This window comes from Bufo bufo, chromosome 5 (assembly GCF_905171765.1).
Source record: "Bufo bufo chromosome 5, aBufBuf1.1, whole genome shotgun sequence".
Classification (NCBI taxonomy): domain Eukaryota; kingdom Metazoa; phylum Chordata; class Amphibia; order Anura; family Bufonidae; genus Bufo; species Bufo bufo.
The window spans coordinates 96,690,295-96,978,652 of NC_053393.1; the positions used below are offsets into that span (position 1 = coordinate 96,690,295).

General features: G+C 45.0%; 1 protein-coding gene across 1 annotated transcript; it reads left to right on the forward strand.

The window, feature by feature from the left end:
* The first annotated feature begins 14,406 nt into the window (after window positions 1–14,406).
* On the forward strand, window positions 14,407–134,573 carry MRPS28 (mitochondrial ribosomal protein S28). Its single transcript, XM_040432187.1, has 3 exons — window positions 14,407–14,577; window positions 44,763–44,938; window positions 134,401–134,573. The coding sequence occupies exons 1-3, from the start codon at window positions 14,431–14,433 to the stop codon at window positions 134,525–134,527; spliced, it is 450 nt and encodes a 149-aa protein (XP_040288121.1). The 5' UTR covers window positions 14,407–14,430; the 3' UTR covers window positions 134,528–134,573.
* The last annotated feature ends 153,785 nt before the right edge of the window (window positions 134,574–288,358 follow it).

The window sequence follows — 288,358 nt, forward strand, 5'->3', positions numbered from 1 at the left end:
GAGATGACATTTCAGAATTTAAATTTTTTTGTAACCTTGCCTCACAAAAATGTAATAGAGCAACCAAAAATCATATGTACCCTAAAAATAGTCCCAACAAAACTGCCAACTTATCCTGTAGTTTCCAAAATGGGCTCGCTTTTTTGGAGTTTTTACTCTGGGGTGCATCAGGGGGGCTTTAAATGGGACATGGTGTAAATAAACCAGTCCATCAAAATCTACCTTGCAAAAGCCATATGGTGTGCCTTTCCTTCTGCGCCCTGCCGTGTGCCCGTACAGTAGTTTACGACCACATATGGAGTGTTTCTATAAACTACAGAATCAGGGCAATAAATATAGCATTTTGTTTGGCTGTTAACCCTTGCTTTGTTACTGGAAATTCTGAAATTTAATCTCCATTTGCCAATAACTCTTGTGGAACACCTAAAGGGTTAACAAAGTTTGTAAAATCTTTTTTGAATACCTTGAGGGGTGTAGTTTCTAAAATGGGGTCATTTTTTGGTGGTTTCTATTATGTAAGCCTCACAAAGTGACTTCAGACCTGAACTGGTCCTTAAAAAGTGGGTTCTGGAAAATTTCTGAACAATTTCAAGATTTGCTTCTAAACTTCTAAGCCTTGTAATGTCCCCAAAAAATTAAATGGCATTCCTAAAATGATCAAAACATGAAGTAGACATATGGAGAATGTAAATTAATAACTATTTTAGGAGGTATTACTATGTATTATAGAAGTAGAGAAATTGAAACTTGGAAATTTGCAAATTTTTCCAAATTTTTGTATATTTTTAGAAATAAAAATTTATTTTTTTTACTTCATTTTACCAGTGTCATGAAGTACAATATGTGATGAAAAAACAGTCTCAGAATGGCCAGGATAAGTAAAAGCGTTTTAAAGTTATTCACACATGAAGTGACAATGGTCAGATTTGCAAAAAATGGTCTGGTCCTTAAAGGAGTTGTCCGAGTTATAAAAAAAAATTATATAGCACTGAAAATCTGATGGACAGCAATATATAACTAAGCTAAGCAAGTTTTATGCAAAAAAAAATATATATTTCCTCATTTCCCTGGTTCTTTTCTGGCCCTTTGTTTACATGCAATAAAAACAATCTCTGCCCCTCCCCCTGCTCTGCTAAGGGAGTGGATACAAGAGCTGCCCTGAGTGACATGTCTGCCTGCTGAGAGAATCAACAGCAACTTGTAATTGTAGAACTACAAGTCCCACTTGTATAATGACACTGCTAATACACACAGGATCTTCCCCCTACCTTCTTGTGCAATGCTCTCTCTAGTCTGTCAGATCCTGTGCCCAGAATTGTCACTGCTGCAGCTAGCCAGTATGTGCAGTTGAAGGGGTTAAGAATCCTAGCAGAGAGCAGACGGCAGTGAAGGGGGGGCGTGGCCAGCACAGTGACGTCTGGTTTACAGGCTTGTAAACGACCTTCATCAGAGCAGGGAGAGAAGCTGACATCACAGGTCATGTGACCCTCAGTGAAATCTGAGAAACTAGCCACTGGAGATAAAGTGAGTTAATTGGAAAGCTGTTACATTTGCTTCGTTAGGAACATAGAACAAAAAAATAACTCGGATAACACCTTTAAGGGGAAAATGAGCCCGGTCCTTAAGGGGTTAAGTAGTTACATCATGACATAGTAATAAGATATCCATTAGCAGGAGCAAGTGATGTAAATAAAATGGTGAGAACTATGGTAGTCTCCGGGGAAACCACCCGTCTATAGTGTAGTAGTATACATATAGTAGAACAAATATAAAAGGATGAAAATTAAACATACATATAAAGAACAATTCTCTCAGTTCAAGCGGCCGTGTCTATGGTCTGGCGTGGAAGGAGCTTATCGCTCAAGGAACATATAGTGGAGTTAGTAGCCAGGGGGCCCATATTGCATCTCTCTTTCTGGAATCAATAATGGAAGGTGGGGGGCGTTTCTTGTATCTGCATGTGTTATTCACTGCAAGGCCCTCAGAGCCATTTTCAAGGATGTGGGTCGAGACAGGGGCGAACATACCGCCTGTGCAGCTGGTTCAGCTGCACAGGGGCCCAGCGTGCGAGGGGGCCCATACAGTTTGGACTTTAGACTGAAAGATAATGTGCTGCTCAGGGACTGACAGGTTTTAGTGTAATCAGCACTCCTGGTCAGTAAGGCTGTGTCCACAGGGTCTGATTTTTACAAAATCGCAGCTAAAAAACACTGCATTTTTACGTGATTTTCTTGAAAATAAGACCTTGTGAACCCAACCTTACTGACCAGGAGAGCTGATTGGTCTGAAAACTGTCACTCAAAAGCACTGACAGGCTCTCCTCCAATGGGCCAGCACTGCTAATCAGTGAGGAAGGAAGGACCCACTGCTGCTGTGTGGAGACCGAGCCCTGCTGCAAGAAGGAGGAGGAGCCTGAGCCTGCTACTGAGAGGGGAGGAGCCTGAGCCTGCTACTGAGAGGGGAGGAGCCTGAGCCTGCTACTGAGAGGGGAGGAGCCTGACTGAGGACACGAGAAACAGCAGTACAGCCAGAAGGTGAGGAAGGGATCTGTATGTAATGTAGTGTAAAATAGTTCCTGCATGTATGACAGTGTGTGTATGTGACAGTGCCTGCATGTGTGAGGATGTATGACCGTGTGTATGTGACAGTGCCTGCATGTGTGAGGATGTATGACTGTGTGTATGTGACAGTGGCAGTGCCTGCTTGTGTACAAGTGTGTATGTGACAGTGCCTGCATGTATGTGTCACCGCTAGCTCTCTGAGAAGCTCTGGCAGACGTTCTTCTGTACCTCTTGCATGATGTTCTTTGTTTTGGTTTCACTTTGTCATCTCTTTTCCTTCTCCCAGCTGTCATCTATTTACACTGATTGCCTCCCTTTATATTCCCTCCCATACTGCCTCACTTTGCAGTTTATACTACTTCCTGGATTGTTTTCACTGCTAGATGCTGCAACTGCTGGTTCCTCAGATAAGTCTTTTCCTTTATTTGTGTTTCCATGCTGGCTTGATTCTAGGTGACCCTGACCCCCTCCGTATTAAGTGCAGGGAGCCGGAGGTCGTGTCCCCTCGCTATTATAGGGTTTTCAGGTGTCACACAGTCTAGGTACGAGGGCATGCAATTATCTATCATAAAGATCTTTGCATGGGCAGAGCAGTCAGGGAGAGCTCTAGGGGTTTTATAGGGCTCACCCATTTGTTCCTTAGTTTGGGATCAAGTCAGTCGGATGTTTATTTATAACTTCCAGTTTTCTGCAACACCATCCGTGATAGTATAACAGTGTGTGTATGTGAGTGCCTGCATGTGTGAGGATGTATGACTGTGTGTATGTGACAGTGCCTGCATGTGTACAAGTGTGTATGTGTGTGCGCCTGCATATTTGACAGTGTGTGTGACAGTGCCTGCATGTGTGAGGATGTGTGAAAAAGAGCGGTTGCATGTATGAAAGTCCAGTATGTGTGTTAGGGCTCATTCAGATGGCCGTATGAAGGAGTCCGCATCTGTTCTGCAATTTTGCAGAATGGGTGTGGATCCAATCATTTCAATGGGTAAGCAGAAAATGCGTGCGTCACATCGTGTGTTGTCCACATCCATGTCCTTTCTGCAGCCCCGCAAAAACGATACATGTCCTATTTTTGTCTGCAATTGCTGACAAGAATAGGCATTTTCTATCATAGGACGCACATGGCCAGTCTCCGTGTTTTGTGGATCCGCAATTTGCGGACTGTAAAGCACAGCCGTCGAAATGGGCCCTTAGGCTGGCACCACAAGGTGGCTGTGGCTGCAACACACATTATGCAGCCAAAGATTGCAGCGATACTACCATACATCACAACTAGTAAAAGTAAATGAGGTCTTGACCCGACGGTCACAAAAAAATCCAACCTGCTGAATTTCTTGCAACTTTTCAATTGTGATTTGAAGAAACTTCAAGTTCTGCTGTCATCCTTGGTTGCACAACACATTGTTGGCCAAAAGCACTGTGCAGCCTTAAAGGGGTCACTGTATCTATTGTATATATTTATGTCTGTATGTGTGGTTTGGGGAGGGGGCCCAGGCACATTCTTTGCACAGGGGCCCTCTGCTGTCTGTGTCCGCCCCTGGGTCGAGACCATCTTGATCGGGAGTCTACCTATCTTTCCGTGAGAATAACGGATTTGCTGCCATAAACTCCCTGCATGGGCCACGGTAAGTAACTGTGTTTGGGGGGGGTTTGGGAGACCATAACGAGTGGACTAGGTAGTCTCTCAATGAGAGGGATTTTATTGATTCAAACTCAATTTGAATCCACTGCTTATCAGATGATTCTTGCCACCACTCTCTTAGAAACAATAGTCCTATGGCGCGGTGGTAGTCTTTCACTGATGGAAGTCCCAAACCTCCCACACCCCTCCTCCGTATCATCAAACTATGTGCAATGCGAGGTCGGCCAGATTTCCAAAGGTACTTATTCAGAATTGTCTGTGCTTTTTTAAAGAAGGACTCTGGGACTGAAATAGATGGGGCCCTAAAAACATAAATAAATTTGGGTAGTGTCATCATCTGGAAAGAAGCTATTCTACCTACCCAAGATGTATCTTTCATGAGAAAACTGTTGAGATCCTTAGTAAATGTGGACAGGAGGGGTTCGTAGTTTTATTTATATAACAGAGAGCTAGGATTTGTGAGCTTAATTCCCAAGTATGTTAACTCTGATGTCTGCCAATCTAGGGGATACAAAGCCTGTAATTGTCTGATTACCGAATTGGGAATATTAATCGGGAGAGCTTGTGATTTTGATTCATTAATCTTGTAGTAGGACAGTGAGCCCAAGTGAGAAATAATCTTTAAAGCGGGCCCTAGGGATTTGGAAGGGTCTGACAGGGTTAAAATGATATCGTCAGCATACACGGCAACACTATTATCAGCAGATGACACGTTATAAAAAGCCCACACTGCGGAGCCATGTTCCGGCGTTCTGGGAGTGCAAGATGTAACCGTGCATGGTGGATGGCTCGCTCCAGATACATTAGCAGTCTGCTTTTTGCCTCCTGTGCACTGCGAGTTCTGCCTGCTTCTCCTCCCTATCTGCTGCTCCATCTCTCCCTCTGAACCTCTTCCTCTCTTGTGGGCACCCACGTGACGTCCATCGACACGTCATCATCGTCACCTTCACCACCACTGACATTAGAGATCTCAGAGTAGGCAGCAAAAGCGGGGACCAACCTCCTTGGGCTGATCTGGGTACTGTCGTCATCCGATGCCAAGAATGGCTGTGCATTGGTAAGGTCTGGGAATGGATGGGAAAATAATTCTCGACTCAAGTGGAGGGGCTATGGTGGTGGTGGTGGTGGTGTCTTTGGGGGTGCACACAGCAGAGAGTGAGGAGGGTGCAGATACAGAGGATGAGGAGGGTGCAGAAGTGGAAGGCTGAGTGAGCCACTCAACCAACTCTGGTGCGCCCTTTAAAGTAATCGCATGCGACTTCTCTAACTTCCCACTTAGGCTGCGGCCTGGTCCACCTGCCCGACCCCTAACATCCCTGCAGAACGGTCAGCCTCTTCCTCTGCCTGTCATTTTCTAAATGACCCTCTGCCTAAGTCCGTAGAGAAGAGCAGTATTTGTAGAAGAAGGTATATCGCAGCCCTCAATCAGTATTTGGCGGAAACAGGTATATGGCACCCCTCAATCAGTATTTGGCGGAAACAGGTATATGGCACCCCTCAATCAGTATTTGGCGGAAACAGGTATATGGCACCCCTCAATCAGTATTTGGCGGAAACAGGTATATAGCACCACTTAATCAGGATTTTGTGGAAGAAGGTATATTGCAGCCCTCAAGCAGTTTTTTGGGGGCAACATGTATATCACACCCATTGCAATTACTTATTCCAATAGCGTTTGACTCTCTGTGTAGCTGCAGTATCTCAGCAGAACCGCTCACCACTGCTGCACAATACAAATACACTATAATATAATTTCTATGTTAGAAAGTATATTATAAGTATATCACACCTATCGATAGCACACCTATACCAGTCCTTAAAAGGACTTTTGTGGCCCTACTAGCTAGCGATTTGTGCCCCTAACAGTCTGTCCCTGCTCCACACAGCAACCTCTCCCTACACTGGCAAAACACATAATGTAAATTGGCTGCCAGATCGGGTTCTGTTATAAGGTAGGGGGAGTCCATGTGCTGAAATGTCTCAATTTGCTGTCCTGTACCACCTGATGGATGTGTCGTGGGTCAAAGTTCGGCGCTATGCAAAAAAAATAGCGCGTGCGAATATCGCCATATGTTCGCATGTTCTATTAATCGCGAACAAGCAAAGTTCGCCGCGAAACGACCACCGGGCGAACCACAAGGCCATCTTTAATTCCTGGTCCTTGCCATTTTGCACTGGTCACTTTAGCTAATATTGGATGCACTTTATTGGCCAAGTGGGGTCTCTATCACAGTACTCATCCAATTGATTTTATATATGTGTTTATTGTCATTATTACATTGTTTCAATAAAGTGGTTTTGTTATATTACATGTGTTGTCTATGTGATTTGGTAGAGTGGCTTTTATATGTCCACACATGAGTGATAGGGTTATGCTCCTGTTGACGATATTTTGGTTTTCTAACATAGAAGTTGGTAAAAAGGGAGCATGATTTTTTTTAATGAAGAAATTCTTCAAAAAAAAAAAGGTACATTATTCAGACGTTTTGGTATGGGGCCCTAGGAGATCTGCGTACACCCCTGGCTGATTCCATTATAACCTAATAATATTTCTTTAATTTTTTTTTTGTGCATCTCATAATTAAGCTTAATTTACATAAAACCAGAAAACTATTTAATAAATAAATCTATTTGATAATTTAAATTACAAATATTACAAATTATCTCTGATTAATTCTACTTTTATGAATTTTAAGAAAGACATCCTTTTAAGTTAACAAATTAGGGCACATTCACACAAACCATTACAGTCTACATGGCTGTTTTTTTAACCGTAAGTGAAGCAAAGACGTCCAGACGGACATAACCTATTTTTGGCCGTTCGGGCCCCATTGAAATTAATTTGCTCGTTTTTGACGGCGTGAAAAACTGTAAACTATGAAAAAGTATATCATGGCACATGCAGGAACACTTGATCTACACTAGAGGCAGCAGGACCTAATGCTCTCAGCATGATCATGTGACATCAAGAAGCTGGGAGCGTCAGGTCCTGCTGTCTCCAGTGTGGAACAAGTGTTATCGCGCGTGCCTGTGGTGAGTTTTTTTTTTTAAAATATGCGGACACTACCAGAGGTGGAATGCACTGTGCGGGGGCATTATATCTACAGAGGGCACGATGTGAGCCATTAGAGATACTGGGGGCACTATGGGGCATTATATATACTGGGGCATTATGAGGGCACTGTGGGTGGCATAATATATACTGTGGGTACCTCGGGGGTTAAGATTTTAAAAAGTTAATGAAATTCATCCATTTTTAACAGCCCTTAAAAAAGAATACAAAATGGATGACAAACGGAAGTAAAAAATCAATAGGCAGCCAAGAAATGGATGCACACATGGATGAAAAACAGTTTTTAATGGTCGATTTAATTTTATTTTTCCCCCCACTATCGTGTGATTACAATGCAGAGCCATTTGTATTTTTTGGCCATTCATTTCTTAACACCCTTGATGAGTAGCTCCAGCAGAACACAAGTGCTAGAGTCCCGACAATCATGAGGTGTGTCTTTCCTCTCCTCCCGCGGATGATTGACAGTTTTCTTCCTTACTTTGTATAGGGAAATCTGACAATCAGTGCCCATTCAAGTCAATGGGTCCGTGAAAGAACACGGATGCACACAAGATTGGCATCCGTGTCCGTGATCCGTGGCCGTAGGTTAGTTTTTATACAGACGGATCCGAAGATCCGTCTGCATAAAGCTTTTTCAAAGCTGAGTTTTCACTTCGTGAAAACTCAGAACCGACAGTATATTCTAACACAGAAGCGTTCCCATGGTGATGGGGACGCTTCTAGTTAGAATACACTACAAACTGTGTACAAGACTGCCCCCTGCTGCCTGGCAGCACCCGATCTCTTACAGGGGGCCGTGATCAGCACAATTAACCCCTTCAGGTGCGGCACCTGAAAGGGTTAATTGTACTATCATATCCCCCTGTAAGAGATCAGGGCTGCCAGGCAGCAGGGGGCAGACCCCCCCCCCCTCCCCAGTTTGAATATCATTGGTGGCCAGTGCGGCACCCCCCCCCTCCCTCTATTGTAATAATTCGTTGGTGGCACAGTGTGCGCCCCCCCCCCTTCCTCCCTCTATTGTAATAAATCGTTGGTGGCACAGTGTGCGCCCCCCATTGCCCCCCCCCCCCCCCCCCCCTCTATAGCATTAACAACGTTGGTGGCCAGTGTGCAGCCTCCCATCTCCCCCCCCCCTCCCCCCCATCATCATTGGTGGCAGCGGAGTTCTGATCGGAGTCCCAGTTTAATCGCTGGGGCTCCGATCGGTAACCATGGCAACCAGGACGCTACTACAGTCCTCGTTGCCATGGTTACTTAGCAATAGTACAATAGTAGAAGATTAATACTTACCTGCTGCTGCGATGTTCGTGTCCGGCCGGGAGCTCCACCTACTGGTAAGTGACAGTGACAGGTCTGTGCGGCGCATTGCTAAATGAACCGTCACTTACCAGTAGGAGGAGCTCCCGGCCGGACACGAACATCACAGCTCCCAGGTAAGTATGAATCTTGTACTATTGCTAGTAACCCGCTGCCACCAATGATCGGGGGGGGGGGGGGGGGGCGCAAGATGGGAGGCCGCACACTGGCCACCAATGTTGTTAATGCTATAGAGGGAGGGGGGCCAATGATTGCCACCAACGATTTATTACAATAGAGGGAGGAAGGGGGCGGGGGGGGGGGGCCACACTGTGCCACCAACGAATTATTACAATAGAGGGAGGAAGGGGGGGGGGCGCACACTGTGCCACCAACGATTTATTACAATGGAGGAAGGGGGGGGGGCCGCACTGGCCACCAATGATATTCAAACTGGGGAGGGGGGGGGGGGGGGGGGTCTGCCCCCTGCTGCCTGGCAGCCCTGATCTCTTACAGGGGGATATGATAGCACAATTAACCCCTTCAGGTGCGGCACCTGAGGGGTTAATTGTGCTGATCACGGCCCCCTGTAAGAGATCGGATGCTGCTAGGCAGCAGGGGGCAGTCATGTACACAGTTTGTAGTATATTCTAACTAGAAGCGTCCCCATCACCATGGGAACGCCTCTGTGTTAGAATATACTGTCGGAATTAGGGTGGGGTTCCGGCATCTGGGAGCTGTTCAATACAAGGACTCCTGAGCGCGTGCTGTACAATGTGACCCACTGAAGCTTCTCACTGGTGATTTTAAAAAAACAACTCCCAAAAAATAGCAAGTGACCCTGTTACTGTAGACCCAGATAAGCCAGCATATCACTGGTGACCCATTTAGAGGAGAGCAAGGCTGCAAACTTTGCACCTTCCTCATTTGCACAAAAATATGCAACTTTTGGTTGTTTTTCAGTGCTCTTCACACTTTCCTGAAAACCATTATCATAGTATAGGATTGGACTGTTACAAAGTGCCACCAAATGCAGCCTGTTACGGGCTAATAGCATTGAGATCCTCTATGGACACTGTAGAGATTTCAGTAAGAACTGGTTAATTCCACTAAGCTGGCCTACTCATTGTACCGCCGCCCGCATCCCTGCACCTCATTACAACACCAAGGGCACCCCACCTTTCATTGAGCAGAAGACCTCTCACCAGGGTGTGCCTTGCGGGAATCGTGCATGGCCCAGGAAGTGCTAGAGCAGGATCACCATTGTAGACCTTAGAACCAATCGCCGGGCTACCACTCCCATCTGCAACGGGCAGCCGCACCCCAGGCCCCTCTATATAATGCGTCCCAGGTGTAGGAAATGCCGAGTGGTGTAATGGTCCGTCCCAAATGTCTCTTTATGTGTGTCACGGTGCTCCTACCTGGATACGGCTGGACCCCAGGCTTTAGCTTCAAAGCAATAAATAGGGGGGAAAATTGAGAGATAAAAGAATAACTTGAGTCCGAGATGAAGTTCAATGGCAGGTTAACTTTGCATAAACGTTTTTTAGAACGGTTTACAGGCTTTGTCTTGGTTCCAGCAGGCTTTAGCATGAAACTGGCAGGCAAACTCCACTCTGCTATATCTGTTTCTCTCTGACTCTGCTGTACTGACAGGTCGGCTGTTTAACTAAGCTTCTTCTGTATGCTGCACTTCACTTTGTGATCTGACTCTAGGTTATGCCAGGGAACTTTCCTCCTGGCTCTTGAGGCTCTAAGCTTTGGCCTCCATGGCCAGCAGAGCTTAAGGTGCTCTGGCTGGCGTGGGCATGTCCAGGGGGTAAACTAGACTGGAACTAACTGGTCCCCACCCTTCCTGCAGGAAATAGGGCTAGCCAACTTCTCCACAGAGGGGGTTAGAATGGAATGGAAAGCTCCATTCTACCTAAGCATATTTCCTGCTGGTGAACCAGGCATATTACATGTTATAAACAGTTGCAAACATTATTATAGATGCACATTATGGAGAGGACCTGGAACATAATGCATAGATGACTTGAGGTTAGACCAATAAGGACAGTAGCAAGGTGCAGAAGTGGTAACACCACTCTGGGGTGTTACACATCCTCTCCCTTAGCGCATTCTCACGCAGGGCCCGCTACAAATGGCAGACCGGCCTCCAATTGAAACATTAGGAGGGGGCTTTATTTTGCTCTGGGCTGCAGACATACAGGGAGTGCAGAATTATTAGGCAAGTTGTATTTTTGAGGATTAATTTTATTATTGAACAACAACCATGTTCTCAACGAACCCAAAAAACTCATTAATATCAAAGCTGAATATTTTTGGAAGTAGTTTTTAGTTTGTTTTTAGTTTTAGCTATTTTAGGGGGATATCTGTGTGTGCAGGTGACTATTACTGTGCATAATTATTAGGCAACTTAACAAAAAACAAATATATACCCATTTCAATTATTTATTTTTACCAGTGAAACCAATATAACATCTCAACATTCACAAATATACATTTCTGACATTCAAAAACAAAACAAAAACAAATCAGTGACCAATATAGCCACCTTTCTTTGCAAGGACACTCAAAAGCCTGCCATCCATGGATTCTGTGAGTGTTTTGATCTGTTCACTATCAACATTGCGTGCAGCAGCAACCACAGCCTCCCAGACACTGTTCAGAGAGGTGTACTGTTTTCCCTCCTTGTAAATCTCACATTTGATGATGGACCACAGGTTCTCAATGGGGTTCAGATCAGGTGAACAAGGAGGCCATGTCATTAGATTTTCTTCTTTTATACCCTTTCTTGCCAGCCACGCTGTGGAGTACTTGGACGCGTGTGATAGAGCATTGTCCTGCATGAAAATCATGTTTTTCTTGAAGGATGCAGACTTCTTCCTGTACCACTGCTTGAAGAAGGTGTCTTCCAGAAACTGGCAGTAGGACTGGGAGTTGAGCTTGACTCCATCCTCAACCCGAAAAGACCCCACAAGCTCATCTTTGATGATACCAGCCCAAACCAGTACTCCACCTCCACCTTGCTGGCGTCTGAGTCGGACTGGAGCTCTCTGCCCTTTACCAATCCAGCCACGGGCCCATCCATCTGGCCCATCAAGACTCACTCTCATTTCATCAGTCCATAAAACCTTAGAAAAATCAGTCTTGAGATATTTCTTGGCCCAGTCTTGACGTTTCAGCTTGTGTGTCTTGTTCAGTGGTGGTCGTCTTTCAGCCTTTCTTACCTTGGCCATGTCTCTGAGTATTGCACACCTTGTGCTTTTGGGCACTCCAGTGATGTTGCAGCTCTGAAATATGGCCAAACTGGTGGCAAGTGGCATCTTGGCAGCTGCACGCTTGACTTTTCTCAGTTCATGGGCAGTTATTTTGTGCCTTGGTTTTTCCACACGCTTCTTGCGACCCTGTTGACTATTTTGAATGAAACGCTTGATTGTTCGATGATCACGCTTCAGAAGCTTTGCCATTTTAAGAGTGCTGCATCCCTCTGCAAGATATCTCACTATTTTTGACTTTTCTGAGCCTGTCAAGTTCTTCTTTTGACCCATTTTGCCAAAGGAAAGGAAATTGCCTAATAATTATGCACACCTAATATAGGGTGTTGATGTCATTAGACCACACCCCTTCTCATTACAGAGATGCACATCACCTAATATGCTTAATTGGTAGTAGGCTTTCGAGCCTATACAGCTTGGGGTAAGACAACATGCATAAAGAGGATGATGTGGTCAAAATACTCATTTGCCTAATAATTCTGCACGCAGTGTAGAGTGCACATCGGGGATTTTGTACTTTTTTACTCCAGGTTTCTGGCGTATGGGGAAGATAAATTGACCCCAATGATTTTAGGTGCTGGACATAAGCATGCTCACTGAATGAACAAGTCACATACCTTTTTTGCTCATATTAAAAAAAATGCAAAGCCCTGCAATAGCCTAAAATAAGAAATCATCTTATATTCCCCCCACTGGCTGGTTCAGTTCTCCTGCCGCCATCGGTAATGGCACGTTACTGCTGTTTCTATACAGACAGTGGCAGGAGAACTGGACCAGCACCACAGAGAAAACCACTGGATATCGGGGAGAGCAAAACATAATTTTAAATTCTAGGCTATGGATTCTAGGGCTTGTTCAGGGTCTTTAAAGGGGTTGTTCAGCCTTTTTTGTGTGATGGAACTACAGTGCACTGTGAGCAGTACTGAAGTGAAGCGCTGTCCACGACAGTACAAGGCTGACGCTGCTCTGTAGCTCCGGCACCAAACAGGACAGTTGATCGGAGGGGGTGCAGGGTGCTGGACCATTGCTGATCAGCTAGTGATGGCCTATCCTGAGGATAAGCCATCACTTAAAAAAGACTGCAAATCCCATTAGCCCTTTCCAGACCTCCTCTGTACATGTACAGCGGAAGTCCAGTCTCTAAAGATGGCGCCCGATCACGAGTGCAACAGGCGCCATAACCGCGGGGTATCTGCTGTTTTACACAGCAGAGACTGGGAGCTAACATCTGTGATCAGCGGTAATGCCAATCACAGCCATTTAATCCCTCAGATGTTGTGGTTAAATGTTGGAATCTGGGAGCGCTAAAAGCGGGAGCCGTGTACTTTCCAGCCATGTGCTTTCCCCGAGGTGGGACCTGCACCTATCAGACATATGCCCCAATGTACAAGATGGGAATACCTCAGTCATGATTTGGGGCTGTATTGCAGCCAATGGCACTGGGAGCATTTCACGGATAGAGGGAAGAATGGACTTAATGAAATTCTAGCAAATTCTGGACGCAAACATAACACCAACTGTAAAAAAGCTGAAGCTGAAAATGGCTTCTACAAGTGGATATTGATCCTAAACACACCTCAAAATCCACAATGGAGCACCCGAAAAGGCCAAGCTGAAGGTTTTACCATGGCCCGCATACAAAAACACCCATACTATTAAAATGTTAAAATATTTATCCCATTAGTGAACAGTGTAACAGGAAAAAAATGGACGATTTGCCACTTTTTCATCACTTCACCTGCCAAATTTTTTTATAAAAAGTGATTAAAAAGTCATTCACAATCCAACATGGCATCAATAAAAGATACAGATGGTCCTGCAAAAAATAAGCCCTCATACATCTCCGTAAACAAAACTCTAAGAAAGTTATGGGCGTCAGAATATGGCGATGAAAAGAAAAACATTTTTTTTTTGGGCAATTTTTTTTTCAGTATTAAAACACAACAAAAACTATATAAAAGTGGAATCACCGTAATCATATTGACCCAGAGAATAAAAGTAAGGCCTCTTTCACACGGGCTTCCCGGATTTGCTCCGGATGCGTCGCGTGTGCCGTGCGGGAAAACCGCGCGAGTAGGCACGCAATTGCAGTCAGTTTTGACTGCGATTGCGTTCCGATGTTCAGTTTTTTCTGCGCGAGTGCAATGCGTTTTGCACGCGCGTGAGAAAAAACTGAGTGTGGTACCCAGACCCGATCCCGGACTTCTTTACTGACGTTCGGGTTTGGGTTAGGTGTTCTATTCATTTTATTATTTTCCCTTATAACATGGTTATAAGGGGAAATAATAGCATTCTGAATACAGAATGCTTACTAAAATGTGGCTTGAGGGGTTAAAAAATAAAAAAAATCTTCTAACTTCATTCAGCAGGACCTGCGCTGATGTCACTGCGCCAACGTGGTTACGTTATCAAAGGTCCTCCCGCGTCTCTCTGCTGCCCTCTGCTGGTGAAGCGACGAGTGCTCCGCGGCTCCGGCCTGCAGACAATATCTCCACACGGCAGAGGTCGCTGTTACACCGTCTCCGTTCTGTGTGCGCTCTATGGTTCCTGGAGGTCACAGGTTGTACAGCGTCCATCATGGCGGCGCCCTGCTGCAGACATGCCGGGAGGTGGCTGAGATCTCTTCGGTCGCCTATTCGGAGCGCAGTGTGTGCATTCAGTACAGCGGAATCCGGGGCCGGTGCTGCCGGGGATGAGAAGAAGCCAGCTGTGGCGGGAAGAAAGGTGAGAGTGTGTCAGTGTGTACGTCCTGCAGCCGGGCTGTCCTATAGAAGGACCAGCGGGGAGATGGATACAGACAAGCCAGGAAAGGGGCTGGGTTGCCCATAGCAACCAATAGGATTCCTGCTCTCATTTTTCGGAAGGTCCTTTGAAAATAAAAGTGACATCCTGATTGGTTTAAAAGGGCAGTTCTTCACTGTGTATTTTTATACGTAAATACTTCAAGATGAAACCGAATCAGCCCCAGAACCTGTCCCTCATTGAACCACAGCGCTGGGCCACATAGTTATTACAGTGGTGCTCGAAAGGCTGTGAACCCCTCAGAATTTTCTATATTTCTGCCTCAGGTTACTTTCACACTAGTGTTTTTACCGGACCGGCAGGGTTTAGCAAAAACGCTTCTGTTTACTGATAATACAACCGTCTGCATCCGTTATGAACAGATCCGGTTGTATTATCTGTAACATTGCCAAGAAGTATCCGTCATGAACTCCATTGAAAGTGAGTGGAGGGATGGATCCGTTTTCTATTGTGGCAGATTGTGGCAGATAAAACGGATCCGTCCCCATTGACTTGCATTGTGGGTCATGACGGATCCGTTTTGTTCTGCATCCCAGGACGGAAAGCAAAATACAACATGCTGCGGATTGCTCTCCGTCCTGGGAACGGAATGCATTTTCGAGCACTCCGTTCTGTTCAGTTCAGTTTTGTCCCCATTGACAATGAATGGGGACAAAAGTCGTTGTTTTTCCGGTATTGAGCCCCTATGACGGATCTCAATACTGGAAAACTTAAACGCCAGTGTGAAAGTAGCCTAAATTGGACGTAAAACTACATCAGATTTTCACACAAGTCCTAACAATAGATAAAGATAAGCAAATGAGTGAAAAATGTTAGACTTAGGCTTCGTTCACATCAGCGTTCAGCCTTTCTGTTCTCCGGCTCCGTTATAGGAGCAGGAGAATGGAAAGGACGGATTCGGCACATAACTGAGCCGAACAGAGCCTACAGACCCCATAGACCAGGCATGCTCAACCTGCGGCCCTCCAGCTGTTGCAAAACTACAACTCCCAGCATGCCCGAACAGCCTACAGCAGGGCATTGTGGGAGTTGTAGTTTTACAACAGCTGGAGGGCCGCAGGTTGAGGATGCCTGCCTTAGACTATAATGGGGTCCGTTATTTTGGAGCGGAGACGAAACTAGTGCGTGCAGGACTTTTGTCTCCGCTTCAAAAATCTTTATCTGCACATGGACACAAGTGTCACCATTTTAAGACCTGACAGTTTGATCCAGGGTCCCCGAACCAGTTTTAAGGAGTATTCCCATCACAGACAGTCATGGCGTATTGCCAGGATATGATATCACTGCTGGCATTCCACGGTCCACAGCAGATATCTGCAACATAAAGTGACGTGCTTTGGAGTTCAAATCTGCACAGCTTGTCAGGTTATGTGCGGATTCAGGAATGGACTCTTGACCGCATGTGGAGGGGATTTGTGAAAACCTCATCCTGCTACTTTAAAAGGGTATTCTGGTTGTTAGAAGTTATTCCCTAACCACAGGATAGGGGATAACTGTTACATTAATAGGGGTCCTGCCCCCTGAAATGAACGGAGTAGCCGGTCGGCATGCGTGCAGCAGTTAAATTAATTTCTACACTTTTGGAGATAGGTGAGCGCTGCACTCGACTGTCTCTTGGAGATAGGTGAGCGCTGCACTCGACTGTCTCCTGGAGATAGGTGAGCGCTGCACTCGACTGTCTCCTGGAGATAGGTGAGCGCTGCACTCGACTGTCTCCTGGAGATAGGTGAGCGCTGCACTCGACTGTCTCCTGGAGATAGGTGAGCGCTGCACTCGACTGTCTCCTGGAGATAGGTGAGCGCTGCACTCGACTGTCTCCTGGAGATAGGTGAGCGCTGCACTCGACTGTCTCCTGGAGATAGGTGAGCGCTGCACTCGACTGTCTCCTGGAGATAGGTGAGCGCTGCACTCGACTGTCTCCTGGAGATAGGTGAGCGCTGCACTCGACTGTCTCCTGGAGATAGGTGAGCGCTGCACTCGACTGTCTCCTGGAGATAGGTGAGCGCTGCACTCGACTGTCTCCTGGAGATAGGTGAGCGCTGCACTCGACTGTCTCCTGGAGATAGGTGAGCGCTGCACTCGACTGTCTCCTGGAGATAGGTGAGCGCTGCACTCGACTGTCTCCTGGAGATAGGTGAGCGCTGCACTCGACTGTCTCCTGGAGATAGGTGAGCGCTGCACTCGACTGTCTCCTGGAGATAGGTGAGCGCTGCACTCGACTGTCTCCTGGAGATAGGTGAGCGCTGCACTCGACTGTCTCCTGGAGATAGGTGAGCGCTGCACTCGACTGTCTCTTGGAGATAGGTGAGCGCTGCACTCGACTGTCTCTTGGAGATAGGTGAGCGCTGCACTCGACTGTCTCTTGGAGATAGGTGAGCGCTGCACTCGACTGTCTCTTGGAGATAGGTGAGCGCTGCACTCGACTGTCTCTTGGAGATAGGTGAGCGCTGCACTCGACTGTCTCTTGGAGATAGGTGAGCGCTGCACTCGACTGTCTCCTGGAGATAGGTGAGCGCTGCACTCGACTGTCTCTTGGAGATAGGTGAGCGCTGCACTCGACTGTCTCTTGGAGATAGGTGAGCGCTGCACTCGACTGTCTCCAGAACTGCCATAGAAATGACCAGAGAGGCCGTGCGCTTGTGGGACCAGACACTCCGTTCGTTCCAAGCTGGCTGCAAGGGACACGAGGTCCCTGTTCTCGTGATCGGTGGGACCCGACTTGGCCCCTTTCACACGGGCGAGTATTCCGCGCGGATGCGATGCGTGAGTTGAACGCATTGCACCCGCACTAAATCCCGACCCATTCACTTCTATGGGGCTGTTCACATGAGCAGTGATTTTCACGCATCACTTGTGCGTTGCGTGAAAATTGCAGCATGCTCTATATTCTGCGTTTTTCACCCAACGCAGGCCCCATAGAAGTGAATGGGGTTGCGTGAAAATCGCAAGCATCTGCAAGCAAGTGCAGATGCGGTGCGATTTTCATGCACGGTTGCTAGGATGGAGACCCGATCAATATTATTGCCCCTTATAACATGGTTATAAGGGAAAATAATAGCATTCTGAATACAGAATGCATAGTAAAATAGCACTGAAGGGGTTAAACAATTATTTTTTTTTTAACTCCCCTTAATCCACTTGCTCGCGCAGCCGGCATCTCCTTCTGTCTCCTTCTTTGCTGATTGTAGGAACAGCACATGATCCATCACATGATCCATCACATGATCCATCACATGATCCATCACATGATCCATCACATGATCCATCACATGATCCATCACATGATCCATCACATGATCCATCACATGATCCATCACATGATCCATCACATGATCCATCACATGATCCATCACATGATCCATCACATGATCCATCACATGATCCATTCCTACAATCAGCAAAGGAGGAGACAGAAGAGATGCCGGCTGCGCGAGCAAGTGGATTAAGGTGAGTTAAATTATTTTTTATTTTTTTTAACCCCTCCAGCGCTATTTTACTTTGCATTCTGTATTCAGAATGCTATTATTTTCCCTTATAACCACGTTATAAGGGAAAATAATACAATCTACACAACACCAATCCCAAGCCTGAACGTCTGTGAAGAAGTTCGGGTTTGGGTACCAAACATGCACGATTTTTCTCACGCGAGTGCAAAACGCATTACAATGTTTTGCACTCGCGCGGAAAAATCGCGCGTGTTCCCGCAACACACCCGCACATTTTCCCGCAACGCCCGTGTGAAAGAGGCCTAACAGTTATCGCCTATAGGGAATAACTTCTAACAACTGGACTACCTCTTTAAAGGAGTCCAGACCTGTGCCCCTAAACATAAAAAAGTAGACTTGCCGGCCCTTGCTCCCTTCCCAGGAAACAGCTGGGTCCTGTGAGCTCTGCGGCCAGTGACAGGTCTCAGCAGTCACATCGTCTTGAATGTTATGTCACTGCTCTGATGTACCATTCAAGCCGACGTGACCACTGAGGCTTGTGATTGGCTGCAGCTGTCATTGTACCCAACCCTTCTTAGTCCCGTGGGGACTGGAAGCAGCGGCGGGACCATGGGCAGGTGAGTCTGATTTTTATGTTCCGGGGCACAGCTCAGGACCACAGGGGTTAAGGGTTCCAATGCCGGACAACCTCTTCAAATGCTGCTGATTTTCCGTGTGCAATTCCTCCATAGAAAGTTCCCATAATGAATGCTTTGCTTTGTGTGGCCGCACCCTTTAGATTTTAACAGCTCTCATTCCTCACCCTGGGGATTTGTTCCGCAAGGAAATCCGTACATGGCATGTGGTGCAGAATTTACATCCGCAGCGCGACACTTGTGGTTGCCGGGTTCTGCACTAACAATGCAGAGGGTGAAAACTATGACAAACCTGTATCATACCCGCTGTTGTATACCCGCAGTATCCGAGTGTAAGATCCATAGATATAGTTATTGATGTACAATGAACAAAAAAAGCAAAGCAGTAAAACTGGAGAAAAAAAAGGTGATGTTAACCCCACGTTGGTACGGCAGTGAGGTCTGGATGTATGTGCAGGACATGGACCAAGACTGGGGTGTGATAGTCCGTGTGCACAGGTAACAAGCAGAGAAGAAATATACTTGTGTGACTAGGTGCATGATATAGCAGACACTCTAGGTTTCAGATGTTATTAACAGTGGCCACAAGGGGGAGCCAACACTCTTAGATTGTGAAAGGACCTTTTTTTATTTTTTGCACTGTTTAGATTTTTATAGTAGTGTCTGTAGCCGGTAACACGTTTCCTTTTCCCTTTTTTTTTGCCCCCATTTAAGCTTTTTATGTAAACTTTGATCATGTAAACGAGCACAGATATAGGTGTTACTGAGGCGAGATGATGCCACTGTGGAGCCCTAACCTGAGCCTACCTATAGCCTCAATCCCTTGTTGACAGACTACCGGGACACACCACATAGGTTATCAATATCAGATCGGCGGGGTTCTGACACCCAGCACCCCCGCCGATCAGCTGTATGAAGGGAAGGTGCACATGTGCCGTCTCCCTTCTGTCTTCCTGCTCGCTGCTGTATGTCTATAGGACAGCAGCAGATGGGAGATGGCACACGTGAACATTGCGTGCGTTCCGTTCATACAACTGATAGGCTGATGTGCTGGGTGTTGGACCCCCGCCGATCTGATATTGATGACCTATCCTGAGGGTAGGTCATCCATCACTAGAAAAAGCCTGGACAACCCCTTTAAAGATTGCAATTATCCGATGAACGAGCGGCGACAGTATTACACAGGCAGATCATTGCTAACGGGCGTTCCTACAAACGCCTGGGTATCGCCTGGTGTAATTCTAGCTTAAAGGGGTTGTCTCACTTCAATAAGTGGCATTCATCATGTAGATACAGTTTATACAAGGCACTTACTAATGTATTGTGATTGTCCATATTGCCTCCTTTGCTGGCTGGATTCATTTTTCCATCACATTATAGACTGCTTATTTCCATGGTTACAGACCACCCTGCAATCCATCAGTGGTGGTCGTGCTTGCACAGTATAGGAAAAAGCACCAGCCTATGTGAGCTCCCATGGTCCCGGCCACCAGGGAGGCTGAGGCTTTTTCCTATACTGTGCAAGCACGACCACCACTGATGGATTACAGGGTGGTCTGTAACCATGGAAACGAGCAGTGTATAATGTGATGGAAAAATGAATCTAGCCAGCAAAGGCGACAATATGGATAATCACATTACATTAGTAAGTGGCTTGTATTAACTGCATCTACATGATGAATGCCACTTACTGAAGTGAGAAACCCCCTTTAAGGCTGGGCTTGCATATATCAGTTGTGTCTGGACAGTGTTTTTTTTTACCAGAGCCGGACACAATTGATGACGTCAGACCCAAATGGTTCAATTTCGTACATGGAGTCAATGGACCAATTCACAATAGGTTATTGTTCAGTCTGGCTACTCTGAGAAAGTACCCAGACATGGACATCTCTTGTCTACATCAGCCCTTAAAGGGGTCGTGCCACAAAAATATTCTACAGTTTTCAAACCAGCCCCTGGATCTGGATACTTTTGTAATTGCATGTTGGTATTCATTTAGTATATCCAGAGAGTTATTCAATAACATGTATTTGTATAGCGCCACCTGCTGTTTCTTTTTTTTGGCTTATTTCTCCATCCACCTCACTGATGGACAAGAATAGGACATGTTGTATCTTTTTTGCAAACAGACATACGGATGTGGAAAGCACACTGTGTGTGGGCTGAACATAGGGTTGTGTGCATGAGGCCTTCAGCTGCCACCTGCCATACCTTCTGTTTATCACGGGTTTGTGCTTTATTTATATTTTTTTTTCTTCTTCATTTTAATATGCAGATTTTCTGTTTTACTTTAAAGGGTTTCACTTTCTGTCACCCCACTAAAGTGATTTTTTTTTTTTGGGCTAGTTAAATTAGTTATATAGCGATATATTAAAATATAATAGTGTTCCTTACTTTGATCCAGCAGTTTAGTCAAAAAACGAAGTTTTATCATATGCAAATCCGGTCTCTACCAGCAAGTAGGGCGTCTACTTGCTGGTAGCTGCTGCAGAAATCCGCCCCCTCCTCTTGTTGATTGACAGGGCCAGCCGGGATCTCCTCCTCCGGCCAGCCCTGTCTGCATTTCAAAAATCGCGTGCCCGTGTTGAATCTGCGCAGGCGCTCTGAGATGAGGAGGCTCGTCTCCTCAGAGCTCCCTCAGTGCGCCTGCGCCGATGACGTCTTCTATTTCGATGATGTCATCGGCGCAGGCGCACTGAGGGAGTTCTGAGGAGACGAGCCTCCTCATCTCAGAGCGCCTGCGCAGATTCAACACGGGCACGCGATTTTTGAAATGCCGACAGGGCTGGCCGGAGGAGGAGATCCCGGCTGGCCCTGTCAATCAACAAGAGGAGGGGGCGGATTTCTGCAGCAGCTACCAGCAAGTAGACGCCCTACTTGCTGGTAGAGACCGGATTTGCATATGATAAAACTTCGTTTTTTGACTAAACTGCTGGATCAAAGTAAGGAACACTATTATATTTTAATATATCGCAATATAACTAATTTAACTAGCCCAAAAAAAAAAATCACTTTAGTGGGGTGACAGAAACCCTTTAACAAAACCATTGAAAACCCCTCTACATAAGGTGTGGAATTCTACAAACAACTGAAACGCTGTGGATTTTTAAATCCACTCGGCAATTTTCCCCTGTAAAATATACGCAAGGTGCACATGGGATTTGGTAAAACTCATTTACTTGCTGGTACCATATTACACTTGGGTTTTTCTGCACTTATTTCCACATGTAAAAACCGCACTTAGGCTAGCGCTACACTGCGACTTTTTGTAGCACGACACTGATTGATGTTAACTATTGAATGACAGCTGCAGTCCATAAGATTGCATTCAACTGAACACATTCTTTTAGATTGCTGCTGTCATTCAATAGTTAAAATCAATCAGTCAGTCGTGCTACAAAAAGTCGCAGTGTAGCCCTAGCCTTAATTCACACGGTGCAGATACCCTTACATATTTTTAGAACTGTAGTTCCCATGATGAGGTCATTAACCCCTTAGGGACCGGGCTCATTTTCACCTTAAGGACCAGTCCATTTTTTGAAAATCTGACCAGTGTCACTTTATGTGGTGATAACTTTAAAACGCTTTGACTTATCCAGGCCATTCTGAGACTGTTTTTTCGTCACATATTGTACTTCATGACACTGGTAAAATGGAGTCCAAAAAATTAATTTTTATTTATAAAAAAAATACCAAATTTAAAAAATTTGCTAATTTTTCAGTTTCAATTTCTGTACTTCTATAATACATAGTAATACCTCAAAAAATAGTTATTACTTTACATTCCCCATATGTCTACTTCATGTTTGGATCATTTTGGGAATGATATTTTATTTTTTGGGGATGTTACAAGGCTTAGAAGTTTAGAAGCAAATCTTGAAATTTTTCTGAAATTCACAAAAACCCACTTTTTAAGGACCAGTTCAGGTCTGAAGTAACTTTGCGAGGCTTACATAATAGAAACCACCCAAAAATGACCCCATTCTAGAAACTACACCCCTCAAGGTATTCAAACTGATTTTACAAACGTTGTTAACCCGTTGAGTGTTCCACGAGAATGAATGAATGGAAAATAGAAATACAATTTTAAAATTTTAGGGTATGATTTTTGCGGGATGAGATGACGGTTTGATTGGCACTATTTTGGGGTGCATATGACTTTTTGATCGCTTGCTATTGCACTTTTTGTGATGTAAGGTGACAAAAAATGGCTTTTTTTACACCATGTTTTTTTTTTTTTACGGTATTCACCTGAGGGGTTAGGTCATGTGATATTTTTATAGAGCAGGTTATTATGGACGCGGCGATACCTAATATGTATACTTTTTTTTTTATTTCTGTAGGTTTACACAATGATCTCATTTTTGAAACAAAAAAAAACATGTTTTAGTTTCTCCATGTTCTGAGAGCCATAGTTTTTTCATTTTTTGGGGGGCGATTATCTTAGTTAGGGTCTCATGTTTTGCGGGATGAGATGACGGATTGATTGGTACTATTTTGGGGTGCATATGACTTTTTGATCGCTTGCTATTACACTTTTTGTGATGTAAGGTGACAAAAAATGCTTTTTTTTACACCGTTTTTATTTTAATTTTTTTACGGTGTTCACCTGAGGGGTTAGGTCATGTTATATTTTTATAGATCAGGTTATTACGGACGCGGCGATGCCTAATATGTATACTTTTTTTTATTTACTTAAGTTTTACACAATAACAGCTTTTTTAAAACAAAAAAAATGATGTTTTAGTGTCTCCATATTCTGAGCCATAGTTTTTTTTTCGTTTTTTATTGCCGATTGTCTTAGCTAGGGGCTCATTTTTTGCGGGATGAGGTGACGTTAGATTGGTGCTATTTTGGTGGGCATACGCCTTTTTGATCACTTACTGTTGTACTTTTTGTGATGTAAGGTGACCAAAAAATTGTTTATTTAGCACAGTTTTTATTTTTTACGGTGTTCATCTGAGGGGTTATGTTATGTAATATGTTTATAGAGCTGGTCGATACGAACGCAGCGATACCTAATATGTCAACCTTATTTTTTTCCCTATCTTTTTACCATTTTTTTTTTTAACTTTATTTGGGGGAAATTAGTTTTTTTTTTTTTTTACTTGAAACTTTTAATTTTTTTTGGGGGGGGGGATAATTTTTTTTTTTTTTTTTTGTCCCACTTTGGGACTTCAACTTTTGGGGTCTGATCCCCTTTACAATGCATTCCAATACTTCTGTATTTGAATGCATTGGCTGTATGAGTAAGGCTACATTCACACGTCAGTATTTTTCTCTAATCCGATTTTCTGTCCGTTTTTTGCGGATCCGTTGTTCCTGAAAATGTTTCCGTATGTCATCCGTTTTTTGCGGATCCGCAAAAGACAGAAACATGTATAAATTTCAATAAGCAAATAAAGTTGTTTGGATTTCTTTAAAAAAAAAAAAAAAAAAAATTAAAATGTAATTTCCAGGAACGGATTCCGTATAAAACGGATGACATACGGAATGACATCCGTATGTCATCCGTTTTTTGCGGATCTATTGACTTTGTATTGTACCAGGATCCGATTTTTCAGGAAAAGAATAGGACATGTTTTATATTTAAACGGACATGCGGAACGGAACAACGGAAACGGACAGCACACATTGTGCTGTCCGATTTTTTTCCAGGACCCATTGAAAATGAATGGGTCCAGATCTGGTCCTGATCTGTTCCGCAAAAAACGGAACAGATCAGGAAAGAAAAAACGGACGTGTGAATGGACCCTAATACTGTGTGTATTACACATACAGCTTCCGGCCTGTGATATCCAGGGGGCTGGATCTCACAGCCTCGTCACTGGAAGGCATCGCGCTGCCTTCCATGCCATTGTGTTCCCCCTACAGCCACACAGGGACCCGATAGCACCGCTGCCGCAACCTACAGTTAAAGCCGCAAACAGCAGGTCTGAATTGACCCCCCCCCCCCCCCGCGCATTGACCCAAGGTGCCTGCTCAATGATTTGAGCAGGCACCTTGTTCCGATCGCCGGCCGGCGGTGATCGGAACTACACAAGACGTACAGGTACGCCCTGTGTCCTTAACCGCCTCACGTCCGCCCATAGGATATAAACGTCCTGTCAGAAATAGCAGCTGCACGCTAATAGTGCAGCTGCTGATCGGGTTGCCCGCTGTCAGTGACAGCAGGGCAACCCTAAGACAAGGCAGGGACAGTGCCCAGGTGTCCCTGCCTTCACGATCGCTGCAGACACAGCGCTCACCGAGCGCTGTGTATGCAGAGCAGGAAGCGCTGTGCGCTTCCTGTTCCAGCCCGGCGGTCATGTGACCGCCGTGACCGGAGAGTGCAGGAGCTGTGTGAGGTCTCTCAGAGACCTCGATCAGCCCTGCTGTGAGGCTGTACAGCGCTGGATTGCTGCTGTACAGCCTCTATAGGGGTGCATTTGTCCTGTAACTGGGGCTACTATGTCAGGAGAAATCAACAGTGTAAAAAAAAAAAAAAAGTGAAGTAAATGTCCCCCAGAGGTCTTGTATGACCTTATGGGGGACGAAAAGTGTAAAATAAAATAAAGGGTTGAAAAAATAAAATAAAAAAAAGTTTCACATGTAAAAAAAAAAAAAATCCCAAGTAAGGAATAAAAAAAAAAATTTAAAATAGAAAAAATAAAATAAAATAGACATATTTAGTATTGCCGCGTCCGTAAAAACCAGCTCTATAAAAATATCACATGACCTAACCCCTCGGGTGAACACCGTAAAAAAAAACTAAAAAAAACTGTGTCAAAACAAGCAATTTTTGTCACCTTGCATCACAAAAGGTGCAACACCAAGTGATCAAAAACGCGTATGTCCCACAAAATGGTACCAATAAAACCGTCACCTCATCCCGCAAAAAATGAGCCCCTACATAAGAAAATCTCTCAAAAAATAAAAAAACTATAGCTCTCAGAACATGGACACATTAAAACATAATTTTTTGGTTTCAAAAATGCTATTATTGTGTAAAACTTTAATAAATGAGAAAAAGTATACATATTAGGTATCGCCACGTCCGTAACAATCTGCTCTATAAAAATGTCACTTGACTGAACCCCTCAGGTGAACGCTGTAAAAATAAATAAATAGAAACTGTGCTAAAACAACCAATTTTTTGGTCACCTTGCCCCATAAAGTGTTATAATGAATGATCAAAAAATCATATGTACCCAAAAATAGTACTAATAAAACTGGCACCTTATCCCCTAGTTTCCAAAATGGGGTCACTTCTTGGGAGTTTCTACTGTAAGGGTGCATCAGGGGGCTTCAAATGGGACATGGCATCTAAAAACCATGTGGAGTTCCTTTCCTTCTGCGCCCTGCCGTGTGCCCATACAGCAGTTTACGACCACATGTGGGGTGTTTCTGTAAACCGCAGAATCTGGGTAATAAATATTGAGTTTTGTTTGGCTGTTAACCATCGATGTGTTAAAGAAAAAAATTGATTAAAATGGAAAATCTGCCCAAAAAGTGAAATTTAAAAATTTGATCTCCATTTTCCTTTAATTCTTGTGGAATGCCTAAAGGGTTAACAAAGTTTGTAAAATCGGTTTTGAATACCTTGAGGGGTGTAGTTTCTACAATGGGGTCATTTATGGGGGTATCCACTATGTAGGCCCCACAAAGTGACTTCAGACCTGAACTGGTCCTTATAAAGTGGGTTTTGGCAATTTTCTTAAAAATTTGAAGAATTGCTTCTAAACTTCTAAGCCTTCTAACGTCCTAAAAAAATAAAATGACATTTCCAAAATGATGCCAACATAAAGTAGACATATGGGGAATGTTAAATAATAAATATTTTATGAGGTATCACTTTCTGTTTTAAAAGCAGAGAAATTGAAATTTAGAAAATTGCGAATTTTTCAAATTTTTGGGTAAATTTGGGATTTTTTCATAAATAAAGGTGAAATATTTTGACTCAAATTGATGACTATCATGAAGTACAATGTGTCACGAGAAAACAATCTCTGAATGACTTGGATAAATAAAGGCGTTCCAAAGTTATTACCACATAAAGTGAGATATGTCATTTTGCAAAATTTGGCCTGGTCAGGAAGGGGGCAAAGGGCCCAGATGGGAAGTGGTTAAGTACCAGGACATCATGACGTACCTGTACGCCCTGTGTCTGCAACAGGTTAAAGGGGTTCTCAGAGTAAGGATTTGGCTAGTTGCGGGGGACACATATACAGTGGATATAAAATGTCAGGTTTCTGTTCTGTAAAAAAAATGAGACAAAGATAAATAATTTCAGAACTTTTTCCACCTTTAATGTGACCTATAAACTGTACCACTCAATTGAAAAACAAACAGAAATCTTTTAGGTGGAGGAAAGAAAAAAAATTAATAAAAAATGTGGTTGCAGAAGTGTGCACACCCTCTTCTAACTGTAGCTGTGTTCAGAATTAAGCAATCACATTCGAATTCATGTTAAATAGGAGTCAGCATACACCTGCCATCATTAAAGTACCTCTGATTAACCCCAAATAAAGTTCAGCTGCTCTAGTTGGTCTTTCCTGAAATTTTCTTAGTCGCATCCCACAGCAAAAGCCATGGTCCACAGAGAGCTTCCAAAGCATCAGAGGGATCTCATTGTTAAAAGGTATCAGTCAGGAGAAGGGTACAAAATAATTTCCAAGGCATTAGATCTACCATGGAACACAGTGAAGACAGTCATCATCAAGTGGAGAAAATATGGCACATCAGTGACATTACCAAGAACTGTCCGTCCCTCCAAAATTGATGAAAAGACGAGAAGAAAACTGGTCTGGGAGGCTACCAAGAGGCCTACAGCAAAAGCCATGGTCCACAGAGAGCTTCCAAAGCATCAGAGGGATCTCATTGTTAAAAGGTATCAGTCAGGAGAAGGGTACAAAAGAATTTCCAAGGCATTAGATATACCATGGAACACAGTGAAGACAGTCATCATCAAGTGGAGAAAATATGGCACATCAGTGACATTACCAAGAACTGGACGTCCCTCCAAAATTGATGAAAAGACGAGAAGAAAACTGGTCTGGGAGGCGACCAAGAGGCCTACAGCAACATTAAAGGAGCTGCAAGAATATCTGGCAAGTACTGGCTGTGTGGTACATGTGCCACAATCTCCCGTATTCTTCATATGTCTGGGCTATGGGGTAGTGGCAAGACGAAAGCCCTTTCTTACGAAGAAAAACATCTAAGCCAGGCTACATTTTGCAAAAACACATCTGAAGTCTCCCAAAATGATGTGGGAAAGGTCTTATGGTCTGATGAAACCAAGGTTGAACTTTTTGGCCATAATTCCAAAAGATATGTTTGGTGCAAAAACAACACTGCACATCACCAAGAGAACACCATACCCGCAGTGAAGCATGGTGGTGGCAGAATCATGGCAAGGGGCTGTTTTTCTTCAGCTGGAACTGGGGCCTTAGTTAAAGGGTTTCTATCACTTGGTATGACATAATTAGCTGTCAGACACTAGCGATCTGCTAGTGTCTGCTCTGGCCAACCATCCTACTATAATCACTTGTGGGGCAGCGGTTTTGCTAAAAAACTAACTTTTATAAATATGCTAATGAGCCTCTAGGTGCTATGTGGGCGTCATTAGCACCTAGAGGCTCCGTCTACCTTCATACACAGCCGCCGCCCAGCGCGTCCCTCCAGCCCGCCCATGTCCTCCTCCGTGTGACGCAGCGGACGAGTTCTCGCGCATGCGCCGTGCGCGGCTGTATTCGGCGCATTTGAGATCTCAGCTCGGAGCGGTCAGACATTCAATGCGCATGCGCCGAATACAGCCGCGCATGCGCATTGAATGTCTGACCGCTCCGAGCTGAGATCTCAAATGCCCGAATACAGCCGCGCACGGCGCATGCGCGAGAACTCGTCCGCTGCGTCACACGGAGGAGGACATGGGCGGGCTGGAGGGACGCGCTGGGCGGCGGCTGTGTATGAAGGTAGACGGAGCCTCTAGGTGCTAATGACGCCCACATAGCACCTAGAGGCTCATTAGCATATTTATAAAAGTTAGTTTTTTAGCAAAACCGCTGCCCCACAAGTGATTATAGTAGGATGGTTGGCCAGAGCAGACACTAGCAGATCGCTAGTGTCTGACAGCTAATTATGTCATACCAAGTGATAGAAACCCTTTAAGCTAGGGGGAATTATGAACAGTTCCAAATACCAGTCAATATTGGCACAAAACCTTCAGGCTTCTGCTAGAAAGCGTAACATGAAGAGGAACTTCATCTTTCAGCATGACAACGACCCAAAGCATACATCCAAATCAGCAAAGGAATGGCTTCACCAGAAGAAGATTAAAGTTTTGGAATGGCCCAGCCAGAGCCCAGACCTGAATCAGATTGAAAATCTGTGGGTGATCTGAAGAGGGCACAGGAGATGCCCTCGCAATCTGACAGAGTTGGAGTGTTTTTGCCAAGAAGAGTGGGCAAATCTTGCCAAGTCAAAATGTGCCATGCTGATGGACTCATACCCAAAAAGACTGAGTGCTGTAATAAAATCAAAAGGTGCTTCAACAAAGTTTTAGTTTTAAGGGTGTGCACACTTATGCAACCATATTATTATTTTTTTTTTTTTCTTCCCTCCACCTAAAAGATTTCAGTTTGTTTTTCAATTGAGTTGTACAATTTAATGTGACACTAAAGGTGAAAAAAGTTCTGAAATGATTTATCTTTGTCTCATTTTTTTACATCACAAAATCTGACATTTTAACAGGGGTGTGTAGACTTTTTATATCCACTGTATGTGTGGCTTGTCTGCAACTTGCTGTTTTGCGACTATTTTAGAACTTTTGGCTGTGAAAACTTCCATTAAAGCCAATTGTAGAAAAGATGCTCATGACCTTCCATGTGCGACACAAAATTGAACGTGTTCGGATTTCTTGCGACTGTTGTGTGTCACTTTGCAACACCATTGACCCTTATAGTAAACTTTTCCCCATGCCAGAAAATTCTTTAAAATAAAAAATACCTGTTTTTGATGTGCTGTTCTTAGCGCCACACCTTTGGTCCACCTCCTCCTGTTCTAAGCATTTATTAAGATTGCAGCTGTGGCATCAAGGTGCCCGGCCTCTCGCTGGCCTCAGCGGTTCTTTGTATACAGGTCTACAGCTGAGGCCAGTGATGGGGTGCAGTGGTCATGATGCTGTATACCTGGGCATCACCACTGCAGTCTTGTATACAGCCAGCGGGAGGAGGACCAGAAGTGCCGCCCTGTGAATGGCGCAGGAGAAATTGGTCAGTATATGTTGATTTTTTTTATTTTATAGACCTCTCGGCTCCTGGGCACCACGGCAGACAGTGTTTGATGCAGAGTATCTGAACATTCGGGGTCTTTAAAGTGGTTGACTCACCTCATACCCAACGGGCCCCCCAAAGTGAATGAGAGCGCACCGCTGAAACTCAGCCACCCTCCATTTACTTGCTCAGCTGTTATTGGAACTCCCTGAAAGGGGCTATACAAACTATAAAACTTGCCCCCCAATGCCCTTCATATAGATTATACTTACCCTGCTCCCCGGCACCCGCGTCGCTTCTGATCCACCGCTATATCTCCCCATCGCATGGATCAAAGCATCCGACGGGGGGAGAGCAGCCAAGAGCAGACCGCGGCAGGGACTGGCCTCCCTAGCATCACCCGTGATAACTCCTTTAAAAGTGAAAGAAAAGCATGTACGCTCTCATTCACTTTTTTGGTGGGGGGAGGGGGGGGGGTTCAGTTTGGGAGATAGGTGCAGGTCCCACCTCTCACATTGATGGCATGTTTGAGTTGAGACAACCCCTTTAAAGTAGTAGTCTTGGGTCTGGTTTGGGGTCTGTAAATAGGGGTGGTAGTGTTGGGGGTACTGCTTTGAGATCTGTACGTTGTATGTCTAATCTGGAGGGGGGCCTGACCTGGGTTCTGTATAAAGTGGGGAAGGTCTTTCCTCTTGTCTGTATTAAAGTGGGGAGGGGGGTTGTCTGGCCTGGGACCAGTATAAAAGGGACTCTGGCCTTAGATACAATCTGTAAAGTTCTTTCCCAAAAGCTGTACAGGTTGTACCTATGGACCATCTAACAGATTTGTCCAGTTCATGCTGCTGTTCTTTTACATAATGATGCACTGTATTGTATGAAGGCCGGGACGCCCCCAATGGTTACTAATAACGAGGACATTTCTTCAGATGTGCATGAGTTGGGTCTAATATTTCTCACATATGTATGGGAAATGCACTGCTGATGTATATTGTAAGAAGGTCTGTGACCATATAAATGAGACCATGGGTCACAGAACCCACACGGTGATTAGAAATATTCTTTATAATTATTCATAGAGCTACTTTATATCTTTATAATACACAGCTCTGCTGCTGCAGAACCTCCTTTTGAATAGCAAGGGGCTGATTGCTATTGAGTATAAAGCTCCTTCATCCTTTTCACAAATGTCTCTCTACCGCCTATGTGTCTTGTATTACATTTTGTCGCAACTTGGACATAGACGCTGCAGCTTCTGAAGAACCCCTTTTCTTTAAAGATGGAGGGAGCATTATGTATCAGTCGTACAGTGGTCGTTGTAGGAGAAGGAACTTCCCGGGAAAGGGATCTGCAATAGAGGACTTCTGCAGAAAGAGATAACTAGTGTCTGTGTGGCGCCGCTTATCTGAGTGTAATCGTCACTTTCATTAAGTGGAGATCAGCGTCTGTAGTGTTAATGAGGTCCTCCATGCAGGTTACCTGGGGGCCTGTAGTGCTAATGAAGCCTTAAAAGCAAGGTGCATGGGAAAGTAAGGGTAGCGTATAATGGCCACCACTTCAGTCTCCATGGCGACAAGATTTTCCATAGCCCTGAAGATGATGTGATGAGGAGACAGGGAACAAGCTTCACCTCGTCTGCAGAGATGTTTTCATCTGACAAGTGTCAGGACGGGTGTGTGATCCTGAAGATCTCCACTGCCGCTTCACTTTCATCACTCATTAGCTGCATTTTTAAGGCTAGAAATTATTATGAATGCTAAAACTTTCTTTTTGGAGGATTTAAAGAAGGACCCCGGGAATTTTTTTTTAACCTTTTGGTCCAATTGTAATGTACAGAAGAGTCACATTGAGACGGTCATAGAAATGCATAGGAAGACTGATTGCTAGGTCACATAAGAGACGCTGTGTATTTAGAGAGTCAGAATATGGGTCGCTTGGTGCAACAGAGGAATTAAAGCTGAGTAGATCTTTAAATGGTCACTAACTTTTCACACAGCTTTGCATAAATCAAGTCGACTATAAGAAACTTTGTAATATATCTTATCAGAGAAAAATGCCTTGTTCCAGAGATATCAGCTGTGTCTTCGCCTCCCACTCCTTTTCTAAAATAACTTTGGTTTTAGATTTATCTTCCCCTATGCCAGCAAAGTGGCATAGAAAAGTCAAAGATCCCGGGTTTGTAACTTTTAAAACAAAAAAATATTTTTGCACAAGTGCCGTTTCTATGCTGACCCTCAGCAGCTGCTGAAAAGATGAAGTGTGGTGTGGTGTGGGTGAGGCCACTGGCCCGGCAGATCTATTATCATCTATGCCAGTTTCCTGCCGTAAATGATGACTGAAATCTGCACCAGCTTTTATTTTATGTGCACAGACTGTTGAGGATGCACTACTTTTCTGACAAGTATTGTGCCTCGTTGTAAATTAAACGCATCCTCCAGTGGTGCAGAGGATATCAAGACCAGCATATAAAATGCCAGTCTTGATAAATCTCAACCTTTGTCTCTGAAATTTATGAGAAATCCATCTTGTGAGACGAAAAGGTGCTGCCTGCTCACTAAAGGATCAGATTTCATAATTCCATACAAGTCTATGAAGAGGGACTGGGGGAGGATTTAGCTGGAGCTGACTGAGACAGGACTCTAGGAAAGACACTGATGAGACTACTGCAGCTAAATAAACAATTTATATTTCAGACCAAGTGCTTTATTGACTGCTACATAGGTCAGTACTTCTCTGTAATGTTCTTCTTGATCCTGGGGCTTCCTCTGAGTGAGAGAAGGTTAGGAAGCAGATTCTCCTCTACTTTGTGTCCGGATGTAGAACGGCAAATTAAACATACAGCATAAAAATGGTAAAAACAATAGCAAATACAAGTCACATAATGGCTCATGTACAAACACTGTACTATGGATTAATGCAAAGTTTGTTGAAAGGTTAGGTACACTAAGTAATTCCAGGCAACCTACATAGATTACAGACCTGTTTTCATGGATTCGTACTGATAGGTTATGGTTAAAGTGTATTTCATGCTTCCCTATGCCTCCCACAATTCAGTGCGCTGCAGGATTTCCATTTATTTTTTTAGTTTTGGTACTTTTAAAACTTTTTGTATTTCATGTACTGGTTTCATCACTGCTCGAGCCTCTGCTGGTTTCTTTTCTCCGACAAAGAGCGGTGCATTGTGGGAGCCTGGTGATGGTTGCTGTAGGTTTCCATAGACCTCCATCAGGATTTCTATCTGTGTGTATGATGAGAAAGAAGACTTGAAATGACTCAAATGTTTTATAATATAAAAGTGCCTACAATGACTACAGTGATAGGAGCTCCGAGCTCATGGAGGTGGACGCACTTGTGCATTACTGTATGTTGAGATGGGAACAGGCTGTAGAATTGGATAAGATCTTCTCCTTTTCCCAAAGTTGATGGCTATGAACAGGCACCATACATTGTAAAGCACTACAACTCCTTTTCCCTTTCATCCTCCATGACGGCATACCATGAGAGATGACCCGCCTCCAACCAGGTAGGGACAGGAAGTATAAAATAGACCCTCCTCCAGCATATCCTCGGTGTCTTCCTGTCCCTCCAGGTGGGAGATGGGTTAACACTCATGGCATTTGCTGTGGGTCCACTTCTGTGTAGGCAGGCAGAGGTGGGGAAAAGTCGAGGATGCCTTACTGCACACGAGGGGGCAGGCAGCACCAACCTCCTATATTGGAGTTGTTTTGGTGCTGAAAAGTCAAAGTAGGTATCCTGCTCCTTACCTCCTTGCTTGCGCCGGCTTGGAGGGGCCATGTGCTGACCGGACACTTACTTAGTCCCTCCGGTCTTAGAAGACGTTTCTTATCACAGCGCTTCCTCTGGTGCATAGTGATTGTCACAGGAAGTACTGATGCGTTCCACAGGGACTTACGGTTTGCGTGACGGCCGTAAGGGGGCGAAGCTTAATTTGGCGTGGCAGATCAAGACGGAGGTCGTCCACTGATCTGAGGTCTGCAGGTAAGGAGAGATTTAAAAGAGGGCATGCAGAGCAGCAATATGTCGGATATAGCGACAGGCCAGATGGGGACTTCTGGGGGTGCAGCTGCAGTAAGTCACATCCAGTGGGGGAAGACTATGGAATTATATTACCTTACTAATGTCTTCCTCCCTTATTGTGTATCTCTCTCTCCCTCTCTCACCTGGGTGCCTGTAGAGTGAAAAAGATGGGGTTAAAAAAACAAAATCCTCTCTTAATACTAAAAAATGTGTGAGTAGTTTGACAAAATTGTCAGAAGGGTCCAAGAAACTCTGTAAAACTTGCACGGCTAACATGGCCAAATATTTAGTTCCATCCATTAGAGAAGAACTAAGGGATGTGATTAGAGAGGAGATGCGGTCAGTTTTTGCGGAACAGTCCACATCTAACCCTGACCCGACAATACATAAAACTAAGTCGCGGGGTAAAAATTACGAATCTTTTTCCTCAAACCCAGATCAGGATTCAGACTCAGACAGTGATGATTCCATTGATTCTTCAGGCTCAGACACAGAATTTAGAAGCTTTCTATTTTTTTCAGAAGATACAAATGAGTTGACGACTATGGATCTGTCTGATTCATAGGTCTGTTCAAGATGAAATGTACGGGGGTCTCGAGCACAGGAAAAAATGGGTCTTCCCAGTACATAAAAATGTTGGAAATGATTAAAAGAGAATGGAAATCTCCGGATAGGAAATCTATTTATTTCCAGAACCATGAGGCGTAGATTTCCCTTTAATGATGAGAATGAAACTCTGTTAACCTCTTGCCCCAAAGTCGATGTTTCCCTTTCAAAATTAGTTAAGGGATCCAATTCTCTTCCTTTTGAAGATATGGGATCATTAAAAGATCCTATGGACAAGAAAGTAGATTCCACGATAAAAAAAAGTCTGGGAAGCTGCTACGGCCATATTTAAACCCAATTTAGCTGCAACCTCAGTTTCACGGTCTCTGAAAAAGTGGTTACAGCAGTTAGAAGTCCTGCTTAAAGAGGACCTTTCACTATAATAAAACCTCTAAACTAACTATACAGACGTGTAGAGCGGCACCCAGGGATCTCCCTGCACTTACTATCATCCCCGGGCGCTGCTCCGTTCTCCGGTTATAGCCTCCGGTATCTTCATAGTTAGGCTCCACCCAGGGGAACCTGCCGGCGTCTCATTCTCCCAGGCTGTAGCGCTGGCCAATCGCAACGCTCAGCTCATGGCCTGAGAGGTTTTTTTTCTCTCTCGGGCTATGAGCTGAGCGCTGTGATTGGCCAGCGCTACAGCCTGGGAGAATGAGACGCCGGCAGGTTCCCCTGGGTGGAGCCTAACTGTGAAGATACCGGAGGCTATAACCGGAGAACGGAGCGGCGCCCGGGGATAACAGTAAGTGCAGGGGGATCCCTGGGCGCCGCTCTACACGTCTGTATAGTTAGTTTAGAGGTTTTATTATGGTGAAAGGTCCTCTTTTAAGGAAGGGAGACCTTACGATACCCTAGAAGATTCTTTTCCCCTTTTATTAAAAGCGGTAGACTTCTTATCTGATGCGACAGCGGAGTCGGTTAGGATAGCCGCCAGAACCTCTAGTCTATCGGTAGTAACAAGGAGGGCCCTATGGTTAAAATCCTGGACGGGGGATGTTGCATCTAAAATAAAATTGTGTAATTTGCCTTTTCATTGCAGCTTGATGTTCGGGCAGGATTTAGAAACTATATTAGAGAAAGCAGCGGATTCAAAAAAAATCCTTTCCAAAAGAAACAAATAAAAGAAAATTTCCGTTTTCTAAAGCAAAGAAAAGGGGTCCATTTCAGTCAAAAAGAACAGATAGAGGAGGACAGGGGTCAAAAGGGAAAAATCTAAATATGGGAACAGAGGTTTCATGTTCACCCCCAAAAATACGGAAGCTTCTAAACAATGACGCCAAGATTCAAGTGGGGGGAAGGCTACAATTTTTTTCAAAAAAACTGGGAAAATATCACCCAAAATGCATGGGTGCTAAACCTCATAGCAGAGGTCTCGATATTTCCTTCCGTCTTCTCCCCCCAGAAATTTTTTTCAGGGTAACACCCATTCAAAAGACATTCCTCCTTAAGGAATCTCTCGAGGAGGGTATCTGGAATCTTCTATCTCAAAGAGCCATTATTCTAGTACCCTATACTCAACAAGAGAAAGGATACTACTCAACAGTGTTTTTGGTTAAAAAAAAAAAAGCCCAGTGGGAAGTTACGGTTGATCCTAAATCTAAAAAAATACGAAAGGTTCAAGATGGAAACCCTAAGGTCAACCATAAACTTATAAAAAAAAAAAAAGGTGATTTCTTAGCATCCATAGATCTAAGAGACGCATATTACCATGTACCAATATGCAAAGAAGCTCAGAGATATCTGCGGTTGGCGGTATTTCTGGGGAAAAGGTTGTATCATTTTCAATTTCAGGTTCTTCCCTTCGGGATCACCTCCGCGCCGAGAGTGTTCACGAAGGTGATGACAGAGGTCATGGCACATTTAAGAAGACAAAATATCTTAATAATACCCTATTTAGACTACCTTCTTGTGGTAGGGAACTCAGAGGAAGATTTAGAGATAAATATATAAAAAACATGTCAGATTCTGTCCCAATTAGGGTGGATCGTAAACTGGGAAAAGTCAAAACTCTCCCCTTCACAGAGACTAATCTTTTTAGGCGTATGTCTGGACTCCATACTTCAAAAGACGTTTCTCCCGGCCGAGAAAGTATCAGAAACAATAAAAAGAGTATCAAGATTCACAGAAATGGCAAGTTGTTCAGTCAGGGAAAGCATGAGACTGTTAGGCTCCCTAACATCGTGCATCCCTGCAGTAAAATGGGCCCAATTCCACACTCGCACTCTGCAACAGTGGTTACTCGGATGTTGGAACAGAAGGCAAGAGGCCTTAGATCAAATAATTCCTATTCCTCCTTGGGTAAAAAACTCCCTCCAGTGGTGGTTAAACCCGGACCACCTAAGAGAAGGAGTAGATTGGTTTCCCGATCAGATTCAAACAATCACCACCGACCCAAGTCTGTGGGGGTGGGGAGCTTATTGCTCCCTCCATACCTGCCAAGGACGATAGTCCATGGATCAGATGAGTCAATCCTCAAATCAGAGGGAACTCTGGGCAGTTTGGGAAGCATTAAAAGCTCTGTCTCAGGATATAATAGGGAAAGATATACAAATAAGGTCCGACAAAAAAACGGTAGTAGTCTACCTAACTCATCAGGGAGGAACAAGGAGCGAGAGTCTGGGCCAATTGGCGGAATTTTTTTTTCTCATGGGCAGAAAATCACGTTAATTCCCTATCAGCAGTACATCTCAAGGGATCTTTAAACGTAAAAGCGGACTTCTTAAGTCAGGTACCTCTAAAATCAACAGAATGGAGTCTGGAGAAGCAGGTCTTTACACAAATAACCTCAATGTGGGGGACTCTGCAAGTAGAACTTTTTGCCACAGCACAAAATACAAAACTCAAAGTTCTTCTCTTTAAATCCGTTCGACGGAAACATAGGGGTGGATACGCTGGCACAAAAGTGGGAATTCCGCCTAGCGTTTTTCCCCTAGCGTTAATTCCCAGAGTATTGAGTAAGATCAGACAAGAAAGGGCTCATGTAATACTGATAGCCCCACTATGGCCCAAAAAAAAATCATGGTTCCCTCTGTTGAAATTTCTGTCATTAGAGAGTCCATGGATTATTCCCTGGACAAAAAACCTACTAGTCCAAGGTCCAATCTGTCACCCCCGGGTAGAGAAACTACATCTGGCTGCCTGGAATCTGAAAGGTTAACTTTAAAAGCCAAGGGACTTTCAGATGATATAATAAATACAATGGCGGCGGCTAGCAGGAAGGTGGTGACCTCAAAGATTTATTCCAGAGTCTGGTCAAAATTTTGTGATTGGTGTTCTCAATCTAAAAATTCATGCCAGATTTTTTTCTTTTAGACGGTATTAGGATTCTTACAATCTGGTTTTGACAAAGGGTTACGTCCTAATACTTTAAGGGTACATGTATCAGCACTGAGTTCAGTTTTTGATATAAAAATCGCAGACCACCCTTGGATCATCAGGTTTTTGAAAGAAGCAGATAGATTGAAACCCTTTACTAGACCTTATGTCTCTCCTTGGGACCTTAATCTGGTCCTTTCAGGGTTAACGGTAGCACCCTTTGAACCATTGTCAGATGTGTCCTTAAAATATATCACACTAAAGGTCTTGTTTTTAGTGGCTATCACATCAGCTCGCAGGATATGTGAGATTCAGGCACTGAAGATAGTGGAGCCCTTTCTCATGATATTTCTAGACAGAATGGTGTTTAGGTTGAATGCTTCCTTCCTACCTAAAGGGGTTACCAATTGTCATAGACAGGAGGAGATTATGGTTCCTTCCTTTTGTCTCAATCCAAAATCCGAAGGTGAAGAAAAATTTCACAAACTTGATGTGTGCAGAGCCATCTCAGTTTATTTAGAGGCCAAAAAGGATTTCAGAAAATCGGACTATTTGTTTGTCCAGTTCCAGGGAAAATTTAAAGGCCATAGAGCAACAAAAGACTCCTTAGCCAGGTGGATTAAGTCGGCAATACTAGAAACTTACAACTCTATGGGGTTTTCTCCGCCAAAAAATTTCAAAGCCCACTCCACAAGATCGATTTCCACTTCATGGGCAGAAAAGGCTAATGTTTCAATAAAACAGATCTGTAGGGCAGCAACATGGTCCAACCCTCATACCTTTATAAAGCATTATAGGGTAGATACGCGGTCAAAGCAGGAGCTTTTCTTCGGTAGGAGAGTTTTAGAAGCCATCGTTCCTCCCTAGGATAATATTGATCTGATATATCTCATGGTATGCTGTCATGGAGGATGAAAGGGAAAAACCATATTACTTACGGTAATTTCCTTTTCATGAATCCTCCATGACTGCAGGGATCCCCCCCCCCCCCCCAAAATAATAATAATAATATACACTCACCTAAAGAATTATTAGGAACACCTGTTCTATTTCTCATTAATGCTCATTAATAATGGTCCTGGTTAAGACAATCTCCTGAACTCCAAACTGAATGTCCGAATGGGAAAGAGAGGTGATTTAAGCAATTTTGAGCGTGGCTTGGTTGTTTTTGCCAGACGGGCCGGTCTGAGTATTTCACAATCTGCTCAGTTACTGGGATTTACACGCACAACCATTTCTAGGGTTTACAAAGAATGGTGTGAAAAGGGAAAAACATCCAGTATGCGGCAGTCCTGTGGGCGAAAAATGCCTTGTGGATGCTAGAGGTCAGAGGAGAATGGGCCGACTGATTCAAGCTGATAGAAGAGCAACGTTGACTGAAATAACCACTCGTTACAACCGAGGTATGCAGCAAAGCATTTGTGAAGCCACAACACGCACAACCTTCAGGCGGATGGGCTACAACAGAAGACGACCCCACCTGGTACCACTCATCTCCACTACAAATAGGAAAAAGAGGCTACAATTTGCACAAGCTCACCAAAATTGGGCTGTTGAAGACTGGAAAAATGTTGCCTGGTCTGATGAGTCTCGATTTCTGTTGAGACATTCAAATGGTAGAGTCCGAATTTGGCGTAAACAGAATGAGAACATGTATCCATCCTCTGATGGCTACTTCCAGCAGGATAATGCACCATGTCACAAAGCTTGAATCATTTCAAATTGGTTTCTTGAACATGACAATGAGTTCACTGTACTAAAATGGCCCCACAGTCACCAGATCTCAATCCAATAGAGCATCTTTGGGATGTGGTGGAACGGGAGCTTTGTGCCCTGGATGTGCATCCCTCAAATCTCTATCAACTGCAAGATGCTATCCTATCAATATGGGCCAACATTTCTAAAGAATGCTATCAGCACCTTGTTGAATCAATGCCACGTAGAATTAAGGCAGTTCTGAAGGCAAAAGGGGGTCCAACACCGTATTAGTATGGTGTTCCTAATAATTCTTTGTGTGTATATATGTGTGTGTGTGTGTGTGTGTGTATATATACATATATATATATATATATATATATATATATATATATATATATATATACATACACTGCTCAAAAAAATAAAAGGAACCCAAAAATAACACATCCTAGATCCGAGTTAATTAAATATTCTTCTGAAATACTTTCTTCTTTACATAGTTGAATGTGCTGACGACAAAATCACACGAAAATTAAAAAATGGAAATCAAATTTTTCAACCCATGGAGGTCTGGATTTGGAGTCACACTCAAAATTAAAGTGGAAAAACACACTACAGGCTGATCCAACTTTGATGTAATGTCCTTAAAACAAGTCAAAATGAGGCTCAGTAGTGTGTGTGTGGCCTCCACGTGCCTGTATGACCTCCCTACAACGCCTGTGCATGCTCCTGATGAGGTGGCGGACGGTCTCCTGAGGGATCTCCTCCCAGACCTGGACTCAAGCATCTGCCATCTCCTGGACAGTCTGTGGTGCAACGTGACGTTGGTGGATAGAGCGAGACATGATGTCCCAGATGTGCTCAATTGGATTCAGGTCTGGGGAACGGACGGGCCAGTATGCCTTCGTCTTGCAGGAACTGCTGAAAAACTCCAGCCACATGAGGTCTAGCATTGTCTTGCATTAGGATTAACCCAGGGCCAACCGCACCAGCATATGGTCTCACAAGGGGTCTGAGGATCTCATCTCGGTACCTAATGGCAGTCAGGCTACCTCTGGCGAGCACATGGAGGGCTGTGCGGCCCTCCAAAGAAATGCCGCCGCACACCATTACTGACCCATAGCCAAACTGGTCATGCTGGAGGATGTTGCAGGCAGCAGAACGTTCTCCACGGCGTCTCCAGACTCTGTCACGTCTGTCACATGTGTTCAGTGTGAACCTGCTTTCATCTGTGAAGAGCACAGGGCGCCAGTGGCGAATTTGCCAAACGTCCTGCACAGTGTTGGGCTGTAAGCACAACCCCCACCTGTGGACGTCGGGCCCTCATATCACCCTCATGGAGTCTGTTTCTGACCATTTGAGCAGACACATGCACATTTGTGGCCTGCTAAGAGTCATTTTGCAGGGCTCTGGCAGTGCTCCTTCTGTACCTCCTTGCACAAAGGCGGAGGTAGCGGTCCTGCTGCTGGGTTATTGCCCTCCTACGGCCTCCTCCACGTCTCCTGATGTACTGGCCTGTCTCCTGGTAGCGCCTCCATGCTCTGGACACTACGCTGACAGACACAGCATACCTTCTTGCCACAGCTCGCATTGATGTGCCATCCTGGATAAGCTGCACTACCTGAGCCACTTGTGTGGGTTGTAGACTCCGTCTCATGCTACCACTAGAGTGAAAGCACCGCCAGCATTCAAAAGTGACCAAAACATCAGCCAGGAAGCATAGGAACTGAGAAGTGGTCTGTGGTCACCACCTGCAGAACCACTCCTTTATTGGGGGTGTCTTGCTAATTGCCTATAATTTCCACCTGTTGTCTATCCCATTTGCACAACAGCATGTGAAATTGATTGTCTCTCAGTGTTGCCTCCTAAGTGGACAGTTTGATTTCACAGAAGTGTGATTGACTTGGAGTTACATTGTGTTGTTTAAGTGCTCCCTTTTATTTTTTTGAGCAGTGTGTATATATATATATATATAACAAAAGACAAAAACTGTTATAAAAAGTAGGTATTAGGTATGTGTGTGTGTGCGCAAAAAAAAGAAATTATTTGTGTGTGTGTGTGTGTGTGTGTGTGTGTATATATGTATGTATGTATGTGTATGTGTATATATATATATATATATATATATATATCACACATTATATACAGTACAGACCAAAAGTTTGGACACACCTTCTCATTCAAAGAGTTTTCTTTATTTTCATGACTATGAAAATTGTAGATTCACACTGAAGGCATCAAAACTATGAATTAACACATGTGGAATTATATACATAACAAACAAGTGTGAAACAACTGAAAATATGTCATATTCTAGGTTCTTCAAAGTAGCCACCTTTTGCTTTGATTACTGCTTTGCACACTCTTGGCATTCTCTTGATGAGCTTCAAGAGGTAGTCCCCTGAAATGGTTTTCACTTCACAGGTGTGCCCTGTCAGGTTTAATAAGTGGGATTTCTTGCCTTATAAATGGGGTTGGGACCATCAGTTGCGTTGAGAAGTCAGGTGGATACACAGCTGTTAGTCCTACTGAATATACTGTTAGAATTTGTATTATGGCAAGAAAAAAGCAGCTAAGTAAAGAAAAATGAGTGGCCATCATTACTTTAAGAAATGAAGGTCAGTCAGTCAGCCGAAAAATTGGGAAAACTTTGAAAGTAAGGCCTATTTGACCATGAATGAGAGTGATGGGGTGCTGCGCCAGATGACCTGGCCTACACAGTCACCGGACCTGAACCCAATCGAGATGGTTTGGGGTGAGCTGGACCGCAGAGTGAAGGCAAAAGGGCCAACAAGTGCTAAGCATCTCTGGGAACTCCTTTAAGACTGTTGGAAGACCATTTCAGGGGACTACCTCTTGAAGCTCATCAAGAGAATGCCAAGAGTGTGCAAAGCAGTAATCAAAGCAAAAGGTGGCTACTTTGAAGAACCTAGAATATGACATATTTTCAGTTGTTTCACACTTGTTTGTTATGTATATAATTCCACATGTGTTAATTCATAGTTTTGATGCCTTCATAGTCATGAAAATAAAGAAAACTCTTTGAATGAGAAGGTGTGTCCAAACTTTTGGTCTGTACTGTATGACTTGGAAGAATAGATTCTCTAGGCTGTCGGTCCAGAAGACACTGAGGATATGCTGGAGGAGGGTCTATTTTATACTTCCTGTACCTACCTGGTTGGAGGCGGGTCATCTCTCATGGTATGCCGTCATGGAGGATTCATGAAAAGGAAATTACCGGTAAGTAATATGGTTTTCTTGCATCTGGACCCCCCCCCCCCTCCACCAAGGAGACTCTTCTTTTTCATAATAGACATTTTCAATCATTATTGGTGTAAAAGCTGCTGTAGTTAACCCCTCGTCTGCAATACTTAGATTTATGTCTCAGCAGCATTTACCTTCTTCAGCAGCGGCATATATCTACTTCAAAGCAGCAGAGCGTTCCCCTGCGCACAATATTGTTGCCAATGTCTTTCTCAGCGTTTGCCTTTTGGTAGCTGACACAACTGGGCATGTGATTACTATGGTAGTCAATCCTAGTGATCGATAGAAAGGTAAGATTTAGAAAATCTCATCCCCCTGCAGAGCAGATATGAATCCGCAGCATGTCCATTTTGGATAAATCTGTGACCCTTCTGTATGTAATACATTACATTTGCCGCAGAGTCGTGGAAACCTGCTACACATCAACTTTGGTCACACTACTTGAAGATGTTCATTCCCCTTGTTGAATTCCCCTTTTGTTTACAGTCACACGGGGCAGGATTTCTACTTGGTAATTTTGTTACGTTTCCGCATGGGACGTTCCGCTGCAGATGTGTTGCAGGTTTCACCCTGTGTATTGCAAAGGGTGAAGCCTGCAATGGAAATCTGCATCAAAATTCCACACCTCAGGTCACACTTGCACTGTGGATTATTTTTTCACTATGCATGGATGAGATTCCTTAAAATTTAATCCGCTCTGCTGTTCCTGTGAAGAGTTGCAGATTTTCTGCTGCGATTTGTGTGCGGACGTACCCTTAAAGGATTCCATGGTTATTGTAAAAAATAAAAATCCTACAAGATCTAGTGCATGACCACCTCTTTCTAACAAAGAACCAGCACAGTACTGCACATGGATCCAGAGATCTCACCATTTACTACCTCAATTGCTCTGCTAGATTTACAGGGTGAGCCAAAAGTCCCAGGACACCCTTTTATTTTAGAAATGAAAGGGAAAATTTAATATCTGAATACACCAGCAAGTAGTGGGTGAGGGGGCCTATCTTTTAGGCTATATCCAGACATGGCAGCCATCTTGAAAGCCACCATATTGGATCAGAGGCAAATTTTTCCTATGGGAAGGTAATGTAGCATCAAAATGGCCAGAATTTTCTCAGAAATCGATTGCCACAATCAGATTTGCAATATCTCTTGTGGTTCAAAAGTCATCAACCAGAAAGTTGCAACAGCAACAACCGAGAACATTCCCTGTGATGGACAGCTATTTGACTTGTTCAGTGTTGATAACTTTTGAACCACAAGAGATATTGCAAATCTGATTGTGGCAATCGATTTCTGAGAAAATTCTGGCCATTTTGATGCTATTGGAAAAATTTGCCCTTAATCCAGTAAGGCGTCCATGCTCTGGACATAGCCTAAAAGATAGGTCCCATTACTTGCTGGATTATTGAGATATTTCATTTTCCCTTTAGTTTCTGAAATAAAAGGGTTTCTTCCGACTTTTGACTCGCCCTGTATTTCAAGCTGGCAGCTTAGGGGCCGTGCCTCGTTTCTCAGAGGGTTTGTCCTGTCTGCTGCAGCTGATGGCAGTTGAAGGATGGAGCTGAGCATGTGCGGCCATCTCAGTGAGCAGGACAGAGAAATTAGAAAAAGAGCAAACAGCAGGTGGTGCTATACAGGTAGATTTAATTGAATAACTTAGTAGCTATAATACATTTTTAATAGCCTGCATTTACAATAGTATTCAGATCCAGGTGCTGGTTTGAAAAATGTAGAATATTTTTTGTGGGACAACCCCTTTAATCTCCATGTGATAATGCTTCTGCTTCTTTTCACAGAACTTTACATTGCTGGCTATCATTTTGCTCATTATACATTACTGCATTTCTTTCCAGGCAGGAGAAGGGGAAAGCTTTGCCAGTTTACTCCGACATTCCCCTCTTACTCAGCTGGGACCTGCCAAGGATAAGGTGGTCGCAGGAACAATCCTCCAAGTTGTGGACAATGACCTGTACATTGATTTTGGGGGCAAATTCCACTGTGTTTGCCCAAGACCTGAGCAAGATGGAGAGTAAGTACTTTTCTAAGGATGAATTTTTTTTCTTGGCATAGCAGTGAGGTGATCCATTCATTTCTCATCTTAAGTACAGTTGACCATGCATTTTTATTATATGTTGGGTGAAAGAACAGCCTCTTCAGACAGGGTGCCCCCTCCTTCCTTTAGGGTGAGTATATGAAGACTCCAAAAACGCACCATGGCAGCAGCTATCAGGAGGATCTGCCAAGAGGGTTAAATCATGTCTCGTTCACCATGATGTATGAAAGGAGTCAGGGCTGCAGCAAAGTCTGTATTTTAAATGGGTTATCTGAAAATGTAATATTGATCAGGATAGACCTTCAGTGACTAGGTCTTCAGTATTTACAAGCTCCGATCTCTTGGCCATGTATAATGGGAAGCTGGAGTTATTCTGGATGCGAGATCCTCAGGGTGCCACATTTGTTACCAGCACCTGACTTTGTTACGGGAACCACGTACACACAGGCGGTCATTTAATCCACCAGGGCGTCATCCTGGTGTTGAGAGAGACCTCTACCTAGTGAACCCTGAGCAGTGCACATAGCAGTGCACATAGTGCCAAAGGATTAGACCTGTCAAGTGCTTGACGGAGACAGTCAGCCAGCCGTGCAATCTGAGACACTGCTATTTGTCTTTCATGTCTCCATGGTTCCTGTTATTATGCTGGAAGTACATACACAAGGTGATACAATCGCATCCTTTGTTACTCTAAAGGGGGTTTTCCAGTAACTTTAAGTTACCCCCTGTCCACTGGTTAGAGAATTACTACCCTGGGTTTCCGATTGCTGGCATTGGCTGGGGTCCTAGCAGTTCCGATTAGTTAGTTATGCCCTGTCCAGCGGATCTGTGACTCTTAACTCTATATTCCTGAGAGCTTATAAACACTCATTGAAGTTAAAATGGTTGTCTGGCCTTGTAGCTGATGACCCCTGGGGTCCTAACCTGTGTCTCCTAACATAAAAAACCTCACTCACCTGTATGTGGTCCTGCCGCTGCTCCATTCCCGCCGGACCAGAAAGCGACTTGGTCCTGTGATTGGCTGCAGCGATAACTGGACCAATTTGCTTCCTGGTCCTGAGGCAACCAGAATTGGCCAGTGACAGTGCAGCAGCGGGACCATGGACAGGTGAGTGGGGCTTGTTACGTTAAGGGCCACAGGTAAGAACCTCAGGGGTTGTCGGCTCCAAGGCTGGTCAACCCTTTTAAAACCTTATCAATGTAGTATTATATTAATAATTGTACGTTTTTTAACTTGAACCTGTGATTGCTTGATTGATTTGAGTTTGATTTGATTCAACTTTGTCATTACACATGTATAAATACAGAGTAACAAAATAGTTTGCATTTAATCGCAAATTAATGTAGAAGGTAGGAATAGTTATGTACAGATTATGTCCAAATAAGTTACGTATACAGGTGTTTATATTGCTATACAGAGAGTAAATATACAGATGTACTATGGACAAATATACAGATGCACTGATGTATACATATATGCAGATGTGCTAATGTATACATATATAACAAAGACTTATGCTATGACAGTCTCCCAAACTATAGCAGTAACCAATGTGAATATTGAGAAAGAATGAATGACAGTCATGGTCATAGGGAGGGATGGAGGGGAGGAGTGGTGTAGAGGGTTAAATGAGTGTGGATGGAAAGGTTCAGCGGGGGGCTGAGTTCAGTAGGGTGACAGCTGTGGGAAAGAAGCTGTTCTTAAACCTGCTGGTTTTATTCTGAAGGGTCCTGTAGCGCCTTCTAGAGGGAAGGAGCTGAAAGTTTATTGGCAGGATGAGTGAAGTCCCTAAGAACGATGAGTGCCCGGCGTAGACATCTCTTCTTGTGAACATCCTCAACGGCAATGCTTGCACATTACACTGCAATACTTCTGTAAAAGGAGTACTAAGATGGCAGGCGAGGTGGCCTTCAGTAGTCCTCCGACTGCCATAACAACTGCTCGGCCCCTCGCAATTGATTCCACGACAACAGCTCTGTACCTGATGGTTATGAGATTGACGGGACAATCATGTGACCCCAACACTCTAATGGTTTAAATGCCGCAGTCGCTATTGATGGCAGCATCTCAGTGGTAATTAGCCAAGATCAGCTTTATGGAGCTGGGTCAGGGGTTTACACTCCTTCCATTATTATGATGTACATGTATGTCAAATACCGAGAAGGGGGTAAATCGGCAAACTCCCTTTAATGTAAAGCACCAGGGATTCTTTGGTGTAAGTGCAGATTCGGAGCATGCATGAATGGGAAGATGCACCAAGAGGTTGCAGCTTTCAGCAGTAACGTGCCATGGTGGTGAACCGTGTGGTGCCTGATTTAGGTTGCTTTGGATTGCAGTAGCAGAGGGTGTAACTTTAAAAGGAGTGTCTACTAGTCTAATACATAATATTCTATACACATGCAGTTTGTGTGACTGTTTTTAGGCAGTTTTTCTGTGTCCATGCCAAATTGGAATTGAAAAAAGGGGAAATATTAAAGAGGACTTGTCCCCTCTCCTGACATGTCTGTCCTAGTAACTACTTGCATTCCTCATGTAATAACATTTCTAGAGCATCTATTCTTATGTCTGTATGTTGTGCCATTCCTTTATTATTTCTACTAGACGTTTATGAATGACTTGCTAGCAGTAAAGGTACAGATGGTTGTTACCAGTTGGGGGTGTGTCCCTGCACAGTCTAAAACCAGCAGCGCTGATTGTCAGACACACCCACCACTGTTAATACCCAGCAGTACCTTTTAGGCTGGTTTCACACAAGCGAGTGTCATGCTCCAGACTCACAGCGTGAGTATCAGACCGCTCCTGTCCTGACCTCCCAGCACTGACCGGGTCACATAGCATTATATTGATTTATGATGCTGTGTTACCCTTACAGTTCTGGAGTGTTTTGTATAAGACTGACATAATGCTGTCAGTGTTATCCAATACATTCCAGAACTGTAACGGTTACATAGCATCATAAATCAATATAATGCTATGTGACCCTGTCAGTGCTGGGAGGTCAGGACGGGAGCTGCCACATAGTCATGCTGCGAGCCCGGAGCGTGAAACCAGCCTTACCGCAGACTGCTGGCAGTTTATTTGTAGGCACCTAGCAGGATTAATACAGGAATGGCACAAAATTGGGTCAGAACAATAGATTCTCCAGAATTGGTATTACATGGGGAATGCAAATAGTTAGTAAAACTGACATTTCAGGAGAGGTTAGAGCTCCTCTTTAAAGACAAATTTATTCCACTTCTTGCTTTGGCTTAGAAAATTGCCTCAAAAACAGCATGTTCGTTTCCAGCTTCACGGCACAGCCTATCGGGCATACGGTCTTGGCAGGTCTATGGGCCTTTTTTAGGCCCACTGGCTGCCTTGGTAATCATCAGTACCTTGTAATTGCATTTGTGGGGGTGATTGGGATAGAGGGAGGACCCGTTTGACCCTGTCAAACCATTTAGATGCAGAGGTCCCTATTGCGGGTGCATGTTACTGCCGGCACCCGCTGTGGGTTCTGCGCCTGTGCCATCCCATGGTCATAGCTTGGTACCTTATGCGCTCAGTTAGAATAATCAGCGCTCTATTTCCCACGTAGAGATATGGCGTCGTGGGTCCACAGATTGCACGCTGTTCTCAGATTTTAATTTCCCGGCTCTTCCTATATTTCAGAAGGTCATGAAGGGAGCACAAACATGTTCTCAGGCCAACATCTGTTGCCAACAACACCCTGGCTAAGGTTGGTGTCGGAGTCTTTCACACTGAGCAGCGTTCCTCTTTACTCAGTGAATGAGCTGTGCACAAGATCTGTCAGCACTGGCCGGGTCAGCGCAGCGCAGAACAGAAGAGATATTGACAGCAGATAAGTAGAGCCTGGCATCAGAAGCTCCGCCATCATCGCTACCTGTGTGAGCGAGCGTACCCTGCAGCTGCTGCACCTTCCCAACAAGTCTGGTGACACTTTGTCATCTCGCCCATTGTGTGGACTGCCAGAGTAAACCCAAAGTAAAGAAGCGTTCGCCCAGCATCAGGCAGCGCTGTAATCCCCAGGAGACCTGCTTGCTGGGAGTCTTTTTACACCGGTTTTAGTTCAGACGCTGCAGACCAGGGGCTGAGTCTTCACTGGTTTTTGTCCCAAATTGGTTTGATGGCAACAGAATGGAACACAACTCTGCAACGGTTTTTGTCCAGCTGAAAGCCAACGTTTCACCGGAAAGCAGCCCGATCCCATTATAGTCGATGGGGTTTGGCGGTAAACGGCCAGGTCCAGTGAACTTCGGTGCAACCTGCCAAATCCGTTTTAACAAAGGTGTAAACCTACCCTCATAGATTAAAGGGCTGTCTCTGGCGCTCCCAAATAATTAAATGGAGCGGAAGCTTCTTTTTTCTGACCAGCCAGGACTTTTCTTGTCCATTTTATGGGGTGGTGCACTGGACGGGGCCCAATTTTTTATTTTTTTTATTTTATTTACGTAGGCTGCTATATGCAATAAAAAGGTTTTGATAGTCGTGTCCCTTTTAATTTATGAACACAGGAGACCTTCTATTCAGTAACCTACATTGGCTTGAAAAGAGGGTGTCAGTCACTACTTAAAGGGTGTTACTTGTCCTGAACTCCCGATGATTGTTTTGCTGGGATTAATTGCTTTGTGTGGGTGTCATGGGGAGCTGCTGATGGGGTCACTCGAGGTACGTACAGGCACCTGCGATTCCATTCTCGATACGTGAAAATGTTTTAATACATACCGGCTGAGCACACCTGTGTGTGGCTTATGGGGGTGAATATATTCCAGGCATGTACGGCATGTTGACAGTGGAATTACTGCACGATGCTCTCGAGGGTTTCCTGGCAAGAAGATGCTGTGTGAATTACCTCCTGCCGAGCAGCGCTCACCACCTCTGCTCACGTCTAGAAGGACTTGACCCTCTGATCAGCAAATGCTAGACGTGCCTCCATCAGAAGATATAGAAAGATGACTGCATGGACGGGCAAAATGAGGAGCTAACTAATCAACACTAAGGGCTCATGCACACGACTGTATGGCCTTTTCAGTGTTTTGCGGGCCGTTTTTAACTGATCCGTTTTTCTGTTTTTTGTTTCAGTAGTGTTTCTTGTTCCATTTTTCCGTAAGGCATATACAGTATACAGTAATTACATGGAAATTTTATGCCCAGCCCAAATTTTTTCTAATAGATGGTTCCGCAAAAACGGAACGGATACGGAAGACATACGGAGTACATTCCGTATGTGTTCCTTTTTTTTTTTTTTTTTTGCGTACCCATTGACTTGAATGGAGCCACGGAACATGATTTGCGGGCAATAAAAGGACATGTTCTATCATTGAATGGAAATACGGAAACGGAGTGCACATGGAGACACTTCAGTTTTTTTTTTGGTTTTTTTTTTTTGCTGACTCATTGAAATGAATGGTTAAGTATAAGTAACGCATACTGAACAAAAAAAACAGCCAGTATACTATACGCAAAAAACGTTCGTGTGCTTGAGCCCTAAAAGTGAGGGCCTATTTTTGCAAGAGCTTACAATCTATGAGGAAATAGGGTTGGCACAAGGTAAAAATGCTTGTGTTGTACAATAATGCAACCATCTTTTATATGGATAGGGGAGGGCAGATTAAAGGGGTTTTCCGAGATTTTTATACTAATGACCTGAGGATAGGTCATCAGTATCTGATCGGTGGCGGTCCGACCAATTAGCTGTTCGAGAAGGCAGCGGCGCTTGCAGTAGCTCCGTGACCAGCTAAGTCGAGGCCAATGTCAACACGTTCATCGGTCACATGGCCTAGATGCAGCTCCGCTCCATAGAAGTGAATGGAGCTGAGCTCGATACCCAGCACGGTCACTATACAATGTACGGCGCTGTGCTTGGTGAGCTGAGAGAAGGCGGCGGCGCTCACAGCTGATTGGCGGGGATCCCGTGTGTCGGACCCCCACCGATCAGATACTAGTAGCCTATCCAGAGGATGCATGAGCTTGTCTGTATATGTACAGCTATAACGTGTGCAAGGAATGGTTTGGGGCACTGATAAATGAAGACGTCCGGTTCTGAGGAGTCAGATTAGGGAATGTGCTTAAAAAGAAGTGTATTTAAGGTTTGCTTGAAATTGTGGACTTTGGGAATTGATCTTTATGTCCGGGTATTGCATTCCAGAGACCTAGTGCAGCATTTGAAGTTTTTGGGATGGGAGTGGGAGGTGCGACTTATGGAGAACACTCAGCTGGCCATACATCTTAGACAGCTGTCGGCAGACAGCTCACTCTCTGGACTGCCCCATACACATGCATGCTCGGCTACCAGACACTTGATGATGGCAGCTCTTCTACAGAGGACAAAAGAGGCATGTTAAACACCTTTTTCCCTGACATCTACTGTCGGGGGAGATCCGGAGGTCCCCCCATACACATTAGATGGTCGGTCGGTGGATCCTGCTGAATTTGGTGGGATCATCTGACAGACATCTAATGTGTAATGTGTATGGCCAGATTTAGTCTTAGAACGTTGGTAGAGCAGTGTACACAATTTGGGCGGAACACAGATATGAGGGCCGAGATATAGGGGCATGCAGCACTGTGGAGGGCTTTGTGGGTGAAAGAAATTTATAGAGACACTACCATCAAAAATGTTATCACTTATTAACAGCCTGTATAGGAGTTTAATCTCTCCTTGCTGACTGCTACAAAGGGACAGTATTTTGTATTTCATTTTCAACGGTATAGTACTGCTGAAATGAAATGGAGAAACAGGCAAAAAATGTAAAAAAAAAATTTTCTATGAATTTTGAATTGAAAAAATAACCATTTCTGACTGAATTGTTCATTTAAATTGTATACTAAAGTGGACAGTAATACTGTAATAAATTGTATACTAAAGTGGACAGTAAGGGCTCATTCAGACGGCCGTATGCTGTCCGCAAAAATACTGAATGCTATCCGTTTTTTTGCGGATCCGCAAAAAAAATGAAACATGTCCTATACTTGTCCGTGAAAATCAGGACATGGCCCCACTGAAGTCTATGGGTCCGCAAAAATACTGAATGCTATCCGTTTTTTTGCAGATCCGTTTTTTTGCGGATCCGCAAAAAAACGGATAGCATTCAGTATTTTTGCGGACAGCATACGGCCGTCTGAATGAGCCCTAATACTGTAATAAATTGTATACTAAAGTGGACAGTTTGGCAGGACCCCTTTAAAGTTATTTCCCCGTTTTGCTCTAGTGTAATTATATAGCAGAGGACGAAACTTGGTGGAAGGTAGTCATGTTGCTGACTGTTTGTTGCCAGAATATATCAGATTTTCTTCCAAGATCTGCACTGTGCATGGATCCTATACGACAGCGCACAGACATTTAGGCACTCGGAGCCCCCTCATGATGGCACTGTATAACCTCTATAATACATTGTGATGCTGCATGCCACTATTCTGTGCAAATTGTGTGGGAAAGTTTGAAAGTCAGGACGAACAGGGGTGCGGTATAGGTGACCAAACCAACTGATCTGAGCCGGACAGATGGCAGATGTCATGTTTTGGCAGTGGTTTATTCCTCTGTCTCTATTGGGAACACATGTACTCGGCTGAGCTGGGAGTGCATATGTGTAGGGAGGAATAGCTGACGGCTGACAGGTGTCTAAGGCGAATGGGCACCTTTTAGGGATCATGCACACAGCTGTTGCCTAGCGTGCCCATATTGCGGCCCACAAACAGTGGGTCCTTAATATGCGGGCACCGGCTGTATGCACCCCCCATCACGGATGCGGACCCATTTAATTGAATGGGTCTGCAATCCAGAAAATGCAGAGCAGAACGGAGGCACGGAACCCCATGGAAGCACTCTGTAGGTTTCTCTCCATGCCTCCGCACAGCAAAAATAATAGAACATGTAATATATATTTTTTGTGGTGTGGACGGATCGCGGACCCATTCAAATTGAAAGGGTCTGGATCCGTCTGCAGAATCCACACGGATGTTGACTATGCATTGGGGACCGCAAATTGCGGTCCTCCATGCACGGAACGGCCAACCAGCGGCTGTGTGCATGAGCCCTTAGTCTGCCAGCCTGTGCTGTAGGATTCCTTTAATGGGGCTTCAAAAGCCGTCAGTGCACAGAGCAACGATAAGGCTAAGGTCAGGAGGGTACAGCCACACGTGGGTATGCTGTGGATATTCCATGGTATGGATGTTGTTGCAGAACTCATCCAGGAAATGCAGTGGGTCTGTCCCTGTGCATTTCAAAAAATCTGTCTCTCCGGATGTTATCTGGAGAAACGGATCCGTTATATATATTTTTCACATCTTTACCGTTCTGCGCATGCGCAGACCGGAAGGATGGATCCGGCATTGCAGTATTTTTAATGCCGGATCCGGCACTAATACATTTCAATTCCGGCAACCGATCTGGAATATTAGACGGAGCAGCATGCCGCGGTATTTCTTCCGTCCAAAACACCAGTGACTGAACTGAAGACATCCTGATGCATCCTGATTTCTCTCCATTCAGAATACATGGGGATATACCTGATCAGTTCTTTTCCGGTATTGAGCCCCTAGGACGGAACTCCATGCCGGTAAAGAAAAACGCTAGTGTGAAAGTATCCTTAAGAATTAACTGGGAGAAATCGGTCTATATGCCTTTGGGTAGGGCAGACTGGACCGGTCCCTCCCATGTAGAACAACTAAAGGTGGTAAACACATTCAAGTGTTTGGGAGTACACATTACTAAAGGATATTCCCAGGCTCTGTCACTTCACATCTACCCTTTGGTTGAACACATACGGAACAAACTCCAAAACTGGAACACACTGCCTATTTCAGTGGCAGGACGAGTCGACCTAATTAAAATGATCATACTCCCCAAGGCTCTTTATGCTCTCCAACACTCGGAGGTGTCAATACCTAAATCGGTGTTAAAGAAATCGATTCCCTAAACAGAACTTTAATTTGGGGCAGATCCAGAGCCAAACTTAGCTTGGACACCCTAAAACGCCCCAAAACGGAGGGAGGTATGGCATCACCAGACTATTGTATCTATTACCTAGCAGGTCAGCTGCGACTTATCAATACTTGGTATACAACTGATGACCTAACCACACCAGAGTACTTTTTAAAACAGTACTTAAACTGTTACACATTATGATCAGTTTTGGAAATGCCTCTTAAACTCCAATAATCACTGCTGCCGCTGCACAGACTGGCTCAAACGGTCTGGAAAGAGGCAAAATCACTGTCTCAATTTACGGAGGTCGTCTCTGACGTTCCTCTGTGGGGCAGTCAATGAATACCGCATATGCAGGTGGTTATGGGAGCGGATAGATGGCAGTTGGCGGGAGTTACAACCCTTGGAGACATCTATGATCGGGGAGTGTTGATGACGTTTGAGGCTCTCGCAGAAATACAATATCCCCTGTACCCAATTCTCCTCCTATTTACAACTTAGATCTGCTATACAGAATACATTCCCGAACACCAACACCACAGTCTCTAAGTACCCACTCATAGGGATTGTCAAAACCCAGGGTCCCAGAAGATTAGTATCAGTCATCTATTCCCATTCAGTACAAGCGAAGGTCAGTACCAACCTCCTGACGGCAATAGACAAATGGAGAAGACTGATTCCCACACTTAGATTTATTAGAATCTCATTCACAAGTATCACCGGCAGTCAATAACAAAATAATTCAACTTTACATCTTTCACCAAACCTATCTCACACCAACTAGATTACATAGAATGCGCAGAGCGTTGTCCACGGTGTGGAGAACTGGAGGCGGACTTCTGGCGCAAGATGTGGATGTGCAGCCCGGTTGCGGATAGAATGTACCCCTGAGGTTTGCCTGCTGGGAATAATGAATGAGGATAGGTGGGATCTCTACACAACAATATTTCTGAGGGAATCACTTTTCATGGCCCTTTAATGTATTGCTCTGAGATGGTCCGACCCCAATACGCCGAATTTCACCATGTGGAAATTACAGATAAATCAGATCCTACCATTCATAGTGCTAGTATTGAAACGTCAAAATAAACCTAAAAAATTTGACAAGGTCTGGGGACGGTGGGGCGAATCACCCCAAACTGTATACTCAACCTGGAGACTGAGACCAGCTCTGTCAGCAGCTCGAGGATCCATGGCTCAGTCGGCTTAAGGGGGTCACCTGAATGTATCGTACGATGCAAATTCTAACTTGGTGGGTGACTGAAGAAATTGATAGTAAGGAATTTTTCTCTCTGTATTCTGACATGTAACAGAACTGTATGATGTTGATGTTATCTCTCATGTTAATAAGAGTTAAAAAAAAAGGCAAATCAGACATCATATAGGACATGGCAACACCTTTCTAACAAAGCTAGAACCAGCCCTGTACCTCACATGGATCCAGAGATCTCCCCATTCACTGCTCCATTTACTCTGCTAGATTATCTTCAGCCTCACAGCTCAGGAGTGTGTCCTTTCTGCTGCTGCTCTCTCCCTGTAACTGCCGCAACTTCTAAGGGTGCTTTCACACTAGTGGTTTTGTTTTCCGGTATTGAGTTCCGTCACAGGAGCTCAATACCGGGGGAAAAAAACGGATCTGTTTTATTCTAATGCATTCTGAATGGAGAGCGTTCCATTCAGGAGGCATCAGTTCAGTCTCTTTTTTAAGTTTTTTGGACAGAGAAAATACCACAGCATGCTGCAGTTTTATCTCCGGCCAAAAATACTGAACACTTGCCAGAATGCCGGATCCAGCATTAATTTACATTGAAGTGTATTAGTGCCGGCATTCAGTGTTCCGGCAAAACGGATACGGCATGCGCAGACCTTTAAAAATGCCCAAAATTATAATACCGGATCAGTTTTTCCAGGTGACACCGGAGAGACGGACCCGGTATTGCACAAATGCCATCAGTTTGCGTCCGGATTGCCAGATCCAGCAGGCAGTTCCGGCGACGGAACTGCCTGCCGGAATCCTCTGCCGCAAGTGTGAAAGTACCCTAACAGAACATATGGCTAGTGGCTGTTGTAGGTTTAGGGCTCATTCACACGACCGTATGAATGGGGCTGCATCCGTTCCACAATTTTGCAGAACGGGTGCAGACCCATTCATTTTAATAGGGCTGCAAAAGATGCAGACAGCACACCATGTACTGTCCACATCCATTGTTCTGTTCCGTGACCCCGCAAAAAAGATAGAGCATGTCCTATTCTTGTGGAGGATTCAATCAGCACAACCCTATATGTAGGTGCACATTGCTATGGCGAAATACATATACAAAGAAAAAGACACAAATGCAATGGCACTCTGCAACCAGCATTCTGCTCTGCCTCTATGCTGGATGAGGCATTGGTGTACATTTTGGCCAAAGCGTAATAAGCCACTGACCACGTCAAGGTCGCCTCTATGGAGTGGTCCCTAACACTAGTTCCTACCTGTTTGTGGGCCATGACAGCCACACAAAGTCCAGGGAATGCAGGTGCAGCATGCACGCCCAGCACACTCTGCTTTTAACCCCGTCCGGTGCCATTACAGCTTTCATCGGATCCAGGGATGCACCTGCATTCCCTGGACTTTGTGTGGCTGTCATGGCCCACAAACAGGTAGGAACTAGTGTTAGGGACCACTCCATAGAGGCGATCTTGACGTGGTGAGTGGCTTATTACGCTTTGGCCAAAATGTACACCAATTCCTCATCCAGCATAGAGGCAGGGCAGAATGCTGGTTGCAGAGTGCCATTGCATTTGTGTCTTTTTCTTTGTACATGTCCTATTCTTGTCTACAATTGCGGAAAAGAATAGGCATTTCTATCATAGTGCCGGCCATGTATGGACCGCAAAACATGGCGGTCGTGTGAATGTAGCCTTAAAATCAGCACGTTTGACCTGTACAAATAGTTCACCAGCTACACTAAATTTCCAATTACATCCAATTACAAAAGTATTCAGATCTAGGTGGTGGTTTGAAAAATGTAGAATGTGCTTTGTGACAACCCCTTTAAGGTAGTGCTTTTGAAGTCCTTTGCATGCCTTGTATTGTCCACACAACCCAAAATATTTAGTATAGCACCAGACACAGCATCAATGATAGTTTCCCTACTGTAACATAATGCCAATAACAGTGCCACTCTAACACGAGCGGTGGGAATACGCAGAAGTGCCCCCAATCTTCTAAAAATGAAAAGTAAAAAAGCCCGGAGGCATTGCTGTGGTTACAGACACTACTATTTATACGCGTGCTTTCGATGGTTTCCCTCCCTGCCATATGCTGTAGTACATCCCGGTCATTTGGGAGTCCCTTACACGCAGGCATCTGTCATTGCGATAATCCAGCGTTGGTTGGGTCCTGTGGGTGTTGAGTAGAAGGGATTTGACGATACTATGACTATGAATTACTTCTGTACGTGTTTGTTCTTCCTTCTTGGCAGTGCACGGCCCGTGTTTATTATAGACTCTGATTTCCTTGTCCAGGGCAGGTTACTGAAACAGTGACTCACGTTAAGCGCCATGGTCATCCGCTTGAGTCACATGTTAAAAACTCCATTTATGTTGGTCTGTAGCCAAAAATGTTGTAAGGAGATCTTCAGCCTCCCATGATCTCGCTGAGCTGGGGTCTTGGATTTCAGGGGATCGTGGGATTTACTTGCCTTAGGGCTCTTTCACACTTGCGTTGTCCGGATCCGTTGTGTACTCCATTTGCCGGAATTACACGCCGGATCCGGAAAAACGCGTAAGAACTAGGGGTGCACCAAAATGAAAATTCTGGTCCGAAACCGAAAATTCAGGATGCCCTTGACCGAAAACCGAAACTGCCTTTTTGCCCAAATACTTTTAAAATACTTTTTTTTAAATGATTTTATTAATTCTTTTTCATGAATTTAATAAATCATATTATATAACATGGTGCTTCCTCATACACAAGTGATTGTACAAAACAACAGTGCAAGAAACAGTTGTAAAACCAACCTCAAACTGTAAACAGACGTAGCCTCAGGTCAAGAACAAATTTTTGCTGGGAGAGGGGGATCTGTATGGAGAGGGGGATCTGTGGCTTGCTCTGTTATGGAGAGGGGGATCTGTGGGTGGCGCTGTTATGGAGAGGGGGATCTGTGGGTGGCGCTGTTATGGAGAGGGGGATCTGTGGGTGGCTCTGTTATGGAGAGGGGGATCTGTGGGTGGCTCTGTTATGGAGAGGGGGATCTGTGGGTGGCGCTGTTATGAAGAGGGGGATCTGTGGGTGGCGCTGTTATGGAGGGGGGGATCTGTGGGTGGCGCTGTTATGGAGGGGGGGATATGTGCACTGTTATGGGCATAACAGTGCACAGATCCCTTTCCCCATAACAGTGCACAGATCCCCCCTCCCCATAGCAGTGCCATAGACCGATCCCCCTACCCATAACAGCCCCGGCCCTGCTGCTCACAGCAGACTAATCACTCACTGCATCTTTATTTTACCTTACAATCGTGACGCTCCAGTAACAACTCTGCAGGCAGAGCGGAGGGCGGCGTAACGTCACTTACTCACGTGACGCACCTGCTCCGCCCACTTTATGAATGAAGGAGGCGGAGCAGGCGCGTCACGTGAGTAAGTGACGTTACGCCGCCCTCCGCTCTGCCTGCAGAGTTGTTACTGGAGCGTCACGATTGTAAGGTAAAATAAAGATGCAGTGACTTAAAGTAAACCGCCCGGCGCCCGCCCGCACAAATCCCAAACCCCATATTTTCTGCCGATATGTACCAATATCGGCCGAAATGGATTAGGCCCATTTTCGGCCGATATTTTCGGCCGCCGGAATTTCGGTGCACCCCTAGTAAGAACGCATAATTTTTTCTTTCCGGATGCGTCTTTACTGCTTTCTTGGTAAGATACTGATCCGGAAATCCTGAAGCCAACATCAAGTGCTGTTTCGATGGATCTGTCGTACGGATCCATCAAAACAGCGGATCCGTCGTGTACTGATGAGCGGATCCAGTACTTATCCGAAAATTTCTAGTTTGTTTTTACAACTAATAAAATATGCAAGGGACAAACACACAATACTCACCTCCAGGAGCTTCTTTCACGCCCTGTCTTCTCACGCGCGGGCTGTCTAGTGGAAGTTTTCGCGCCAGCCAAGCCCTTCCTACTTTTTGGCGCAAGCGCAACTTCCGGATCTGTCGTTGTGTCGTAACAACTGAAGATGTTAGGACGGATCCGGAATAATACATTTCAATGGGCATTAATTCCGGATCCGGCCTTGCAGCAAGTGTTCAGGATTTTTGGCCGGAGGAAAAAGCGCAGCATGCTGCGGTATTTTCTCCGGCCAAAAAACGTTCCGGTCCGGAACTGAAGACATCCTGATGCATCCTGAACGGATTTCACTCCATTCAGAATGCATTAGGATAAAACTGATCAGGATTCTTCCGGCATAGAGCCCCGACGACGGAACTCTATGCCGGAAGAAAAAAACGCAAGTGTGAAAGAGCCCTATCTTAGGTAGGGGCTCATTTTTTGCAGGATGAGAGGATGGTTTTATTGGCACTATTTTGGGGGGCATATGACTTTTTGATCGCTTGCCATTTTTAATTATTATTTTTTTTATTTTATTTTTTACTGTGTACATCTGAGGGGTTAGGTCATGGGGTATTTTTATAGAGCAGATTTTTACGGACGCGGCGATACCTAATATGTCAACTTTTTTTTTATTTATTTTAGTTTTACTAAATAATAATTTTGACATTTTTTTTAGTTTTAGTGTCTCAAGTCTGAAAACCATAGTTTTTTTTTTTTTTTTATCCGATTGTCAGTGGCTAAATTGGGATATAAATTTATTACTCCATGGAAGTGTGATACTCCCTGAAGCCACCGTCAATGCAGAGGCCCGGATGATCGGGGCACGTGTCACACTGAGTAGTGGTGTCCTTCCGTATCCCCCTCCTGTGACACACACTGCACTGTCCGTCCCTTCTTTCCAGTATGGGGGACCACACCTGGTAAGTGTTGGTCAGGGACGATCCGGGCGCCTCCAGTTCCCGAGGTACTCCGGCCTGCTCTTCCCCTGTCAGAAAAGATCAGGGCCTTAAGGACTGCCTCATAGAACTGGAGGAATGTCCCTGTGCTGCCAGCGCTCCGGGACAGCACAAAAGAGTTGTACAAGGCAACCTGTACCAAGTAGACCGCAACTTTTTTGTACCATGCCCAGGTTTTGCGCATGGCGTTATATGGCTTGAGGACTTGATCAGAGAGATCAACTCCTCCCATATACCGATTGTAGTCGACGATACAATCGGGCTTGAGGACCGTTGCCTCGGGACCTCGCACAGGGACAGGGGTGATGCCGTTACCGTGAATTGTGGACAGTATAAGGACATCCCTCTTGTCCTTATATCTGACCAGCAACAGGTTTCCACTGGTAAGGGCACGGGTCTCACCCCTGGGGATAGGTACCTGGATGGGGTGGGTAGGGAGGCCGTGTTGATTTTTCTGCACGGTCCCACAAGCGGATGTGGATCTGGCGGCGAGGGACTGGAACAAAGGGATACTAGTATAAAAGTTATCCACGTACAGGTGGTAACCCTTATCTAGCAGTGGGTGCATAAGGTCCCACACAAGTTTCCCGCTAACACCCAGAGTGGGGGGACATTCTGGGGGTTGAATACGGGAATCTCGCCCCTCGTACACACGAAACTTGTAAGTGTACCCTGAGGTACTCTCACGAAGTTTGTACTGCTTCACACCATACCTCGCCCGCTTTGAGGGAACATACTGGTGGAAAATGAGTCTCCCCTTGAAAGCAATGAGAGACTCGTCAACCGCGACCTCCCTTCCAGGTACATAGGCCTGTACAAATTTGGCCCCAAAGTGATCGATGACAGGCCTGATTTTGTACAGGCGGTCATAGGCAGGATCACCTTGGGGGGGACATGCTGCATTATCTGCATAATGCAGGCATTTCCGGATGGCCTCAAACCGGGAGCGTGTCATGGCCGCACTGTAAAATGGGGCCTGGTAGAGGACGTCCCCACTCCAGTAATGCCTGACACTAGGTTTCTTGACTAGGCCCATGTGCAGCACGAGGCCCCAAAATGCCCTCATCTCGACTGCACTGACCGGAGTCCAGCCACCGGGCCTAGCCAAAAAGGAGCCCGGGTGTTGAGCAACAAACTGTTGGGCGTACAGGTTTGTTTGATCCACCATTATGTGGCCTGGATGTGTTTCTAGAGCGTAATAATATTACAGGCTATAGCTACTAGAGAGGGGTCGTTGATCCAGGGAGATATTCTGATTGCCTGATTGGAGTCGGGAAGGAATTTTATATTCCCCTAAAGTGAGGAAAATTGGCTTCTACCTCACAGGTTTTTTTTGCCTTCCTCTCGATCAACTTGCAGGATAACAGGCCGAACTGGATGGACAAATGTATTTTTTCGGCCTTATGTACTATGTTATGTACTATTAGATTTACAAAGTGGTCACTGAAAAAAAGACTAAAGTAGTCATTCAGTGAAGCCCACTGTGGAAATCTGGATTCCTGGCTGGCCTACAAAATCAGGAATCACTGGCTCAAAATGCTCAGGGGTACACCAGACAAGTTCACCGGCAGGGGGCTCCGGTGGATTTAACTGGTGGGCCGGAAAACTAGTGTGGGCCACAGGCTCCCTAGCATGGCAGGCCACAGGGTCCCTAGCATGGCGGTCCCCTTGCTCCGCCTGGCTGCGTCTCCGCCGCCAGGACGTGGATGACAAAAGTAAAGTGGGGTCATCCTCGTCTTCACTGGGACTCTCGTATTCGGAGGCAAGCTGGGCGTATGCCTCCTCGGCCGAGAACATCTGGCGGGCCATAGGGGAGTGTGTGTGTGCGTGCGTGATAAACTTTATTTGGTGTGCGTGTGTGTGGGGGCACGGGTGTTCGCGAACTTACCCTAAACCTAACAGACAAAAAAAATTATCAAAAAAAGGCCAAAAAATGTGAAAAAAAAATTCAAAATTGCTGATCAACCGTCCGAAGTTGATCAGCGGTGGTGTGTGCGATGCACTAAGAGTGCCGGCCACAGTACTTTTGCCCAAAAAAACTGCTTTCGCCTCAAAAAAAGTTGGGGGGGGGGGGGCAGGGGGGCAAGCTGCAGCACCCCTGGGGGGTCTAGGGTCCCAACCTTTCCCTAAATACCTGGGTGCACAGATGGGGGTTCTGGGGCACAGATTGGGTGCTGGCTGACGATCCCTGGATCCTGAGCTCTTTACTGATGGGGGTGCTGGCTGGAGATCCAATGCAGCGCTCCTCTCTCCTCTGCTCCCGGACGGAAAAGGAGGAGAGGAGCGCTGCAGTAATTTGACTGTACAGGGACACACCCCCAATTGGTAACACAAAGCTGGACTTTTATAAATGAACAAGAATAGAAGAAGAATGTCATAAGAATTAAGCTTCCAGCATTGTAATTTCATGTGGGATACAATAATTTAGCAAAACAGATGCGTCAGGAGAAGTGACAGGCCCCGTATGCCTGCAGAATATAGATTAGTGCCCCTTTTGTCCGCCCGGAATAAAAATGCCCCATAGATAATTGCCACCATTAATAAACAAAATAAAATAAAATAAAAGACCATGCACTCCCCTGACGAGCACAGCTTGTGTCCCCGCACTGTTTTTATTTTCATTTCACTATCTTTATTTTTAAAAATGCAACAATGAGGCCTTATTCACACATCAGTGTTGAGTCAGCGTTTGGTCAGTGATTTCTATTAGTGACTATGAGCCAAAACCAGTTGCGGGTCAGAAACGCAGAACCGGAGCAAATTATACCTTATGTCTTTGTAGCCTCCACTCCTGGTTGTGGCTCACAATCACTGATCGAACACCGACGGTGTCAATAAGGCCTTACTGTAACGCACGGCTATCTTTTCAGTAGCCATCTTGTTGTCACACACATAATTACACTATAATGGGGACCGCTGTAACCCACTTTGTGCAGCGGTTTTGGTCCGGCCAGTTCTCTGCATGTTTGCCAGGTTGTGGCTGGATCTCCGCCGGGCCCCATTATAGTGAATGGTGCTGGCGGGTATCGGGCAGCTTCTGGCAACGCTGGATCCAGACTTCTCCAGCAGGCTGCTCCTTGCCAGAGATGCCACGTTGTTGGATTGTAAGGCAAGCTCCCTATCAAGTTACTAAACCACGTCATGTGAGCCAGGATAAGTGGATTATTTCCGTGCATTTTTTGTCGAGCTTTAAAGGGAAATGTGTCATCCGAGAGTGACCTGCCGTTTAAATCACCTTTTTATGTTTAAAATCTTTTTTAATCATTTCTGTATGTTATTTTTAATTTTCCATGTCACTTTTAACATTTAAACTAAAACCAAAAATCCTGCCGGCCACTACGTCTAATAATTGGCCGCACTTCTTGGTTTATACAGATCACTTTCCTGCGGTTATATACCAAAAACCTGCCTGTAATGATACCACCTCTGTGTATAGATAAGACAGGATCCTCCATTCACAGTAGCTGATTGTCACATCTTATCTATTCTTTCCTTGTACAATGACCTCTGCACAGGTCACAGAGCATGCCTAGGAAACTCTCCCATAGAAGCCAATGAAGTCCCCTCCTGACCATTGTGTCTATGGACCATGGGGCTGCCGTAAAACAATTTTTTTTTAATGCTGTTAAGAAAAGCTCAGGCAAAATGGCCGCCCCCATAGTCATGTTCCAGAAATAGAATAAAAAAATCAGCAGTCTGAAAATAAAAACAGATGACCGTCACATTAGTAGATTTTCCCCACTGTATCAGTTTTGCCCAAAGTACTCTGTGCGGTTTTATTGCAGCTCTAAAGGTGGATTTACATGGCGCGATATTCGCGATTCGTTCCCGATAAGCTTCCCATGTAAAGGTGCAGCCGCTCACCATATGAACGTTCGTGCAGGCTCATCTGATATGACGACTAGTCTACACTGACGAACATCCCTAGTGTGATACAAGTTCCTAGAGTTCAGGAAAAAAACAGAAGCTAGTGCTTTTTCCTATAGTGTGCAAGCACGACCACCACTGATGAATTGCAGGGTGGTCATAACCACCGAGCTATGTATAATGTGATGGAAAAATGAATCCAGCCAGCAAAGGAGGCAATATGGAGAATCACAATACATTAGTAAGCGCCTTGTATTAACCTTCTCTACATGATATATGTTATTTGCTGAAGTGAGACATCCCCTTTAATTTATATTCCATATTACATGTGCACCCAGGCAACGGAGAAAAAGCAAATTAAATCGAGAGGTTCCTTCGCATAGACATCTATTATGTCACGGTGCTGGATGCTCTCAATTTTTTTCTTCTTTAAACCTGGGAAATCCTGTAGGAATTTGGAGCGGATGAAGGGCTTGTATTGAGCCCTTGTGTAAGTGATGCCCTCTATTTTCTTAATCTCCTTTTGCCTGTGATTTATTTGTTTAGACGACCGGCAGTAAACTTTTCACATTGACTTTAGGCTTTGGTCTGAGTCGTTCTTTTGAGCCGGTGGGTATGACACGGAGCACGGGAGTGAAGAGGGGAGTCATTCTTCCGCCCTCACTTCCAGGGCTCTCTTGCCCCCATTGAGCTGGAAACAGTGGCCGAGGACAAAAGCTGTATACACTGTACACACAGGGCAGCGGAGCGCCAGTACACTGCCCCATTCTTCGCCCTGTGTGAGAACTGAGGGGGACTCTATTCACTTCCTTTGTAGTGGTGTCTGTCAACAGCACTGTTTGAGGCGAGGCCTATTGTGCCGGCCAGTGTTTCTTATTGACCCAAGTCCGCGACAGCAATCTTCCCAGGGTCGAGATTGGTAACAAGGGAATGTTTGCAGGGGAGAGGGGACTCCTTTTACTGTAGTCTTATAAATGTAAGCTAGGCTAGAACAGACTGTGATGGTCTCAGCGGTATTTATCAGCGTGTGTAGTAGGAAGACCAATTTACCTTACTGGTGTCTGAGAGGTTCCCGAAATAATACAGGGGTGCAGAGGTGTAGCCGTAGGGCACATTCATACTGTGGCTTGTAAAAATGCTGTGAAATTCATGGCTTTTTTTTTGAATTTTCAAAAAAAATAAATTTAATTGAAATTTCTTTTTAAAGGGGGTCGGTTAGTATTCGTATTCAATACTTGTGTGTTTTTTTTTGTTTCTCCCCCCCCCCCTTCAGATGCCTCTGGAAAAACACTGCATGCCAAGACGCACAAAAATGGCTGAAAGCTGTCTTAAAGGGGGTTGTCCAGCCTTTTGGACTTTAACTGTAAACTCTAGCCTGTTGCACCTGTTGAAAAGATTATACTTGCCAGCTCCCCGCCACTCCGTCCCAGCTCCCTCAGTCCCTTCAGCAATCTTTCCTTTCCCATCCTGTAAGCTTCCGGACAGATCTGGTAATGCTGCTGCAGCCAGTGACTGGCCTCAGTGGTGACTTGTCACCAAGCAGCACCTCGCTGCACGGTCATGTGCCGCTCACTGGGGACACGTCACTGTTGAAGCCAGTGATTGGCTGCAGCGGCGCACATGACCCTGACATGCAGAAGTTTATGGAACTTCTGCTGGAAGACCGCTAAAGAGAGCCAGTGACCTGGGGGCAGGTGAGTATGATGTTTGCACATCATCTGGACAACCCCTTTAAAACCGCACAGTAAAAAAAAGTGTTTTTGGGAAGTTTTATGATTTCCTCTTAGCCAACATGTAACATCTGGTCGCTGTGGTTTTTCTCCAGTGATGTGTGTCCATTGTGCGGTGGACAGAGCTGGTAACAGCAGTGCAGCTCCCATTCACTCCAGTTGGGGCAGCACTGCAGTTACCAGTTTAGTCTGCTGCACAATGGACAGAACTGGGTAATAATTGGTCGTGGTGGGGGGTGTCTGAACCCTGTCAATCTGATGCCAAACTGATATTAATGATCTACCCTGAGGTCATCGATATCGCTCTTTCCTAATTGCACACATTTGGTGACCATGATTTCCTCCAATGTGTGTAACCAATATGTATTACACCGGCGCTGCGCCTATTGGCTTCTTTTGGACTGCGATCCAAGCAGTGAGAATAGGCAGAGCTGGAATCGTATATCGGGGTAACCACCCTCTGAAGCCGGACTCTAGCTCTGGCCTAATATTAGAGAAACCTAGCAAAGACGGAGACCTGTGAACACGCTGACATTGAATTATTTCACTTCTGTTCCCTGGTTTGTTCATTGACCCATTTCAGGTATGTACCGTACTAGTGTAAATGTGTGCTGCCATATATCCTACAGGTAAATATGTAATCAGCGTGCGCCAATGTAAACGTGAGCATATGAGATATCGTAGGTGATATATTGCAGACTGGAAATGTGCACATCCTGCTCCGTATGTACCTACAGTCATTCCACACAAGCAGGTGACTTATACCGTGTAGCACGCATAGGTAACGTCCACCTGACAGCTAGGCTGAACCTGCATCCGAAGTGCGATAATCTGCAGGCTAGATGTCCTATTGTGTTACAGCCCTGAGGGGTGTTCACACTGACCATTGCTTCCTGACTCATCATAGAAATGCTGACTGTTTCCAGTGATGACTTTTGGGATGGATTTGGCTTAATCTTTAAAAACTGTTTTTCTGCGTTCATGCGGCCGGTGCATTGAAAGTCCCTGTTCCTCTGCCCATCATGGGCAATGCAGTGCGCATACGCCGGGAATATGTGGAGCGGCGAGGACGCGGGATTTCAGACAGAGGAGAAGGCAATCAGATTTAACAAGGGCGGGCCAGAGGGGTGAAAGAGGAGGGGTTTGGTAAGCAAAGCACCGAGGGGCCTGGGCACAGGCCGCATGAACGCCACCCCTGGGCACCTTCAGAACCTAATTACCATTTGGTATAAAAGTGTATTTTGGAGCAAATCGGCGATGGACTGCAATATGAAAGGTACCATAGTAATCTGGGGAAAGTAATGGAGAACCTGATCTGAGTGGTCTGTAATGGTCATATTTGGTGAAAGACTCCCTTTAAGCATTGATGACCTTTCTTCAGGATTGGTCGTCAATATCTGATCAGTGGGGGTCTGACATCAATTATTTCCCCCACGTATTAGCTGTTTAGAAGGGGCCGTGGCAGGTATATATGGTGCTGTAGATTTTTCTGTGTAGAACCTGAAGGTCTAGGTTTTCCATTCAGAATATGGAGATTGCATTTCTTCTGTGAGGGCAAATGGAGTTCCCACATGGTTAGTATCCTAGCAAGGGCTCATGCCCACAACAGTTTCCTATTATGCGGTCTGCAAATTGCAGATCAGCAAAACGCGGATGCCAGCTGTATTTATTACGCATTTTACGTAATGTCCGGCCCATAATAGAACAGTCCTATCCTTGTCCGTAATGTGGACTAGAATAGGACATGTTCTATATTTTTGCGGATGCAGACAGTGTACGGACTGCTGTCCGCATCATTTGCAGCCCAATTGAAGTGAATGGGTCCGCATCCGATCCGTTCGTAGAATACACGGAGCGACTTCAAAACATTACATCCAGAAAACCAGCCACCCAGTATTTTTGTTGTACAATAAAAAGTTTGTTCACTTATAGGCTGTTAATATGTGATAAAAATGTTTAAGGTAAATTTCTTTATCTTTGGAATCCCAATCCCCTTTGAATCCAGAGGAAAAAAAACAGGCTGGTTTGAGAGCTGCCTTTATACAGGCAGGCAAATAACGCGAGTTTGTGAGCGTTCGCGTGTTTGATTTCAAGTGTGTGACTATAGATTACGTGACTTCAGATTCAGGGACTTTAGAAGGGGACTACAGTAAGTTACATTCTTATCACTGCACTATATTGTAATTTTCTCTTTTTTTGTGTAATCCCCATTTAGTATGTGTTCTATTACTGACAGCGCAGTCCTGGAACAACCGTTTGAGGGTGCATATCTTTGTTCAAAATGTGAGCAAATTGCCCGTTTGGAATCGCACATCGTGTATCTAAACAAGCGAATTTCAACACTGAGAAGCATTGACAATTTGGAAAAGAGTTTGCTGCTCACTGAGCAAGCACTCTATGGGGCAGATGTGGGGGAGGGTGGTAGCGAGGAGGCTCAGGAAAGTGAGGTAGCTAGCTGTATAACAGTTAGAAAGCGGGGTAGAGGGAAGAGTGCCAGGGAGGCTAGCCCTGATCTGACACACCCCAACAAGTTGCACGGTTGGCAGATGAGGGGGATGTCAGTTCAGGGACAGCACTGCTGCAGCCGGACCCTTCCTCTGCCAGTCAGGGGAATGTCAGCTCCGGTAAGCAGGGGACCGGGAGAGCAGGGCAGGCCAGACAGGTGATGGTAGTGGGAGACTCTATTATTAGGGGTACAGATAGGACGATCTGTCACAAACACCGGGATCGTCGAACAGTGTGTTGTCTTCTTGGTGCTCGAGTTCGACACTTCGCGGATCGGGTTGGCAGATTACTGGGAGGGGCTGGAGAAGTTCCAGCGGTCATGGTCCGTATTGGAACCAATGACAAAGTTAGAGGTAGGTGGGATTTAGGTCAAAAGCTTAGGGAAAGGACCTCAAAGGTAGTATTTTCCAAAACACTACCTGTACCACGAGCCACACAAGAAAAGCAGCGGGAGATTAGGGAGGTTAACAAGTGGCTCAAGAACTGGTGTAGGAAGGAGGGGTTTGGGTTCCTGGAGAACTGGGCCGACTTCTCTATCGGCTACAGGCTCTATCGTAGGGACGGGCTGCACCTCAATGGGGAAGGGGCAGCTGTGCTGGGGAGAAGATGGCTAGAAGGTTGGAGGAGTGTTTAAACTACGGACTGGGGGGGGGGGGGTAATTACGTTATAGGATGGAAAGATAGTGCCGATAGAGACCAGGGCAAGGTAATGGGACTGGGGGAGGAATGGAAGGAGGGACTAGAACAGCTCAGAAGGAAAAGTGTAGGGTACAAAATATTCATAAACCTCTTAAATGTATGTATACTAATGCCAGAAGCCTGACTAATAAAACTGGTGAACTGGAATTAGTGATGTGTGAGGAGAACTATGACAAAGTGGGAATAACTGAGACATGGCTGAATGAGAGCTATGACTGGGCGGTTAATGTACAAGGTTACAGTCTGTTTAGAAAGGATCGCCAAAACAGTGGAGGGGGAGGGGTCTGCCTTTATGTAAAGTCTTGTCTAAAGCCCACACTCCGGGAAGATATAGGTGTGGGACATGAACATGTGGAGTCACTGTGGGTAGAGATACATGGAGGCAAAAACAATAATAAAATACTAATAGGAGTTTATAATAAACCACCTAATATACCAGAGTCCACAGAAAATCTACTACTAAACGAGATAGACGAGGCAGCAAATCATAATGAAGTTGTTATTATGGGGGACTTCAACTACCCAGATATAGACTGGGAAACTGAAACTTGTATATCTCATAAAGGAAACAGGTTCTTGGCAATAACCAAAGACAATTACCTCTCCAACTGGTTCAGGACCCGACTAGAGGGACGGCCATACTGGACTTAGTATTAACCAATAGGACTGACAGAACAACAGACGTGCAGGTTGGGGGACACCTGGGAAACAGTGACCATAAAGTAATAACCTTCCAATTATCATTCAAAAGAGTGTTTCTTCAGGGAGGAACAAAAATACCAAACTTCAAAAAAGCTAAATTTAGCCAACTAAGAGAGACCATAGGCCTAACTGACTGGGACAAAGTCCTCAAAAATAAAAATACAGCCACAAAATGGGATATTTTTTAAAATCATCCTAAAATCTAATTGTGAGAAGTACATACCTTTATGGTAATAAAAGGTTAAGGTACAAGAAAAAAAAACTGTGTGGAATGGATAAATTGAACTGTAAAGAAAGCAATAAATGACAGCATTTAAATCACTAAAACAGGAGGGTAGTGAGGAAGCACTGAAAAACTATAAGGAAAAAAATTGAATATGTAAAAAACAAATAAAAGCAGCCAAACTAGAGACTGAGAGATTAATTGCCAAAGAGCAAAACTACCCCTAAAATGTTTTTCAATTATATAAATGGTAAAAAGTATAAATCTGAAAGTGTCTGCCCTCTACAGAGTAATGAGGGGGGAGTCGCAGAGAGCGTCAAGGAGAAAGCAAAGCTATTAAATATGTTTTTCTCCACTGTATTCACTGAAGAAAATAAACTGTCAGATGAAGTTAATTCCCCATTAAAAGTGCCCTGTCTGACCCAGCAGCGTCTTAAATTAAGTAATGTCATAGCCAGACCCTTATTTCTGATATTTAAGGACTCTATACTGACAGGGAGTGTTCCACAGGATTGGCGCATAGCAAATGTATTGCCAATATTGAAAAAGGGTCCAAAAACAGAGTCCGGAAACTATAGGCCGGTAAGTTTGTCGTAGGTAAACTGTTTGAAGGTTTTCTAAGAGATGCTATCTTGGAGTACCTCAATGAAAATATGCAAATAACGCCATATCAGCATGCCTTTATGAGGGATCGGTCATGTCAAACTAATTTAATCAGTTTCTATGAGGAACCATATTTTTCGCCCTATAAGACGCACCTGCCCATAAGACGCACCTAGGTTTTTGAGGAGGAAAATAAGAAAAAAATAATTTTGAAACCAAAAGGTGTGCTTTTGGTGGGTTTTGAACTAATGGTGGTCTGTGGATGACACTATTATGGGTGGTCTGTGGGTGACACTGTTTTGGGGGATCTATGGATGGCTCTTATTGGGGTCTCTGGATGGCACTGTTATGGGGATCTGTGGATGACACTGTTATGGGGGGATCTGTGGATGACACATATATAGCATCTTATGCTATGTGTCATCCACAGATCCCCTCCATAACAGTGTCCCTGTAGTGTGAATGACCCCCAATACAGGGGGTGGGGGTCGCATCTGGTTTTATGACAGCGAGGCCCGTGCAGTGACTGTATTCTACTACATGGGCCCCACTCACTGTATATAATCGTATCTATAATTGTAGGCATTATTAATGTATAAAAATTCTGGGTAATCGGCGCCTATATACTTACAAGCGCTCAGTAGCAGAGCGGAGAGAGGAGGCAGGCCGTGAGGACGGGCGCTGGCAGCGTGAGTCACTGCGTCACGCGCCTGCACCGCCCACTTTATGAATGAAGCAGGCGGTGTGGGCGCATGACGTAGTGACTCACGCTGCCAGCGCCCGTCCTCCCGGCCTGCCTCCTCCCTCCTCTCTGCTACCGAGCGCTTGTAAGTTATACAGGCGCTGATTACCCTGAACTTTTATACATCAACAATGCCTACAATTACAGATACGATTATATACAGTGAGCGGAGCCGGTGTAGTAGAATACTCTCACTGCACGGGCCCTGCTCTCATTATAAAACCAGATGCCGGCCCCCAGCCCCTCCTCCCTCTCAGCTGATATACCCGCCGCGCGGCATATCATTGAAAATTCTGCAAAATGCAGCTTTCGCTCTTATAGGGCGAAAAATACGGTAAGTTCTAGACTTGACAGCGGCGAATCAATGGATGTTGTATATCTGGACTTCTCCAAAGCATTTGACACTGTACCACATAAAAGGTTAGTATATAAATGAGAATGATTGGACTGGGAGAAAACATCTGTATGTGGGTAAGTAACTGGCTCAATAAAGGAAAACAGAGGGTGGTTATTAACGGTACACCCTCAGATTGGGTCACTGTCACTAGTGGAGTACCTCAGGGGTCAGTACTGGGCCCTATCCTCTTCAATATATTAATGATCTTGTAGAAGGCTTGCATAGTAAAATATACATTTTCGCAGATGACACTAAACTGTGTAAAGTAATTTACACTGAAGAGGACAGTATACTACTACAGAGCGATCTGGATAGATTGGAGGCTTGGGCAGATAAGTGGCAGATGAGGTTTATCACTGACAAATGTAAGGTTATGCACATGGGAAGGAATAATACAAGTTACCCGTACATACTAAATGGTAAAACACTGGGTAACACTGACATGGAAAAGGATCTAGGAATTTTAGTGAACAGCGAACTAAGCTGCAAAAAACAGTGTCAGGCAGCTGCTGCCAAGGCCAAAAAGATAATGGGTTGCATCAAAAGGGGCATACATACCCGTGATGAGAACATAGTCCTACCACTTTACAAATCACTAGTCAGACCACACATGGAGTACTGTGTACAGTTCTGGGCTCCAGTGAACAAGGCAGACATAGCAGAGCTGGAGAGGGTTCAGAGGAGGGCAACTAAAGTAATAACTGGAATGGGACAACTACAGTACCCTGAAAGATTATCAACATTAGGGTTATTCACTTTAGAAAAAAGATGACTGAGGGGAGATCTAATTACTATGTATAAATATATCAGGGGTCAGTACAGAGATCTCTCCCATCATCTATTTAGCCCCAGGACTGTGACTGTGACGAGGGGACATCCTCTGCGTCTGGAGGAAAGAAGGTTTGTACACAAACATAGAAGAGGATTCTTTACGGTAAGAGCAGTGAGACTATGGAACTCTCTGCCTGAGGAGGTGGTGATGGTGAGTACAATAAAGGAATTCAAGAGGGGCCTGGATGTATTTCTGGAGTGTAATAATATTACAGGCTATAGCTACTAGAGAGGGGTCATTGATCCACGGAGTTATCTGATTGCCTGAATGGAGTCGGGAAGGAATTTTTTTCCCCTTAAGTGGGGAAAATTGGCTTCTACCTCAGTTTTTTTTTTTGCCTTCCTCTGGATCAACTTGCAGGATAACAGGCCAAACTGGATGGACAAATGTATTTTTTTCGGCCTTATATACTATGTTACTATGTAATACAGATATTTCTCTTCTGATTTGCAATTTTAAGTTTTTTCATCCCTGTGAACGTATTACGCCAAAAATGTGCTTAGATTAAGCAGAGAAACTTATTTTTGAGCTACCAAACAGCATATCTCCTTTTCTGTGTCTTCCTGAACAGTCAGAGGCCGTCACTGGGGAGCACTGCCTGGTGGAAGCCATGTATGATTTAGGCCTTCACTGGGGAGCACTGCCTGGTGGATTCCATGCATGATTGAGGCCATTACTGGGGAGCACTGCCTGGTGGAAGCCATGTATGATTTAGGCCATCACTGGGGAGCACTGCCTGATGGAAGCCATGCATGATTGAGGCCATCACTGGGGAGCACTGCCTGGTGGAAGCCATGTATGATTTAGGCCATCACTGGGAGCACTGCCTGGTGGAAGCTATGTATTATGGATGTCTTCCATCTGGGTCCACTTGCTGTTGTGGGACAGAGAGGGGGAGTCTTAGACGCTTATGTCAAGGGCTGTATGAAAGAGATCACGTGTTGCTCCAAAGCCACATTGAGGTACCCTGGTAATAAAACTAGAATCAAGGATGGCCAACCTGCAACTCTCCAGCTTTTGTACAACTGCAATTCCCACCATGCCCTGCTGTAGGGTGATAGCTGTAGGCAGTCTTTGCATGCTGGGAGTTGTAGTTTTGCTACAGCTGGAGAGCCGCAGGTTGGCCATCCCTGAACTAGATAATTACTGCAATGAGGGATATTTTATAATAATCCTAGTAAAATAAAGAATACAAATTGTTGTCAACTTCAGATACACAAATACAGCATACGTAGTTGGAGAAAGTGACTATAGAGCCCATATTGTGACCATTGTGCTGACATCATCTGAGGAATACAAGAGCAGAAGATAATTGGCAAAGAGGGAGTTAATTAGCTGTCAATCTCCGTTTCTTAATAAAGCCTTGGTGTATTACTAAGGTCAGTGAACGGGGAGAATTCCGCTTTCTCTATTCAAATCTCCTGCTTGTATCTACCTGTTGTAGGAAACTGTCTAGACCTGACACAAAGCAGCCTCAAGTTCTCCGAGTTAGAGCCCCATTACAATGGACTGGATTGTACGGCTTACTTCATGCCTAGTGTTGGCTGAGGTCTTCTCCCAAATTCATATATTTTTCCACTGTGCCAATCTTAAAAGTTTAACTGTGCTAAAATATACTTACTGTTCAGCATTATTCAGGTTGTGTTAGGACCGTGTCTGGCACCATCGAGGTCTACAAATCCGACCAGATGTCCAGCATGATGGACTTTACAGTATGTGGACCTGCAGAGGAACACCTTTATGAGACTGTAAAGCTTGGAATTGGAAGGGACAGATCACTATTTTAGCATGTCTAATGTTTTTGTGTTCATTAGTCTGGACAGCGAGTCTGAGGACGCTCTGTAAATATGGTGGTCCCCCATTCCAGGAATGTGGCTATTTGCTGCACATATTTCCTCTATATTACCAGATGAAATAAACCACTAAACAAAATGACAGGTTTTGGTGCAGAAACAGATGTTTGGACAGGCAATTGAAAATTAATAGGACATCCCTCTAAATTACCCCTTCAAAGGATACATTTTTGCATGTTGTAATTATGTATAACGAGGGAGGGAAAAGTGTCTGAGCCTCATTGTTAAGAGTGATCCACTAAAAGCTGATTATTATATTTTTTTTTTTTTCAGTTTCTGGCTGGGGCTTGGGTTCCAGTGTGTACTGAATTATAGTAAATCAAGAATAGATAGATAGATATACGATGGATAGATCCCATAGATATATGATTTTTGTTTATTTTTTTAATTCTGTGATTTACTGAATATTTTTAATGGTTTCCACTGTGTGCACAATTACATTTTCCATGGTAGAAGTTGTAGGGCAGCTTTTTTCCTTTGTGGGTGCATTCACATGACCGGATGTATTCACATGACCGGATGTATGGATTTGATTTTAATCAAACTGATTTAAATCACTAGTCAGTAAGGCTTGATTTAAATCATAGTTTTCTACATAAAGACTAATTCTTGCTGGTATAACTTCTAATATGCAAGAGGATGAAGATTTTTAGAATAACATCTTTCCATATTTGATTAGGTTGATTCTGCATTCATAGGTTTGTAGAAGTTAGGATTAAGGTCTTTTTCTCAACTCTGTTCATGTTATAAAATTTTTGCTGTGAAGAAGAGGCATGTGATCTCTGCTGAGTCAAATTCAGTTTTGAGAACGTGGAAAAGTTGCAAACGTTTGTGTCGTCTTCAACACCACTTGCTCAAAGATGTATGCTCAGGTGGTGTTTCTCCGCCGCCTTCGCCACTTTCCCGAAAAGGGGTGGTGGCTGGTGTTCTGACGTTAAAGAACACTAAAATATCTGTATAGGCCCATGGACTGCCAGATGCTGCGCCTCGTCGTAAATTAAGTGCAGCCTCCAGCAGCGCCCTGGGTTATCGTAGCGTTTCGTACACCGCCAGTCTGATAAATCTGCCCGATATGTTTTTAAAATTAATAACACGACGACTCCTACAAGTCAATTGGCCTCTGCGTGTATTTGTTTTTTTTCCTCACTGATCTGTTCAGAGAATCTCACCGCAGGTCCTATTTTTGTCTGATGAGAATATTCCTTTCTGTTGATTGGAGTGGTAAGAAACAGAATGCGCAAAGAAGCGATCCGATTTTGCAGACTGAAAATCCGACTACAGTGCTGTAACTTCAGTGGTGCAAGTTGGAGCTGAAACGATTACTCGATTGAATCGAGTAATTCGACACGAAAAAAATCCTCGATGCAAATTTTTTGCATCGAGGATTTGTTTGTGTCATTTGACCACAGAGCGGGAGTGAAGCGCTTGCTATTACTTACCGTTCGGTGGTCACCTGCCGGCCCGTACCGCGCTGCAGCACTGACACATCGTCAGGACATAGTGCACGTATGCATGCAGCACAGGGCCGGCCAGCACACGTTCGCGTGCATGAGCCCTAACACAGCGAAAAAATCCCACCACATTGGCACTTTCCTTAATATTTTTTGGAGGAGGGGGCAGCATTTCCAGTTTTAGCTCTAACTAAATCTACAATTCATGTGCATATTATTCTGACTAATGGGGTGCGGCCGCACGTAGCACAATCTTTAGTGGCTATCCCAGAATTCCACAGCAGCAAAATCTGTACCAAACTGTGGAAATTGTGTTGAAAATGCTGCCACAGATTTCACCCGTGGGATTGCAAACGGTGAAATCAGCGGCAAATATCCGCAATATAAATTGACATGCTGAGGATTTGATATCGGCACCACATGTCAAATTATGTGCGTTTGAGGTGGGACCGTTATTTGCACCGTGTGGGAAGTGGGGTGTTAACTCTCCGCCACGTCACTGCTACTGTATATGCTGCAGATTTTCTGCATGCAGTTCCACTGCGGAAAATTTGCAGCATTTATGCCACGTGCGGCCGTACATTTAAGGCCTCTTGCACACGACTGTATGTATTTTGCGATCCGCAAAAAATACGGATGACATCCGTGTGCATTCCATATTTTGCAATAATAGGACATGTTCTATTTTTTTGTGGAACGGAAATACGGAAACTGAATGTGCACGGATTACTTTCAATTTTTTTTGCGGACCCATTGAAATGAATAGTTCCGTATACGCAAAAAAAAAACTGAACGGAAACTGAATGAAAATACGTTCATGTGCAAGATGCCTAAGAGTGTGTTCATATGGTGGATTTTTCCACTGGAAAACCTGCTGCAGAATCTGCAGCTGACCCTTGGGTTTCTGATGCAATCTTCATGCGGTGCAAACTTTTTGACGTGGTTTGCAAATCTGTGCAGAAGTCATCTCTGGCCCGCATGGACAATGGGGCGCATTGGGTGGTGGTTTCCGCATGTAATCCGCCATGTGAATGAGCCCTAAGGGCGCTTTCACATGTCTTTTTGATGCAGCTTTTTAATATAGTTTTTGCAGCCTATGATAGGAGTGCGGCGTAAATATATAAGAAGAAATGGCGTCAATTCTGCAGATTCTCCGCAGTGGAATTGCGTGCAGAACATCTACATTACCTACAGTACCACCAAAGTGGATGAAATTTCAGAAATCTCATCAATGCATTGCAAAAAAAAAAGAAAAAACCTGCATCGTAAACTGACTTGTGGTGCAGGGTTATAATCCTCAGTATGTCAAATGCAAAGGTTGAAAGCAGCAGGAGACCGACTCCATTTCCAAAAACAATGCCATGTGGCTGGATACAGCCAGGTCCGCTGATTTTCTGCTGGTGAAAATCAACAGCGGACCCGCCACGTGTGGCCACGGTTTCTCACACATTTCTCTGGGGGAAAAAACACAGGGGGAGATTTATCAAACTGGTGTAAAGTAGAACTGGATTAGTTGCCCATAGCAACCAATCGGATTCCACCTTTCATTTCCAAAGGGGCTGTGAAAAATGAAAGGTGGAATCTGGTTGGTTGCTTTCTGCAACTAAGCCAGTTCTACTTTACTCCAGTTTGATAAATCTCCCCCACCGTTTTTGTGGACGTTTTATGTAGAAATGGGTTAAAAAAGGAATATAATGGAGGGATTTACACTTCCTGTTGGATTCGGCTGAAAAGACAAATCTGCATCAAAAATTGCACTTGTGTCCTTCCTACTGTGAATGAAGCCGACCTAACTCTGGGGTCGTGTTTTTTTTAGTTTTTTTGCTACATATTTCACCCAGAATTTGTTTTAATAAGATGATTTATGTCTTTATGGCTTTTTTTTTGTTCTTGGTGTTTTTATGGTTCAATCTTTGTTTATTGAAGCATTTGTACAATAAAGCAGTACAACATTACAAACTTTTAAATGTTGTCATTAAGGTAGCAATAAACATTGAAAATGATAAGAAGCAGAAGTCTGAGGCAATTAAGAAGATTGTCCTTCGTGTTTACAGAGAGATGAGGTGTAATTTGGGGGGCGGTCGACTAGACCCGCCGGAAAAATTTAAATTTGTGGACGTACACGGGAGACAAGACAGGAACAATGGGAAGATTGGGTAGGGGGGGGGGGGAATGGGAGAGCCCATCATTGAACCGAGGGAGATGACCAAGTGAGTAAATAGTTATGTAACCACGCCATTGGCCAACCAACCCGAGAAACGTGTAGAAATGCGGAACTGGAGCCATGGCTCCTATGACCTAGTATAATCTGATCCTGTGCCTCGTTCCTTGGCTCCAAGTTCCTCCATTTGGGCCAATTTGTCTACGGCGGTCACCCAGGTAATTCTCTGAAGGTTCTCAGTTGTCCTCCATTTGCGTGGTATTATTTGCCTCATTGCCAGTATGAAAAATCTGAGAGTTCCTTTCTTAGTCTGCTGTATCCGTCCTGGGAAAACAGAGAGTAATGCTACTGAGGGTGAAAGAGGTATATTAGACTGGTAAAGGTGGTCATAAAGTGTAACTATATCACACCATAGGGAGGCCACCCCTGGGCATACCCACCATATGTGCAACATCATACCCATTGCTGCTAGATATCGCCAACAGGTATTAGGTACTGAGGGATAGAATTTGTGTAGTTTCACCAGTGTTCTATACCACCTAGTCCATATTTTGTAGTTGAGTTCTTGTATCCTACAAGATATAGATTACTTGTGTGTGAACAATATAGATTTTTTTCCAGTGGTCTGAGAGGGTGGTTTCTAGCTCCTCTTCCTATGCGTGAATGAGTTTTCTTGTCTGAATGGGCATCTCATCTTCCCTATCCTCGGACTCTCCAGCATTCAGCATGTTATAAATAAGAGATATAGCATGTCCTGGGGCCGAGGCGGCCACACACACAGCTTCTCAAAGTCTGTCATAGGTTCACAGAGCTGCAATCCAGGTGCCAAGGACTTGATGAAGTTGCGCAGTTGAAAGTAGAGAAACCAACGTCCCGGTGTGTTTGGTAAAATGTGAGTTAAGTCATTAAGGGCGAGTAGACCCTTACTGTTGTATAGGTCTTTAACTTTAATCGGGGAATAGACTGAGGTTCTGGGACCTGCGAGTGTTTTAAGAGTAGTAGGCAACTCTGGGTGCCCTGTCAGGACTGTAAGTGGTCCGGGAACCGTAACTAGTTTGTTTGGGTGCGAACCTTTTCCAGATGTTTGCTAGGGAGAATAATAGTGGGGACGGCTGAGATTGGGGTATCTGATTCAGTGTTTCTATTGGGAGCCAGAAGATACCTGGCGTTAGAGCGTGAAACAGCCCCTAACCTATCTCTACCCATATTTTTGTGGTAGCATTGTGAGTAAGATCAAGAATACAATTTGCTATTGCTGCTCTATAATATGTGAGGAAATTGGGGAGTCCTGCTCTACCCGACGCCTTTTGAACGCATAAGCAGATCATAACTTAGTCTGGCCCTCGAGCCTTTCCAGACAAATTGTGTGGTTAGTCACCTGAGGCGAGTGAAAAACGTTAAGGGGATCTGACATGGGATCGTCTGAAACAAGTAGAGGAGTCTGGGCAAGACATCCATTTTTAAGGCGTTAATCTTGCCAAACCACGAGATTTAAAGAGATGACCACCCCAGGAGACTCGTCTCAATGGCTTTAGCCATGGGTAGGTAATTAAGTTTAAATAGATGGAAGGGGTCTGCTGGTAAGCAAATCCCCAGATGTTTAATGGATTGCGAGGTCCAGCTAGAGGAAAAGGTTTCTTTGAGAAGGGCGACTTCCCTTTGAGGGAGGGTGACGTTCAGTATTTCTGATTTCTGGACGTTCACCTTGAAATTGCTGAGACGCCCAAAGACCCCGAATTCATGCAGAACGGAAAGCAACCCTATTCTTGATGAAGATAGGTATAGAAGGAGGTCATCTGCAAACAATGACAATTTGTTTGGTTTTACCTATTTGAGATCCCTTGATGGATTGGTTAGCTCTCAGGGCATTTGCTAGGGATTCCATGACTAGGATGTACAAGAATGGTGATGTCCCGTTACTTCTAGGGAAGGGATCTGAAAGTGACCCGTTGACACGCACCCTTGCCGACGGGGAGGCATAAAGCGCCATGATCCTATGAATCATCTTCTCTCCCAGGCCTATGTGTACCAGAGTTTCTTCCAGAAACTGCCAATTAACTCTATCGAAGGCCTTTTCTGCATCAACTGATAGCAGGCAAAAAGGGCTCTTCGACTGTCTTGCTCTAGTCATTAAGCCGATGGATTTTATAGCGTTCTCACGGGCTTCTCTACCTGGGACAAAGCCTACTTGTTCCTTGTGTATACAGCAGGGGATGTAAGGGTGTAGTCGCAGGACCAGGAATTTAGCATAAATCTTCAGGTCAATATTAAGCAGGTATATGGGTCGATAGTTTGAGCACAGGGAAGGGTCTTTGCCCGGTTTGGGAATGACCATGATGTGGGCTTGCAGGGTCTGATAGGGGAATGGAAATTTTTTGGAGATTGAGTTGAATGCCATTAAGAGGGTCGGGGCCAATTCTTCTCCAAAAAACTTATAGAAACAGGACGTCATACCATCTGGTCCAGGACTCTTCCCATTCTTAAGCTCCCTAATAGAAACATAGAATGTGTCGGCAGATAAGAACCATTTGGCCTATCTAGTCTGCCCAATATACTAAATACTATGGATAGCCCCTGGCCCTATCTTATATGAAGGATGGCCTTATGCCTATCCCATGCATGCTTAAACTCCTTCACTGTATTTGCAGCTGACACTTCTGCAGGAAGGCTATTCCATGCATCCACTACTCTCTCAGTAAAGTAATACTTCCTGATATTACTTTTAAACCGTTGCCCCTCTAATTTAAAACTATGTCCTCTTGTAGCAGTTTTTCTTCTTTTAAATATTCTTTCCTCTTTTACCTTGTTGATTCCCTTTATGTATTTAAAAGTTTCTATCATATCCCCTCTGTCTCGTCTTTCTTCCAAGCTATACATGTTAAGGTCCTTTAATCTTTCCTGGTAAGTTTTATCCTGCAATCCATGTACCAGTTTAGTAGCTCTTCTCTGAACTCTCTCCAAAGTATCAATATCCTTCTGGAGATATGGTCTCCAGTACTGCGCACAATACTCCAAATGAGGTCTCACTAGTGCTCTGTAGAGCGGCATGAGCACCTCCCTCTTTTTCTACTGGTAATTCCTCTCCCTATACACCCAAGCATTCTGCTAGCACTTCCTGCTGCTCTATGACATTGTCTGCCTACCTGTAAGTCTTCTGAAATAATGACCCCTAAATCCCTTTCCTCAGATACTGAGGTTAGGACTGTATCACTGATTTTATATTCTGCTCTTGGGTTTTTACGTCCCAGGTGCATTATCTTGCACTTATCGACATTAAATTTTAGTTGCCAGATTTTTGACCATTCCTCTAGTTTTCCTAAGTCCTTTTCCATTTGGTGTATTCCTCCAGAAACATGGACCCTGTTACAAATCTTTGTGTCATCAGCAAAAAGACACACCTTACTATTGAGGCCTTCTGCAATTTCGCTGATAAAGATATTAAACAATATGGGTCCCAGAACAGATCCCTGAGGTACCCCACTGGTAACAAGACCTTGGTCTGAATATACTCCATTGACTACAACCCTCTGTTGTCTGTCCCTCAGCCACTGCCTAATTCATTCAACAATATGGGAGTCCAAGCCCAATGACTGCACTTTATTGATAAGCCTTCTACGTGGGACAGTAATGGATAAGAGTTCCGGGGCAGTGAAGTCAGCTTCCATACTAGTGGAGGCGTTGCTTGGGAGACGTGTGGGGCCATGCTGAGATAAATAGTTTGCATGTCCGTTGGTTTAGGGGTGGTGATTTCTCTTTTACTTAGGTCGTATAGGGCTGCATAATAAGACTGAAACTCGTGTGTGATCTTCGAGGGCGTATGCACTAAGCAGTTTGAAGTAGTGTTTATGGACGGCACATGTGTAAGTGCAATTCGGGGATGAAGTGCTCCGCTTTTGTCACCATATTCGTAGAAGCCATGTTTGATTTTGTCCCTGATGCAAAGATTTTTGATCTAATATTTTAAGAATTTGTTGACGTAAAGAGGATATGTCAGCTTTGAGTTGATCTGAGGGGGATGTTTTGTTTGAAAGTTCTTTTTGGTCCAGGTCTTTGAGAAGCCTGTGTGCGTGCTCTTTTTTAAGTTGGGCTCCGTGTGACAGGAATATGCCTCTAAGCACACATTTGAGGGCTTCCCACTTCACCGGTGGGGTCGTTGATCGGTGAGCGTTAACAAAGTCAGTGATGGCAGTTCTTATGTCGGTAGCACATGTTAAAGGGAACCTGTAACCAGGATTTTGTGTATAGAGCTGAGTACATGAGTTGCTAGATGGCCGCTAGCACATCCGCAATACCCAGTCCCCATAGCTCTCTGTGCTTTTATTGTGTCAAAAAAAACGATTTGATAGATATGCAAATTAACCTTAGATGAGTCCTGTCCCTGAGATGAGCCAGGGACAGGACTCATCTCACGTTATTTTATTTTTTTTAAACAATAAAAGCACACAGAGCTATGGGGACTGGATATTGCAGATGTGCTAGTGGCCATCTAGCAACCCATGTCCTCAGCTCTATACACAAAATTTCGGTGACAGGTTCCCTTTAAGTCGTTTATGAGATTGTCGTTCAGTCTCCAAGTGAATGGGCGGCTGCCTACATGGTTAGGGGAAAGTAGGCCATATGATGAATGGTCTGACCATATTAGGGCATCCATCGAGCAGCGCAGATTTAAGTCCAGGAGTGCATGGGATAAAAGAGGTGATCAAGTCTCCCATAACTATTATGGGCCAGGGAATGAAAACTGTAGTCCTTGACACCCGGATGCAGGATCCGCCACAGATCTACTAGTCTAAGTGCCGCTAGATCTGTTTTGAACATGTGTACAGATGATGGAGAGACCCGAGGAATAGACATTAGCAATTGTGAAAATGGAATGGTCAACTGAGAGCTTAAAGTATAACTGTTGTTTTTTTTGTTTTTGTTTTTGGAGTATTGGATTGTGGTGATTAATATCTCCTTGGTGGCCCTATTTCAACTTTTCACTGTGTATTCAATTACCCCTTAATTCCACATTTTTGTTCCCTGTACTGCCTACTTTTACCTGTGCTTAAAATTGGGTTGCTAGGCATGGTCCGTCTATCTGTTGAAGGATGCAGAAGCAGGCTGCGTGCAAGGTCAGATTACTGACAGCCAGGGACTGTAAGTAAATGATTAAAGCCAGGTCCTCCCCAGCAGCTGATAACAGTGCCTGGGCTGTGTGCACTTCTCCCTGTCCCTGCGCTTGGCAGATGCTCCCTCACTCAGCAGAGCTGGAGAAGTAGAGTTGAAGCAGCGCAGACCAGGGAAGGGAGATCTGTCATCTGCTCAGTGTATAAATGAAAGCAATATGTGGTAACAGGACCCCTTTGTGCTGCAGGAGATTAACCCTTTAGGGGGAGGGCTCTGGTTACTGAAACTTTTGGGGGGCTATTGTTACTGGCTAGTGAGGGCAGGCGGGATTAGCCTCAGGGTGAGGGCAGTGGCGGCTATCTTAACTGAATAGTGAAATTGCAGTTTTAAGCACACTGGTTGCTAAGGGCTGAATCTTATTAAATATGGGGTAAGTCAGTCTAATAGTAACTGATTCTGGAATATCATGTTATTAGTAACTACATATATGAAAATTGAAATTAGGGTCTAAGTGTGACAGTTATCCTTTAAGGAAAACAAATCAGCCTCTGGTATCTACATCTGAAGACAGGACCGTAGGACGAAAGGTCTTATGGAAAGCGATGGAGACTTCTCCAACTTTTTTAGTAGGATTGGGCCAGGTTGGATAGAATCTGTTCTCACATTTGCGCACAGAGGAGGCTTTAAAATGCATCTCTTGTAACATGGTCTACATTACTCTTTTCTTGTGAAAGCGATATAAAATTTGGCTACGCTTCTCAGGTTTGTTAAGGCCTCTGGCGTTATAGGTACAAAATGAGAGGGGCCCCATCATGGTGGATAAGGCCCATACATGAGGGGAGAGTAATAAAGGTGGGATGGGAATATGGTGGCAGAGACGAAGACTAAGTTTGGGGTGGATACACGTAAATGAGGGGGAAGACTAGAACAAGGGGATCCAGGAAACGGGGTTGTGGAGGGGGGAAGAAGAAAAGAGGAGAACCGGATAAACGGCTCTGTAAAAACCTAAGTGGTGACCTTAGTCACGGACAGCAGTAAGTGCTGCGGTCCCTAGTTGGGGGTAGGAAAAAGACAAGGGCTAGGTGGCAGCCCTACTGGTCCCTAGCTTAATAAAATAGACAACATTACATAATACAGGAACCGTATAACCCGTTATGTCACATGTGAGAAACAGATATGGGGAATGGATACCTGTGATGACCTTTCTTAAAACTGTGGAAGAAATGAGAAAACATTTAACGTGAGAAATAACAATGGTACTTATTGAAATATTCAGTCCTTTGGTGGATGCAGATACCTGGAAGAACTTTGCAGTTTGGGCCTCTGTGTTTGCCATCTGTCGTGCTGTGGCATGGTGTGGACTTCACGTGGAGCTCCACCGTCGGTAGATCAAAGGTGTCTAGCAGTCTCTGTAGGTCAGCTATGGATTTGAATGTTGCTGACTTTCCATCTGTTTAGGCGATTAGTTGGAAGGGGTACCCCCATCTGTAGATGTTGTCCCGGAGGAGGTTCAGTAGGGGTTTTAGTGCTTTACGGAGTAACAAGGTACGTCTTGCAAGATCTGGCAAGATAAGTTCCTGATATTCAGGCAGGTTTACGTCCAGATTTCTTGCTGCTTTGAGGATAGACTCCTTGTCTTTGTAGAAATGGATTCTACATATAATGTCGCGAGGGCAAGATGGGTCTCCAGATTTTGGGCCCAGGGCTCTGTGGACGCGGTCAATCTCTAGGGGCTGGCCTGGGTCTCGTTTAAGCAACTTGTTAAAGAGATCATGTGCCCATGTTTCCAAGTCTTGGGGGAGTATTGTTTCTGGTAGCCCCCTGATACGTAAATTATTCCTCCTATTTCTGTTTTCAGTGTCAACCAAGTTATTAAAAATGTCCTGAATTTGTTCTGTGTGATCCTGTATAATCTGGTGGTGGGAATCCAGGGTTAGGAGGACTTGGTCTTTTTCCATCTCTTCTATTCTTTGCCTCACTTGGATAAGATCTTGGTGCAGGGCTGCCATGTCTTGCTTGTATGAATTTTCCAGCCTCACAAACAGGGCATCAAGCTCAGATTTTGTAGGGAGTGCTTTGAGGTGCACTTTCCAATCCCAGTCTTCATCATGGGCTTCTAGGACTAATACCATAGCTGTTGTGGTGTCCCGGGCTGGGGAGCCCACCTCCGGAGTGGGGAGCTTGGCGACGTTACCGTGCTCCTGGCTGAGGCAAGAGATGATGTGGTTGCCGATGAGGGACTGGCTGCCGCCTCTTCATAGGTTCCAGGGGAGCTGGGGGCCCTGGTGTCGCTTTGTGGCTTCAAGCTACTTCTCGTGTGGCCAGCTAGATGTGGTGGCACCGGTCGCGCTTCTCCGCGTGTTGCTTCCACCATCTTAGCAGGGGGCCCAGTTCTTGGCGTTTTTACAAGCGTTTTGAGATCTCCTTCTCTATAGGGGAAAAACACCACGAAGAAAACGCTACTTTGTAAGACAGTGGTAGATTTATTTAAAAAAATGGTGTAAAGAAAAACTTAAGCTTAATTGCCCATAGCAACCAATCAGATTCCACCTTTCATTTCCCAGACGCAGATGTGAAATTCATGAGTACCCTTTTTTAGTCATTTTTTTTGTTCAGTACACCACTGTCAGCACTAGAGGGCAGTCCATCATAAATTAGCTGCTTTTCATACTACTTTTCTAAATTGACCCGAAAAAGGGATTTTTAAAAGTTTCTTCTGGTTTGTGGTGACTTTCTGCAGTTTAGGGTTAGGTAAACTGTGAGTGTATCTATGGATCATATATAATTATACCTCAATATTATAGTTCTCTGTAGAAAATGTAGGAATACAGATAGGACATATGGCGTCTGTATTTTTCCAGGGTCCGTCCATACAGACCAGTATTTTATCGGCGTCAGTAGAATACTGGTAGAAATTGGGGGATATGTATTCGTTATCTATTTGTTCAGTTATTTGTTGCCTCGATTTTCCAAAACTGATAAAAATACAGCGTTTTGGCCACTGCTACAAAAACATTTTGGCACAAAAGTGACATGACCGCGATGTGTGAATGAAAGCCTCTATATGGTAGTTCCGTTATAGTTATATTTAAAGGAGCTGTCCACGAAAAGTTTCTCGCTACGGTGCATTCATATGCGGATACTTGAAAAATAAATGGTTACAGGTGTTGTCATGAAAGAGATTCTACATTTTTCAAACCAGCACCTGGATCTGAATACTTTTTGTAATTGTATGGAATTAAAGATTTACCACAGCCAGCGAGCTATTTAATAAAATGCATCTGTATAGCGCCACCTGCTGTTTGTTCTTTTACTTTTTATTTTTGTCTGTCTCACTGATCTGGTCGAACGTGCTCAGTTTAAATCTTCATCTGCCCCCAGCCATATGTTCTTTTAGGCCTCTTGCCCACGGACGTAAGGGCTCCGTGCCCTGACTACGGACCGCAAGTTGCGGTCTGCAGTGCACGGGCACTGACCGTGGGGCAGCTGCATGCGCATCGCGCACCTATTCACTTGAATGGGGTCCGTGATCCGTCCATTCTGCAAAAAGATAGAACAAGTTCTATTTTTTTGTGGAATGGAAGCACAGAACGGAACCCCACGGATGCACTCTGTAGCGCTTGTGTTGTATTTTATGTATATGACTCAAGATTAGCCACCATTGTGGTGATGATCCGGGCTACCCACAAAGGCTTTATAGGTATCTCCACAAAGTGCTTTCACCGCTGATGTGTGATGTCATCTTTACATGGAATTATGTCAGTCATTTATTGTAAGAGGAGACCAAGGAATTAAAGAGACCCCAGAGGTCAGACCACCGCAGATCAGACACTTAACCACTATCCTGTGGACAACCCCTTTAAAAAGTGATCTGTCAGCAGTTTTGTACCTATGACACCGGCTGACCTGTTACATGTGCACTTGGCAGCTGAAGGCATCTGTGTTGGTCCCATGTTCATATGTGCCCTCAATGCTGAGAAAAATGATATTTGCAAATGAGCCTCCAGGAGCAACCGGGGTGTTGCCTTTACTCCTGGAGGCTCTGCTCAACTACCGTGCGCGCTCCACTTTGGCTTTAGGAGAGGTCAGGGCTAGATGTGAACACGTTTACACTGCAAAGAGCAGATTACAACTTTAACTGAACCTTTCCCTTCAAAACTCTACATCTGTCTGCTCCTCCTGTTAACATGCCGCGTGGTGACAGGAGCACATAGAGAAGAACATAAAGCCTTGTCGTGTGAGTCCAGGTCTTACATGTTGTACAGGACCAGGTGTGATGGAGACGCAGAGAACTTTCCATGAAGGAAATGGCAGCCAGGATGGGTTTCTAACGCCCCATGTCACCTACGTAGGTCCTCACTGATGATGACATCCCTGGGCCTTTTCTCACCATGCACATAATAGGACAGATGTCGCATACATTACACACACGTACATTTAAAATAGAAAAAAAAATTCTAGGAAAAAAAAAAACATTCTGCCTCTATTAAAAGGACATTTGGTTTTACATTTCAAGTATAGGCAAATACAGGTCTTCTGCCGTGTGTAAGTGGGTAAACATGAGCACCGCTGGCGCACAATGGCATACCTGCGCTAATCCTCCTTGATGGCATTATGTTTCCCGCTAGTCCCATAACTTTAAGCAGCCGTCATTCTGTGGTCTGAAGCCGAGGCAGAGGAATGCAGCTGCCTGTTAAAGCTTTTCTGACACTCTCCAGGGTTTTGCGAGTTAACCCTAAATGTGGCATTGGGGAATTGTGTCTTTTACCAGCAGACATGTGCCCTGTAACACGTGGATAGCTTACTGGGGCCCAGATCATGAGGTATGGGGAAACATGGAGTAGTCAGTAGGGGTCCTTGGGTTGTCCTTTTCTGTCATGTCACTATAGAGATATTGGGGGTCATTTATGAAGACTGGCGTTTTACTACTGACTACAGCCCCTGACTTGAGGAGTTTTCACTCTGTTTAATGCCGGGTTCCAGGTGTAAAAAGATAGTAAATGGGGCAGATTTCATCACATCTACTAACTGTTTTACGCACTTTTCTAAGCTTTTTACACCTCTTCTGACAAGGGAAAGTGGCTTTGTGGGAAGGGGACATGCCTAAATGCGGCGCCGTGCACCAAAATGTTGGTAAAACTATAGCAACTTACAGGTGGTGTAAACTCAGACTAGACTTTTCTTTGGCGCACTGACATTTTTGGTACACGAACAGAGTTCTAGCATAAATCTGGTGCATGATTTACAGTAAATTTGCCTAATATTAAGACTGCGATTCGTATTCTTAGACAGTGTAAAGTACGACACTATTAATCTGCACCAATGTTTAAGACCCAATAGGCTGGCCCCCCGTCACTCCCAAGTGGCAAGCATGGCACAAAAATGCCTGGCGTCTTTTTTAAACTCTAAAAACTGGCACAGCCCCCATTGTAAATGACCCCTAGTCTTCTAGCCAATGTTGTGGTCATTTTTAGCACTGGAAGGGATTCGCCTAGTGTTCTGCTCACCATCCACTAGTGGTTCCACCAATATAATGACCGGCTGCTGTCGGGAGAACCAAAAGTAAAGGTAAATTTGCTCTGTAGATGCTAGGAAATGAATATGAGAATTGGAAACAAATGTCTCCTTCATCCTCACTGCTGTACAGTAGATTTTAAAGGGGTTAACCAACACTAACAAATGCTCCCCCATACGCTGGTTCTGATTCTACTTACCTGGCTCCCCGTTCCCTGTGCCGCTCCTGGTCCCCGCACCACCACTGCTGCTTCTCCCCTGCACGGGTGAGACGAGCCTCCCTAGTGTCACCCACAATACTAGGTAGGCTTGTCCCCGAAACCGCCTGCCATTGGCTGCCCCCCCCCCCCCCCCCCAAACACTGGTTGTTTTTGGGGAGAAGCAGCAGTGGTGGGCAGGGAGCCAGGTAAGTAGAATCCGTGTGAGGGGCCCGGCATATGGGGGAGCATTTAGCATTAGTGTCGAATAAACCCTTTACGGAAGTACCCATTTGTTTACATGGTATTTCAGACTGTATAAGGCTATTGTCTCATCCGTCTTGCTCCGCATCCCAGGACGGAAAGCAAACTACAACATGTTGCGGTTTGCTCTCCGGTATGGGAACGCAACTAAACGGAACGGAATGCATTTTGGAGCACTCTGTTAATTGTCAATGGGGACAAAACTGAAGCGTTTTTTTTTCCCGGTATTGAGCCCCTATGACGGATCTCAATACCGGAAAACTAAAACGGTAGTGTGAAAGTAGCCTAAGCCATTCGTAGTCTTCGTCAGGAGCTCTGTCATTTTGGTGGGGAGAATAGAACAATATACATTCATTCTCCTGCCGCCAAAGCAACAGAAAACATGGCGGAGCCCATCATATATAAATGAGTCTGTTGTATGACCAATAAGGCACAGACTTGTGGCTTTTCTCATAATCAAAATGTGTCGCCTACCTACAGGATAGTCGATGCCGCTGGAACCGCTGCTGATCATGATTAGTGATGGAGACTGCCTCTACCAGGAGGAATGTTTTAATGTCTGCTCAGTGTCTTCTCTCTTTACTACACGCTGGATCAGGTTGCTTTACTTTTCATATGTCCCTCATTTCAGTAGAGTGACGGTCAAGAAGTGCTTTGCTATCTCTACAGTCCCATACAGTTTGACTGGAGTGACGGTGTGCATGCTCGACCACCCCTTCATTCAAATGGTGGACATGAGACCCCCTTTCTCTTGATCGGTTAGAGTTCCAGTGGTCAGACCACCACCAATCCGACACTTATCACACATTTGTGGATAGGCTTAAAAAGTTTTGATTATGGGAAAACTCCCTTTTAGAAACGGACACCATGGAGATGTCCATCTTCCTACAGGTGTGGGTAGCCTACCATTTTATTGATCCCTTGCCTCTACTGAGAGCCACACATTACATTCAAGCCCTTGTGTCTCCTATTTGTGGCAAAGCCATGACCATCGTGTGTTCTATCTCCATTAATGTCCAATGTGACGTATGGATGCGGCGGTGAACACACCTTGCTCTTCTGTATCACCCACTGGAGTGAATGCCCCATAGCAGAGAATGCTGTGCATGTGCGGTATGCTCTCCCTTCATGGCAGGGCCCCCATTCTGTGGATAGGAGTAGTTCCCAGAGGCAAATATGGCTTATCCTGCAGATTTGCCATCAATGTCCCATCTGGGAATACCCCTTTATATGTACTTACATGTGATGGCAGCACAGAGTGGTGTGCGCTGCGTGGCGGATGTATATGAAGACAGCGCATACAGCTTTACATGCAGTCTTCTTACATGAGTCTCTTATTAATAGAAAAACATGGAAAGTTTGGGAATTTTGGGAAGATTTCTCTGTTCTTGCAAGCAATTGACCTTACACTTTGACTTGCACATTGTGGTCTTCTCCCCTCATTAACCCCTCGACATAAAAACCACTTGACTATGTCATGTAACAGGTGACTCTCTGACATGTTAGTGCTCTCCTATTTTCCCAGTAAGGGATCTTCCAGCCTACGCTATGGCTGAGACACACACGGTGGACGTGTCTCTTCTGATAACATTGCTCAGAGGCTGTGCGGCCGCAGAGCAGCGCAGCTGTCAGTATGGCTAGTGGGCTGACTGTCCTAATCCTCTGCTGACCTTAGAACTGAGCCTGAGAACTTGTCAGGAAGGTGCTCTCACACTTGTAGACAGCATGCAGCAGCTGTTCGGGCTTAGCACGCCGCAGTCCGTGATGTTTAAAGGCTTCTCATTTATTGTCATTACACTGATGCCAACTGCGTGCTACATGCAGACTGTCAGGCGGTAAAAGGGCAGGCCACAAGGCCCCTTGCCCCTGACCTCCATTACTCTCAGATGACATGCTGCAAGCTCAGTAATGGTCAGGATCGTGTGCGCCCTGCTCTACTTAAGGTCCTCTTGCTTCTAAAATAGATGGTAAGCTCTACTGCCCAGGGGCCGCTTCCTGTCTGTGTATGGTTAGGCTGAAGTCGAGGTCAAAATGCTAAAGAAAATGTTGGATATTTTTTATCATTACGGATTATCTGATTGGAAACTTTGTGGTAAGCCTGAAATAGACGTATATGTGTCTGCAAGTTTGATATTGACGGCCTAACCTCAGGATAAGTCATCAATATCTGATTGCTGGGGGTCCGATTCACTGGAGCACTGCAGCCACTTCAAATAGCGGATCGGCTGTGTGACGGATATTAATGATCTATCCTGAGGATGTAGGCCATTAAAATCATACTCCTGGAAAGCCCCTTTAAAGAGGTCCCATAAAGGACTTTTATCCTCTCTTCACATGATACCTGATAAATGTCTCCTGGGACCCCCACCAATTACTAGAACAGGGGTCTTCCCCGTCCCCAATTTATCCTCACTGCATGACCACAGTGAGGAAGGGTTTGACTGGAGCGGTGGTCGGGCCTGGACTCTGATGCTCCATTCCAAGTTTATATGGCTACCTGAAGCAGCCTGTACTCTGTAGTCCATCTCATAGACTTTGAATGGAGCAGCAGAGTGCAGGCCCGATCGATGCTCCAGTCAATCCCCTCCTCACTATGGTCATACAGTAAGAAGTAGCTTGGGAGGCTCAAGACCCTCAGCGGATGGGAGATGACTGTCGTCGGCCCCCCTCCCAGTTTGACGTACCTGAGCTCATCTGACTGAAGCAAAAGCATTAAGGCTGTATTTCACCAGCCAATTGTCGGGCAGGTCATCGCTGACAAGCGTTTGTAGGCGTAGGATTGAAGTTAGCGATGATCTGCCTGTATAATACTGATGCCGATTACCGATTGCAGGTCATGCCGTCTAGTCACGATCTGCTGCCAGCAAACAATGATTCAGTACAGGGACAAGCAATGGTATAGCGATCGCTCCTCCCTATACTGTGGAGTAGAGGTAGATGTATGTAATAGCAGTGGTCTCCTCCACTGACTAGCAGGCTTGGTCCCACTCTTGATGCGCTTAAAGGGATATTCCCATCAGAGACATTGATGGCATATCCTTAGGATATGCCATCAATGTAAGACAGGTCCATGTCCCGCTTCTGGGACCCGCTCCTATCTCTAAAATGGGACCCCCAAAGCGAAAGAGAGCGCATTGCCCTCGGGCTTAATTCACAGCTATGGGACTTTAAAGAGGACCTGCTGATGACACTCACAATGGCAAGGTACTGTTGATCAATTGTTAGGTGTCGTCTTGGTCTCATGATGTCAAATTTGAACAGCAATGATGAGGAGGACTGTTTAAATACCAATTCTAATTAAACCAGGAAATTTATTGGGCGATTCAATGATCAAACACCTGTTGTGAATTTCGTGGTTAAGCTCCTTGTTAGAGTACGGTAAGTTGTGCAAATAGTACTGAAACTTTGAACAGTTGGACATCTGCATTCAAAAGTTTAGAGAAGGTCACATTAAGTTCACCTGAAAGTTTAGAGTGCATTTTAGGTTCATCCAGAAATTTCACCCAAAAGCCAAATATCCCTAACTTTTTGTGAGAAGTGTAAGTAGTCGTCCCTGCACCCAAGATTACCCAGGGTCATTTCTTGGGTCTGTGCTCTCCCTTAATTTGGCCATTGGATTGAAAATGCCCTTTCTAGCAGCCAACTGTGGTCTGATATCCATTGAGTCCCTTGTAGTTCACAACTTTGTATTTCGGACACGTGCAGAGCTATAATTTAACCTCTTATGATGTAGTGCTTTGCAGTCCAGGTATTTCACACCACATGAACCTACTGAGAGAGTTGATGTGTTGAATAAGACCTCGATTATCAAGTCATCTATGGTTGGGGTCTTTAGACCAGATTGGAAGCTACTTAGAAGTCTTCTGCTTGGTATGTTTTTTTTTCAGCACCTGGACGACCAGTCTCACCGAATACTTTGTATTTATCCAATTTCATATCAAAGACATTTCTAGAAATGGCATTTGACATTTGCTTATGACAATTATGATCAAACATGACAATGTAATTGATAATTGACAGTAAATTTATTATTTTTTTATCATGTAAAGTGGGCCACCAGTCTTAGAAAAAGAGCCTGCTGTTTTTCCAGAAGCAGCGCCAAGCCTATCCATGGGCTGTGATTGGTATTACAGCTAATCCCCACTCAAGTGAATGCAGCTGAACTACAATACCACTCTTCAGAGGTTTGGATACTGTATGATCTGTAGACAGCTCTCCATAATGCAGCAGGAAATTACCTTTTTGAAATATGAGATTTGTAAATTAACCATTAAACAAACTCAGGCTGAGAACATTGCAATGCCACTGCCACAGAGGCCCCCTAGAAATGGAAGATGGGTCACTGTAGGTTCTGGCAGACTGAGAGTTGTGGATAGAAGACATGTCCCACAGTCTGTGGCTCTCCATAATTCATTTGCAGCACTTTCAGAGTGCAAGTGCAACATGGAGGAATGCTCAAGCACAGTGGGTGAGAAACAATCATCTCCCATGCGTAAAGTATGCAAGACTGCAGCCAAAGACAAAAAGGAGAAGGTGAGGATTGATAGTAAGCAGCTGTTGGTGGGCGATTCCATCATAAGAGGTGTGAAGTTTGAGGAGAATGGTGTTGTGAGATGTCTCCCTGGTGCTACCGCTAGCAGGGATAGACGACGGATCCTTAATATTGTTTAGCAAGCAAAGCAGAAAAGGGAAGTGGATGTTATTGTCCATCTTGGGACAAACGATCTGGCTTGCAATGAGGTTTCAAAGGTGAAAGAAGCTTTTCACACACTTGGAAAGGATATACGGGAGGTTGCATCAACTGTTTCATTCTCTGCAGTTTTGCCTGTGCATAACCTTCAGCATGACAGGAAGATGCGCATTAAGGAATTCAATGTATGGCTTGGTGAATGGTGTCTGAACCAAGGGTTTGGCTTTGTGTCTCATGTTAGCTCTTGTTGGAATGGAAAAGAACTGTACAAGAAAGATGGTTTGCATCTTTCGCTCAAGGGAACGAATGTCCTTGGTGAACAGTTCCAAGTATTTGCTAAGGAGCATTTAAACTAGGAAAGGGGGGCAAAAGAGTTATAATACAGCAGTCCAACTGCCCCCCGGAACAATGCCAGAAGATGCCAGTAGCACAAAGGTTAAGAAATGAAAAGCTCAGATTCTTGTCTACAAATGCTCGCAGTTTAGGTAATAAGATCAATGAACTTGAGGCTATAATGGCATCTGAGAATATAGATGTAGTGGCTGTTACTGAAACGTGGTTCAAGAGGAGTAATGACTGGGATATAACAATACCAGGGTTCTCTCTATACAGGAAAGACGGAGAAGGCAAGAAGGGGGAGGGGTGGCCTTGTATGTGAAAGATAGCATAAAATCTAATTTGATACAAGTTAGCGAGAACAATTTAGAGTCAGTTTGGGTTACCTTGCAGCTTGATAATCATAAGGTAACTCATGTAGGTGTGATATATAGACCACCTAGCCAAGTCAAAGAATTAGATGATCTACTAGTTGAGGAAATAGCTAAAATGACATTGAAGGGGGAGGTTATCATTAAGGGAGACTTCAATCTTCTTGATGTAAACTGGAAAACCAAAATAGCTAGTTCTGCCAGGAGTACAGATATTCTAAATTCCCTACTGGGATTATCTCTACAGCAAGTAGTTGAGGAGCCATTTTAGATTTAGTATTCACAAATGGGAATTTTGTATCTGATATTACTGTAGGGGAAAGCTTGGGATCTAGTGATCACCAGTCAATGTGGTTTACTATAAGTACAGTGACCGAGTCACACCACACACAAAAAAAAAGTTTTAAATTTGAGAAAAACTGACTTTTCTAAAATTAGATTAGTGGTATACGAGTCCCTATCAGATTGGAACAGTTTCATTGGAGTCCAGGAGAAATGGGACTACTTAAAAGTGGCACTATTGAAGGAAACAGAAAATTGCATTAGGCTCGTCAGTAAAGGCAAAAAAGGGAAGTGGTACTCAGCAGAAGTGGCCAAAATCATTAAAAACAAAAAGATAGCAAACGAGGATGACAGGCAAATTTATAAGATTAGGCAAAGAGAGGCCAAACAAGTTATAAGAGCTTCTAAAGCACAGGCAGAAGAGAAATTAGCTCAGTCAGGGAAAAAAGGCCATAAGGCATTCTTCAGATACATAAATGAAAAAAGCAAACTAAAACAAGGAATTACCAAATTAAAAACAAAAGAAGGAAGGTATATGGAAGAAGATAAAGAACTAGCTGACTACCTCAGTTTTTGCAAAGGAAAATGAAGGAAAAGGATCTCAGTTAGGAAAGAAGACACATGTGTCTTTACAGAGGAAGAGGTTCTAAGTCAGCTGTCTAAAATTAATACAAATAAGTCACAGGGGTCTGATGGGATACACCCAAAGATATTAAAAGAGCTCAGCGGTGAACTAGCAAAACCATTAACAGATTTATTTAACCAATCACTGGCAACAGGAGTCGTCCTAGAAGATTGGAAATTAGCAAATGTGCCCATTCACAAGAAAGGTAGTAGGGAGGAATTGGGCAACTATAGGCCAGTAAGCCTGACATCAATAGTGGGGAAATTAATGGAAACCATACTTAAGGAGAGGATTGTGGAACATCTAAAATCCCATGGATTGAAAGATGAAAAACAGCATGGGTTTACTTCAGGGAGATCATGTCAAACTAATCTTATTGATTTTTTTGATTGGGTGACTAAAATAATAGATGGCGGAGGTGCAGTAGACATCGCTTATCTAGACTTTATTAAGGCTTTTGATACTGTCCCACATAGAAGGCTTATCAATAAATTGCAGTCTTTGTACTTGGACTCCCATATTGTTGAATGGATTAGGCAGTGGCTGAGGGACAGACAACAGAGGATTGTAGTCAATGGAGTATATTCAGACCATGGTCTTGTTACCAGTGGGGTACCTCAGGGATCTGTTCTGGGACCCATACTGTTTAATATCTTTATCAACGAAATTGCAGAAGGCCTCGATGGTAAGGTGTGTCTTTTTGCTGATGACACAAAGATTTGTAACAGGGTTCATGTTTCTGGAGGAATACACCAAATGGAAAAGGATTTAGGAAAACTAAAGGAATGGTCAAAAATCTGGCAACTAAAATGTAATGTTGATAAGTGCAAGATAATGCACCTGGGGCATAAAAACCCAAGAGCAGAATATAAAATCCGTGATACAGTCCTAACCTCAGTATCTGAGGAAAGGGATTTAGGGGTCATTATTTCAGAAGACTTAAAGGTAGGCAGACAATGTCATAGAGCAGCAGGAAATGCTAGCAGAATGCTTGGGTGTATAGGGAGAGGAATTACCAGTAGAAAAAGAGGGAGGTGCTCATGCCGCTCTACAGAGCACTAGTGAGACCTCATTTGGAGTATTGTGCTCAGTACTGGAGACCATATCTCCAGAAGGATATTGATACTTGGAGAGAGTTCAGAGAAGAGCTACTAAACTAGTACATGGATTGCAGGATAAAACTTACTAGGAAAGGTTAAAGGACCTTAACATGTATAGCTTGGAAGAAAGACGAGACAGAGGGGATATGATAGAAACTTTTAAATACATAAAGTGTATCAACAAGGTAAAAGAGGAGAGAATATTTAAAAGAAGAAAAACTGCTACAAGAGGACATAGTTTTAAATTAGAGGGGCAAAGGTTTAAAAGTAATATCAGGAAGTATTACTTTACGGAGAGAGTAGTGGATGCATGGAATAGCCTTCCTGCAGAAGTGGTAGCTGCAAATACAGTGGAGGAGTTTAAGCATGCATGGGATAGGCATAAGGCCATCCTTCATATAAGATAGGGCAGGGGCTATCCATAGTATTCAGTATATTGGGCAGACTACATGGGCCAAATGGTTTTTATCTGTCGACACATTCTATGTTTCTATACACACAGTCCATGGTCAGACAGGGCACTGTTTCTGGAAAAACAGCAGACTTTATTTTATTTTTTTGGACAAGCCCTTTAAACTTTGGATTCAGTTCACGGTGTAGAGATGACACATCTCCTTTTTATCTAATCTGTTTTATTTTTCTAATTGCAGATTATGGGGCGGCCATCTTGCCTGAGCCGTTCTTAACAGCATTTACACAGCATAAAATTTTTTTTACGGCAGCCCCATGGTCTATAGACGCAATGGTCAGGAGGGGACCTCATTGGCTTCTATGGGAGAGTTTTCTGGGAATGCTCTGTGACCTGTGCAGAGGTCCTTGTACAAGGAAAGAATAGATAAGATGTGACAATCACCTATTGTGAATGGTGAATCCTGTCTTATCTATACACAGAGGTGATATCCTTACAGGCAGGATTAGAATGACAGATAAGAAGGTAACTGCAGAAAAGTGATCTGTACAGACCAAGAAGTGGTGCCTATTATTAGGCTTAGTGACCTGTGCAAAAAATGCAGGATTTTATAGTTTTTGTTTAAATATAGACAGTGACATGGAAAATTAAAAATAACAAAAAATTATTTTAAAATGTTAAACATAAAACGTGTTTTAAACTATAGGTCATATTCTGGTGACACATTCCCTTTAAAGAGACTATTGTTTCTGGCGACCATATTCAGTATCCGTATTTTAGTTTAAAGGGAACCTGTCACCGGGATTTTGTGTATAGAGCTGAGGACATGGGTTGCTAGATGGCCGCTAGCACATCCGCAATACCCAGTCCCCATAGCTCTGTGTGCTTTTATTGTGTAAAAAAAATAAAAAATTTGATCCATATGCAAATTACCCTGAGATGAGTCCAGCGTGAAGGAGCCCAGCACCGTCCCGCATCCTAAGAATCTCCTCGACGTCAGAAAGCCAGAGTGCCTTAATCTCACGATGAGCGAGCTAGCGCATGCACAGTGTCATCATAGTATTCCTTCCCTGTGCTGGCATCAGCCTCACGGAAGGAACTGCGCATGGGTTTGTCTCACTTATGCAAGTGATATGTATCATGTAGAGAAAGGTAATATAAGGCACTAATGTATTGTAATTGTCCATTTTGCTTCCTTTGCTGACTTGATTAATTTTCCCATGGTTACGACCAACCTGCAATCCAGCAGCAGTGGTCGTGCTTGCACACTATAGGAAAAAGCGCCTGCGCCTCTGGTGGCTGGGACAATGGGAGTGTGCATAGACCAGTGGTTTTTCCTACAGTGTGCAAGCACGACCACCGCTGCTAGATTGCAGGATGGTTATACCCATGGAAACGAGCAGCGTGTAATGTGATGGAAAAATTAATCAAGCCAGCAAAGAAAGCAATTTGGACAATCACAATACATTGTATTAACTTTCTCTACATGATAAATGCAACTTACTTTAGTGAGACAACCCCTTTAATGATCATCTTAAAGGAGTTGTCTAGTTTAGAAAGCATATTTCTGTATACCCTGTAAAGGAGTTTGGTTTTAGAGGGTTTGTCCCATGACCGCAACTTATTTCGATAAATGTCTGACCGATGGGGTGCCTAGTACTCACTAGACCGGGGGCCTGTGTTCCCCATGTCCAATGCTCCTTTCAACACTATATGGGGCTGCTGGAGATGGCAGAATACATGCACTCGGCTATTTCCAACAGTCCCATAGAGTTGTATGGAGTGAACAATATGTAGTCCCCATTACTGGCGTACTGAAGCTCGCCTCCCATTCTTTTGAATGGAAGCTGAGCTGCAGTACCCCTGCATGGCCACTAGAAGGTTTACGGAGCTGTCTGCCTCCAGCTCTGTACGCTGTATACTTTCTATCACGGCCCGAAACAGTTGACGTGTTGGGTGTTGGATCTCCACCAATCTGACATTCATGACCTATCCTGAGGATTTAGGTGTAATGTCACCCCTGGGAATGATACAGCCTGACAGTGTGGTTCTTGGTATAAAAAAAGGTTGTGCCCCCCCGATCTACAGGGGGCAGGAATCGGTCAGGAGTAGATTCGGTGGCCGCAGCAGAATACAGAGGTCTAAGAGGATTTGTAGAGGTCACCCTGCGCATTCCTGGATCGTTGCTGTGTAACGTCCCCGGTACGTTCTGCCCAATATGATGTGAAACAGCAGTGGCAGCAGACATCTTGATTACTGGTGAGAATTCACATGTAAGGGTCCATTCACACGGCTGTGTCCTTTTTGTGGGTTTCCATGTGCTCTCAGGTCGTATTCTTTGCTCTATTGTGCAGATCGCTCGCCTATTGAAGTCAATGGGTCTGCACCATGATGCAGCATGCATGGTTTCCATGTTTTGTGGACCTGCGGTTTGCAGTCCGCAACACAGACATGGATGTGTGAATGGACCCTAGACCACGTGCTTTTAACAGATGTTTAATTCCTGCAGATTTCCAGCTTCTCTCTATATAAATAAGGGGCTCAGGGTGCTGTGCTTGGAGGTTTGCTGATTGACCAGCCTTATTATTTTTCATATACATCTCTGCTGCTCAATCTTTTTTGACGTGGCCTTTCCCACCAATTACCCAGGGCCATGTGAACAGCGTATATGGCTGATGGGCTGCCGTTCAGCATTGTTCCTGCAGTACGGGCGAGATGTGAACACAATGTGGTGACTGTTGACTGATTTCCTGCTTACTTTTTAAGATCTTATCACTGCAGCCACCAGCTCCTGAGCGCCAGTCCCCATGAGACGGCCGCACATTGCCAGCAGCATTTTCCCACCGCTAGATTAAAGTGGTCAGAGGTATTGTCATAGTTACCTTCTATCTAAGTCCTGTTACTTAATATGGTAGGAGAGCAGTGCCTGACCTCTGAGCACATGTCATATTGTTTGAGTTTTATATACTGTATATATTCATGTCAGAACAACTATACATGGATAAGTGGCGCTGCATAGGCACTGCTTATCTCTTCCTGAAGAAACAGTCTGAGAGATCTCTTTAAAGAAGTACTCCCACAAAAAAGTTTATTCTCTGAACCATTAGAAAGGCAGATGATGTAGATTGTAGTGACGGTAACCTTCTTACCACTGACTGTAGTTGTGAGATATGCACTTTCTTCTGATCCTCAGCTGTGTCATGTGACCGACTTTCTGACTCTCCAACTTACACTGTGTCTTATGTGTGGACAGGAAGTCAGTTTCACTCTTCATAACCTTGAGAATGAAACACAGACTCTCATAGGAATGAACAGAGAAACTGATGGGGACAGGCCGGAGATGTGGCTGCAGCACGGCAAACATGGATAACACCTTCCTCATGTACAGCTATCAGTGACTGACAGCTATCTCTGTATACACGCTTACACAGGGAATATTATCAATCACTGAGAACACTTCTCCCATGGAAAGCTATCTCTGTATACACACTTACACAGAGAATACTATCAATCACTGATAACATCTCCCCTGTGTACATCTATCTCTGTATACAGACTTACACAGAGAATACTATCACTAATAACACCTCCCCGTGTACAGCTGAAGTAAAAAAAAAAAAGAAGTATAAATCACAAGTATTTCTGAATCTTCTCATTTAAAACTATATATCAATCTGCTCAGCTCTTCCTGCTCTATAACATGCTGCCTGCAGATTGCACTGCATTTTGTGGTGCCAGGTTGAGTTACCGTGCATATTATGCAGTCCTTAGCTGCTGCTGCAGAACATGATAAGGCTGGGCTGACATCTGCTTTGGAGGTTCTGGAAGGGGTCTTTGTTGCAGATTCCGGATAAGGCTACTTTCACACTGGCGTTTAAGTTTTCCAGTATTGAGATCTGTCATAGGGGCTCAATACTGGAAAAAAATGCTTCAGTTTTGTCCCCATTCATTGTCAATGGGGACAAAACTGAACTGAACAGAACGGAGTGCTCGAAAATGCATTCCGTTCCGTTTAGTTGCGTTTCCAGACCGCAGAGCAAACTGCAACATGTTGTAGTTTGCTTTCCGTCCTAGGATGCGGAGCAAGACGGATCCGGCATGCCCCCCAATGCAAGTCAATAGGGATGGATCTGTTTTCTCTGACTTTCAATGGAGTTAATGACTGATCCGTCTTAACTATGTTAAAGATAATACAACCGGATCCGTTCATAACGGATGCAGATGGTTGTATGATCAGTAACGGAAGCGTTTTTTGCTGAACCCTGCCGGATCCAGCAAAAAACGCTAGTGTGAGAGTAGCCTAAAATAAAGGACAAAATACCAGTGCATGCAATATTTTGTTATTCACGCTTGACTCTCCATTTGAGTGCCAACAATTTCTATCATATGCCAGATCTGGTGTTCCGGCATTGTGTTCTATTCCTTTGCTGGAACAGAATACCGGAATAGAGATTCTGCAGCAATATTGTACCTCCTACTATAAATCACGAAGACCTGTATACACTTGCCCAATGTGCTTTACATGGTCAAGAAATGCCTTGGCACTGTGTAGTTCATTCACTCGTTTATGGTCAGATATTATTTCAGTATAAAAGGAAGCTTTAAAGGGTATCTCCTCCTGTAAACTGTGATTTCCAGGACTTAGATATTGTTGACCTATGTTCAGGATAGGTCATCAGTATCAGATTGGTTGGGTCCAGCACCACCACCACCACCAATCAACTTTTGCAGGCAGTTGTCAGTGCCAGAAACTATAGTGTATCGAGCTGGAAGAGGACAGCACCATACACTGTATAGTGGCCATGCCGCGGTACTGCAACTCAGATGCCGTTGAAGTGAATGGATGCTGAGCCACACTGCACTGGGGCCAGAACTACAGTGTATGGACCTTCTGCTCAGTACACTGTGTATTTTCCAGAGCTTTAGCTGCCTGAAACAGCTGACTGGTGGGGGCGCCGGGTGTTGGACCAGCACAAGTGTGATATTGATGACCTATCCTGAGCATAGGTCATCAATATCTGTACCCAGGTCAACCCTTTGAATCTACATTAAAAAAACTAAAACATTTGTTTGTAATTATATTGCATTGCTGTTGTGTATTACTCCACAGCTGCGTGCCTAATTCTGCAGTTATCTGACCTGAAATGTCCCATCAATTGTTGGTTTCTGAATTTCTGGACATCTTAAGAGTGTAAGGCTGGTGTCAGACGGCCGCGTGCGGTACGGGAAAAAACGGCCCGTGTGACGGCACATCTCTAGGACGGACTGTGATGATGTGAGTACAGCACACCAGACTCATGGTCACTATGATGCTGTGAGTTTGGGTCCGATGAGTCACACAACTCATTTTTCTGGCCTGCACACGGCTGTCTGACACCTGTAGCTAGTGCCGTTGGCTTTATGCTGCAGTGGTCAGCAGGCTTCATGTCTCTAGGTGCCATCAAATCAATTTTTCTGGACTGTACTAGAAGGAAATGGTGAATAGCGTTTTTTTTTTATTAAGCCAATGATTACTATATCAAGTGACAAGGCGATGTGCCTGAGGTTTACCTATTCGGCGTGTTGGGAAGGCCAGCATCCGAAAATATGGCTGAACATCAAAAACAGACCCAGTCCATGGATATGCCCTTGAAGGACACAACACTAAAGCATCTATAGTGTAAATGTTTCTGCTTTGACTGTCCCCCACTGGATCCATTGGTGATTTTGTTTCCCGGCATTCCTTGGAGAAACAGCTCGGCCTAAGCCGCACTTATCTGTTGTTGCCACTTGGCTTTTTCCTAAGTGACCGCTGCTTTTGTTTGTCTTTCAAAAGCCTGAATTCCATGCACCCTCCGATCAATAGTGATGATGTGCGGGCAATCCGGACTACTTCTGTGCACACTTCACAACATCTTGCATACAGCTGCTGTCTCCTGTGCAAGTACAAGATAATCTACTGAAATGGGATCTTAGGGGGGTGAAGCTAGCCACGGCACATTCTGCCCTCTCCACGGTACTGGGACAGCTTGCTTGGCATTTTGTGTCTGTGATGGAACATAAAGTTTCCTTCGGCTTTTCTGCTGATGGGCAAAAACAGGAACCTGGTTACATCACACCACCAAGGGAGACGTTACACGCTCGCACTTCTCTAAGGACGATGTAGTACTCTCTGGATGAACTTGTATTATATAGAGGATGCTTATTATCATTATTATTATATAGAAGATGCTTATTATTATTATTATTATAATATAAAAGCTGCTTATTATTATTATTACATAGAAGATGCTTAATATTACATAGAGCTTTTTGGGGGCCTTGTGCCCACCTGCCACTTTTCCTGATAGTGGACCGACCAGGGAATGTGGTGAATAACTGGCTGATCATTCTAAACTGATTCAATCTGTGACCGAAAAACCCAGTCACCTTTTCGGTAGGCATTGGTTCGTAGTCATATCCTTCTTTCTTTTTTTTCTTTTTTTTTTTAATATGAGTGGTTGAAAATAACTATTTTGTCATCTGATGCGTATGCTGCCATGGCTATACTTGAGTGTGCATTTGTGCATCCTTGTATTTCTGTTGCTTTGATGAACAGCACTGGTCCCTTTTAGGTGTAATTGTGGGCAGACAGAGGACAAAAAGAGAGTTAAAATATTGTATAAAGGGGGTTGTATCACAAAGTCGACCCTTTTTTGCTGCCGCTCCAGCTTCCAAACTCCCGCAATAACAACTGATGGTGACATTAGGCTATGTGTTTTCCAGGAGCAGCCTTTGTATAGCATTACATGCAGCACAGGTCCACTTTGCCCAGAGAGGGGGTCCCATGGGGTGGGAAATATGGACAGGGGTTCAAGAAACAAATCTTGTATTTATAACTACTATCTGTAGCATATCTACCATCTGTAAGGGAAGCCTTCGGAAGTTAAAGGGGTTATCCAATGTCTAAAACATGCCCCCCATCCCCATGACTGGGCTCCTCATATACAAGTGGCGATCACAATTAGAGAACAACACACAATTTCCGAAATGTCAAGGTCATAATGTAGTCCTATGTGAATATATCCTAACATGAGTAAAATAGCAGTACTTTAAAGATTATTTCATAAATTGTATTTATTCTAAAGCACAGAATAAAAATGTAAATTAGATAATTGGAAAAAAAAACACTGATCAAAATTAGAGAACACTTTCAGATACCTGCAACTTATTGGTGTTAATCTGGCAACTGGCGCTAATTTCCTTCATGATCGGACAGACCCTATGTAACTGGCAGCCTAACTTTCCAGTTTTCAGTGACTTTGCCAAAATGGTGTGCCGTTCCAAAGTGACTGAAACCCTTCGGCAGCAGGTTGTCCAGATGACTCACCTTTGCTGAGGAGCATGTTGTGTGGACAGAGAAGTGGTCATTTTAGTGATGAAAGCAAGTTTAATTTATTTGGGTCTGATGGGAAACATTTATGTTCGTCGACAAACTGGGGAAAGACTGAACCCAAAGTGTGTAGAGAAGTCAGTGAAAGGAGGAGGAAGTGTCATGGTTTGGGGAATGTTTTCTGCAGCAGGAGTTGGACCTCTCATACAGCTACATGGCAGATTGAATGCAAGGGTGCATCAGAACCTTCTTCAACAACACATGGTTCCTTCCTTGCGTTCATCAATCAGCCAGCAATTTTCATGCAGGACAATACCCCCTGTCAGGGCCGGTGCAACCATATAGGCGAACTAGGCGTTCGCCTAGGGCGCCGGCCTGCTGAGGGCGCCCTGGTGGGCTCCCCCTGACTGGGGCTGCAGCCCTGGGCGAGCGGCTCTTGAGCCGCCCCCAGCGCTATTACAGGGGGGCCAGGAGGTGGAGGTCCTTCTTAAATATGGCAAAGCAGGCATCTCCTTACCCTGATGGCAGGTGCCTGCTCTGCCAGTAAATTACCGGAGGAGAGGAGGCGGGCGGCAAGGTAGGCTGTTCTAGCGGATCCCCACTCCTCCCTCTGTGATGCGAGAATATGGCGTCATTCCGGCCCCGGCATACTAAACGGCGCATGGAAGACTGAGGAGCTGCACCACACTGGACCCCAGGGAGGTGAGTGTTTAAGTGTTTGACTGAGTGAGTGTCTGCCTGTGTATGTATGTCAGTGAGTGAGTGTATGTATGTCTGTCTTAGGGGTGGGCGATATGGCCTAAAATCTATATTGCGATATAATTTTAAGCATGTGCGATATGCGATATATATTGCGATATATTGTTTTCTATATTTGGGGGGGCGTGTTTAAACTTTTTTTTACTTTTTATTTAATAACTATTAGTCTCCTTAAGGGCTAGAACGTAGAACCCTTGTTATATTCACCCTAACAGAGCTCTATTAGGGTGAATAGGACTTTACACTCTCCCTGCTGCCCTGTGCTTTGTGCACACAACAGCAGGGAGCTGATCCCCCTCCCCTAAATGGTGCCATCCCCAGATCCCCCCCCTCCCCTAAACGGTGCCATCCACAGATCCCCCCTCCCCTAAACGGTGCCATCCACAGATCCCCCCTCCCCTAAACGGTGCCATCCCCAGATCCACCCCCCCTCCCCTAAACGGTGCCATCCCCAGATCCACCCCCCCTCCCCTAAACGGTGCCATCCACAGATCCACCCCCCCTCCCCTAAACGGTGCCATCCACAGATCCACCCCCCCCCCCTAAACGGTGCCATCCACAGATCCACCCCCCCTCCCCTAAACGGTGCCATCCACAGATCCCCCCCTCCCCTAAACGGTGCCATCCACAGATCCCCCCCCCTCCCCTAAACGGTGCCATCCACAGATCCCCCCCCCCCCCTCCCCTAAACGGTGCCATCCACAGATCCCACAAATCAAATTGGCTTCTCAGGAGATATATATGTTAAAGGCATCTCATTCAGTAGTACTGCCTATATATGCCTTTAACATATATATCTCCTGAGAAGCCAATTTGATTCTAAAGGGTTAATTTAATTCAACCTGTAATCTAAACTCTGTGTCATCTGTCCCTTCTCTTATCTCTCTGCTCCTTATCACTGCTGCGCCGAGAGCCGACAGCCTCAGTGTAACCTGTTCTACAGTCTGACTCTCGGCTCTTTTAACTCAATGAATCGAATGAGTCACTGACTGAGTCGGATCTTTAGATTCTTGTGACTCATTCGATTCATTTAGACTCCCTGACCCTGTACTACTCCGAGGACTCGAGTCAGAGCTGCTAGTGTGCTGTGCTGGCCTCGCCCCCTCAGCTCTGGTCGGTGATTGGTTGGTGGGCGGGGAGGGGTGGGGCTGGCAGAAGCAGCTCTTCCACTCTAAGATCATATTACTGACTCCTCCCCAGTCCCTCCCTCAGGCTCCTGCTGCCAGCGTGAGGTGAGGTGAGCTGAGCGTCTCTGTCTGCATTGTCTGTGTGCTGTGATGAGCCGATTCAAACGGATCGGATCAATCGACTCCTCCGGTTCACTGAACTGAATCGATTCAAATGAACGATTCGTTCATGAACCGGACATCACTAGTTACCGGAGCTAAGACCTAGTAAGGTATACAGTAAAGAGATCACCAATTAATAAAGTTAAAGTTACTGATTAGTTTTTAAATGTTCTACTGTCAGCGGCGTGGCCCTGTATGTTCTAACCCCCAGGCAAGCGTCCCTGTCACCATGGGAACGCCTGGGGGTTAGAATATACCATCGGATTTGAGTTTTCACGCGCTCACCGAGATCGTGAAAACTCAATTATTTACTGTCAGTCCCTCCCCTTCTCCTCTTGTCATTGGTGGTCAGCGGCAGCCGCGCACAGTGGGGAGGGAGGGACTCTCTCCTTCTCCACTGTGCCGGCTCAGGATCATATCGCGGTCCGGCGATATAGGCGATATGCTCAAAATCCATATCGTGGCACAAATTTATATCGCATATCGCCTATATCGCCCACCCCTAGTCTGTCTTCCTGTCAGTAAATGTATGTGTGGATGTCTGTCGGTCAGTAAGTGTCTGTGTGTTTGTGTATGTATGTCAGTGAGTGTATGTGTGTGTTTGTCTGCCTGTGAGTGAGTGTCTGTCAGTGAGTTTCTGTCAGTGAGTTTCTGTGTGTGTGTGTGTGTGTGTGTGTGTTTCAGTGGGTAGGTGTATGTCTGTCAGTGAGTGAGTGTGTGTCTGTCTGTCAGTGAGTACGTCTGTCAGTGAGTTTCTGTGTACGTCATTTAGTGAGTGTTTGAGTGTGTGTCAGTTAGTGAGTGACATGAGGGGGCGGCAAAATGGATCTTTGCCTAGGGCGGCAAAAATCCTTGCATCGGCCCTGCCCCCTGTCGCACAGCAAAATTGGTAAAGCAGTACCTTGAAACTGAAAACATTGAAACAATGAAATGGCCGGCCCAGAGTCCTGATCTAAACCCAATAAAAAACCTCTGGAAAATCCTTGGTGACAAAGTTATGGTCAAGAAGCCCACAACAGTCACTGAACTGTTGAAGAGACTGGAAGAAGAGTGGAGAAAAATCCCACCAGAGCAGTGTGAGAGACGAGTGATGTCCTGTGGCCGCAGATGTGCTGAAGTCCTTCAAAGCAAGGACCTGTGCACTTCTACTGATTGGTGACTGGTGTAACCTGCAGAAAATTTTGTTAGAATCTTTCTCTGTGCTACAGTCATTGCTGTTCTCTAATTATGATCATCACGTTTTTTGAAAAATATAATTTTTATGTTGATATACTTTGGTTATTTTGGAAAACACTGTTCTAATGGCATGGTGTACCCCTTACAAAAAATCCTTTAAATGATGATCAATGTAGATTACATTATTTCTGAGTGTTCATAAATTGTTCTCTAATTTTGATCGCCACTGTAGATTATACTTGCTCCCCGGCACCCGCGTCACTCCTGACCCCCGCATGGCCGCCGCTGAATCTCCCTGTAGCACACTTCCAAAGATCCGGCAACGGGGGGAGCAGCCAATAGCAGGCCACGATGGGGACCAGCCTTCCTAGCGTCACTCGCGAGGCAGCGGCGGCTGTGCAGGGATCAGGAGCAAGGCGGGTGCGGTGTAAGTATAATCTATAGGAGGGGCCCGGGCATTGGGGGGCCTGTTTTAGGGGTTGGATCACCCCTTTAACCACCTCCGGACCGCTGTACGCACAGACGCGTCCTGGAGGTGGTTGATTCATTCCTCCTGGACGCGCCGGCGCGTCATCTCGCGAGACGCGAGATTTCGGTCACAGCCGGCCCGCGCATGCGCATCGCGGGCCGGCAAAAGTTAGAGGAGTATTTCATCAGCAACCTGCCAGCCAATGATCGTCGCTGGCAGGTTGCTGATTTTTAAAAAATCGAATCACAAGCCAGATAACAGATCATATTAGTAAATATGATCTGTTATATGGCTTCTCTGCTTCTCTGCTGGTCCTTTTCGTCGGTTGGATCCAGCAGAGAAGCAGACATCACTGTGAGTACACACCAAACACTGCCCTTAGCCCCTGATCACCATCCATCACCCCCATCATCCAAATTAACCCCTTGATCGCCCCCTGTCAATCACTTAGTGAAAGACAAAAAGTGATCAGTGTAAACTGACACTTTTTTTTTTCACTAGTATTGGCTGTTAGGTTTTAGGGATAGTTTAGGCCCCTTGGTTAGGTAGTTAGCGTCAGTTAGCGCCCACCCCACCGCACCGCAGTCACTTTTATTCGCTGTTTAGCGTATCGCTAATCAGCATTTGTACTTTTATAGTATCTGTAAGTGATCAAAACTGATCACGGTCAGATCTATAATAGTATTAGTGTCACTTTAGTTCGCCCTCCACCCAAAACGCAGTGTTTGCCCGATCAGGCCTGATCGGTCGCCCACACGTGCGTTCACCCACGCCCGCCCCACCGCAGTGACAAAAAAATTTTTTTTTTTGATCACTGCACATTCACTTTACACGCTCTGCGGCGATAAAAAAATCAGTTTTGATATTTTTTATCAACCGCAGCGGCCTCCGGTACTTCGCTAGCCTCCCCTTTGTAAGACAGGCTTGCTTTTTTTCTTGGGTAGTCTCAGGGAATACCCCTAAATTTAGTAGTCCAAATGTCAAACAGGGGGTATTCTTCTGAAGAGGCCTACAGGATTCTGACCCAGTCGGATGAGGAGTGGGAACCCTCATCTGATGAATCTAGCGGGTCAGAATATGAACCTGTAGAAAGCAGTGGCTCTCTGACCCAAAGTTCGGACGAGGAGGTTGAGGTCCCTGGCAGCACCAGGCGTACCCGGCCCCGTGTCGCTAGACCACAGGTTATGCAGGATCCGCTTCAAGAGCAGCAGAGTGGGGCTGTCGCTGCCGGATCACGTGGTGAGGCATACACCAGCAGCGCAGCCCTTCCTGGACCTAGTACCAGCACTGCCGTACAACATGGTGAAGTAGCGAGCACCAGAAGGGCAGTTGAAGCTGGTACGGTGGCACGTGCACTAGTTACCCCGTCGCAGCCACCGCACAGACAGGCCCGTAGAGCCCCTAGAATCCCTGAGGTGCTGGCAAACCCTGATTGGCAGTCACCAACTTCAGCCGCACCAGTAGTTCCCCCTTTCACCGCCCAGTCTGGAGTTCGGGTTGAGACGGCTCAGATCAGTACGGCCCTGGGATTTTTTGAGCTGTTCTTGACTGCGGAGCTCTTGGACTTAGTCGTGGCAGAGACCAACCAATATGCCACACAATTTATAACCGCAAACCCGGGAAGCTTTTATGCCCAGCCTTTCCGGTGGAAACCAGTCCAAGTTTCCGAACTTAAAATTTTTCTGGGCCTTCTCCTCAACATGGGCCTGACAAAAAAGCATGAATTGCGGTCATATTGGTCAACGCACCCAATTCATCACATGCCCATGTTCTCTGCTGCTATGTCCAGGACACGATTTGAGGCCATCCTGCGTTTCCTGCACTTTAGCGACAACACCACCTCCCGTCCCAGAGGCCACCCAGCTTTTGACCGGCTCCACAAAATTCGGCCCCTCATAGACCATTTCAACCAGAAATTTGCAGATTTGTATACCCCTGAGCAAAACATCTGCGTAGACGAGTCCCTAATACATTTTACCGGGCGCCTTGGCTTCAAACAGTACATCCCAAGCAAGCGTGCCCGGTATGGGGTCAAATTGTATAAGCTCTGTGAAAGGGCCACAGGCTATACCCACAAATTTCGGATCTATGAGGGAAAAGATCAGACCCTGGAGCCGGTCGGTTGCCCTGACTACCTGGGGAGCAGTGGGAAGACAGTCTGGGACTTGGTGTCACCCTTATTCGGCAAGGGGTACCATCTTTATGTGGACAATTTTTACACAAGTGTGGCCCTCTTTAGGCATTTGTTTCTAGAACGGATTTGCGCCTGTGGCACCGCGCGAACTAGTCGCGTGGGCTTCCCCCAACGGCTTGTAACCACCCGTCTTGCAAGGGGGGAGAGGGCTGCCTTGTGTAACGAAGAACTGCTCGCGGTGAAATGGAGAGACAAGCGTGACGTTTACATGCTCTCCTCCATTCACGCAGACACGACAATACAAATTCAAAGGGCAACCCGTGTCATTGAAAAGCCCCTCTCAGTCCACGACTATAATGCGCTCATGGGAGGGGTGGACTTCAATGACCAGATGTTGGCTCCCTATTTAGTTTCCCGCAGAACCAGACGCTGGTATAAGAAGGTGTCTGTATATTTAATTCAATTGGCGCTCTACAATAGTTTTGTTCTCTACAGTAAGGCTGGGAGAACACGATCCTTCCTCAAATTCCAGGAAGAGATCATCGAGAACCTCCTTTACCCAGGAGGTTCCGTGGCCCCATCCACCAGTGTAGTTAGCCGTCTACACGAGCGACATTTCCCCAGTGTCGTTGCTGGTACCTCAACCCAACCGCCACCCCGAAAAAAATGTCGTGTCTGTAGCAGGAGTGGAATAAGGCGTGACACCCGCTATTTCTGTCCTGACTGTCCGGACCACCCTGCCCTATGCTTAGGAGAGTGTTTCCGGAAGTACCACACACAGGTACACCTAGCATAGGGATCACATCTCACCAGGACAGGCACACAGGGCTATTAGGGCCCTTTCTCTCACAGCTGCTGCAAACCTCTCCTTTCACCTGGGATAAAGTGCATAACGTACTTCGCCACATCTTTGGGCGATTTGCGCTTTGCACATTGTCCCATGGGGAAGGAGAGGTTTGTTCTATAAAGGTAAAAAAAACAAAACAAAAAAAAAATTACCGGTAAGTAAAAAAGTTAAAAAAGTTTAAAAAAGTTAATATGTTCTGTTCTAAAGTTAATAAAGTTATTGCTTTGCGGCCTGGTTTTTTCTTTTTTGTTTTGTTTTTTTTACCTTCCAGGTGGACCATCCGATCGACCAGCTGCAGCACTGATGTGCATTCGGACAGAAGCATTGCGCTGCTGTCAGATTACACGCAAGTCGGTGTATGCGGCGCTGCAAGACGAGATTTCTCCTCTGCAGTAAAAGATATGTTTGCCAAGGCATATGAGCTGAGGAGGTGGCGGTGTTCATATACTTTGGCAAACACTTTGTATATATAAAAAAAAAAATCCCGGCAATGATTTATTCATCCACATCGATTGATGTGAATGGAGAAATCTGGTTTGCCAGGGCATACGAGCTGAAGTGGGTATGGATGTTGGGCGGAGCTCCTATGTCCTGGCAGACGCCTTTCCCCTCCTTTTTTCTTTTTTTGGCCGAGATTTTTTCATCCACATTGATCGATGCGAATGAAGAAATCTGTGCCGTTCATTTTTTTCTTTCAGCCCAGAGGCTGAACGGAAAAAAAAAATCTCATTACCCGTATGCTCAATATAAGGAGAATAGCAGAAACTCCTAATGCTGGGCATACATGTAATGATTGCGGAGACCCTCAAATGCCAGGGCAGTACAAACACCCCACAAATAACACCATTTTGGAAAGAAGACACCCCAAGGTATTCGCTGAGGGGCATATTGAGTCCATGAAAGATTGAAATTTTTGTCCCAAGTTAGCGGAAAGGGAGACTTTGTGAGAACAAAATCAAAAAAATCAATTTCCGCTAACTTGTGCCAAAATTTTTTTTTTTCAATGAACTCGCCATGCCCCTCATTGAATACCTTGGGGTGTCTTCTTTCCAAAATGGGGTCACATGTGGGGTATTTATACTGCCCTGGCATTTTAGGGGCCCCAAAGCGTGAGAAGAAGTCTGGTATCCAAATGTCTAAAAATGCCCTGCTAAAAGGAATTTGGGCCCCTTTGCCCACCTAGGCTGCAAAAAAGTGTCACACATCTGGTATCTCCGTACTCAGGAGAAGTTGAGGAATGTGTTTTGGGGTGTCTTTTTACATATACCCATGCTGGGTGAGATAAATATCTTGGTCAAATGCAAACTTTGTATAAAAAAAATGGGAAAAGTTGTCTTTGCCAAGATATTTCTCTCACCCAGCATGGGTATATGTAAAATGACACCCCAAAACACATTCCCCACCTTCTCCTGAGTACGGAGATACCAGATGTGTGACACTTTTTTGCAGCCTAGGTGGGCAAAGGGGCCCACATTCCAAAGAGCACCTTTCGGATTTCACAGGTCATTTACCTACTTACCACACATTAGGGCCCCTGTAAAATGCCAGGGCAGTATAACTACCCCACAAGTGACCCCATTTTGGAAAGAAGACACCCCAAGGTATTCCGTGAGGGGCATGGCAAGTTCCTAGAATTTTTAATTTTTAGTCACAAGTTAGTGGAAAATGATGATTTTTTTTTTTTTTTTTTTTTTTATACAAAGTCTCATATTCCACTAACTTGTGACAAAAAATAAAAACTTCCATGAACTCACTATGCCCATCAGCGAATACCTTGGGGTCTCTTCTTTCCAAAATGGGGTCACTTGTGGGGTAGTTATACTGCCCTGGCATTCTAGGGGCCCAAATGTGTGGTAAGGAGTTTGAAATCAAATTCAGTAAAAAATGACCTGTGAAATCCGAAAGGTGCTCTTTGGAATGTGGGCCCCTTTGCCCACCTAGGCTGCAAAAAAGTGTCACACATCTGGTATCTCCGTACTCAGGAGAAGTTGAGGAATGTGTTTTGGGGTGTCTTTTTACATATACCCATGCTGGGTGAGATAAATATCTTGGTCAAATGCCAACTTTGTATAAAAAAATGGGAAAAGTTGTCTTTTGCCAAGATATTTCTCTCACCCAGCATGGGTATATATAAAATGACACCCCAAAACACATTCCCCACCTTCTCCTGAGTACGGAGATACCAGATGTGTGACACTTTTTTGCAGCCTAGGTGGGCAAAGGGGCCCATATTCCAAAGAGCACCTTTCGGATTTCACAGGTCAATTTTTACAGAATTTGATTTCAAACTCCTTACCACACATTTGGGCCCCTAGAATGCCAGGGCAGTATAACTACCCCACAAGTGACCCCATTTTGGAAAGAAGACACCCCAAGGTATTCCGTGAGGGGCATGGCGAGTTCCTAGAATTTTTTATTTTTTGTCACAAGTTAGTGGAAAATGATGATTTTTTTTTTTTTTTTTTTTTCATACAAAGTCTCATATTCCACTAACTTGTGACAAAAAATAAAAACTTCCATGAACTCACTATGCCCATCAGCGAATACCTTGGGGTCTCTTCTTTCCAAAATGGGGTCACTTGTGGGGTAGTTATACTGCCCTGGCATTCTAGGGGCCCAAATGTGTGGTAAGGAGTTTGAAATCAAATTCTGTAAAAATTGACCTGTGAAATCCGAAAGGTGCTCTTTGGAATATGGGCCCCTTTGCCCACCTAGGCTGCAAAAAAGTGTCACACATCTGGTATCTCCGTACTCAGGAGAAGGTGGGGAATGTGTTTTGGGGTGTCATTTTATATATACCCATGCTGGGTGAGAGAAATATCTTGGCAAAAGACAACTTTTCCCATTTTTTTATACAAAGTTGGCATTTGACCAAGATATTTATCTCACCCAGCATGGGTATATGTAAAAAGACACCCCAAAACACATTCCTCAACTTCTCCTGAGTACGGAGATACCAGATGTGTGACACTTTTTTGCAGCCTAGGTGGGCAAAGGGGCCCACATTCCAAAGAGCACCTTTCGGATTTCACAGGTCATTTTTTACTGAATTTGATTTCAAACTCCTTACCACACATTTGGGCCCCTAGAATGCCAGGGCAGTATAACTACCCCACAAGTGACCCCATTTTGGAAAGAAGACACCCCAAGGTATTCCGTGAGGGGCATGGTTAGTTCCTAGAATTTTTTATTTTTTGTCACAAGTTAGTGGAAAATGATGATTTTTTTTTTTTTTTTTTTTTTCATACAAAGTCTCATATTCCACTAACTTGTGACAAAAAATAAAAACTTCCATGAACTCACTATGCCCATCAGCGAATACCTTGGGGTCTCTTCTTTCCAAAATGGGGTCACTTGTGGGGTAGTTATACTGCCCTGGCATTCTAGGGGCCCAAATGTGTGGTAAGGAGTTTGAAATCAAATTCTGTAAAAATTGACCTGTGAAATCCGAAAGGTGCTCTTTGGAATATGGGCCCCTTTGCCCACCTAGGCTGCAAAAAAGTGTCACACATCTGGTATCTCCGTACTCAGGAGAAGTTGAGGAATGTGTTTTGGGGTGTCTTTTTACATATACCCATGCTGGGTGAGATAAATATCTTGGTCAAATGCCAACTTTGTATAAAAAAATGGGAAAAGTTGTCTTTTGCCAAGATATTTCTCTCACCCAGCATGGGTATATATAAAATGACACCCCAAAACACATTCCCCACCTTCTCCTGAGTACGGAGATACCAGATGTGTGACACTTTTTTGCAGCCTAGGTGGGCAAAGGGGCCCATATTCCAAAGAGCACCTTTCGGATTTCACAGGTCAATTTTTACAGAATTTGATTTCAAACTCCTTACCACACATTTGGGCCCCTAGAATGCCAGGGCAGTATAACTACCCCACAAGTGACCCCATTTTGGAAAGAAGAGACCCCAAGGTATTCGCTGATGGGCATAGTGAGTTCATAGAACTTTTTATTTTTTGTCACAAGTTAGTGGAATATGAGACTTTGTAAGAAAAAAAAAAAAAAAAAAAAAAATCATCATTTTCCGCTAACTTGTGACAAAAAATAAAAAGTTCTATGAACTCACTATGCCCATCAGTGAATACCTTAGGGTGTCTACTTTCAGAAATGGGGTCATTTGTGGGGTGTTTGTACTGTCTGGGCATTGTAGAACCTCAGGAAACATGACAGGTGCTCAGAAAGTCAGAGCTGCTTCAAAAAGCGGAAATTCACATTTTTGTACCATAGTTTGTAAACGCTATAACTTTTACCCAAACCATTTTTTTTTTACCCAAACATTTTTTTTTTATCAAAGACATGTAGAACTATAAATTTAGAGCAAAATTTCTATATGGATGTCGTTTTTTTTGCAAAATTTTACACCTGAAAGTGAAAAATGTCATTTTTTTGCAAAAAAATCGTTAAATTTCGATTAATAACAAAAAAAGTAAAAATGTCAGCAGCAAAGAAATACCACCAAATGAAAGCTCTATTAGTGAGAAGAAAAGGAGGTAAAATTCATTTGGGTGGTAAGTTGCATGACCGAGCAATAAACGGTGAAAGTAGTGTAGGTCAGAAGTGTAAAAAGTGGCCTGGTCTTTCAGGGTGTTTAAGCACTGGGGGCTGAGGTGGTTAAGTGGACCATAAAGTACAGCTCTTGAATTAGGGCTTATTTACATTTGCAAGAAAAAGTAAATTACCTGGATTTCTGCATTGATTCCTAATATTATGTGGTCTTCAGAGCTCACAGTAGACCCTGTACAAGCGTCGTAGACGCCTGTGTAGGCAATTTTACTCTCTGAAAAAAGCCTCATGCCTATATCTACTCATGAGACGTGCTTTGGTCTGCAGTGCAGTCTGTAAGGTCTGTTTATTCCCTGCTGCCCGCACCATTAATCCTGGAGTGGGCAGCAGGTACTTAAGAGGCTTCGCTCCAGACCACCACCATAACAGCCAACATGGGAGTTAACGCTGATGTTGGCGCTGTCAATAGTGAAAAATGAGATGTTAAGTCCCATGGACCCAAAAAAATGGTACCAATGAACACTGTAAGAGAAAAAATGGGTCCCGACTCTTGGAATGCGGCAACATGATGAAATGTGCTATTATTGTGCAAAAGTAGGATAAAAATACTTAAAACTGCACATATTTGGTATCACCATAATTGTACTAACGCATAGGATAACAATGACATCAGTTAAGCCACACAGTGCATGTTGTATATTTAGGGTGCAAAAAGCAATTGCAGAACTGCTTTTTTCCATTATAACCCCAAAAAAGGTAATAAGGGTTAATATATGTGCCCTAAAACGGTGTCACTAAAAATATAATACGCCCTACAAACAACAAGCCATCATATGGCAATGTTGACAGAAAAATGTAAAAAAAAAATTTGACCAGGAAGAAAAACTGCTGCCCAACATCTTATTTCGATGTCCTATCTGACTGAAAATACCCCTCAAAAATACAGGGAGTGCAGAATTATTAGGCAAGTTGTATTTTTGAGGATTAATTTTATTATTGAACAACCATGTTCTCAATAAACCCAAAAAACTCATTAATATCCAAGCTGAATATTTTTGGAAGTAGTTTTTAGTTTGTTTTTAGTTTTAGCTATTTTAGGGGGATATCTGTGTGTGCAGGTGACTATTACTGTGCATAATTATTAGGCAACTTAACAAAAAACAAATATATACCCATTTCAATTATTTATTTTTACCAGTGAAACCAATATAACATCTCAACATTCACAAATATACATTTCTGACATTCAAAAACAAAACAAACAAATCAGTGACCAATATAGCCACCTTTCTTTGCAAGGACACTCAAAAGCCTGCCATCCATGGATTCTGTCAGTGTTTTGATCTGTTCACCATCAACATTGCGTGCAGCAGCAACCACAGCCTCCCAGACACTGTTCAGAGAGGTGTACTGTTTTCCCTCCTTGTAAATCTCACATTTGATGATGGACCACAGGTTCTCAATGGGGTTCAGATCAGGTGAACAAGGAGGCCATGTCATTAGATTTTCTTCTTTTATACCCTTTCTTGCCAGCCACGCTGTGGAGTACTTGGACGCGTGTGATGGAGCATTGTCCTGCATGAAAATCATGTTTTTCTTGAAGGATGCAGACTTCTTCCTGTACCACTGCTTGAAGAAGGTGTCTTCCAGAAACTGGCAGTAGGACTGGGAGTTGAGCTTGACTCCATCCTCAACCTGAAAAGGCCCCACAAGCTCATCTTTGATGATACCAGCCCAAACCAGTACTCCACCTCCACCTTGCTGGCGTCTGAGTCGGACTGGAGCTCTCTGCCCTTTACCAATCCAGCCACGGGCCCATCCATCTGGCCCATCAAGACTCACTCTCATTTCATCAGTCCATAAAACCTTAGAAAAATCAGTCTTGAGATATTTCTTGGCCCAGTCTTGACGTTTCGGCTTGTGTGTTTTGTTCAGTGGTGGTCGTCTTTCAGCCTTTCTTATCTTGGCCATGTCTCTGAGTATTGCACACCTTGTGCTTTTGGGCACTCCAGTGATGTTGCAGCTCTGAAATATGGCCAAACTGGTGGCAAGTGGCATCTTGGCAGCTGGACGCTTGACTTTTCTCAGTTCATGGGCAGTTATTTTGCACCTTGGTTTTTCCACACGCTTCTTGCGACCCTGTTGACTATTTTGAATGAAACGCTTGATTGTTCGATGATCACGCTTCAGAAGCTTTGCAATTTTAAGAGAGTGCTGCATCCCTCTGCAAGATATCTCACTATTTTTGACTTTTCTGAGCCTGTCAAGTCCTTCTTTTGACCCATTTTGCCTAATAATTATGCACACCTGATATAGGGTGTTGATGTCATTAGACCACACCGCTTCTCATTACAGAGATGCACATCACCTAAAATGCTTAATTGGTAGTAGGCTTTCGAGCCTATACAGCTTGGAGTAAGACAACATGCATAAAGAGGATGATGTGGTCAAAATACTAATTTGCCTAATAATTCTGCACTCCCTGTACTAAGAGGAGTATTTTTACTGTTCCGGGAAAAAATGTATTCCAATGTAGGCTAAGGGTCACTGTATAACCAGAGACAAATGGCGTACCATAGGGTGAGTGTCCCAGGAAGAAGAATATTACTCCAAAAATGGAGGCTCACCTTTTGTGGTTGTGCTGGAATAGGCACAACACTATTGTCGGCTTGTTAGGATGTAAAACCTGGTTGCTAGGTATGCTGCCAAGGTGGGCGGCCTTGAGGTTGAGGTGCCCAAACTCCCAGAAGGACGAATACAGCTTCAGAAAAATTCTCTTTTTCCTGGCGCAAGGAACCATAACAACCGGCAAGAATCTTCTTCTTTTATTTTCTCAGTTGTAAATACATAAATAAAATAAAATGGTAATAATAATAAAAAATGTAGGGCGGTCTGTTTGTCAATGTGCTGTAACACAAACATTTGTACTGTAGGTGTCTTTTGTGAGTACATGGAGGACACATTCACAGTGCAAGGAGACAGATGTAAAGGTGCCCATTGTCTGGTTACTGATAAATCTGTTCTTCTAAAGAAAGACCAATTAGTGTGCACCATGTCTCGATGCAAACAACTTTCAGAAGACGTGTTATGGAGATGCGGCAGACACGAATCAACAAATTATCTTTAGATATAGAAAATTCTACACTGTTTCTGTTGTTCCGAGAAGTGTGTGTCCTATTAAGATCACTCCATGTGCGCAATCCTAAGGCTAGTATCACACTAGTGTTCAGGAGACCTGGCAGGGAACAGCCTACTGGATCCCTCTGGATACGGCATTGCCGGAAGCTACATGAATGCTGTCCGGACCCGTTAACTATAATGGAGATCCAGCTGCAGAGAAGCGGCTGGACAAATACAGTTGCACTCAGCAACAGCGTGCCAGGTCTCCCGAACGGCGATGTGACAGTAGCCTAAAGAGCCCACGGATAAAAGCAGAAGACCTACAGACTTTACAAACTGCGAAAACCCTCCAATAGTTTTTTCCTCTTTTTAACTTTTTTGTCAAATTTAGTTGATTCTAGTACTCTCTTTATTCTTTATTTGCTTTCACCCTAACTATAGCTTAATATAAAAAAAATATATATAACATTTATTTTTGTTCAAATCTTCCAGCATAGTGCAGCATGCAGCTATATTTTTGCTAACCATGATGCACCCCATTTTAAGCCAGTTGGGTTCCTCTCGGCATGTGATGCTGCAGCCAATTCCTCACCTTAGTGGTCACATTTCCATGTTAGGAGGGACCAGGAAGTAGAGACCGGTGAGGGACCTGGAAACCATTGGCATGGGAGCAGCGGACAAGTCCTTTAAAGTATAATATATATATATTTTTTCTAAAACATAGGAATGTACCCTAATAGGCTAAAATAGTTGAGGATTAATCTGGTCAGATGTGTTGAAAACCATTCTGATTATAATTGGTCTGTCATGTCACCCCATGCTTTAGAGAAATGTCCACAATTAGGATGATGGCACTTTTCAGGTTTTCACATTTTCATGATTGTCTTGCCTTCTGTGTCCAAGGAGATGTGGTTATACCTTCACAACTAATAAAACATAATAAAGAAAATGTTGTCCTACAATTTTAAAATGGGTTTTGGACCCTCCATCATTCCTCTGGACAATTCTTATTGATAACTAGGCTGATTGGGACTAGATGTCTTCTTCATTTCATCATTATACAATCTGTTCCTGCTCTGATAAGGTAGCTTCAGAACTTTCACCTTCACTGATGTACATGAAAAATGGTCAAGACATGTCCCATTACTGATCTGGCAAGTGCAGGTGGTGCTTCTTGAGTAGCTTGTGGTTATCTAGGACATATGGGACACAATGTTCTGTATAGAATGTATCTTCTCACAGTAGGCCATGTTTTGCTTGTGTTTTTCCTTTTGATTACCCATGAAAGTCCAGCTTTGTCCTCGAACTGTAGCCTGTTGTTGTTGTCAGGTGTCCGTCTGTTTTGATAGTATGTATGTCGCCAAGCTAGGTTTCCCTTTGCACCACTTTCCCTCCGTTTTAGTTTTCTGTGAGAAAACTTCACTAACAATCCCTTCCACCCTCGAGAGCACTGTGGATTGCTTGCACTGTCAATATATCTCAAGAATCCTTTGTGGGATACAATAAACCTCCCTGTTCTTTTCTCAGGAGGGGTGGTAGAGTTTCAGCCACTATTTCTAATGTAGATAATACCTTGTTTGGAGAAGTTTGAAAAAAGAAAAAAAAAGGGGGTAGAGAAAAAAAAAAGTGGTTTAAGTTTGAGTGAATTATCACCTAGGCTGGCTGGCTGCGTGCATGTGTTTGTGCCGGGAACACGATACTGTGGGAAAGTCTGGAGCCACCTTTGGAGATGGTGAGAAAGGGAGTCATGCTCAGACGTACAATGGGTTATGCTCTTTGGATTGCTTTTTAATGGGTTACCTTGGCTATTTTAGCCCAGTAGATCATGAGCATTGTAGGTGCTGTAAGATGCCTGTTCTGGCAGCAGCTTGGTCCCCTAGGAAGCAACGTCTCAAGTGTTACATTCCAATGTGAACAATGACAAATAAGAAAATGGGACAGTGTTTTGGCTTTAAGTAGTTGGGGGGTAGGGACAATGAAAATATCTGGTTGTAAAAAAAAGTCTGGAATACAAACAAATGTATTGTCTCTGGCAAGGGAAAAAAAAGTGGGTTAAAAAAGAAAGGAAAGGAATGTCCCCCCCCCCCCATAGATCCCTGCCCTGCTAGTCTCTACTTCCTGGCCTCTCTCAATACAGAAATGTGGCCCATCACAGCCTCAGGCCGGTAACCACCGCAACTAGTTTTGGGGTGATCGGTCACATTTCCTGTGTTTGGAGGGCCCTAGAAGTAAAGACCAGCATGGGATTCTGGAAGTGTTTTAACGGGGGGGGAGGGGCATTACTTTTTTTTTTTTTTTTGTTCCCCAGCCAATAACTACCTTTTATAGTTATAAGTAGATCTAGTATTTTGTTTAGTCTATCCTATTTTTTATTTAGTTTGAATTCTTAAAGCGAATCTGTTACCAGCAACCTCCTTATCCAACCATTTGCCTAGACACAGACACAGCTGTGGTTCTCTGGTTGATCCGAGGACCTGTTCCTGAGATTTGCTACTTTTGCCTAATATGCATATTAGGCCTTTACTGCAATGAGGGCATCACAATTGCTCCCATTCCGGCCAAGCTCCACTTCTTTCTGTGGCCAGCCCCTCCCTGGCCTCTTTGATTGACATGGCAAAGCAGTGAAGGAAGGGGCCGGCCACAGAAAGGAGTGGAGATTAGGTGCAACAAGAGCAATGGTGATGCCCTCTTTGCACCAAAGGCCTAATTGGCATATTAAGAAAAAGTATCATAACTCTGGAATGGATCCTCGGATGAACAAAAGAAAAACTGCGTTTTAATCAGGTGAACCACAGCTATGTGTCTATACCACGGTTTCTCAACTCCGGTCCTGAGGATCCACCTACCAGTCATGTTTTCAGGATTTCCTTAGTATTGAGCAGGTGATATAATTAGTGTCTATACATCAGGACTTACCACAGGTATTCATTCTGTGGGATATTCTCAAATCCTGACCAGTAGGTGGGTCCCGAGGACCGGAGTTGAGAAACCCTGCTCTATACAAACAATTGGATAGGGAGGTCGCTGGTGACAGGGTCCCTTCAGGTTCTAGTAAAAAAATCTTGATAATTTAAATTTAAGTCTTATGAGACTGGTTCAGTGTCTTCAGCTGGTGTTTGAGTTTCATCAAGAGCTTTGCTTGGTTTTTATGTTTGTGTTATTTTGAAATAATGGGGGAGAATTACAAATCAAAATGCAATATAAACCTAAGCTAGACAATATAAAAGGTGCGCCAGATTTACCATCCATCATCAGCCACTATGATGAACCTGGTACTGCCTAAACTGTAGAGGATAGGTCGTCATTATCAAATCATGGGGACCTGACTCCTAGCGCCCCTCCCGATCAGCTGTTTGAAGGGGTGCAAGCGCTGCATTCTCTTTAATGTTTACCTGCAAGGCGTCGACATTGTAACCAAAGTGCAGTGTAATTGCAACTCTTTTGTCCCCCACCGATAGGATATTGATGACCTGTCTTGAGGATAGGTGATCAATATTGAAAAATATTGGAAAACACTTTAACTGCCTCAGGACCGCCGTACGCAGGATTGCGTCCTGGCGGCGGCCCTGCTATTCTGGGTGGACGCATATACGCGTCCTCTCGCGAGAGGCGAGATTTCCTGTGAACGCGCGCACACAGGCGTGCGCGTTCACAGGATCGGAAGGTAAGCGAGTGGATCTCCAGCCTGCCAGCGGCGATTGTTCGCTGGCAGGCTGGAGATGCGATTTTTTTTTTTACCCTTAACAGGTATATTAGACGCTGTTTTGATAACAGCGTCTAATATACCTGCTACCTGGTCCTCTGGTGGTCCCTTTTGCTTGGATCGACCACCAGAGGACACAGGCAGCTCAGTAATAAGTAGCACCAAACACCACTACACTACCCCCCCCCCCCCCCCGTCACTTATTAACCCCTTATTAACCCCTGATCACCCCATATAGACTCCCTGATTAACCCCTGATCACCCCATATAGACTCCCTGATCACCCCCCTGTCATTGATCACCCCCCCTGTCATTGATCACCCCCCCTGTAAGGCTCCATTCAGACGTCCGTATGTTTTTTACAGATCCACAGGTACATGGATCGGATCCGCAAAACACATACGGACGTCTGAATGGAGCCTTACAGGGGGGTGATCACCCCATATAGACTCCCTGATCACCCCCCTGTCATTGATCACCCCCCTGTCATTGATCACCCCCCTGTAAGGCTCCATTCAGACGTCTGTATGTTTTTTACAGATCCACGGATACATGGATCGGATCCGCAAAACACATACGGATGTCTGAATGGAGCCTTACAGGGGGGTGATCAATGACAGGGAGGTGATAACCCCATATACACTCCCTGATCACCCCCCTGTCATTGATCACCGCCCTGTCATTGATCACCCCCCTGTAAGGCTCCATTCAGACATTTTTTTGGCCCAAGTTAGCGGAAATTTTATTTTATTTTTTTTCTTACAAAGTCTCATATTCCACTAATTTGTGTCAAAAAATAAAATCTCACATGAACTCACCATACCCCTCACGGAATCCAAATGCGTAAAATTTTTTATACATTTATATTCCAGACTTCTTCTCACGCTTTAGGGCCCCTAAAATGCCAGGGCAGTATAAATACCCCACATGTGACCCCATTTCGGAAAGTAGACACCCCAAGGTATTCGCTGAGGGGCATGTTGAGTCCATGAAAGATTGAAATCTTTGTCCCAAGTTAGCGGAAAGGGAGACTTTGTGAGAGAGAAAAAACAATTTCCGCTAACTTGTGGCAAAAAAAAAAAATTCTATGATTTCGCCATGCCCCTCATTGAATACCTTGGGGTGTCTTCTTTCCAAAATGGGGTCACATGTGGGGTATTTATACTGCCCTGGCATTTTAGGGGCCCTAAAGCGTGAGAAGTCGTCTGGAATCCAAATGTCTAAAAAGGCCCTCCTAAAAGGAATGTGGGCCCCTTTGCCCACCTAGGCTGCAAAAAAGTGTCACACATCTGGTGTTGCCGTACTCAGGAGAAGTTGGGGAATGTGTTTTGGGGTGTCATTTTACATATACCCATGCTGGGTGAGAGAAATATCTTGGCAAAAGACAACTTTTCCAATTTTTTTTATACAAAGTTGGCAATTGACCAAGATATTTATCTCACCCAGCATGGGTATATGTAAAATGACACCCCAAAACACATTGCCCAACTTATCCTGAGTACGGCAATACCACATGTGTGACACTTTTTTGCAGCCTAGGTGGGCAAAGGGGCCCACATTCCAAAGAGCACCTTTTCGGATTTCACCGGCCATTTTTTACAGATTTTGATTTCAAACTACTTCGCACGCATTTGGGCCCCTAAAATGCCAGGGCAGTATAACTACCCCACAAGTGACCCCATTTTGGAAAGAAGACACCCCAAGGTATTTCGTGATGGGCATAGTGAGTTCATGGAAGTTTTTCTATTTTTTGTCACGTTAGTGGAATATGAGACTTTGTAAGAAAAAAATAAAATTTAAAAAAAATCATCATTTTCCGCTAACTTGTGACAAAAAATAAAAAGTTCTATGAACTCACTATGCCCATCAGTGAATACCTCAGGGTGTCTACTTTCCAAAATGGGGTCATTTGTGGGGTGTTTGTACTGTCTGGGCATTGTAGAACCTCAGGAAACATGACAGGTGCTCAGAAAGTCAGAGCTGCTTCAAAAAGCGGAAATTCACATTTTTGTACCATAGTTTGTAAACGCTATAACTTTTACCCAAACCATATTTTTTTTACCCAAACATTTTTTTTTATCAAAGACATGTAGAACAATAAATTTAGAGAAAAATTAATATATGGATGTCGTTTTTTTTCCAAAATTTTTCAACTGAAAGTGAAAAATGTCATTTTTTTTGCAAAAAAAGTCATAAAATTTCGATTAATAACAAAAAAAGTAAAAATGTCAGCAGCAATGAAATACCACCAAATGAAAGCTCTATTAGTGAGAAGAAAAGGAGGTAAAATTCATTTGGGTGGTAAGCTGCATGACCGAGCAATAAACGGTGAAAGTAGTGTAGGTCAGAAGTGTAAAAAGTGGTCTGGTCATTAAGGGTGTTTAAGCACTGGGGGCTGAGGTGGTGGTTATTCAGATAGATCTATAGACTATGGATGGTTGGCCATAAATCGAAAACCATGAGAATGTAAATATCAGTGAGTGGCTGGTGTGTTAATCGGAAGCAATCATGTTTAGTTTTTGAAGCTTTTTAGTTTTCACTTACACAAGCCTAATGATGACTGAAGCATCATGTAGGTGGTTATGTACCGCTACTTCATCTGCCTTCTCTTCTACTATTAGTAGGTTAGCAAGAAAAGGGGGCAGAGATGTGACTGTATACAAGGTACGGAGTTGTTAGGATTGAGCATCAATATTAGATAGGTGGGGGTCTGATACTTGTACCCCCACGATCAACCGTTTTCAGCAGCCACTGGCGGAAATAATACATTTGGCAGAGCCAGGAGCAGACAGTGCCTCCAATTTTTAGTGGCCGTCCTGAGTTACTGCAGCTCGGCTCTCATTTCTAGTGAAGCAATAAAAAATAAACACGACTACCTGACGTTATTACATTTCATATTGCAGGAAATTGCCTTATTTTTCGCTCTATAAGACACACTTTTTTCCCCTCTAAAAGTTGGGGGCGAAATGTCAGAGCGTCATATAGGGCAAATATTAATGTGCGCTTCCATTATACACAAGCACCAAGGAGCGGTGAATACACTGCTCTGTACTTAGGCCTCTTTCACACTTGCGTTGTTGGGATCCGGCATGCACTTCCGTTGCCGGAGGTGCCTGCCGGATCCGTAACAACGCAAGTGTACTGAAAGCATTTGAAGACGGAACCGTCTTCCAAATGCGTTCAGTGTTACTATGGCACCCAGGACGCTATTAAAGTCCTGGTTGCCATAGTAGGAGCGGGGAGCGGGGGAGCGGTATACTTACAGTCCGTGCGGCTCCCCGGGCGCTCCAGAATGACGTCAGAGCGCCCCATGCGCATGGATGACGTGATCCATGTGATCACATGATCCATGCGCTTGGGGCGCCCTGACGTCACTCTGGAGCGCCCGGGGAGCCGCACGGACGGTAAGTATGCTGCTCCCCTGCTCCCCGCTACACTTACCATGGCTGTCAGGACTTTAGCGTCCTGGCAGCCATGGTAACTATTCAGAAAAAGCTAAACGTCGGGTCCGGCAATGCGCCGAAACGACGTTTAGCTTAAGGCCGGATCCGGATCAATGCCTTTCAATGGGCATTGATCCCGGATCCGGCCTTGCGGCAAGTCTTCAGGATTTTTGGCCGGAGCAAAAAGCGCAGCATGCTGCGGTATTTTCTCCGGCCAAAAAACGTTCCGTACCGGAACTGAAGACATCCTGATGCATCCTGAACGGATTACTCTCCATTCAGAATGCATTAGGATAATCCTGATCAGTATTCTTCCGGCATAGAGCCCCGACGACGGAACTCTATGCCGGAAGACAATAACGCAAGTGTGAAAGAGCCCTTACTGCTCCCTGGTGGGGGTCTGATCTGCGGTCTAATTAACATTAGGGGTCTGATCTGGGATCTGATGTCTTTTTAGGGGTCTGAACTGTGTTCTAATTCACATGGGGGGGAGGGGTGAAAAAAATATATATTTTCTTATTTTCCTTCTCTAAAACCTAGGTGCATCTTATGGGCAGGTGCGTCTTATAGGGCGAATAATACGATGCAAAACAAGTCCACAGCATTAGCCTGCAACCCCCCTCCATATGGATAGATTTCCAGGTTGGTTGCTTTAATCCATGCTTTGCACTGCCTCTATAAAGGGGGATCAGCCACCTCCGGTACTCTAGCTGTTGTAAAACTACACCTCTCAGCATGCACACTTGCTTGGCTGTTTTTGGCTCTCGCATAGAAGTGACTGGAGCATGCTGGGAGTTGTAGTTTTCTAACGGCTGGCGTGCTGTAGGTTGCCGACCCCCTGCTGTATGGGTTGAGTTCCACTCTAACTGTTAAAATCTTCCGCCCTAGCTGCAGCGCGATAAATCAGTGCAGCTGGACAACGCGTTTATTGGTCGTTAAGCAGCATGGAGCCATTAGCTAAAACCTCTGGTACTTTGAAGCATCTACCGGACAGGCTGAGCGGTGTTACGGATTAGGGCTTTGGTGCCAGGATCTAATGACGGGTTTATGTATGATTACCATGCCTACAGCAACCTATCATTTGTGCTCGCCTCTGAACCCTTGCAGGGGGAGCCGGTGTAAGCAGTATCCACATTTCCGCTTCCCGCTACCTTTCTCCATTGATCTCCCGTCCACAAATGTTTTAGCTGCAGGGAACATCTGTCACACAGGGCCGTGTTTATGCCCCACATTAGCTGACAGACATGTCAGATGCCTTTCAAGCTGACGGGTTCCAGGATATCTCTATACGCAGGTGCGACAGGGGCTGTTTAAGAATTTCTTTAATAAATTGGATTAGACGTGATTAAAGTATCTGGGAGATTGTGTTCAAATTACAAGGAGCAGCAGTTAGAGCTTGTGACACCGGTATCGCAACGTAATTGCCTGTTCTTTTCATTGAAAATAAGCTCCCCTGCAGGCGCAGCGAGACGGCACACAACTTTCTCCAGCATTGTTCACTACTTAGCTGGTATTACAGCAGTAAGGGAAGGGGGGGAGGGCGTGGAAGCTGGATTCAGATCTGATTTTAGGAAATTACTCAGCTATAGATTATGGGGGGCGTTTATTAGGACTGGTGTTTTCCACACCAGTCTCAAGTCCCTCTGCGCTGCTGGAGGAAACAGGCCTCTACATAACTTTGGCGCTTTCTCCAGCAGGACGTGCAACAGACTTAAAACTACACCAGCTCCCTTGCTGGTGTAGATTTAAGCCATTTTTCACGCCAAAAACTGTTGTGGAAAATGATAAATGTGCGGGGCCTGCCGGCTTCCCTGCCCATGCCCCCTTTTTTTTGGGCACTCTGGAAAAGTGGCATGAGCGGGAAAAAGTGCAAAAATGCCGTGTGACAAAATCTGCGACTTTACTAACACCAAAAAGGGGCATATAGCAGTTAACAAATGACCCCCTATGTGTATTTAGTTGGGTTTGTTTTTACGTCTTTTTCGTTCTGTCTCCAATGGCCAGCCACAAATTCTCAAATTTCTCAAATTGTCAATCTTTTCAAAATTCATAGACAAGACGGAGAAAAAAAATGTACATGTACAAGATGGTCAGGTCAGGTTAACATTCGTGCTGGATGGTCCATTAGGAGCCCCCGTAGCAGATTCTGATACATGCTGGGCTGTTTTGTCCGGTAAGATACCCCCCGGTAAAATAGGACAGGTCGTATTTCTTTGACGGACAGGAAACACGGATCACGGATGCAGCTGCAAAACGGTGCATTTTCCGATTTTTCCACGCACCCATTGAAAGTCAATGGGTCCGCGAAAAAAACGGAACAACGGCCGCGGATGCACACAACGGTCGTGTGCATGAGGCCTTATTGTGTTATGCATCTTACACTCCCCCCAACCCCTGGAAAATCCCTTTAATGACGGTGTTCACATTCATTTGCTTCTCACCCACACCAGGATGATATTCAGGGGTTGTAGTGTAGGTGGTTTCATCACATAGAGTTTTATATGGTTCTGATGTGTGAGTACATAGGGTGCAATACTGTGCTGTTATTTAGTTGAAATGGGAAATTAGTTGCTGAACCGAGTGGAAGGACCCACCATTAACGACTATGATTTCTCCAGTCAAACCAGTGTTTATTGCAGTATTTTATGACTGAACTATATAATTTGTGCTCTTTTTTTTTTTTTTCTTTTTTTTACTTTTTTAAGGTTTGGCCTGTGGAACCTGTTTACACAAAGCTCCTAACACCTGCACATCCCTCCTTCAGGGTCTGTTTCACGCCTCTGTACGGTAGAACCTAAAGGTTCATTATTACATTATTTACGCACAGAGATTACAGATGAAAACCCGGGTAACTTGATATTACTATCACTAGTGTGCCCACTAATGCAGATACTCATTTTGTTGATCTTCTGGCACTGTTGTCTAAACACATCATCCACCGTGGATTATAGTTGAGGGCTTTCAAGCTAAGAATACTTTGGGTTGCGTGCCTGTATAATACCTGCATAGAACATGCTGTGCACAGTGTTCTGCGCAGTGCAACTAGGAATAGCATCTAGTAAAGGCATTCTTAAAGGGGTTCTTCAGTTTCATGATATTGATGACCTATCTTCACAATAGATTTTCAATATCAGATTGGTGGGGGTCTGACTCCCAGCACCCAATTGATCTGCTTTAAGGGGCTGCAGTGCTCGTTAAAACGTAATTACAGCTTCTCCTCTCATTCAAGTGAACCGCCGCTACAAATTAGACCGTGTGCAGGCGAGGGGGTGCCGGTAGTCAGACCCCCAATAATCTGATATTAATGACCTATCCCACGCACAGTTCTTGGCTTGGCTCTGGTATAACACATCAGTCCCTATCACTTCAATTTCACAGTTATTTCATGCAACAGATTGGCACGGGTGCCAGAGGTCGGCCCTTGACCGATCAAATATTTGTGATATTTCTCAATATCCTACCGTTTTCCTTCTGCAAAGTGCTTCATCCGTCACCTAGCTGTAGGTTTTATGCTGAATCTGACATAAATCCATCAGAGCCATGTGCTAACGGTTCTCTGCTCTACCCATTCTTTAAGTGTGGCAGCAAGGAGCTGAAGAGGTTGTTCATGTCAGATGTGTGTGGAGAGGAGGGAAAGAAACCAAGGACGGCACTTGACACAGGCAGTGGGTAGGGAGGAAGCACACAGGGAAGGCAGCAGCATCCTGGACACACAGATCCAGTATGTTTTACTGGGAGGGACATGTCTATATGAGAAGTCTGAAACTAGGAGCAGGTTACAAATTCCTCTCATCAAAAATAAAAAAATCAGTCTTCACATGGAGTTAACATGTGCCCCCTACTTTTATATTTTAAAGGCTTTGAGCTAGTGATGAGCAAATTGGGTTCGTCCTGCTTTGGATGAACCCGACTCGTTCTTTTCTGTGACTGAATTTCATTAAAGTCGCTGTACATGTGGTCAAATGTATTGACTCCGATGAGGCTGGATTAAGATGGCCGCTGTTATCACGAGACTCTCCGTCTCATGAATGCACTATTACCGTGAGTAAGCGGCGCTTTTCGTTGTATTTCATAACGATTGTGGCACGCCACAAATCCGGGTCCAGATTGGTTATGAAAATACTTTTGCATGCACCGCAGGTAACTCGCAGTAACGATCATGCACAAGTCTTGCAGCCATCTTAATACAGCCTCATCAGAGCCAATACATTTTACTGCATGTACAGAGATAGGGATTTTAACAAAATTCTGTGATGGAGATGAATAATTCGGGGTGTTTTTTTGCATTTACTATGTATTTTCTATGTTGTAGCTGAAAGTGGCTGCCCTCTCCATATATATCACGGGCCTCCCTTTATATAGAGGTCACTGGAGCCTGACAGACCTAAAGATGAAATAATTGTGTCCTAATGTTAGTATCCTGCAGGCGGGTAGTCCTCATTGTACCATTATTTGATTTAGTATGTTTCTAAGGCCTCATGCACACAACCCTAATTTTGTTTTGCATCCGATCCATATTTTTTGCGGATTAAATGCGGACCCATTCATTTCAATGGGACCACAAAAAATGTGGACAGCACGCCGTATGCTGTCTGTATCCATCCGCAGTACTACAAAAAATAAAATAAAAGTCCTATCCTAAGATAGGACGTTTCTACAGACGGGGAAAAAGAAAATGGCGACATGCACTCAACTGGTATCCGTGTTATGGAACGTCTGTGCAGGTTCTCTGCTTTGAAAACAACCACCTGATGGTTTACGTAGGGCCACATCCCTGGCTGTGCATGTTCCAATACGAACCTGAAAACTAGAGCATGCGCAGTGTCTCACACCTTGAAGGCTGCTGGACGGAGAGGGACAGTGGCCATCTTGGGACTGGAACGCCCCTCAGCCAGGGATGCGGACCTTTTGTAGACCATCAGAAGGCTGTTTTCAAAGCAGGGAAGCGGCACAGATGTTGTACATACATAGGGTGTTGCTTTATGTGCTGTTTCCAACACATTTTGGAAAATAATTAAAGGGTGGCCAACCCCTCTAATTGCAGGGTCACTGAAAAGCAAATTATTCTCGAAATAGTCACTCTGTGATTACAGACATTGCTCTGGCAGTTTACTGGTGTAAATTCAATGAATGGTAAGGAGAGGGTGAAGACTGACGTTTTATACACCAGTCCTTATCTAGTTTTGCGCTGTAGTGAGATACGTGTGCTGCGGTGAATTTCTGGCCCTCTGTTCTCCAGAAAGTCAAATGTACGGCAGCTATGAACTGGCCTAGATTTGAGCTCAAATGTATGCCAATTTTCAACGTAAATTTGCCGAGACTTGGAAGGCCACATCCCTCTCTATGAAGGCCTGACCATTTTCTGAAAAGTGCAGCAAATTTTTTTTTTGCATAAGGCCCCTTTCACACGGGCGAGAATTTTGTGCGGGTGCAATGCGTGAGGTGAACGCATTGCACCTGCACTGTGTCCGGACCCATTCACTACAATGGGGTTGTTCAGATGAGCGGTGATTTTCACGCATCACTTGTGCGTTGCATGAAAATCGCAGCATGTTCTATATTCTGCGCTTTTCACGCAACGCAGGCCCCATAGAAATGAATTGGGATGCGTGAGCATCGCATTGCATCTCCAAGCAAGTGCGGATGCGGTGCGATTTTCACGCATGGTTGCAGGGAGGAGATGATAGTAAATTAATACCACAGTAAAGGTCCATTCACACGTCCGTTGTTTCTTTCCTGATCTGTTCCGTTTTTTGCGGAACAGATCTGGACCCATTCATTTTCAATGGGTCCTGAAAAAAATCGGACAGCTCAATGTCTGATTTTTTTTTTTTCAGGACCCATTGAAAATGAATGGGTCCAGATCTGTTCCGCAAAAAATGGAACAGATCAGGAAAGAAACAACGGACGTGTGAATGGACCCTAAGTATGATTTTCCCTTATAACATGGTTATAAAGGAAAATAATAGCATTCTTAATACAGAATGGTTACTAAAATGTGGCTTGAGGGGTTAAAAAATAAATTAACTCACCTCATCCTCTTGTTCGCGCTGCCGGCATAGTCTTCTTTCTTTCTTCTTTCCGGACCTGCAAAAGGACCGGTGACGTCAGCGCAGGTCCTGCTGAATGAAGATAGAAGGATCTTCTATATTCATTCAGCAGGACCTGCGCTGATGTCGCCGGGTTCGTGTCTGGGTACCACATTCAGTTTTTTATCACGCGCGTGCAGAACGCATTGCGATAAAAACTGAACAACTCAAAACTGACTGCAATTGCGTGCCTACTCGCGCGGGTTTCCCGCAATGCACACGCGACGCATCCGGAGCAAATCCAGGATGCCCGTGTGAAAGAGGCCTAAGGGCTTGTGCAAAAGTTTGGTGCCACTTTTGCTACATGGGGCTTGATAAATTCCCTCCAAGGTTTTTGTACTGTGCCAAATGTATACAAAAAGTAGGCTGTGAGCGTGGCGCATTTGTCAGCATTTTCTGGTACAGAAATTACCGTCACTGTTTTCTATAAGTGCCCTGTTTATGAATTTGGTGGGAGAGACTTGCACACTGTGCGTACGGTATTAGCGTCCCTTCTACCGTAGCCATGCACGTCCATAGACCTCTGTGACAAGAGGGGCAAAGAGATGAAAAGTTCATTTTATTTCTGTTTTCAAAGCAAAATGTGCACTTTCTGTAAGATTAACTTATAAGTGCTATAAGACTCCGGGGTGTTGAATAATCCCTTAATGTACACTCTACTGCATGTTATTCCTTGTTTGTGGATCAAAAGGGAGCGCACTAAGCAGCACTTTGATCAGATCCTGGTAAAATGTACATTCTGATGGGAGATGTGAGCATAATTGATGCTCATGCTCCTGAATTGTGCTATGCAGAAAAACGGCCGTTTTGATCAGTGAATTTTAAGGAAAATATTTTACAGTTGAGTAAGGAGATGAAAGGCTGGAGCCGGCCAGAAGGAGAAATGTCCCCTCTGAAAGTGTCAAGCCCTCCAGTCATTCCAGAGTTCTTCGAGATTGTAGTTCTCTGACTTGTTTTAACTTTCAAAATGTTCACTTGCCCTCGTCAAATCGCCTGAGTATATTTGGTTATTTACCCTGAAAAGGGAAGACATGTACAACGCAAAGAGTGAGAGAATGGAAGTTTAATGAAGGCCTTTCTCTATAAACATGGGTTGATGTCCATACACATTAGACTGTGTTTACACCTGCGTCAGAGCCTCCATCGCAGATTATAGGCAGTGGGATCGGTTCAGTTATGTGCCGTATCCAGCACTTGTGTTATTTTCGCTGTGCTGATGTGAACCCAGTTGTAGATACATCAAACCCAGGAACCAGGACACCAAAGTACCTTCTAATATCCCTGATTGCATAGGTTGGGGGGGGTTCTCTTCAGGATCCTCCTCTTTACCAGGGTGGCGTGTGGTTACAAAGACAGTCTTTCGCTCTGGAGGTCCTCTCCTGCATCACACAGTCAGTCCACTAACATGATTGGCCACTGTGTAATTCCTTTTTCCCCCCGGTGGTGGCACTGTTAAAAAGTCAAACACTTCACCAGGCTTATAGCTTATAGAAGGCACTGCTGACCAGAAAGTTGGGCTAATGGAGGTAAATTAAGCTCATAAACTAATGAATAAAGGGATGGTCAGAATTTTAAAAAAGATTTAAAAGGCATGGGAAGGTAATAAAATAATTAATAAAAACTTAATACTCACTGTTTCAAACCCCCTCCAATCCAGCACCACTGCTCCGATCCTCCCTGTTGCTGCAGCCATGACGTGATATTTTTGGATGCAGCCTGAGTTCCTGTATACCACATCTGGCAGACAATTGCCAGTGATTGGCTGCAGCAGTGAGGTGTGATATATGGACATGTCACTGCTGAAGACAAAGCCTGGTGGGGAGGTTCGGAGTTGCAATGAATGCCCCTCACCTAATGGCCAGTTGACTGCTGGGCAGAGACACACAGCATCATAGATCATTATAATGCTGTGCGGTCCACACAAAGGGAGGAGCATTTACTACTGGAATGGATGCTCCCACATGGTGTCTGAAACTGGCCAATCACAGGCTAGTCATCCCAGCAGCTGCATTCACAGCGAGTTGTGTGCTGTGAGGACCCAGGCATTGTCAAAACATCAGCAGCAGGGGTTTACTGGGGTGAGAATTTTTTTTTTTTATTATTATTATTTTTTTACAGCACTTTCAGTCCATTGCAAACTTTTTTCTGCTGGAATGCCAGACTTTTTTTTTTTTAAATCTGACAATTCATTAAGTTTAAAATGTGCCCCATTTAGAAGGTTTTTTTTTTCCTTCACTTTATTTTGTGGATGGTGATTATTTGCATTATTTTGTATTGTTTTGATGTCTAATTTAATTTTTTTTCATCAATTAGCGGACCCTATTGACCCCTTGATGTCCCTAGTACTAAATTAATGACTAATAAATGGACCTGATAGAGCTAGTGTGTAAAACAAAAGTATAATTGTAAGTCTTTGGTAGGAAATCTCTCCCTCTACAATAAAGATGGTGCAACAGGGTAATCAACAAGTATAATTAGGTTCAAACCACTGAGTTGTGTGGAGATCCGAGAAGCTTGTTGCAACAGAGCCCAAATATAAGAACAAATACACCAAATGAAATACTGCCCGAGGCAAAGTTTAGTGGATGAGAAATAACCATTATTCACCTTCACAGCTAGGACCACTCCATGCACGAGAGCTGAGAACAGTCAACACAACCTTCACAGCAACTTAGGGCTGCACAATGCCATCTTTGTGTTCAGGAGCTTCACATCAGCCTCCTCCGAAAGCGGCGGATATTCAGGTCTTTATACTCCAGCACAGATTCGGGGCAAAACTCTGCTTACATTGGAATTATCGACAAGAGTTTCAAATTTTAGTACAGTATTAATTGTGTTTCTTAATTGCAGATTTACTTTCTAAATGTTATCGTGGTGACTAAACCTTTTTTGATTGTCTGTCTTCCAGAAAATACCAGAAAGGGACCAGAGTACGTCTGAGACTGAACAATCTGGAGATGACCTCAAGGTTCTTAGGAGCGTATTCTGATACAACCTTGCTGGAGGCAGATGCTGCTCTTCTAGGAGTGCTGTAATATAGTTATGTACAATAAATATATATTCTGTATAGTATGGACATCATTTACTGTAGTGTTTTATCGACTTGTTGTGCAATGGGTCAGGATGGTTTTTCATTACACTATGCAAGCTACGAGGTCTGTGATTTATTTTTTTGCAGTACTATATATTTTTTTCACTTTCTAACCATGTTTAAAATAATGTTCCCTAGCTAGTGTCTCCTCCTCCATATACAACTCTTCAGTTTCCAGGATATCGATTTTTAGTCCCTCTTCATTGTTGAAACTGACACAGCACCTCATCCATGAATGGGGCTAAGCTGCAGGACAAGCCAAAGAGCCACCTAATCAGCAAGGGTTGGACCACCATCAGTCAGATTGGATTGACCATCTTTAACATTAAAGGGCTTTTCCAGGAGTCTAAGGCTACTTTCACACTAGCGTTTTTTTTGCGGATCTGTCATGGATCTGCAAAAAACGCTTCCGTTACAATATTACAACCGCCTGCATCCGTCATGAATGGATCTGGTTGTATTATGTCTTCTATAGCCATGACGGGTCCGTCACGAACGGAATTGAAAGTCAATGGGGGACGTATCCATTTTCTATTGTGCCAGATTGTGTCCGATAAAAAGGGATCCGTCCCTATTGACTTACATTGTGTGCCAGGATCCGTTTGGCTCCACTTCGTCAGGCGGACACCCAAACACTGCAGGCAGCGTTTTGGTGTCCGCCTCCAGAGCTGAATGGAGGCAAACTGATGAATTCTGAGCGGATCCTTTTCCATTCAGAATGCATTATGGCAAAACTAATCCATTTTGGACCGCTTGTGAGAGCCATGAACGGATCTCACAAGCGGAAAGTAGGGATATTTGGAGGCTCACCCGGCTGTTGATACGTATGTGGTGCTCTAACCGTCTTTGACCCACCCAGTCAAACTAGATACATATCGGAGAATAGAAAAATGACTGTAGGCACTCTATACCTGAGACCACCCAGAAAATCAGTTTAAAAGATTTATTGAATAGCGTCCCCCACAGGGTACAATACATATGAACGGTAAAATGTAGAGTGTAAAATATATAGGATATAAAACAAGTACAATAAATGTCCCTAAACTATGGTGGTCAGAGGTTGTGTGTGTTGTATGGCAGGCAACAGTAGATCAGAAATCGAAGGGACTAATGTCTGCCACACACTCTACAACATCAAATGGATACACACATGGACACAAACTCCAAACAATCATAGGCTGCTATGACAATGATAGATGAGTGAACAATAAATGTAACCGTATCAGGATAATGGGGAGTCAGCTGTCGTCCCCCCAATAAGACGTGAGTTGTTCAATGCGTCTCAGTGCTGTTCATTAGTATGTTACATGTCCCAAGACTCGTATATTTCAGATTAGTTAATGGTGTCCTTGTAATATGCCAATTAATATTGTAGGTTAGTAGTATGTCCCATGACCATGGACTTGATACACATGTGAAGGTTAGTTATTGTTATTCAACTCATATCCACCCGCTCTTCCATTTCGTCCCACGTGGTGGGCTAAGTAGATTAGTCTATACCTCCGTCCTGAAGAGTAAGATGTAAGCGATCTCCTATCCCCAGCCGCACCGCTCCCGGAGGTCCGATCTCGGCGTCCCACGTGGCCCAAGGGCTGTTGTATCACATACGTCGACTTGACTCTCACGGTCTCGCGGTGCCCAATTAAAGCGCTGGAAGACAGGTAGTAAGTTCCCATGTCGAGCTTCTATGGGCTCATCAATGCCGTTCTTCTTAATCTTTATCCACAAAAATCTCAAGAGATTCCAAATAGCAGGTATAACGAAACCAGACGCGTTTCGGAGTATACGCTTACTCCATCAGTGGCTACCTGCTATGCCATAACACCCTGTTTATATAGTAATTAAGTAGTGGACATCTCAAAAATCTGGAGTACTTGGGGGACTTGAAAATCCGTACTGGATTAGCACATGTTGTATTTCTGTTAAACATGGATAAACACTATCCTACAAAAAAACGAATCCATAATATATGCCTCTCGCAAAAAAAAAAACGCACTTGCGTTTTGATGCGTTATTTGTGAATAATGATATATTTCTCACATAGAGAGCCAACATTCACATCCAAGGTAGTGAGAGGCCGGTCTGTGCGATCCACTTCACATTCCACAAACACATGACCACAAATGTACATCAATCCCTCATTAGATGCCCGTGATAACGGACTATAGCTAAAAATAAAATAAAATAAGATGTCACAAATTGCACCAACACCATGCAAGCCTTTAAGGCATATCTACTCTATTGATGTAACTGAATGTGTTCTTAGATTATGAAGCTCACAGCTGTCTTCCTAAAAGCTATATATGTTAGGGGGCATTTAATTGGAAGATTGCAGAAGAATGAGGTGGGAGGCTAGTGTGAAAGTAGCCTAACAGTCACTAATAGTTTGGCACTATTAGTTCCCTGGCCATGGTCATGTTATTTTACTCTACAGTCTGCATGAAGAACTGGACACAATGACAATATCACAGCCAGTTTCCACTTTTAATGTTAAAATGTACTGCCATTAAATGGGCTGTCTGCTTTGGACAATCTTTTCATTACAAGGGTTCTCTCACTGATGAACCCCCAGTGATCAGTTGCATTTATTCAATCCAGCATCAAATATAGAATTTTGCTGCAGCGCCTCAACAGGAAAAAGTAAGTATTGCACAGTTCCCATTGAAATCAAAGACCTCTCCATACAATGCATGGACATTCTGGGTCCTCCAGAGAGAGGATGCTCTTTGTAGCTACTCTGGCTAATAGATGAGGGTCCTGAACAAGTGACACCCGACTATTGAATGCAGCTTTTTAGCCTATTTTACTAGCCATTTGGGAAATCGGTCTCTAATTGCCACATGTCCTGAAATATTATTGCGTCAAATAATATACAGTATGTAAATGGATGGTTAACCTTTGGTCGCGTGTCAGCAGGGTTCCTGAATGTTGCACATGGTCACTGAAGGATGTCCGTTGCAGTGCAACTCCAGTTGTTTCTTACGCGGAACTTTAGGGATCATTCAGACGACGGTAAAATTGCCGAACAGGTACGCACCCATTCATTTCAACGGGGCCGCAAAAGATGTGGACAGCACACTGTGTGCTGTCCGCATCTGTAGTTCCATTCCGCCGCACCGCACAGCAGATAGAAATGCCTATTCTTGTCTGCAATTGTGGACAAGAACAGGACATGCTCTATCATAGTGCCGGCCATGTGCGGTCCTCAAATTGCGGAACGCACACGGTCCGGCATCCGTGTTTTGCGGATCCACAATTTGCGGACCACAAAGCACTTACAGTCGTCTGAATGAGCCCTTAGACTGTTACAAAGTTTGAAATATGTTAAGTCACTATGTATCCCAAGCCTCAAGTTTCTACTCATAGTGTGACATCCCCTATTTATGTGAAGATGAAGTGGATCAGGGTAAAGGTCCCCTTTAAGCAATTGCTAGATCTAACCCATGCTTGAAATAATTTGTAGTCTATGTTCAGCTTTTTGTTCCATAGTTAATTGGTATTTAAATGGTTTATAATTTCTTGGCTTTTAATTACACTAGTTGTGGTGGACACTCGTATGGGGAACAGCTGGATTTGGAGCACTAAAGTGTTATAGAGGTAGGAATTAGTGGGGAAGTGCCATAAGATGAGGAAATTCCAGGTGGACACTGTCATTAATTGATGCTAAAGTGGAAGACAAGTGTAAACTGCCTCCGGGCCGGTATCTATAGAAGTGGGTGATTGTCATGTTATCGGCAGTATGATTACACACTATCTACCTGCTGCCTTAGGGTACTTTCACACTAGCGTTAAAGTTTTCCGGTATCTTAGAAGGCATGTCCTGTATTGGCAGTTGAAGGATGGAACTGAGCACGTGCTTCCATCTCAGTAAATAAAGCCGGACAGAAAAATTGGAAAGAGGACAAACAGCAGGTGGCGCTATACAGATATATTTAATTGAATAACTCCAGTAGCTATAGTACATTTTTTTATTACATACAACTACAAAAGTAGCCAGGTGCTGGTTTGAACACTGTAGAATATTATTTGTAGGACAATCCCTGTAAGCCAGGAGTGTACATTTGTCAACCATTTATTGGTCATTTCATTTATCCAAGAGTCTGTGGCCAGAGTGTGTGTGATTTACACAGCAACAGCGGCTGTTTGTATTGGCTTAGGGCTAAGCAAAAAGCAGTTTGTAGATTGCCACCATACGTTGCTAAATGTCCCTTCATCATTGTTGAGGGTCATTTCCATCCAGGGGCGGACTGGGAAATTAAAGTGGCTCTGGAAAAAATAAAATAAAAGTGGCCCCATTTTGTAAGGAAGGTCCAAATTACCAAAAGGTGAGGCAACACAAGTAGGCAGGGTCAACAATACCATAGTGCAAAATACCATCCCATCAGAACCAAATAACAGTGTAGCACAATATACTGCCCCAAAATCTGGCCCTCTGTGGTGGCCATCAATAGCTGCCATCTTCTGTCCTCCTCCTCCAGTTGTCTTTGGAGCAGACGCTTAGGAGGTGAGGTTCAGGAGGACATGTGTGGTCGCTGGCGGGGTCCAGGAGTACCTGATTCTCACAGTGTTAATTACTGTTGAGAGCTCATTATGTACCCAGTCAGCGGCAGAGAGGAGGACTTGGGTGGTCCCCTGGGGCATCGGCCCACCGGGAAATTTTCCTGTAAGGTATATGGCCAATCCGCCCTTGTTTCCATCTAGTATTGGGGCTCTCCCAGTATCCACAGGATAGCTGATAAGTGTCCCATCGCAGGGATCCCCACCGATTGCTAAATCTGTGGTCCCTGTTTCTCCTGAGAGGTGGTCAAGCCCTGCTGCTCCATTCATTGCGTATGGGGCTGACATAATACTGTTTTGAGTCCCATAGACATTGCATTGGAGTGGGAGGGCGTTCAGCTACTGCTCCACTCAAACTCCTCCTCTTTGTGGTGGGGGGTGGGGGGCTCAGGAACCACATTTCAGTTATCAAGGTGGGTCCTAACAGTGGGGCCCCCAGTGATCAGACATTTATCAACTTTCTTGTAGACAGGTAATAAACGTCAGTTGTGTGAGCACCCTTCCTCAGTATGTGCATGGCAGTTACCAGATAATCTTTTTTTCCATGTTGGTTTAGTGATTTGTACTTTAATTGCTATAATAGAAATCCGCTCTCCATACATTGACTTCGTGGTGAGCCTATGGCAGAGCTAGGGGGAGGGGACAGCAGCAGCCTCAACCAATGAGGAGACAGGAGGTGTCTCCCAGACTACCTTAGACTCCCTGTAGGCTCTGTAGTTAAACTGTAGTCACAGATCGCAACTCTGCCGTAAGGGTATGGCCACACAACGTAGTTGGGCTGCAGCAGAATATTGCGTGGCCGTGCAGTCCGCAGAGGGATCATGTTAACTGTAAATCTACGTGAACATTAATAATGGACACTAACTGGATAAAGTATTTGGTTTTGATCAGTTAATACGATCCTGCTGAAACTTGCATGATGGCCGTGTCCCAACCTTGGCTGTGCCATGTGGCTGTGCTGATCTGAGGGAAATGATTAACCGGTTATCACCTTTTTAGCTACTAATTTACAGACGTTTGAGCTCCAGACTTTAAACATCTACATTTACTGCTTTATTTTTTTGACACAAAATTTAGGACCATGAGATGAATTCAAACTTAAAATCTAGATGACGTTTTACTCCAAGATGTTTGGAATAGAGTCTTAGGCTGCGTTCACACGGGCGAGATTTCCGCGCGGGTGCAATGCGGTAGGTGAACGCATTGCACCCGCACTGAATCTGGACCCATTCATTTCAATGGGGCTGTTCAGATGAGCGATGATTTTCACGCATCACTTATGCGTTGCGTGAAAATCGCAGCATGCTCTGTATTCTGCGTTTTTCACGCAACGCAGGCCCCATAGAAGTGAATGGGGTTGCGTGAAAATCGCAAGCAAGTGCGGATGCTGTGCGATTTTCACGCATGGTTGCTAGGTGACAGTCTATTCACTGTATTATTTCCCCTTATAACATGGTTATAAGGGAAAATAATAGCATTCTGAAAACAGAATGCATAGTAAGTGTTCAGTTGAGGGTTAAAAAAAATTAAAAAAATTAACTCACCTTCTCCGTTTGTTCGCGTAAGTCCCGGTCTCTTCTTTACTTCTCAAAAGATGAACTATGGGCTAAAGGACCTTTGGTGACGTAAGATCACATGCTCCAATCACATGGTCCATCACCGCGGTGATGGACCATGTGATTGAAGCATGTGATCTGACGTCACCAAAGGTCCTTTAGCCCATAGTTTATCTTTTAAAGAACTAAAGACCGGGAGAACTACGCGAACAACAGGAGAAGGTGAGTTAATTTTTTTTATTTTTTTTAACCCTCAACTGATCACCTACTAAGCATTCTGTTTTCAGAATGCTATTATTTTCCCTTATAACCATGTTATAAGGGAAAATAATAACATCTACACAACACCGAACCCAAACCTGAACTTCTGTGAAGAAGTTCGGGTCTGGGTACCACAGTCGGTTTTTTATCACGCGCGTGCAAAACACATTGCACACGCACGATAAAAACTGAACATCGGAACGCAATCGCAGTCAAAACTGACTGCAATTGCATTCCTACTCGCGCGGGTTTGCCGCAACACACCGGCACGCATCCGGAACTAATCCGGACACGCTCGTGTGAACGCAGCCTTAGACCCCTTTCACACGAGCGTGACGGATTAGGTCCGGGTGCGTTCAGTGAAAATCCCACTATTTTTTGCAAGCAAGTTCAGTCAGTTTTGTCTGCGATTGCGTTCAGTTGTTCAGTTTTTTCCGCGCGGGTGCAATGCGTTTTGATGCGTTTTTCACGCGCGTGATAAAAAACTGAAGGTTTACAAACAACATCTCTTAGCAACCATCAGTGAAAAACGCATCTCACCCGCACTTGCTTCTGGATGCAATGCGTTTTTCACTGAAGCCCTATTCACTTCTATGGGGCCAGGGCTGCATGAAAAACGCTGAATATAGAACATGCTGCGTTTTTCACGCAACGCAGAACTGATGTGTGAAAAAAAAACGCTCATGTACACAGACTCATTGAAATGAATAGGTCCGGATTCAGTGCGGGTGCTATGCGTTCACGTCACGCATTACACCCGCGCGGAAAACTCGCTCGTGTGAAAGGGGCCTTAAGGTGGATTTACTCTTCTCGATATTCGGGCAGATCATTGGGAACAAACGTTCCTGCGAACTCCTGTTCCTGACAATCTGCCCATCTAAGGCTGCATTCACACGTCCGTGGTGTGTTGCGGCCCCGCAAATTGCGGGTCCGCAACACACCAGCCCGGCGCCCCCATAGCAATACCTATTCTTGTCCGCTAGCTGCGGACAAGAATAGGACATGCTCTATCTTTTTGCGGAGCTGCGGACCCAAAGATCGGGGCCGCGCACCGCACACTGTGTGCTGTCCGCATCCATTCCGTCCCCATAGAGAATGAATGGGTCCGCACCCGTTCCGCAAAATTGCGGAAAGGATGCGGACCCATTTTGCGGACGTGTGAATGGAGCCTAAAGGTGCAGCCGATCAACGAACCAAACCCTTGTTTCATTGGGTGATCCTGTCGCTAGTGCTTGTAAGTAAATGATCATTTCTGGGCAGCAGATCATGTGGTGTAAACAGCGATCTGCTGCCCAGAAACAGTGCAGCTGTAAAGCGATCTCTCATCATCATACTGTGGAGGGGATCACGGCATGTACTGTAAATGCAGCGCTTTACCTCCACTTAACAAGCAGCCGACTGTTGGGAAGGGACGCTTCCTTCCTGACAATCTGCTTCTCCTCGCCCCATCTAAATCGACCTTTAGTTTAGGATCTAGGACATTAACTTTATAATCCATTCTAATCCACTGGATTGGTAACGGCAGACCTGGTCATCGAAATCTTACCTCTCCTCACAAGCCTATAACTTGGCCTAAAGCGTTTCCCAACAGGTACTGAAATACTGTGTCCACCTGACATAGAGCTTCTTAAAGCATTCCACCAGTCATACGATTACATCTCCTAGCTGAACCTGCACTGGTTTCAGGAGTAGATTGAAAAACGGCATTAGATTTGTCCTCATCTCTGGACTGCACAATCCAACTAGAACTAAGGACCTATATGCCATAAAGATAATAGGCTACTATGGAACGGCTGGTGTAGAAATACTCTCCATAAAGTGTATAATATTAGAGTGTGGTATCTAGAGGTGACCACAACCCTGTCCACATGTGGAAGCTAATGGCATCATTTCCTGTTAACACTTATTACCTTCAAATTCATGTGGCTTTTGGCTGTGGGTGGGCAGGGTTGAGGCCACCCCATCAAAACCAATCCTTGTAAATTGTGGAATCAACCTAAGGATTAAAGAGAGGAAGCTGGCTGAAATTAAGCTGCAATTCCTACTGTCCAAGGTGGTTAGCTGTGGGATGGTGCCGACCAGCACCATGTGGGGCACCCAATTTATTATTTGCTAGTACAAGGAGTGCCTAATACTAGGTAAAAATGGTAGGTTGTTTATAGATACATTAAAGGGGTTCTCCAGGATTTTAATATTGATGACCCATCCTCAGGATAGGTCATCAATATCAGATCGGTGGGGGTGCTGGTTGAAGGAAAGGCCGTGATCCGTGCAAGCACAGCCTTCGCTTCATTGTTTACCTGCTCAATAGCACAGCGGTGAGCAGGTGTAACTACAAGAACTGTCCCATTCCCTTGATTGGGAACGAGACGTCCCATTGAAGTGAATGGGAAGGCTTGTAATTACACTTGCTCACCACTGCGATGTTGACGACGAGCAGGTGAACAATGAAGCGGTGCGCGGCCTTCAGCTGGTTGAAGAGATCAGCGGGAGTGCAGGGTGTGTCGGACCCCCGCCAATCTGATATTGATGACCTATCTTGAGGATAGCTCATCAATATTAAAAGCCCGGAAAACCCCTTTTAAGGGGTTGTTCATGTTGCGGTGGTTCCCTTTTAGATGAATGGTGATGAGCAGGGGCGGATTGGCTATAGACCTTACAGGGAAATTTCCCGGTGGGTCGATGCCCCAGGGGGCCACCCATGTCGTCCTCTCTGGTGCTGGCTGGGTACATAATGAGCTCTCAGTGGTAATTAACGCTGTGAGAATCAGGTACTCGTGTACCCGGCCAGTGACCGCACATGTTCTCTGAATTCAACTGCTGTGACCTGCATCTCACTTCCTAAGAACCCTGCCCCGTATCTTAATCAGAGACAACTGGAGAAGAAGGACAGAAAATGGCATTTATTGATGGCCACCACAGATTTTGGGTCAGAGGGACAGCTTTTGGGGCAGTGTATTGTGCTGTTCTGCAGTATATGGTTTTGCTGGGATGGTATGTTGCACTATGGTATTGCTGACCCTGCCTACTTTTGTTCCTCCCCCCTACAATATGGGGCCACTTTTATTTTGTTTTTTATTTTTTTCAGGGCCACTTTAAGTCCCCAGTCCACCCCTGGTCATAAGCCGCAAGCAGACTGCCGCAGCTTCTAGTGGCGGCAGCCCCGGCTTTTAACCGCCGGCTGTGAAGTGCAGCACTGTCTACCATTGAAAACTGTGGAAGGCAGACATCACATCTGGGGGCAAAACTCACCGTTTGAACGGCCCCTAAGAAGTGATCTTTATAATGCAGTGTGTAGGACGGAACCCAGTATTTACACAGGCCAAATACCAGTTGGGTTTTTTGTACATAAGATTTATGCAGCCATTCATTCCCCTCAAATGTTTCCATTGCAAATCTGTTTACACAAGGGGATGTGTTGGCGACCAACAATGATTTTTAGGATGGCATAAAAAATGCGATCATCACCGAGCGAGCAGACTACCATCGCTGGACATGTTTACTCTGGGCAGTGGCTGTGAGCCATTATCGCCCAGTGTAAATGGGGCTTTACGCTCAGGTATTACATCAAGTTAAATAAATTCTCATATGGGGGGGGGGTGGTCTGAGTTGCGGGTGTGAGAAGAGTAAATAGTGGCTTCCTTTTAGCCTCTTGCCCCCCTCCAGCACTACAGGGGTTAGAGAGCAGTCTGTGATATCCCCGCTGTTACAGTCGGCCAGGAGACAAGAAGTTTCATTTAGCGACTGGCTGGCTTTGGTAAATAGAGGGAGGGGGGAATCTCCCCTTCCCCAATTAGTGTTGCAACTTGTACAGATCAATGTCGGGTTAAAGTGAGCTGCCTACTGAAGTGGTGGGCGTTGCATGCATTAGAGAGGTGCTGGGAGCAGAGAGGGGGGCTCCTTCTCTTTCAACGGGCCGGATTCTTTTAGCTGAACTGCAGTGTGCAGGAATTCTTGTGTGAAAAACAACTGGCACAATGCTTCAGCCCTAACCTCCTCACCCCTGACGGCATGGGAAAGTGCACTGCTCAGCTGTAACTTGCAGAAAGGCCGCGCCAGTCATGAGAAATGTTGATAAAATGCGAAGGAAAGATTTCCCTCCTAGGCACATGTCATATTGCTTGTCAAGCAGCTTAATTGGGGAAATTAGCCTTGCCTTTAACGATAAAAGTCGCTATGCCGCTGGGGCGTCAAAAGCCAACAGCAGTCTAGTGACTAAGGGAAAAGAGTTTTAAACACAAGTATTAAAAAAAAAAATTGACCTGGGTTGGTCCCCTGCTTCTCTGTTTTTGGAACAAGCTGTTTGGTCAGTTGTCCGTGCCTGCCGCCGCCATCCTGCTGTTCCCTGCGGCCGTGGGCACTGCGCCACTCATCATGCCGTACTGGTTGCTGGTTCCCCTCCATGCTCCTGCCTGATGCTTTCTTAGGGCACTCATGCGGTTACCACCAGCCTCTTTAAGGGCTAGTGTGCACACTCCCAAATTTTACCCCAGCCAATGGCTGGAGGTCCCTGAGTATTTAAGGCACCCTCTCTAGGAGAGGGTGCCTGAACTTTAGGTTCCCTGGTGACCAGAAAAGGTGTTTTGATAGTCTAATACTAATTATGCTATTGTGATTTACCTGCCTTATTTCCTGCCCAGGTTCCTGCAGTGCTCCAAGTTCTATTTGCATCCAAGTTCAGTTTGTGTTTGAGTTAACTAAGGCTACTTTCACACTACCGTTCAGAGCGGATCCGTCTGATGTCTGCTCAGTCGGATCCGCTCCTATAATGCAGACGTTTGGATCCGTTCAGAACGGATCCGTCTGCATTATAGTTAAAAAAAAATTCTAAGTGTGAAAGTAGCCTGAACGGATCCGTCCAGACTTTACATTGAAAGTCAATGGGGGACGGATCCGTTTGAAGATTGAGCCATATTGTGTCATCTTCAAACGGATCCGTCCCCATTGACTTACATTGTACGCTAGTGTGAAAGTAGCCTTAGTCTGTATTCTCTGTCTGTGCCCCAGTCAATTTCCTAGCCTGACTGCCTTGTGTGTGTCTCAAGACTACCCCGCCCACAAGTCTTCCCTGTGTCTACATTAACTTACACTGCCTGGTGCATTTAGGCCCCTTTCCCACGGGCGAGTATTCCGCGCGGATGCGATGCGTGAGTTGAACGCATTGCACCCGCACTGAATTCTGACCCATCCATTTCTATCGGGCTGTTCACATGAGCAGTGATTTTCACGCATCACTTGTGCGTTGCGTGAAAATCGCAGCAAGCTCTATATTCTTTTTTTCACGCAACGCAGGCCCCATAGAAGTGAATGGGGTTGCGTGAAAACCGCAAGCATCCGCAAGCAAGTGTGGATGCGGTGCGATTTTCACGCACGGTTGCTAGGAGACGATCGGGATGGAGACCCGATCATTATTATTTTCCCTTATAACATGGTTATAAGGGAAAATAATAGCATTCTGAATACAGAATGCATAGTAAAATAGCGCTGGAGGGGTTAAAAAAATAAAAATAAATTTTACTCGCCTTAATCCACTTGATCGCGAAGCCGGCATCTCCTTCTGTCTTCATCTTGGCTGTGCAGCAACAGGACCTGTGGTGACGTCACTCCGGTCATCACATGATCCATCACATGATCTTTTACCATGGTGATGGATCATGTGATGGACCATGTGATGACCGGAGTGACGTCACCACAGGTCCTGTTGCTCCACACAGCTAAGATGAAGACAGAAGGAGATGCCGGCTCCGCGATCAAGTGGATTATTTATTTATTTTTAACCCCTCCAGCGCTATTTTACTTTGCATTCTGTATTCAGAATGCTATTATTTTCCCTTATAACCATGTTATAAGGGAAAATAATACAATCTACAGAACACCGATCCCAAGCCCGAACTTCTGTGAAGAAGTTCGGGTTTGGGTACCAAACATGTGCGATTTTTCTCACGCAAGTGCAAAAGTGTTCCCGCAACACACCCGCACATTTTCCCGCAACGCCCGTGTGAAAGAGGTCTTACTATATCCAGAGCTTCCAGTCCTTGACCCCAGTGGAACAGCTGGCAACTACACCCAGACTACCCCAGGAGATAGCAGTATGGTTGCTAACCTGCGATGAATTCCAGATCCCTATATAGCAGTGTTCCTCAACTCCAGTCCTCAGGGTACTGGTCTTGATTTCAGAATATCCCACAGAATGAATACCTGTGGTAAGCAGTGGCGTAGCGATCGCCATAGCAGTGGCTATGGGGCCTTACGCCACTGGGGGCCCGTCCGTGCCGCCTTCTGTTGATTTTTTAAATTTATTTATTTAATTTACACACAGGCAGCCAGGCCCGAGCCGCGGACCGCCCGCCCACTACACTAGACTATCTGCGGCTCAGGCTTGGCTGGGGAGGAGTCAGGACTGGAGCAGGGCGCACGCAGGGCTGGGCCGACACAGTGGCTGTGGAGGCTCCAGCCAGGCCACTGAGTAACTCAGAAGATCCGATGGTATTTTCTAACCCCCAGGCGTTCCCATGGTGACGGGGACGCTTGCCTGGGGGTTAGAATATACCATCGGATCGGAGTTTTCACGAGCTCAGTGAGATCGTAAAAACTCAAATCCGATGGTATATTCTAACCCCCAGGCGTTCCCATGGTGACAGGGACGCTTGCCTGGGGGTTAGAATATACAGGGCCACGCCGCTCACAGCAGTATATTTATAAACTAATCAGTAACTACTTTAACTTTAATCATTGCTCATTGCTGATCTCTTTACTTGGATTATTTGGATATCTTACTCTGTCTTAGCTCCGGTAACAGCAGGCAGTGCGGGCGGGCGGGCGGCCCTCACTCACTGACGTCACGTGCCTGCTCCTCCCACTAGGCGGCGCAGGCGCGTGACATCAGTGAGTGAGCGCCGCCCCCCGCACTGCCTGCTGTTCCCGGAGGAGCTAAGACAGAGTAAGATATCCAAATAATCCAAGTAAAGAGCTCAGCAATGAGCAATGATTAAAGTTAAAGTAGTTACTGATTAGTTTATAAATATATTGCTGTGAGCATCGGGGAGGGGGATCTGTGGATGGCACTGTAGGGGGGGGGGGGGGATCATTGGATGGCACTGTTTAGGGGGGGGGGGGGGATCTGTGGATGGCACTGTTTAGGGGGGGATCTGTGGATGGCACTGTTTAGGGGGGGGATCTGTGGATGGCACTGTTTAGGGGAGGGGGGGGATCTGTGGATGGCACTGTTTAGGGGAGGGGATCTGTGGATGGCACGGGGGGGGGGGCGGGGGGCATACATTTTTTGGCTATGGGGCCCGTGCATTTCTAGCTACGCCCCTGGTGGTAAGTACTGATTATATCGCCTGCTCAATACCTAAGGAAACCCTGAAAACATGATTGACAGGTGGGCCCTGAAGACCAGAGTTGAGGAGCCCTGCTGTATAGGGGTCAAAGGGTGAATACTGGGGAAGCGCCAGAATAATGCCCTAGGGTTAGCCCTACACCAAACCAGTTAGTTGGTATATTGGGTTCCACCTTACTGCTCCGTAAAACAAGCCATGTCCATAATACTTTACCTCCCGGTGTCCCCTCCATCTAATGAACCCTGAATACTCAGACTTATGTGAAGGGACACTAAGTTTAATGGTGGCATTTCACATGAGACAACACCAGAAACATTTAAGTGGGCCCACTATTCGTGTTCCTGACACTGCGCACCAAACGTAAATTTTCTGGTCGTCAAGTAGTGTTTTGTGAGTCAAAAGGAGATTTTCAGCAGACCAGTACCTCGTATTCTGGGACGTGACCTGATAAATGAAACCAAGCTTCGTCCGTCATGAAGTACAAATGTCTGTCAGCAATCATGATCAGCAACCAAGTCCAGTAATTTACACGTTTAGCTTTGTCGGACGCTCAGCTCCTGCACACATGTTATTTGGTACAGGTTCAGAGATTTCAGCACTCGCTGAGACAGTCTTTAAATTAATTTTTGGGGGCTCCTTGCAATCCGCTGCTGAATTTCATTCACAACTTCTGCCGTCCTGATCGATGGAGGCCTCGGTTTCTTCATGTTTGCAACAGAGCCAGTTTGATGCCATTTCCAAACGGGACTCTGAATACATTGTTTCGCTGGTGGTTTTGTTCCTGGGTACTTGTCGGCAAAGGTCTCCTGCGTTTCATTAATCGATCGTCTTCGCACGTGACCTTTCACAATCGCTACTCGCTGTTCCAGGGAGAACACCATCCTTCTGACACCATAGGCCACTTTTATCAAACTGAACAATAAATCAGTCTTAGTTGCCCAAAGCAACCAGAGCTCAGCTTTCAGTTCCTACAGGGCTCTGAACGAATGAAAGCTGAGCTCTGATTGGTTGCTATGGACAACTAAGACAGATTTACTGGCAGTTTGATTTGGAGATATTAGAGGCGGGCTACTTTTTCGTGGGCCACCCTGTAGAACCAGAAAACTGGCACAGATTCACTGTTAGCCTCAAGTTTGTTATTTTTGGCGCAAAATATCGCATCTTGTTTTTTTGCTGTGTTTGGTAAAGAGGCATGGCCTAAGATGCATCAAAGCTCCTGGTGTAAACATCTGAACCAGTCACCATAAAAATGCAGTGTAATCTGCCAGGAGCATGTTATAGAGCAGGAGGAGCTGAGCAGATGCATACAGTAGTGTTCAAAAAAAGCAAATAAAGTGCAAAATCATGATAACTTTTTTTTTCCATAAATGCAAATGCACTCGAATTACTACACATTCAATTCCAAATCACAAGAATAACAAAATGTATCCAGTTTGGGTTAATCATTTACAGAAAGTAAAGAAAAAGGAATATTAGGCCATTCAAAAAAAAAAAGTGCCATCATTTTGCTGTGAAAAAAAATTATTTTAAAGGGGCTCTCTGGTTCAAAAATCTTTCTTCATACACGTGTATATAACATCTACAGAGACATTGTAGGCCATCCCTGCACCACTCTGGCAATCCTACCCTGGGTACCAACATTACCATCTACAAAGGGGACTCCATGTCCTCGTTACTTAACTGCCACTGGCGTCACGTTTACTTGCTTTATAAGAGGGACATATTTTGTAGAAACCTCCCAAGGAGCAAGGGATACCCCAGGCGTGGCCAGTAGGCCCGTTGCAGGGGCACTATGGATGGCACTATTGGACACTGTGGGGCACACCATGGATGGCACTATTGGAAACTGTGGGGTATATTGTGGATGGCACTATTGGGCACTGTAAACACACTGGGTGGCACTTGGGCCCATTGTGGCATTATAGGTCACTCTGGCTCAATGGTTCCTCCTGTGGATGGTACAATAGGGCACTACAGATGGTGATGTGGATGGCACTGTGGATAGCACTATAGGGCACTACAGATGGTGCTAAGAATGGCACAGTGGGGCACTACAGATGGCTATATAATGGTGATGGCGGGTAAGGAAGTCAGTGCCACTTAATTGTAGAACTGACCACTTTTAAGTCATTTCCACTTGTCATGTAAAAAGGACTATACATCAGTGTAATCAGCATTTAGATCAGTAACCAACGTTAGTGATGATTTGCTTCTTTAATTTGCAGGGTTTAATAGCAGACATTAGTGTATAGTCGTCCGTCTCTCAGCGTGTTCATAGTAGCATACTGCTTTCAAAAAGCAGAACAGTACCTTTTTCTGCATCTTGGAAAGTAATAGTTCCTCTACAGGAGAGGAAGATGGACCATCTACAGTGACGACAAGTGGGGATCTCCTGGTGCCAACTTCAGATCACACAGAACGATGGAGATCTTCCATGGGGCAGATATTGTATGCGACTTTATGCAAAAAGCAGACATTGTAATTTCAGGTAAGTATTCACATGGGAAGCTGTCTTTCACCAGAAGCAGCCCCGTCGCTAACAGACAGGCAAAACAAGCAATTGCTTGGGGCCCCGAGCTGGCCCGGGGCCAAGCAGAGCCGGTGCTTGTTTTGCTTCCTTTAAGGCTGAGTAAGGCCGGGTTCACACGAACGTGTGTGACCCGTGCCTGTGCTGCGGCCCGCAAATAGCGGGCCGCAATGCACGATCGACGGCTGTAGGTCTGCCGCATCGGATCGTGGACCCATTCACTTTAATGGGTCCGCGATCCGCCCGTTCCGCTAAAAGATAGGACTTGTTCTATCTTTTTGTGGAACGGAAGTACGGGACGTAACCCCACGGAGGCACTCCGTAGCGCTTCCGAGGGGTCCCGTCCCGTGCGGCCGTTCCGCGATTCCGGATTTGCGGACCCGTGATGCGGAATTCACACGGAACTGTGGCCGTGTATTGCGGCCCACGATTTGCGGGCCGCAATACGGCCACGGATCAGACACGTTCGTGTGAACTTAGCCTAACTCAGAAGATCCGATGGTATATTCTAACCCCCAGGCGTTTCCATGGTGACAGGGGCGCTTGCCTGGGGGTTAGAATATACAGGGCCACGCCGCTCACAGCAGTATATTTATAAACTAATCAGTAACTACTTTAACTTTAATCATTGCTCATTGCTGAGCTCTTTACTTGGATTATTTGGATATCTTACTTTGTCTTAGCTCCGGTAATAGCAGGCAGTGCGGGGGGCAGCGCTCACTCACTGACGTCACGCGCCTGCTCCTCCCACTAGGCGGCGCAGGCGCGTGACGTCAGTGAGTGAGCGCCGCCTGCACTGCCTGCTGTTACCGGAGCTAAGACAAAGTAAGATAGATATCCAAATAATCCAAGTAAAGAGCTCAGCAATGAGCAATGATTAAAGTGTAAGTAGTGCCATCCACAGATCTCCCCCCTAAACAGTGCCATCCACAGATCCCCCCTAAACAGTGCCATCCACAGATCCCCCCCCTAAACAGTGCCATCCACAGATCTCCCCCCTAAACAGTGCCATCCACAGATCTCCCCCCTAAACAGTGCCATCCACAGATCCCCCCTAAACAGTGCCATCCACAGATCCCCCCCCCTAAACAGTGCCATCCACAGATCTCCCCCCTAAACAGTGCCATCCACAGATCTCCCCCCTAAACAGTGCCATCCACAGATCTCCCCCCTAAACAGTGCCATCCACAGATCTCCCCCCTAAACAGTGCCATCCACAGATCTCCCCCCTAAACAGTGCCATCCACAGATCCCCCCTGAACAGTGCCATCCACAGATCCCCCCTCCCCTAAACAGTGCCATCATGGCACTGTTTAGGGGAGGGGGGATCTGTGGATGGCACTGTTTAGGGGGGATCTGTGGATGGCACTGTTTACGGGGGTGATCTGTGGATGGCACTGTTTAGGGGGGAGATCTGTGGATGGCACTGTTTAGGGGGGAGATCTGTGGATGGCACTGTTTAGGGGGATCTGTGGATGGCACTGTTTAGGGGGATCTGTGGATGGCACTGTTTAGGGGGATCTGTGGATGGCACTGTTTAGGGGGATCTGTGGATGGCACTGTTTAGGGGGGAGATCTGTGGATGGCACTGTTTAGGGGAGGAGGGATCTGTGGATGGCACTGTTTAGGGGGGAGATCTGTGGATGGCACTGTTTAGGGGGGATCTGTGGATGGCACTGTTTACGGGGGTGATCTGTGGATGGCACTGTTTAGGGGGGAGATCTGTGGATGGCACTGTTTAGGGGAGGAGGGATCTGTGGATGGCACTGTTTAGGGGGGAGATCTGTGGATGGCACTGTTTAGGGGAGGGGGGATCTGTGGATGGCACTGTTTAGGGGGATCTGTGGATGGCACTGTTTAGGGGGGATCTGTGGATGGCAGTGTTTAGAGGGGCTTCTGTGGATGGCACTGTTTACGGGGGGATCTGTGGATGGCACTGTTTAGGGGGAGATCTGTGGATGGCACTGTTTAGGGGAGGGGAGATCTGTGGATGGCACTGTTTAGGGGAGGGGGGATCTGTGGATGGCACTGTTTAGGGGAGGAGGGATCTGAGGATGGCACTGTTTAGGGGAGGAGGGATCTGTGGATGGCACTGTTTAGGGGGGAGATCTGTGGATGGCACTGTTTAGGGGAGGGGGGATCTGTGGATGGCACTGTTTAGGGGGATCTGTGGATGGCACTGTTTAGGGGGGAGATCTGTGGATGGCACTGTTTAGGGGGGAGATCTGTGGATGGCACTGTTTAGGGGAGGGGGATCTGTGGATGGCACTGTTTAGGGGGGATCTGTGGATGGCACTGTTTAGGGGGGATCTGTGGATGGCACTGTTTAGGGGGGATCTGTGGATGGCACTGTTTAGGGGGGGGATCTGTGGATGGCAGTGTTTAGAGGGGGATCTGTGTATGGCACTGTTTAGGGGGAGATCTGTGGATGGCACTGTTTAGGGGAGGGGGATCTGTGGATGGCACTGTTTAGGGGAGGAGGGATCTGTGGATGGCACTGTTTAGGGGGGAGATCTGTGGATGGCACTGTTTAGGGGAGGGGGGATCTGTGGATGGCACAGTTTAGGGGGATCTGTGGATGGCACTGTTTAGGGGGGGGATCTGTGGATGGCACTGTTTAGGGGGATCTGTGGATGGCACTGTTTAGGGGGGGGATCTGTGGATGGCAGTGTTTAGAGGGGCATCTGTGGATGGCACTGTTTAGGGGGGATCTGTGGATGGCACTGTTTAGGGGGGAGATCTGTGGATGGCACTGTTTAGGGAGGAGGGATCTGTGGATGGCACTGTTTAGGGGGGAGATCTGTGGATGGCACTGTTTAGGGGAGGGGGGATCTGTGGATGGCACTGTTTAGGGGGGATCTGTGGATGGCACTGTTTAGGGGGGATCTGTGGATGGCACTGTTTAGGGGGGATCTGTGGATGGCACTGTTTAGGGGGGATCTGTGGATGGCACTGTTTAGGGGGGATCTGTGGATGGCACTGTTTACGGGGGGCTCTGTGGATGGCAGTGTTTAGAGGGGAATCTGTGGATGGCACTGTTTAGGGGGGAGATCTGTGGATGGCAGTGTTTAGAGGGGAATCTGTGGATGGCACTGTTTAGGGGGGAGATCTGTGGATGGCACTGTTTAGGGGAGGGGGATCTGTGGATGGCACTGTTTAGGGGGGAGATCTGTGGATGGCACTGTTTAGGGGAGGGGGGATCTGTGGATGGCACTGTTTAGGGGGATCTGTGGATGGCACTGTTTAGGGGGGGATCTGTGGATGGCACTGTTTAGGGGGGGATCTGTGGATGGCACTGTTTAGGGGGGATCTGTGGATGGCAGTGTTTAGAGGGGGATCTGTGGATGGCACTGTTTAGGGGGGAGATCTGTGGATGGCACTGTTTAGGGGAGGGGAGATCTGTGGATGGCACTGTTTAGGGGAGGGTGGATCTGTGGATGGCACTGTTTAGGGGAGGAGGGATCTGTGGATGGCACTGTTTAGGGGGGAGATCTGTGGATGGCACTGTTTAGGGGAGGGGGGATCTGTGGATGGCACTGTTTAGGGGGGATCTGTGGATGGCACTGTTTAGGGGAGGGGGATCTGTGGATGGCACTGTTCAAATTTCATGCACATTAAATGCAACAGCAGTATTTGCACTGTAAACCTCCTTTTTTATTTATATAAAGTGTGGGTGAACTTAAACTGTATGGCTATACTGTGGTTCCTGTAGGCTTTGCGTGCGTAAGGTGGGGAGGACGTGGAGGGGGGGGGGGGCCTCCATGTCTATTTTGCTTGGGGCCCCCAAATTCCTTCAAACGACCCTGACCAGAAGTTCCCTTTAATTGTCAGCAGAAAGACATTGGTGTAAGGCCTCATGCACACAACCGTTGTTTTGGTCCGCATCCGAGCCGCAGCTTTTGCTGCTTGGATGCGGACCCATTTACTTCAATGGGGCCGCAAAAGATGCGGATAGCACTCCGTGTGCTGTCCGCATCCGTTGCTCTGTTCCATGGTCCGCAAAAAAAATATAACCTGTCCTATTATTGTCCATTTTGCAGACAAGAATAGGCAGTAAGGCTCCATTCACACGTCCGTGGTGTGTTGCAGACCCGCAAATTGCAGATCCGCAACACACCCGCCCGGCACCCCTATAGAAATGCCTATTCTTGTCCGCAAGCTGCAGACAAGAATAGGACATGTTCTATCTTTTGCGGAGCTGCAGACCTGAAGATCGGGGCCGCGCTCCGCAAATGCACTGTGTGCTGTCTGCATCTATTCTGTCCCCATAGAAAATGAATGGGTCCGCACCCGTTCCGCAAAATTGTGGAACGGATGCGGACCCATTTGCGGACGTGTGAATGGAGCCTTATATCAAAGGCTGTCCGTGCCGTTCCGCAAATTGCGGAACGCACACGGACGCCATCTGTGTTTTGCGGACGGCAAAACACACAACGGTCGTGTGCATGAGGCCTAAGAAAAAGCACGTAGGACTGCAAATCCTATTATACCGAGTCTAGGTTAATGGAGGAAAGAGTGCACTTTTGGTGTCTGACACATATCCAGTGCTGGAAAATATTAAAATATCATAGTTTTCAGTATCTTAAAATGAATGGTAATCAACATGGGACCAACACAGATGTCTTCAGCTGCCAAGTGCACATGTAACAGGTCAGCCAGTGTCATAGGGACAAATCTGCTGACAGATGCCCTTTAATAGGTTCCTCACTGCATTCATTTCTTATATGCATATGGAGGTTAGAGCTTTATTTTTTGTGATACAGAGCTCTAGCTTCCCTGCAATGACATACTAAAATGCTGACTACCAGCAGTCGCCCCTAGAGGGAGCATTGGAGCATAGTGTTACCCATATATGTTTAAAGTAAGTCTCTCACCAGGAATGTCACTTGTAAACCAGGCACAATGTCCTGTATGGCTAGCTTAGCTTAATGCAATGGTACCTTTCACTTAGGCCTCTTCCAGACGAGCGTGTTTAGTACGGAAAACACATTCCGTTTGGGGGTGTGATTTCCAGTTATGGCCACTGCTTGTTTCACATGATTGCACTTCATTATAATGATTTATAATGCTGTGTGTCTCTGGCTGTGACCTTGCTTCTACAGAACTATACGGACATAGGGGGAGATTTATCAAGACTGAAGCTTTCCGTGCCTGTCTTGTTATGCCCTGCTCTGCTGGAGGATGTGCCTAATGTATGACAAGGCGTCCGTGCGCCAAACTAGAAATCTACGACAGCTCAGAGCTGCAGTAGATTTCTGGCTTCATTTACACCTGAAAACTGGCATAAATATTAATAATTATTATTATTATTTATTATTAAAGCGCTATTCATTCCTTAGTGCTGTACATATGAAAAGCGGTATACATACATAATACAGACAATTGCACTAAGCATAAACAAGACGAGTTACAAACTGGTACCGAAGGAGAGAGGGCCCTGCCCGTGAGGGCTTACAATCTACATGGTATGGGAGATTGGGAGAAGGACACAGTAGGAGAGGGTAAAGTTGGTCATGGCGGTCATCACTGGTTGTAGGCTTGTTTGAGGAGATGGGTTTTTAGGCTTCTTTTGAAGGATTCCACTGTAGGTGAGAGTCTGTTATGTTGGGGAAGAGAGTTCGAGTGTATGGGGGATGCACGGGAGAAATCTTGGAGGCGATTGTGGGAAGAGGTGATAAGAGGAGAGAAGGAGAAGGATCGGAGAGTGCGTGTAGGGGTGTATCGGGAAAGTAGCTCAGAGATGTAGTAAGGGGACAGGTTGTGTACAGCCTTGTATGTATTTGTTAGTATTTTGAACTGAATTCGCTGGGCAATGGGGAGCCACTGAAGGGATTCGCAGAGGGGAGAGGAAGAGGAGTAACAGGGTGAGAGGTGGATTAGTTGGGCAGCAGAGTTGAGGATAGATTGGAGGGGTGCAATGGTGCTAGATGGAAGCCACAGAGGAGGATGTTGCAGTAGTCTAGAGTAGACGGGAGATGATGAGGGCATGTACAAGCATTTTTGCAGACTCAAAGTTGAGGAAAGCGCGGATGCTGGAGATGTTTTTCAGTAGGAGGCGGCAGGTGGTAGAAAGTGCTTGGATGTGCGGTCGGAAGGAGAGGGCAAAAATCAAGGTCACTCCAAGGCAGCGGACTTGGTTGACCGGGGAGAGTGTGCAGCCATTTATTTGAATCAAAAAATTTTTTATTGATGAATATTCATAGAAAAACAAAGGTACAAAGTACGCATGTGTGATGAGTGTATAGTACAGCTAAACTGCTCAACACGCGCAGGTGAGTGCAGTTATAGGTGAGCAACACGTCCTGTATAGATGATAAGTATGAGTTTACAAGTTGAGTTTACAAGTTGTACCGAAATAATATACGAAGAAAACCAGACAATAATAATAAAACATACAATAATAATAAAAACATACAATAATAATAAAACATAGGCTCTACAATTCCTCAGGGAGTTTCGGAGAGGAGGGGAAAGAGGACCAACCTGTATGCAGAATGGTCTTCTGCACTCTTCCCAAAGAGAGCAGAGGATTAGGGGGTGAGCATATACCTAGAAGACTTCCAAATACCCCACGTTTTTTCATATTTTTTTGTATTGCAGGTTGTGTTGTTGGATGCAGAGGCCATGATTTGCTCATATAAACAAGTTTTGTTAACCCTTTGTGTGACCTCAAGCAAAGTGGGCGGGAGAGGAGATTTCCATCTGGAGGTAATCGCCAATTTGGCTGAGAGGAGGATATGACAAACTATACCTCTAATTGAGCTAGGTATGCCCATGATATCTATCATCAATAACGCTAAGGAGGGGGAAGGGGAGCAGTGGGTTGACTCTGTGTTCGAGAGTTGGGAGATTAGGGAAAAGACTTCAACCCAAAAAGGCTTCACTATTGGGCAGTCCCATAAGATATGGAATAACGTGCCCTTATTGCCACATTCCCTCCAGCATCTTGAGGATACCGATGGATAAATAGTGTGTAGCCTTTCAGGGGTGAAATACCATCTTAGAGTGGTCTTCACAAATGACTCATACTGCGTAACACATGATACGTTTTTCGAAACATATTTGAACGCTGCTTTCCATTGTAAAGAAGAGAATTCGGATTTTAGGTCTTTTTCCCACGATATCAACGGTGTGGATTTTTTTGAAACTATCTTTGTTACTGAGTTGGGAGTAAATAGGGCGAAGGGTTTTTGAGGTTTGGGTAGGTATTGACCAGATCTCAATTAATTGTCTATTGATGGATGGTAAAGAGGGATTTTCAGTTAGGAAGTGCCTGATTCTAAGGTATTTGTAAAATTCAGTGTTAGGAACCTTATATGTGCTATGTAGGGATTCAAAGGGCATTAGGTTATTATCTTGATAAAGTTGGGGGATTTCTGTTAGGCCATATCTTCTCCATGTACCTACCCCCAAGTCCGGGATAAGATGGTCTAAGACCGCTAAAGGGGTTGGATTAATATTGGAAGGAGCTTCTTTGCTAGTGAGGGTATGGTATTTTATCCAGCAGTTAAGGGCATTAGAGGCAAGGAAGGACAGTTTAGGGTTGATAAACTTTCCGGATAATGAGGCTATGAGTAAGTCTTTGAGATTCCCTCCTATCACTTCTGTGGAATCAATGTGAGTCCATTGTTTAGAAAAGTCTAGTTTCCACCAGCTCTCCAGGGGACTTATTTGTGACGCTAAATAGTAGTCATATATATTAGGTAGGCCAATACCTCCTACTTGTTTCCTGGTGTGCAGGATTTTGGATGCAATTCTAGGTTTTTTCTTATGCCATAGGAAAGCGTTCAGTATTTTGTTACATTGCGAGAAGTAAGCTAACGGGATTTTGATGGGCAGGACCCTGAATAAGTAGAGGAATTTTGGTAATGCAAACATTTGAAATGTGGCCAGTCTACCTATCCAGGACACCTCAAATTTATCATAATGGTCAAGGTCCTTTTTGATGTTAGATAGCAAAGAGGGGTAGTTAGCTAAAAAGAGACTATGGGTTGAGGAGGTAAGGTTAATACCTAGGTATTGAATTTGGTTGGGTTGCCAATCTAAAATGAATTTCCCTTGTAGATTCTGGACTGTTTGGAGGGACAAGTTAATGGGTAAGGCTTGGGATTTGGAGGAGTTTAGTTTGTAGTAAGATAGTTGGCCGAAGTGATTAATAATATCTAAAGCTGAGGACAGGGAGGATGCAGGGTCTGTAAGCGTGAGTATTATATCATCAGCGTATAGACTCAATTTGTGAACGCGGTCCGCTATCTGAACGCCTAGTACTTTCTCCTCCAACCTTAGGGCTTGGGCAAGGGGTTCAATGGATAGTATAAACATTAGGGGGGAGAAGGGGCAGCCCTGTCTGGTTCCGTTGGAGATAGAAAATGGTTTAGACAGGGACCCATTTACCCAGACTCTTGCAGATGGGTCATTGTATAGGGCTTGGATTGAGGTTAGAATAGGGCCTACTATCCCCATTTTGGCCAAAACTGCAAAAGAGAAAGACCAACAAATGCGGTCAAACGCTTTTTCGGCGTCGAGCGTAACAAAAAGGGCCGGGGTCTTGTTTTTCTGGATATGGGAAAGGAGGTTCAGTACCCTTCTAGAGTTTTCTTGTATCTGGCGGCCTTTAACGAAACCGACCTGATCAGAGTTCACTAATAGGGGAATGAGGGGGGCTAGTCTGGAAGACAGGATTCTGGCGAAAATTTTAATATCCGTATTAAGGAGGGAAATGGGCCGGAAGTTTTTAGGATCATCAGTTGGTTTGTTAGGTTTAGGTATGGTTACTATTAATGCTTCCAGCATTTCTTTGGGGAAGGATCCCAGTTCTCTGCCAGATTGGAAGGATAACAGCATGTGTCTAGAGAGCTGGTCAAAGAAAACTTTATAGTAGGAGTTTGATAGGCCATCTGGGCCTGGGGATTTATGAGGGGGGAGTTTTTTAATAATGGCTTTAAGTTCTTCTGTGGTTATGGGGGCATTAAGAGTTTGTAATTGGGCTTTAGTCAGTTTTGTTAGGCCCAGCTTATCTAAAAACATCTCCATGAGATCAGCTGTTGGTGGTGAAACACGTTCTTGGGGGGCTAAATTATAAAGGGAAGCATAAAAGTCACCAAAAGCATCCGCTATTTCTGTTGGAGATATGATTTTCTTCCCCGAGGAGTGGTCTAGTATATAGGGAATTTTAGCTTTAGCGGCTCTCTGCTTTAGGCGGTTAGCCAACAGGCGGCCTGCTTTGTTATCCTGAGAATAAAAGTTGGCCTGCATCCTCTTTAAGCTAAATTCATATTTGTGTAGAAAACATGCAGAGAGTTGGGACCTCAATGCTTTAAGACTATCTGAGAGAGTAGAGGAAACTTGAGATTTATTAATGATCTCTATTCTTTTAATCTCATTTAGTAGCTTATCTATCTTTTCTTTACGTTCCCTTTTAAGTCTGCTCCCTATTCTGATAAAGATACCTCTGATGAATGCCTTATGGGCACACCACAGCATAGATGGGTTAGTAACTGAACCATCATTTATGTGAAAAAACTCAGTCAGTTCAGATCTAAGTTCCTGGGACAGTACAGGGTGATCTATAACATATGTATTATTTCTCCATGGGGAGTAAGGTTTGGAGAGATGGGATTCCTTCAGGGATAAAGAAATCGGAGCGTGATCTGACCATGTGATCGTGTGGATGGATGACGAGATTGTATTTGCAATCACTGACCTGCTGGTTAAGAACATGTCAATTCTGGAGTATGATTGGCAAGCCGAGGAGAAAAAAGAGTAATCTCTTTCAGAGCCATGCTGAATTCTCCAAATATCATATAGGTCCTCTTGCAGGAAAAGAGAATTGATAGCTCCAGGGGTCTCTCTGGAGGGCGTTGTGGTATCTACTCTTGGGTCTAATGCGGAGTTAAAGTCACCACTCCAGATCACATGGCCAGATCTTACCCCCCGTACTTTTGTAGCTAAGCGGCGAAAAAAGGAAAGTTGATGTCTGTTAGGAGCATAGAGAAAAACCAAAGTATAATCAACATTATTAATAGAACAGACTAGAATTATATATCTGCCGTTAGGGTCTAGCACAGAAGATTTCAAATAAAAGGCCACAGATTGGCTTATAGCCACTAGAACTCCCCTTTGCTTTTTGCAGAAGTGAGACTGATAAATATGGGGGAACTTGGGATGATGGATCCTATGACCATCTGCTTGAAGCAGATGTGTTTCTGTGGCACAAAAGATGTCGCACTTCAGCTCACGGACTTCCTTCCACAACATGGACCTTTTAAAAGGGCTATTCAGGCCCTTTACATTTAAAGCTGCAAATTTTAGTACCATGATGCAGGAGGAAATGATAGATCTGAACAGCGAATCCAAAATATGTTGTACTTATAGACATGAATCCCATCCGGGTTACTTGAAGAATTGGTCCCTATCACTTGACCCCATCGGATGAGGTCCAATTGTGTCTGCAGTGGAATTGTAGGAAAACAAAGAATAAACTTAGGAAGTACACGGAACAGAAAGGAAAAGAAAAAAGAACTATAACAGTGAAAAGACACCTGGTTACCATCAGGCACCATTTTGTGGGCTTGTGAGGCAGTTCCTGCCAAACTGACCGCCCGAGCCCTAAACATGAACCGGTAACTACTCAGCAAGTCAGCCTATTACTGGTCAGCGATGTGGTCTACGCCTGGTCGGGACCGTCTGCCAATCCATCGTAATGGGTTCTGGACCTTTTGCTTGAGGATCAGGAGAATCCTTAATGGAAATGTTCCATCCTTCTAATAATTTTCTTCCTGAGTCCAGGGAGAGCACCGTATGCAGAGTCCCTTGGTGCTGGATCAGGACTTTAGTGGGGAAGCCCCAGCGATACGGTATGTTGTGGTCGCGTAAGGCAGCAGTAAAGGGGGTTAAAGCTCTTCTCTGTTGCAGGGTCGAGGCAGACAGATCTGCGAAGATTTTTATCCCCTCATGCGGAGCAGGTAGCGGGCCTTTCTTTCTGGCTGCATTCATCAGTAATTCTTTTACGTGAAAGAAATGTACCCTAGCTAGAACGTCTCTAGGAACAGAGTCAGGGAGATGTTTTGGCCGGGCCACTCTGTGTGCTCTGTCTAGCGTAAGATCTTTATCGCTCATATTTGTCAGAAGCGACCTCATGAGATCGAGAATGTAGGCCTCTAGCTCTTTAGGTGGTATGTCCTCAGGTATACCCCTGAGCTTGATGTTGTTACGGCGGGACCTGTCCTCTAGGTCTACCACCTTGTTTTTGAGTCTCTCGACTTCAGCTGTAAGGTCTTCATGGGCATCTACAAGCTGGTTATGCGAAACAGCAAAGTCCCCCATTTTTGACTCGACATGCGTAATCCGCTTGTCTGCCTCGGAAATGGAGGCGTGTAGGGGAGACAGCAAGGCCGCTATTTCTGTGTGCATGGAGCGGCTGAAGGCTACTAACATCTCCTTAATCATGCTGCCGGTTGCTAGATCGTCAGTTGTGGGGAAGTCTGCTAGAGACGGGGCGCTCTGATCACTCACCAACGTCTTTCCATGCAAGTCGTCTTGAAGCCGTTGCTTCTGTTTTTGTGGGCTTTGGCAGGGAGAGACATCCGTGCCTGCTCGGGACCCAGGAGGACTGCTTCGGTCTGGTAAGTGCGTCTCAGGCCGGGCTGGGGGAGGTTGATCCACTGGAGAGGAGTGGGTTGATGAGAGTTGAGAGGCTTGCGGGCTCCTCCGTTGTATTGGAGTGGTTGTTGGGGAGTCTTGCTCTGCAGACCTCGAGGAGCGCGTAGAGGCGGGCGAACCCGCGCCATCTTGGTCTTTTACCCTCTCCACATAGAAGTCCAGTTTCCCTTGCTTCTTAACAGATCTCGACCCTCTAACCATCATGGGTGCTAGGGGGGATGTTGCTGCAGGAGTTTCGGGCGATTGAGATACGTGTTAGCTTGCTGTAGCTCTGCCGTCGCTTGATAGGGCTCGGGAGCTCAAAGCTCAGGCGGCCATCTCTCTCGGCTGGCAAACCACGCCCCCTGTGCAGCCATTTATAGTGATAGATAGGTCTCTGGGGGTTGAGCAAGATGGGGGAAAGATGATGAATTCTGTTTTATCCATGTTAAGTTTTAGAAGCGAGAGGAGAAGAAGTGTCATGGTCTTACCTTCTTGCTGTTCTCCTTCGTTTGACATGTGCTGGCGGCCATCTTGGTTTCTGGGTTTCTTGTAGCCTCCCACCCTGCGGCTCCTCCTTCCCACTGGGAGGAGCTGGATGCCTAGCTCATATATATAGGAGGTCTGTGGCTTCAGTTCCTTGCTTGGTCCTCCTGTGTTCACATGCTTCTAGACTGCTGCTGCTTCTGGTTCCTGATCCTGGTTTCGTCCGACTACCCTGCTGGTTCCTGATCCTGGTTTCGTCCGACTACCCTGCTGGTTCCTGATCCTGGCTTCGTCTGACTACCCTTCTGGTTCCTGACCTCTGGCTTCGCAAAGACTCTGCTTCGGTTTCGCCATCCGTTTGGACTTTTGCTTTACAGCTTTATTTTCAATAAAGCCTTCTTATTTTCACTTATCCCTTGTTGTACGTCTGGTTCATGGTTCCGTGACATTAGGACCAAGCCCTGAATTCTGACGGTACAGGGCCATCCTCGCTACCCACGCTGGTTGCCAGACTTGATCAGCAGGATCACCTGTTGGGTCGGTTCGCTGTGGCGTTGCAAACCCTGCTTGAACGCACGGCTCATTTCGCTCCCGTTACCGATGGGTCGGTTGTCGCTCCTGGGCCCGCTCCTACTGCCGCTCCGGTTGTTGCGAACCTACCATAACTCCAAGACCGCGGGGCATCCTGGAAAGAATCAGCTGTCCTGGGCTGTTTCACGTCTGTTCTGGTGGCCTTCCCTACGTTCCGACATCGCCGCATATGTAGCGGCATGCTCCGTTTGTGCCCAGAGTAAGTCCCCTCGGCACCTTCCGTTGGGCCTTCTGCAACCCATAGCCACCGGGGAGCGCCCATGGTCACACCTGGGGATGGATTTCATTGTGGACCTCCCTGCATCCCGAGGCCATACGGTCATTCTCATGATTGTGGATCGGTTTTCCAAAATGTGCCACTGTGTTCCTCTCAAGAAGTTACCCTCTGCACAAGAGTTGGCCACGATTTTTGCCAGGGAGGTCTTCCGGTTGCACGGTTTGCCCAAGGAGATTGTGTCGGATCGGGGGAGTCAGTTTGTGTCCAGGTTCTGGCGCGCCTTTTGCTCCCAGTTGGGGATTCATCTCTCCTTCTCCTCGGCCTACCACCCTCAGTCCAATGGGGCCGCAGAACGATCCAATCAGGCCTTGGAGCAATTCCTTCGTTGCTATGTCTCCGATCACCAAGACAATTGGGTTGACCTCCTGCCTTGGGCTGAGTTTGCCAGGAACACGGCGGTGAACTCTTCCTCTGGGACGTCTCCCTTCATGGCCAATTATGGGTTCCAACCTGCCGTGTTACCGGAGGTATTCTCTCCCCAGGATATTCCGGCTGTGGAGGATCACCTTTCCGTCCTACGTGCTTCTTGGGTACTGATCCAGAAGTCCCTTGAGGTCTCTGCGCAGCGCCAGAGACTCCAGGCTGATCGCAGACGAGCGCCTGCTCCTTCCTACCAGGTCGGAGACCGTGTATGGTTGTCCACCCGCAACCTCAACCTTCGAGTGCCCACTCCCAAGCTGGCGCCTCGCTTTGTTGGTCCCTTCCGAGTGCTTCGCAGGGTAAACCCGGTAGCCTATGCCCTTGCGCTTCCTCCTGGCATGCGGATCTCCAACGTGTTTCATGTCTCCCTGTTGAAGCCACTGGTGTGTAATCGTTTCACTTCCTCGGTTCCTCGGCCTCGTCCGGTCCAAGTGGGTAATCGTGAGGAGTATGAGGTGAGCAATATCCTGGACTCACGCCTGGTCCGCGGTCGGGTGCAGTTTTTGGTCCATTGGCGTGGTTATGGTCCAGAGGAGCGTTCCTGGGTTCCCTCCGCAGATGTCCATGCTCCTGCCTTGCTCCGAGCCTTCCACGCACGCTTCCCTCAGAAACCGTTCTTTACTCCGCGGAGGAGGGGCCCTTGAGGGGGAGGTACTGTCATGGTCTTACCTTCTTGCTGTTCTCCTTCGTTTGACATGTGCTGGCGGCCATCTTGGTTTCTGGGTTTCTTGTAGCCTCCCACCCTGCGGCTCCTCCTTCCCACTGGGAGGAGCTGGATGCCTAGCTCATATATATAGAAGGTCTGTGGCTTCAGTTCCTTGCTTGGTCCTCCTGTGTTCACATGCTTCTAGACTGCTGCTGCTTCTGGTTCCTGATCCTGGTTTCGTCCGACTACCCTGCTGGTTCCTGATCCTGGTTTCGTCCGACTACCCTGCTGGTTCCTGATCCTGGCTTCGTCTGACTACTCTGCTGGTTCCTGATCCTGGCTTCGTCTGACTACCCTTCTGGTTCCTGACCTCTGGCTTCGCAAAGACTCTGCTTCGGTTTCGCCATCCGTTTGGACTTTTGCTTTACAGCTTTATTTTCAATAAAGCCTTCTTATTTTCACTTATCCCTTGTTGTACGTCTGGTTCATGGTTCCGTGACAAGAAGGAGGATATGGAAGATAGGCATTGTGGGATTCTGGATAGAAAGGTCGTGATGTTTGGACCAGAGAGGTAGATTTGTGTGTCGTCAGCATAAAAGTGATACTGAAAGCCATGGGACTCTATGAGCGGTCCCAGGCCGAAAGTGTAGATAGAGAAGAGCAGGGATCCTAGGACAGAGCCTTGCAGGACACCAACATAGAGGGAATGAGACGAGGAGGTGGTGTGAGAGTGGGAGACGCTAAATGTCTGCTCTGTGAGGTATGATGTGATCCAGGAGAGGGCCAGGTCAGTGATGCCAAGAGATGAGAGAGTTTGTAACAGAAGGGAGTGGTCGACAGTGTCAAAGGGAGAGGACAAGTCAAGGAGAAGGAGGACAGAGTAATGTTTTTTGGTTTTGGCTGTTAGTAGGTCATTGGTGACTTTAGCGAGGGCAGTCTCAGTCGAGTGGTGGGGTCGGAAGCCAGATTGTAGTCGGTCAAAGAGGGAGCAGGAGGAGAGATGAGAGGAATGGACATGTTGCTCAAGTAGCTTTGAGGCATATGGAAGAAGTGATATGGGGCCGATAACTGGACAAAGAAGATAGGTCAAGTGAAGGCTTTTTGAGGATGGGTGTAATTGTAGCATGTTTAAAACCCAACTGGAAGACACCAGAGGTTAGTGATAGGTTGAAGAGATGAGTTAGGGCTGGGATAAACACTGTGGTGGGGTTAGGGATGAGGTGGGATGGGATTGGGTCAAGTGCACAGGTGTTGAGATGTGATCTGGAGAGTAGAGTGGAGAGTTTTTCTTCTGTAATGGTGGAGAAGAGGGTTTTGGGAGAAGAGGACTGAACAGTTGTGTAGAGGGTCTGTGGGGACTGTGCACTGAAGCTTTCTCTGATGTTGACTATCTTTTGTTTGAAGTATGTGGCAAAGTCCTCAGCTGAGAGGAGAGGGTGGGGGCGCTGGGGGACGGAGAAGGGAGATTAGAAAGGAGATAAATGTGTTCCTTCACAGTAGTAATGCCCATTGTGGCCCCTTCACAGTAGTAATGCCCACTCTGTGCCTCATAACAGTTATGCTGACCCCTTCACAGGATTAATGCCCTCTGTGCCACGACTGTGACCCCTTAACCCCTTAAGGACCCCCGCCGTACATGTACTGCGCTGGTGGACGTGACTTAAGGACCAGCGTTGTACATGTACAGTGGGCTGATCGGGCGGGTGCAGGAGCTGCGCCCGCCCAATCAGCGGCACGGACTCGGCAGTCACTGACAGCCGGGGCCCTGCTGCATACGCTGGCATCGATGTTTTCATCGATGCCGGCGTATGCAGCAGGGGCCCGGCTGTCAGTGACTGCCGGGTCTGTGCCGCTGATTGGGCGGGTGCAGCTCCTGAACCCACCCGATCAGCCCACTGTACATGTGTCGGCGTTTTAACCCCTTGTATGTCGTGGTCAAAGCTGACCACGGCATGCAGAGGGTTTGCAGAGGGTAGAGAAGGCAAGCCCAATGCGTTCCATAGGCATCAGAGCTTGCCTTCTACGCAAGCCTGTGAGATCCAGCCCTTAGGCTGGGTCTCACAGGCAGGCTGTCAGCATAAAAGCTGACAGCCAATGCATTACAATACAGGTTGTATTGTAATGCATTGCAGAGGGGATCAGACCCCAGAAGTTGAAGTCCCAGAGTGGGACAAAAATAAAAATAGGAAAAAAAAAGAAAACCAGACATATTGGGTATTTCCGCGTCCATAACAACCGGCTCTACAAAAATATCACATGATCCACCCCCTCACCTGAACGCCTTAGAAAAAATAAAACAAAAACTGTGCTAAAAGAATAATTTTTTTGTCACCTTACATCACAAAAAGTGCAACACCAAGTGATCAAAAAGGCGTATGCCCCCAAAAATAGTACCCGTTAAACCATAATCTTATCCCGCAAAAAATTAGACCATACATAAAACTATCATGTCTCTCAGACCATGGAGACACTAAAGCATTATTTTTTTTGTTTTAAAAATGCTGTTATTGTGTAAAACGTAAAAAAAAATTAAAAAGTATACATATTAGGTATCGCCGCGTCCGTAAAAACCTGCTGTATAAGAATATCACATGAACTAATGTCACGGACGTTCCCGTGGCAGGTACCAGGAGATCAGAGAGACTGGCAACTCGTGGGTTAAATTGACAAGTTCACTGTGAACTTAAGGGGGGGGGGGCAAAACAGTGGATGAACAGTGAGAGCTCTGAGTAAAATGTACTTTGTTTGTGCTTATTTTGTCATATAATATACCATAACGAATGTTTTGGAGACTGTGTACTGATGAACTCAGATTTTGGACTGTTTAATTTTATATTGTTTTGTATTATGAAAAGAATTAAAAATAAATTTCTAATAAATAAAAAAAGACAAGTTTACTGTGGATCTTATTGTGTCTGTGTTTTGGTGAATGCTACACCCCTTGCTTCAGGTATTGCTTGTTGGTGATTTGCCTTTCCCATAATTAGCCGATTACTACTCTTGGAGGTGCGGTTTATAGATTTTCTTCCTGCCTTCAAACTAGCTGGTCGGTTGTACTCTGTTCTGCTTCTGGAGTTGCCAGTTTTCTACTTTCAGATAAGTCTTGTCTTTTCTTATTGTTTTGTGTTTGTTATATTCCATGTTGTTTGTATCTGGGCCTGAGACAAAGACTTCCATTCGTGCATCTGGGGAGGAATGGGTTGTATCTGGTCCTAACCTAATTCCAGGGCCTGTATAGGGATATAAGGGCCTAGGTATCCTGCATATGAATATTCCTACCTTCAAGGTCTATTCATATTGATAGGTAGTTAGGGCCCGGATTAGGGTTGTTTAAGAGGTGACCTGTTTCTTACCTAGTTTCCAGGCACAGTTACTGTTCCCCTTCCCTCCTGTGTTCAGTGTGGAGTTTCCCCCCCCCCCCTCACTGATCGTGACAACTAACTCGTCAGGTGAACACGGTAAAAAATATTAGATAAAAACGGTGTAAAAAAAGCCATTTTTTGTCACCTTACATCACAAAAAGTTTAATACCAAGCGATCAAAAAGTCATATGCACCCTAAAATAGTAGCAATCAAACCATCATCTCATACCGAAAAAAATGAGCCCCTACATAAGACAGTTGCCCAAAAAATTTTAAAAAAACTATGGCTTTCAGAATATGGAGACACTAAAACAATCATTTTCTTTTCAAAAATACTTTAGTATTGTAAAACTGAAACAAACAATAAAAAAAGTTGTAATATTTGGTAATGTCGCGTCCGTAACAACCTGCTCTATAAAAATACCACATGATCTAACCTGTCAGCTGAATATTGTAAAAAAAATAAAAAATAAAACCAGTGCCAAAACAGCTATTTTTTGTTACCTTGCCTCAGAAAAAGTGTAATATAGAGCAACCAAAAATCATATGTACCGTAAAATAGTACAAACAAAACTGCCACCTTATCCCGTGGTTTCCAAAATGGGGTCACTTTTTTGGAGTTTCTACTCTAGGGGTGCATCAGGGGGTTTTCAAATGTGACATGGCAACTTAAAATCCACCCACAGAGGCCACGTTGAAACACATGTTAATGGTGCTACAAGCCTCTTTGCAGCAGGGTATAGTAGCAGTAATCCAACCGCTAACTGCCAGGCTGCAGGAGGTGGAAGATAGAATTCTGCATGTGGAAAAAAAAATGGGCGAATTCGCCACGTCACAGAATACTGTGATTGATGCTCATAATGATCTTGCTGAAGAAGTTGAAGCTATCAAACGGAAGATGGCTGACTTTGAAGACAGATCGCGCAAGGAATAGCATCAAGTTCAGGGGCATACCAGAAGACGTACCCCCCCCCCCAACAATTGTCAGCCTACATAACAAGGCTCTTCTGCAAGCTTGTACCACGGCTGTCTGAACAAGATCTTATTATCGATAGGGCTCATAGTCCCAAAACCTAAGCACTTGGGATCGGATGTACCCAGAGATACATTGGCGAGGGTCTACTTTTTTCATGTAAAAGAGGCTATCATGTCTGCCGTCAGAAGAGCTGGCACATTGCCACCTCCGTTTCAGTCGGCTACAATGTTTGCCGATCTCTCTGCTTTGACCCTGCAACAAAGGTGCACACTTCTGCCTATTACCACCTCTTTACACCAATCTAATATACCTTATCGTTGGGGCTTCCCTCAAAAATTGCTGATACACAGGGAGGGACAAACACATGTGATTCGCTCACTTGAGGAAGGAAAGAACCTACTCCAGGAATGGAAAATACCGTTGGCCTACTTGGATCCTAAGTCATCATCCGCCGCTCCCAATCCTCAACAGGAGGGGAGACAAGCTTTTCGAAAAGGATACCGGAAAACCTGATCTCTTCCTTGGAAGCGATACACCTGCTCTTTTTCTATCTTGATGCCTCCAGTTTGCCTAATTGACACATACTCGTCTTTAAACATACTACTCGCCGTGGACAGACACTAGGCCTGGGTAGATCCCATTTTGTGCAGCATTGGAGGTTACTGTTTTTTTTTATGCCATTTTTTCCACAGGTGCAGTCTCTTCATTCAGTGTACGAGCTTTCGCCCCGATAGACCTGGACATCCTCAGGTTGTACTGTTCAGGTTACCTAGTTTACTTTGTCCATATACTGGATAGGTTTTATTTTATTTTACTGCTGTTATATCTTTCAAACTGTTTTTAGATCTATTGTGTTGACTCTCTCAGGTTGGGCTGCACTTATATTAAACGACACAGACACTCATCATGGGAATCAAAATAATGTCCCTGAACGCTAAGGGGTTAAACTGCCCTCAGAAAAGGTCATTTGTGTGTCAGAAAGCGTTGTCATTGAAAACAGACGTATTATGTATTCAGGAGTCCCACCTTTTGAGCGGTGATGCCCATGGAGTCAAGCACCGCTTATTTCCTCATGTAATTCACTCGCACCATTCCAAAAAATCCAGGGGAGTTTTCATAGCAATTAAAAACTCAGTCTCCTATACATCCATATCTCAGAAGATAGATCAAAATGGGAGATTTATCATTATAGTCTGTTCCATTAATAACATTATACAGTATATACACTCACCTAAAGAATTATAAGGAACACCATACTAATACGGTGTTGGACCCCCTTTTGCCTTCAGAACTGCCTTAATTCTACGTGGCATTGATTCAACAAGGTGCTGATAGCATTCTTTAGAAATGTTGGCCCATATTGATAGGATAGCATCTTGCAGTTGATGGAGATTTGAGGGATGCACATCCAGGGCACGAAGCTCCCGGTCCACCACATCCCAAAGATGCTCTATTGGGTTGAGATCTGGTGACTGTGGGGGCCATTTTATTACAGTGAACTCGTTGTCATGTTCAAGAAACCAATTTGAAATGATTCGAGCTTTGTGACATGGTGCATTATCCTGCTGGAAGTAGCCATCAGAGGATGGATACATGTTCTCATTCTGTTTACGCCAAATTCGGACTCTACCATTTGAATGTCTCAACAGAAATCGAGACTCATCAGACCAGGCAACATTTTTCCAGTCTTCAACAGTCCAATTTTGGTGAGTTTGCGCAAATTGTAGCCTCTTTTTCCTATTTGTAGTGGAGATGAGTGGTACCCGGTGGGGTCTTCTGCAGTTGTAGCCCATCCGCCTCAAGGTTGTGCGTGTTGTGGCTTCACAAATGCTTTGCTGCATACCTCGGTTGTAACGAGTGGTTATTTCAGTCAACGTTGCTCTTCTATCAGCTTGAATCAGTCGGCCTATTCTCCTCTGACCTCTAGCATCCACAAGGCATTTTTGCCCACAGGACTGCTGCATACTGGATGTTCTTCCCTTTTCACACCATTCTTTGTAAACCCTAGAAATGGTTGTGCGTGAAAATCCCAGTAACTGAGCAGATTGTGAAATACTCAGACCGGCCCGTCTGGCACCAACAACCATGCCACGCTCAAAATTGCTTAAATCACCTTTCTTTCCCATTCTGACATTCAGTTTGGAGTTCAGGAGATTGTCTTGACCAGGAGCACCCCCCTAAATGCATTGAAGCAACTGCCATGTGATTGGTTGACTAGATAATTGCATTAATGAGAAATAGAACAGGTGTTCCTAATAATTCTTTAGGTGAGTGTATGTTGGTCAACATTTATGCCTCTAATAAAGCTATCATTTTTCCACAAAGTAATGAGGCATGTCCATAGTCTTAAGCAGGGTAAATTAATCTTGTGTGGGGACTTTAACTCCATAATAGACCCCTCTTTAGACTCCACTAACCCTTCCAGGCGCACACTCAATGGACTGTCCTCCTCCATTCATTTATTTTGCGAACACAGCACAGCATGGAGAAAGACTATACCTTTTCTCCCCATTCAATGGCTCATACTCCCGAATAGATATTTTTCTGGTAGATCAAAACACTCTCTCTCTTCTCATCTTCCGAAATTACATTGATTAGTAACTCGGACCATGCTCCTATTACGATTTCCTTGGAAGACCACTACCAGACCCACACAACCCCCATATGGAGAAAAAAATCCTTCTTATTTAACATTCCCACTTATCAGACTGAGAGAGGACAAGAATTACGAGAATACTTCTCATTTAATGTGGGCTCTGTTTTGGACCCTTTCATGGCAGGCGCATAAGGCCTTCATAAGGGGCCTACTTATCAAAATAAATCACAAGCAGAGGAAGAAAAGAGAGCAGGCTGCTAAAACGTTATTAGACAACATTTTCAAGCTAGAACAGGTAAATAAACGGCAACCTTCAGCGGCAACTTCAAAAGAGATAAGAGCAGAAAGGGATAAACTGAGATTGGTACTACTAAAAGACTATGAAAAGGGTTTACTTAGATTAAAATCTAGGTACTACGCACAAGGCAACAAAACTGGTCGTCTTCTTGCTCGACAACTTAAATCCCAACAAATTAAATCCAGAATCTCTTATTTACTTCACCCCCACACCAGGGTGAAATTGATGGACCCTAGAGATATTGAGGAGCAATTTAGACTTTTTTACATGAATCTCTACAATCTGAAGGAGTCTATCATGCAACCAGAAAACTATGCCTCCCTAGTTTCCGCTTTCCTAAAATCAGCTACACTCCCCTCCCTTACTCCTGCCCGACTGGAAGTTTTGAGTTCTGCTCCTACTGAATTGGAAATTCAAAAACTTATATTAGCTCTACCTCAGGGAAAATCCCCGGGACCTGATGGTTTATCGAACGAATACTTGTAAGAACTTCTACTCCATATTAGCTCCTTACCTTTTGACAACTTTTAAGTTATGTATGCAAGGCTCTCCTTTCCCACAGGACATGTTGCAAGCACTTATTATAATGCTCCCTAAGCCAGGTAAATCTAGTGACGTACCACAAAACTTTAGGCCTATCTCCCTATTGAACTGGAGGCCTGGGTTTGCCATCCATCAAAGACTATCACCAGGCAATATGTTTATCATTTCTGAGAGACTGGTGGATTTATTCGTCATCTAAACCGTGGATTCAAATTGAGTCAGAATCTGTAGGGAATGGCTCCTTGAGGAATCACCTAATCCAATTGCTGTGGTGCCCCAGGCCTCCTAGTCCGACCCTGCTCACGGTGACCTCTGCAGGGAAAATGTGGCTGTGATTCCATAAATCCTACGGAAAACTAGGCAAGCTCCCTGGGAATCTGATTACTACCTATACCTTGGAATGTAGCATTGAAGATCTTGACCTCTCAAACAGTGGCGGATCCAGAGCCTGGTCTCGGGAGGGGCACTTCCAGATTATTTTCTGTCCGCCGCCACAAAACAATGGTGCTTATAGAACAGACTACACAATGTAGAGGTATACTGTATATTGTGTGGCACAGTGTATGCTATATGTGTATAACATAAACATATTTCACATGAAAACTTGCAATTACTTGGCTTGGCCCTTGGGGATCTCGGACACCACTTCAACACTTTGGCTGGGGGGCTCGGTGGAGCTGATGTTGTGTTTTATCCTAATGAGAAGATTTCATAATAAGGATTTGGAGAAGGGGCAGTGGGGTCGCAGAGAAGGGAGAGGCTGCTACTAGGGAGCTCATTCCATGGGGGAGTAATAAAGCCCACTATAATGCCCCCCCTAGTAGAAATAATTCTCCTTATAATGTGACAGTGCAAAAAATACCCCCTTGTAATGCCCCCAGTTGAGCTAATGTTCCCATAGTGCCCCCATAATGTGCCAGTATAAAATACCCCTATATAGTGCCCCCAGTAAATGCCCCCATAGTACTCCTCTCCCCCTTCCTCCTAGTGCCCCCATAATGTACCAGTATAAAATGCCCCATATATAGTGCCCTAGTAGATGCCCTCAGTGTCCGCCATAATTTGCAAGTATAAAATACCCCTTCTTAGTGCCCCCCGTAGATGACCCCATTGTACTCCTCTCCCCCTTCCCCATAGTACCCACCATAATGTGTCCCAGTATAAAATGCTACTGTACAAAGCCCCCCATATTAAATACCCTTTCTTTGTGGCCTCAGTGTATGCCCCTATAGTGCCCACGAATAATGTGCCAGTTATAAGTGCCCCAATAATGTGCCAGTAATAAGTGCCCCCAATCATGTGCCAGTAAAATGTGCCCCCATAGATGCCCCCCATCTATGTGCCAGAAATAAGTGCCCCCCCAATCATGTGCCAGTAATAAGAGCCCCCCCATCATGTGCAAGTAATAAGAGCCCCCCCATCATGTGCCAGTAATAAGAGCCCCCCCATCATGTGCCAGTAATAGGGGCCCCCCCATCATGTACCAGTAATAAGAGCCCCCCATCATGTGCCAGTAATAAAAGCCCCCCATCATGTGCCAGTAATAAGAGCCACCATCATGTGCCAGTAATAGGAGCCCCCCCATCATGTGCCAGTAATAAGAGCCCCCCTCCAATGTGCCAGTAAAAGTATTGTACATATAAAAAAAAGAAAAAAAACACGCATACTTACCTCCATGTCAGCGATGCGATGCAGGCCTCTTCCGGCCTGTGTCCCGCGCTGTACGGCTCTGGCGGCGTGATGATGTCATCGTGCCGCCTGCAGCGGCCTCTGATAGGCTGCCGGCCTAGTGTCGGCAGCCTATCAGAGGGACAGGGAAGAGACACATCTCTCCCTCCCCTGAACCGCCGCAGCACAGCCATCTGTATCGCTGTCCTGAGCACGGCGATACAGATGACTATGGAGAGGAGCGCCCTGCCGCCGCCCCCCACTTGTGAGCAGGGCCGCGCCGCCAGCTCCCCGGGTCCGCCAGTGCTCTCAAGTTGGCGTAATGCGGGTATAAACACCTTAGACCAGTTAACTCAGGGAGACAAGCTGCTTCCCTTTGATCATATACACAACAAATTTCAAATTCCCCATAGGGACTTCTACAAGTTTTTAAGAGTGCGACACTGTTTAACACCCGCTTGAGTAAGTCTTTGACATTTAATCCCGACATAATTAAACTCTTCCAAAACCCGATGTTACATAAAAAACAAACCACTAGGTATATTTATGACCTGATCCAAGATAAAGCTACCTTTGTTAAATCCAAGCCCATTCTCACATGGGAGTCAGAGCTGGGTCTGGTGTTCACAGAAGATGAGTGGTCTCAGGCAATCGGCTTTCTTTCCTGAAAGTGAAGACCCTCCTGAGATGGTATTATACTCCCAGCAAGCTGAGTCAAATGTATCCAGGAGTTTCAGCTTGCTGCTGGAGGGAATGTGGGGGCACTGGCACTCTTTACCACATCTTGTGGTCATGCCCTAAATTGCGCACATACTGGCATCAAATCTTTGCCTTGCTCTCCCAGATCTCTTCAACCCCAACTCCTCCATCCCTGGCACTAGCCCTCTTATTCTAAGGTGTAAACTAATTTGGTCATACCCATAAAAGACTGATAGGCCATATACTACTGAGTGCCAAGTTAGTCATAACTCGCCATTGGAAGTCAGTGACCCCTCCAAGCATGCAAGAAGTTGTACTTGTGCTTAACACTACTTGTAGTTATGAGCACCAGCTTCCACCCACCATTATTAACCCCTGTAAAAGGGACTTAACATGGGCCCCCTGGTTATCACACCCGCTATACACCCCATGAGAAACAACCTAGGTACTCTTGATATTTCCAGAGAATGTCCTTTGTCGAGAGAACTGTTCCTTTTCACTTACAGCTAGTCTTTTTCTTTCTTTCTTTTCTTCTTCTTTGATTTATTACAAAATTTACATATTCATATATTGCACCTTTCCATGAGGGATTGTGAAATTAGTGTTACTCCTCATGGAGCTTTATAAACCAGTTTTTTTTACACCTGCTTGATTGTTAAGGTTGCAAGTGGCCCACATATTGTCACTTTAACTTAGGTTGTAATTTCTGGCTCTGTACACTTGCCTGTTATACGGCATTTCACTCATGTAATGAATGACATACTCTAATGTTAAATGATCATAGTTTAATGATGTAAAACTTAATTAAAAAAATGATTATTCTATTCTAATTTGAATATAAGGCGCCAAAATCTACTTTGAAAAAAGTGCAATGACATTAGTGGGGGCCGCCCTATAAGGTAAGACCATAATTTGACTAGGACTAAACAGATGAAAGGTCCTCTTTAAGATTTGCTTTAAGCCTTCTAACGTCCCAAAAAAAGAAAATCCAAACATGAAGTAGACATATGGGAAATGTAAAATAATAACTATTTTAGGAGGTATCACTATCTGATTAAAAGCAGAGAAATTGAAATTTAGAAAATTATGAATTTTTCTAATTTTTTGGTAAATTTGGCCTTTTTTTTATAAATAAAAATGAAATATTTTGACTCAAATTTACCACTGTCATGAAGTACAATATGTGACGAGAAAACTATCTTAGAATGGCTTGGATAAGTAAAAGCGTTTTGAAGTTATCACCACATAAAGTGACACATGTCAGATTTGCAAAAAATGGCCTGGTCCTTAAGGTGAAAAATGTCAGGGTCCTGAAGGGGTTAAAGGAAATCTGTCACATGGATTACAAATATGAAAGTAAAACTATTGCCATGTACAATAAAATACCTTCTTTCTCTATGTACCCTTTATTCTTCGTTTCTGTCTTTCATTTTCACGTAAATACACTTTTTGTATTATGCAAATTAGTCAATAAAGTGCCCAGAGGGGCGTTATTTCTTTTTTACGGTGCCCAGGAACGCCCCCCTCCAGTGCCCAGCCTGCCTTCCATCAGAGCCCAAGCACGCCTCTCCAGGGCAGAACTACCCACCCACACCAGCACTGTTGGCTGCCACCCCCCGCTACATCATTGAGGCGATGTAACTCCACCCACATATGCCTCCTACAATGCCCCACATATGCCTCATCCAACGCTGCTGGCTCAAGCTGTCAACAAGTAGCGCGCGCTTCCTCCCTCAGCCGGATGCGACCAGCTTACTAAAAACGTCACTGGGCGCAGTGCATGCCCAGTGACACATTTGAAGTTGTTGCCTTTTGGAGCAGTCTGCAGTACTTCTCCTGTGTGAGATTTCTTGGTGTTGGATGAGGCATATGTGGGGCGTTGTAGGAGGCATATGTGGGTGGAGTTACAACACCTCAATGACGTAGCGGGGGGTGGCAGCCAACAGTGCTGGTGTGGGTGGGTAGTTCGGCCCTGGAGAGGCGTGCTTGGGCTCTGATGGAAGTCGGGCTGGGCTTGGTAATCCAAGTGACAGATTTCCATTAATACAAAAAAAATTATTGTTTATTTTTTTTTAGTGATTTGGGGGTTGCAGTGACAGCACACGTGTGACTTAAAGGCTATGTACAACTTAGGAGTCAATTTTTTTTTATGATTGCATTTTATTTATTTTTGGCTAAAAAAAAAATCTTCAATTGGCATTTATAAAAAATATTGAGCCATTCTGTCACAAAGGTCACTGGTACTTTCACTTTGTGCCCATCACCTAATAAACCTTATCTCTAAACTACTGAGAGGTCATAAGCACTTATTTAAGCCACATTCTTATCAGTAAGATAAGAACTGAGGTATAATGAGTGTTTAGGAGGTCAGAGAGCAGAGATAAAGAGTCCGTCAGCTCCTGGTCTGACGGAAAAGAGAGAATTTAGAGTAGATGATGACATCATCTAGGTATAACAAGACAGTTTCAAAGCTCTTGGGGCCTAAACAGCATTCCATTAGTCTTTGGAAAGTTCCAGGTGCATTGCAAAGTCCAAACGGCATATAGTTAAATTCAAATAGGCCCATAGGGGTAGTAAATGCAGTTTTTTCACGATCTTCAGGAGCCATGGTTACCTACCAGTACCCACTGGTTAAATCCAGAGTTGAAAAGTAAGCTGAGGACCCTAATGCTGTCAAGGACTCCTTGATTCTTGGTAAAGGATAGGCATCCTTGTGGGTAATTTGATTCATCCTTCTGTAGTCCACACAATTAAATGTTACCATCTTTCTTTCAGACAAGGACTAGAGGTGCAGCCCATGGACTATGGCTGTCTTTGATGAATTTTGAGTATTTAATCTCCTGGATCATCTTTTTCACAGATTGGTACATAGTTGGTGGTATAGGCCGGTGCCTTTTTTTGATCGGAGGCATGGGCGTAGGAAGCGGGGGGGGACGGATCCCCCCAGGAAATAATGCGGGGGGGATAGGTATGGTCAAATCCCCCCTAGCGGCAGCGGCGGGGCAGGCACTGAGATGAGCCCTTCCATTGTGGAAGCGAAGCGCTCATCTCCATAGTGATCTGTTTGTATACAAACAGAAGGCTGCGGAGGAGCAGGGCAGGGAGGTGTGTCCCTTTCCTGATCCTCTGATAGGCTGCCGGCACTACTAGGCCGGCAGCCTATCAGAGGCCGGCGTAGGCGGCACGATGACGTCATTGCGCCGCCTGAGCCGTACAGCGCTGGAGTCGGGACACAGTGACAGGCCGGAAGAGGCCTGCATCGCATCGCTCCAAAGAGGTAAGTATAAGTGTTAATTATTATTTTTTTATATACTGTATATATACAATACTTTGTTTTACTGGCACATGATTGGGGGGGGGCTATTACTGGCACTTGATTGGGGGGGCTATTACTGGCACATGATTGGGGGCTATTACTGGCACATGATTGGGGGGCTATTACTGGCACATGATTGGGGGGGCTATTACTGGCACTTGATTGGGGAGGGCTATTACTGGCACTTTATTGGGGGGGGGCTGTTATTACTGGCACATGATTGGGGGGGCTGTTATTACTGGCACATGATTGGGGGGGCTGTTATTACTGACACATGATTGGGGGGGCTATTACTGGCACTTGATTGGGGGGGCTGTTATTACTGGCACATGATTGGGGGGCTGTTATTACTGGCACATGATTGGGGGGCTGTTATTACTGGCACATGATTGGGGGGGCTGTTATTACTGACACATGATTGGGGGGCTGTTATTACTGGCACATGATTGGGGGGGCTGTTATTATTGGCACATGATTGGGGGGGCTGTTATTACTGGCACATGATTGGGGGGGCTGTTATTACTGGCACATGATTGGGGGGGCTGTTATTACTGGCACATGATTGGGGGGGCTGTTTTTACTGGCACATGATTGGGGGGGCTGTTATTACTGGCACATGATTGGGGGGGCTGTTATTACTGGCACATGATTGGGGGGGCTGTTATTACTGGCTGATGAGAGGCACTGGGGGGCTGATGAGAGGCACTGGGGCTCATTCATATTGGGGTCTGAGCTGAGGTGTGATCTGAGGTTTTATTAACATTGGGGATCTTATTGGGGCTGTTAGCTGAGGTCTGATTAACATTGGGGGTCTGATTGGTGGTCTGACCTGAGGTGTAATGAAAAATATTTTTTTCTTATTGTGCCCACTTCCAGCCCGGAGCCCAGCTGCCCAGAGCACTGATCTGGAGCAGCTTGGAGAAAAAGGCCTCACAGTCTCCCACACTCCTTCTGCCAAGCCAGCCAGCACCCCTGAGTCTTCAGAACTGTAAGTGTGTGTGTGTGGGGGGGGGGGGGGGGGTGTTTACACACACACACACACACAAACACACTTAAAATTTAACTATACAAACAACTCGCAGTTTACTGAATAAGAATATACCCGGAGAGCAAAAATGCTGTCCCCCCCAGATTTTTGGGGGTTCCTACACCCATGATTGGAGGGTATGAACCGGTAGGGATGGTGTGATTGATTACACTGACCTTTCCATAATCTGAAGGATGTTTACTGAAGGCTTGATGATGTTCCTTCACGACTTTTAAGACTCCTTCAATTTGTTCCTCAGGTGTAGAAGTATGTCCCACATTGAGTTCTTTTCACCACTATGTATTTGGAGTATGATCTTGAGTATTCAGCTTCCGAGTAGACTGTTCAGTCGTAGCTGCAGGTACACTGGTAACATCTTGAAAAGTGACTTGTAACAACTGAGCAACAGGGTAGTTCTTGGTCAAGGTTATACTGCTACTACTTACTGTAAGTTCAGGAGACGAATTGGCACTTTACCTTGAGAAACGGTCACTAGGCTTCTTGCAGCTCGGACTAGAGGATGGTCCTCTAGGGTGATAGGTTCTACTAGGGCTTGGTAGTCATGACCTTGAATTCAAAGAGCAGCCTGGCACCATAGGAGTGTTTCAGTATTGGGTTTCAGTATCACTGGTTGGTTACCTTTGATGCGAGCACAGCAAATCTCTCCTTTCTCATAAGCAAATTTCTGTTGTGCACTTAATACACGGATGGTCTGTTGTATCACCTTTTTGGAGGCAGGCAAAGCGGTAGGCATGGACTTGTGTAAAGCTTCAAGCATTTCAGTATAACAGTTCCTAAGGACGTTCATTCCTAGGACTACTGGAGGGTTGTTATCTTTCCTGACTTGCACAACAATGATACCTTGTTGGGGTAGTGTGGTTCCTCCCACTTGAAGAGTTGGCTCCTAGTACCCATGCACTGGCACAGGTTTGCAGTTGCTGGCTATAATGCTCAGCCAGAATTCCCGTGTCTGTCTTAGACGGTTGTGGTCCCAGTATTTCTCAAATGCAGTCTGTTGGATAGTTGTGACTTGAGACCCGGTGTCCAATAAGCCAACAAAGGAAACCGCATTGATTCGGAGTACCACTTCTGGACGGGATGCTACATATTTGGACACCCAGCTCCCGAGGGATGGTCCTTGGCCTTTTAAACTGCCAGCAAATCCTTTCTGTATGGCCTGGCTTGTGACAGTATCTACAAATAAGTCGCTTTTGCTCGTTAAAGCGGTCAGTGGGGCGTCTACCAGAGTTTCTGGGATAAGTCTCTTTACCATCAGGAGGGAAATGCTTCCTTGGTAATGGTGTCTCATCCTCCAGCAATAAGGGTTTCTCCCACTGTTCCAGTTTTCGGCATACTTTCTCCAGACTTTTGGTTAGAAATTTAACTTGATCAGAGCAGCAACTGTGTCAGGAACAGGATCTTGGGCTTCCTGATTGACTATAGGGTGACATTTTGGAGATATAGCTGGCTTATTCACAGACATTTCAGCAGGCCTAGCAGGCTCTGGTTGTAGGTCTTTCCCCAGAATACTGATAGCTAGCTCTTTGAAGTCTAGGAAGGTAGAACTTGGGTACTGTGCAGCTAACATGTTTAACTGGCTCTTTAAGGCCTCTTTCACACTTGCGTTGTTGGGATCCGGCGTGCACTTCCGTTGCCGGAGGTGCCCGCCGGATCCGGAAAAACGCAAGTGTACTGAAAGCATTTGAAGACGGAACCGTCTTCCAAATGCTTTCAGTGTTACTATGGCAGCCAGGACGCTATTAAAGTCCTGGTTGCCATAGTAGGAGCGGGGAGCGGGGGAGCGGTATACTTACAGTCAGTGCGGCTCCCGGGGCGCTCCAGAATGACGTCAGAGCGCCCCATGCGCATGGATGACGTGATCCATGCGATCACATGATCCATGCGCTTGGGGCGCCCTGACGTCACTCTGGAGCGCCCCGGGAGCCGCACGGACGGTAAGTATACTGCTCCCTGCTCCCCACTACACTTTACCATGGCTGCCAGGACTTTAGCGTCCCGGCAGCCATGGTAACCACTCTGAAAAAGCTAAATGTCGGCTCCGGCAATGCGCCGAAACGACGTTTAGCTTAAGGCCGGATCCGAATCAATGCCTTCCAATGGGCATTAATTCCGGATCCGGCCTTGCGGCAAGTGTTCCGGATTTTTGGCCGGAGCAAAAAGCGCAGCATGCTGCAGTATTTTCTCCGGCCAAAAAACGTTCCGTTCCGGAACTGAAGACATCCTGATGCATCCTGAACGGATTTCTCTCCATTCAGAATGCATTAGGATAATCCTGATCAGGATTCTTCCGGCATAGAGCCCCGACGACGGAACTCTATGCCGGAAGACAAGAACGCAGGTGTGAAAGAGCCCTAAGGTTTCTGTCCTAACACCTTCAATGAATTGTTCTCTCAGCATTTTATCTTGATTCTCTGCTTCATGGAGGTCTACCTGTATAACAGCTTGCAGGGCTTTCTGTAAGGATAATGCAAAGTCTCTGAGTGACTCACCGGGCTGCTGTCTCTAGCTGAAGAATCTCATCTTGACCTCTGACATAGTCCTGTGTTCAAAAGTGGTGTAGAGTCGTTCAAATATCTGCTCCACTGTTCTTTTTTTCTGAGCTTGGCCGGGATTTCACTTCTCTGAGGGCGGCTGCTTCCAATTGTGCAATGAGGATTTCCATTTGCTGTTCTGCTAACACAGGGTACAATCTGATTATAGTCAATATTTTTTCTTTAAATTCCCTTAAAGTATGAGCTTCCCCAGCATATCGTAGGAACCAGGGTGCTCCTAGAAAATAAGGCATTGTTAAGGGCATGATGCTTGGTGCTGCAGCGGCTGCTGCAGGGAACCTGCTAAGGTCAGGCTGCTCACTATCTCCTTGTTCAGACATGGCAGTGACAGTCTTTCAATATAATGCAGGTTAAATACAGTTTTACACACTTTTTGCATTGCGTTGCTATGGGCAACCGCTACTTTGTAGGTGTCTGGCCCTTTAAGAGTTGCTGTGACAGCTTAATATAGAGGAGTATGGTGCTCTGTAAAGCAGATTGTATTCCCAAACAGTCCTTATTAAGGTTAATTTTCCCCAACTACACTAACTCTGACATTCATGGATGATTCTCAAACTGCAGGAGAGTTGGAACGCTATTTATTTAATTTTTTTCAAGGTCGAGCTGCTTTCACTTCCTCTATGGGTACAGCTGGTTTTTCTGTCCTCCTAGGAACTTGCACTCAAACACTTTTGTTCCTCTGTGGAGGCGGGCTGTTTGGCTCCCTCAGTATGTGGAGAACAAAAACAAGATGGCTGATTAACCCCTGTTTTACCAGCAGCAAATAAATGCAATATAGTCACTTGTATGGGGTTTTCACAGATGCTGTAAGCTTCAGCAGTGATCTGAGAGCACATGTATATTGTTTATACTAAGGCACAAAGGATTTGGATCCTGTTCGTGATGCCCAAATTTTGCAGCGGACCGGACCGCAGGGGCAGTATGTGAGTGCACGGTGGGCTGATGGGGGTAGTAGTCATACTCACGGTTTTGCAGCTCCCTGGGTCGGCGTGCAGAGATGAGGAATACAGCACTAAATCCTCTGGGGCACGCTCTATTGCAGGAAACACTAGCCAGATGGAAGTTGAGGTGCTCTTGATGGTAATGGGTATGCTTAGGGTGCTTTGGTGGCTGGGCCCCTGTGTTCGTGACGCCAGCAATTAGGAGATGATGTGGAATAAGGAGACCAAGTTTCTTAACAAGCTCCCAGTACTTTACTGAAGCTGATCCAAAGGTCATCAATGTATGCAAAAGTCATTTACAGCAAGGCAGCTTTTACAGTGATTCAGATTAGTTCCCAGAAGTTGCATAAGGGGCAGTTTTCTATGACAATCAATCTTTCTCCCTTGTTTCTCCAGGCCGGAGGGATGTACTATGTCTGCTGTACTGTATAATCGTATACTTTTGTATCCTCTCTAGGAATACTATATTCTGACAGATGGCCTTTCTGTCTTTGGTTATGGTGGGCAGCTTGTAGCTTAGACTCTCTCTAGCTAATGCAAAGGAGACTAGAGCCTGATAAACGACAGATACCTTCCTTTGCCAATATTCTCACTCCCTCTCTGAGTTGCCTGGTTCTTCTGTAATCTTTTCCTTCTATGGGCTGGTGCACGGAACTAACTATGGAGTTTTTATAACTCTCCAAGATGGCGGCTGAGATGCAGCTTTGCCCTCAGACATCACACACACACTGACCTCCTCCTCCTTCTCCCCTGTACTGTGTGAAGGGCGGAGTCAGCCCTGGGAGGCTTGTTAGAACCTCCCTCTCCCTATGCAACTTCAATGGAGCTCATATACAAGCACAATTTACATGAAACACAAATCACAGTATTAAGCAGTGTGTTTCAGGACACTGCATCTCGGCATGCCATGGTAAGGCCTATTGCACACGACCGTATGGCTTTTTCAGTGTTTTCCGGTCCGTTTTTCACGGATACGTTGTTCCGTTTTTTGTTTCTGTTGTGTTTCCGTTTTTGTTCCGTTTTTCCGTATGGCATATACAGTATACAGTAATTACATAGATAAAATTGGGCTGGGCATAACATTTTCAATAGATGGTTCAGCAACGGAAACGGAAGACATACGGATGCATTTCCGTATGTGTTCTGTTTTTTTTGCGGACCCATTGACTTGAATGGAGCCACGGAACGTGATTTGCGGGCAATAATAGGACATGTTCTATGTTAAAACGGAACGGAAAAATGGAAATACGGAAACGGAATGCATACGGAGTACATTCCGTTTTTTTTGTGGAACCATTGAAATGAATGGTTCCGTATACGGACCGTATACGGAACGCAAAAACCGGCCAGTAAACGGGAAAAATAAACGGCCGTGTGCAGGAGGCTGTCACGGAACCATGAACCAGACGTACAACAAGAGATAAGTGAAAATAGGAAGGCTTTATTGAAAATAAAGCTGTAAAGCAAAAGTCCAAACGGATGGTGAAACCGAGCAGAGTCTTTGCGAAGCCAGAGGTCAGGAACCAGAAGGGTAGTCAGACGAAGCCAGGATCAGGAACCAGCAGGGTAGTCAGACGAAGCCAGGATCAGGAACCAGCAGGGTAGTCAGACGAAGCCAGGATCAGGAACCAGCAGGGTAGTCAGACGAAGCCAGGATCAGGAACCAGAAGCAGCAGCAGTCTTAGAAGCATGTGAACACAAGAGGACCAAGCAAGGAACTGAAGCCACAGACCTCCTATATATATGAGCTAGGCATCCAGCTCCTCCCAGGGGAAGGAGGAGCCGCAGGGTGGAAGGCTACAAGAAACCCAGAAACCAAGATGGCCGCCAGCACATGTCAAACGAAGGAGAGCAGCAAGCAGGTAAGACCATGACAGTACCTCCCCCTCAAGGGCCCCTCCTCCGCGGAGCACAAAACGGTTTCTGAGGGAAGCGTGCGTGGAAGGCTCGGAGCAAGGCAGGAGCATGGACATCTGCGGAGGGAACCCAGGAACGCTCCTCTGGACCATAACCACGCCAATGGACCAAAAACTGCAACCGACCGCGGACCAGGCGTGAGTCCAGGATATTGCTCACCTCATATTCCTCACGATTGCCCACTTGGACCGGACGAGGCAGAGGAACCGAGGAAGTGAAACGATTACACACCAATGGCTCCAACAGGGAGACATGAAACACGTTGGAGATCCGCATGCCAGGAGGAAGCGCAAGGGCATAGGCTACCGGGTTTACCCTGCGAAGCACTCGGAAGGGACCAACAAAGCGAGGCGCCAGCTTGGGAGTGGGCACTCGAAGGTTGAGGTTGCGGGTGGACAACCATACACGGTCTCCGACCTGGTAGGAAGGAGCAGGCGCTCGTCTGCGATCAGCCTGGAGTCTCTGGCGCTGCGCAGAGACCTCAAGGGACTTCTGGATCTGTACCCAAGAAGCACGTAGGACGGAAAGGTGATCCTCCACAGCCGGAATATCCTGGGGAGAGAATACCTCCGGTAACACGGCAGGTTGGAACCCATAATTGGCCATGAAGGGAGACGTCCCAGAGGAAGAGTTCACCGCCGTGTTCCTGGCAAACTCAGCCCAAGGCAGGAGGTCAACCCAATTGTCTTGGTGATCGGAGACATAGCAACGAAGGAATTGCTCCAAGGCCTGATTGGATCGTTCTGCGGCCCCATTGGACTGAGGGTGGTAGGCCGAGGAGAAGGAGAGATGAATCCCCAACTGGGAGCAAAAGGCGCGCCAGAACCTGGACACAAACTGACTCCCCCGATCCGACACAATCTCCTTAGGCAAACCGTGCAACCGGAAGACCTCCCTGGCAAAAATCGTGGCCAACTCTTGTGCAGAGGGTAACTTCTTGAGAGGAACACAGTGGCACATTTTGGAAAACCGATCCACAATCATGAGAATGACCGTATGGCCTCGGGATGCAGGGAGGTCCACAATGAAATCCATCCCCAGGTGTGACCATGGGCGCTCCCCGGTGGCTATGGGTTGCAGAAGGCCCAACGGAAGGTGCCGAGGGGACTTACTCTGGGCACAAACGGAGCATGCCGCTACATATGCGGCGATGTCGGAACGTAGGGAAGGCCACCAGAACAGACGTGAAACAGCCCAGGACAGCTGATTCTTTCCAGGATGCCCCGCGGTCTTGGAGTTATGGTAGGTTCGCAACAACCGAGTGCGCAACTCCTCAGGCACAAAACATCTGCCGTTGGGTCTCCCAGAGGGAGCACCAGATTGAGCCGCCAAAATCTGCTCACCCAGGGGAGAGGTCAGGCTGGTGCGAATGGCGGCCAGGATCTGATTCGGAGGTATGACCGAAGTCGGAATCGACTCCTCCCTGGACAGCTCGGAGTACTGCCGTGATAAGGCATCCGCCCTGATGTTCTTGGAACCGGGTAGGTAGGAGACCACGTAATTAAAACGTGACAAGAACAGAGCCCATCTGGCCTGACGTGGTGTCAATCTCTTGGCCTCAGAAAGGTAGGTCAGATTCTTGTGGTCCGTCAGGATGAGAACCGGAACCACCGAACCCTCGAGCAAGTGCCTCCATTCTTTAAGGGCCTGCACGATGGCCAATAACTCCCTGTCACCAATCTGATAGTTGCACTCCGCGGAAGACAGTTTCCGGGAGTAAAACCCACAAGGAAGCAGAGGACCCTCTGGTGTTCTACGCTGAGACAGAAGGGCGCCTACTCCCGTCTCAGACGCGTCCACCTCGAGGACAAAGGGCAACCCAGGGTTGGGATGCGACAGAATCGGAGCCGACACAAAGGCGGACTTTAGGGCCTCAAAAGCTCGGATGGCCTCGAGCGGCCAGACCTGGGAATTACTGCCCTTCCTGGTCAGATCCGTGAGAGGCTTGGCCAGCATGGAAAAGTCCCTGATGAACTTCCGATAATAATTGGCGAAGCCCAAAAAGCGCTGCAGGGAACGAAGACCACTGGGCTGGGGCCACTGTAAGACAGTCGAAACCTTCTCAGGATCCATGGAGAACCCCTCAGCGGAAATGATGTAACCTAAGAAGGTTACCTGGGATCGGTGAAATTCTCATTTCTCAAGCTTACCGAACAGCTTGTTCTCTCGTAACCGTTGCAACACTCGTCTGACATCCAGAATGTGGGCCTCCATGGATTCAGAATATACCAAGATGTCATCCAAATAGACTACCACACACTGCTGCAACAGGTCACGGAAAACATCGTTGATGAATTCCTGAAAGACTGCGGGCGCATTGCACAACCCAAAGGGCATAACCAAGGATTCGTAATGACCGGTCCTGGTGTTAAACGCGGTCTTCCACTCATCGCCCGCCTTGATCCTTACCAGGTTATATGCCGCCCTCAGGTCGAGTTTGGTAAAGACCGTGGCCCCTTTAAGGCGATCGAACAGCTCGGAAATTAAGGGTATCGGGTAAGCGTTCTTGATCGTGATGCGATTGAGACCCCTGTAATCGATGCAAGGCCTCAACTCACCGCCCTTCTTTTTCACAAAGAAAAATCCAGCCCCTGCCGGGGACGAAGATTTGCGAATGTGTCCGCGTGAAAGCGCCTCCCTCACGTACTCCTCCATGGCCTCATTCTCCGCTACCGACAGTGGATAGACTTTGCCACGAGGAGGAACGGCACCAGATTGTAACTCTATGGCACAATCGTATGGGCGGTGCGGAGGTAGGGCAACCGCGCGCACCTTATCGAATACATCCCGGTACTCCTCGTATTCAGGAGGCAACAGAGAGTCCGAGGAAGTACACAGCAACTTGACAGACCCATGGATGCAACTAGCCCCACACTGCGGTGACCACGAGAGGATCTCGACCGATCTCCAATCGAAAGTCGGATTATGCTTCTGGAGCCAGGGGTACCCCAAGACCACCGAGTAGTGTGGAGACGAAATAACCTGGAGGCAGACCGACTCTCTGTGAACGGCACCAATGGCTATCCCCACTGGAAGGGTCTCATGAGTCACGTGTGGCGGCAGAAGGGGTCTGCCGTCTATCGCCTCAAGAGCCAGTGGGGAACCTCGAGCCTGCAGAGGAATGGAATTGGCGGCAGCGAACACACTATCAATGAACAAACCACCAGCACCAGAGTCCACCAACGCCTGGGTCGTCACCGAGCCCCCGACCCAGGAGAGGACAACAGTGATCAGTGGTTTGTCAACACGGGAAACCGGGGACGAGGAGACTCCACCCAAGATCTGCCCCCGACAGGATCTCAGGGTACGAGCGTTTCCCGGACGGTTCGGACATGCCAACCGAAAATGCTCACCGAGACCACAGTACATGTATCGGCCCTCGCGTCTCCGGAGTGCCCTCTCCCCCTCGGACAGGCGAGCAAACCCCAGCTGCATGGGTTCACCCCCAGACAAGTCATCCCCAGGAGGCGTGGGAGGAGAGGGAGGCACGGGTGGGACAGCAAACGTAGGCACCAATCTGTTAGAAGACCTCCGCAGGTTCTCCTTAAAGGAAGGTCTCTCCCTGAGTCTGGTGTCAATCAAAATCAGGAAAGAAATAAGAGACTCGAGCTCAACTGGTAGGTCCTTAGCTGCAACCTCGTCCTTCAAGGCATCCGAGAGACCATGAGAGAAAGCAGCGACCAGAGCCTCATTATTCCAGCCCACCTCTGCTGCCAGGGTACGAAACTCAATGGCGTATTCAGCTACGGATCGTGAACCCTGTCTGATGGACATAAGGAGCTTCGCAGCAGAGGCAGCACGAGCCGGCACATCGAATACCTTCCGAAGAGAAGCAACAAAACCGGAAAACTCGGCAACCACCGGATTGTTGTTCTCCCATAAAGGGCTGGCCCAGGCCAAGGCCTTGTCCGAGAGCAGCGAGATCAAGAAGCCCACCTTTGATCTCTCAGTGGGAAAGGCATGTGGCAGCAACTCGAAATAAATGCCCACCTGGTTAAGGAAACCTCGGCACTGAGTTGGCTCTCCCCCAAAGCGCTGTGGAAGAGGGGCAGAACCGGTCATACCCCGAAACACCGCAGGCGCAACAACAGGTGTCGGGGTAGACTCTGGCGCAACAACCGGAGCGGCAGTAGGAGCGAGCCCAGGAGCGACAACCGACCCATCGGCAACGGGAGCGAAATGAGCCGTGCGTTCAAGCAGGGTTTGCAACGCCACAGCGAACCGACCCAACAGGTGATCCTGCTGATCAAGTCTGGCAACCAGCGTGGGTAGCGAGGATGGCCCTGTACCGTCAGAATTCATGGCTTGGTCCTAATGTCACGGAACCATGAACCAGACGTACAACAAGAGATAAGTGAAAATAGGAAGGCTTTATTGAAAATAAAGCTGTAAAGCAAAAGTCCAAACGGATGGTGAAACCGAGCAGAGTCTTTGCGAAGCCAGAGGTCAGGAACCAGAAGGGTAGTCAGACGAAGCCAGGATCAGGAACCAGCAGGGTAGTCAGACGAAGCCAGGATCAGGAACCAGCAGGGTAGTCAGACGAAGCCAGGATCAGGAACCAGCAGGGTAGTCAGACGAAGCCAGGATCAGGAACCAGAAGCAGCAGCAGTCTTAGAAGCATGTGAACACAAGAGGACCAAGCAAGGAACTGAAGCCACAGACCTCCTATATATATGAGCTAGGCATCCAGCTCCTCCCAGGGGAAGGAGGAGCCGCAGGGTGGAAGGCTACAAGAAACCCAGAAACCAAGATGGCCGCCAGCACATGTCAAACGAAGGAGAGCAGCAAGCAGGTAAGACCATGACAGAGGCCTAAGGCTCCTTAGTAATTCTCCGTGTCACCTTCATTTCCTCTCTAGAAGGATCTAATAAGACATATATGTCCAGCTAAATCAATATCAATATGGTACAGAAGGATCATAGAGTCAAAAAGTGTCCAGCAGTATTGATCCCTTTAAAACATAACTTTTACTTATTCATCTTATATAAAATAATACCACCGTAGTGGTTCACCAGTGAAGATTAGTGAGACAAACGACAAATAACAAACAATAATAGATGCTTCTGGGAGCATTCCTTAGATATATCAAGTGGTGAGTGAACACAGGGCAGCTAAGGGGAGCAGTAGGTAAATCTGACCTGTCCCTTTCGCTCACCCTGTCTATTTCCTCAGCCCAGGGACGTCCCCTGATGGTGGAGACTCCCTGTCCTCGTGCCTGGGCTGACTGCCCTGCGTTTACCCTCCTCTCAAAAAATGTATATAATGAAAAATATGTAACACAGCTCCCCAGAAGCTGACGGGTGATACTCTGTGTCCTAGGTAAAAAATTACCAACATGGACACCAATGGATAAAACAAGACCAAATGGTATTTATAAATAGGTGAACAAATATATGTATTGCCTATAGAAATGAGGAACCAGACACTAGGGCATCAAAAGCTGTGTATACCCAGGCTAGTTAATATAACCCCGCACTGAGGCATCAATGCTGTGCATTCCCAGGCTGGTTCATGTAACCCCTACGCGTTTCCCCTATTACTAGGTTCATCAGGGGGCATTCACGGTCAAGGGTACAACCGTCATCAAATACAGATATATGAGATATACTTATGATATAGTGGAGGAAACAGGATCAGAGACGCAGACGATAATGTGCATAGGGCCAAGGGACCAATTGATATGTCCCACCTGTGGAGAATAAAGGCACTATCAGGTTGAGTGCTAGATATAACATATATTGCATACCCTCCTACATCTCAGCACTTACTTCGTGTCCTAGGCAATCAGGAAGCTAAAGGGCCCAACGAGATAAGGGCCAGTACTTTACCCAGAAAGCTGTAAACAAAGAAGTTTTCAAATAATATAAGGCATACTCCATGCCAAGATGTTCATTTGCCAGTGCTAACTATACGGTCCTTACTTACATTTAGGCTGCGTCCCAGTAGCGTCCCGTTCCTCCTACTACTCACACTCACTCTGGTTTCCCTAAATACCCCCTGGTATTTAGGGAAACCAGAGTGAGTGTGAGTAGTAGGAGGAACGGGACGCTACTGGGACGCAGCCTAAATGTAAGTAAGGACCGTATAGTTAGCACTGGCAAATGAACATCTTGGCATGGAGTATGCCTTATATTATTTGAAAACTTCTTTGTTTACAGCTTTCTGGGTAAAGTACTGGCCCTTATCTCGTTGGGCCCTTTAGCTTCCTGATTGCCTAGGACACGAAGTAAGTGCTGAGATGTAGGAGGGTATGCAATATATGTTATATCTAGCACTCAACCTGATAGTGCCTTTATTCTCCACAGGTGGGACATATCAATTGGTCCCTTGGCCCTATGCACATTATCGTCTGCGTCTCTGATCCTGTTTCCTCCACTATATCATAAGTATATCTCATATATCTGTATTTGATGACGGTTGTACCCTTGACCGTGAATGCCCCCTGATGAACCTAGTAATAGGGGAAACGCGTAGGGGTTACATGAACCAGCCTGGGAATGCACAGCATTGATGCCTCAGTGCGGGGTTATATTAACTAGCCTGGGTATACACAGCTTTTGATGCCCTAGTGTCTGGTTCCTCATTTCTATAGGCAATACATATATTTGTTCACCTATTTATAAATACCATTTGGTCTTGTTTTATCCATTGGTGTCCATGTTGGTAATTTTTTACCTAGGACACAGAGTATCACCCGTCAGCTTCTGGGGAGCTGTGTTACATATTTTTCATTATATACATTTTTTGAGAGGAGGGTAAACGCAGGGCAGTCAGCCCAGGCACGAGGACAGGGAGTCTCCACCATCAGGGGACGTCCCTGGGCTGAGGAAATAGACAGGGTGAGCGAAAGGGACAGGTCAGATTTACCTACTGCTCCCCTTAGCTGCCCTGTGTTCACTCACCACTTGATATATCTAAGGAATGCTCCCAGAAGCATCTATTATTGTTTGTTATTTGTCGTTTGTCTCACTAATCTTCACTGGTGAACCACTACGGAGATCTAATAAGACACATTTAAACATTTCTTTTGTTCATCAGATTTCTGTCACACGTTCTGTGCAGGAACAACCAGGAGTCAAGAACTTTCCTGAGATGAGATGTCCAGCAGTCATCAGCCGGGCCTGACACTGAGCCTTCACACCTCCTGTAGAATTCGAGTATAGCCTCTATGAAATCTAATGACTGAGGAAAGTTCATAGCCCCTGACGCCACAAGCGTGCTCCCCGCAGACTGTTCATCTTTATTAGGTAATTAGAGATGTCTGCATGACTCATACTGACTGTAGCCCCCAGGCGTAGCTGGAGATAAGTATCACTACATTCACTTGTCCAGGGTGATTGAAAATGTGCGGTATTCTGTAAAAGTGGCAGTGCGAGCGCCAATGGATGGTAAAACATCCATCGGCGCTCGTTTGCACTGGCCTGATTACACAGGCAGATACAAACAGAATGAGGGAGGAACAATTTGTTCTTCCTCCAATATGTTCTATTCATTATCGGCAGCGTATCGCTGTGCTGCCGATAATCGGGCATCTCTCATCCTGATGTAAGATGCCCACCATCCGATGAAGGTCCTATTAGACTGCATGATAATTATCAGGATCAATTATCTAACAATTATCATAGGGATGCTGTTTCACGCTAACTGGCTTGAATAATTGATCAGCCCATGAACGAGCAAATGCTCAGTCATCTGCTGATGGGCATCCTTCATCAAGATGGCCGATTATCGCCAGCCCGTTCCTGTGTAATCAGGGATGTGCTACCGATGATAAATAGAAAAGAATGAGGGAGGAACGAATCGTTGCACACACGTTAAGTTTGCATCGGCCCGATCAAACGAGCGCAGATGGGTGTGTTATCATCCATCGGCGCTCGCACTGCCCAAAGATTGGCTCTAAGACATATGATCAGGCTCAGACTGACCCACAGGGGGAACAGGGGAATCCCCCGGTCGGCCCCTGAGCAAGGTGGGCCCCTAGACCACATACCCTGCAAGTTGCACATGGTACAATAGACTGTACATATGCAGCATACAGAATCCCAACCAGTCAATGTTCATATAAATAACTGGTTAGATAATGTAACAAGTTACCCAGTTTATTATTATAGATGCATCAGGGGGCTGAGAGGACAAGGCCAGGCCAGTATCATCTTTCATCAGGGACCTGCCTTCTCAAAGTCACTGCAGGGACCCCCATAATCATCTTGTAGTGTCTTGCTGATGTCTGACCCAATATGAGCTGAAATATTTGCATGTAGATATACAGTGGGCCCCTAGAATGAATTTTACTGGTGGGCCCTAGGCACTCCAGTCCGACACTGCATATGACCACTTGTTTTTATTCAGAACTATGATATTAAACAAGCTGCATATAATAATCAGTCAGATGCAGACCGAAAGTATGGTGGTCTGAATGTGGCCTAAGTCTGCGAAATGAATGCTTGACCATATTAAATAAAGGGCATCTGTCAGCAGTTTTGTCCCTATGACACTGGCTGACCTGTTACATGTGAACTTGGCAGCTGAAGGCATCTGTGTTGGTCCCATTGTCATATGTGCCCTCATTGCTGTGAAAAATGATGTTTTATTATATGCAAATGAGCCTCTAGGAGCAACGGGGGCGTTGCCATTACTCCTAGAGTCTCTGCTCTCTCTTCAACTATCGCACCATCTGCCCTTTGACACGGCCAACCAGTGAAACCGTCATCACGTCTGACCCTGTCACTCACAGTGGAGAAGGCATGGCAGTTGCAGAGAGAGCAGAGCCTCTGGCTGTAATGGCAATGCTCCCATTGCTCCTAGAGTTCCGTTTACATATACACTGCTCAAAAAAATAAAGGGAACACAAAAATAACACATCCTAGATCTGCGTTAATTAAATATTCTTCTGAAATACTTTGTTCTTTACAGAGTTGAATGTGCTGACAACAAAATCACACAAAAATAAAAAAAATGGAAATCAAATTTTTCAACCCATGGAGGTCTGAATTTGGAGTCACACTCAAAATTAAAGTGGAAAAACACACCACAGGCTGATCCAACTTTGATGTAATGTCCTTAAAAAAAGTCAAAATGAGGCTCAGTAGTGTGTGTGGCCTCCACGTGCCTGTATGACCTCCCTACAACGCCTGTGCATGCTCCTGATGAGGTGGCGGACGGTCTCCTGAGGGATCTCCTCCCAGACCTGGACTAAAGCATCTGCCAACTCCTGGACAGTCTGTGGTGCAATGTGACGTTGGTGGATAGAGCGAGACATGATGTCCCAGATGTGCTCAATTGGATTCAGGTCTGGGGAACGGGCGGGCCATAGCATCCATAGCATCAATGCCTTCGTCTTGCAGGAACTGCTGACACACTCCAGCCACATGAAGTCTAGCATTGTCTTGCATTAGGAGGAACCCAGGGCCAACCGCACCAGCATATGGTCTCACAAGGGGTCTGAGGATCTCATCTCGGTACCTAATGGCAGTCAGGCTACCTCTGGCGAGCACATGGAGGGCTGTGCGGACCTCCAAAGAAATGCCACCCCACACCATTACTGACCCAATGCCAAACCGGTCATGCTGGAGGATGTTGCAGGCAGCAGAACGTTCTCCACGGCGTCTCCAGACTCTGTCACGTCTGTCACATGTGCTCAGTGTGAACCTGCTTTTATCTGTGAAGAGCACAGGGCGCCAGTGGCAAATTTGCCAATCTTGGTTTTCTCTGTCAAATGCCAAACGTCCTGCACGGTGTTGGGCTGTAAGCACAACCCCCACCTGTGGACGTCGGGCCCTCATATCACCCTCATGGAGTCTGTTTCTGACCGTTTGAGCAGACACATGCACATTTGTGGCCTGCTGGAGGTCATTTTGCAGGGCTCTGGCAGTGCTCCTCCTGTCCCTCCTTGCACAAAGGCGGAGGTAGCGGTCCTGCTGCTGGGTTGTTGCCCTCCTATGGCCTCCTCCACGTCTCCTGATGTACTGGCCTGTCTCCTGGTAGCGCCTCCATGCTCTGGACACTACGCTGACAGACACAGCAAACCTTCTTGCCACAGCTCGCATTGATGTGCCATCCTGGATAAGCTGCACTACCTGAGCCACTTGTGTGGGTTGTAGACTCCGTCTCATGCTACCACTAGAGTGAAAGCACGGCCAGCATTCAAAAGTGACCAAAACATCAGCCAGGAAGCATAGGAACTGAGAAGTGCTCTGTGGTCACCACCTGCAGAACCACTCCTTTATTGGGGGTGTCTTGCTAATTGCCTATAATTACAACCTGTTGTCTATCCCATTTGCACAACAGTATGTGAAATTGATTGTCACTCAGTGTTGCTTCCTAAGTGGACAGTTTGATTTCACAGAAGTGTGATTGACTTGGAGTTACATTGTGTTGTTTAAGTGTTCCCTTTATTTTTTTGAGCAGTGTATTTTTACATATGCATTTTACATTTTTTTCTCAGCAATGAGGGCACGTATGAACATGGGACCAACACAGATGTCTTCAGCTGCCAAGTGCACATGTAACAGGTCAGACAGTGTCATAGGGACAAATCTGCTGACAGATGTTCTTTAATATGGTCAATGACATTTGCTACAAGCATTCATCTCGCAGACTTAGGCCACATTCAGACCACCATACTTTCGGTTCTCATCTGATCCCCATTTTTTGCAGATCGCATACCGATCCATTCATTTCTATAGGGCCGAAAAAGTGCAGACAGCACACAGATGTCATCCCTGGACTGTCCATATCCGTGCGGCCGTTCTGAAAATTATAGAACATGTCCTATTCTTGTCACTTTTGCACACAAGAATTGGCATACACTGCGTGCAGAATTATTAGGCAAATTAGTATTTTGACCACATCATCCTCTTTATGCAAGTTGTCTTACTCCAAGCTGTATAGGCTCGAAAGCCTACTACCAATTAAGCATATTAGGTGATGTGCATCTCTGTAATGAGAAGGGGTGTGGTCTAATGACATCAACACCCTATATTAGGTGTGCATAATTATTAGGCAACTTCCTTTCCTTTGGCAAAATGGGTCAAAAGAAGGACTTGACAGGCTCAGAAAAGTTAAAAATAGTGAGATATCTTGCAGAGGGATGCAGCACTCTTAAAATTGCAAAGCTTCTGAAGCGTGATCATCGAACAATCAAGCGTTTCATTCAAAATAGTCAACAGGGTCGCAAGAAGCGTGTGGAAAAACCAAGGCGCAAAATAACTGCCCATGAACTGAGAAAAGTCAAGCGTGCAGCTGCCAAGATGCCACTTGCCACCAGTTTGGCCATATTTCAGAGCTGCAACATCACTGGAGTGCCCAAAAGCACAAGGTGTGCAATACTCAGAGACATGGCCAAGGTAAGAAAGGCTGAAAGACGACCACCACTGAACAAGACACACAAGCTGAAACGTCAAGACTGATTTTTCTAAGGTTTTATGGACTGATGAAATGAGAGTGAGTCTTGATGGGCCGGATGGATGGGCCCGTGGCTGGATTGGTAAAGGGCAGAGAGCTCCAGTCCGACTCAGACGCCAGCAAGGTGGAGGTGGAGTACTGGTTTGGGCTGGTATCATCAAAGATGAGCTTGTGGGGCCTTTTCGGGTTGAGGATGGAGTCAAGCTCAACTCCCAGTCCTACTGCCAGTTTCTGGAAGACACCTTCTTCAAGCAGTGGTACAGGAAGAAGTCTGCATCCTTCAAGAAAAACATGATTTTCATGCAGGACAATGCTCCATCACACGCGTCCAAGTACTCCACAGCGTGGCTGGCAAGAAAGGGTATAAAAGAAGAAAATCTAATGACATGGCCTCCTTGTTCACCTGATCTGAACCCCATTGAGAACCTGTGGTCCATCATCAAATGTGAGATTTACAAGGAGGGAAAACAGTACACCTCTCTGAACAGTGTCTGGGAGGCTGTGGTTGCTGCTGCACGCAATGTTGATGGTGAACAGATCAAAACACTGACAGAATCCATGGATGGCAGGCTTTTGAGTGTCCTTGCAAAGAAAGGTGGCTATATTGGTCACTGATTTGTTTTTGTTTTGTTTTTGAATGTCAGAAATGTATATTTGTGAATGTTGAGATGTTATACTGGTTTCACTGGTAAAAATAAATAATTGAAATGGGTATATATTTGTTTTTTGTTAAGTTGCCTAATAATTATGCACAGTAATAGTCACCTGCACACACAGATATCCCCCTAAAATAGCTAAAACTAAAAACAAACTAAAAACTACTTCCAAAAATATTCAGCTTTGATATTAATGAGTTTTTTGGGTTCATTGAGAACATGGTTGTTGTTCAATAATAAAATTAATCCTCAAAAATACAACTTGCCTAATAATTCTGCACTCCCTGTAGACCGAAGTAAGTCTGGGATGCACTGGAGACACGTGAAAAAATACACCATTTCTTACTGGACTTTATTTGTTCAAAAATAACAAGGATTGAAGAATGGACCTTCTTTGGTGTTACAGTCTTATGGGGAGGAGGGAGGGATTGAAAAAGAGGGAGGGATGGGAAAGGGATATATCTTTGTAAAAGTTTCTTATAAAACCATTAATAAAAATTATTTGAATGAAAACAAAAAGTTTGGGATGCACATGGCCGGTATCTGTAGCTGTATGGCCACAAAGATTTGTGTGAATGTTGGTTTTGTGACAAAAAAAGCCTCACAACCCATTGGGGCAAATTATGACAACAAATAGGTGGTGTAAGGCCAGACAAAAGTGGCCACTGTGATAAATTTGGCGTGTCTTTTGATGGCCTGGTCCGAGGGCCCTTTTATCTGAACCTCATGTAGACATGCCGCACCAAACATCACCATTAGCCAGCAGAATATCATCTTGGGATCCAGGATCGTAGTAACGAATGTTCATCCCCCATTCAGTTTGCATTGGGTCGTGTGAAAGGTTCATTATACCAGCACTGACTGACTGGTAGAGCATCCATCAGCAGTCATTCAGGACTCGGATGGTCCCTTGTAAGAGGACCTGAGTTTACACTGGATGTTAGAGAGGATTAGTAAATCTGCCCCATTGATTGGTTCCTTCATGAAGACATGAATCGGCCTCCATGTGTGCTCGTCTACACAGTTGCATTTTTAACCCATTGTTTGCTCAATGTCTCTTGCAATGTTTTTGTTTTTCAGCATCAGTAAAATGGATTTTTGCTTCCACGTTGTCATCTAATTGACCCAGAACGGAGAAGGTTAAGTGCTACTTTTCAGGAATGTCTCTCAAGTCTGTCCTCTATGCTGTTTCATCCCCTTCTAATCTATTGTTCTTCATATTACATAGAAACATCCAGGCCCCTTAATGGCGGTGTACAAATAAACACATGTTAGATTATTTCCTCTGGTGGACAGGTACCCCCTTGTGATATAAAGACCACCCAAGAAGGGCTTCTTTATCAAGTGCTTTGATCTAGATTCTCCTGTTGAATGTGGTTTCAGCTAAACGGCGGTTCCGGCTATAGTAGCATTACTTGCACTGGTTTGGCTTGGCCTATAATGCACAGACGATAACATTTAATATTTTTGCTCGTTACTCAGCGGACACAAGTTATGTGCCCATGTAATACTATTTTCCACGCAGTCACCATGTGCTGCTACCCACAGCACACGTTTTATGACAAATCGGTATGATTTTGCAATAATATGGTTTTTGGTTGCACAGTTTTGTTTTTTTGCAAAGGAGAGACAGACGTATGCAACTGTATAAAAGTATACCGCAATATAGTTGTATTGAAAGTGCTGACAACTATAAATATGTGAACAATGTTAGGGCTGTGGGTTTCTGACAGATTTTGACGAACGTATGCCAAATGGACGGCTCTTTATGTTTGCCCATTACATCAGGAGATTTTGTGTGAACCTGGCCTAACTTGAACCTCCTTTTTGTAAAATTAAGCTACATTCACACGGAACATAAACGAAAACAAAAAAAAAAATAATCAGTTGCAGAATTTGCTGTAAATGAAAATGTCATAAATTGACTGATGTGGATTTTTTCTTTTTCCCACAGCCTGTGGATAAGATTTATTGAAATCTCATCCACTTTGCTACTACGGTAATATACTGCATACGCGAAGTGTGAACATACCCTTTAATAGATCAGAATAAATGCAGGATTCAAAGTGCACAGCCGATGTTTCGGTAAATCCACTAAAATCCACTAATCCACTATTTTTATTAAAACGTACAATTTCTCTTTGAAGAAAGGTCCGATCTTTTCCTCAGTTATGTACCAGAGCAAAAAAGGTCTGTCCGATCTCCAAATGCGTTGTACGTTTTAATAAATATAAAAAGGTTTTCGCTTTCTTATGACAGTGGATTTACTGGGACATTGGCTATGAATACTGCATTTTTATCTATTTTGCATATGGTTCATTGGAGGTCTCATTGAAAGAGGGATGCAGGCAGGAACAGAGGCCACATTCACCTGAGGAATGATACATGATACCATTTCCAGACTTGTGCCTGATGCCTGCACAACTCACTTCGGTCAGCATATTTTTGAACTCTGCATATACAGTGGTGGTTGAAAGAATTTTCTATATTTCTGCATAAATTTTACCTAAAATTATATCAGATTTTCACACAAGTCCTAAAAGTAGATAAGGATAACCCAATCAAACAAATGAGTCAAAAATATTTGTTTACTCTTATTTTATTGGGAATACCAATATCAAAAATGGCTAGTGACATTTGACACAAAGAGTATTACAATAGAACCATTAGGGTCCAGCGTATAAAGTAACAATGAGTAAGTTGTTATCAATACAACAAATACAGAGAATGTATATATTCATCAAAAAGTGAATACAGATATAGACTCACTTGCAACATTGCATCCATGTTAACACTCCCCATGAAGTATTGTGGCCTATAGACCATATAGCACCTTCAGAATATTTCTTGTGGCAAACGGTCATCTCGCTGGGAGTTATCACCCTTTAGTACGACAATAACATGGGGGGGAACAAGAGACATAAGGAAGGAGGGGGGTGGATGGGAAGACAACATCGAGAGATATTGAAACATATGGACCTGACCTAAAGATACTGTGAGAGATCTTCTAAATTCTAAAACTCATTACGCTCCTAGTAAGTCAGCAAATTCCGAAGAGTCCAGAAACTGGAGTAGGGGGTCACAGCTACGTGCAAAGGATTCAGCTCTTTCTTGTTAGTTTGCTATCAACTCTTCCATACGTAGTATAAATCTTAGCTCTCTTGACCATTCAAGCAATGTGGGTGGCGAACTGGACTTCCAATGTCTAGGGATAACCATCCTCGCAGCAGATAGAAAATGCCTCAGGACTCCTTTCTTGACCTAGGCAAGAGAGCCAGGAATCAGGGATAGTAGGGTAAGTTGTGGAGTGTTAGGAATCGTTCTGTGTGAGTATTTGGCAAAGATCTGCAAAATTCGCTCCCAGAACGATTGGATTTTCGGACAGCTCCACCAAATATGTAATAAGGAACCCCTATCATTCTCGCACCTCCAGCACCTGTCCGACACAGTAGGGAACATCTAATGTAATTTAGTGGGACAATAGTACCATCTCGAGAGAATCTTGTAATTCTTTTCTTTGACCTGTGACGCCAGTGAGATTCCATGGAGTCAAAAATATTAGACCTGGTCATTTATTTGAGGAAAATGATCCAATATCTCATGTCTGTGAGTGGTAAAAGTGTGTGAACCTTTGCTTTCATTATCGGGCGTGACCCCCTTTTGAAGCAATAATTACAACCACCTGCACATCAGCTGGGAGGAATTGTAGCCCATTCCTCCATATAAAACAGCTTCACCGCTGCTATGTTGGTGGATTCCCTCCCATAAACTTCTCACTTCAGGTCCTTTCACAAACTTTCTACTGGATTAAGGTCAGGACTTTGACTTGGCCTGTCCAAAACTTTGGGCCAGACTTATCATGAGGATATGCCCCATTTGTGGAGTGAAAAAGTTGCAAACTGTGTGTTGGAAACTTTTTCAACGCCACGCAAGTGGCATTTCTCCACTAGCCTCACCACTTTTCCGAAAAAGGGGCAATGGTAAGGTGGTGCAGGCCACATTTGTTATTTTCTATGCCAGTTTTCTGGTGATGATTTCTTTAACCATTCTTTTGTAGAACCACTTTTGGGCTTAGGGTCGTTGAAGGTATTTATCGAAGGGTCCAAAAACTTTCAAGCACCACTGTACTCCCTTATGGAGGGTTTCACACTGTAGGGCACTTTTTTATGAAGGATCAGGGTTACTTGCAGAATATATGCGCCATGTGTGAGAAGTCCTAATGAAATTGTATTGCGTTTGGACTCTTTTGGGTAGAGATGAGAGGCTGTACAGTACATTCACAAAATGTGGTGTCAGATATGAGATAAATCCCAATACTGCAGGTAAGTTCAGTGAGGACTCTGCACATTAGGCGCTCTCCCCTGACACGCGTTTCAGCTTCGAATTTCCATTTCAAGTATAAAGTTGCCTGTACTTTATTCAGTACAATTAATAAAAGAACCTGTTATTACGTGCCACCAGAAGCATGATGTCATCCTGTTCCTTTCTGATTTTCACATGTGGCTTAATAATCACTTTGAAATAGCCTTTAATCCGTCTAATGCATTCCTCATTGTGAAGCCATTAGCTACTAGCCCGGCACTGTTACTGCACAGATGTGAATAGGCTGACAGGACGGCAATGCCTGGTGTGCACATATCAAATTAGACATGTGGTCGGCCCTTAACCACCTTATTACCAGCTCCCGTCTGAACATCTGACAACCTTTAATAATTTATTGAATGCAAATGCTGCAGCCTACAGTCTCCTTAGGAAGCGGCATTCAGTTACCACAGTGCATTAATGCTAATTACTGGTTTGTGTTGACAGTGCTGGTGCAGACAACCAGACTGGGCCCAATTATATCACCGTATGAGTTTAAAAATAAATAAATAAATATCAATCCTTCACCCTTGCTTCTCCAAGTCTCATTTCTCCGTCTCCTCCCTCCCGTGGAGTAGATGAATGGGAATCTAATCAAGCCTCCATATGCTGTACGATGAAGTAGGGCATTCAAAGACCTTAGAATCCTGGGCTGGCAGTGAAATAGTTAATACCAGTCACCATACTACGCCAATGGTTTTAGCCAATGGAGACACTAACAGCTGCGGACCAGGCGTCCGCTCCGGGGCCAGGACAATGGGTCAATACATAATGATTAAGAAAATAGCAAGACCTAGGATATGAGCAAAGTGATATAACCTAGAAGAAAGATGCTTGAAGAGATAAGACAGAGGCTCAGACAGCCGCGACTTATTATCACAATTGCCCTAATTCTCCCTGGGAAATGATCAATTTCAGACTTTACACAATTATAGACAGGAACTATAGTCACCGCTCCTCATGGCTTGAACATGTTGAGTAATTATCTGGCGGTGTCGGTGCTCAGACCTTTCAAGTCTTAGGAGTCTATTCCTCAAAGAGAAATTTTACTTGTCAGCAGCGCTCCTTAGGCCGTCTGTGTTTTTGTTTATTCCCGCCAAAGTGGGTCGAATAATACGGAGGCGATGTGCACGCAGAAGCCATAATGACCGGTGACATCATACGTGACTTTTACTAGTGGCTGGGACAAAGGAAAAATAGTGATCAGCACTTTAGTATCTAATCAGGACATGACATATGTAAACTAGTCTAAAACTTTTTTTAAAAAAGGACCTCCTTATGTTCTGTACGGATTGTCTGGAGGGGCTATAGATATTTGCAAAAATGTTCTCCCTAACATATCAACCAGAATGTTGTCCTCCTATGTGAAGTCATAGAGGAAGACATTACAAAGCCCACAGAAGACCTTCAAGGAATTCTGTCATCAGAAATGAGCCCTATAAGCTAAACATATGGCGATGTCCCTTGTAAAACACAGAATCCTAAAGTGAGTTTATCAAATGCCCCTGTGGCTCTATATTCCTAAAAAAAGCGGTTTATATCACCTGTCAATCACTTCAAAATGTGTCCAAGGGGACGTCTCATGCTGAAAGGTGCCCGGCTGCAGCCATGTCGTTTAGGTGCCCAGCGCCGCCTTCTGAGCTGAAATCGCCGCCCTCCCTTTCATGCGATCCGCCTACCTCATGTCATCACTGCCTCTCTAACCACCGCTCGCTTCATCCAGATCCTGCGAGCTTTGAACCAGGCTGTAGGAGGTTGGATGGCTGGGATGGGCTGTAATAGGGCAGTCAGTGGAGGTTCATGCGCACTTCGCTATACGAGGCCGCTGCCAGTAGTCCGCACGGGCGCATCAGGATATACCTAGTGCGCACGCGCGGGATCTGGATGAAGCGAGCGGTGGTTAGAGAGGCAGTGATGACGTGAGGTAAGCGGATCGCATGAAAGGGAGGGCGGCGATTTCAGCTCAGAAGGCGGCGCTGGGCACCTTAACGACATGGCTGCAGCCGGGCACCTTCCACCATGAGACGTCCCCTTGGACACATTTTGAAGTGATTGACAGGTGATATAAACCGCTTTTTTTAGGAATATAGAGCCACAGGGGCATTTGATAAACTCACTTTAGGATTCTGTGTTTTACAAGGGACATCGCCATATGTTTAGCTTATAGGGCTCATTTCTGATGACAGAATCCCTTTAAAGAGGTTGTCCCACGGAAAATATTGTTCAGTTTGCAAACCAATACATAGATCAGAATACTTATGTAATTGCATGTAATTAAAAATTTTGCATCACCCCATAGTTATTTATTGAAATGTATCTGTATACCGCCACCTGCAGTTTTTGTTTTTTCTTATTTCTTTGACCTGCTCACTGACATGGCCGCACATGCTCAGTTTCATCCCTCAACTGCCTCCTGAGTTGTGATAGGGAGAGAGCTGCAGCAGAAAGGAAACACCCCCTTAGCTGCAGGAGAATGGACACACCCCTTGAGCTGCCAGCTTGATATAAATCTAGCAGAGCAATGATTGGGCATTGAGGCCATGTGAGGTACAGGGCTGGTTCTAGCTTTGTTAGAAAGAGGCTGTCATGTACTATATGATGTTTGATTTTCATTTTTACATTATTCATGGGATAACCCCTTTAAAGCGAGCCCGTCAGGATGTGTTCACTAATAGAAGTACCTGCAGTGTACTGCATATACGCCAGGAGTGCACCAGAGAAGGCCTGCGTGAGAGTGGTAGAAGCATTCCTGTGACGTCAGGGAGAGGGGAGGAAGCCTCGGGAGGAGCGCTTGGGCAAGCCTGCCCATCAGCGGACTTGGCAGCCGTTTTCAATAGGAATAAAAGGAGGAATAAATAGGAATAAAAGGAATCTGCACGTCTACAAATAACACAAAGGACATACAGGTATGTTTGCAATTCTGTTAACTTGTATTGTTGGGCATTGCTGGTACTTCTATTAGTGAAAACATGCTGACAGACTCCCCTTAAAGGGGTTGTGCAGTATTTCTCAACATGCTGACAGGCTCCCTTTAAAGGGGTTGTCCAGTATTTCTTATACATACATACATATACATACACTACTCACAGAAAGTTAAGGATACTTGGCTTGTGTCTGAAATTTCAGGATGAACTGTAACCTTTACGGGTGAACTTAAAGGGGTTTCCCAGGCTTTTTCATATTGATGACCTATCCTCAGGATAGGTCATCAATATCAGATCGGCAGGGATCCGATACCATCAGCTGTATGAGGAGACGCTGTGCACATGTGCCGTCTCCCTTCTCTCTTTCTGTGCGCTGCTGTATGTCTATGGGACTGCAGCAGCAGAGCAGAAAGAGAGAAGGGAGACGGCACGTGCACACTGCGCGCGCTATCTCCTCATACTGTTGATCTGATCTGATATTGATGACCTATCCTGAGGATAGGGCATCAATATGAAAAAGCCCAGACAACCCTTTTAATGTGACCTTCTCTAAACCTTTGAATGCACATGTCCAACTGTTTAATGTTTCAGTACTTTGTGCTCAGCTTGCTGTTCTCTAACAAGGAGCTTAAAGAGGACCTTTCACTTGTAAAAACAATGTGAACTAAGTATGCTGCCATGTAGAGCGGCGCCCGGGGATCTCACTGCACTTACTATTATCCCCGGGCGCCGCTCCGTTCTCCCGTTATGCCCTCCGGTACCTTTGCTCCTTAAGTTATAGTAGGCGGGTCTTCCCTTGTCCTGTGGGCGTCTCCTTTTCCTAGGCTGTAGCGCTGGCCAATCGCAGTGCACAGTTCACAGCCTGGGAGAAAAAAACCTCCCAGGCTGTGAGCTGTGAGCTGCGATTGGCCAGCGCTGCAGCCTAGGAGAAGGAGACGCCCACAGGACAAGGGAAGACCCGCCTACTATAACTTAAGGAGCAAAGGTACCGGAGCCTATAACGGGAGAACGGAGCGGCGCCCGGGGATAATAGTAAGTGCAGTGAGATCCCCGGGCGCCGCTCTACATGGCAGCATACTTAGTTCACATCGTTTTTACAAGTGAAAGGTCCTCTTTAACTGCAAAATTCACAACAGGTGTTTGATCCATGAATCGCCCAATCAATTTCCTGGTTCAATTAGAATTGGTATTTAAACAGTCCTCCTCATCATGCTGTTCACGTTTTGAAATCATGAGACCAAGACGACACCTAACAATTGATCAACAGTACCTCGCCATTGTGAGGCTTCAAGCAGGACGTTCTCAGATGGAAGTGTCCACTGAGCTTAGAGTGTCACAGAGTGTCATCAGCAGGTTGAATCAGAAATACAAACAGACTGGAAGAGTCACAGAAAGGCATAAAAGTGGATGTCCTTTGGCCACATCCAACACTGATGACCACTTCATTGTGAACAAAGCCATGCAGAACGGGATGATGAACGCCACACAACTCCAGACACATTTAAGGTGAGGTGAGAGGCACCCAAGTGTCACGTCAGACCATTCGAAACCTTTACATCAGCGTTGTCTTTCACACAAAAATCTGATCATACTGCAGATTTTCAAATCCGCAAAATGCATATAACAGCTTTTGTGGCTGAATAGCAGTAAGATCAGACATGACAGAATAACTCCACCTCTGAACATTAAAAGGGTTTTCTGAGATTTTTATACTGATGCTATATCCTTAGGATAGTTCATCAGTATCTGATCGATGGGGGTCAGACACCCGGGACTCCCTCCAATCAGATGTTTGAGAAGGTACTGGTGCTCCTGTGGACGCTGCGGCCTTCTTTCTGCTCACCAAGCACAGTGCTGTACATTGTATAGCGGCTGTGCTTGGTATCACTCCCAGCACCATTCACTTCTATGGGGCCGAGCTGCGCCTAGGCCACGTGACTGATGAATGTGTCGTCATTGGCCTAGGGAAAGCTGAGAGATGGCTTCAGCGCTACTCTGAGGGCCGCTGCCTTCTCAAACAGCTGATTAGCAGGGGTCCCTGGTATAGGACCCCCATTACTCATATACTGATGACCTAGCCTGAGGACTGACTAGTTAAGGTGCTACAATAACATGCGATCTTCTAGGATAATACCTATAGCAGCACCACATCTTTTATTGGAATTCGGGCAGTGGGGAAAACCCAATCCTGTTTCTGCAGATCTTGGCTGTGGTTGGGCAGGGTCGGCAGTGCCCCTTCTTCTGCAGCCCCGGGAGTCTCTTGTTTTTTCTCGGCAAGGCCTCAAGTTCTACGCTGGGTCTAGTGAGACTGCTCTCCTCCAAGTCTCCAGCAGCTCCTCGTCCTCCCTGTGGCTGGAAGGTGAAGCTGAGCAGATTGAGGAGAACAATGTCAGGCTCTTGTAGCCAGTGGCAGACTGGCCATAGACCATACAGGGAAATTTCCTGTTGGGCCAATGCCCAGTGGTCTGCCTGAGCCTTCTTCATGGCTGCCGGCCGAGTACATAATGGTCTGATGCTCTCAGCATTAATTAATCCAGTATCTTGTGCTGCACTGTGGTATTTGCTTCTGCTGGGGCGGTATTTTGTGCTGCACTGTGATATTTGGTTCCACTGGGGCGGAATTTTGTGCTGCACTAAGGTATTGCTGGCTCCTCCTTCTGTCAATGTGGATCCTCCCACAACATGGGGCCACTTTTATTGAATTTCTTTCCACGGCCACTTTAGGTTCCCAGTCTACCCTGCTTGTAGCTTTTAGGATAGAATTACATTATTCTCTCAACAGGATCATGGTAAAACCTAAAGCTGTGACCTCGGACTACCACTTTCCCTGGAACCCACTATGACATACCCACAGTTGTAAAACCTTCTGTTATATAGAAAAAGATGAAATCATTGTCATCTCCAGGATAGGCCCCAACACCTGGCAGTCACTACTCTCCTTCATTCTCCTTTGTACTTGGGCAGTCTGAACCTTCAGTGAACCCAGAATTGAATATGGCTTTGAATGAAAAGCTGTGACAGAGAATTGGCCCACACATTTTCTCTCTTAGTACAAACTAGTAAGAGGTTTTTTCTTGCTTTTTCCTACCCTTAGAAAAGCAAAAATATTCAAAAGTGAACACATTTTTACTTGTTAGCTTTTTATTGATTTGCTACCTTTATTTTTTGTTTTTGAAGATGGTAAGAAGTCCTGACAACTCTATGGACGCTGCCTGAATTTCAGCTGCATGCATGAAGTCCATTTTCTCAGATGATCATGTTTGCTAGGAACTTGGACACGCTGTCAGCTTGTGGAAACATGAGATTAACTGTGCTGACTAGGTGCGTATCCTTATTAAAACACTCAGCTGCTGAAACCGGGGCAGGCACTTGTGCTTTTTCATGCTTGGTGGCGCTTGAAAGCCTGAGTTCTCAGGATGCACCTAAATAGCAACAAGCGTGCAGGTGAAAACAAAGCAGCTCTTCACACAGGGGTCATTGCTGGCCATTAAAGAGTCCTGCCTTCTGCTGAAATCCACACTCAGCGCATAGCATAGAATCAATCACTTTCTCTGGTTGGAGAAATAAAGGCAAACTACCATTTTTTTTCAGTGACAAAAACACTTTCCGAATGAATGTAGACAAACAAACATGTAAGTGGGGTCCCTTCACCTCCCTAAAATATGAGTGTCTAAATGCCACCAAAGACATCTCCTGTAAATATGATCCCTGAAAACCTTAATAACATTGTCCTATACACCTTACAAGGATGAAATACAGGCCTTTAAAGGGGTTGTTCACTTTTTTAGAGCTTTTCTACAGAACCCTACAACGTAGCGTGGCCAGACGCAAGGTGGTAATCGTATTGACCTGATCCCTGCCGCTGTGTTCCAGCTCCATCACTGTCCCAATGGCTCTGCAGGTCTCTGGTCTCCCTGCGTCAACATCTGGTTTGACAGAGGGCACGTGACTGCTGCAGCCAATGACTGGCCGCAGAAGAGTGTAACTGATGTGGCACGTCACCGGGTCATCTACTGCATGGGTGCCACTTCACCTCTCCGGGCCAGTCATTGTAGATTGAAGTTTCCTACCTGGGATTCTCAACCATGAGCTCTCATTTGTGGAGAAACTTGTCAGTAAATGTTCGATTTCCGTGCAGTGCCACCACAGAAGGAAAGAAACATTACACAAGGTCCATTCAAATCAATGGGATGTCTGTGTAATGTAGAACAGGACAGATCCTCCACGGAGACGCTCTATGTCCTCCACCCTCCACTCTGGCCAAGTGATGAGGATCCTAAACAAAAGAACACCTCCATTAATTCAAAATTATCACCATAGGTTATATAAAAAGGGCTGAAACTTGAGAAGCCATTTATATCAACTGTAAAATGTTCCAGACCAATGACTCAGTAGTATAAATACTGCCATCATCAGACTCATAAGACTGGGTGAATCCATATTCAAGATACATACTGCCTGTGTATTAGTGCCTAGCTAGCTACCTACCCCTCAACGCTAGAGAGGAAGAAAGTGGTATTAAAACAGCCTTTGGGGTGGGAGAGGGGTGTTGGGAAATGTAATTTAGTTATAGCCCTCCCTGGTTATCATTAACATTTGCATTCACAGTGAAGCGCTAATGCTGAGAGATATAATCTATGGATTTTAAGGTGGTGCCAAATCCATGGCAACCAATGAGATTCCACCTTTCATTCTTTAGAGCTCCTTTGGAAAATAAAAGATGGAATCTGATTGGTTGCTATGGGTGACTAAGCCAGTTTTCCTTTTATACTAGTTTGATAAATCTCCCCCTTAGAGTAAAAAAATATGATAACTTTTTAGACCTACCTCACCTGTCCATTGGAAAACCATATGTAGACAACTACACTACATTGTGTTAAATGATGAACTCCGCCCTGCCACATATGTGAGTTTGTGCCTGTACAACATTATAATAAGGTTCTTACAATATATGTACTTTAAGTTATATTTTATATTTGGTATTTTTTCTTCTTTTTGTAAACCAGGATCAACCTTTGAAGTTATTTTTCAAGGTACATTGCTCTCCTTACCAATGCAAAAAAAAAATTGGCCATTTTTTTTCCATTTGACCTCGTGACTCCTTGTGCTGTCGGCCATGTTGAGAAAGGAGTCGACTTTCACAAGTGACCCTGGAGAAATTAGAGATCAGAGAAAGTTCAGTTTTCTTCAAATTTCCTCTTATGTGTTTATATTGAAGGAAACCCTTCACTTTGTGGCCCGGCTTACAAACTGCTCCCTCATTATCCTAATCACTTCTGAAAAGAAATTAGTACTTTTCACCTCTCAGTTCAGAGGTTAAGAGCGGGTGGTGGGAGAGGTCCAAGGGACAAGTGCAGAGGCCGACTCGCTTTAAGGGTGATGTAATTTTGCAGACACGGTGTGCAACTTAAACAGGGAAACCTACTTTTGTTATTACAGTGTATAATAATGTCCTACTGTGTATGGCAACAATTCCCCCTATGTGATTTAAAGCGGAGGATTAGAAAGTGGAGCTGCTTTTTTTTTCCAGAAACAGCGCAATGTCTGTCCATGGCCTGTATCTGGTTAACTCCATTCAGCAACAGAAAAACTTTAAAATATGTAAATCATCTACCGAGTCCATAAAATAGTTATTACTTTATGTACTATGAAGTTGATTTTGAGTTCTGTTGATGAGATGTTTACTACCTCTTCTCAATGTCCTCTCTCATGTTTGGAAAGGATCTTTTCAATGACTAATTGTAAGGGGGTTTGACCTTACAGAAAGGGTCTTATTTGCCCTCAGTGGTATATTTGGCTCCCCATTATAGGATGATGGATGGAATCAGGTGGACACAGGCATAAATTAGACAAGGATATCACATGGGGCAACAGCGGTCTATTAACAGGCAACGGGCTTAGTGGTTGTAGTCTTACAGGAGCCATCAAGCTTGGTGGTTTCACAATCTCTCAATGAGTACACAGTCTTATGCCTCATTTACACAGTCAGTGTTCGGTCAGTGATTTCCATCAGTGATTTTAAGGCCAAAACCAGGTGCAGCTGTAAACACAGAACAGGTGAAGATCTTTCCCTTATGCCTTATGTCTGTGGAGGCTCCACACCTGGTTTTGGCTCACAATCACTGATGGAAATCACTGACCAAAACACTGACGTGTGAATGAGGCTTATTCAATGGAATAAGGGAAATATAACCCGTCTCTTTATGAGGCAGCAACTCACTCTCCCTATCGCTTGCGTTGCACCTAGCTCAGTAGGCATCGGCACTAGCTTGGTCTCCTCAGAATTTCAGCAATGAAGATGGCTGTTTCTTCAGTTAGCATCACAGCTATCTCTCCAGATGCCGTAGTACAACACAATATACACACTGTCTATTAAGTTGCAGTATTCTTCCTCATGACACCCATGGTACAGCAAATTGTATTGCACACAGCCCACTTGCACTTCTCAGGCCCCACAACAGCTGGCTGGTCTTTAGTACAGGCCTGGGCTCCTCAAGGTTGCTTCCAGGATGTGGGAGCTAGGCAGCTCTTCTCAGCCCCTATGCTCTGACCTCAACTCCCCTGCCATGCTCACCTACACTTGCCCAATCTAGACCCTGTGGTGGCACACACCTTTGGCTAGTGGCGCTTACCTCTAATTTTAGTTAGCTACACACAAGGTCTCAGTGATGTATCTCACCAGTCATCTGACCATGAGGTTTCCCTGCACTCTCATCTATCCTGTTTGAGGAATGTTCTGCTCATGTCAGACTCATTCATGCCAGTGCTGTATACGCTGTATAGAGACAATGATCTCTTCCACTGTCACCAATGTGCCACCAACGGTGTACACTGTGTTTCTTACAGTTCCCAGTGTGTCTCACTGGCCATGTCTATTGCATTCTTCCCAAGGCAATATGACTCCCACCATAAAAATCCTGAAAAAACCTTTTAAAGGGTTTGTCCAGCATAAGCAAAATATGGCTGTTTTCTTCCAAAAACACTACCACACCTGTCCATAGTGAATGGAACCAAGTTGCAATATCACCCACAACATGTGGACAGGTGTGGTGCTGTTTTTGGAAGAAAGCAGCCAGGTTTTTCTTTTCCTGGACAACCCATTTAAGGGATCTGCTGGTAATATCTTGGTGCCAGATACCACAGCACACTTTCAAAGGTTTTGTCACATCCATGCCATGATGGGTCAGAGCTATTTAGGCAATATGAGTGGAACCTGCACAACATTTGGTAGGTGCTTTTACTCTTATGGCTTTTTGGTGCATAGTGCTTAAATAATACCGCCATACAGTAAATACAGGATAAGCAGTTATAATGTCAATAATGTCTATTTCCAAATACAAATTTGAAATTGGCTTACATTGTAAGCTTCATTTCACCAATTGAGCTGACCATCTTGGGTGGCAGAACAAGGACCCGGGCAGATCTGAGGCTCAATCGGAGGGCACAGTCTAAGTGTACTATGCATTCCCCAGGCAATTAGAATTTATTTTCTAGCTCATTGAAATGATAACAATACATACAATTCAGTGCTGGGTACTTGGGGAAGGTGGGTCAAAGTGTGATGAGTTGGCAGTGAGCTGTGTTCCAGGGGGCACAAAGTGAATGGTCAGAGACCCCCTGACCCAGTGCGAGCTGTTGCTGTTTGCAGAATGGTCCATATTGTCAGTGGAAACCATTCTTTATCTAGCATTTAGGAAAGACTTCCACGTTTCCGGCCAGACTGGTTCCGGCAGCCAGTAATCCGACAGCTTCATAGTAATGTCATCTGCTTTTCTGTGTGGCATCTTTGTATTTTGGGCATCTGACCCTGCCTGTCCTTCTGGACACCATGAAGATTTCATAAGTAACTTTCCTATGTTCTCCACACATTAGCCGGCACTAACAATTGGCTGTCAGGTGCACGGCTCTCTCTGAAAACACTGGGCAATTTTCAGATTAGTTCTAATTGCAGGGTGGGCTGCCACATCAGCCAGAGGACCCTGCATTAGCAGCTCTGCCAGTAACTGTGCCCCTTAATAGCGTTCTGTAAGGGAGGGCTGTGGCTGGCTGTCTCCAGACTGCTGGCAGTTTGACTGTGGCCTAAAGTAATGGAGCTGGCAGGGTGGAATCAATTACTGGCCAATGAAGATTTTCCCACAGGTCGAGGCTTGGGAAAAAAGGACGTTCCTGCTGCCTAGACAGCTGGCATGAACTGTCCACTGGGAAAAAGGCCTGTAAAAGGAGAAAACAAGGGACAGCTTACAGTGATAAAGTGGTGGCAGACTATAAATTTTCAAGAAAAAAATTGGCACAGGTTTCCAGGTTTTTTACCTTTTTTTTTTTTTTTCTGTCCGGCAATCCTTCCTGCACTATACCGGCTTTGTAAGGATTAAAGGAAGCAAGTGACATTCTCAATAGTCGGCCCAAGACTAGGTCATCTGGTATAGTGTTTCTTTTCTATAGTGCTGGAAAGACCCGGTTGCAGATTTTTTCTGGGGAGGATTGTGTGTAAAGCGGAGAAGCACAGCTCTTGAGAGTGATTTACAGAGGTCAGGGAACATTTTAACCCCTGTTAGCGCTGGAGGAACACATGCAACAGATCCCAACTTTACAGCCTGAAATGAGCCGAAAAGAAAGTCAATACAGTCAAAACTAAATTTCTTTATATTATTATTTTATGCATTCAGTGGAACTCAGCGGAATTTCATAGACAACCAGTTAAAGTGATTATCCTGAGAAAAGCATTCCTACGCAATGAATAGGGCATTTCAAATTACCGTAAGTTTTATTATAATATACATGCAATAAAAACATTGTTCATTTTTTTTTTATATACATTACGTGCATTGACAGAACTCGGAACAGTCAGAAGCCATGCTGCCCACAGCACTCGCAACCTCCTGACGCTAGCTAGCGTCAGGACGTTTATATGCGTGGCTCTCAAAGCTGGCGCTGCCGTCTCCTCCTTCTTGCCAAGCTGCAGTTGTGTCCTCCTCCTCTTCTGGTACCAGCAGCACGGCAAGGGCGAGAAGGCGGTGCCAGCTTTGAGAGCCACGCACAGAATGTCCTGATGTTAGCTAGCGCCAGGAGGTTGCGACCACTGTGGGCAGCATGGCTTATGGCTTATGCACACGAACGTGCCATGTTTTGCAAAACACGGATGCCACCCGTGTGTGTTCCGCAATTATAGAAATGCCTATTCTTGTCTGCAAAACGGACAAGAATAGGACATGTTCTATTTTTTTTTTCCGGGCCACGCAATAGAGCAACGGATGCGGACAGCACACGGGGTGCTGTCCGCATCTTCTGTGGCCCTATTGAAGTAAATGGGTCCGCATCTGAGCCGCAAAAAATGCGCGTTCGTGTGCGTGAGCTCTTATGACTGTTCCCAGTTTTTGGGCTGCCCGCCCGAGAAAGGCACACAGTGAAAATTGTGTGTATTGCTGGGGCGGGCAGCCCTCCAAAGCTGGGCCTGCGTTAGTAACTGGGCCTAGTGAGGCTCTCAGGGGCCACTATAGAAGCTGCACAGTTAGTGGTAGTGACCCTATTGAGGGAAAACTTTCATGGGCCCCCTGGAACACTGTGCCACGGACGGCAGCTCAGATTGCCCTCATTATATTATGACCCTGAATTAAAGGGTCACTACTAGGGATCGACCGATATTGATTTTTTAGGGCCGATACCGATACCGATAATTTGTGAACTTTCAGGCCGATAGCCGATAATTTATACCGATATTCTGGGAATTTTCATTTTTGAGAAAAAAAAAATTCCTACACAAATCTGCTGAAAATTAATATGTTTATTGTTAATGTGTATTTTTTTGTTTATTGTTAATGTGTATTTTTTTTTTATAAGTCTTTTTCATTTATACTTAATATTTTTGTGGTTTTTTTTTTTACTAACTTTTAGCCCCCTTAGGGACTAGAACCCTTGTCCTATTCCCCCTGATAGATCTCTATCAGGGTGAATAGGATCTCACACTGTCCCTGCTGCTCTGTGCTTTGTGCACACAGCAGCATGGAGCTGAACATGGCAGCCAGGGCTTCAATAGCGTCCTGGCTGCCATGGTAACCGATCGGAGCCCCAGGCTTACACAGCTGGGGCTCCGATCGGAGGAGCAGGGGAGAGGGGATCCTGTGGCCACTGCGGCGGGAGCTGGCTGCAGAATCCCATAGCCGGCTCCCGACCTCTATGAGCGGTAGCTGCGATCCGCGGCACCTGAGGAGTTAACTACCGCGGACCGCAGCTATTGCTCATAGAGGCCGGGAGCCGGCTATGTGATTCTGCAGCCAGCTCCCGCCTCCTGTATATGAATGAATAAAAGGCTTATCTTCATTGGTGGCACAGCGGCCACAGCCCCTCCCCTCCTCTTGTCTTCTCTCCTGTCATTGGCAGCAGCGGCAGCAGCAGCAGCACAGGGGGAGGAGACACTGCTTCCTTCTCCCCTGTGCTGCGGAGGGAACATAAACGCGCTGAGAGCAGCGCGTTCTGTGTTCCCCATACGTTATCGGTATATCGGCAAAATAGATGCCGATACCGATAACGTTCAAAATCCTCAATATCGGCCGATAATATCGGCCAAACCGATAATCGGCCGATCCCTAGTCACTACATGCAGCTAGGGGAAAGGATAGGAAAGGTAGTAGCAATGATATTGGTAGTAGTAGTTACTCTGACGCTCCCCTGGGGCCATGCAGTGATGGAAAAGGTGTGCCTTTTTGTACCTTTTCTTCCCTTCTTGGCACGCCTTGGTTCTGGGGGCTCTGCCTGGTGTTGGTTCGGGGTGTCCCTGGTCGTGAGGAATTGTGAATTGCAAGGCAGGGTCCCTGGCGGCTGATGGTGGTGCAGTGCGGCGGTGTAGGCAATGAGGAGGACAATCTAACAGTAGAACAGTTCTTTACTGAAGAAGAAAGTTCAAGTACATCAGCCATCAAACTATCCGATGAAGTCCTGTGTAGTGAGAGACATGTTGGGAGGTGCTAGTTTGAATTTATAATGGCGCCGACCACTACAATTCTGAAATGCGTATGGGGAAAAAGTGGCGTAGCTCAGGGGCTTCATAAAATTGACCAAAATGTATTAAGGACACAAGCAGAAAAAAAAGGTGTCTAAAGGTACTTCCACACTAGCGTTTTTCTTTTCCGGCACTGAGTTCCGTCAAAAGGGCTCAATGCCGTAAAAGAACTGATCAGGCATATCCCAATTTATTCTGAATAGAGAGCAATCCGTTCAGGATGCATCAGGATGTCTTCAGATCAGTCATTTTGACTGATCAGGCAAAAAATAAAACCGCAGCATGCTATGGTTTTATCTCCAGCCCCAAAAAAACTGAAGACTTGCCTTGCATGCGCAGACCGAAAAAAAGGTGAAAAAAATAAATGTCGGATCCGTTTTGCCGGATGACACCGGAAAGACGGATCCGGCACTTCAATGCATTTTTCTGACTGATCAGGCATTTTTAAGACTGATCAGGATCCTGATCAGTCTTACCAATGCCATCAGTTGGCATACGTTTTGCCGGATCTGGCAGGCAGTTCCGGCGACGGAACTGCTTGCCAGATCACTCTGCCGCAAGTGTGAAAGTAGCCTAACATGGCAAACACAAAAGATGTGCATTTATGTGTATATATATTTTAAAGGGTTTGACCAAGTGTTCAATATTAATGACCTGTCCTCACGATAAGTCATCAATATCCGGTCAGTGTGGGTCTGACTTCCAGAACCCTCAACAATCAGCTATTTGAAGAGGCCGCAGCACTCACTTGATTGGGACTGAGCTGCACCTAGGTCATGTGACCAATGAACATGACATCACTGGCCTAGGAGGAGGTCGTATCGCTCACTGGAGCACCCCAGGCTCTTCAAACAGGGGTCAGACCCCCAGTAATCAGATATTGATATCCTGAGGATACACCATCAGATATTGATATCCTGAGGATACACCATCAGATATTGATATCCTGAGGATACACCATCAATATAAAAATCTCTGACAACCCCTTTTAATTATTCTTCAAACATTCCCCTATGGGTTCTAAGAATCACGATAGTAACTCTATGAAGATGTCAGAAAATGTTATCTTAGAAGTTTGCATTTCAGTGAGTAATTACAACTCTGCCTGACCAGCGTTAATATAAACAGTGCGCCCCCAGGGATTTAGCAATGAATTGCGCTGGTCTTCAGGCCTTGTGGCTTTTGGCAGGTGCTGATAGGATTTAGAGGGAGAAGTACCAGTAGGCCTGTTGTTACAGGTTGGGATATGTTGGGACAAGCACTGACTTCCTAACTCTAAGCCTTGTGTCTCTCAGTCTGTCTGGATCGCAGACACATTGCCCAGGAAAGCAGCTTCCAAGTCTGATTATCGCAGATCTACACACATAAAAAACCTGAAAAAGTGTCATTTTTAATGAAATATTGAACATAGCACTGTACGGTTACTTAGGAGTTAGCCTTGTTGCTGCAGCACTGTGGTCCTGGGTTTAAATCCTTGGTTGCATAGTTAGGGCTTGTTCACACGGCCGTTGTGGTTCCGTGGCCGTATTGTGGCCCGTATACGGCGGGTCCGCAATACACGGGCACCGGCCCGTGTGCACTCCGCATCACGAATGCGAAATCACTCACTTAAATGGGTCCGCAATCACGGAGATGCGGAATGGAAGCATGGATCAGAACGCCACGGAAGCACTACGGAGCGCTTCTGTGATGTTTCTGTCCGTGCCTCCGCACCGCAAAAAAATAGAACGTCCTCTATTTTTCTGTGGTGCGGACGGATCACGGACCCTTTCAAGTTGAATGGGTCTCGATCTGTCCCGGCCCCGCCACACGGACATTGCCCGTGCATTGGGGGCCGCAAATTGCGTGTGAAAACCAGGAAGCGCACATTTCCGGGTATGCTCCGGATTCCCCGTGTGGCGATTGGAGGAGCCAGAACATGTATGCGGCAGCCCCTGTCATTCAGAATGACAGGAGGCTGCTGCATAGTAGTTTCTTTGGAGCCAAAGTAATGCATTGGAGTCTATGAGAATAGAAATCCAATGATTGCTTGTTATAGTTCCTTATAGGAACTATAAAAAAGTGTAAAAAAATGTTTTTAAAAATAAAAAATATAAAAATTCAAATCACCTTCCTTTCCCCAAAATAAAAAAATAAAAAAATAAAAATTTGAAAAAATACACCATGGGTATCATCCTGTGTGAAAACGCCCATACTATCAAAATATAAAAATAGACCATATGGAAAAAGGTGAAACGGAAAAAAGTGTCAAAATGGATGATTTGCCTTCTTTGGTCACTTCTGCTGTAACCAAAAATTAAAAAGTGATCAAAAAGTCGTACACACCCCAGTATGGTATCAATGAAAAGTACAGATTTCCCTGCAAAAAATGAGCCCCCACACAGCTCTGTACACATAACTACAAAAAAAGTTACTAGAATATGGTGCAAAAAAATTATATTATATAATTTTTTATTTTTTTCAGTATCAAAACATAAGAAAAACTATACATATGTGGTATTGCCGAATCTGTACTGACCTGAAGAATGAAGACCACAAGTTAGTTTTTACTGCCTAGTAAACGCCACAAAAAAAAAACTTTTAAAACTGTGGCAGAATTTACTTTTTTTTCCAATTCCACCCCATCTGAATTTTTTTTCCCTCTACATCCTATGCAATATTAAATGGTGGCATTAGAAATTACAACTTGTCCCACATAAAAAACAAGCCCTCCTATGGCTATGCCGCAGGGATGGCCAACCTGAGGCTCTCCAGCTGTTGCAAAACTACAACTCCCAGCATGCCCTGCTGTAGGCTGATAGCTGTAGGTAGACTGGGCATGCTGGGAGTTGTAGTTTTGCAACAGCTGGAGAGCCGCAGGTTGGCCATACCTGCTCTGGGAAGACAGAGAGCAAAAAATAAAAACTCAAGTCTAAAGTTTGGGTTCGGGTTATCGAAGAATCCCGTTATGGATTCTGCTACCACGGACCATAACGGAATTTCAAATCCATAACGGGATTCTTCGATAACCCGAAGCCGAACTTTAGACGCCGAACTTAAAACACAAGATCGCTCAACACTACTTCTGTGGTGTTCCGTTCCGGGCTTCCGTTCTGCCTGTGGCTGCCCCACGGTCGGTGCCCGTGCATTTGCAGTCCGCAGCACGGGCACGGAGCCCTTACGTTCATGTGAAAGAGGCCTAAGAAGTTAGAGGACCTTCTGGTGGCCCCAGGCTCTGACACTACATTTGAGTCCATGAAGTCCATCAGCAGATAACCTCATCTGGAACGCTAGCTGCTGCTCCTTAGTCCTTATGACTTTTTTTAAAATAATTTATACAAATATTCTAAAGGTTCTTTATTTGGGTGTTTTAGGAGCCTTCCTTTCTGATTGTGACCACTTCTGCCTGTCTTTGGTCATCTAATCATCAGCAGTGCCCACATGCGGCCGGCCCTGTGCCATGTGGCGTTTATGGATTAGCAGCTAATAGGCAGAGAAATGGCTGAAATGGGCACAGAACCGCTCCTTCCGTCTCTTCCAGGGTCTCAGTTTTATTAGAAGGCTTAGATGCCTACCCCCCTCCTACAAAATGCCATCAGACAAAGGTCTCTTTGCAGGGGCTGAGTGACAGGTATAGGGTGTCTACTGTATGCAGTCAGGACACAGGGGGGCTAGGCCTGAATCTAAAGGGAGAGGGGGGTCACCGCCGCAGACAGCCCCCAACCACTGGGCAATTGACATTGTAAGCCTATACACAGAGGTTGTATGAGGGGAGCCTGTCAGAGTGACAGTGGAAATGTGTATCACACACAGCCTGGGAGAGAGGAGACTGTCGGCGGCTGGGAGAGCGCTGGCTGTGTGTTGGTCACACGGAGATTGAATTACAGCTGAATTAGATCAGAGCTGTGGGAAACAGCACCTCCTAAACACACACACACACTGCCGCGCTCAGTCACACAGGGCAGCTGCACCGCCATAGTCACCGGCTACCGGTTAACTTAATTACTGGCGGGCAGTATGCGCCGTGCATGTCCCAATGTACACACTGCCTCCAGCTATTCCGAATATGAGCTCAGGGCTAAAACCTGGCTTATGTGCGTACATTCTCCCACATGAAAGCGTTTAGCTGCTTAAAGAATAAAAGTGCCGGATGCTCCTCCACCGCCATCTGCCAACCTTTTACATGCTATGATCAATATATACAGTATACTGCTGTGGGCGTAGAGTGGGCTGTGTTTTATACACGGTGCCCGGCACAAATATCTATGCCTGCCCAAGTGTCCGGGAGAAGCTGCTGACACAGATAAAACAGGCCTAAAGGACGTCAGGTGAATGGGACTGAGCTGCAATACCAGGCACCGCCAGTGGGCGAGAGAAGCACTGTTTCTGTTAAAAAACAAAACTAGTCTCATACAACTCCTATAGTGTGGATTCACACATAGGGCCAGATTTATCATTACTCTGACAGCTCACTCCACTTTCACATATGGCTAAAGTCAGTTTTAGCCAAGTCAGATTTATTATCGGCCCTTTAAGACTGTAATAAATCTGGTTTGACGGTAGCAGTTTATCCGTCAGTAAGCAGCTTTACAAAAGTCGCAAGTTTTTATGAAAAAGTCGCACATTTTTATGAAAAAGTCGCATGTTCTATTAAAAAGTCTCATAAGATAAGCATGGTCCTCACTGGAGTGAAATTAGGACTTTTCTGTGACTTTTTTGCGACTTTTTAAATAGTCCCAATAGTAAATCTGTCTAGAGATTCATTTACATAAGAAGACACGCCCACTTTCAGAAAACTGGCGAGCATAGTGCAGAGCAGAAAAAAGTCGCAAATTTGTGCGCAGTTTTAGTGTTTGGGACTTTTTTTGGGACTTTTTCACTCCATTATTCTGACCTGAGCTAATGATAAATCTGGCCCTTAGTTTTTAGTGTGTTTTTCAGCAGTTTTGTGTTTTCTGACGCATTTTTTGGTGCTTTTTTTTTTACTGAAAAATGCAAACTCCAGAAGTTAGCGGAAAGTCTACTGGAAATACGAAATACAGGACAATTTTGTTTGCTACAAATGTTTTCTTTTTCCAATTAGTGTCACTGGAGTTTTGCTATAAATGCAGCATATTGAAGCAGTGTTTTTTTTTTCAGGCAATTGTTCATCCCCTTCTGTAAAAGGAAAAACTGCCTAAAATGGCATAAAAAAATGTTGATGCAAAAACACCACTAAAAAAACACAAAAATAAGTATAAAAAAACAAAACACCAGAGCAAAACTTGTGTGTGAAGAAAGTCTTAGGCCACCTGCAAACATTGCGGAATACGTGCGTTTTTTCTGTGCGAAAAAAATGCAGCATATTACGGTAAAGTCTCATGTACACTTTGCAGATTTTTTCTGTGCGGAAATTGGCCTGCCACACAGATTTCAAATTAAATAGCATGTCAATTAGGCCTCTTTCACACGGCCGTGTGTCCCCCAGTGGCCGTATTGCGGTCCGCATACGGCAGGTCCGCAATACACGTGGCACCGGCCGTGTGCATACCGCATCACGAATGCGGACCCATTCACTTCAATGGGTCCGCAAATCCGGAGATGCGGTGCGGAACGGAAGCACGGAACGGAACCGTACGGAAGCACTACGGAGTGCTTCCGTGGGGTTCCGTTCGGTGCTTCCGTTGCGCAAAACGATAGAATGCTTTTGTGAAACGGAGGGATCGCGGAACTCATTCAAGTGAATGGGGTCGCGATCCGCATGCGGCTGGTCCACGTTCGTGTGAAAGAGGCCTTAGTTTGTGGTTTTAGCTGCGCATCAGTTTGTGGTTTTAGCTGCGGATTTCACCCTTTCAGTGGTAGGGTGAGAATGCGGGAAAACCACATCAAATAAGCACCAAAATCCAGACACAGATTTTGGTGCGGATAAGCTGCAGAAACTAACATAAATCCGCACGGGAATTCATGCAGATTTTATGTGCATTCCTCGTATTTATGTGCAAGCGGCACACAGTGCAGATTTAAAGAGGACCTTTCATGGTTTTTTATTACTTGTGGGGTACCGATCACAGCGGAGAGCGTCAGAGCCAGGGGGAAAAAAAACTCACCTTCTCCCTGGCTGTGACGCTCTCCACTGTGATTGGATCGCGGAGACGCCCCCTGAGAAACCCTGGCGCCTGCTCCTCCCTGTACTGATGCTCAGTGTTAGCATACTGAGCGGGAAAACTACGGGGGGAGGCACAGCGGGGCGCAAGAGCGATATTTTTAAAAATCAGGCAGGGTGGCAGCATCAGGTATTTATCTCAATTAATAAAAAAACACGAAAGGTCCTCTTTAGGCCTCATGCACACGACTGTGCCGTTTTTTGTGGTCCGCAAACCGCGGATCCACAAAAAAAATGGAAGCCGCCCGTGTGCCTTCCGCAATTTGCGGAACGGAACGGGCGGCCCATTGTAGACATGCCTATTCTTGTCTGCAAAACGGACAAGAATAGAACATGCTATATTTTTTTTTGCGGAGTGCTGTCCGCATCTTATGCGGCCCCATTGAAGTGAATGGGTCCGCATTCGAGCCGCAAAAACTGTGGCTCAGATGTGGACCCGAACAGCGGTCGTGTGCATGAGGCCTTAAGTGCAGAAAATTTGCATGAAATCTGCACCAAGACTGTACATAAACCCGCACAATTTATTACATTTTTTTGGTGCTGTTTTTGTGCCTTTTTTATGTTTTTTTTGGTACAGATATGATGCAGATTTTCAGCAGATCAGATTTTTCACAGATCTCATCTTTCCATTGAAAAGGGTGAAATCCTAAACTGACATGCTGCAGATTTCAAAATCCGCACAGCAGATCAATTTCCGCACCTAAGAAAAAAGCAAAGTGTACATGAGATTTGTCTAATCTCATACCTTCTGCTGGTACTGTATTAGGCCTCTTGCACACGGCCGTTGTGCGGCTGTCCCGTGCATTGGGGACCACAATTTGGGATTCCGGGATTCCGTTCTGCACCACATCTCCGGATTGGGGACCTATTCAAGTAAATGGGTGATGCGGGGAGCACACGGCCGGCGCCCGCATAATGTGGACCCGCTGTTTGCAGGCCGCAAATAGCGGGCCGCAATGCACGATCGCCGGCCGTAGGTCAGCCGCACCGGATCGCGGACCCATTCACTTTAATGGGTCCGCGATCCGGCCGTTCCGCTAAAAGATAGGACTTTTTGCAGAACGGAAGTACGGGACGTAACCCTACGGAGGCACTCCGTAGTGCTTCCGAGGGGTCCCGTCCCGTGCGGCCGTTCCGCGATTCCGGATTAGCGGACCCATTGAAGTGAATGGGTCCGCATCCGTGATGCGGAATTCACACAGAACTGTGGCCGTGTATTGCGGTCCGTGATTTGCGGGCTGCAATACGGCCACGGATCACACACGTTCGTGTGAACTTAGCCTTAACTATGGGTTTCTGGACGAAATCCACACTGACAAAACGTGTGTAATCCGCATTACGGTACCCTTATTGTTTTTTTTGTGCAAGAGCTCCTACACACTAAAAAAAGCTATAAAACTAGGTGTTTTCTTCCTATAGTACGGAAAATGCCTGGAAAAATTGCCATGGACACCACTATAAAAAAAAGCATGTGTGTATAGTATTTCATAATCCCCATTGACTTTCAGCTAAGGCTACTTTCACACCTGCGTTCAGGTGTCCGCTCGTGCGCTCCGTTTGAAGGGGCTCACGAGCGGTCCTGAACGCAGCCGCCCGGCCCTGATGCATTCTCTATGGAGGCGGATCCACTGAGAATGCATCCGCCTGCCAGCGTTCAGCCTCCGCTCCGCTCAGTGAGCGGACACCTGAACGCTGCTTGCAGCGTTCGGGTGTCCGCCTGGCCGTGCGGAGGCGAGCGGATCCGTCCACACTTACAATGTAAGTCAATGGGGACGGATCCGTTTGAAGATGACACCATATGGCTCAATCTTCAAGCGGATCCGTTCCCCATTGACTTTCAATGTAAAGTCTGAACGGATCCGCTCAGGCTACTTTCACACTTAGAAAATTTTCTAAGTTTTAATGCAGACGCATCCGTTCTGAACGGATGAGAACGTCTGCATTATCGGAGCGGATCCGTCTGATGAAACATCAGACGGATCCGCTCCGAACGCTAGTGTGAAAGTAGCCTAATGTCTGTAGTTTTTCAGGAAAAATGCAAAACCCACAAAACTCTTCGAAAACAACATGAAAAAGTGTGAACCCAGCCTAAAGGGGTTGAACAGAATGAAAAAAAAAAAATATAGCTTTTTTTTCTTCCAAAAACACCTGTCCACAGGTTGTATGTGCTATTGTAGATCAGCCCCACTGAATTAAATGGACCTAAGCTGCCATACCAACCACAAGCCGTGAACTTCTCTACAACCCCTTTAAAATGTGGTTTGTCCTCTCAGGCCGCAGCTATACACAGGCCTTCTGTAGTGCAAAATCCGTAATAGCAATCAGCGCACTACACTCACCGTCCAGAAGAATATGGTCAGTCGTATGTACGTGCAAATATCAGAAGTCTGTCATTCATGTTAAAGTATATTAATAAGAAAGACTGGCCAAAAAACATTTGAAAATGTATTAATAAGAAAAATGGGTTACACTGGGAGATGTTATTTTGTATATTAATGACAAAATAGATAGAAGAAGTTTAAGAACTTCTTAAGAACGCCTATTTTGATGTTAAAGGGGTATTCCCATCTGAGACAATGGGGGCATATCGCTAAGATATGTCTCCATTGTCTGATAGGTGCGGGTCTATCGAGAACGGAGCGGGGAAGGTGGTGGCTGGAGGACCCCGGGTTGCCCAAGGTCCGTCCACCACCAAGCGCTCTGCACATAGAAGTGAATGGGAGCGCACCGCGCTTGCCCCTCCGCTGCTCCCATTCATTTCTATGGGGTCGACGGAAATAGCCGAGCAATGCGCCCTCCCTCCACCACTTTTAGGGCTCCGTTTTCGGTGTATGTGCAGGTCCCAGAGGTGGGACCCACACCTATCAGACAATGGGGCCATATCCTAGCGATATTCCCCCAGTGTCTGAGATGGGAATACCCCTTTAAGGACCAGAGGATTTGTTTTTGTTTTTGTGCCTTTGCATTCGGAAACCCATATTTTTTTTATTTTTCTATAAATGTTTTTTGGCAGGATGAGTAGTATTTTTTAGTGGCATCATTTCAGGGTACATATAGCTTTTATTAAAGGGGTTGGCCCATGAAAAATACTCTACATTTTTAAAACCAGCACCTGGATCTGAATACCTTTGTAATTGCATGTAATTTAATATACTGTAGCTACAGAGTAATTCACTGAAATCTCTATGTATAGCGCCACCTGCTGTTTGCTCTTTTTTTAATCTCTCTGTCCGACGACTCACTGAGCTGAGCTGGTAGCACATGCTCAGTTCCATCCTTCAACTGCCACAGCTGCTGCAGAAAGGACACAACCCCTAAACTGCCAGATTGAAATAAATCTAGCAGACCAATTAACGGGGAGATCTCTGGATCCATGTGAGGTACAGGGCTGGTTCTAACTTTGTTAGAAATATGTTGTCATCTACTATATGATATCAGATTTCCATTTTTTACATCAATCATGGGATAACCCCTTTACCTTTTTATTTTATACCCTAAAAGGCTCCATTCAAACGTCCGTAGTGCATTGCGGATTCGCAAATTGCGGATCCGCAATACACCCGGCCGGCACCCCCATAGAAATGCCTATTCTTGTCCGCAATTGCGGACAAGAATAAGACATGCTCTATTTTTTTCCGGAGCTGTAGACCGGAAGATCGGGGCCGCGCTCCGGAAATGCAGATGCGGAGAGCACATAGTGTGCTCTCTACATCCATTCAGTCCCCGTAGAGAATGAATGGGTCCGCACCCGTTCCGCACAATTGTGGAACGGGTGTGAACAACACTTGCAGACGTGTGAATGGAGCCTAACTCACAGTTATTCTGGGTCATCGTGTTTTGATTACAGCGATAAATATATATATAATTTATGTTTTGCTAGTTTTGCACCATAAAAGCACTTTAAAAATAGTTTTTAGGTCATATTCTGAGATCAACTTTGTGGTGTGGGGACTTGTTTTTGTGGGATTAGCTGTTCTTTCTATTGGTACCATTTTATTCAATTTCTTTGAAGGCAGGATGAATGAAAAACAGCATTGTTTTCACAGCATGTTTTAATTTTTTATATGGCATTCACTTGTGGCATAAATGAGACAACTTTTTCAGTATGTGTTATTATGGTGGCAGAGATTCAAATTATATGTACAGTTGCAAGAAAAAGTATGTGAACCCTTTGGAATGATATGGATTTCTGCACAAATTGGTGATAAAATGTGATCTGATCTTCATCTAAGTCGCAACAATAGACAATCACAGTCTGCTTAAACTAATAACACACAAAGAATGAAATGTTACCATGTTTTTATTGAACACACCATGTAAACATTCACAGTGCAGGTGGAAAAAGTATGTGAACCCCTAGACTAATGACATCTCCAAGAGCTAATTGGAGCGAGGTGTCAGCCAACTGGATTCCAATCAATGAGATGAGATTGGAGGTGTTGGTTACAGCTGCCCTGCCCTATAAAAAACACACACCAGTTCTGGGTTTGCTTTTCACAAGAAGCATTGCCTGATGTGAATGATGCCTCACACAAAAGAGCTCTCAGAAGACCTACGATTAAGAATTGTTGACTTGCATAAAGCTGGAAAGGGTTATAAAAGTATCTCCAAAAGCCTTGCTGTTCATCAGTCCACGGTAAGACAAATTGTCTATAAATAGAGAAAGTTCAGCACTGCTGCTACTCTCCCTAGGAGTGGCCGTCCTGTAAAGATGACTGCAAGAGCACAGCGCAGACTGCTCAATGAGGTGAAGAAGAATCCTAGAGTGTCAGCTAAAGACTTACAAAAGTCTCTGGCATATGCTAACATCCCTGTTAGCGAATCTATGATACGTAAAACACTAAACAAGAATGGCTTTCATGGGAGGATACCACAGAGGAAGCCACTGCTGTCCAAAAAAACATTGCTGCACATTTACAGTTTGCACAAGAGCACCTGGATGTTCCACAGCAGTACTGGCAAAATATTCTGTGGCCAGATGAAACCAAAGTTGAGTTGTTTGGAAGAAACACACAACACTATGTGTCGAGAAAAAGAGGCACAGCACACCAACATCAAAACCTCATCCCAACTGTGAAGTATGGTGGTGGGGGCATCATGGTTTGGGGCTGCTTTGCTGCGTCAGGGCCTGGACGGATTGCTATCATTGAAGGAAAAATGAATTCCCAAGTTTATCAAAACATTTTGTAGGAGAACTTAAGGCCATCTGTCCACCAGCTGAAGCTCAACAGAAGATGGGTGTTGCAACAGGACAACAACCCAAAGCATAGAAGTAAATCAACAACAGAATGGCTTAAACAGAAGAAAATACACCTTCTGGAGTGGCCCAATCAGAGTCCTGACATCAACCTGATTGAGATGCTGTGGCATGACCTCAAGAAAGCGATTCACGCCAGACATCCCAAGAATATTGCTCTTTCTGTAAAGAGGAATGGTCAAGAATTACTCCTGACCGTTGTGCATGTCTGATCTGCAACTAAGGGAAACGTTTGGTTGAAGTTATTGCTGCCAAAGGAGGTTCAACCAGTTATTAAATCTAAGGGTTCACATACTTTTTCCACCTGCACTGTGAATATTTACATGGTGTGTTCAATAAAAACATGGTAACATTTCATTCTTTGTGTGTTATTAGTTTAAGCAGACTGTGATTGTCTATTGTTGTGACTTAGATGAAGATCAGATCACATTTTATCACCAATTTGTGCAGAAATCCATATCATTCCAAAGGGTTCACATACTTTTTCTTGCAACTGTACTTTCTAACACAATAAGAGCATTTTACTTAACATTTTATCCATTCAGAGTGATTTGTTTGCATGATGGAAACAGGCCAGGAGAGTCCATATTGAAAAAGTAAAATCTGGAGAAAGAGGTACATGAGGTAAGCAACTACATGAGCATGTCTGTTAAAGACCATAGTAATCCTGGAAAACCCCTTGAAAAGGGTTGTCCTATTTCAGGAGGAAATTGGACAGTACATGCGGTGTACCTTAGATTACTTACATAACAGATCCTGCGCCATCTCTCCAGTTCTCCAGGCAGAGCTCTGTTTACGAAGCTGCAGCGGTGACATCACGTTGACAACATGTGACTGCTGCAGCCAATCACCGGCCTCTTTGGTGCACTGCTGAGACCAGTGGCTGGCTGCAGCGGTCAAATGTTGTTGACATGATGTCACCGCTGCATCCGGGTAAGCAGAGCCTGGCCTGGAGAACCGGAATGGCAGCATGGGAGGTGTTGGGTAAGTCATGATCTATTCTTTATTGCAGGTGGATCACAAGTGTTGTTCCGTTTCCTCCCGAAACCGGACAACATCTTTAAGCCCCTGGCTGCCATTAAAGCACATTGCCAGCTCTTGATCTTTTTCCAAAGCAAAAAGGGGATGATGGAGTGAAAGAGGGAGCCCCCTCACTATGTCTTACTGTTTAGATAACATGGGTGCTATTGACCGCAACCTCAAAGCTGCCCATACAGATGAGCCACTGAATCTGTGCAAACAACCAGAAAGAACCACGGCCCTCTTCATTCTGTTAATTATTGGGGGTCCCAGCATTTGGGCCTCTACTGTCAATAAGGATAAGCCCTGAAAATAACCTTTATTGGATATCAGCTAACATGTACTGTATTCTTTGACCAGAGACCAAGGATCAGCACAACTGTAGGGGAAGAACGCTGGTATGAATGCTCTGTGTAAAAGTACCGCCAACCACCCAGTGACAAGAAAAGGCTTGTTCGTCTGGTTATTGCCTCTTTCCTGCCGCACATCTCATGTAAACAGGGATTTGCTGCCGACAAACAATGAATCTTTATGGGTATGAACAAGCGCAGTGGTGGTCATTAGTTCCCATACAGAGGAATGTAAATGAAGCTGGACAAGACTGTGAATGAACCATTCGTTATCAATCATTGCCCTGTGCATCGGCCCTTGCAAATTGGCCCTAAGGATCTTCATGTATCGCGCCCTGAGACCATGTACTATGCATAGCACAGTGTATCAGTAGCCTATCCTCAGGAGGGGTCATCAATATTTGATCAATGTGGTTCCGACCTCGAGACCCCCAATGACCAGCTGTTTGAAGAGGCCACTGCGTTCAGTGGTCGCATGGCCTAAGCAAAGCTCAGTCCCATTCAACTGAATGAGCCTGAGCAGCTATATCAAGCGCAGCCGCTATACAACGTACGGCGCTGTGCTCAGTAAACTGTGTGGAGGCCGCAGCGCTTAGCGGAGTGCTGAGCCTTCTTCCAACAGCTGATCATTGGGGACCCCCACTGATCAGATACTGGGGATAGGCTATCAATATCAAAATGTCAGACAATCCCTTTAATCAATTGGCTGACAAACCATATACTGGCTGTCATGTTGGCTATATAGCTTTCCCGGAAATAGATAAAACTATGAAATGTTTAACACGTTAACGGATTCATTTTTAGAAAAAATGCTTTAGTTTACCCATTGAAAGATCAGCCAAAGGGTAGGATAAATCACAAGTCTTTCCAACAGAATTCTGTCCGATTTGGCCAAATCGTCTGCTCTTGTATCTGAAAATGGATGGGATCAAGATTTTTTTTTAATTAATAAAATAAAGCAGCATGCTTATGAAGAATAAGAAAAAAAAAAAAAAAAAAGCTAAGGAAGTGACTTGGCTTGTAGACGAATTCTCACCGCAGGAGGCAGAAGCCAGTTCCAGGAGACAGAAGGGTTTGTATTTGTTTGCTTGCTTGGCACTGAAACCTGCGGCAGCAGTGACAAAGCTTAGCACACTACATATAGCGTTTTGTGGTGCAATAACACCCTGGCGCCTTCAAAAGATTTCTTTTCCTCTTAGAAGCTCAGCTGGGGAGGGTGAGAGGAGGGAAGCTGCCGCTGTGACTTTCTCAGTAGACTGCTGAAGGAACAATCCCTAGTTTCACCATGACTTAATCTCCTGGGTCACGGCAGTTCTGCCTCAGATATTTTGCCTGGGATGTGAAAGTGACCTCTGTTGTATGGCCACAGGGCTTTGTAGCTTGTCTTTCATCATATATCAGCATTAAAGGCCCAGATCAACGGGGTTACCCCAGTCAGTAGGGGTTGTGCACCGTCTCCAGACTGGTCTGCTGTTTCTGCTGGGTTCGGATCTTCATAATGTTAAGAAGAATATAAGGCGTCTTTATTCAGGGTTTTTTCACCGTGTTGAGAAATGGAGATGGGAAAGAGTTGGCCTCTTCCTCATCAAGGGCGAGACCTTTCATAAAACACTGAAACAATGGACAAATGTGTTCTGAGATAGGCGTGCGATGATGCCGGATGCAGGGACTATAGCACTGAACAAACAAGGCCGGTGACAGGTGTCAGGGACTATGACCATGAATGGCTATGGAAAATAAATGTCTCAGCACATGGGATCCATTATAACAGAATGGAGTTTGCATTTCCTGATTGGTTATGTGACCAGGTAGTATCTGCAGGTGAGGGTGGCGATATGCACTGGACCAGTCCTCTAATGATGTCACATAGGGCGACAGGCCAATTTATGTGGACACATAGGGTCAAGGCCCTGCGCTGGATCGCCAAAGTTATGCAGAGGAGCCAGCCTATCCACAGCCGATTCTAAATGTAAGACAGCTTTCTTGCTTTCTTACATTTAGACCATTTTCTATGCCAAAACCAAGCGTAGGAAAAGTTTTGAATGAGACGGGCCTACCGGCACCCCCATAGTGCACTTCCATGTGGTTCTGGTTTTATATGGAGACAGACACAATGGCATGATCCATCAGATATCGTATAACAGATATTTTACCATAGATGACTTGCTTCTAAAGGAGAATATGGTGCCTTATGGAGGCACCATAACGTTGCACACAGAGGACCTTCTAGTCTGTATTAAAGTGCACTGTACCCTCTAAGAGGTGTTGCAATGTGGCCACGGCCATGTAGCTGAGAAGCTACCAGCACAGACTCTACACCGTGCAGACTCCTTGAACTCTCACTTGGGCAGAGGGATGAATTGCTCTGCCTGACCATAGGTAGAGCTGGGCAGCGGTCCCTGCACTCAGCTCTGTGATCAGTGCAGGAAGCAAACAGGAAGGTACAGTGAGGAAAAGGCTGGAGCCTGGCGAGGTGGGACCTGTGGGAGTCAGGAATGCAGCATCAACACTTCCACTGCCCTCCCACAGGGATCTTAAAATTAAACCCCTTCATTGCCCTAGACCACCAGGGATCCTTACATTGACTCCTTCACTGCTCATGACAACCAGATATACTGAAATGAATTCCCCTCACAGTGCTATTCCACCAAGAATACTGATATTAATTCCTTAATGGACCTAAATCACCAGGGATACAGAGAATAACCTCTTCAGTGCCTCAGACTACAAGGGATGTTGACAAAAACTTTCACCGATTTAATACCATCTGTCTGAATGGTATGTGGCTATGTATATCTGGCTGCTTGCATATAGTCATCTTACATATACACTGGTCAAATTAACCCCTTCACTGCCCTAGACCCCCGTGGATTCATAAATTAACTCCATCACTGCTCAAGACAGAGATAGTGGCAAACCCCTTTAAGGCAGTGAACCAAGCATTTCCATGGAGTCCCAGCAGAGTAACTACTCATATTGCCCTCTTGAGTTAGATGAAATCCTCTCATAGGCGACTGAATACAGTACAGCTCTACCAAACCCATAAGAGGTACGTATGGAGATGCCAAGTGGGACAACTGCTAAGTACACAGTATGCATATCAAATAAGACATATATCTAACAAGAAAGGATTAGTCAGGCCAGATATTTTCTGTTGCACAAAGAAGGCTAGGTGGAAAAATGTATGTGTTACCTTTCTTGATAGCCATTCATATATGTGTGGACCAGGGGCTGATGCTGAACACTATGGCATCTTGTTGAGATTGCCTTCGTGACCCGTCATCTAAGTGGCCAGTAGCCCATCAGATAGTCAACCAAAGTCAAATGTCTATGCCCATGTGTCTCTGGAACTGTAATCTGGAACCGTCTGTTAAACTACCATGAAATATAAAGACATGACTCTTACAATAGACCTACAGAGGCAGAACGTAGCAAGTAGACTATTGAGACTTTAATAAATGACCATCCCACTTCACACTAGTCGGCCACTGATTGATGGCCCTCTGCTTCCCTGTTATTGTAGTAAACTTATCGCCAGGCGTCCATGTCTCCTAAGTATATGGAGCTCCTAATTTTATAAACACGGCGGCTTCCTAGACCCTTAGCCAGCAGAAAAGGATCCTTGTGAAATGGAGCTGGCCTGTGGTTTTTGTTAGGTCGATGGAGCAAGCAGGAGCTTGTGCAGTCTGTCTGTCAATTCTGACAGGCCGATGACATCAAGGAGCAATGAGCGTCCCACAGCTGCTCTGTCTGCAGCAGATCACATATCCCTGTGTCTCTTTGAGGAAATGTGGGGTTAAAAAAGACACAGTTTATCAAACTTAACATCTTTCACAAACATTGACCAAGCCTGCAGCTTGTGTGGCAAGGGCCTTTTAAAACCTCATTGCACAAAGAATGTGTGGAGAGCCTGGACTGTGATGTCCTGCTCATACCAAATTGTTGGCTGCCTGTGTGCGCATTCTGCAAGGACAACCACCTGTTTGGTGCTGCCGAATGCCAACCAGTTCCCACCAGTCAAGAATTGCAAGGAGCGAGTGATATCTATTTTCCCATGGAAAGTGACAACAATCTTTGTGTATGAGATAAGAGCCATGGATTCTGCATATGACATGGATATTTATATCCCCAAGAGCTTAAGTCTCAAGACATATTATATTAAATAGGATGGACATGTCTTAAGCTAATTCTGTTGACTGTTCAAAATGTATGATATGAAGGAACAGGTCTGCAGATAAATCAATCCCTGGCGGTGGAGTTCTTGGTGACATATAAGGATAAGTCAGGGGGTTGTTTTAAAGGGACACTTCCATCAGAGAAGGGTACATTTTTAAATTTGATATTCATTTTTGGCTGTTTTTTTATTTTATTTTGGCAGGTCTATACCACTGAAAATCAAATACAACATATTGTCCTTTTATAGCAGTCAACAAACATCTACATAGATAGGTTATTGTTATGCTATCTGCTAGTATAACAGTCAATGTAGAATTTAGGATGACAGTATGATGGTTCTATTGTTCGAACATGAGTATGGGGGGCTCCATTTTCCCCTGTTTAAATGGAGTGGTAGTCACATATGTGCACTGCCACGTCATTCAACTCTATGGGATCACCAGAGACAGCTCAGTACAAGTGCTTGGCTAACCCCGGCAGTCCCATAGAGTCCAATGGAGCAGCTATGCTCATGGTGACCACTCTTACATCCAAATAAAGAAACAAAGGGCCCCTGTTCTAGTGATCAGTGGGGGCCGCAGCTGTCGGACTCCTGACATTCAGACACATTTTCTATCCTGTCTTTGTAATGGGTGAACCCCTTGAAGGAGATATTCTCCCCTAATAAGGTCATTGATGAGCCTTCATTTCTTTCTGTCATATTCCAGAAGTATAGTATGGTCCCATAGACATCTAACACAGCCATGTGGAGGAGCCCTTTCTATGTACACAAACAGCATAACCTTTGAGAACATTATAGGCTCCAAAATCATCTAATGGCCTCCAACTCTACATATCAACCGGGTAAGAAGATCAGTACAAGCTTCTCAGCACTGTCAAGCTCTTGTCTTGTTTACAACTTTCGGTCTTGGACATTATAGGGCCCAAAAACTTTATGGGGGGCCCCTAAACACATAAATAGCTCCCCACAGAGCACCCCTTTATCACTAACCATCCACTAGTTACTGTGAGCCATGAAGTTTACCAGGCCAACCCCTCCCATCCAATGTAATGGACATTAGGAAGCTTCTACCTGCTTGTAGAGGGACAGCGGCCTCCAGTACCTACTGGGACTTGTGCAGCTGCACAGGTTGTATATATAATATTTATGTCTGTGTTTATCACTTTCTTTTTTATATGCCATGAAGTTGTTGAAAACTCATGTTAAAGGGATTGTTTCGCTTCAGCAAATGGCATTTATCATGTACAGTAAATTTATACGAGGCACTTACTAATGTATTGTTATTATCCATATTGCTTCCTTTGCTGGCTGGATTCATTTTTCTATCACATTACATGCTGCTCATATCCAGGGGTTAGGGCCACCGCTGCAGCGCACATACGAGGTGGCCGGAGCCGCTGCGCATGCATGCCCATGCACACTCCCATGGTCCCAGCCACCAGAGAGGCCGGCGCTTTTTCCTATAGTGTACAAGCATGACCACTGCTGGTGGATTGCAGGATGGTCATAACCATGGAAACGAGCAGTGTATAATGTGACGAAAAATGAATCCAGCCAGCAACGGAAGCAATATGGACAATCACAATACATTAGTAAGTGCCTTGTATTAACTTTCTCTACATGATAAATGTAATTTGCTGTATTGAGATAACCCCTTTAAAGGGTTTATCCCACAGATAATGATACAATATCTGGAGTAATGGACATCATTATCAATGCAAAAAAGCTGCTCATTAGTGTTTTTACCCTTTTACTCACTTCATCTGCATCTCTGGCCTCTTCAGTTTCTGTAGGTGGGCAGTCACTCACTACATTGACAATTAAGCACCTGAATTCCGCAGGAGTGCACTGCAATCACCCTTTGTCCCAGACAATATTTGTCTTCGTTTGAAATGCCCCATTCATTGCGTAGTAATACATTTCGTGGGATAGTCCCCTTTAACACCTTAGCTTTAAAGAAGTATTCAGGTTTTATGCATTTATGGCATAAATAAAGGACTTGCCATAAATGCATGGAAACTGCAGGTCCCATCTTGCTTTACTTGCTCAGATCTTTACACTGTTTTCTATAGACTTCAATGCTGAAGCACAGTCACCTCTTCGTTCAATGCAATGGGAAAAGTGGTCGCCGACAATAAGGGTCATGGAAGCCTTGTTCTTGATAGGTGATATGGATATTCTATAAGAGGATAAGGTCATCTGAGCTTTGGTAGCAGTAAACCATCCAGACTCTGATGTTAGATTAATTACTTTTAAAATATATATATTTTTTTTTTCAAGTGGATTTTAACTGTGGCACATTGTTCAGAAGCAGGAGTCTCTTTTGGAGAATGTGTCTCTATGAAGTACAATTTGATATGCAGCTTTTATATCATGACACCATGTAAAGGATACATTGATTTAGCAAGACATGGTGATTCCTCTCCAGCAGATGACATATTTCACAATTATAACTGAGCATATAAGTTTCCAATCGCAGTATGATACCTCACAGACAATGTAGGCCATGTCTGTAAAGAAAGTCTGGCGCCATGTTCCCTCTGAGGGATCAACAATATCATTATTTCACTAGGGTCCCAGAACATGTCTAAATGTCATGTATCACTACATATAGAACCGTAAAGATTACTGTGGGTCGGTATAATATCTGACCTATAGTGTGGGCATTACAATTTATATGAAATCACCTCTTCACCAGAACTACACAGAACATCTACACGTGAAATTATGGCTGGATTAAATTCATGGACACTAGATTGTTCCTGGTCATTTGAAGTGCGCCTTCACTTTCTGCAATCTTAGCTTTAATGTGGAGATCACATACACAGGTTCCTTTTACTCTTTTCACATCATTGTGTTTATGTCTTCAGCCAGAACATATATCTTCTACTGTACAGAGAGGGCTGATGTTTCAGATGCCATTGACTAATATGTGAGGAGGTAGAACAGTTCCTCTATGAACAGCCAAGTCTATGAGCTGGAAATTCTAGAAGACATTACCCAGTAGACTTCTACTGTATCCCTAAAATCTAGCAAGGAAAAGCGGGCTTCACGTCTTCTGGTTCTGCCGCTAGCACATTGATAACTGAAGCACGTAATCAGTTTGCGACTTTTACACCACTTACATTTTAAAATGAGAGACCTAGCCTCCTTCGTTAGATGGTCTTTGTAGTGTTACAATAAAACATTTTATTGCCAAAATGTCTACCATCCTGAAAGAGACGTATCTGGAGAATTTGTTCAGAATATTGGGTGCTGTTGAATGATAAAGATGATGTGGGGGAGGGATATACCCTAGTTTTGCATCTGGTTGACTTTGACAAATAGAAGTCAAAGTGTCTAGACAAAACCTCAAATAAATTGTTTGGGTCATCAATCAGCCAACTTTTAACCTCTTTCATTGCTGTTAGATATGAGCAAGTAGTATATACACAGCCGTATATCATCATTAACATTGTCAGTTCCAAACATGTCCCCAAATGGCTTTCTTTATTACTTTTAAAGAATTCAAAACACCTCGTAACCTCATATTTTCTACATCATTCATGGACCTGAGGTTCCCCATGTGACTAATGTATGTGATCTGTGATAGGTGATTAGTTGGTGCTTTTGAGTTAAATGAAACATTTGTTATGGTTATTTGCTTTCTTTTAAGAACCTAATATAACCGATACTGGAACCTTAGGCTACTTTCACATCTGCATTGTGCTGTCCGGTTTTGAGATCTGGCACAGCTTCTCAAAACCGCAGCACAACGCTTCAGTTATGTCCCCCATTCATTGTCAATCGGGACAAAACTGAACGAACCGGAACGGAGTGCTCCAGAATGCATTTCGTTCCGGTTTGTTGCATTCCCATGCCGGATACAGAATCACTGCAAGCAACATTTTTGGGTGCGACATGGGAAACTGAAGAAGCCGGATCTGGCACCAAAAACCATGTAAGTCAATGGTGCCGGATCCAGTGCCCATTGACTCACAATGGTTTGAGTGCTGGATCCGGTTTCTTCACTTTCAATATCATACTACCGGATCCGTTCTGAAAGGATGCAGCCAGTTGTATTATTATAACGTAAACGTTTTGCTGTGGTGTTGAGATCCCATGCTGGTTCTCAAAACTGGACAACAAAAATGCAGATGTAAAAGTAACCTTAAACCTTAAAGTGTATCTGTTGTTTCAGTTTATTTTAAATATAGGGGAGGGACAGTGATGTTAAACATTTTTGTCAGTGGCGTAACTAGAAATGACTAGGCCCAACAGCAACCCCAACTCCTGGGGCTAGTCTAGATCTCTTAGATGAAGCCCAGCAGCCACTCTATCGGCTTCCTACATGTTTATACTGTAGATAATGTCATTTTACAATACTGTTGAGGGGGCCCTGACAATTAAATCTGTTAATCCTCCTCCTGGGTGGGCCCCTTCTGAGTTCGGGCCCCAAAGCAGCCACTTCCCCAGCTTCCCCTATAGATACGTCTCTGATTTTTGTAATATACTTCATTAGGGAAAGATCTTTCTTTGTTCTAGAAAACAGGGTGCAAAGAGTCTTCTTAACAAAGACAGTGTTGCTAAGGAAAATCTGTCTTCAGTGTTTTACTGAGCGCTGAAGATGCTTGTGTGTAAAATACAGTGGCTTTCAGCCTGCCTCTTGTCATTACCCCAGGCCCTGACTATGTACATGTGCCCAAACCTCACACTGATAGATCATCGCTAACGAGTGTTCCTGCGAACACTCGTTAACGAGGAACTGGCCTACACTCGGCGAGTGTAATACAGGCGACAGACTCCCTTAGCAACGCTCAGTTAGAGGTTAAAAGACTTTTTAAACTGAAACGTCAGTTACACTTTAAGATGTTTTTACTTTGTATAATGTAATATAGAATGAGGGCTAATTGGATGCTCCTCATTAGCTACCAATAGCCACATCATAATACCTAGATAACCATTTAAAGGGAATCTCGGACTATAGTTAAAACCTCCCATTAACTGCATCCATGTACAGTTGGTATAGCTTGGTTCGTAGTAGACGGAACGGTTCTCCAGTTTCATTATGACATTTTCTTATGTGCCCAGAGTACCTCAAACACTTAATATTTTTGTTCCATATACCAGTTTTTCATGTCAGCACTTTCCTTCCTTTATTAGCAATGTTGCATTCTGGTGTAACAGTGGTTGCGGTCCGCCGATGTTCCCCTGCTTACCACCGCGGTTCCAGGCTCTGTGTTCGGAGGTGATACATTCAACGTTGCAGTCCTGGGCTCTGTCTTTGCAGGCATCGTCCGTCCTGGAATCCACTCCACGGTTTCCTTACAGCCCTGGGCACAGCATGCTTTCAGCTTGTTCCCTGTAGCACTTCCTTAAGAGCCAGCGCACGTCACTTCCTGGAATTTATGGGTTAGCGCATGTGACAGTGCCTCATCCTTCGGTCCTGTACTATCGGCCTCCTAACTACGTCTGTACTTCTGGTACCTTGCACTGGTACCCCCTGGTTCGCCTGGACCAGCTGCCTTGTGTGCCAATCCTCCTCAAGTGGTATGAACCTGGTATTCCCCCTCGGGAAAGCCTATCCTTACCATCAGGGTTACTGCAAACTTCAAGGGGTTCACTTAGACAATGCATTTAATGGAGGTTTGTAACGCGGCACAGTGGGTTCACACCCGCTGGTTCGTGACAGCTGGCAGGATGTTTACATGCAGAAATTCTTCAGCTTCCCGTTGGGTTTTCTAACCAAATCCAGCATGCTTTCCTCTGTAATGTTTCTCAGGGCCTGCTCGACCTAGCACACGGTTCTCTCTCCAGTAGTCATGCCCACTACAGCTCTCCTTTCCATATTAAATAAAATAGAAAATGTCAGTCCTGTGTCCCAAAAAGGAAGCCAGAGAGCGAAACCCGAGTCGGGCAGGAACTTTATTGATTCTATCATTGTGATATGCCTGTTATCTACCCTTGTCTGTGAGTAGAATAAAACTGTTTTTATCAACAACTAAGAGGGTACTTCACTATATGCTGGTCATTTAATCTTACAGAGGAGGCGGTCTGAGGAGGATCGAACCCTTTGAGAGAGGAGGACGAAGGCTAATACCCTGATTCATTCACTTGTGCATCGTATGACTAAATCACAAGCAGCGCGGTTTCAAACCTTTACTATACTCCTTTCCATATTAGTTGGGTGGAGCAAGTTCTGTGAAACATTACAGAGCGTTAAGCATAGTGGGTTTGGTTAGAAAACCCAACAGGAAACTGATAAAAATAACAGGAAAAAATCAATAAGTTCTGCATGTAAACATATTGCCCAGATAAAATTATGCAAAAAAAAAAAACTGAGGAAGAAAAGTGCTGGCATGAAAAAATGGGTATAGGGGGCAAAATATGCAGTGTTTGGGTACTCTAGGCAGATAAAAAAAATCCTCATGAAACCAGAGAATCGCTTTAAGTTGGCAACCCAGTAGAAATTTTGGATGTTTGGAAAGGTCAGCATTTAGGGCTCTTTCACACTTGCGTTGTCCGGATCCGGCATGTACTCCACTTGCCGGAATTACACTCCGGATCCGGAAAAACGCAAGTGTACTGAAAGCATTTGAAGACGGCAAAATGCTTTCAGTGTTACTATGGCAGCCAGGACGCTATTAAAGTCCTGGTTGCCATAGTAGTAGTGGGGAGCGGGGGAGCGGTATACTTACAGTCCGTGCGGCTCCCGGGGCGCTCCAGAGTGACGTCAGAGCGCCCCATGCGCATGGATGACGTGTCCAATGCGATCACATGATCCATGCGCTTGGGGCGCCCTGACGTCACTCTGGAGCGCCCGGGGAGCCGCACGGACGGTAAGTATGCTGCTCCCCCGCTCCCCGCTCCACTTTACCATGGCTGCCAGGACTTTAGCGTCCCGGCAGCCATGGTAACCATTCAGAAAAAGCTAAATGTCGGCTCCGGCAATGCGCCGAAACGACGTTTAGCTTAAGGCCGGATCCGGATCAATGCCTTTCAATGGGCATTAATTCCGGATCCGGCATTGCGGCAAGTGTTCCGGATTTTTGGCCGGAGCAAAAAGCGCAGCATGCTGCGGTATTTTCTCCGGCCAAAAAACGTTCCGTTCCGGAACTGAAGACATCCTGATGCATCCTGAACGGATTTCTCTCCATTCAGAATGCATTAGGATAATCCTGATCAGGATTCTTCCGGCATAGAGCCCCGACGACGGAACTCTATGCCGGAAGACAAGAACGCAGGTGTGAAAGAGCCCTTATTTGTAACATAAACTAGCGATATCTAAGGGTACTTTCACACTAGCGTTTTTCTTTCCCGGTATAGAGTTCCGTCCTAGGGGCTCAATACCGGAAAAGAACTGATCAGTTTTATCCCCATGCATTCTGAATGGAGAGCAGTCCGTTCAGGATGTCTTCAGTTCAGTCTTTTTGACTGATCAGGATGGAGATAATACCGCAGCATGTTACGGTTTTATCTCCAGCCAAAAATCCGGAACCCATTTTTTTACATAGGAATGTATTAGCGCCGAATCCGGCATTCAAAATACAGCGATGCCGGACCTGTCCGTCCGGTCTGCGCCTTCCGGATTCCTCTGCCGCAAGTGTGTAAGTACCCTAAGACAGATATCTGTACAAAATTTTATCTGAGATGTTGGAATTTTCACTACAGGGAAAGCGGTCTCTGATAAGACCCCCGCGCTGGACTCCTAAGCTCAATGAGCAGAGATTTAGATCAATAAATGAACATTTTCCCATAAACCCCAGGGGAAGCTGCTGCTTTGAGGCCCGAACTCAGAAGGGGTCCACCCAGGGGGAAGTCTAAAAGATTTTATTGTCAGGGCCCCTATTATAAAATAACATTATATACAGTGACAGTATATACAGTAACATGATTTGCAGAATATACGTGTAGGAACAGATGGAGCGGCTGCCGAGCCTTGTCTGAGAGATCTACCATGACTAGCCACAGGAGTGGGGGTTGCACGGGAGGAGGAAGAAGTTCATGGGCGGCTCAGTTCAAAAAAGTGCTTTGGGGCCCAGTCATTTCTAGTTACACACCGCTGCGCAAACCTATATAACAATACGCAACAACATATATACTGCACAGTACATAAATTATCTCTTATATTAGTCCCTACTGCAGTTGAGCTCACAAACAAACCTCCCTATGTCTCATAGGAAGCCGAGTAGATGAAACTGGAATACTGGAAAGAAATTGATGCAAGCAAGAAAGGCGAGAGTATTCCAACTCCAAGTATCTTTCCTGTTTAGATTCAAACTATCTGTCAATTAAAGATTTTTATTTATTTTTTTACTCACAGGCCCAAAGGTCTTTTTGAAATTTACAGTTTTTGTTTCCAATGTAAAATCCAGGCCAAGCATAAACAGCATTTTCAGAAGATGCCAATGTGTAGCTGTGGGTAAGTTTGACTATTTTGGTGCAGGGTACACACGGGTATTACCAGCGCTGTTGCACACAATCAGGATTTGTGTCCGGATTCTGTCCTAGAAGAACTCACATATGTAATGCCTTACAACAATGCTCGCTGACCTTCTGCACCTTCATACACTATTAAACTCAATAAGGAATCGCTGGTGCATGCCAGAATTGCTCATTACCATGGATCAGAGGGCAAAGGGATCAGGCTGCACAAAAAAGTGGGGCGTGAAGAATTTAAATGATGTACATATTATAATGAGATATAGAAGGCTTCATGAGAGTATGCTTCATTGTATCCTGGCTACGAATTTCAGACAAAAAGACATATACTCCCACAAGAAGATGGTGGAGGCTAACACGGTCATTGCAGGTCCACTCAAGCAGATTAGTCTGTAGTTACTTTTAAGGACTTACGCAAATCTTTGGTCAATCAGTTGTATGTATATATAGGCAGCTCTGCACATATTGAATAGTGCCGAGTATTCATTCATTCCGTTAAAGTTCTTCCAGACTTTGATGGCCTATCCTTAGGACAAATAACAAAAAAAGGTATACCGCGGCACTCTCATGTCTTCATAATTCCAACGTTTAATCACCAAATCACAGCGACGTATGGGGGGTGCAACGGATTGGCGCCTGACACCGCGGGCACCACCACTGAAGGATCCATTTTTGATGTGCTGCTACACTCTTTTTTTGTTTTTTTGCTATCCTTAGGACAGCAATCAATGTTTGATCAGTGGGGGGGGTCTAACCTCTGAGACCCCTGTCAATGAACACATTGGGGGGGGGTCCACATGGACTCTTTACTTATAGATGTCTTTTTCTATTTTTCACACTAGTAGCAGCTTTCTCCTGCTGAGGAACCAAGACAGACATCTGGCACTGCAGTCACTTCATTTACTACTCCTTAATAGATTACATCTTATAGTCCTAGAAGGCGAGCGGCCATTTGTTGGAGATTCCGGTGGACTCGTTTTTTGTTTTTTTTTGCTATAAACATAATGGGAGAGATTTATCAAAACTGGTGCAAAGGAAAACTGACTTGGTTGCCCCTAGCATGATTTTTCAAAGTGTGTCTGAGAAATGAATGGTGGAATCTGATTGGCCAACTACTTTACACCGGATTTGATGGATCTCCCCCATTGTGTTCACATCGCGTTTGTGTCTCACATTTAACATATACACCTGACGTATACATTGAACGGGTGCCTCAGACGGATGCCATACAGTGGCATTCATCACCATAGGGTTCCTCTGTAAAAAGAAAAATGTACAAATATACATTGTAAAAATATACATTTTTGCTGGACTCTGCAGGATGGAAAAGCATAGTGTACTACGCTTTTGCATCTGTATGCTAAACATGGGATGAAAATGTCATGTGAGCTGCCCCATCAGGTAATGTCTTCCTTTTCTTTTCTTTTCTCTCCCTCTAGGACAATGCCCAACCTGCGGCCCTCCAGCTGTTGCAAAACTACAACTCCCAGCATGCCTGGACAGCCTACAGCTATCAGGGCACATTGAAAGTTATAGTTTTGCAACAGCTGGAGGGCCGCAGGTTGGTCACCCCTGCCCTAGGATCTCTGTGGATGAGCCACTAGTTGCACATCTTGGCACCTATTTTTTCGAAAAAAAAATTTTTAACGTTTTTGTTTTACACTGCTGTCGACACTTTCGAAAAATTGGTGGCAAAGTGAGTGTGGTTAGATATGTTAATTACCGTAGTTTTACTCCAGATCCTTTGCTGTGACTTTTTCAAAAAGTTCAAAAAAGTGGCATTTCCAAAGAAAAGTATTATGTTCAAAGATTCGCCAAATTTAACAAATAGCTTGCGACATTTGACAAATTTGGTGGCAAGTATGCCCACTCAGACTCAGGCCTCATGCACACGACCGTTGTTTTGGTCCGCATCCGAGCCGCAGTATTTGCGGCTTGGATGCGGACCCATTCACTTCAATGGGGCTGCAAAAGATGCGGACAGCATTCCGTGTGCTGTCCGCATCCGTTGCTCCGTTCCGTGGTCCGCAAAAAAAATATTGTGGACAAGAATTGCAGTTATATTAATGGCTGTCCGCGCCATTCCGCAAATTGCAGAACGGACACGGACGCCATCCGTGTTTTGCGGATCTGCAATTTGCAAGCAAATATTGACTTCAAAAACGACCCTCATGATAAATTCCCCCCTAAGGCCGGTTTCAGACGAGCGTATTGAAATCTGTCAGTATTCTGCCTCAGGGTCCTGATGATCTACCGTCAGTATTGTCATCAGGATTGCTTCAGGATTTCCATGCGTATTTCTTCCTTCCTTCATTATTTATGCACTGCACAGACTGCAATGTGCCTATTTGGAAACAAATCCGCACAAAACTCGGACATGCTTCGGATTTCAAATACTGACGGAAATTAATCGCCCATGTGATTAGCTCTATTCATTAACATTAGCAGCGGATTCTGGTACATTAAATCCGGACTATAAATGCATTGCAAATACGCTCGTCTGAAAGCGGCCTAAGGGTAGACATTCTTAAGATCTATTACATTGGCTGATGCTGGATGATAAATCTGGTGCACCTTTATATGATGTAGTCAGAGGGGGTAATGTATCAAGAGTGCTGGGCCAGAACGGTGGAGTGATCTTGTCTGTTTAGTCAGTGACGTAGGCATTTGAACCAATTTTTGGGTTGTTTGCGCCACGCCTAACAGTTTACATTTACTAAGTGGCGGACAGATATTTTGCGGGCAAAGCTATATTTTTATCATTGCAACTTTTTGACAAAAATTAAAAAAAGACGCAAGTACTGGCGTACAAACTGATTTAATTTTTGTAATAAATATGATTAGAATTTAAACGGAAAAATCCATAGGTATTTTGTACGACAAATTTAACAATTGGTGTGCGACATTGTGGGACACTTGAGAAATGTGGCAAAGAGAACGCCAATCTATACCCAAAGCAAAGCTAATCTCAAAAATCCCCCCTTCCCCCATGATAAATTCCCCACTTTCTGATAAGCTACTCCACCTCGTCGAGTGTGCAATAGTAAGGCCTCTTTCACATGACCGGTTTTTTTTTTTTCGTTTACGGGCCATCTTTGCGTTCCGTATACGGTCCATATACAGAACCATTAATTTCAATGGTTCCGCAAAACAAACGGAATGTACTCCGTATGCATTTTGTTTCCGTATTTCGGTTTTTCCGTTCTGTTGAAAGATAGAACATGTCCTATTATTGCCCGCAAATCACGTTCCGTGGCTCCATTCAAGTCAATGGGTCCGCAAAAAAAATGGAACACATACGGAAATGCATCCGTATGTCTTCCGTATCCGTTCTGTTTTTGCGGAACCATCTATTGAAAATGTTATGCCCAGCCCAATTTTTTCTATGTAATTACTGTATACTGTATATGCCATACGGAAAAACGGAATGGAAAAATGGAACAGAAACGGAAACACAACGGAAACAAAAAACAGAACAACGGATCCGTGAAAAACGGACCGCAAAACACTGAAAAAGCCATACAGTTGTGTGAAAGATGCCTAAATCTGCCCAATGCATTTATGCCTATCCCTGAAATTCATATATTAAAAAAAGACCCTTTAAGACCATACCAAAGGAACTGAACAAAGAGCAGCATGGTGACAGGTCCCTCAGGGCAAGATCAGGAAATCGGTAATTTGGTGCAGCCACAAGGATTATTAGGGAAAAAAAGAAATTGCCAAATATCATCTTTAAAGCAAAGCTTCCATTTGTAGTCATCTATAGCCTCAGGTTATAATAGAAGAAAACGGGTGTAAAATGCTATTTACTTTAGGGCTCATGCACACGTCTGTATGTATTTTGCGGTCCGCAAAAAATGGATCTGAAAAAAATACAGATGACGTCCGTGTGCATTCTGTATTTTGCGGAACGGAACAGCTGACCCTTAATAGAACAGGTCTATCCTTGTCCGTAATGCGGACAATAATAGGACATGTTCTATTTTTTTTTGCGGAAAGGAAATACGGACATACGGAAACGGAATGGGTGGACCCATTAAAGTGAATGGTTCTGCATATGGTCCGCTAAACAAACAGAACGGACACGGAAAGAAAATATGTTTGTGTGCATGAGCCCTTAGGGTTCATGCACACAACCGTGTGTATTTTGCGGTCCGCAAAAAATATGGATGACGTCCGCGTGCGTTCCGTATTTTGCGGAATGGAACTGCTGGCCCCTAATAGAACAATCCTATCTTTGTCCATAATGCAGACAATAATAGGACATGTTCTATTCATTTGCGGAACGGACATACGGAAATGGAATGCACATGAAGTAACTTCCGTTTCTTTGCGGAGCCACTGAAATGAATGGTTCCGCATACGGTCCGCAAAAAAAGAAAAAAACGGACACGGAAAGAAAATACGTTTGTGTGCATGAGCCCTTATTTGCATGTTGATCCTGGTGTTAAGGTATAGAATATAAAAATGGTATATAAAACACCATAGTAATATCACAGACAAATAGCACGTCCTCGGATTACCGCACGAATACACTCTGCGGCAGACCTGTAAATATTTTCTTGTCATTTTCTCTAGATTTGCACCGGGAAACTTTTGATCCATATCCCAGAGAGTATAGCGGCGGCATAAACCTGTCCATGGAAAATAAACAGAATTTGAAGCTTGTTGGCGGGCCACAGCATTAACCTTGCGAGGCTGCAGTTTGCCCCAGCATTGATGTGCTCAGGCTTTGATGCCTATGTGTAATACGACCTGTCTAAATGGGCTATTACCATCTTCTATTCATCACAGTCCCACAGGAATAATAAGCCTGCGGAGTGTGAAAATAAGTAAGTATAGGTTAAGGGCAGACAGGTCTTAGACAAGGACATCCCCACATCAGGAAGCTGTCAAGTCTCCGCTGACATTCTCAGAGGAATAGGCCCGGGTCCTTATTCTGTCATGCCATGTATTTTTTTTATTTTATTTCCCTAAGGAACATGTATTGTAACAATTACCTGCTCTCGCTACAGAGGGGAATGTCAAAACTGATTCCCTTTTCTTCCGTGTCCGTGCTTCAACATGTCATAAAATGTTCAACTTTTTTAGACTGTCGGCTTTCGGGCTGTGTTTGCTTAATAGGCTCATGATTAATCCGCGCAGAGCTGCAGGCGCTGGAATACTCTTCATCACTAAAAAATACTGCCCCAAGGTTTGACATTACAGTGGTACAGTAAACCCCTTGAAATATGCATATAAATGTTTTTTTTCTTCCTATTTCTCCCCCATTAACCCTTTATGCACTCAGTATGCCCTGTATTTAAAAACGATACTCTCCGACTTGTCCCTGCCATTTCAAAAAACTTCGTAGTAACATGTCACAATTTTTAACCAGTGGGGGTCCGGGTGTGAAGGGTGGAGTTTTTTTCCCACCACGTGCAGTGATCAGGTTTGAGTTGGCCCCAACGTCATCATCTGGCTGCTCATCGTGTCCTTTATTATCCAATCCAGTTATTCAAAATACTCCTCCTTTTTTAGGACAGACAACCCAACAGACAGAGACGTAGCTATAGGGGATGCAGAGGTAGCAGTCGCTACCGGGCCCAGGAGCCTGAGGGCCCCAAAGACCCTTGTTCCTGCATAAGAACACACCAATATTATAGATAGTGCATGCTGGTCAAGTTACACCTTTGTCTGGATGGAAGGTATTAGGTCAAAAAGTTTGCAATTTTTGCCTCAGGCAACACAAAGACTATGTGCTTCCCTGCCCCTGCCAACAAAGCACCTACGGAAGGGGGGCCCAAGCTGTAATCTTACACCAGGGCGCATGAGCCTTTAGCTACGCCCCTGCCAACAGAACCCCTATGTACTAAGGGATCGGACATACACACAACACGAATGAACAAGAAACTGACTGATGACTCCTTGATTATTAAACTTTCAAGAGTGACTTCATCAGAATTATCCATTATCACTAATGGACTAACTGATGTCCCAACTAATCGTTTCAATTGCTTTGAATGGGTGAAAGACATCCACCTATTCATCTGTAAACTGCGTTGGCATAAAACCTATATGAAGACAGACAGGAAAAGATGTTTAGAACTGGGATTGGACATTGGGGATCTACAGGGTTATGATGATTTATTACAACTTCTTAATGACAAAGACCTAGGGGACAGAGGACCTTCACTAATCTTAGAAACAAGAGTTCCAAAACACTACCCAAAGGTGGGGGACATACAGAACTGTTCCTTAACTCTGTTGTCAGAGATTTGGAGAATCTGGATCTCACCAATCATCCCAGAAACTATTCATTTGCTGAGATGGAAGGCCTAAGACGCCTGAGTAACAACAAGAACATAGTGGTGAAGCATCAGACAAGGAGAGCAACACAGTCAGTCATTCTCAACCACCAACAATATAGGGAGATGTGTATGTCCCTTCTGGCTGATACAACAAACTGTGAGGTCCTAAAATCTGACCCAACCACCAAATTTACATCTGAACTGTCTGCGTTGTTACAGGAGGCTTTGGAAGGAAGGTTAATTAATTGCAAGGAATTTGAATATCTCCTACCCGTACACCTAAAGACGGCGACCTTCTATGGACTCCCCAAGGTCCATGGGTCTATAAGGTCCTTTGCCCACTGAAATGTTGTATATGGACTAAGCCCTCACTCTGAGATAATAAAATCTGAGCCAATATTTTTTGATCAAAACACATCTGTGCCCGCCTACCAGCGCCACGTGGTCTCAGTCAGACTGGATCTACTCTAAACCTACAGTACAGACCAAAATTTTGGACACACCTTCTCATTCAAAGAGTTTTCTTTATTTTCATGACTATGAAGGCATCAAAACTATGAATGAACACATGTGGAATTATATACATAACAAACAAGTGTGAAACAACTGAAAATATGTCATATTCTAGGTTCTTCAAAGTAGCCACCTTTTGCTTTGATTACTGCTTTGCACACTCTTGGCATTCTCTTGAGCTTCAAGAGGTAGTCCCCTGAAATGGTCTTCCAACAGTCTTGAAGGAATTCCCAGAGATGCTTAGCACTTGTTGGCCCTTTTGCCTTCAATCTGCGGTCCAGCTCACCCCAAACCATCTCGATTGGGTTCAGGTCCGGTGACTGTGGAGGCCAGGTCATCTGGCGCAGCACCCCATCACTCTCCTTCATGGTCAAATAGCCCTTACTTTCAAAGTTTTCCCAATTTTTCGGCTGACTGACTGACCTTGATTTCTTAAAGTAATGATGGCCACTCGTTTTTCTTTACTTAGCTGCTTTTTTCTTGCCATAATACAAATTCTAACAGTCTATTCAGTAGGACTATCAGCTGTGTATCCACCTGACTTCTCCTCAACGCAACTGATGGTCCCAACCCTATTTATAAGGCAAGAAATCCCACTTATTAAACCTGACAGGGCACACCTGTGAAGTGAAAACCATTTCAGGGGACTACCTCTTGAAGCTCATCAAGAGAATGCCAAGAGTGTGCAAAGCAGTAATCAAAGCAAAAGGTGGCTACTTTGAAGAACCTAGAATATGACATATTTTCAGTTGTTTCACACTTGTTTCTTATGTATATAATTCCACATGTGTTAATTCATAGTTTTGATGCCTTCATAGTCATGAAAATAAAGAAAACTCTTTGAATGAGAAGGTGTGTCCAACCTTTTGTTCTGTACTGTACCTATGCCGTTGGGCATCTACATTCAGGAGAGCAGACCTTGCACATATATGGGGTCATTTATTAAACTGGTGTAAAGTAGAACTGGCTTAGTTGTCCATACCAACCAATCAGATTCACTCTTTCATTTTCCAAAGGAACTGTCAAAAATGAAAGGTGGAATCTGATTGGTTGCTATGAGCAAATAAACCAGTTCTACTTTACACCAGTTTGATAAATGACCCCTATAGTGTGCTGCTCCTAGTTACCTCTGTGGGCATCAAGCAACCAATGAGAGGAGGAGCACGCGCAACTAAATGTACCACCTAATCAAGGTTGCCTGTGAGATAGGAGGGGCAAAAGTGCACAAAAATGCTACTTCCAAAATCGAAGCGCATTCACACCTTAAGGTGCAACTCCTTTAAAGGGAACCTGTCACCGGGATTTTGTGTATAGAGATGAGGTCATGGGTTGCTAGATGGCCGCTAGCACATCCGCAATACCCAGTCCCCATAGCTCTGTGTGCTTTTATTGTGTAAAAAACCCTGATTTGATCCATATGCAAATTAACCTGAGATGAGTCCTGTCCCTGACTCATCTCAGGGACAGGACTCATCTCAGGGTAATTTGCATATGTATCAAACACAATAAAAGCACACAGAGCTATGGGGACTGGGTATTGCGAATGTGCTAGCAGCCATCTAGCAACCCATGTCCTCAGCTCTATACCCGAAATCCAGGTGACAGGTTCCTTTTAAGACTAATCAAAAATCACAGAAAAAGTTACAAAACGTCCTGCAAGATATGATAATAAATGGCTACATTTATAAAATCTGAGAGTCTCAGATTTTATTATATTAGAATGAGAGCTTAGACAATATATTATGTTTGCATCTATTGTTTAAGTGCATTATTTTCCATGATTTTATAAATGTAAGCATGCACATGCGCATATTCATTATCATATAGTGTAGGATGTTTTATATCTTTTTCTGTGACCCCTGAAATGTCGCCCAATAGTCTCTGGCATAGGCAGCTTAACCCAGTATTCGGGGACATATATTGACCAGATACTATGCCCCTTAATCTTAATTTACCATTGTATCTACGGGACACAACTGACCTACTTAAAAGGTTAGAAGTAGAGTTGAGCGAACCCGAACAGCAAAGTTCGGGTTCGTACCGAACTTTGCGAGTTTGGGTACCCGGACCTGGACTTTTTCACTGAAGTTCAGGTGATTTTATTCTTTTCCGTTATAACATGGTTATAAAGGAAAATAATAGCATTCTTAAAACAGAATGCTAAATTAAATGTCTATTGAGGGGTTAAAAAAAAATAAACTCACCTAATCCACTTGATCGCGCAGCCGGTATCTTCCTTTCTTCAGGACCTGCAAAAGGACCTGCAGTGACGTCACCGCAGGTCCTGCTGAATGAAGATAGGACCTTCTAAGTGGTGAGTGCGGTGACGTCACCGCAGGTCCTTTTGCAGGTCCTGAAGAAAAGAAGATACCGGCTGCGCGATCAAGTGGATGAGGTGAGTTTTAAGAATGCTATTATTTTCCGTTATAACCATATTATTACGGAAAATAATAAAGCGAAGTTCTGGTCCCCAATTACTTAAATGTGGTCCGGGTTCGGAGTGGAGTTTGGGTCAAGTTCGGGTCCCAAACCCGAACTTTGACCTGAAGTTCGGCCGAACCTGGCGAATCCAAACTTCCACGGGTTCGCCCAACCCTAGTTAGAAGGTATTACTATGGAACCAGACATGTAGCTGGCATGAATTGATGTCGAAGCCCTAACCCGTCTTCTTCTGGTCACTCAAGCAGTCTAGCGGAGTCTCTCTTACTAAACACTGGTCCCTATCTACAGACAACTAGGAGCTCTGACTGATCTACTTTTATACAGTTTACAACTGATCTACAACCTTCTAGTGCAGGGATGGGCAAACTCAGCAGAGCATGATGGGATTTGTAATTTTAAAACAGCTGGAGGGCCGAGTTTGCCCATTCCTGTTCTAGTGGGAGGGGTGAAGCTGGAGAAGAACAGCCTAACAGAAACAATGTTGCAGTTCAAGGCTGCTATGGACTTGTATTGTGCTTCAACACAAGTCAATGGGAATAACTAAGCAGTTTGCAGATATAAACAACCATCTGATAGAGCTAAACTAGGCAGTCAAAAGTTCACCTGCAAAACTTTGCATAGTCCCTTATGGTAACTGTGGAAAATTACTAGCTTCTCAGTGCACCGGCTGTAAAGTCCCAACGTATCTCAGTATTAGCTGGCGGTGCTTTAACCCTTTACTGTGTAACTAGAACTGACTGGGCCCCACACCAAATTATGGAACAGGCTGGCCCCCACAGCAACCCCCTCCTCCTGTGCAACCCTCACTCCTGCAGCTAGTCAAGATAGCTCTATCAGACTAGGCTAGTTAGCCACTCCGTCTGTTCCCTACATGTATATACTGTATACATGTATACCGTCCTCTCCTGTATAACGGAAATCATACGGATCCGTTATGCTGACCATAGACTTCTATTATGTCGGAATGCATAACGGAATGCCTCTAAAGTCATTCTATTATGCATTCCGTCATGGAATTGCATTATGGCCCATGGTAACGGAATCCATAACGCAATTCAGCACATACCCGAACTCCAACTTAGAAAAAAAGTTTGCTCATCACTAACCAGAACATCTCCATGTGTAAACAGGGTATGTGCTGCCAACAATATGCAAAGTGAATGAATGATCTTAATAATGATCCTTCGTCCTCCATTCACATTGCATACGGTCGTGTAAAAAGGCCTTTAAAATGAGCACCGATTGACTTGTATATCATTGATCGGCATCACTGATTTGGGCTGTAATCATCCCGTGTAAAACGGATCCTTAGGCCCCTTTCACACGAACGATACGGATTAGGTCTGGATGCCTTCAGGAAAACTCGCACCATTTCGCAAGCAAGTTTAGTCAGTTTTGTCTGCGATTGCGTTCAGTGGTAAGTTTTTTTTTTTGCGCGAGTGAAATGCGCTTTTCACCTGCGTGATAAAAAATGGAAGGTTTACAAACATCTCTTAGCAACCATCAGTGAAAAACGCATTGCATCCGCACTTGCTTGCGGATGCGATGCGTTTTTCATACAGCCCAATCCACTTCTATGGGGCCAGGGCTGCGTGAAAAACGCAGAATATAGAACATGCTGCGATTTTCACACAACGCACAAGTGATATGAAAAATAACTCTTATGTACACAGACCCATTGAAATGAATGCGGACGCAATGCGTTCGCATCACGCATTGCAGTCGCGCGGAAAACTCGCTCGAAAGAGGCCTTAGAGTGGAAGATATGTGTCTCCTAGGATGGTGCAGGAAACCTATTAGAGGGTCTGAAGGGTCTGATTGGGGGTCTGGAGAGGTCTAATTATGGGTCTGGAGAGGTCTAATTGGGGGTATGGAGAGGTCTAATTGGGGGTCTCGAGAGGTCTAAAGGGGGTCTTATTGGGGGTCTGGAGGTCTAATGGGGGTCTGATTAGGGGTCTGGAGGTCTAATGGGGGTCTGGAGGTCTAATGGGGGTCTGATTGGGTGTCTGGAAGTCTAATAGGGGTCTGATTGGGGGTCTGGAGGTCAAAGGGGGGTCACATATGGGGGTTTGGAGGTCTGATGGAGGTCTGGTATGAGGTCTAATGGGGGTCTGGAGGTCTAATGGGGGTCTTATCTGAAGTCTGATAATGGGGCGGGGTCTGACATGGAGGTCTAATGGGGGTCTGATTGGGTGTCTGGAAGTCTAATAGAGGTCTGATTGGGGGTCTGGAGGTCAAAGGGGGGGTCACATATGGGGGTTTGGAGGTCTGATGGAGGTCTGGTATGAGGTCTAATGGGGGTCTGGAGGTCTAATGGGAGTCTTATCTGAAGTCTGATAATGGGGCGGGGTCTGACATGGAGGTCTAATGGGGGTTTGGTCTGAGATGGGGGGTCTCATCTGGGTTTGATATGGGGGTTTGATCTGAAAGGGAAGGAGTAATTTTTTTTACTGGCACACTATCTGTGTGGTACCAGTATTTTCAGGGTGACTGTTTCTGCAGGATAGTGTTGGGGAGCACAGCGGACACACTATTGGGGTGGCAGGATGGAGTGTTGAGAAGGTGGGGAGGAGGATGGAAAACTAGGAAACTAAGATGTCTGTTTGTTAAACTCAGCAGAGACGAGACACGGCTGAAAGAAATCATCATTGCTGTCTGGTCTGAAAGGAGAAGATGAGGAAAGAGGATATCTACATCAGAGAAGAGAAGTCACTGGATGTAAGAGATACATATGTGGCGCTGTATGACCCTATATGTTCTGTAGCGCTGTATGTAATGTTTTCCAAGTATGTCTTTAAAGGGGTGGTACGCTTTTTCGTATGAGTGCCGCCTTCTCTTCTCTGTTTACCTGCTCATCACTGCAATTGCTGCTGCGAGCAGGTGAACAAAGCAGAGAAAGCAGCTCTCATATGAGCGCTGCCCTCTCTTCAAATAGCTAATCGGCGGGGGTGCCGGGAGACCCCCGCCGGTCTGATATTGATGACATATTTTGAGGATAGGTCATCAGTACTAAAAAGAAGACAACCTTGTTAAAAGTAGGACTGGAGGGAATGGGTTAGGTTGAGAATTTGGCATGGGGGGGGGGGGGGACATTTACATTTTTGCCTCAGGCCGCAGAAAGGCTTGGTGCACCCCTGCCCCTTGCCATAAAGCGCTGAGGGAAGGGGGGGCCCAAGCTGAACTCTTGCACCTGGGTCCATGAACCTTTACCTACGCCCCTGCCTGTGAGAGAGGAAATTGAAAAGGAAGCCTGCAGAGGCTCTATGTGGTTCCAGCCAGGAGGGCTGGGCGGACACAAGGCTGAGGAAGACTGAGGAGTTTGGGGGGATCCAGCGACGCCTGTAGAAGAGAGGTGCCGCACGGTAAAAGTCAGGAGGATTGCTGGACCATATCCCCCCAAGGTATTTCACTGCTTCCACCAGGAGGACTGGTCGGTTGCACTGGTCACATCTAGGAGGCTGTCTGACCGAAGCCGAATACTGCAGTGTGAACACTGACCTAGAGGTGAGTTAGGGAGACCTCTGTACAGTGAGCGCCTAGCCGGGCAAGCGTTTGTTGTTTTGTGTTGATGTAACACGTTGTGATGTGAAGCTGTGACTTCATGGTGCCGAGTGATGTCAAACTTGGAAGTGTGATGAGCTGTGTGACAAATAAAGCACTGCTTGAAGAGAAGTCTGTCATTGCCGACCCCTGAGAGAGAGCGATCCCTTATAGCACCAACAGCCAGCACTAAGGAAACTTTATTGCAGATGGACTTTTTATTGCAGCTCTCATGTAACTATGTAATATAAAGGGAAAAAAACACAATGCAACAGCACTCTGCAAACACAAATAAAGTACAATAATGCCATGATTATAGAAAGTATTCTGGTGCTAATGCTACGCTTATTTAGCAAAATCGAGATTCTTGGCAAATACATTTTGTACAAAATTATTTTGGCCCGTCTGCCAAACGTCAAGGCGATCTCTGTAAGACGGGAACCTAACACTAAATACTACCTGTTATGTGCCATACTGGCCACCATAAAATTCAGGTAGCGCAGGTTCCACTTGCATGCTGGGTCCACTCTGCTTTTTATCATTTTTGGTGCCATAATGGCCTCCTTTAAATCCAGGGAATGCAGGTACTGACATGCATGCTGAGCCTACTCTATACTTCTTCTGGTGCCAAATGGCTTCCAATAAATACAATGAGAGGAGGCTACAGCTTTATACTTACTCTAATATAAGTCCATTTCAGTGACATTCTAAGCGCCATCTATTGGTGGCTGCAGCAGTCCACATTTTATTATTTAAGATACACGTATGTGAACCTTATATCTCAGACCTCGATAAGGATGTATTGAGAAATTAATCAGCATGGAACTTTGGACCTAAAAATGATGCTAAATGTTGGTGTTGAGTATCGTGATTTCATAGACGAGTGTGACAAGCTGATCTTGTAGAGTCCCGTTTGCCAGTGCACACAGTGATCCGCTGTAATCTTTATGGTAACCAGACAGCAAGGGTTTAATATCTCTACAGCGCCACTACAGGTGACACACAGTTCTCATTGACCCTCAGTTCAGACCTGAGCGTTTTACAGCGCGTTCCTACGCGCTGTAAAACGCTCAACAAGGAGAAACCAATGCTTCCCTATGGGAATGGTTCTCACCTGGGCGTTTTACAGCGGGTACGATTGCGCTGTAAAACGCCCGACGCTCAAACAAGTACATGAGCGTTTTTTTGGGCGTTTGTCGCGCGTTCCCGTACATAGACTTTCGGGAACGCGCGACAATGTGTGTTCACTTGTCTCTGTATGCACGATTGTAAACGCCCGTACAATCGCGCATACAGAGCGCTCCTTTCAGAACGCTCAGGTGTGAACCCAGCGTGAAATCAATGGGCTTTCCATGTGGAAAACTTTCTAATGTCTTTGTAGCCACTCTTCATTTAGGCTACTAGGGTCCTATATAGCAGGGTCCTGCAATAATCCCTAATATGGTACTTAAAGGGGTTGACCACCATACGCATAAAAAAATAAATAAAATGGCCCCAGATAATAACTAAAGCCAAGAGGTATTAGTATAATGAGAGATATACTGTGTATGTATAATTTGTCTAATGTTTTCAGCATAGTATGCTTCCATAGATGAGACGCTGTGTGGGTGGAGCAGCTGCAAAGTGAAAGTAAAAATCCCAGCATGCATCACTGCAAGCCTCTTCAGAGGAGTGGTCACATGACTTCCCTGGCCAACTGTGATACCATAGTAACAGCAGCACCTCAGGTGTCATCTCATCGCAGACAAGTCAGCATAATGGTTTTTAGACACCATGTCCCATTTGAAGCGCCCCTGATGCACCCTACAGTAGAAGCTCCCAAAAAGTGACCCCATTTTGGAAACTATGCGAAAAGGTGACAGTTTTATTGATACTATTCTGGGTTACATATGATTTTCAAATCGCTCTATATTACGTTTTTTGTTAGGCAAGGTTACCAAAAATGGCCGTTCTGCCACAGTTTTTATTTTTTTTTATTTTTTTTTTCAACGTTCATCTGACAGGTTAGATCATGTGCTATTTTTATAGAGCAGGTTGTTACGGATGTGATGATATCAAATATGTCTACTTTCTTTGTTTGTTTTTTCACTTGTACATAATAAAGCATTTTTGAAAAAAAATCATGTTTTTGTGTCTCCATTTTCTGAAAGCCATAATTATTTTATTTTTTGTGGGATGAGGTGACGGTTTAATTGGTACTATTTTGGGGTGCATATGACTTTTTGATCGCTTGGTATTACACTTTTTGTGATGTAAGGTGACAAAAAAAATGGCTTTTTTTTGGCACCGTTTATATTTTAATTTTTTTTATGGTGTTCACCTGAGGGGTTAGTTCATGTGATATTTTTATAGAGCTGGTTGTTACGGATGCGGAAATACCTAATACAGTGTGTATACTTTTTATTTTATTTATTTCACTTGTACATAATAAAGCATTTTTGAAATAAAAATCATGTTTTTGTGTCTCCATTTTCTGAAAGCCATATTTTTTTCAGTTTTTGGGCGATTGTCTCATGTAGGGTCTCATGTTTTGTGGGATGAGGTGACAGTTTGATTGGTACCATTTTGGGGTACATATGACTTTTTTTATCACTTTTAATACCTTTTTTGGGAAGTGAGGTGGGAAAAATTTCAATTCCATCATAGTTTTTCTCTTTTATTTTATGGCGTTTACCGTGCAGGTCGTTATGGACGCGATGATACCAAACATGTGTAGTGTATGTTATTTTTTTGACATTTTTAATCAAATATAAATGTGTGGCTATAGGAAGAAATTAGATATTTTTTTTACTTTTTTTTTTTACTTTTTTTTTTTACTTTTTTTTTTACCCAGACCCACTCTGGTTCTTGAAGATCCAGTGGGTCTGATGGTTTACAATACGCTGCAGTACACTGTATAGTGTACTGCAGTGCATTGTCACTCACAGTACACTGTATAGTGTACTGCAGTGCATTGTCACTCACAGTAAGCCTGATCAGGCTCTTGCCTTTAGCAGGAGCCTGATCAGCTATACCAAGGCAAGCCTAATGCCTGTGAAGGCGTCCAGTTGCCATGCTAACCATCAGGACGCTGCCACAGCAGCGCAGCGCCCGATGGGGGAGGGAGCTCCCTCCATCTCTTAACCCCTTCCATACAGCGGTCCCTATGCACCGCAGCATTGAAGGAGTTAAACGGCTGACATCGGTGCCAACACCGATGTCGGCCGTTTCAAGCAGAGTGTGAGCTGTATATTATAGCTGACACTCTGCTAACGCTCCGGCCATCCTGAAACAGATTGGTGCGGGAGGGGGGCGAAAGAGGGATCAGCAGCGCTGCTGCTGGCCATCCTGAAATTAGCGGGGCACAGGGGATCAGAACCTTTCAGCCGGCATTAGGATCCTGTGATTGACTAGTCTGTACAGACTAGCCAATCAGAGCAATGCCGGGGGGGCAGACTGGACATGCGCTGCTCTTCGGCAGATTAGCAATAAAGGCAGTTACAATTAAGGTATGGACGGCTTTTATGCTTTGAATAAAAGTCTCTTCATATCATCAGGAAAGTGAGTGCCGTCCTTCTTCGCTATATACTAGTGGGACGCCTTTCCTGGACACGCACACCACATGCAAACAGCAGTGCCGGCCCATCTTCTTCAATATAAAGTGGACCCAGCAGGGCATCATTTTTAGTAATGTACTCAAAGTGGTTAGAAAACCCCAAAAGAATGGATACTCATTCTCAACTTCGGTAAGAATGACTAAGCCGGGGATCATGTTCCTACGCTGGATCCCTACTGGTCTTTCCTTCCTTGCCCAGCTTTAACAAACAAAAAGTGCCAGCAAAGGCCTGCTTAGCCAATATCTGGCTGAGACAGGTCAGGTAGGCCTTTCTTAGCATTTCCTGCATGTTCAGACTGGATAAGGAATGAAATGGAAGTGGGGACATTGTAAGCACTGGAATGGGAACAGCGAGGATCAGTGAGTATCAATTCCTTTATTTTTTTTAATATTTTGCCTCCTGAACAACCCCCTTAAGCATTACCAGGATTTGTGAAAGATGATACAGGTCCAGGTAGAAGGTTCTGTTCCAAAAAAAAGTTTAGACTTTTATTTTTAACATTTTATTTTGAAAAGCTAGAAACATGCAATGACATAAAACAATGTCTCTTTCTCTTCGGCTACAGCTGGCAACATGCCAAGTAAGAAAAGCTTCCTACAAAGTCTTGCCTGGTGTTACATTGTCCAGTAAGGTATTTTTATGATGAGTTAGTGAGAGAGTTTCCCAATTTCAGTGAAGAGGTGGCCACGCATGCATGGACATTCTTCACTGAAATGAATAGGAGTTTAGGAAAAATGTTTAAGAGCATTGAGAGGTTCCTGTAACTCCGTCTCACTTCAATAGTGGGTGACTACACACGCAAGGCCCCTTTACATCACGGAACAAAAAAACTCTATTGTTTTCAGGATGTATAGGATCCCAGGAGCCAGACCCCCACGGATCACACATTTAGGAGATATCTAATTTATAACTCTGAATTTGATATAAAATAAAAGTTTTATGTAATTGTAAAAAAAATTCAGTTTGCACCGCATGTTAGTCTTATGCTTTTTCTTTATTTGTTGTATATTTACTGTGATATACTAATTGTATTTAAAGTGTAACTGCCATTTCACTACCAAAAATGAAGTTCCTAACATATGTGATGCTGAAGGGAAGATATTCATGAAGCTGCATTTTCCAGCTAATTTTACCTTTCTGATGTCTGTATTCAGCCCTTAGCAACCATATTTCTCTGTGCCTCTATTTCAGCGACTTCCTAAGATGGCCTCTGCTGCTCTTCCTGTGATGATCTTTGCATTTGTTCCGTTACATTTCCCTACCTCGTGAGATTTCCCTACCCTCGTCACTTCCGGCCGCACCGGACATGACGTGAGGAGGTGTGCCGCACCGCGCAGGCGCACAACGACGCGGTAGGGAAATTACACAGCAGAGTTAGCTGGACACCGTCCAACACTGTGCATGCGCCGGGAGCCTCACCAGCGGTTAGGGAAGGAAAAAATTACGGGCCAGTGCTTTTTCCCTACCCTAACCGCTGGTGAGGCTCCCAGCGCATGCGCAGTGTCGGCCGGTATCCAGCTGAGAACATCCATCCGATCACCGCACCTGTGCACTGGCCCGTAATTTTTCCCTACCCTAACCGCTGGTGAGGCTCCCGGCGCATGCGCAGTGTTGGCCGGTGTCCAGCTAACTCTGCTGTGAAATTTCCCTACCGCGTCGTTGTGCGCCTGCGCGGCGTGGAACACCTCCTCACATAATGTCCGGTGCGGCCGGAAGTGACGAGGGTAGGGAAATCTCACAAGGTAGGGAAATGTAACGGAACACCCTTCCTTGAGGCCATCCTGTATTTCCCTCACTTCCCATAAGCCCTTGCTCTCCTCACATGAACTAGCAAGACCTATCAGAACGCAGATAACTTCCCACAGTACCCAGAGCAGTGTGTATCCTCACATACAGCTAACCAGAGACAAGCCCTGCAATTACATTAAATAGTAAGCATTTCTTTTAACCTCTTAATAGCAAGCTGTCCCTCTTTCTCTTCCAGACCGACAGGTACCAGCTAGAAATATTGTCTGAAAGCTGACATTCCAAGCTTTCAGACAATACCAGAATGACATAAATCTGTTTTGTACAGGGGAAGATATCAATGATAGAAATCAGGATGCTGTGAATGAAGCTGAAAGTAAAAGCAGATTTTACCCGCTATTATTCCCAACTCTGTTTCTAACAGTGATTTCTCCTCTGTTGCTTGGACTAGAGAGCTGTCATTCAAACAAGACCAGTGGCATATTTCTAGCTGCTACCATTGAGAAGATATCACCATCTAAAGCAGCCCTCCACTTTCTGCCTCAGCCCAGCTCCAGGCTGTCAGGGCTGAGCTCCTCCTCCCAGAGCTCATCCGTCTCTTGTTATAATACTGAGAAGACGGACTGCACATGGCAACGCTGTGAGATGAGAGCTGCTGAATAAGAAAGTAGCATGCATTTGTGGAAGTTATTAGCAGGTAAAACTGAAAATGATCACATTTTGAATCACAAAAGCACTTATACAGCAGGGTGTACTATACCATTAGGGAATAAAAAATGAAACTGAAGTTACACTTTAAGATAGCCCGAAATGGTTATTGTGCTATAGACTAAGGTTAAAAAAAACACACTTTTTTTGCAAAGCCGGTAACAAATCTCAACAGATGTGAATTCATAGAATGCCCCTATACAATTCTTGAGCTATTATTATATTAGTGAGGTGTTTCGTTTCTTACTGGAGATGTGGAGCCTGTAACCCAAAATCAGTTTGCTGCTGGCTAGACTAGGGTGTGGAGTATAAGGAATCCCAGCTTCCGTTATCCTTAAAACCCTCAAGGAGGTACTGTATGGATTTTCCAGGTTGGTTCCATCAGTAGTGCTAATGGAGCAGCAGTGTAGTCACACATGGAGCCAATGGTTGTCACCAGGAGAAGAGTCAGGATAAGCCAGGTCAAAAGATGAGACAGGAGCATAGTCAGGAACCAGGGGTCAGAAACAGTAGAACAATACCAGGCAAACAATCCAAGGTGAGAATATTGAGTCAAGACATAGCCAAAAAAAACTGATAGGCAAAGATAGTACCTTAATCAGGAAGCAACATGGTGCATCTGCACAAACAAAAAAGTAGAAATGCAGCCTGATCCAGTAGGACCATGGCAAAAGGGTGGAGCCATCACTGGAACAAAGAAGGTGTCTGGTTCACTCGTAACAGTATGTGGCCATCAGAAGGAGTGTCGGCCACCTGCAGAGTGTAGCAATTGAAGAGACTGAGGGGGCTGGTTATTTTTGATCATTGCCAACTCATTTAAATGCAGCAATTATCTCTACTGTATGGGGATGAACAATCGTTACTATGATCGTTTGTCCCCATACAGTTCCCTTGTTTGACAGAGGACATTGTGCTGCAGACAATGATTTAAAGGAGTTATCCCATGATTAATGAAAAAAGATAATATCAGACATCATGTAGTACATGCAAATGGGAATGTCCTTTCTCAGTGGGTGTGTCCTGTCTGCTGCAGGTAGTGTCAGCTGAAAGATGGAACTGAGCATGTGCGACCACCTTAGCTTGGTGGACAGAGAAATTAGAAAAAGAACAAATATCAAGTGGCGCTATACAGATAGATTTAATTGCATAACATAGTGGCTATAATAAATTTCAATTGTAATTTTGCAATTACAAAAACATTCTGATCCGGTGCTAGTGGGAAAAATGTATATTTTTCATGGGACAACCCCTTTATTAGGCCACAACCAGATGAAAGATGCAATCATCAGACAAATGAGTCTGCAGCACATTTACACAGGCCAATTATTAGGAACAAGCTTTCATATGAACATTTGTTCCCAATAGTTAAACCTGTCATTGGCTTGTGTAAAAGACCTTTAGTGTTCTTGTTAGGGCTCATTCACACAACTGTAGGCCACCCGCACCCATATTGCAGACCGCAAATTGCAGGTCTGCAATATACAGGCACCGGCCGTGTGAATCCCGTATCACAAATGCAGACTTATTGACTTGAATGGGTCGCAATCCTCAAGGTACAGCAAAGAGTGGAGGCATGGATCAGAATCCCACGAAAGCACTACAAATTGCTTCCGTAGGCTTTTGGGTCCATGCCTCCGCACTGCAAAAGATAGGACATGTCCTATTTTTTTACGTATATTGCAGATAGCCGCAATACAGGATTTACACAGAAGTGGAATGACATTTACCCAGTGGGCTGTGATCGACATATATTGTCCTTGACAATAGTTACAACTCCATATGTCAGTGCTGGCGTGAACTCTACCAGACACCGAGAGGCCCAAGGACTGGCCTACATTCTGCTCAGCGTACGTGTGCAGGGCTGGTACAGCTTTTTTGGAAAAGTAATGTAGGCTTGGGACTCTCCCTTGAGTGGGCACAAACTACCAATTCTCTGAAATGTGCAGAGTCAACTATATGGAAAGGGAGGAACTGTTGTACCAGCAACTTGACCAGGAGTACGTTCAGCTTCTGCGCCGTTGGATGAGTGCACACATACTGTTGTCTTTTTCAATCGCTTCGGTGATTGATTGCTGTCGAAATAAGTGACAAGGAGAAGGAGAATCAGCAGCAATAGATGACATTGAAGTCGATGGTAAGGAACGACAGCTTACTTCTGCTGACGAGCCCCAACTGCCGGAGAGGGGGTGCTGCCCGGTGGGAGATGCAACGGTTGCTGCATCAGGCTGTAACACTAAATGAGTGGCACAGTTTTCCCACGCCTGTTTATGATGACGCTCCATGTGTTGACCCAGGGCCATAGTGCCAACATTAGCACCCTGGCTTCGCCTCACCTTCTGCCCACAGATGTTGTATACGGCCATGCTAACGATCCCCAGTGACATTGTGAAAAATTCTCACACTGCAGAGTATCGCATTTTCCCTCCACCACTGCATGATGCCTGCTTGCCGCTGCTGTGGGCTGGCCTGTAACTGCTGACTGCCCTCACAATGCTCATCATCGGTGAAAAGCGGAGCACAGCCGGCGCCTATCATTATTTGGCTAGCAGAAGGAGCAGCAAAAGCAAGAGGCAGGTCCAGGACAGGTGAGAATATAGAGTCAGTTCCTAGGCCATGTCAACTAAGCATGGTGTCAGAGGAACCCACCAATTCCTGGCTGTATGTATCTGTTGTCACTTGAGATGATTGCGAGTCAACCATTCCAGTACAGCTGGATTGTTGGTCAAAACATGACCACTGGATGACAGTGGCAGCTCTGGCCTGTTGCTGCATCTGCTACTACCACCCACCCTTCTTCTGCTGCTACTTGTGCCGGGTACAGCATCATTTTTGCCATTGCCCATTCCCTTGGAGGGACCAGGCAACTGTTTGTTGGCTATAGTCTAGAACAGGGGTACTCAACTAGTTTTATTAAAGGTCCACATACCAGGGTCTGCAGTCAGGTGAAGGTCCGAGCTGAACGCCAACAGTAAAGATGCCATGCGATCATGTGATACATGCGCGTGAGGCGCTCTGACGTTATAGTGGAGCACCCCGGGTAAGTCCCAGAATTAGTAATGGCCACATTAGTGCCCCAGTAAGAATAATGTCCCCATTAGTGCCCCCAGTAAGAGTATTGCCCCCATTAGTGCCCCCCTTCTCTGCTTTTGCAAAATAATAATAATAATTTGCATTCACCTGGCTGCGGTGAACATTCGCTGCTGACTGCACGCTCAGGACCGGTGCTCTAACGTGATGGCGTCTTGTAGGTCCTGTCCTGAGCTTCTAGTCAGCAGGGAGTGTTCTCCACAGCGTGAGCAAATGGAGGTGGAGGTACCGTAATACAGTGTTTCCCAACCAGTGTGCCTCCAGCTGTTGCAAAACTACAACTTCCAGCATGCCCGCACAGCCAAAGGCTGTCCAGGCATTCTGGGAGTTGTAGTTTTGCAACAGCTGGAGGCACACTGGTTGGGAAACACTGCCGTAATATATATTTTTTTTTACTAGCGCAAGTAGCGGTGGAGGTAAAGGCTGTACTAATGGGCGTTCCATGATGGAAGCGCTCATTAGTAAGGGTACTTTCACACTTGCAGCAGGATGGATCCGACAGGCTGCTCACCCTGTCAGATCCATCTTGCCACTACTTCGCCGTGCCGCTGCTCTGTGCCCATCGACTATAATGGGGATGGGGGCAGAGTTACGGCGCAGCACGATGAGAGGCCGCCAGACTAAAAGTACTACATGAGAGAGGAGTATGTCACCCTTAGGTGATACAAGACAGATAGCGCTGGAGTGTGTGGTCAAGGCAGCTGGTCCCATAAACAATACTAGCCTGGTATAATGCTGATAATGTTAGCAATGGTGTGGTACAATATTAGTAGTAGTATTGTTATAATAGTGTATGTTAATTATACTTTGGGAGGAAAGTCAAGCAGGAATAAAACTGAAAACTGACATAGGTTATGGCAGCAGTGTCACTACCTTATTATTCATCCGATGTCGGTTCCTCAGTTGGTGGTTTGATCTGAAGGAGTGGGAGTTGGTTGCTCTACGATTCTTCTGCTGGTCCTGTTGTTGCAAGATTCTTCTGCTGGTCCTGTTCCTTTAAGGCACGGCGTCCTCCTGGCTCACCTCCTAGCAGCAGCACGGCCCCGGCCGGAAGCACGTGCAGCGTGAGGGAGCTTGTTGTTCTGTTGCCCGTTGAGGGAGCTTGTTGTTAGGTAGTCTTTTGTCCTACGGAGGCTCCTGTACTCAAAGCGGTGACGTCACCACCAACGGTTTCCCGGGCAACAGAACAACAAGCTCCCTCACGCTGCACGTGCTTCCGGCCGGGGCCGTGCTGCTGCTAGGAGGTGAGCCAGGAGGACGCCGTGCCTTAAAGGAACAGGACCAGCAGAAGAATCTTGCAACAACAGGACCAGCAGAAGAATCGTAGAGCAACCAACTCCCACTCCTTCAGATCAAACCACCAACTGAGGAACCGACATCGGATGAATAATAAGGTAGTGACACTGCTGCCATAACCTATGTCAGTTTTCAGTTTTATTCCTGCTTGACTTTCCTCCCAAAGTATAATTAACATACACTATTATAACAATACTACTACTAATATTGTACCACACCATTGCTAACATTATCAGCATTATACCAGGCTAGTATTGTTTATGGGACCAGCTGCCTTGACCACACACTCCAGCGCTATCTGTCTTGTATCACCTAAGGGTGACATACTCCTCTCTCATTACTTTATTCTGAGGAGAACAATAGCTCCTCACTAGACAGTAAGCAGCGGGATCTTCCCATCCAGGTAGATCTGTCTGGTCAAATAACAGGAGCGCAGGGGGAGCACCTTTTTCCTTTCTAAAAGTACTACATGTCCGACTTTTTCGTCTGGCGGCCCCCTCAATATAATAAACATTGGTGGCGCAGTGCGCCCCCCCCCAATATAATAAACATTGGTGGCGCAGTGGGCAGTGCCAATGAGGGTTAAAAAATAATTTACTCACCTCCTCCAGTTGATCGCGTAACTGCCGGTCTCCAGTTCTTACTTCTTTCTTCAGGACCTGTGGTGACATCACTGAGCTCATCACATGATCCATCACCATGGTAATGGGCCATGTGATGAGCTCAGTGACGTCACCACAGGTCCTGAAGAAAGAAGTAAGAACTGGAGACCGGCAGTTACGCGATCAACTGGAGGAGGTGAGTTAATTTTCTTTTATTATTTTTAACCCTCATTGGCACTTCCCACTGAGCCACCAATGTTTATTATAATGGGGAAGGGGGGGGGGGCGCACTGCGCCACCAATGTTTCTTATGCTAGGGGGGGGGCGCACTGTGCCACCAACGTTTCTTATACAAATACAGGAGGCGGGTGCCGGAATCAAATAGCCGGCACCCGACCTTTGTGACAGGGGGCTGCGATCAGCTACAATTAACCCCTCAGGTACCGCACCTGAAGGGTTAACTCAACTGCAGCTGATCGCAGCTCCCTGTCACAGAGGTCGGGTGCCGGCTATTTGATTCCAGCACCCGCCTCCTGTATTTGTAATACAGGTCAGTTTTCTTCATTGGTGGCGCAGTGGCCACAGCCCCTCCCCTCCTCCTCCTATCTCTTCTTATTGGCAGCGGCGGGGACAGCAGCAGCACAGGGGGGAGGGAGAGACTCCTCCTGCGCTGCTGAGAACTATCAGCTCCTGTGCCCCGCCGCTGTATTGAGCAGAGCTGCCAGAGTGTGCAGGAGGAGGAGCGCTTACATGTGGAGGAAGCCCTGTCTCACTGAGCTGTGGGACAGGTGGAAGTGCGCCGGTAAGCTCCTCCTCCTGCACGGCACAGTGTGCAGGAGAGGAGCAGCGCTCTGAAGGATGGCCGGGGTCCGGACAACTGGCGGCCGTGGTCCGTATTTGGACCGCGGTCCGCCAGTTGAGTACCCCTGGTCTAGAACAACTGTATCGCTAACAGAATGGATTAACTATGAATGTCGGTGCACTTGACAGGGATGCACACAGCGATATATTACACCTGCCTTTAATACTGAGGCACAGTAACTGTATCACTAACAGAACGGATTAACTATGAATGTCGGTGCACTTAACACTGATGCAAATGGTGATATATTACAACTGCCTTTAATACTGAGACACAGTAACTGTATCGCTAACAGAAGGAATTAACTATGAATGTCGGTGCGCTGCACAGCGATGCACACGGCAATACACTCTCCCTGCAGTCTCCCTGCACTCTCCCTCTCCAATATTAATTCTTTAAAACAGTTTGCAGCAACACTGTCCCTAGCGCATGAGCACTTGTCACGTCTCTCCCTATGTTTAGCTCACAGGACAATGGCGGAGACCACATGGGATGAGGGTTTTATAGGACTGTCTGCAGAAATGAATGGCTGCATCGCATTATGGGTGATCTTGCATTCTCGGCCTTGTCTCCTCTACACTTCTTTTCACGTTCTAACACGTGCACCCGCCAATAATAATAATAATAATAATAATAAAATTTATTTATATTGTTCCACCATATTCCGCAGTGCTTTATAAATTCATAGGGTTCATGTACAAAATAAAAGTAACTGCAACTGAAACACTAGGAGTCAGGGCCCTACTCACAAAAGCTTACAATCAATGAGGAATTGGGGGTGACACATAAGGTAGTTGATAAGTAGGATTTGAGCCATAATTGAACTGACAGTAGTGGTGCCGGCCGATCTGCTTCGGGTTTGGGACTACTAGAGGATTGAGTTTAGGCCAGAGGAGTTGGTGGGAGAAAGGTTTAGTCTGGGAAAAGTGATTTTAGGTAGCTTGATAAGCCTGCCTGAAAAGATGTGTTTTTAAGGCACGTTTGAAGGTGGAGAAGTTGTAGATTGACCTAGTATTCCGGGGCAGAGTATTCCAGAGAGTAGGTGCAGCTCGAGAAAAGTCTTGAAGACAGGAGTGAGAGGTACAAATTATGGAGGTTATTAATCTTAGGTCGCTAACAGAACAAAGGGCACGAGTAGGGTGGTAGATGGAAATGAGGGAGGAGATGTATGGAGGTGCAGCACTGTGGAGAGCTTTGTGGGTGAGGGTGAGAAGTTTGAACAGGGCCGTCTTTAATATTGATTGGACCCTGGGCAAGAATTTACTTGGGCCCCCTGGATCCCCCCCCCCCCCCCCCCCCCACACTTTGCTGTACTTGCTATACAGCAGCACTTACCTGTCACGTCCAGGGCCTCCAGGTGACGTCTCCTCTCTGTCATCATCTTCTCTGTAGATCTTCTCTCTCATCATCTTCTCCACTCGGTCTGGACAACTTCTCTCAGCCGCCTCGTATCTGCAGAGTGTGACACACAGACATCTTAGCTTCCTCACATTCTATCATTATCCCCCAACTGGAGTCCCCAAAGTGTTATCCTGCTGCTTGCTGTGCCCCCCCCCCCCCCAGGGGTGTAGCTATAGGGGGTGCAGAGGTAGCAGTCGCTACCGGGCCCAGGAGCATGAAGGGGCCCAAAGACCCTTGTGCCACATAAGACACACAAAGCACTGAGGGAAGGGGGGCCCAAGCTGAACTCTTGCACCAGGGCCCATGAGCCTTTAGTTACGCCCTTGCCCCCCCTAATACCCCCAAATACTATCCTGAAGAAACATTACTGCCCCCCATAGTAATAGTGCTCCTCATAGTCCCACCAATAGTAATTCCCTTCTAGAATGCCCTCATTAGTAACACTGCCCCAACCGTGATAATGCTCCTCAACAATGCCCCCATTATTAGAAGAGCCCTCCCATATTAATAATACCCTCACAGAGCCCCCCAGTAGAAATAAGGCCCCCTATTGTTCCCCCAGTGGTAATAAAGCTCCCTACAGACCCCTCAGTAGTAATAAGGCCCCCATAGTGCGCTTAGTACAAATAAGGCGGATCTATAAGACCCCCCCAGTAGTAATAAGACCGCCTATAATGTCCCCTGGATCTGCAGTGCCCCCTTCAGTTATAATCCTCCCTCCACCATACAGTCCCATGTAAATAACATCACCTCCTCCCCAGCCGCCTCCAACGCACAATCCCATGTAAACATCACCCCCTAAGGCTACTTTCACACTTGCGTTCGTGCGGATCTGTCCTGTACTTGTAGAGGACGGATCCGCACCGATAATACAAACAAATGCATCCGTTCAGGACCGATTCGTTTGTATTAGATTTGAATTTCTAAGTCCCAATACGGATCCGTCCTGACTTACATTGAAAGTCAATGGGGGACGGATCCGTTTACAATTGCACCATTTTGTGTCAATGCAAAGGGATCCGTCCCCATTTACTTACATTGTAAGTCAGGACGGATCCGTTTGGCTCCGCAAGGCCATGCGGACACAAAAACGCTGTTTGCAGCATTTTGTGGTCCGCCTCCAAAACGGAACGGAGGGCCGTACGGAGCCGAACGAATGTATTCTGAATGGATCCGCATCCATTCAGAATGCATTGGGGTTAAACTGATGCATTTGGGGCTGCTTGTGAGAGCCTTGAAACGGACCTCACAAGCGGATCCCCAAACGCAAGAGTGAACGTAGCCTTAACATTAAGTCCCATGTACATAAACATCATCCCCCCCCACCATCCACTTTCAACATACAGTCCCATGTAAATAACATCACTCCCTCCCCCAGCCACCTCAAGCACACAGTTCCATGTCAATAACATCCCTCCCTTCAGCCCTAACATACATCCTAGTTAAATAATTACAACTCCCAGCATTGCTCTGCCTCTCCTCTCCCCATGTACAGACATCACCATTAGGCTCCTTCTCCTCTTCACTCCGGTCCAATCCTGCTCTGGTCACATGATGGTGACATCATCCAAGTCATCCTCTCACAGCCTGTTTTGCTGATCACATGACCTGTGATGTCACCACAGGTCCTTCACCTCTTCCCAGTGTATTAGATTAAATTGTATTGCCGTTCTGTGTACGACAATACAGTTGTATCTAGCAGGCAGGCAGGATATTCGGGGCATGGGACAAAACATCCGGGACCCAGGCCCCCGAATGTTTTAACCTAGCGACGCCCCTGGCACTAGTGAATGGGAGTCGGGAAACGGAGCTCCCTTGGGCCCCCAGGAGCAACTGGGCCCGGGGCAGCTGCCCCTTTTGCCCTGCACAGTAACTGTATCACTAACAGAACGGATTAACTATGAATGTCGGTGCACTTAACACTGATGCAAATGGTGATATATTACAACTGCCTTTAATACTGAGACACAGTAACTGTATCGCTAACAGAAGGAATTAACTATGAATGTCGGTGCGCTGCACAGCGATGCACACGGCAATACACTCTCCCTGCAGTCTCCCTGCACTCTCCCTCTCCAATATTAATTCTTTAAAACAGTTTGCAGCAACACTGTCCCTAGCGCATGAGCACTTGTCACGTCTCTCCCTATGTTTAGCTCACAGGACAATGGCGGAGACCACATGGGATGAGGGTTTTATAGGACTGTCTGCAGAAATGAATGGCTGCATCGCATTATGGGTGATCTTGCATTCTCGGCCTTGTCTCCTCTACACTTCTTTTCACGTTCTAACACGTGCACCCGCCAATAATAATAATAATAATAATAATAAAATTTATTTATATTGTTCCACCATATTCCGCAGTGCTTTATAAATTCATAGGGTTCATGTACAAAATAAAAGTAACTGCAACTGAAACACTAGGAGTCAGGGCCCTACTCACAAAAGCTTACAATCAATGAGGAATTGGGGGTGACACATAAGGTAGTTGATAAGTAGGATTTGAGCCATAATTGAACTGACAGTAGTGGTGCCGGCCGATCTGCTTCGGGTTTGGGACTACTAGAGGATTGAGTTTAGGCCAGAGGAGTTGGTGGGAGAAAGGTTTAGTCTGGGAAAAGTGATTTTAGGTAGCTTGATAAGCCTGCCTGAAAAGATGTGTTTTTAAGGCACGTTTGAAGGTGGAGAAGTTGTAGATTGACCTAGTATTCCGGGGCAGAGTATTCCAGAGAGTAGGTGCAGCTCGAGAAAAGTCTTGAAGACAGGAGTGAGAGGTACAAATTATGGAGGTTATTAATCTTAGGTCGCTAACAGAACAAAGGGCACGAGTAGGGTGGTAGATGGAAATGAGGGAGGAGATGTATGGAGGTGCAGCACTGTGGAGAGCTTTGTGGGTGAGGGTGAGAAGTTTGAACAGGGCCGTCTTTAATATTGATTGGACCCTGGGCAAGAATTTACTTGGGCCCCCTGGATCCCGCCCCCCACCCCCCACACTTTGCTGTACTTGCTATACAGCAGCACTTACCTGTCACGTCCAGGGCCTCCAGGTGACGTCTCCTCTCTGTCATCATCTTCTCTGTAGATCTTCTCTCTCATCATCTTCTCCACTCGGTCTGGACAACTTCTCTCAGCCGCCTCGTATCTGCAGAGTGTGACACACAGACATCTTAGCTTCCTCACATTCTATCATTATCCCCCAACTGGAGTCCCCAAAGTGTTATCCTGCTGCTTGCTGTGCCCCCCCCCCCCAGGGGTGTAGCTATAGGGGGTGCAGAGGTAGCAGTCGCTACCGGGCCCAGGAGCATGAAGGGGCCCAAAGACCCTTGTGCCACATAAGACACACAAAGCACTGAGGGAAGGGGGGCCCAAGCTGAACTCTTGCACCAGGGCCCATGAGCCTTTAGTTACGCCCTTGCCCCCCCTAATACCCCCAAATACTATCCTGAAGAAACATTACTGCCCCCCATAGTAATAGTGCTCCTCATAGTCCCACCAATAGTAATTCCCTTCTAGAATGCCCTCATTAGTAACACTGCCCCAACCGTGATAATGCTCCTCAACAATGCCCCCATTATTAGAAGAGCCCTCCCATATTAATAATACCCTCACAGAGCCCCCCAGTAGAAATAAGGCCCCCTATTGTTCCCCCAGTGGTAATAAAGCTCCCTACAGACCCCTCAGTAGTAATAAGGCCCCCATAGTGCGCTTAGTACAAATAAGGCGGATCTATAAGACCCCCCCAGTAGTAATAAGACCGCCTATAATGTCCCCTGGATCTGCAGTGCCCCCTTCAGTTATAATCCTCCCTCCACCATACAGTCCCATGTAAATAACATCACCTCCTCCCCAGCCGCCTCCAACGCACAATCCCATGTAAACATCACCCCCTAAGGCTACTTTCACACTTGCGTTCGTGCGGATCTGTCCTGTACTTGTAGAGGACGGATCCGCACCGATAATACAAACAAATGCATCCGTTCAGGACCGATTCGTTTGTATTAGATTTGAATTTCTAAGTCCCAATACGGATCCGTCCTGACTTACATTGAAAGTCAATGGGGGACGGATCCGTTTACAATTGCACCATTTTGTGTCAATGCAAAGGGATCCGTCCCCATTTACTTACATTGTAAGTCAGGACGGATCCGTTTGGCTCCGCAAGGCCATGCGGACACAAAAACGCTGTTTGCAGCATTTTGTGGTCCGCCTCCAAAACGGAACGGAGGGCCGTACGGAGCCGAACGAATGTATTCTGAATGGATCCGCATCCATTCAGAATGCATTGGGGTTAAACTGATGCATTTGGGGCTGCTTGTGAGAGCCTTGAAACGGACCTCACAAGCGGATCCCCAAACGCAAGAGTGAACGTAGCCTTAACATTAAGTCCCATGTACATAAACATCATCCCCCCCCACCATCCACTTTCAACATACAGTCCCATGTAAATAACATCACTCCCTCCCCCAGCCACCTCAAGCACACAGTTCCATGTCAATAACATCCCTCCCTTCAGCCCTAACATACATCCTAGTTAAATAATTACAACTCCCAGCATTGCTCTGCCTCTCCTCTCCCCATGTACAGACATCACCATTAGGCTCCTTCTCCTCTTCACTCCGGTCCAATCCTGCTCTGGTCACATGATGGTGACATCATCCAAGTCATCCTCTCACAGCCTGTTTTGCTGATCACATGACCTGTGATGTCACCACAGGTCCTTCACCTCTTCCCAGTGTATTAGATTAAATTGTATTGCCGTTCTGTGTACGACAATACAGTTGTATCTAGCAGGCAGGCAGGATATTCGGGGCATGGGACAAAACATCCGGGACCCAGGCCCCCGAATGTTTTAACCTAGCGACGCCCCTGGCACTAGTGAATGGGAGTCGGGAAACGGAGCTCCCTTGGGCCCCCAGGAGCAACTGGGCCCGGGGCAGCTGCCCCTTTTGCCCTGCGGCAAAGACGGCCCTGAGTTTGAACTGTATTCTGTGGTGGATTGGCAACCAGTGAAGTGACTGGCACAGACTAGTTGCATCAGTGTAGTGGTTGGTTGGATAGATGAGCCTGGATGCAGCATTTAGAACAGTCTAGGGGGTTAGAGTTTAGTGAGAGGGAGACCGATTAGTAATGCGTTGCAGTAGTCAAGATGAGAATGAATCAAGGCAACAAGAGATTTTGCCGTTTCCACCGTAAGAAAAGGGCGGATTCTGGGGATATTCTTGAGGTGCAGATGACATGAGCGTGTAAGTGATTGAATATGGGGAACAAAGGAAAGATCAAAGTCAAATGTGTCCCCAAGACAGCAGGCATGTTGCACAGGAGTTATGATAGTGCCACAGACCGAAATTAAAATATCAAGTTTAGGTGGGTTAGTTGATGGGGGAAAGACAAGAAGTTCAGTTTTTGAGAGGTTCAGTTTTAGATACAGAGAGGACATGATGTTACATACAGCTGCCAGACAATTACTGGTGTTTTGGAGTAAAGCAGGGGTGAGGTCGGGGGATGAAGTGTATAGTTGTGTGTCGTCAGCATAGAGATGGTATCGAAAGCCAAATCTACTGATAGTCTGTCCGATGGGGGCTTTATAGAGGGAGAAGAGTAGAGGACCTAGTACTGAGCCCTGAGGAACACCAACATCAAGAGGAAGAGGAAGAGGAGAAGAAGAGCCAACGAATGATACACTAAAGGAGCGGCCAGAGAGATAGGAAGAGAACCAAGAAAGAGCAGTGTCCTCAAGGCCAATTGAGTGGAGCATGGTGAGGAGGAGTTTATGGTCTATGGTATAAAACGCTGCAGAGAGATCCAGCAGAATCAGTAGAGAATAATCATTTCTATTTGCTGTTAGATGATCGTTAGACATTTTAGTAAGGGCAGTTTCTGTAGAGTGCAGAGGGCGAAAGGCAGATTGTAAGGAGTCAAGAAGAGAGTTTGCAGAGAGATAGCTTATTAAGCGAGAGTAGACAAGAAGTTCAAGGAGTTAAGAGATGAAGGGGAGGTTAGAAACAGGTCGGTAGTTAGCAGCACAGGTCGGGTCAAGAGATGGTTTCTTTAGTAGTGGTGTTATAATAGAGTGTTTGAAAGAGGAGGGAAAGATACCAGAAGAGAGAGGTTAAAAATTGTAGTTAGGTGAGTGATGACAGCCAGGGAGAGGTACTGGAGGAGGTGTGATGGAATAGGATCACTGTCATTTTAGTTAAACTGATTCGTTACCATGAAGCGTTAGGAAATTCATTTAGAATCAAAGTTTTCCTAAACTTTGGACCAAATTCCACTTTGAATGCTTCACTTCACTCAACACTAGTGAAAATGATTGGCCAACATGGTTCTTGTAATACTTCAGAAAAAATTATCACTATTGCTTTTCTGCTTGTAAAGTGGTAAATCTTCACGAAAAATCCTATGTACCTGGTAATGTGGGACTTCTTCCTAACTAGGCAGCTAGACCAAGGGTAAAGGGAATTCTACATACTAGATTGTACTGAGTTCATTAGAGAAATTATCAATGAATGCAGATATAATAGGGCGTTTAATGAAACAACAAGGAACCCTAACCCCAAAATCTTGGTACAGCAGGATCTTGGAATCATTCTGATTTCTGGTCCACCAAAGCACCACTGATCTCCAAATATCATGCAGAAGACAACTCTTTTTAAAGCCCCTTTGAAGCGCATCACTTCAAGGTGGATACTCACACATTTTATATATACTGGTGTCATGCCCTCACAATTGTTACTGGTGGTCGGCCCAAATCATGCTTGTCCAAGTAAATTCTTCTAAGCTGGAAATCTAGTAGACAAACATGAAATAATAAAAAAATGAGTATTAGTGTTTTTGAATCTGGGATTTTAATTTTTTTTGTTTTTTTATCTCTTTCGATCAGTTGGTTGCTGTCCTAGTAGACTTATTGTGTACTGAGGATTTAATGATGCAGAGATCACTGAAAGAAGTTCTTTGAAAGACCGTAAGTGAAGTCTTTAATTGCTTCAGGTTGCAAATTGAGCCAGAAAAGAAACCTGAGCTAAACTGTTAAAACACAGTGTAATGTGGCCAGCGCTGGGCTACAAGCTGCAATGCTTTGATAAAGCTGGGGTTGGCTGGTCCTGAGAAATGAATGTATTAATTCTTGTCAAGACAGTAATTGAACAGAACTTCCTGCAAACATTCCATCTTGTGGTCACAGCGTCCGCCGTCTGATCTACCACCTGGTCCTGGCTTGTGCACATGGGTAAAATAAGACAACCATTTAAGGCCAGGGCACCAAGACAGAAAGAAGAGTTTATTATTATTCAGATGACAAATGATACATGCCAGCTCTTATGAAATACATGTTTTACTCTGGGATTTCTGTGAAAATTAAAATATTGAAAATGAAGAGCAAAAATAAAAACTTTGATGGCTCATGTGTAAAAAAAAGATACAAATGAGTTTAAATATAAATGTATTCAACAACCTACTCTTGCTCATTTTCATTATAATATATAAAAAAAGAAATCCAGAAATTTCATTTGGGGAAACCAGGAGCCATACATACCGTGACATACATGCTGTGACACTCAAATGCCCTGACAAGACTTGGCTAAATTGGGCTATCTGTCTACTCCACCCTTCAAGGTTGAGTCAAGACTATAATGCAAGGATGTCAGAGTACATCACTGAGTCTCACCAAAGTGGCAATTATATATGTTTGCTTTTGAAAAAAAAATCTATCTACCTACTATTGTGTAGGACACCAACTGTGGGATCAGGCATCAAGATGCCTGCAGCAGATCCTTTAAGTCTTGCAAGTTGTGAGGTGGGGGCGCCATGGATAAGACTTGTTTATCTAGCACATCCCACAGATGTTAGATCAGATTGTGAAGGCCTCTGTGTTGGTCCCATGTTCATATGTGCCTGCATTGCTGAGAAAATTCATGTGTTAATATATGCAAATGAGCCTCTAGGAGCAACAGGGGCGTTGCCGTTACACCTATAGGTTCTGCTTTTCCTGGAACAACCACCTGCACTTTGATTCACAGGGGCCGGCATGATGACCACGGGTGGACTGGCCATAGACCCTACAGGGAAGTTTTCCACCAGACAGATATATAAAGATCTGATGCTCTCAGGATTAATTATTGGCACTTATGCATGTCGTAACTAGAAATGGCTGGGTCCCCCAGCAACTTCTTCGGAGCCACCGACTCCTGTGCAACCCCCAGTTCTTTAGCTAGTCAAGATGGTGCTCTCAGATGAGGCCGCTCTATCTGTTTCCTACATGTATATACTGTATGTAATGTCACTGTATATAATGTCATTGTATAAGGCCTCATGCACACGTTAAAAACGGACACACTGTCAGTTTTTCATGGCCATTTTGCATCAGTGTGTGCATCCAGTCTCTGGCCGTGTGTCCGTTTTTAATGTCTGTTTTGCATCCGTTTTGGATCAGTTTTTCATGTCCCTTAAAAACGGACATGAAAAATGGATGAATTTGATTGGCAGTTATTTATAGACCCACCCTTCTGAGAACACCCCCAGCTAAAATAATGTCCCCCATGTAGGCCCCCAGCTAAATAAATGTCCCCCGCGGTGTATATAATCTTTTTAACTGCCCCTAGCTTTAAAAATTCCCCCAATGTAGGGCCCCATCTTAACCCCTTACGGACTTGAGACATACCGGTACGGCATGGTTCTCGAGTCCTTAAGGACCCATGACGTACCGGTACGTCATGTGTTGTTCCGAGCACCTTGGCTAAATGCGCGGGGGGGTCCCGTGACCCCCCCCCCCCGTGTCAGCGATCCAATTCAGACCTGCGGTTTGCGGCTTTTACCTGCGGTTGCGGCGGTGATCTGGCGTGCCATCGGGTCCCCATGCGGCTGTAGGGGACGACCCGATGGCATGGAAGGCAGCGCGATGCCTAAGGAAGGGGGCTGGATCTCAAAGCTGTATGAGTAATACACACAGTATTGCCCTGCCGTATGGCATTTCTTTCCTTCTGCGCCCTGCCGTGTGCCCGTACAGCGGTTTACGACCACATATGGGGTGTTTCTGTAAACTACAGAATCTGGGCCATAAATATTGAGTTTGGTTTGGCTGTTAACCCTTGCTTTGTAACTGAAAAAAAATTATTAAAATGGAAAATCTGCCAAAAAAGTGAAATTTTGAAATTGCATCTCTATTTTCCATTAATTCTTGTAGAACACCTAAAGGGTTAACAAAGTTTGTAAAATCAGTTTTGAATACCTTGAGGGGTGTAGTTTAAAGAATGGGGTCATTTTTGGGTGGTTTCTATTATGTAAGCCTCGCAAAGTGACTTCAGACCTGAACTGGTCCCTAAAAATTGGGTTTTTGAAAATTTCAGAAAAATTTCAAGATTTGCTTCTAAACTTCTAAGCCTTGTAACATCCCCAAAAAATAAAATATCATTCCCAAAATGATCCAAACATGAAGTAGACATATGGGGAATGTAAAGTAATAACTATTTTTGGAGGTATTACTATATATTATATATTATAGAAGTAGAGAAATTGAAACTTGGAAATTTGCAATTTTTTACAAATTTTTGGTAAATTTGGTATTTTTTTTATAAATAAAATTTTTTTTTTTTTACTTCATTTTACCAGTGTCATGAAGTACAATATGTGACGAAAAAACAATCTCAGAATGGCCTGGATAAGTCAAAGCGTTTTAAAGTTATCACCACTTAAAGTGACACTGGTCAGATTTGCAAAAAATGGCCGGGTCTTTAAGGTGAAATATGGCCGAGTCCTTAAGGGGTTAAACAGTGTCCCCCATAGTGTGCTTTTTTTCTTTTGTTTTTTAGGGCCGCCAGCTTTATAATGTCCCCCATGGTTTATATAATGCCCCCATAGAGTCCCACAGCCAAAAAAAAACCCTCACCTTATCCACTTACTCGCGCTGCAGCAGTCTCTTCTCTCTTCACAGAACGGGACCTGCCGAAGGTGCGCAATGACGTCACTGCGTCATTGTTTTTTAGGGCCGCCAGCTTTATAATGTCCCCCATGGTTTATATAATGCCCCCATAGAGTCCCACAGCCAAAAAAAAACCCTCACCTTATCCACTTGCTCGCGCTGCAGCAGTCTCTTCTCTCTTCACAGAACGGGACCTGCCGAAGGTGCGCAATGACGTCACTGCGCGCTCCCACGTGGTTACGTCACCACGCAGATCGCAGGTCCTTCGGCAGGTCCTGCTTAATGAAGAGAGAAGAGACTGTCGCTCCGCGAGCAAGTGGATGAGGTGGGTTTTTTTCTTTAATCCCTAAATGGCCTGTGTACCCGTTTTTAACAGCCGTTAGACGGGTGCACTCCTGTCAATCAGCCGTTAAAGATGGTCCCATTGATTTCAATAGGGTCCGTCCGTCCGTGAAAATGGCCAAAAATAGGACATGTCCTATTTTTGGACAGACGCTATTCACTGGCCGTTAAAAGAACGACCATGTAAATAGCTCCATAGACTTTCACTGGTGCTAAAAATGGCCGTGTGACGGCCGTTACTTAGAAGTGTCCATGTAGCCTAATACTGTTGAGGAGCAATAAAATCTTTTAATCCTCCTGGGTGGGTCTCTTCTGAGTTCCGGCCCCAAAGCAACCTCTTCCACCTGCTTGCCCTATAGCTACGTCTCTGCCAAAAAAAAGGCAAAATAAGACATATAGGTGACTACAAAAACTCAACATGTATTGATCTTCTCTCTATTTTATAGTTGGAAGCCCCTGGTGGAGATGCACGTCATCTTTCAATCAATTACGTGATATGCTCTATACAGCTATCTCACTATAGATATATTTTATTCTTTCTTATTTCAATCCGCATCAGTAAAATCTACTCCAGAAAGTAAACTGTTGACTCCTTCACACGGCACTTTGTGGGCACGGAACTGGAAAAGTTAATTTTTCTAGATGTTAGGGAACAGTTTACCTCACACTATGCAAATGACAGGAATAAGAAACTATTATATTATTATGTATTTCTGACAATTACGTTTTCCTTATAAATCGGGGTGACTGTAATGATGTGGATGTTAATGCACACCATACCTTGTATTGTTGTATTTCACACCTCACTGCTCCATGCTAATAATTATTCCATCAAACTTAACAGGGATTGTAAAGGCCCCATTGTGTGCATGTTCTTATTTTCACAGTGGATAGTATGCAAATGCTATTTTTCATAGTTTCCATGAAAATGACTCAAGTTTCTACCAGTTTGTATTTCTTCTGTGCATTCTTTTCCCTAATTAAAGGGAAATCATATATATAAGAGCCACTGAAAATGTCACTCTACCTATCATTAGTCCTAGCCATTTACGAGAGTCCTTTACTCTTTCCATTGAAGATATCTGCACTGATTATAGAAGTATAATGAAAAGCACAGGACGAACTGCAATGTTGTGCTGTAACCCATAACTACTACATGTGCAATCTTTACTAGTTTAGTGTAATTAGTCCACTGATTGCTATGGATTTCATTTCCATTTTCAGCATGTTGTTTCACCTCTGCACATTAATGGAGGGGTTAAGTTTTTAAACAACTATTATTGAAATACCCTCTTACAGGCTCTAATTCCTTTAAGGGGTTGTCCCATGAAAAATATTCTACAGTTTCCAAACTGGATCTGAATACTTTTGTAATTGCATATAATTAAAAGTTTTGCATAGCTGCTGAGTGATTCAATAAAATGTATCTGTATAGCGCCACCTGCTGTTTGTTTTTCTTATTTCTTTGACCTGCTCACTGAGAAGGCCGCACATGCTCAGTTTCATCCTTCTACTGCCTCCTGAGCTGTGATAGGGAGAGCATGGACACGCCCCTTTAGCTGCAGCAGAAAAGACACGCCTCCTGAGCTGTCAGCTTGATATAAATCTAGCAGAGCAATGAATGGGGAGATCTCTGGATCCACGTGAGGTACACGGCTGGTTCTAGCTTTGTTAGAAAGATATTGCCATGTACTATATGATGTCTGACCCAATCTATTAATGGATGTGTAGGGGATAAGGACCTGACTGATTGGGGTCCAGCCACTGGAACGCCACACTGACCATGAGAACGGAGTTTCTGTTCCTCCAAATATAGTGGGAAGCCGGGCATCACTGCTATGGCTCCACTGATTCTCTATGGAACCATCAGAGATAGTCAAACACTGTACACAGCTACCTCACACCACTCAGTCCCATAGCAAATGAATGGAGTAGCAGCAGTCATGTGTGCCCTGTTGCTCCATTCATTTGGGGGAAAAGGACTCCTGTTTTTGTGCTCAGAAGGGGTCGGTCCAACCAATGGCATTAGATGCTTACTCCTTATCATGTGGATAGGGGATAAGTAAAAGGAATATTCCAGTTACATCCATATGATAGTGCAGGGATCAGCAACCTCCGGCACTCCAGCTGTTTTTAAACTACAACTCCCAGAATCCTCCTTTTAGTTCTATGGGAGTTACAAGAACAGCTGAGTAAGTGTGCATACTGGGAGTTGTAGTTTTGCAGCTGGAGCGCTGAAGGTTGCTGAACCCTAGGATAGGGGATAACTAATAGATCAGTAGGGATGTGACTGCTGGAACCCCCAGGTCACAAGAGCAGGATATCTAGTATGGGCACTGCTGCTCCATTTGTCTCTATGGGAGTGCTGGAAATAGCTGAATGCTTGTACTCCACTACCTCAGGCAGTCCCATAGAGATGAATGGAGCAGCAGTGCACATACTTGACCTGGCACTCCATTCATTTTGGGGGTCCCTGCTGTGCATGGGGCTGCCGTTGATGGTAGTTGCAGCAGTCAGACACCCAGTGATCTGATAGTTTTCTCTATCCTGTGTATAGGGGATAACTTGAATACCCCTTTAATAACTTGGCACAACCCCATCCAACCCCGTGTAACATTTAGCTAATCTGAGCTAATTGACTTACCAAGTGTCCTTTATCCGGAGGACGTCGTTACTGCTAATATATACTGAAATAGGGCGTTCACATCGCTGTTTCATTTTCTGTTCTTCTGATCCGTCAGAAGAAGAAAAAACAAACAAAAGAACAGGCTCCTGTAAAAAACGGATCCTGTTGCATCAGTTGACATCCGTTTGAGCCGTTTGGGTCTGAGATCCGTTTTTTTTAAACAAAACAAAAGTCTTGCATGCAGGACTTTTTTTCCGTCTAAAAAACGGATCTCAGATGGAAATGGCTCAAATAGATGCCAACTGATGCAACAGGATCCGTTTTTTTTTTTTTTATAGGTTCCTGTTTTGCTCTATTTTTTTTGCTCTTCTTCTGACGGATTAGAAGAACGGAAAGCTTGACGGTGATGTGAACTCATTGGGATCTGCTTGACTATGGAAATTAATTAATATAACCATTTATCTGAATAGTGCTAACTGCATTCATAGCCTCCTGGATGTCAGTTTATACCTAGTGTTTAGTTACATATATATTTTACTGTCTATAGTAGTAGTTTTATGTATTTTTGATAGATTGTTTTTATGAATTCTTCTTATCTTTTACCAATTGTTTTCTAGAAATGATGTGAGCGCCATTAATATATACATCTGGCATACACCTGTAGAGTCCTATGGGTAAAGGATTTAATAGGCCGCTAGAGCGTGCATCATCCATCCCACCACCAGCGAGCCTATCACACTTGTTTATTTCTAATCAGTTCCCCATGTTTTTTTGTCCAGCGATCTGCATCTATTTCTCCATTTGGATAGTAGCTTACACTGTATGTCAAATCATTTAAATGGATGACAACCCCAAAATCTATTTCAACACCTCTGCTCATTATAGTAGGGTAACGGGATCAATTGACACAAACCAGTGAAGAACTGCTCAACAGATCCAACATGCAGAATAACTCGGAGAGGATATCTGTCAGGCGTCGAGCATGTTCGCATAGTATTCCCAACCGAAATTGGTCATGGGCAATGTATGTATATGGACACTTTTAACATTAAAAAATAAAATAAAAAAATTGGGGCCTTGAGGACACTGAATCCACTGCTGTTACCGAACTGGTGGATTTGGACATGGTGATGTTTTTCCGCTGTGAATTTTGCTGAAAATCTACATGGGATTTATATGGATTTTACTGCAACAATTGTGCAAAACAGTGTAAATCCACCCTTACAGAGGGATATCATACCAGAGGTAAATGTTTAGTGCATGGGGCAATGTCTACAGTAGATCATATCAGTAATTGTGGAAGGTGGGATTTAAATAATATACCTTCATAATATAATATATATATACACACACACACACAGTTAGATGATAGATGTTAATATAAGGTCCTTCATGTCTGTGAGATGTGTTGTCCTGGATAGCATGTTGTTCAAATTAACCATGTCTGAAGCAGTAGTTATATGTGAGGACATGGAAACAATTAGACGTGTTGCTTCTGGTCTGTGCCCCGGAGGACCTGGTTCCTTTGTTCCTCAGACACCAGCTGAGATGCACTGATTTCCATAGTTTATTTCCTGTAAACTCTGGTCCTTCTTGTAGAGCCCAATGGGACCTCTTATTAGACCACACAAATCGAAGTGAGTTCTCAGACAGGCAGGAATGGGGCAGCACATTAAGAAAGGGACATGAAAGATGAGAACGCTTCGGGAGTATAGGATTGGGGGAGGAAAGTAAGAATATTAGAGGAGCGCTAACAGAGAAACGCTGTTTGAATTAGGAAAGTAACAGATGTCCCAGATGTATCAGGCTTTAGAGAAAGTTTTCACTTTTCGTCTTATGTCCATAAAGCAAGATATAACTTCTCCTCCTAAGTCCCATCGTCCATTAGGTCTCATGTACACAACTGCAGATCTGCAAAATACAGATGTGGTCTGTGTGCCGTCCACATTATTTTTGCTGACCCATTGGGGGATATTTACTAAGCATGCTGCACCAGAATTATGGCATAAAATGCGCCAAAAAGAATGGTGTTTTGATTTGAGCCAAATATGTCGGCTGTTTTCTCCAGAATTGTCACCATAAAGAATGCATCACGCCATAAATGAGTTATAAATGTCAGTGTGGGCCAGGCTATCAAATCGGCGCACATTGCGCCTCATTTATCATCCTCTTATCGACAGAAATGGCTCTAATTGTTGTGGACAATTAAGCCAGCTTATGTGGTGGTGTTTTGTGTAAAAAGTTGCATTTATGGCAGAAAGATGCAAAACTTTTCGTGGGAACAAGTGGCAGGTAAGTATTAAAACAGGAGGCATTTATTTTTAGCTAATATAAATGAGCTAAACAACAGGGTTTTGTCAGTAAACTGACATCCAACAAAAACAAAACAATAACAAAAGTCACAATTTACCTCTGGAAATGTCGCAAATATGTTTCAAAAGTTACAAGTGTGGTCTGACTGGGTTGGGTGAAATGGTGCATTTTGGTTTTAAAAAGTTGCATTTTACTGCTATTGGTGTTAAGGGTGGGTTCACATCACGTTTTATGCCTTCGTTTGATGTATACGTTACAAAAAAAAAAGATACAAAAACGCAGAACACCACGTTCTTGCATCGTGCACCGTCTGGTAAAAAAAACAAAAAAACTTTTTGTATACTTTTTTTTTTTTTTTTTAAATGGAACTCTATGATGAACGGATGAACTGTATGGCATCAGTCTGAGGCATCCGTAAGTTTCTTGTATACATTAAAAGGATGGGGAAAAAACGTGATGTGAACCCAGCCGTCAATATCGCAAATCGAGAGAAAGAGGCGGATAATCCAGTTTATATTTTAAAAAGTCCCATTTTCAAAGTGGTGTGCGCCTTTTGATATATGAGGCGAAACAAATCACCACTTTTCATTTGTAATGTTAGTATTTTTTTGGCGCAAATTACGCCATTGTTGATAAATGCCCCGTATTGACTTCAATGGGTCTGTGGTCCGCATGGTGGACATATTTTATCTTTTTGTTGATGATCTGTATGTCTTTTCCGCAAAAAGATAGAACATATCCTATTCTTGGCCGCAAATTGTGGACCACAAACCCCCTGAAGTCTATGGGTTTGCAAAAAATGCGGATGCAACACGGACATTATCCGTATTTTGTGTATCCAGAATATGCAGACTGCAAAATATATAAGGTCGTGTGTATATACTGTAGATCCATACGTTCCCCTCTCTGCCCGACACAGCAGAACGTACAATCTAATTTCCTTCTACACACAATCTACTCCCATGGCCAAACTAGGTTTAATGTAAAGAAAAAGGAAAGTGAAGACACGATCGGACTATACTCTGTATAACCTGAGATGGGTTTTCTGGGTATATATAAATAGCAGTGAGCTCGAGACGTCTTCTAACCCTAGAGACTTGCGCTCACTATAACTGCTGGAGACGGTAATGCCAATCCATATGGATGGAACGAGTCCAGTAACTGGATCCCTATATATGGGGTAGAATTAGCAGTAAATACATTTTGTGATGCTCCGAACCAAAGCTGACAGTACGACTACTGCCCAGAGCAGAGGCGCTCACCCCAGTCCCAAAGTCTCCCCTATGTGATCACCATGTATTGACTTTACAGAGTTATTCCTTATACAGATTCCTTGGTGGGTCAACCACTGCCCAGGACCTCAGCGCACATGCAGGCTGCAGGCCTTTGATTCTCTAATAATTATATACTGAATTACGTACATTAATCCCTCAAGGACCAGGCCAATTTTAGTTCCTACGTTTTTGCCTTTTAATACCTGCCTTTATGAAACCATAACTTTTTTAGACGTCCGTTCACATATCTATAGGATTGCTTATTTTTTGTAGAACAAGTTGTACTTCCTAATGGCACCATTTAATATTGCATATTATTTCGTGGGAAATTGCAAATGGGGTAGAATTGGGAAGAAAATTTACATTGTCCCCTATGCATTAAAACTGACCGGTGCTATTCATTGTCTAGGTCAGTATGATTACAGCGATACCATGTTTGTATAGTTTTTTTGTGTTAATACTTAAAAAAAAAAAAAAAAAAAACAACTAATTTTATCTTTACATCGCCATATTCTGATCCCCCATAACTTTTTAAAGAGGACCTTTCACCGATTCTTACCCTATGAACTAACTATACAGATATGTAGAGCGGCGCCCGGGGATCTCACTGCACTTACTATTATCCCCGGGCGCCGCTCCGTTCTCCCGTTATGCCCTCCGGTATCTCCGCTCACTAAGTTATAGTAGGCGGAGATACCAGTCCCTAAGTTATGGTAGGCGGAGTCTGCCCTAGCGCTGGCCAATCGCAGCGCAGAGCTCACAGCCTAGGAGGTTATTTTCTCCCAGGCTGTGAGCTCTGCAATGCGATTGGCCAGCGCTAGGGCAGACTCCGCCTACCATAACTTAGGGAACGGAGATACCGGAGGGCATAGCAGGAGAACGGAGCGGCGCCCGTGGATAATAGTAAGTGCAGTGAGATCCCGGGCGCCGCTCCACATGTCTGTATACTTAGTTCATAGGGTAAGAATCGGTGAAAGGTCCTCTTTAATAGTTCTGTCTACGGAGATGTGTCAGGACTCAATTCTTGCAGGGTCTGTATTTTTATTGATACTGGATTCTGGAATGTGTATGTTATTTTGATAAACTTTTATTCAATTTTTTTGGGGGAAATAACAGCGAAACGGCCAATTTGATTCCCCCCCTTCCTTTACACCATTTACCGCACTGGATAAATATTTTTATATTTTAAAAGTACGAGTGTTTCGGGATGGGGTGATGCTAATTATCTTTATTTAAAAAAATATAGATATTTTTCCAATGGGGATTTGAATTTTTATGCATTTTATTTTTTTTACTTTTTTATACTTATTTTTACACTTAACTCCCCCTAGGGGACTTTACAACGTGACCGTCTGATCGCTTTTCCCATGATTTAATGTTGCGGTCTATGAGAGATTCACTATGTTCCTATCAAAACCTGCTACAGGGCCTGATAGGAACTTCTCTATGGCAGGCCTCGGAGCCTTCAGAAGACCAGAGGCTGCCATAGCAACTGAACAGCTCCCTTGATCTTGGCGTGAGGGAGCCATTCTGTCTCTGGGAGTGCATCGTTCCTGGGAAAAGGCCGCTCAGATGCTGGATTTACGCATACATGTTACGGTGGATGTTCTTAAGGGTTTAATGGACAAAAATACGGCAAAACCCAGAAATGGTTATATGAATGCATGTACAGTCTGACGGCTGTGTTTTCTGTACTGAAACAATGCAGCAGAAATAAAAACAAGAGAAATACAAATGTAGCCTTAGAGCTAAATAGTGCCGTAGACGTGGTTTCATCATATGGCACCATTACACTGTGGCCCAGCCAAGATATGGGATCACGTAATCTTGTAAAAATGTTTCTACAATACAATGAGGCACATTATCCTTCCTTCAATGGCACATGGTGAGACTGAATGTGGTCATAGGCCTTGTAATAACCACTATAACTCTAACATAGTCATAGAGGTTGTGCATATGTGATTTATTAATTGGTTATAATCTATACAGTATATAACACATATATAGCAAGACTATAAAGGATAGGTAGGAAGTTTAACACTTTATAAATAGGTATTATGTAGGGCATACATAGTTAATCCCGCCTTGACATGTTACATAACAGTATGTCATATGTCGGGTCTTTAAAGATGGCACCATAGAAATCATGTATCCTCTGTTTCACACAGCAGACACTCGGGCCTAATGTCCCCGACCGGCGGTAATGCCAATCGCGGACTTTTAACCACTCAGATGCTGTGGTAAAATGCTCTCTTCTGCGTGTGTTGCGGCCGGATCTCTGCCAGTCTCCACTATAGTGAATGGGGCCGGCGGGTGTCAGGCAGCATCCAGCATGTTCGGATCCAGACCTCTCCAGCAGGCTACTCCCTGCCGGAGATGTCTATTGCTAGAGTGATGCAGTGCTGCAAACATTCCCTTTTGCTTCTTCTCTTGACTGAATGTTTATTTCAACATTTTTCAGCAGAAACTGATCCGCCATGTGTATTTTATTGTTACCATTTTGGAAATAAATTGCAATTAAAGGTTCATGCTTGCGCTTGTACAGGGTAGGCCACAAAAATACAAAACCTTGTTTCCCTTATTTTGGTTTTTATAGGATAATGCCTAATGGAAGAATGATGTACTTACCTGCTACTTGCTGTTTCAGTTTGGGCACTGTCTGGGAATTCGTTTCATAAGCTCTACCCTTCAGGTATCAGATAAAAGTCGCACACATGCACACCATGCATTCTTCTGTGAATGCCATGTGAACTTGGCACAGGGACATGCTGAAAAGAAACAATATGCTGAAAGAAACAGTACTTAAACATGTCCATGTACACAGCTGTGTTAAATTTTTTTATCAAAGAATTCTGGACCCACTGAGTACCCATAGCGGAGGACCAAACACAGATTGGTGGATCATAAAGTGGATGTTAGTGCAGCTTGTGTTATTTTTCCATGTGGCGGTACCTACTGTTCCGCTCCATGGCAGTGCATGCGTTTTTTGGTGCGGATCCACGCCAAAAACCTTGAGCTGAAAATGCAGCTTTGTAAAAAAAACACCCGTGGATTCCATGCTGATTTTTTCAGAATGTTTTCAAAATCCATTGTGTGAACATTCCCTTAGGGAAGGGCCACGTGGTCAGGTTTCCTAATGAAGTTTTGGAAGCTAAAATCAGGATTAGATCAAGGACAGATAACGACTTCTACATATTTTTCAATTCACTCCTGGTCTTGGCCTCCAAAACTGCATCTGGAAACTTGACCGTGTGGCCAGACCCTTAGGCCCCTTTCACACGGGCGAGTATTCCGCGCGGATGTGATGCGTGAGTTGAACGCATTGCACCCGCACTGAATACCGACCCATTCACTTCTATGGGGCTGTTCACATGAGCGGTGATTTTCACGCATCACTTGTGCGTTGCGTGAAAATCGCAGCATGCTCTATATTCTGCGTTTTTCATGCAACGCAGGCCCCATAGAAGTGAATGGGGTTGCGTGAAAATCGCAAGCATCCGCAAGCAAGTGCGGATGCGGTGCGATTTTCACGCACGGTTGCTAGGAGACGATCGGGATGGAGACCCGATCATTATTATTTTCCCTTATAACATAGTTATAAGGGAAAATAATAGCATTCTGAATACAGAATGCATAGTAAAATAGCGCTGGAGGGGTTAAAAAAAAAATAATAATAATTTAACTCACCTTAATCCACTTGATCGCGAAGGCCGGCATCTCCTTCTGTCTCCTTTGCTGAACAGGACCTGTGGTGAGCATTCATTACAGGAAAAAGACCTGTGGTGACGTCACTCCGGTCATCACATGATCTTTTAACCATGGTGATGGATCATGTGATGACCGGAGTGACGTCACCACAGGTCATTTTCCTGTAATGAATGCTCACCACAGGTCCTGTTCAGCAAAGGAGACAGAAGGAGATGCCGGCCTCCGCGATCAAGTGGATTAAGGTGAGTTAAATTATTTTTAATTTTTTTTTAACCTTTCCAGCCCTATTGTACTATGCATTCTGTATTCAGAATGCTATTATTTTCCCTTATAACTATGTTATGAGGGGAAATAATACAATCTACAGAACACTAATCCCAAGCTCGAACTTCTGTGAAGAAGTTCGGGTTTGGGTACCAAACATGCGCGATTTTTCTCACGCGCGTGCAAAACGCATTACAATGTTTTGCACTCACGCGGAAAAATCGCGGGTGTTCCCGTAACGCACCCGCACATTTTCCCGCAACGCCCGTCTGAAAGAGGCCTTAGGCCCCTTTCACACGAGCGTGATGGATTGGCTCCGAATGCGTTCAGTGAAACCTGCACCATTTCGCAAGTTCAGTCAGTTTTGTCTGCGATTGCGTTCAGTTGTTCAGTTTTTTCCGCGTGAGTGCAATGCGTTTTGATGGGTTTTTCATGCGCGTGATAAAAAACTGAAGGTTTACAAACAACATCTCTTAGCAACCATCAGTGAAAAATGCATTGCATCTGCACTTGCTTCTGGATGAAATGCGTTTTTCACCTAGCCCTATTCACTTCTATGGGGTCAGGGCTGCGTGAAAAACGCAGAATATAGAACATGCTGCCTTTTTCATGCAACGCAGAACTGATGTGGGGAAAGAAACGCTCATGTACACAGACCCATTTAAAATGAATGGGTCAGGATTCAGTGCGGGTGCTATGTGTTCACGTCACGCATTGCACGAGCATGGAAAACTCAGTATGGCTTCAGTACACATACATGTTCTTCTGACATGCACCTGTGGGAATAATGGATATGGATTTCCTCAAACTTCTCATAATCCTGTCCTGGCTGTCTGCAGCAGAAACCATATATTCTGCTTTTTACTGGAATGGAAAGATCTGCAAATTAACCCTTTCGGGACATAGCCTAATTTTTTATTTTTTTTTCATTTTCGTTTTTTCCTTCCCCTCCTTCCAAAAGCCATCATTTTTTTGTTTTCTGTTCCCATAGCGGTATAAAGGCTTGTTTTTTGTGGGACAAGTTGTATTTTTAATGGTACCATAGGTTATATTGGAAAATGGGGGGAAAAATGGCAATTACACCAAAGTTGTTCGAGTTTTGTTTTTCCGACATTCACTGTGAACTAAAAATGACATGACATTATTATTCTGTGGGTCAATACAATTATGGCGATACCAAATATATACCGTTTTTATTATGTTTTACTAGTTTTAAAAAATAAAAACTTTTGTAAAAACTTTTTTCCTTTGCATCACCATATTCTGACAGCCATAACCTTTTATATTTATGTCTACAGAGCTGTGTGATGGCTTGTTTGCAGGGCAGACTAGTTTTTAATGGTAC

Excerpts from the sequence above, each read along its gene's own strand:
- MRPS28 (XM_040432187.1), top strand. The coding sequence starts at position 14,431 with ATGGCGGCGCCCTGCTGCAGACATGCCGGGAGGTGGCTGAGATCTCTT. Across the intron at positions 14,578-44,762 it reads CAGCTGTGGCGGGAAGAAAG|GCAGGAGAAGGGGAAAGCTT; the intron begins GTGAGAGTGTGT and ends ATTTCTTTCCAG. Across the intron at positions 44,939-134,400 it reads AGACCTGAGCAAGATGGAGA|AAAATACCAGAAAGGGACCA; the intron begins GTAAGTACTTTT and ends TCTGTCTTCCAG.